Source organism: Bombus affinis, chromosome 2 (assembly GCF_024516045.1).
Source record: "Bombus affinis isolate iyBomAffi1 chromosome 2, iyBomAffi1.2, whole genome shotgun sequence".
In the NCBI taxonomy this organism is placed as follows: domain Eukaryota; kingdom Metazoa; phylum Arthropoda; class Insecta; order Hymenoptera; family Apidae; genus Bombus; species Bombus affinis.
Genome location: NC_066345.1, coordinates 3,470,947 through 3,713,764, shown reverse-complemented (window position 1 = coordinate 3,713,764; position 242,818 = coordinate 3,470,947). Strand labels below are relative to the sequence as shown.

The window sequence follows — 242,818 nt, the reverse complement described above, 5'->3', positions numbered from 1 at the left end:
GTGAGTGCGACAAATGATTTCAAAATATTCGAAAGATCGCTTTATTTTGTTATGCAGAGAGGAGGTAGTCTTTGCGTAGAAGAGAGTTTACTTCGTGTAAAATTCGATGAATGAAAAAAATCTCTTCTAGGTGTTGCAACATCGTGTTAGACGATCCTTCCGTGGAAAGTCGACATCACACAGCTAGACTTCTCTCTCTTTCTCTCTTTCTCTCTTTCTGTCCGGAAGCATTGTTTGTGTAAGTAATATCTGTTTGCCAATTCTAACAATAAGTCAGAAATTTACGAATACGTTTTACTTTCTCCAGCTGGGATGTTCTCCCATTGGCGGTCAAAAATCAAGAGAGAAAGTATGCGATAATTGGCCAGAAATACATACCTATGATTCAATACTGCAATTGGCGTACGATTTCCTATCTGCGTGGATCTCGTGTTTTGACATTGATGACTGGAATTCTGTGTTCCATAGCGTACGTATATATACAGAATTATCATAATTTTCATATTTGTTGTACATATTTATTTACTTGTATTTTCATATTATATTATTTGTATTATTATATTATATTACATGTATATATATATATATTTATTTTTGTATATATTTGTATATATAAAACAAAAATTTGTATATATATAAACAAAAATCTGAATATTATACAGGATCGACGTTCGTCTTAACGTATACAGGATGAGTGTACAACAATTGAACAGGGACTTTTTCCTACGTAAAAAAATAAGTGAAAAATATAAAATAAAATTTTGCCATATGACGCTTCGTTTCTAAAAAAATCAAGTTTGAACATTATATAATTTTTTATTAACTACTACTTGGTTAAGTAATATAATTAATACTTGGTTAAGTTTCGATTAGGTATCAATAAACAGTCAACAGGAGGTTATTAGATTTTTATATATTGTCTTATTTTACTGTATTATGTTAAAATAAGCCAAAAATGTAAAATAGAATTCTTCCGTTTATGACCTCAGTTTGAAGAAAATAAAGTTTAAACGTGTATAATTACCGATTTCATATATACACACGCATTTTCAAGATTGTTTGTCTAAAAAATAGAGCATCTTGTGAAAAAATTTATTCTACATTTTTTACTTACTTTCAAATGTTTAAACATGTTTTAAACACCTGTGAATTATTTAGTCTTATTGAGACTGGAATTAAGCAAATTTCAAACGTTTAAGTAAATTTTATCAAATCGTCGAAGTCGATTTTCTCGAAAACGAAGCCTCAGCTGAAAAAATGTTACACCAAAATTTCTTTTTTTTTTCTTTTAGTATAGCAAATATCAGTAACTATGAAATGTTTTAAGCCATTAAATGATTTAATCGACCTTTACAGGCAGATACGAATTACAGATAAAAATACATACTATAATATCAGTCTCATTCCTTATTTCATTATCCTTATTCATCCTTCATCCTTATTCATCCTTATTCATCCACAAAATCCGAAAGCTCGGAGTGTTATACTTTTACGTAACTCAAGTATAGCGTATCGGTTACTGTGACTTTTATTCGTTTGTTTCAATATTTGGTGAAAACGAATAAATTTACAAAGGCTTGCCGTTACACAGTTTCTCCATTGTTCTCGCTTTAAAGAATCCATTGTAAATAACATCCACTCTAAGAAAAGCACACCTCGTACAGACGTTCCATCGACCGACCCAGATATCGACAAACTTTGATTTATTTCCGATTTTCATGTTGAATGCAAACACCGTCAGGTATCCAAAGCTGTGGATAGAGGTATCTCTGACAAACACTCCAATTATAAGTCTTGATTCCCTAGCGTCTTTCACAGAACTTGTGCTAATAATCTGTGAAAGATTCAGATATATTTGAAACTTTGCTACAAATGAAAATCTAGATAAGAAAATTTAGTTTCTCGAATATGAGAGTAATAATTGCAAGTTTTTTAGTTATTAGACGAACGAAGCACGTGTGTGTTTTAATCTACTAGTTAAAAATTTATTAAAAAAGAATCAATCTTAATTAAGTCGATTTTAATTTTGGCAAATGTAAATATAACACGACACGTTTCAATTGAAACACAGTCAAAACTTCATAGCTCGAACCTCAAAGAAAGAGATAAAGTCTTCGAGTTACGGAGCTTTCGACTTATCGAAATTAAATTCCCGAATAAAGGAAGCTTGACAAACGAAGATTCGTCGTACAGAAGCTTTGTATGAAGGTAGAATTAGTAGGGTAGATAGTATTAGAAGGTAGAAGCTAGAAGGTAGAATAGGTAGAAGGTAGAAAAAACACCTTTTTAGAAATTATTAATATTTTAAGTTTAATCTTGGAACTCATTTTATTCGACGTACGCAAATGCGCAAGCTATAAACATGGAAGATGATGGCATTTACGTGTTCGACTGATGAATGTGCACGTGATCGAAGGGCGAAGAAGTATTAGGTTGTCCGAAAAGTATCTTTCTTTTACAGACACATCGTTTACAACGATGCATCTTTATACAAACATGAAACCTAATCTGTCGAACGTTGTGATCTTTATGTCGATAGAACAAAATGGATCATACGTAATTCGATAAAATAATATAAAACGGAAAATGTGTGCATCCATTGTTTCCTTATAAAACGAAAGAAACTTTTCGGACGACCTAGTAGATATACGGCTTGCGTGGTCTTAACGATTAGTTAAGTTAAAAGAAAGGAGATGATATCGAACGATTAGTTTCTCACATTTTATGATACGTGGCATAGCTATAGGCACATTTCGACTTGCAGATGTCTGGCTATTCCAAATTCGAGTTACGGGGGTAAAATAACACATCTGAACGCGTGAAAAATAATTCGAGTTAAAGCGAGTTTTATTTTGACTTCTAGATGTGTTCGCAGCGAAGCTGAAGGGACCGAACAAAATTGTAATCTTGTAAAGTTATAGAGTTTTCGAGTTACAGAGATTCGACTGTACAATAGTAAAAGAGCTGCTTTATTGGATTTAAGAAATATTCACCTATCGTACGGCATAGCCTATGATGATTAACGTTCGACAAATATAAACCACAGTTTCGTACGATCCTTGTTCGAGACTATTAATAATTACACAGAAGTTTCTATTTCTTAACGAGTCGAATAAATGTATGACCCAATTACTCCGTGGAATCGGTTTAACTTTTCATTCAATTTTAATGACGTTCCATTCGTTATTATCAAAGTTTATTGCACCGCTGATTCAGCCCGGTTTGGTAATGATGGAAACTTTGAGATACATAGGTATGTATGTGTGTATGAATGTATGTATGTAAGTCCGATAACTGGAGCAGTAAAATAATCCGAAAACTGTAGCAAAGCGTATTTTCCTAGTCGTCTGGAAATTTAAGGCTTGTAGTTGCGAAACAAGATAATAAATCTTAAACTTGGGGTACTTAGATAAGATTGTTGTATTATGCTAAAGGTCAAAGGATAAATTACGCCGTTCAAACAGTAACTCCCCTCCTGGATGATATTCAAACACTTGTAAAAGTCTTTTAGGTACGAATATGTACGTGTATTACACGAGACGTTTTGAAGTTTCTTGAGACAGTGTAACGAGATTCGACTATAACGATTATATTGATAACATTTGAAATGAAAAAATGAAAATATACATACAAGCTACAGGATATTTAATGTAAGCACACATGTTGCAGAGATCATGAGTGATATTTAAATAGTAAGTTACCCATCATATTAATAACACTGACGAAAGCATTCAAACACTTGTAGAAGTATTTAGGTACAAATATGTACGTGTATTACACGAGACGTTTTGAAGTTTCTTTAGCGATGTAATGAGAACGAAATCGACTATCATGATTATGTTGATAAAACTAGAAATCAGTGTGAAAATATACATAGAGGCTGCAAGATATTTCGTAAGTACACATGTTGTACAGATCATAATTGTATTTAAATAGTATTTAGCCATTATATTAATAAGCCTGATTATTCAGTGGAGCAATTACGCTGTATATTAATTTTTTAATAAATATATATCTGCCATAAATATCTTGTAACTTCTATTATATATGCATCATCTAATTTGTTTCAGATTTTGCCGGTATGACATTGGTAATTGCGTTCCATTACAGTGATGATGATGTTTCGAAATATTTTATATAACGCGCACGATACATGTATAACTAAATATTTTCTATTGTAAGAACTAAAATATTTCTGCGGGCCATTTGGTTCGTTTCGAACAAATGGGCAGCTCCTATCGGAAATAAACTACTTATTATCTAATTTACAAATAATGTTCTATTCCATCCCATTTAGTATTTATCTTCGCAGAAACATTTTACGCAATAAATCGATGCCGACTTCCGTTTTGAATATTTCACGAAATTTTTCATTACAGGTACTGCATTAACGAAGATCCGTGTAATAGTTGGTGATGACGCGAGACTTTGGCTCTTCTTCTTTTAGATAAGTAATGACAGTTGATCTATAATCTGACGTTCTATTGCTGTGTTAGCGGAACATCGCCATAATCCTCGGACGTATAAATGTTATTTCGGCAACGTGCTCGCTAACGATGTCGACGTTGGTGAATATCTGCCACTTCGGGGGACGCGTTACCTTCACCTTCGGGTTATTTTTACGCACACAGAAGGAAACGTATTGCACGATCTCGTTATTAAGATAAAAATCATCACGAATGTTTCGTGAGAAAAACGTCGGGTATCTCGTTCTATACACGAGAAATGGTTGTGTAAAGTGGAACGGTATAGTGGTATTTGGAAAGACAATTATGGAATTTTTTAAAGATATTTATCTATTAACCTATGCTTTTTATATTTATATTATACTTGTTATTTTTATATTATACGGTATTCCGTATTCTACTTTTACAATTTGTGAAATTGTCACAAAGTACTCGACAATGGTGTCAGTGAAGTAGGATGAGAAAGTACTGAAAAATTATGTTTCTTTTAAACATGTAACATCAATTTCGTAGCTTCGTACTTTCAAATATCTCTCGTTATTCTGAAAATACTTGCGAATTGAAATACGACTGTTTTATCTCTGATGTTTAATCGGACGCAATTTGCTTCTATGTTACCTCGCGTATTAATTTGTTCCGTCACCGAAGCAGCATTCTCAATAACGTTATTTCTGTTGTTCGAGAAATATCTCGTAGTTTATAAATACATCGATCGTTGACCAAGCGCTCGCAGGTAAAACAAGCAGGATTGGTAAGCTGGATATTTTTCAAGCGAAATTGGCTACCGCCAAATTTCAGAATATCGGTAGGAAAATAACGATGTTAGTATCGAGACATCGACTTTTCGCATCGATCATACTCTGTTTTACATGCTGTTAATCATTCCACTCGACACAGCATATTCCCAATCGAATGCATTACCAGGCAGGTAGCAGATATCCTGCAAGTAATGTGGTTTTTTCGAGAGGTGTACAACAGTGAAAATGATTAATATCGAAGTTTTGATCTAAAAAATTAAATGCAGAAAAATAATAAAAAAACTATAAAAAAAATCGGAGAGACTGTGTCATTGACCAATCGCCAACAGATAATTTTTTATTTTTACGCAATGCACGAAAAACGATCGCATTGCATATTTATAGGATGATATAATACTCGGAACGTTCGAAATCTCGAGATGTGATCTTAATTAATTATTGCTATTACTGTTCCTCGACATATCGATGTTTCCGTAAATTTCCAATCGATGCAATACTGCACCTGCAATTTGCGACCTCGTATCGTGCATCCCGTTTGCAATATCGCTTTAGCTTGTATTAATTAAAACCGGTCTCAGACGATATATAGTAGGACGATATATAGCACCTATAAAAACTATTTATCGTAGATATCATATACATAATTAACTATGATTCAATTATACCAACTTTTGAATAATTTTAACAATATATAGTTTCATGTGACTACAACAATTTGATACTACGAGAATGGAACTAGGATTTGTTAAAAAAACCCTGCGAGAGATAGAAGTTTTATCCAATTTCTATCAGTTCGTGTAGTTGTACTAAAAAAAACAACTACATCCAGTGAAAAGTGAACTATACTTGGGTGCATGTAGGTACTCGAAAACTTCATCGAATTTTTGCAATTTTTTCACTGCGAAACCGAGACGTACGTATTTACACAAAACAACTGTTTAACGCGCAAGACAATTCATTTCGAACATCACCTGCTACGAAAGAGGCGTTAAAGAGATCGTTGAATATCTTAAGACAAACGAAGGTTACTGAATTCCACGTGGGCATTGCACTAAAAAAATAATGCTCGTTCGGAAGCTTACTTTATTCTTATCCTCTTTCGCTTTCGTTCGTTTCGAAAAGTTGCGGGAAAACGAAAATCGCGCAATAAAAAAGAAGAAAAATTACGATTTCCTCGGAGCCGGAGTTCGCTGTTTCTAAACACTGTGCGGGAGATGGTGTGTGCGTGGAGAGCAGGCGCTTCTGCCGGTGCATGGGATTCGATCAGTTACCGGCGCAGGTCGTACAAATTGCTGGCGGCTGAATTTCATAATCGTGGAGGTCGATGCGGGGGAGGTGGTGGATGTCGTGCACCCGGCTGCACCAGCGTGTTCGCGTTGCCGATGAAAGGAGAGGCGCGTAGGCGTGGTGTAAAGGGGTGGAAGGCGTGGCCAACGGCGATCAATAAACCACCCCCGCTGGCGGTTGAGTTCGGAGGCGCGGAGGTGAGTCGTTTGGGGGTTGCAACGCGAACGGAGCACCTCCAAAAAGCGGTTTCGGTATCGTGGTGGCGGCGTGGAGGTGGCGGTGGTAGTGGCAGTGGTAGTGGCGATATAGGGGTAGAAAGTACGTGGGGGTGGATGGACTCTGCCAAAGCATATCGATCCCTCCGGTTTTCCCTCTTCGCTCTGCGATCCTCTCTTCTCCGCGAGCTCTCGTCGAAAGTACCATGGCCTCTGGAATTACGCAGGAGACTTCATTCGTAACACGCAGTCACGTAACCGTCTGCACACGCAGTCGCTCGAGCCAGCCGACTCGTGAAAACTCTCCTCGTGCCCGTTATTAGCCTGTTTCCGTGTCCTCTATATGTATACCTTTCCGTTGAAATCGTTGCGCTTTATTTTGTTTCTTTCGCAGCATTAATTATTTGTTATCGACCGTTCGATTGCAGAGCATCTGACTGATATTTCAATGGAAGAGTACGCAGGAAGATTATTATCCGTTTTTACCGATTTCCTGGCTTTTATGTCGCTTGCTGGCTAGATAAAGGTACTTTGATGCAAAATATATAGTAAATAGTAAGGAAATAGTTGGAAATGGGAATAATCCGATAGTTTCGAAGATATAAATCTTTTGAAAATACGTAGATAGGTAATAAACGACGTTTCATTCGCAGAGACGAATAATGTTAACGTAGCTGTTATGTCAGTTTGATCTAAGCGACACTGATCTGTGTAACTTTAATTATTAATACTTTTATAACGTGTTCAAAAAACGATGAAGGATCAGGTGTTCTGACGCAGAAGCGTATTCCGAATTACGTGTGTGACATATTATAATTCAGTAATACTTAAGAACTCACGTTTTATTTCATTTATTGATTTATAACGTCCACGTAAGCGTCCTAGTTTTAGAGTTTCTTTCGATCTTCCTTGATCTTCGATCATTTTATCGAGAGAAATTCTGCAAATCACGACGTCCGCTCCGAGCTAACAGTTTATTCAGAGTTCGTGAACGCTTCTCGTTCTCTGTGCTTCTACGCAAGAGATTTCACACGGATCGCGTTTAGTCATGCAATTTTCTTGCTCTGCAATAAAATACGAAGCGAAGTCTAGATGGATGAAGTCACACGCGTCATCGAAGAAGTCGTGCGACAGAATTGTATCGTTATTTTGACCTTGTGCAATTTCAGTATTTCTCGTATCCGTGATCTTCGTTCGTCCTGTGCTACGTTTTCGTCGAATAAAAAATTACGTGACTTCGCTTCGTACTTCCAGCACGAAATCGCGAGGGAAACTATATTTAGCGATGTATACCGTGAGAAACATTTATTTCCTTAAATTTTATATCAACGAGGAACGTTATTTGCTTCTCATTAGTGTTAAAATAGAGCTGCTGTTTGGTATAGCGATTGCAAGCGAAACGATATTTTCAAAGCTGACTGTACTATAGGTAGGATGTTCGCTATATATGATTATGTATATGCTATTACGATGTGGGATTACTATAGCATACTATCTTGTAATCTACAATTTTATTAGCTCGATGTACCTCTGTTTATTCCACGTAATTCCCAGATCTTGACCTTGCTTAAATGAATTTTAATCTGGAATAAAGTTAGACAACCGAACACTGTAATTAGAAAGCAGAAACTATTTTTTAATTTGTGTTAACGTATTCTTTGAAAAATAGAGCAGGTGAGCCTGATTGCGTGAACGACGTACACGTGAATGTACATCATCATTCAGAATAAAATACAAGCCTAAATAATCATTTCGTATACTGCATTTCATTAACTGCTGTTATGTACTACTTTGAAAATAATTACTGATTTCTTTCTTTGATCAGATTCGATCAAATGAAATTTAATAAAATTCAATTGGATTTAACAAAATATATTTTGTTCCTTCTTCAATTTAATGTAAACCTTTAATTAATATATCATCCCATACGATATTTCTTTGCTACTTAATTTGTTTTCCTAATATGTTTAAATATATCATCTCTTAATTGCTTTCGTAGTATATGATTACTAAGTCCTAGTGGCAGTGTACAATTATATTATCATTAATGTGACGAAATAGATATCCCGAGGTTGAGTCATATACAATACCAGTGCCTCTCACATTAGATGCCTACGCTTTTTTAGATTATCTTGTTACGGTTAGATAATGGTTGTTACCTATAAATAGCCAATACTCTTCGTGATTCATGTGCGCTACTCAGAGAAAATATTTTAGAAAGTCATAAACATTAAATACTATCATAAAGCTATATATTATCCTTTCACAACACTATACGTTATTCACCTTGTTAGATCTCGTCACTTAAATTGTTGCAGCATTTAAATACTATTAGCTCGTCCGAAAAATTTCTTCCTTTTTATAAGGAAAAAATGGATGCACAAAATTTACCGTTTTATATTATTTTATCGAATTACGTATGATCCATTTTGTTCTATCGAAATAAAGATCGCAACGTTCGACAGATTAGGTTTCATGTTTGTATAAAAATGCGTCGTTGTAAAAGATGTGTCTGTAAAAGAAAAACACTTTCCGGACAACCTAATACAATGATATTATAATACTACAGTCTTTAACTAACCTAAGATTACAGTCTTTAGTAATAATAATAATAATAATAGTAATAATATTTTATTATATTTTATTACACGTATTATATTGTACGTATAATAGAACTACGACATCGTTTGATAATATGAAATACAAATACGTAGAGATATGATGCGCATGGTTACATACGATTGCGAAATTTGTGTAATTTTTGGAAATTCGAAATAAGGAAAATAACGTTTATTATATTTTGATTACGTTCCATGCAAGAAGAGAAATTTTCACCAGTCATTATTTATTTAAGAAAAATGAAAGTTTATATAGGATTTTACGTTTACCTGCGTTAAGATATCGAATAAAAGCTTTTTCAAGTCTGCCTCCTCTTGGTGTCTTAATTACCGGCAGTCTTGAAACTTAACGAGCAATCGAACATTAACCAACAAGGCCGTCTTTTCCATTACATTCTGCCTTAACCCGAATCTCCAAATTATAGTATTCTTTTTTCATTTTGGTGTAATAGCCGATCAGGAGAGAGAGAAATTCGCTTTACGAATCGTTTAATACTCTTTTACGTTATATTTTATTGCATCGCGAAAATATTGCACACGAAATGGAGATGCGCTCGAGTTCACCGCATTCTCCTGTAACTGTGCTCATCGTACAAACCTCGAGTAACTTATTTCACAATTTGCTTAAGAAAAATGAAAATTTATAAAATAACCTATATGAGAATATAAATTAATAAATCTCGGTATATTTGGATATAAGCTACAAGAAATTTAAAAAGAGAGTTTTATGCTGATCGCACAGTTTCACATTTCCTCAGATATATGTATATGCATACGTGATATGGATTTAGATGACCATGACTCATTTCGAATCGATTTGCTCTGCCCTGAAAGCGGCACGTTTTATTTAAGAGTACGCCGTTCTTTCTTATTCGTTCATCGATCTCCCTTCATCCGATGCCCGTGATTCGAGTTATTGGCGTTTTCTTAAGACTAACGGACAGCTGAACAGAGACAGGAATTGTCGAATCCTGTCACGCAGACGTTTTGATACCATCACGGAATGACTCAACTCGTGGCAAAGCAGGATCAGACAGAAAGAGAAAGGTGGAGGGTAGGACGTAGAATTTTTATTTCTACGCTCACAATAGAAACGTATCGCGGCATATCGCTGTGAATTGATAAAATGTATAACTTTTAAATTCTGTAGCATATCAAGTGATAATATAATTTATAATTATATTTATTAATTATATTTTAATTGTCATATTATAATTATAATTTATAATTATATTATAACTTGCAATTATTTGTTACACGCTATGTTTTTATGATAATTAATGTATGTAATTTTAACGAAACCATTCAACGATAAGATACATGAAATATTAACGTTATAAATTGTAAAAATAACGTTGTAAATTTTGTGAGATAAATGTTCAACGTCCTTTATGAATATCGTCGTCAGCGTGTGTTGCATAAATAATTAATACATGGATGTGTGAACCTATATCTGTGTAATTATTAGCAAGTTAATATCATTGTCAACTTGTTACACACGGAGAAATTCAAATTTACAAAGCATTACTGAAACATTTCTATGGATGATTCACATGATCTTGTCGAAGAACGCGACTCGTCCAATTTTTAATTTTTGACTTTGAGTAATTTTAAGATATGTATCGATGGATTTGTTATTTTTGGTCGAAAACGTCGGAACGTACTTCCGTACGCTCTACGATGTATCGCAAAACTTCCGTGAAAACGAAAATTCACGGAGAAGTTGGCGGTATTCATCTATTAACCATCAGTTTTATCCGCGGTTTTACCCAAACCAATTCGTCTGCCAACTTTCGTGCTATGTTAGAGGATATTTGTAGCTTTATAGTTCAGTCGCGGACTTTCGTCATTGAAAAATTTTCCCACGAATGTGGCTGCTGTTAGAATATGCTAGAGAAAGAGTAAAAGTAAATCAATATCGGTGTATAAATTAGTTCCGTCTTAATGCTTATAAGTGTAATTGTGATGTAATTTATTCTTAACACAAAAGAAAAAATAAACAAAAAATAAGGAACACCACGACAAAAAAATTAATTCATCCAAGTTACTGCCAATGTAAATTATTCACTCGTTTTTCTTTATTTAGCGATTGATATTATTTATGCTTTTGTAAAAATATTTTCTCGACTTAATGTAGATAAAAATCAAGCATAATAAAGTATAAAATAAATATAATATTATAAGTATAATGAATATTTTCTCGACTTAATGTTGATAAAAATCAAGCATAATAAAGTATAACATAAATATAATATTATAAGTATAATAAATATTTTCTTGACTTAATGTTGATAAAAATCAAGCATAATAAAGTATGACATAAATATAATATTATAAGTATAATAAATATTTTCTCGACTTAATGTTGATAAAAATCAAGCATAATAAAGTATGACATAAATATAATATTATAAGTATAATAAATATTTTCTCGACTTAATGTTGATAAAAATCAAGCATAATAAAGTATGACATAAATATAATGTTATAAGTATAATGAATATTTTCTCGACTTAATGTTGATAAAAATCAAGCATAATAAAGTATAACATAAATATAATATTATAAGTATAACAAATAGTGCAAAGTATACATTGATTTAATAATAGGAATTCGTCGAGATACGTAATTGCTTTCTATTATTATATGTTATTAGTGATTGACCTTGTATTCGTTCTGTCAGATCGTGACCATTAACTCACTTTGCTAAGTCACTTTGGAACCGTGCGTTTTTTACCTATGAACATATGGCAACATGACGTTTCTTACGTAGGTAGAATCCAATGAAATTTAGATCCATTGTGATTTTATAATTTGTCTAATCCCGCGAGACCTTCATATTCGTGGCATGAAGCGAATTAACTGAACAAAAATTACAATACGGAATGGGTGGAAGAAAACAGCGGGTGAATTTAATTCGAATCGAAGGATGAGAGGCAAGAAAGAAAATAAATGACGATAGTAAAGAAAAAGAATGACAGACTCGATTAACCGTTGCGAATTGAAATCTCTAGAAAACAGAGAACGGTCATTCGTTTTTGCAAGATTAGTACGTTTGAACGACGTTTATCATATATATTATAATACTCCGAATACATGGTTAGGTATAAAAATAAAGAAGCTATGCTACGGTAATATTATGAGAAGTTGAAACAGTATACACCACAATCTATAGGATAAGGTACCCGAATCTCGTTAGCCGGAAACTGTTTTAGCATTTATTCAAAACTAAATCAATTTCTTGATCTGAACAAATTTGCATAATCACGCAATTGAACGCTTAGTAACGAAGATCTGTAATCGATGTTTCATAAAAGTTAATGCAAACGGTATATGAAAATAGAAAAAATATACTAAGAGTCACAAAAAATAAATGCCAGAATTACGTACTTTGCATATTGGAATACGACTTCGAATATTAAGAAACAACGTAGTGCATTAACCGCGAAAAAACAAAGCGCCAAGGAAGACTTTGGAAATGACGAATTCCTTTGTTCTTGTCGTCACGTAACTGGCGGCATTTCTATTTCAAATTCCAATTGCCATCTTCAGAATGGAGTACTTACCAACAAAGATTGACAGAGCAATAAAATTAGGACGAGGATGAAATTTGGGAAATTACCTTATGCTAATTGTTAGATTTTTTGACATAGTTTAGAAGGTAAGTGTTAGTAAGTTGTTGAACTTATACTATTATTTTATAGCTATATACTATGTATATGTACTATTCTATATAGTATTACTTATACTGTAGACTTATACTGTATACTAATCTATATAGTATTACTTATACTGTATAGTAGTACTATCATACAGAGTACTATATAGTACATATCTATGGTACATATACATGGTATATACCTATAAAATGATAGTATAAAGCAAGTTCAAGTGCTACAGCAGTACTACTACTTATTTTATAAATGCTACAGTATAATAGCGAAAAGATTATGACTTTTACTAAAAATTTAGTTATTGCCCCGATTCGGCTACATGTACATACATTCTATTTTTTATATGTTAATTATTCTCGTTCTAAGCTAACGATAACGAAAACATGTCATTTGTGTAATAACGTTCTACGTATTAATAAGCAACAAATACGAAATTTGCGTGAGTCGAAGAAGCCTATAATAAGTAGGTACATAAATTACTTTCTTTCTATTATTTTATCTCGGACTTTGATATATGAGATTTCAGTTAGCTTTAACGCAAACAATATCCGAATCTATAGAAGTGATTTGTTCGCAGCGGAAGATTTATCAGTCACCTCGGCTGCTCCCATAAACGAAACGCATACAATGGATAACGGTCGTGCAAAATGAAGATTCGAACGTCTCGATTTAATTAACTTTCACTTTATGATCCGCTGGCGAAGTAACGAAGGGTCCTCGCACCTATTACGTCAGGAAAGTGGGGCCAGAACTAATGAGCCTCACGACGTGCTCGTGTTCGCCATCACGATCCAGATTCGCGATTCCACGTGGCCGTCGATTCGATGCACACGTTCGCCCGATATCAAGCGAAACGCTTGAAAAATGTATCATCAACGTCGGTTAGGCCGATCGTAGGTGTCCCTAATGATCGATCGGGCCCGAAATTAAATCGTGTGTTAACCGCTTGCGAAACCGCCCATTACGTCGAATCTCGTTTCGTTAATTCCATAATACCAACAAAGAGCGAGTCGATTGCATCGCGACGATGGTAATCGTTTGCCAGTCGACTAATGGGCTTTACGTAAGCGCACGTATCGTCGATGTAAACACGGTCGTCGCGCCGCTCGGGTAAATGATTGTTACGTTCCGCGAGAAGAAGCAACCGGGGACCAAGTTCTGTACTGTGACGGGAGAGCTACTTATGTTCGCAAGCCACTAAAACCAGCCGCGATGTACGCGACATTCAAAGTATTAATCACTAGAGCCGCCGATAATTAATACAAAGCTTTTTTCTACCAAAACCAGTCAAAATGACTGATCTTTAAAAAATACGTAATAATAGAATATTTTTATATTTATTGATTTATTACTTTGTTACAGAAGAAATTCCATGTTATGTTAATCCATCTGGGACCATGATCCTTAAATGAGGGTCGACACATTTATAAAATTGTCGAACAAGTCGTTTTGACTGGTGTGGTATTTCTAGTGTTAGCATCTAGCGATCTAGCCATCGATCCGGAATTTCCCGATAACTGATATCGTCATATCGAATGATACGCAGTACAAATTTTAAAAACGTGTGCAAAGTTATAGAAAACGAGGAAACTGATTAATTGGGGTTCGATAAACAGACTGCAGGATCCTTTTACATTTTGACAGGTACCAGTCATTTTGACTGGTATTGGTATAAACAGTCTTGATACAAAATTATTTTCAATTTGAATACATAAAAAATAAAATAAAATTCATTATACTATTCTTTTATTTATTGTTGCGAATCTCGTTACATCATTACAGAAAAAAATATAACACGAAGTAAGAATTTGAAAATAAAATTGTAAAACCAGCCAATTCGATTGCTGTGGTGGTTCTAGTGTTAATTAGACAATTAGAACAATTAAAACTGGACTATGAATAACCCTGTAGTTTCGACTATGGTTCGCTAATTATTCTCCTCAAAACATCCAACGAATCAGAATCGAAAGAAGAAGCACGAGCTACTTGGCGTGGGTACGTTCTGAACCAAATGTATGTAGCAAACGAGGGTAGGCTAAATGGGGTCAGTTAAATATCTACTATCTTATTTACGATTGTATAACAGAAATTCTATGATGTATGAGGTACGACAAGGTACCTCTCCATTAGCACTTTCGCTTGTTGTTTCCATTTGAATAAAATTGTCATTGTCGCCGTCTTTGTCGCGATGAAGTCATTTCATTACATCAGTGTATTTGAAGTTTTTCTAGCGTTCCAGCATCTCACAAATCCACTTGCTTCGGATAATTTTCAATATCACCTGCTTTTTCCCGTCTGTGATCGTGATTTTTATTAATCCTATTGCACTTACACCACTTCCGAGATTTTTAATTCTATCGTATTTTGTTCGATAATTACTAGGTTCTTATAATCGGAATTCACTTAATGAAATAGGGGAAAAAATACATGTATGAATATAATGTATAACAGTTATAAAAATCAATGTGTATAAACATTAATAAAATCTGTGCATATTCGAAACGGAACAACATATTCGTTATTGGGAAATATGTTCGGATAAGCGAGACTCTACTGTGTTCGTATCTGAAACTACTTAATTCAGAAGACATTTCAAGACTTAATTTTGAGAAGCTTTGCGTATGGAAGACGAGGAAAACCGCGAGGCAGTGCTGTCATCCTTATGTTTACGAAATAAAATAATATATCGACGAGCATATAAAAAGATATAAAATTTTCGATAGTTTTAAAATCTCGCAAGAAGATGACCTCGAGAAAAAAATTCAAGCAGTATAACTTTCATCAACAAAATTCTTTTTATGCAAAGGTAAATCAAAAAGATATTTAGGTGTCTCTTTTCTCGTGATTCTGCATAGATTCTTACGAAACGATGTTTAAATATTTACAACGTATTTTAAATTATACGAAGAGAACCAAAGATGGCAGAAAGAAAAGAATACGATAAGATGAACTTATAAAGAACGTTTTAGCTAAGGTCAGTAGTAAGGGCAAACGAGGTTTCACCACACTAGTTTGTCAAGGGCGGATGGACGAAGCGAAAGAGGGGCCGAGGCTAAGGGCAAAGGGGAAGGAAACGCGTGCAATGGAAAAACCGTAGAACTCTTTAATGCGTACCTGCCAGCGGCAGCGTGCCACGGCACGTTCCCTTCCGTGAAACTAAAATAAATTATTGTTCCAGCGTATTCGTTGCTCGCCGGGGTGCCATCAACCCTGCTGTCTCTCTTTTCATGCCACCTCCGTACACCCGCTGCCCCCGTTACACAGCACCGCGTACCTAATATAATATTCTAGGCAATTACAGTGTTTGCGGATCAAACAGAGGGACTCGTTTCATCTCCCCTGTAGCTCTCCTGCCCCTCCGCGCGACCGGCCAACCCTTGTTGCGTGTATAGGGGGTGGTGAGAATCACGCGGGTGGCAGACGCCGAGACAAGGGGCTGTCGGATGTGACGGAACCGTTTTCTCTTTCCTCGTTCAACGAATCTATTGCATCACGCTGTCCGCCGATCACATTTTTCCCTTTTTCTCTTCCTTCTTTCTTCTCGACGAACAGACGTTAAACTGGATTCGAAGAACGCGAGTCTAACGTGCCACGAGCTTCGATGCTCGTCCTTGGCGGCAAATAAGACAGTTGGTGTCTTTAATTATTACCCTACTAGCCAACTTTGCTAGAAGTTAAAGTTCAAAAATCAAGAATTATTCTTGATCTTTATAAGTTTGTGAAATTTATGGAAAGAAGTAAAAATTAATAATCCTTTCTTTCAACTTATGGCGTACGACATTTTTGATTTTGGTAGTTTCTATTATTGTAATTAATATGTTTGTCTGGTAATATTTTCGTGTAGAAGGAAGGGAGATGTTTAGTTTCCAAATAAAGTAGAAAGTCAAAGAACGAAAGTGAGTTTCTCCTCCGCGTTGTACGAGTTTGGGGCAGAGGTTAAATTTAATTTGAAACACGTGTCTGGTTCGAGTACTATTGCACGAACCAGGCGGAAGGCGAAGATAGAGAAAAATACGAAGAAACTACATTTCTTGTTTTTAACAATTTTTACGTAAAGGTAGCGCGTGCATCCTCAGAATAAAAATTTCTGCCTCGAATGTTTTCTTTCCTTTCTTCTACCTTGACGTTGGAAAGGTAATGGTATTTGAATGTACTTTTCGCAGATTTATCCTTCTTCCTTATCCGTATTAACGTTAAACAGTTCCGCGAGTGATACTTTTTAAATCTGTCATGTTGCGCAATATCGCGGCAACTTTCTTTCGAGTAATTGGAAGATTCGCGGATGCGATGGAAATTTATTTTAAAAATAAGTTTTTTGCCGGAATCTTAATACGGCAAACAAACGCGGCAAAAAGTTTTATCGAGTCTGTTAGAAAGTCGGCTTGACTCTGTAATTTAAATTATATGATTTACAAGTCAAATGTAGTCTTCGTTTCGAAGTGTAAATTGCAGTTATCCTGATCGCAGTTTAGAACGCTTTCTAAACTGCGACATGTTCTTTAATCGATAATGTGTGGTTGTCTCGCCAAATGTTCGAAGAATACAAATCGTGCGAAGAGCAAATTGCTTATGAAAAATTGCCTGATATAGTTGGTATTAAAAGAAGATCGCTTTTACGAGAAGAATTCGTACTTATTCGACGAGCAGTAATTTCTATTTCAATTTGCAACGTCCATTTATTCGGATATTAGGTGAAAAACGGCTGCATTTCCTTCTACCTACAATTACCAATTGAGTTGATATAGCATAACGAATGTATGAATAAAATAACGAAGAGCTAGACAAATATCTCGGAAATAAATAATCCATTTTTTTCTATACATTAGCAAACAAATTACAGTAGATTATTTTCCCATAAGTGCTACAATTAGAGTACAACATTAACACTAGAACTACCGATAGTTAACACGACGCTATTTCTACCTCTTGAGGTTATTAGATGTATAAAGAGAGAAAACGCGTGGATAAAGTGTAAGGTAAAAAATACATATTTAATAGAGAAGTGTAATAATAAGTAGGAATACAATTTGAGCTGGTCTAGATCCGCACGTTAGCAGTGTTACCTTATAACTGAAAAACCCCGAAGCAACGTCGCCTGTCTATTGTTTATGGTCTGCCTTCATGCCAGTCTTTTGTCTATATGCTGTCGATGGCTATTTCTACATCTTGATGTTATTAGATGTATAAAGAGAGAAAACATGTGGATAAAGTGTAAGGTAGAAAATATATATTTAATAGAGAAGTGTAATAATAAGTAGGAATACAATTTGAGCTGGTCCAGATCCGCACGCTGGCAGTGTTACCTTATAACTGAAAAACCTCGAAGCTAACGTCGCCTGTTTATTGTTTACGGTCTGCCTTCATGCTAGTCTTTTGTCTATATGCCGCCGATGGCTTCAGCGCTTGAGAAAACTAAAAAGACCAGATGTAAAGTTTTCATAGAAGTGGAAACCATTTCAACACTACCAAAGCCAGTCAAAATGACTGGTACTTGTCAAGGTGTAAAAGAGTGTTGCAATCTGTTTATCGAATCCCAATTAACCAGTTTCCTCGTTTTGTACAACTTCGCACACGTTTTTAAAATTTTTACTGCGTATCCTTCGATATGACGATATCAGTTATCAGAAAAATTCCGGATCGATCGCTAGATCGCTAGATGCTAAGTAACGAATTCAATTTTTCTTTTATCTGGATTTCAATATTTCTTTTCTTTATCTTTTATCTTGAATCTAACATTTTTTCCCTCCACTAGCATGTAACGTTTTACTCTTAAAACTTTACTCCCATAGCTTGATTTATTTACTTTTGGACAGTTCTAACTCAACAGTTAAGAAAACTAATGAATTTAATCAAATTCAAATTAAAATGTATCGATTAAAATGATATTAAAAGATGCGATAAAATCTTTTAATAGTACGATGGTAATCTTTGCACAAATTTTGCAATATTTTTAGACAGTTCTAACTCAACAGTTAAGAAAACTAATGAATTTAATCAAATTCAAATTAAAATTTATCAATTAAAATGATATTGAAAGATGCGATAAAATCTTTTAATAGTACGATGATAATCTTTGCACAAATTTTGCAATATTTTTAGACAGTTCTAACTCAACAGTTAAGAAAACTAATGAATTTAATCAAATTCAAATTAAAATGTATCGATTAAAATGATATTAAAAGATGCGATAAAATCTTTTAATAGTACGATGGTAATCTTTGCACAAATTTTGCAATATTTTTAGACAGTTCTAACTCAACAGTTAAGAAAACTAATGAATTTAATCAAATTCAAATTAAAATTTATCAATTAAAATGATATTAAAAGATGCGATAAAATCTTTTAATAGTACGATGGTAATCTTTGCACAAATTTTGCAATATTTTTAGACAGTTCTAACTCAACAGTTAAGAAAACTAATGAATTTAATCAAATTCAAATTAAAATTTATCAATTAAAATGATATTGAAAGATGCGATAAAATCTTTTAATAGTACGATGATAATCTTTGCACAAATTTTGCAATATTTTTAGACAGTTCTAACTCAACAGTTAAGAAAACTAATGAATTTAATCAAATTCAAATTAAAATGTATCGATTAAAATGATATTAAAAGATGCGATAAAATCTTTTAATAGTACGATGGTAATCTTTGCACAAATTTTGCAATATTTTTAGACAGTTCTAACTCAACAGTTAAGAAAACTAATGAATTTAATCAAATTCAAATTAAAATGTATCGATTAAAATGATATTAAAAGATGCGATAAAATCTTTTAATAGTACGATGGTAATCTTTGCACAAATTTTGCAATATTTTTAGACAGTTCTAACTCAACAGTTAAGAAAACTAATGAATTTAATCAAATTCAAATTAAAATGTATCGATTAAAATGATATTAAAAGATGCGATAAAATCTTTTAATAGTACGATGGTAATCTTTGCACAAATTTTGCAATATTTTTAGACAGTTCTAACTCAACAGTTAAGAAAACTAATGAATTTAATCAAATTCAAATTAAAATTTATCAATTAAAATGATATTAAAAGATGCGATAAAATCTTTTAATAGTACGATGATAATCTTTGCGCAAATTTTGCAATATTTTTCCACCGTATCTAATTCTCTGTCCGTATCAAACCATCTACCGTATCTAGCAAGATGATTAAAGATTTCTCGCAGACAACACCGTAAATGCAACAATTTTAAAACGTTGTCTTTTTTAGCGTATAATGTCTTACTCGCTAATGGGAATATCATAATATAGAATTTAAGAACAATTTCCATTGGTAAATAATTGCTAATGGTCTAAAATCGCCTCTGTACAAAACAATGTAAATGCCATTAAGCGATAGATACGCTTCACGCTAAATAACACCAATTTTATAGCAATTCTTACGTTATGAAATATACTTTTATAACAAATACCAAAAGAACACCTTAAAAAATATATTTCCTGTTTTTATATGAGTTATCTCTGTACAGTGCTTGAAAATTTAAATGAATGGCGCATTCAATTTTCTCTACAAATAAGACGCACATATAAGCTTTTTTACAAATACTATTCTTTGCCCGATGAATCTTTATTAGCGCAAAAAACAGAGAATTTTGTGATTCATTTAGATTATTGTACGTTTAAGATCTTACAATTGAAAATTCCGAGAACAATTCCAAATCAGAGAAGCTTTTTCTTGCTCCAAAGAAATCTGTCGTTTGCTACGTACAATGTTGTCTGCAAGAAGTCTTCAATTATTTTCCGCATTTTCCTTACGTTGCTTGCTTTTCCATTTGTCCAGAAACGTTACGTCCCGTTTGTCTTCTAAAATTGTCTCGCAATTTCACGATTATCCGTGCTTTTACAACGTCCTCTGTCACACAAAAGTTTCCCATCGCCGGCGAGGCGATTAAAGGCTTTCGTAGAAAAAAACGGAAGACTCGAATGCAGCCAGCGAAAGTCTGACGGTGACGTTAAAGAGAGGAGAAGAGATTTAATAAAAAGGGAGTAGAAAAGAGGGAGAAAAAGAGAGGATCGGCTTCTACGGACGAATTACTCGTTGCTCGTTCTCACGTGCGAATGCCTGCGATTTTTTACCTTCTCCCGCGGCAGGATTTTTTCTTTTTCGTACGTAGAACAGGCAAACTGGGCGCTTGTTCCAGTTTTTAATTGCGCTGGAAGGAAATGCCGCCGCGGGCGGCAGACGTGGCCCAGTATCGTGCGATTTATATTCTCCTGTTGCGCCTTCATGCCTCCCGTACCTACGTATAATGCGAATCTTACCTCATCCAGTTCTCATAAGCTCGTTTCGTAGTTGCACGCTGCAGACGGACGAACACGTTCCATCTTGCGATTGTTCCGTGTTCCTAATTTACAGGTGCAACACGTGGGTGTGGAAATCGCTTCTGGCACCGCATTATGTGCAATTTGTAATGTGTATTCAGTGTTATAAAATTTCAATTTAATCGTCTGCGATGGAACTCGGGTTGGACGTGATATTTGCATTTGAAATTTCGCAAACGCCCGATACTTGAGTCGAAAAGCATATCGCTCTGAAGGAATTATGGGTACAGTGGAATAATACAGTGGCCTCCTTGCTTATAAATATCTAGCACTTCGACACCCAAGGAAGGTGAAGTTCTATCACTCTTTGTGTTATCTTTGTCCTTGTTCGGTCGATTAAAAATATCTATCCGTTTTATAAGAACCTGTATAATACGAGAAGTTAATTGAAAGGACATTTTAACTAAAAAGGGGAGAGTAGTGTGTTGAGAAAATACTCATCGTAAAATTGACACGATAAGTTTCCATTGCGAAATATCATTCAAGATTAAAAAAGTACTTTTTAATATTCAGCTTGATATTTAGATCAAGTAGAATTAAAGTTAGTGGATAGTTAAGTGGATATAACTTTTACGGGTTTATCGCTTTTTGAAAGAGTGTTCGTTCTTGCGATGCGTTCGTGTACGTATTAATATGCATAATTGCAGCTTCCAATACCATTTTGGTATTTTTCATGATGGATTTTAATAATAGGCTTAATTGATCCGCTAGGCTACGTTCAGGTTCGTATTTATGTCCTTCGCGTAGCCTGTAATTGACGCTATTTATAAAGCGATGTAATTCGTGCGTCTAGCTAAATTCGCTCGGCCAAACCTTTAGACGATATGTTGGTTCATAAGCTGGTTTTCATTTATATCGAATACTATATGATAACAATCTTCTATCAGCTATGGTTTACACGTCGTTCGATAGCTTCCGTTCTCTTCATTTATGCGATCGTATATTTTTCCTTTCTGTTCCAATAATAAGGCGATCAATTTCACGAAATATGGAGATTAACAAAAACTTGAATTTTACGAAAATGGTGCTGCTAAATCTTAGATGTGAACGTAATGGCACATGAATCAAAGAAACATTCGAATCGGGAGAGACTCATATTGTTGTGCCTTAGAATACCAACGTTGTTTTGGTTTGCTAGGAAAGATAAACGAACTCTGGACAAAATATTATCGCTGTTATTTATAATCGTTAATCAAAGTCACATTCGAACTTTTTATAATACCACCGGTTGACACAAACAGACGAACGTGATCTCTAGGACAATCATTATAGCGAGTTATTATAGTGAGTCATACAGTCGAATATCGAGCGTATAGTTGAACAGTAGCATTGAGCAAGCAACGATTACAACCGGCACATACTATCTCTGTACTTGTATTTAAAGTGATTTTAATATACACTGACTATTACAATTTTACCACTTTTCTCTCTAATAAACCAACACGTATAATAAACCACCTCATGAAGTTCTTCAACATCCTACTTACCTCGTTCCAATGAATTTTTTTCGCTGCCAAAATGGTTTAACACTTTGACTGCCACGTTGGTCATATATGACCGGCCACGGCTTCTTCTGTGACGCCATGGTGATCATTGGTGATCGGAACGCTTGCACTTCTTACAATTGTAAAAATTGAATGAAAATTCACAGTTAGGGCATTTTGAATATAACCGATAAATAGAAGATACTTTGAAACAAAAAGTGCTCCATTGAACAATGAAACATTTTTATTAGAACAAACTTTGCATCTAACAGTGCACTGTGTTTGCATCCATATCTTTGAGGGGTAATCTACGAATATTATTATAAACACACCTTAGAAAATAATCGTAAATGCTGCTTTATAATCATATAATTGAAGTTAGAGATGTGAACATACCTTACTATTATATATAGAATAAGCAAATACTGTTTACTAATACCTTCTACACCTTTCAATAATATATTCTGGACGTTTTGCTTGCGACGAAATAACGAATGCGAATGGTTTGTTGAAATAAACCAAGCCTTGTTATAATATGTCGCTATCAACTGTTACCAAGGCCCATTGGGAAAGAATGTTGTCGTACATCATCAATTTATTATTATTTTTCCATTATATGCTTTGAATAATAAAAATACTCCCCTGGCGTCCTGAGCGAAACATGTGATTTCGGCGTGGCAGTCAGAGTGTTAAGTGATGTTTTCTTCCACAACAATGTGCAGCTCCGAAAATGCCTGGGAGATCGGTTCGCTTCAAAAACCGCGGGATTCTTCGAGCGAGGAATCCGGAAATTACTGAAACGTTGGGAAAAAGTCTCAAATAATGACTGAGAAAATACATTGTATTGATGAAGTAGGCGAATTTGTACCAGATATTTGAAAGAGAAAAGTACTTGTTTAGTAAACTTACCCTCAGGATGGCTATAAATTTCAGCTGCTGCTATTTGTCAGATGGCATATAGCAGGACAGGAAATGGCTGCTACACATCACGTGCGACGGATCAAACGCCACACAAAATTGCTTGATTTCGATGCTCTAAGTGACTCATTTTGAGCGACGTTCATTATCCTGCAGAAACCTACAAAATAAATACTATTTTTCTGTTTGCAAACATCTATTAGTTAATGAAACAACGCATTTGAATTTCTAACATTATATGTACTATATATTAGGTCATCCCATAAGTTCGTGCCGACCTTTGTGTATACATTTCATATTTTAAAGAAAAACAAGAGAACTTTTATCGGGACGGATAATGAAAAATGGGAAGAAGTTGTACAACGAGAGGGGGTTACATTTTTTCATGAAACTGAAAGGTATGTAAACAATCTCAACACATATAACCGCTCGAAAAACGGCACGAACTTATGGGATGACCTAATAAAAATTGTTTTATATTCACTTTTCTTATGCATGAAGGATCACCCAAAAGTTTAAACTGCCACATTTTTCACACTATCAATTATATCGGAGAATGTTTCAGATGAAAGTTGTATGGCTTCATAGAGGACATATTTTCATGTTATTGGTTTTTCTGTAGGAGGAAAATAAATACAAAATTAATGCTTTCTTTGTCATTCGTACGATAATTTTTACAAATTAAAGGTTAAGATATCCACTAAATTAGTAGTTTTTCGACGTAAATAGGTTAATAATTTTTTATAGAGAATCTCGAATTGCGTGGATTAATGAATTAAGAAATATATGATTCCACTTGAAATATACAAAGTTGATCTTTGCACGACCTTTACGCGCTTACTCGCAGAAAAATTAATAATATCAAAACGTGCTTCCTTTGAAGCCATTTAACTTTTCTTTGAAACATTTTTCAATATAATTAATTGCATCGACAATATTTTAACTCAAACTCACAGGCGATTCTCCCTATAAACGCGACATTTTTCCTTTTTCCTCGTTTATTATTGCACTTTGGAACGGTGCAGGACATTTTCTTATACTACAAATATAATTAAACAAAATGCAAACAAAATTATGAAAATTGTTATTAAAATTGTACAATTATTAACTTGTTCCTGTACAAAATGGTCCACATAAAGCGTTACATACAGTGATAAATAACGATGATTTTGACATTTTTTGGGAAAAAGTCATTGAATGAACATTCAGCTTTATTTAAACGACAACCGGTTGTTAATAAATCTTTCAAAGAAATATTCCAAAAGATTACTTGACGAGAACATATCAATTTTCAATTGTTCGATTACGAATCGCCATTGTGAATAATTACAAATTTTTTGCCTGTCAATAACCATTATCGATGACGGAAATTTAATTTCAGTTGTCAGTAACCAATATCGACCAGTAAACGAATTTTATTGCGATATTTTATCAATAACCATATATACAGGGTGTTTCGTTTAACCAGAAACGGTAGAACATCTCACAAGGAATTAGAGTTATCAGAAAAATGTTTTAACAAAAGTTATTTGATTGGAAGCAGAACATCATACGGTGCAACTTAATCTTTTGCAGATCCAGTGGTGGGAGAGATTTTAAGGTCAACTTTATTTTTTTTAAATAAGATTATATATTTCTTAATACATTAATTGATCCATCTTAGCATTACCTATAAAAAATGTTAAAAAAACTATTCGTTTAACAGATATTATATATATTATATATTTATTATATATTTATTTATATATATTTTATATTATTATATATATATATTAGATATACAGATATTATATATTTTATATTATTTTATATTATATATTTATATTTTATATTATTATATATTTATATTAGATATACAGATATTATATATTTATTTAATGATTTATTATACATATATAATTAATAAATTATACTATAAATATATATATAATTATGTAATATAATATAAATTATACACATATAACTTTAATTTGTCGCATGAAAGACAAGGAAAGACGCGAATTGCGGTATTTTTGTTTTCACATTGTAACGTACGAAAGACAGTACAACGTAAACACAAACATACCGCTTCGTGTCTTATTTTGTTTCTAATTTCACGATTTTAGAAATCCATTAGGTCAAAGCTTATCTATTATCATATTTATCCCACGACGATTGGAAAAATGTATAATACAATACAATAATACGGTATAATATACATAGGTTTTTGTAAAAGTCTTTGTAATATATGGCTTCATTCGCGGTACTCTGCTATGAAAATCATTGTTTCGTAAGATTCGTCGACATAATTCCGGGTGAACTTCTTTATCAAGCATATCAACTACCATACTTGCGAGTTGTGAAATGGATGTAGTAGGATTTTCTTTTTTAATTCGCGAATGATAACTTTCTCCTCTCTTCCAGTCAATTTCTTTGGTCCACTTGATCTCGTTTTGTTTGCATGTGTTCCCTCATTCTTTCACTTTTTTACAATATAATGTATCATCGACTTACTTCCGTTCACAATTCCGGCAATCTCGTTATATGATTTGTCGTCCTCGTGTAATCGGAATATTTCTCTTTCATACTTTTTTGTTTCACACTTTTTGGTGTTCATTTTAAATACTACCTACGGAATCCAACTATGGGGAACAGCAAGTAATTCCAACATTGAAATACTCCAACGCTTCCAATCGAAAACGCTAAGATCCCTAATAAATGCACCCTGGTATGTTACCAACGAAACAATCCACCGCGACCTCAAGATACCTACAGTCAAAGAGGAAATATACAAGTTCAGAAGCAGATATAACGCAAGAGTCAGCAACCACCACAACCCATTAGTCACCCAACTACTTGACACGACGGACCAGATCCGCAGACTAAAAAGAAAATACTCTTTATATTGAAGCATTAGATCCTACTAGAACCAACAATATAAACTATTATAAACCATGTCATTGTATCACGCCAAATGAAGTTACTTAAAATTCTCAACGAGAATTGATTGTAAATAGTCTATCAAATAAAAAAAAGAAAAAAAATTATAAATACTATTGTGTACACTTTTACGTTATTGTTACTGAAACAATATCCTAACATCAAGTGAACGTATTAATATTTTCATTTAACAATGATGTTTACATTCGGTGCAAAAGAAGATGGAAAACTATGAACAGTGTTAGAGCGTTCGAATACTTTTGTGAGACACTTATCATGAATGTTTCTAATAAATGTATCATAATTCCTGTCTATATTATCGAATCGTTTTCAAATTTTACTGATGTAATCTTGAGACTTTTCCGTCACTATAGATACCAAATCGTTTTAACAAATTAGTTTAGTACACCTCGTTTTATTAATTGAAATTTGTAAGTGTAAGCGTTCGAATACTTTTGTGAGCCACTGTATATATAATAATATAGTACAATACAATACAAAGTAATAAATGCTATACAAATACGGAAAAATATACAATTATACTAAAAACATACAGCATATTACGATACAATACAGCGAAAACGGTCATAGCGTTAGAGTGTCAATATTGTCAACAAACACTATCGCACAATATACTAATACACAGTAGGCTAAAAGTGTTAAACGTATAACTTTCGAATCAATGAATTCCGACGCCCAAAACCGTTGCATTTTGTTCCTATCCGTCGAATACTATCTGTATTTTCGAGCTAATCGTGGGGAGACGTAATCGCGAGGAAACACGTCAACAGGCGTCGTAAATTCCCGTTACGATTCTAAGAATCGACACCGTGAATAGATCGACACCTTGATTTCCGTTGAGATAATAGGGATGGTTGAGTTGGTATAACGCTGCGATTAACAGGGTTATAAAATATATATTTCCCACAACTTAGTACAACAACACAAGTTAGTAACGCCGCTGATTAAGATATAGGTGACGAGAAATGGATTGCTCTGATACGAGAGAATCCGAATAGATACGTTGACTGAACTGAAGACCGAGATTGAGTACGAGTAGATAGGTGATCTTCGAAGAAATCTTGAAGGTTGAGAGTATTCGAACTCCTATAGAACTCCCTTGATTGTTCTGTTGATATAGACTCCCGACTGTTCTGTCGTTCCAAGAACGAGTAGAGTATTGAAGTTGACTGTTCTTTGATTATGAGAACAAGTAGAGTCTTGAAGTTGACTGTTCTTTGGTTATGAGAACAAGTAGAGTCTTGAAGTTGACTATTCTTTGGTTATGAGAACAAGTATAGTTGACCATCCTGATGGCGTAGAAGCAGTAGAAGCAGTAAGAGCCTTAGAAGCAGTCGGAACAGTCGTAACAATAGGAACCGTTGGAACAGTGAAGTTCGTTCTGATGTGATTACAGAGGAAAGCTCTTTGAACGAAGAACGCGGATTCGTTGCTCACAGTTTTAGTTAGGAAAGTGAGTTATGAGCAATGTTAGGAATGAAGATAGGAGGAACGAGCCTCCTACCAACGTGGTTCATGGGCGACATTGTTTATGGGAAAAAACAACTTTTCCATTAGGCAACTATTCGGTTTTTCCATTAGATAACTACCTGCTTTCTTCGTAATTTGTAAGAACATACAATAGACCTAATGACTGTTTTATGTACCAGCTATGAATCGAAAATACTTGCAGGATTAAAGGTTCCTGCAAGCTAATAAGACTCGGTTTATGGTGGGTCCTTAGGTTTATTAAGGGTCTCTCTAATTATGCTTGGGCCTTGACGGTCAGACAATGAAGGACGTCGCGTGGATCTTTTCACGCGACATAACACTATCGGAAGATGTAAAAGCAATTTAAACGAAGGTGATTTTAATCATCAAAATTTAATGGTTAATTAAATAATGATTATTCGCGAGCGGGACAATTATAAATTAATATTTCTTACCAACCAATTTTTTGAGAAATATCTTTGAGATTTATTGATAATTAACTTGTATTTAAATAAAAATTAATTTCTACTCGATGAGTTTTTTCTCAAAAAATGTTTAAAATAATAATTATTTTGGATCTTTGAAACAGATCCACTTTATACGTAAATTTTAAACAAGAATTTGTTAGAGATACTAATAATTAATTACCTTTGGTTCGTTCGCCGTGAAACAATGATCAACTTACACACACATCTTTATTACACGATGATAATAGTAACAAATGCTAATTAAAAATCACTTTGCTACAAACATTCTCAACCCTGCATAAAACCACTACTGGCTGTGATCTACTCTGTGCTATGACACAGAGACTCTGTGCTATACAGACTGCTGCGAATCGTTTTTAGCGACGTACAATTTGAAATTGTACGGTTTCGAACGAAATATCCGCGCGTAAGTGTCTCCGACTATATAGCTTGATACTTCTAATTAGACGACAGAACTTAGGAATCGAGTTAGAGTTAAACATGGCCAGATTTCTATGAATAATAATTTAATTAATATTTCGTTTAATTAATAATTTGTATTTAAATGGGAGTCAGTCGTCGATAAACTTCAAGGAAATTTCTAGAAAAGAAAAATGACTATAATTAAAAAATATTAAATGACTATTATCAATTTTGGTTAAACTTCGTCTTCGGGCACCAAACTTCTTTTAAGTTAAACGAATGTGTATGAAAAGTACAAATCATGAAATAAGTAAGATATCTTCTTTTTTTGCTGAAACGTATTTTCTTGTTTTTAGCAATTTCCAATTTGTAAACTCGTGCGCGGCAACGCTTGTGATATCGGCATCAGGATTTTCAGCATGAAATTCTCAGTGAATTTTCACGTACGTGTCTTGATTTCGTATATAAAAGTACTAGGATACTCGTATTCAAACGTGTCTTAAAGATGAAATTTTGCCTTTTGCGAATTTTGTTTCGATATTATTATTTCATAGTAATATTATTGCAATGCTATTTACAATCAGCCCAAGTAATAACTGTTCTACCGTTTAAGTAACATTGAATAACAACGACAGGAATAATTATTAAATATAATAAATTAAATTAACAAAAAAAATAAATAAAATAATACATAGAATAAATGAAAAAATACATACTCAGTTATTATTTCACCTAATGCAAAACACATTAACGTAATGTCTTTCGATTTCAAAGTTAACGAATAAACTAAAATAGAAAATAAAATAATCTAAATAATAAGTTACTAAATAAATAAACTTCTTTGAATCATGTTCGTAGTTGATTGTTTCGATCTAATGTTGATAATTCGCCAGTCGTGAGATCGATTCATCAAAATCGAAGATTGCAAAGTGTTGCGCAAATGATCGCAAGGAAACCTCGTCCATTGAGAAAAATGCGGCTGCCGGCAAAATCCTGCAGGATTACGTTCCCTCGATTCTTTCCGTTCTAACGAGATTTTGCGAGAGATTTGGCGCTGTGTCGTCCCATTCAGAACCGAAGTGAATTCGATCGTACGGAACCGAATTATACGGGTCGCTCGCTCCACGTTCCGACCTGAAATGCTTCGTTCTGAATCGACTGCTTTCCTTTTCTCCTTTCGCTTCCTCTCCTTGCGCCTTCTCGCGAAATTTCGCAAAGTAGAACGTGACTCGGCGTCCATCGAGGGGAAAGGGAGACCGCAAGCTCTGCCCTTCAAAGTGGCAAACTTATTTCGTGCATTTGTCTGATTAAACTTTGACTTCTTCTAAACCATTAACGATCGTCTTATCATTGGCACATGATTTATCAATAATAGTGATCATAAATATACAACAGATATGCACAAGAACATATGGAAGAATAGATGCATTTTAATACAATGCAGAGGATCTCTGCATTAAAAAAAAAACGCGTAGATAGAATTTTTATTAGAAACCATTTTTCACGTATCTTTATTAAGCTTCTGTTTCTATATTAAGCGGATTTTTCTGATTAAACTTTGACGTTCTTCCAATCAATTAACAATCACCTCAACACGCTTGATTTGTCAATAAAAACAATCAAACGATCGTAAATATACAAAAAATATGTACAAAGGCGTATAGAAAATTAAGTTAACGCTTGTTAATGAAATGCGGAAGATCTCTACATTCCGAAATACGTGTAATTGTTACAATTTTTATTAGAAATCATTTCCTCATATGTTCCTTTTCTTTATTGATCAACAATTTAAATATTCAAATATAAAAACTAATTCTATCCTCTGCCAATTTACGAAATCCAATTTTTGTTTTTACTGTATTGCTATATAATGAAAATTCTTGAATGATGCGTAGAAAAAATTTCGCTTTACAAGAAAAGAATGAGAAGCACGTTTGATTGGATACGTTGTGTTAGTCGATAATCAGTGTTACATATATATGTTTCGTTATTTCCGAACTTGAAGATTTCATCAACGATTGGAAGCTTGAGTAGAAAATGTGTAGAGCAAAAATACCCATATGAAATAATAAGACATATTGACAGAAACCAGAGAACTGTGTTTATGGCAAAGTAAAAGCGACAATTAGCTGCGAAGTCTGTGAGTAAAAAGAAAGTGCTATTTAAAATTTATAATAAGCGATAGTCAGGGATTTTAAGAAACTTATTAATTAACGTGGTTTCATTATAGAATCACAATATTGTATTCAAGTAATTAAGCATAATATTCAATAGGTGCGTGGAATAATGATTCGAAATTAATTAACGCCTAAACTTGTTATAAGATATACTTAATAAGCAACGTAGATCATCTTATACTCACAATTACTATACGTATACATAGTATGTTATATTTATTACATGTGTACATCATGTTGAGATGTAAAATATATTAACTACTTTCACTATGCTATCATTACACCTAGACAAATTTATATTACAAAGATTTATACACGTAAGAATATAACATATGTAACATGTATAATCCTTACACAAATCAGCGTACTTTACTCAAAATCTGTTACTGGCGTTTCTACCGATGAGCTGCTCTTCCGTCGCATTGAAAATTCAAATTCAAATTCGAATTACTCTGCGTATTGTTACGGCCACCGTCATTTTCCGATACAACGTCGATCAAATTTTGCGCTTGCGGACAATGCACGTGACGTATCGGACGCGTTGAATCTCCCCCGACACTGTCACGTAACGTTTTCATTCTTTCCTGCTGCGTCGATTCATTAACGCGATAAACGTGCACGACGTGAGACGCGGTTTCCATCGTGTGGACATAAATTTCATCGTAATTACGCATTGTACGATTAAAATCGCTTAACATCGCTTTCTCATCTCGCGCCGCTGAGATTTCGCCCAAGATTTCGTCTATAAAACGTGCGCGCCAACCTCGCGATTACGAGTAGCTCGATAACGCAAGGGTTAGCTGCGTTCACGTTCGCAGCGAAGCAAAACTACCGGTTCGGTTGGACGAATACAATCGCACCGGTTAAGAGGCTATTGGCGTTATCTGGTTGTCGATAGAAGATTTCCATTAATTTCCTCTGCGGCTAAGCAGCGTCTCGTATCCTTCGGCAACGGTGTTTGAATAATACGGTCGGTTATACGGCCAGAGAATTAGATACTAAATTGTATTCTCTCAATGAATATTCCGTATTTACCGTGTTCTCGGATCTCCAGGTAACGATCTCGACTAGCTCGTTACGGAGTCACAGATCGATAAGGTTTTATACATACAATGTACAGTTTTATTTTCACGAGTGTCTATGAATATTTATTGGTTTTATTGTAGTATATTTAATTGTATCATATGTATGTATGTATATATATATATATATATATATATTTGTTTAATGAATATATAGATTTCAGTATATTATATATAAAGTGCAAAACTTTGCACGATGGTATTTAACATTTTCGCGAATAGTTGTAGAATTGGAACGGTACGTAGAATCACACGTGTATTTCAAAGCTACATTATATACAATGATTTTGAACGAGTATGAATATTTGTCGGTTTTGTTGTAGTATATTTAATTGCATCATATGTGTCCATATATATATTTGTTTAACTCCTTAACTTACGATTTACGGTCGAGAATTTACGTTTGGTCCGATCATCTATTACGAGCTATGTTCGTAATATTTACATTTGGCCCGATCATCGTACTACGGGCTATGCCCGTAATTGTAGGTTAATGGGTTAATGTATATATAGATTTCAGTATATTATATATAAAGTTTTACGTACGATGGTATTTAACATTTTCGCGAATAGTTGTAGAATTGGAGAGTAAAAAATACACGTAAATTCACACGTGAATTTCAAAGCTACATTACACAGGAAGGTTTCGAAATTGCTTGATATTTTTTCTCATCGATTAGCATCCGTATATGTAGCTTTTTAGTCGAAATACATTCGACGGCTGTAGTCTTGTTCGCGAAACCATTAAATAATTACCATATCGATGCGATTTCAAAATGTTTCATATAACAATGAAATATTTCATATGTTCGTAAAAGGTTTCTGCAAGTGCTGGAACAATCCTTTCTGAGATATTTCTTTTGGATAAAATGCTTTCGTAGACGGCTGTACGTGCGAAGCTTTGCATATTTTAATATGTATTTTAATATGTCGAATAAGCCCGACGAATCGAGTGAAACGACGGAACGAGAGCTTATCGATCGCTTTGAAAAATATTTGCTCGTTATGTTACACATAGCCGACAATCGAAAAGTCGATAGAACCCTAATTGATTAATTCGGTGAAAATTTATCGGACATAAAGAAGTTATGGTAATCATTATATATATACGTATAATGATAGCCATGATATATATAACTCTGTATATGATAAAAGTAGTAAATTCGTTATTTGAACTCTGCGCCGTAGCATTTCATTCTGTACTGTTTCTACTTTTATCATCGATGTGAAATCATTCTAACTATTGAATGAAACGAATAAAAATTCTAGAATATTTCTTGCATTGTAAGAATTACGTCAATTTCGTTGCAATTGGGATCGAATAAGGAAATTTCCGCGTTGAGGAAATTTGATTATCATCGAAATTAAAAAATGATGGGAAATTGTGAAACGTCATAGATTGGTAATGTATAAACAACAGAAAATTTTGAACGCGATATCATAAATAAACGCTACAACAAGTAACAATAAAATTAATAAATTTCAGTTAGGACAAGGAATAATAAGAGATTGAAATTGTCTCACTTAAAATCCAACAACTAAAAGAATATTTTGTACGCACGCAATTATCTTTTATAATTTACAAATCGAGCAGGTGATTCGTGAATGATTTTGAACAAATCGAAGCATTCGAAATATTTTCCTGTATTTTGTTGTCTTTTCGGTTAGCATTTCCTAATCCTGATTTACGCGTATATATTCTTCCACCGCTCTCACGTTGTGAATCTTGGCCTGTGAATCGTGACTGTCTATCCTAGCTTGTTTTAATCCAGGAAAAGTAAAGCTGTCAGACAGACTGCACATGCCATTCGCGATACCACGAAAGATTAGCACTTTGCTGATCATTACGAGTTTATTTCGAGTATCTGTACGTGTAGCAATTTAACCGTGCTTTTAAAGTAGGACTATTGTATATTGCGTTGGAGACTCTTCGAAAATGTCCTGATTATTTCCAATTTTTTAAATAGAACGATTTTTGGCATGATTTTTAATTTCTAGTAAAATAACAAGTCACTTTGACGATATGATTTGAATAAAAAAGTAGAGCAACGAGTTTTACATTACAAATAGACTGTGGAATTTTATGCAAATTTGTATCTTTATCAACATAATTAAGAAAGCAAGACAACACTGTAAGTGTCAAATATCAAATTTTGGCGGAGCGAGAAGAAGCTTCTCTGACTTAAAATTATTTTCCAAGTTTGCTTTATTTCAAACGTTATGAGAGCCTAAGCGTACAATAATCCAAATGCGTCACAAAATTTTCTATTTTTTCCACTAATATAGTCAAAATTCTTCAAAAGAAGGATCGTATTTGTAGAAAATTCTTTATCTGTCTCTTAATTGTAGAGAAAACTGAATATTCCATTTATCTAAACTGTACCAAACTGTACCAAGATAACTCGTATAAAAAGAAAAAATATATTTTTCCAAGATGTTCCTCTTACCTTTATTGCAAAAGTATATTTTATAACGTTGCCAGTATTGAAGAATTGTTATAAAATTGGTGATATTTAACGTCGAACGTGTTTATCGCTTAATGGCATTTACATTGTTTTAAAGACAGACAATATCGAACTTTTAGTAATTCTTTACAAACTGAAATAAAGACCAAAAAGGTGGCTTCAAGATTTTTGAATAGAATTATTGAACTCGATCGAGAACTGGCAAGGAATTCTAACGAGAGAAGTTTAGAATCAGGAGAAGCCACGTATAAAAAATATCGCTGAATCTAAGAACAGAATAAAATCCACGTTGGCGGATATTCAGAAGGATAGATAAGAGAAAATTTAATCTTTTCTTCTAAACTTCTAAAGAAGAAATTTCCTGTAGAAAATTTCCAAAGAAGAAAAGTTTGTTGCATCTTATTTTGATATTATGAACAATCTAAAGATGGCTTTGAATCTATAATTATTCACGGTACTGTATCTATGTTCGAATTTCAATTATGAAAGTTTATTTCGATTATAAAAATAATAGCTAATTACTCGTTGATTTTTCTATAAAATAATTGGTCAGTAAGCTGATAAGAAGATTGGTCGCGGATTCTGAGTATCTCTTGCTGTGCATCTTGAGGTCTGTGACTGCACGTAGATCAACTAATGTGAGAAATTCCTCCGTAGACGGAGGCGGTTCAATCTTTTGAGTCTACAATTTCCACGTGGCGCAACCAGGTTGATGCAAAGAAGGCACCGTTGTTCACGCTCCTGTAAATCACGATGGTTGAATCGCTGTCTGCGAACTGTGTGAACAATGTAAGCGATTAGAATTTTATAAATTGGGAATTTCTAGAAATGGAACGTCTTGGGAAATTGGGACTATGGAATGAGAGAACTGTGTAAAGTATTAAAAAGTATAAAAATTCACTCAGATTTTGGACTTCAAGCTCTCATGATGGTGAGATGTTTTGATATTGTCAAATGCAAATGCAAAATCGAAACGCGATTATTTATCCTGAAAAGCCAATATCAAATTAATGCATTCGGGCGTTTTGTGATGTACAAGATGCGACATATTGTAGCAGTTGTATGATTATAGCTTTTCAGGAAATTTAATTAATACGCAATGCTTATGATGTGCGTGAATTAATATAAATATTATTTTTTGAAATATTTCTTCGGAAAATAAATAAATTTTATAAACGAAAATACGATACTTCCGTTTGCTGGATATTTGTATTTCTTCACGTTTCGCGTCCTTTTTTATTTTTAGTTAAAATTTAATTAAAATCCTGCAACAAAATTGCGTTGCATGTAAAGAGCGCAGCTAGTAGATTCAATAATTGGAGTACATCGAATCAAATAATAATACGGATCAATAAATGTGTTGACCATTTCAAACTTCAAGCTGGAACACTTGCTTCTAATATGTATATCTAAATTAGTTGCTTATTTTGAGCGGTCATTATCGATCTGAACCGAATTAAAATAATCTCCTTCGTTGTTTGAATTGTTTCTTATCTAACGAACTAAATTTTATACGATGATTTTGCCTCGGTGCAGATATACAACGTGGTCATGTAGATTGCATTTAATTATTTCTTAAAAAAAAAGCTTTCCCCTCTGAACAATTGTATAGACAATGATTTTCAGCTGTAAAAATATTCCTGTATATATTTTACATATATGGAAAGGCTCTATTCTTACATTAAAGTATTAGGTCATCCCATAAGTTCGTGCCGACTTTTGTGTATACATTTCATATTTTAAAGAAATACGAGAGAACTTTTATCGAGACGGAATAATGGTCCTACTAGAAAAATGGGAAGAAGTTGTACAACGAGAGGGGGATTACATTTTTTCGTGAAACTGAAAGGTATGTAAACAATCTCAACACATATAACCGCTCGAAAAACGGTACGAACTTATGGGATGACCTAATATTTAAAGAGAAAATTTCTATATCTTTAGCGCTAATACTAGTGTTAATTTAGTGCTACGCTTTATTTAGCTTAAAATTGAAGAACTATATAGACAAGTATAACACTTTAATTTCTCTCCTTTAGATTTTTGATACTTTGTAAAATTAAAAGTTCTTAATTTTAATAATTGTAGTATTCGAAGTTTATCAATAATAATTTTGACGCGAGCTTAGGTTCAAAAAGTCACAAAGTTTTAAATTCTTATTCAACAGAAAAAATCACAAGAACAAAAATTTCAGATTTCCATTCTACAAAAATCCTAGATTAAATTTCAGAGTTTTCGATGAAAAAGCTACAGAACAAATTTTTGAATTTTCGTTTAATAAAAGAATCATAGAAAAATCTCAAATTTTCATCCGACGAGGAAAGAACTATAAATACAAAAATTACGAATATTCGTTCGGTAAAAGAGTTACAGAAAAAAGTTTAAATTTGCGTTTAACGAAAATAAAATCAAAGATACAAAGATTACAAATTTTCGTGCAATAAAAAAATCACGGAGGAAACCTGAAATTTTTATTCAACGAAGAAAAAATTATAAATATAAAAAAATCGCAGATCAAGTTGACGGTTACAGATACTGTTTATCGATGCTCGTGTCCTAATTTCCAAGTAAATACATAAGTAGATAGTGAGATACTGCGCGACGCGGCGCGGCGCGGCGCGTCGCGTCCACAGCGATAGGACCAAGAGGATTTGTAACACCAAGCGTTCAACTCTCGCAGGGAGCTTACTTACAGTGTAGTTTCTTGGCTCGATTAAATATTCTGAGGGGCAACCTTACGTTCTGTTAAATAGATCGCCGGGAGCGTGAGAGCGCGACCGGCTGGTGAGAATACAGAACAAGATCTGTGGTATTGAAGTATCTGTGCATATTTCTGCATCGAGATGTAAAAAACGCTTGAATGAATTCATCGAATGAATGATTCAACGAAGCATCGTGCCAGAAGATTGGTGCAAGCAGCGATAAGATTACGAGAGAAAATGTGACAGATGAGAAAATGCAGTGTGAATTAGATTTTCTATTTTGTTGCTAATGTACTATGTATATAGTATACAGTGGGTCACGAAATTTTTATGAATATATTGTTATATTGCGTTATGGGAAAGGTTAAAGCTTAAAGTTTCGTTAATACTGCAACGAGACAGGATCGTCGTACTTATGCTGGTAAATGTTAGTTGATAAATGCTTAATTATTATAAAAGCAATCGTGCGAAATGTATATGCCAAATCAAAGCAAAAATGTATATAGAAGTTACGAGACATTTATTGCAAATATAGTTAGTAAAAAATGAGTACATGTTGTGAACGGTGTTTTTTAAAATGTACATACACAACCAATGCTAAACATGGTTTTATTAAATATGTCACTTACTGATATGATAATTGGCTGTTTGAATTTTTTAATGCTTTGGTGATTTTGCAAAGAGTAGATTATGCTTCTGATATGTTCAGAACAAGTTTCTGTAAGTGCACAAATATTTTCGTGAGTCACTGTACGTAAAATTACATTCTATATCTATACACGTTTCAAGAGATAATCTTAATGATTTAATTGACTGAATGTTTTAGAATAAGTTGGTTACAGTTACAACTTTGATTATCCTGTCTATTAACGATCGTGCACAAATACGAGTACATAGCTCGATACACGAAAATATCCATAGCTGTTTTATCGTTCACACAATCTGCTTCGATTTTACATTGCAAATGTAGAGCTTAAGTAATTTTGTACGTTACCAACTTTCGAACTAATCCAAGTATAAATTTATTCGTATCTATATTTAGCGAGACCATAGCGAACGAATCGGTCCTTCTTAATTAGGAAATATCCAAACTTGACCTACTATTGTGTGGCCATTAAAGACAGATCTATTTTAAACGTAGATATTTAATCGTGAGGTAAATTACAGTGAATAAATCGCTGATAAAAGCTTCATCTTTTTCCAACCTTTTTCTAAATCGAATTCTCAATCAATATTTTGTTGGACATTTCTTCTTCCTAAAGTTCTCTTCAAAATTTGTATGAACTAATCTACGACAATCTACAATTAATTTATCTAAATGCAGATAAATTACATAAATATACAATGACGCAGATTAATAGTTCAAGTGAATGTTAGGTTACTTGTATACGTTATATTTCATCGCGTTATATAATTTAAAATCGATTTAGAAAACCTGCCAGCAGTGTACAATAAATTTAAACGTACTTCTATAAAAGCACAAAAGTGAAGAATAAAACTGTAATTTGCAATTTGATGAAAACTTACGTCGAGTCTATTACGTCGAGACATTTCTACAACTATTTATAAAACCAAATTGTATCTTTTTATGATTAAATGTATTTTTTTATTAATACTCCTCGTACTCTTTACAAAGGTATGTATATTCTTTATATGCTCCCTTTATACATATTCGCTAATAAATTCTACTTACATCCAATAATAGTAAAGAATGAGGGGTATGAATACACCTTTCTTACAAATCCAGCGCCTCTTCTCAATAATCATATACTCTACATCACAATGCTGCTGCTATTCATTTGCAAGTTACAATACACCAATTTCTCCACGCAATGGAGAAATTCACGTCAGGTTCGTATCCAACAGGGGCGTATCGTCGGAGAATGCTAAAGAGAGTTCACAAGCACGATTAAATCAACCAAAGACAGAATCAGCAATCTGCTGAAATCGGATCTGATGAAATGAAAAATAACATTCATATCCGCGCAAGCAGATTTACAAACTACTTTATACCGTGTAGTGGCATACTTAAATTCTATACCTACAAAGAACGCGCGAGGAAGACAGAAAGAGAAAGAAAGAAAGAGTGGAGATGAAGGTAGATAATGTGGAATGGTTGCTAGTCGAAGAACACTGTGCTGTGCCGTGTTCACCGCGTTCTCGAACCCCTTTTTCTCGAAGCAGCCAGCAGCCCACAGTCGTACAGGTGAAGCTCATATCGACCTGCCGCCAGAAATACCGCGCAGCATCGACCGTCGTCGTTATACCTGGTGTGTTTCCTCTTCCCCCGGGGCCGTGCCACCCCCGAAGCATGAAGCGGCTTGGGGGGCGAGAAGAGGTCAGCGGGGGATGCGGATAGTTTGCACGATGGTGGTTGGGGGCTGACGTACGGTCTCAACGCCGCGGCCAATCCCTGGATCCTGGAAACCGCGGCTGCGCCCTGTCACAGTTTCCTCCCCGGCTGTGGGGATGACAGGGACGGGAAGAGGGTAACGTACAACACGGTGGCGGGGAGAACTTCGAGGGCAGACGTTTCAAAGCTACCCCAACGGAGAGACACGCCGAGACGCCCCTGCCATCGGGAGCCCTTCGGTCTCAGTAAGTATTCTCAATGACTTTCCCTTTATTCTGCATGTAATCGTGCCGCTCGCGTTTGTTTTTTCCCGTTTCCGCTGTCCGATTTTCGAATCTTCTCGAGTGGTCCTGTCATTTTCGGTGGCTCGTGTTGACATCACCGGGCAAGAGCTTGCTCTCCGTAGAGGTGCGAAACTCGGGTATCAATCGGTGAACCTCCATCAAGCGCTCGTACCTGGTTTCCATTCTATAGTTACCGGTCATCTCTAGAGAGCTAGGGTTCTAGGGAGATCAGTAACTTTTCTATTCTTTCGGTGTTGTTCTTCTACTTCAGCAAGTGACGACGCTGATTACCTTGGAAATATTCGTGAAGAGATAAACGGTGCTTAGTTCGTCTGTCAAGACGCGGTGAATATGAAATGAATTGCGATAGATTTTCGCAGGCCGAGATACCGCCGCATCGATTGAACACGAAGGAATCGAGAGTTATATAACGTGTCATGATGTATATCGATCATGAATATGACAATACATCACTGCAGGGAACGACCTTCTTTTATTACGATATTTATTTCTTCTATTTTGAAAAGAAGACGTCCTAACGATGACATTCGTTAAATAAAGTTCTGGCGACTAGACAGAAATGATTAGGAATTATTTGAAAATTGTCCCAAGTATGGGAAATTGTTTTGCTTAAACGGCGTCAGAGTAAATAGCATTAGAATACTGAATGGTACGTGAAAATAACGATACTACAACGTGGTAAATATAATATTCTGCCTTTCTCCGATGTAAGGCATAGGAGACTGTTATAGATAGATGTTTCAATTCCAAATTTAGATCGGTCAGGGTTTAACGCGTGTATAAGATAATAGACAGGTTAGGAAAAATTGTGTCGGTTTCGAAGAACGAATGGACAAAAAGAGCTTATTGTCAGCACGCTATAGGCAGAAGGGAACGTGCTAAAGACCGACAACTGTTTGATTACTTCCGTGGAAATTAAGTTATTATTCAACAAAGTTGTGCTACATTAATATTTAGATATTGAAAGACACTTGAAAAGGATATTACAACTTCGTATTAAAGATTTATTATGGGATGCTTGAGAACTTAGAAATATTAAATAAATACTTTAGATTTTAGGAAATACTTTGAAGATTATGGATTATGGATTGTTACGCTAGCTCTTTCTTGTCTATGAAACCACTAGCGTAATAAAATATTATCCCTGTGCTAAGTTGTTATACACTAACGTTTAGATATTGAAAGACACTTAAAGGATAGTACAACTTTTTACCAAAATTCGTTATAAAATATTTGAGAATTTAGATACATTGGGTAAATACTTCCAATTATGAATTATATATATAAATTATTAGGCTCCAACTTGTCTGCAAAATAATAGAATATTAATTGTGTGCTAAGTTATTTCAACTTTTGGATATCAGAAGAAACTTAAAAAAGGACATTACAGTAGAATTTTATATAGACTTTTTGTGAAGGGGAGGGGGTAGTTCATATGTATTTAAGTTCGTATAATAGGAATTTAATACATTTGGGTAAGCGAATTTAACTGGAAAGGGTTCATTTAATCGGATAGTAACCAAAACTTGGTTGAAATAAATAGAGCTTATATAAACTGTAATTTGTTCGTAATTGTTATTCTACTACAATATTTTTTGTTAAAGGATCGTTCAAAGATTTAAAAATTGGAAAATGTTAAATACATAAAATTTTAAAGAATATTTTTAAAGAACATACCATTACGAAATACTACGCTTCTTTGTTACTACACTTACTACGCTTGTTTCTTATCAACAGATTTCTTGTTAAATTACTTCAATATTTATATGCTACTAAAAGACAATTAATAAATCTTGACTTTTTATTAAGGAATTATGAAAAGATATTTGAAAATTTGAAAATCTTAAATACTTTCACTTTTAAGAAATTTTAAGCAAACAACTTGAAGGTCATTGAATATGCATTACTAGACTAACTGTTTTTTGTGAAATTACTTCTACTAGTTACTTAATATTCACATATTATTAAAAGACAATTAATAAAACTTAACTTCTTATTAATGAATCATGGAAAGAATTTGGAAATATTAAATACTTTCACTTTTGAGAAGTCTTAAGTAAAGAACTCGAAGACTATAGGATATAAATTACTGAATCCGCTGTTTCTTGTCTATCACTCTCATAACAGAATATTAATAGCGTACTAACTTACTTCGATACTTAGAAAATTATTTTTTAAAACGTATAAATACTTTTTATTAAATAAAATGTTAAAATATTTGACAGTACGAAATATTTAAAATTTAAAATTAATATTTTTGAAGATGGAATATTACGTCTGCTGTTTCAGGCTCGGTTGCAAATTCGGCTGAAAAGGTGGAGGGCCCGGGGACGCAAGAAGCTAAGGAGTCGGTGAACGGCTCGAGGGTCGAGACCGGACCGGACGTTGCCTCAAAATTGAGCAGTTTGTTCGCCGGACTTCCTAGTCTGGCGAGTCCTCAACGCCTCGCCAGTTCCCTCAGGCAGAAATTCGCCAATAACTCTGGTAAGTTTACAAATTTTCTCAGTGCACGGCGTTCCCCTCACCGTCAAGCTGTACGCGACTATGGAGGCTCGTTACGATCGTTGACGAAGTTACGGTTCCCTGCTCGCCAACCAGTCATCGTAATTAATAAACGAGGGTGCGGACACGCATCGAACGAGGTTGAGAGGGACGTCGGTTTACGAATGATCGTTTGACGGAAATAATTAATCCGTTCTGGTCTGGCAGAGACGCGGTGTTTAGCGTCTCAAACGAGACACGACGACGCTTGACGATAATTCGGATTAAACACGCGTTTAATATCTGTAACGCGATTACGTTTGTCTTTAGATAACTGTGAAATAATCGAAAAGGTCTGACGTGTGCATTGTAATAATTTATTCTTTCTCGGTATTTCCATAAGAATCCTATCTTTAATTCAAGCTATTCCAACGAAACGGAACCTTCTGTTCTTGGCACTGAATGTTTTATCGATACGTAGAAGAGGCAGATATCGAAGGGGTATTAAATCGAGCTTTGTTTTCGCATCAGAACGTACACAACACGCGTTCAGCTGCTGTCTTTCCTTGCCTAGCAAGGTTCATTAAATAATTACCACGCAGCCCATTTATAGAGTAAAGCCATACCATCCACAACTCGACCTTCACCCTCGTTTCGCCGGCGAGACCCCGTGTTTTTATCTCTCGTAACACGATACGCAATACCAGACATAGGTAGCTAGGTTCAGATCGTGCTGCCTTATCGAGGGGGAGCCTCCACCCGGTGTCATGTTCACTTCTATACCCACCAGAAGCAACCGAGGAATCAACTAGACAACGCGTGGTTGGTAAACGGAGTGAAAACCTTCATCAAACGAAGACAAGCTCGTCCATGTTGTCGACGATCGTAAAAGGTCGGGTTGGGGTGGGATGAATCGGTAAGCGGCGATCAGGCCGGGTCAGGGCTCCCCTTCCTTTCGAATTTATCAAAAAGAAATTATCCATTGGCCCACGGTGCAAAGAAAATCCCGTAACGAATGTTCCGCCTGGTGAATTATATAACCCAGGGAAAACGGGAGATTGCTATTAAAATATCAAACGAAAGATAAAAAGAACGGGAAGAGAAAATAAAAACACATTGATCGTAGGAAGATTTCGGGAGCTAACCGTGCCAACTCGGTGATCTGTTGTAGGTTACCCCCGGCCCGGCCTGATGCGCGCCGCCCAAATCGCGACGATTTCTTCGTCACGATCACTCCCAAGGTCGCATCAAGTGATCGCGATTAGTTGCTCTCGCTAGACCCTGGAAGCCATTGCTGATCTATTAAAGGCGGATATCTAAAGCAACCACCATGACGACGATACCGATACTCAACATTGAGTTCAGCGAGCTCAAGGAGATCGTGTGGACCAAGTTGCAGGAACCGAAAGCTCAACGGAAGCTAGTTCTGATTATCGTGTCGATAGCTCTGTTACTCGATAACATGCTGTATATGGTGATAGTGCCGATCATACCTGATTATCTCAAGTACATCGGTGCGTTTGGGGACGTGGAGGAAGAGGTGAACGCAACGGGGCCGCCTTCTCATCACGGTCAAGATTCAGCCACAGGAGTGTTGTTTGCATCAAAAGCTATCGTTCAACTAATGGTGAATCCATTTTCTGGCGCTCTCATAGACAGAATCGGTTACGATATACCCATGATGATAGGACTTTGTATAATGTTCCTGTCGACGGCTGTTTTCGCTTGCGGCCGAAGCTACGGTGTCCTATTCTTCGCCAGAAGTCTGCAGGGAGTGGGTTCGGCGTTTGCGGATACCAGTGGCTTGGCTATGATAGCGGATCGTTACACGGAAGAGTCAGAACGCTCGAAAGCCCTTGGTATCGCGTTAGCCTTCATTAGTTTCGGGTGTCTGGTAGCTCCACCCTTTGGCGGGGCTCTCTATCAGTTCGCGGGCAAAGAGGTGCCCTTTCTAATACTCGCTTTCATCAGTCTAGCAGACGGAATAATGCTTTTATTGGTAATGAAGCCGCTAAAAGAACAAGTGAAAGACAGCCAAAAGGAACATAAACAAATGATACCGATCTGGCGGCTGCTCATAGATCCTTACATCGCTGTATGCGCGGGCGCTCTGATGATGTCCAACGTCGCTTTGGCCTTTCTGGAACCCACTATTTCGTTATGGATGGAGGATAACATAACTCGCGACAACTGGAAAATGGGAATGATTTGGTTACCCGCGTTCTTCCCTCACGTGTTCGGCGTCGTGATAACCGTCAAGATGGCCAAACAGTATCCTCAACATCAATGGCTGATGGCTGCCTCTGGTCTCGCGTTGGAAGGCCTATGTTGCTTCATAATACCATTCTGCAGATCCTACTGGGTTCTTATGATTCCACTCTGCGGAATTTGTTTCGGTATAGCTCTCATCGACACTGCATTGTTGCCAACTCTGGGTTACTTGGTGGACGTGAGATACGTCTCCGTATATGGTAGCATCTACGCTATAGCTGACATCTCGTATAGCGTGGCATATGCGGTGGGACCTATCATAGCCGGTGGTGTCGTAGAGGCGATCGGTTTCACAGCTTTAAATATCGGCATAGCTCTCTCCAATCTAATGTACGCACCTGTACTCATGTACCTGAGACACATCTACGACTTCAAACCGTTCCAGGACGAGGCGGACGTTCTCATGCAAAATCCACCCGACAAGGAGTACCAGACGTACGTGTTGCAAGAGCAGAGGCCGCTCTCCGGCGAAGTAGGCAATCATCTGAATCAAACGCGTATGGAGACGAACGTAGATCAAGGTTACGATCAAAATTACCAAACTGGACAGACTTACGATCAAAGTGGATACGGGCAGAATATTAATGCCTCCGGATACACTCAAGCTCCTACAGGTTACGAACAGCCACCTATGTACGAGCAACCAGCTAATTACGGCCAACAGCCTATGGGTTACGCCCAACAGAGACCTTACGGACAAGAGCCGCAGGCAGCAGGTCAAGTAGATGTGAATCCATTCAGGAGACCTCCTAACATCGATCAGAAGCCTTCTGGCGATAGCAATCCATTCAGACAAGGAATGTATTAATATGGTCGACGAGGCTGCGTAGTTTATCGGGTATTCGTGATCGTTCACCATCGAATCTACAGGCTACTTTCGCGTCACGTCACGAATATCGCGAAATAGTCTTCGAGATAGGCTTCCAATTGTCAAGAATGTTAGCTGTCGCACGCGTATCGACGATCTTCTGCGAATTATGGCGATCGCAACGTTCGTTCTCTTTCGGTGATTTCACCAAGTGCATCGACGTCTCGTCATCTTGTGGTTACGAATTATCGAAGGGGGCCGTGTCGACTTCCAGAACGATGATTACTTCGAGATGTTTCGGAGCTATATCTCTAGAAAGTACACCGCGGAGTTCTATGCTCGCATAATATTCGACGATGGTCTTGGGATCATTCGCAGTGGTAGTGTCGGGAAATTTAAATCGGTCTTACGGATCAGTATTTTTTATTCGAGAGGCGATCGTTTCTTCGACGAAACTAGATGCGAAGGAAACGATGATGAAATTACGAAAAAAGTAGTGTTTATAAATCGTGAAGGGATGTGATTGGTACTTGACATATCAGTTGCCATTAATTCGATGACTGTTCCTCAGGTTTAATATTTTACAATTCGTTTTACCATCTTTTCTCTGCCTTTTGATTTACATTTTCTTTTTTAATCTTTATTCTATGTAAAGTTTCAGTAGTTCAGTAAATTCATTTGGGTGCTTATTAAATGAATATTAGGAAATTAATAAAAACATTTGTAACAAGAATTAATTTGAAACTTAACGTAGTGTAATTTTCTATACGTGTAGTAATTAATAATATCAGTATGAAATTTAAATAATTTTAAATTTACTTATAATTAACACGAGACATATGAAACTTGCCGCGTATTTTAAGCATAATCTAATAGATATTTTTGAAATTATGAGTTATATTATTAATACATCGTAAACAACAGTCATCGTGTTGACAGCGAAAAATATAAATCGAATACCATAAAATCAGGTTTCCTAAACATATCCGATTCTATATGACAAGTAAAAGCAGCTAGAATGTAGTGAAACAAAGTCGTCACTTTCAATTGCAACGTGCAAAAGTCGAAACGTTTAGAATGACAAATTCCTACCGAAAGTGGCCAGCGAAAAATTAAGAGAGAACAGAGGAGAAAGGCATGATCCAAGAAGATGGAGAATCACATTCGTCCACATCTCGTGGGCCGAGTTGAAAAGAAGAACATAATCGCAACGGAGGCTTCCCCTCAACAAGGACCTTTGCTCGCGAATTGCCACGAACATCGGCAAATCCTCAGTTTTTATTCGTTTCGTTTGCATTTCATTGTTGAACCGAAGTATCATATCACTAATTAAGGCGTCAAACTAGTAATTATCGAAGCTTTCATGTAGGTAATTGTATAGATAATGTGTACGGTAAGAAAGAAGTAAGTTTTTTTTTAGCCGTGATGTATAATGATATTGGCAAAGTACGTTACGACTGTTACAACGCGTAATAACATATCATTATTCTTTGATTTTATTTATTATCAGTAACAATTAAGTATTTCATTAGTGTTGTTTTAATTTTCATTAATTAAAATTCACGAATTAAAACGTTGAACAAACGAATACTAAGGAATATTGAGTTGGATGATATTAGTTGGATCGCGTCGAAGCATCGGAACGTTAAATTCGCTGATTAATCATTAATGGTAAAGATCCGAAATTTTATACAATTTGATATTTATAATTTACAATTTAACGAACATCAAGAAGACTCTAATTAGTTAGTTGAGTTAGCAGTTTTTTAGTACTTTGTCAACAGTATTGATAGGGCAATTATATCTCAAGAGTGAAGTAATATTGGATGCTACATATCTGTATTTTCATGAGCTTAGTTTTGTATGTAGAAACACTTCCGTTCGAATTTCGTTCGTTTGATTCGTCATGGAAAATCGTGCAATATTTAGATAATACGTAGTCCTACATTCCCATGCATATTATGTATATATATATATATACACACACACGCGTATTTAACTACTATCGTATGCCAGCGGCTCGCACGTAAAGCTTTACGAGTCCTTCGAAATTCTTTTACCGAGACACTTAAATTCTTGTTTATTCTCATCCGCCATTGGGCCAAACGAAGGTTATTGGGCTGTTCGGAAAGTTCGTAGTATTTTTATTAGCTAACACGTATCAGATGATGAAGTACTGGTCTTTGGTTGGACATGAAACTTCACTTTTTGCGAAGTTTTCTATTTCATGAACCAGATACATAATTAAGATTAATATCTTAAGAAACAAATGACTTATTTTCATGAATTTATTTAACAGAAAGAGAATGTTAAAAGATAATATTTGAAATTATCGTTCTTTTTCCACATTTCGAATTATGGAGTCGATCAGTTTGGCTTCTGACAGTTTCATATACGAAGAGCAAGTGAGAAATTTTGGATCTTAGTTAAAATGTTCATTTCTACCTCTCTCATTCACCGAATATGATGTGATTCCATTTTTACAAAACTAATACAATACTAATACAAAATACTACTACATACTAATACATACTAATACTAATACTGATAAAATACCAGTTGTGTAAAAATACATATCCTTCAAATGTTTCTTAACCTTCGCTACAAATCTTTCGAACAACCTAATACATTTTCGGATATCTATCTTTTAATAGGTAAAATCCATTTGCTTCCGTTTTCACACGTCGATCAATCTCAGACAGAAAATCTCGCATTTCCCATTTATTTGTTAAAAAAGAAAAGAAAAAGAAACAAACGCTCGGGGTTGCTATCTTAAGTTAGATCGGTTTCTAGGAAGCAGTGGCGAGGAGGCGCGTGTTTTAGAGGCTCGTTAAATTTTACGTTCGTGTCCATCGCATGTTCGTACCTACTCGTCAATACTCAGAGACGTCGCGAGAAAACGAACGTACATAGAAACGACGTGTCGTCGATGACAATGCGCGCAATTCGAAAATGATTCGACGATTTCCAGTCGAAATCAAGGTCACGACGACCGACAGCCCGAGGATTCGAAGCGCGTTCACGACAAAAATACTAACTAAATACTAAATACTAAATATTTAGCGATTTGTCATTGTATACTGTAATACTTTCGATATGAGATTTCGTAAAATTGCATGAAACAATTTGATCGTGACCACATTATGACTTTAGTATGTAACGTCGACGTCGTTTAACCGGTGCACTTCGTTTCTTCTGTCCTTCACTTCGACCTCGCAGCATTAACACTTCGTCGCTAATAGACACGACGTACTACGAGGGCAAAGGGAAGTACAGAAGAACGAAGTACACCGATCGAACGATATTGGCGCTACGTACTGAAGTCACAATATGGCCGCGATCTAGCTTCTCACATGGTTTCACGGAATCTCGTGTCAATGGTATGCATATCAGTGGCGATGCCTCGTCGAGGAACCGTGGTCGAGTCGTCAATCCGCTTCTCGTTCGTCGCGTCCTTTCAATTAATCGTCGTGAGTGCTTTGAGTTTACAGTGCCTGAACTTTCAAGTTTTTACCTTCTCTCCCGTTGTTGTGAAATTCGTAACGCAGAACCGTACCTAAATCTCCCGACTTCGATGATTACGTATACTCGAGTCAAAGCAGCATAGAAACTTTAGATACGTACATATATTTACATTTACGCCATAGGCGGTCGCAGTTTTCGTATTTTTTGTTCCGTAGTTGAGACGAAAGTTCTATCTCGTGATAATAAAATGATTATACATATATACACATACATATATAAATACATAGTATATATACATATATTCGGACACATTCCTAGCAGACCTACGTTTTACGAAATATAACGTGTTATGCATCAACCTAGGCATTCCCACGAGTAAAATAAGAAAATATAAAAATTGTTATCTAGAAATATGGGTGAGTGAAATGATACTAATAAACCGGTACAAAGATATATTGGTTTTTCAGATGTATTGATTAAGGAACTAATAACTTCTTCGAGTAATAAATATTTTATTTATAACATGATTTATAACAATCAATTACGATCTTATAATTGATTACACTACGAATATTTCTACGATGAAATATTTCAGTACTGATAGTAGTATTCATAACGTAATATTTTCATAATCTGCGCGTTAAAAGGGATCGACCGATATATAACCTGTAATATTTCGTGACACGTAGCTTTGTTAGGAACATGCCTATACTCGCATTGATAATTTCGTTTCTATGAGCTGGCCTCTATTATTAACGATCTTAGTGTAACGGTCGATGAAATAACAACGTGTCGCTTGCCGATGGTTATCGATGAGCGATGAATGATCGATTCTCGAGAGAAATCGCTGTGCCGTGATTTACATAGATAGCATTCTCACTTAAGTTCGTTTGAGAAAAGTTCAAAGTCTTTGTTTGGTCCTTTAGAATTGGTTGACTATTGTAGACTTTGCTACGGTGATATGTACATATGTTGCAGTTGTTGCGACTTTCTGAAGGTCGCAACAATAGAGTTTGTTGTGGTGAAGTGTCGGAATATTGTCCCTTGAGTTAGATATAAAGAATAATGGTAGTGCATTATTATACTTGGTAATGTTTAGGAATATAGAGACGACATCTGTTCTTCTTTTATCAGATATATTGCGCAAGGACTTATAACAGAGAGGATCGTCGTCCATGTTTATCTTTCTCAAGAATTTCTGTTCGATATATTTCAATATTCTCTTCAACAAAATATTCATTGCATTACATAGTTCTTATAAGTGTACCTGCAATTATATCGCAGAAGAAATACTTCTAGTTAAATCATGAAGTCGTAGAGGTCGTGACAGAGGATTTTAAAAAAGCAGTTATTTTTCATTCGACGATAAGTCAAAATATAGATCATAATATATGTATTATCATATTTCATAATATCGATTCTACCGTGTTGTGAGTTCAACTTCTAACTATTAGAACGGTCTAGTATCTAAAAGGTGGTAAAATTTGACAAGGGTTGTTTTCGTTATTGTTTTGATAAGCTTCACAATTTATTATACAGTTTAATTCTTTATTATTGTTTTATTAAGTTTTGATATTGTAACATATAAATTACTTTGCATTTGTATATTTCATATTCCATATTAGCATATTCTGTGTTTAATCTGTTGCGTATTGCGGCTATACAACGAATTTTTCTCCTATTTTCGCTAAATTTGTACAGTAGTCTAGTGAGAATTCACGGGACAAAATTCTGCTACTTCGCACCGCTCGTTTTCTGCGTGCATTATAATTTAAATTATTATACCGAAGTTATATAATATTATATCGTATTGTGTACGTATTATGTATATATATATAACATATAATATTATATAGGAGATATCTAAAATATATTGTACAAGTAAAACATGTTCTATACATATAATCCTATATACATAGAAGATGATCGGTGATATCCCTTTTTTTCGTAAAACGGATTCGCGTTGTCGAAAGCAAACGATAACTGTCGTGCATGGCGTTGCGCGTACCTACATCGCAAAATTCTATCACAGTTATATATACGTATACGTAAATAATATAACATTTACGTATAGCCGCGTAACACACGTACTCGTAGCTTCTTTCCTTTCTTGTAAATACGTTACACGTGCGCGAATATATTAAAAAGAGAAAAGAAAAAAAGATGATATTATAGCAATCTCCCTCCCTTTTTCCATGCGAGGGAGTATATACTGCGTATATGTATATCTCGCCTATATGTATTATATCGTTTGTGTGTGTTGATGGCGCGAGGGCGAGTGATCTAAATGCAAAGAAGAACACGAAGGAAGAAATATCAAACAGAAGTGAAAAGAAAATGTCGGGTGCGGCTGTGTCTGTTAGGTGAACGGGCAAAGGTCATTGCGTAGAACAGCGCGGATAGGCATTTAGGTTGCTCGCGATATTTTTCTCAATTTCGCGTGTTCATTACCTACCTATTATCGCGCGGTATCGCATAAAACGGATAAAAAAAACTCGAACATTAGTAGAACTACGTACACGTCTTAACCGTAAATTAAGAAGGCCGTTGCGTTGCAAACGTTGGATTGATGCAAAATTAATGGGAGTTTCTATTCTTTAATAGTTTTATTTATTTTTTTTTTTTTTTTTTTTTTTTTTTTTTTTTTAGAGAGAGAGAAATTTGAAGAAAAAGTAATGTTTTGTAATCGTTCTTCAATTTTGAAAAGATTTTGGTATATCTGGAATTTAATACACTTTATATTAGTTTGGAAAGATTTGGTGTATCAAGCTGGCGAGGATTTCTGTTTTTTAATTTGAACACATTTGCACGCCTATACCTTGAAACAGTGTAACGAATCTGTTGATTAGTATCAAATCGATGTATATTTGCTCAAAGTTGAGGTTTTTTCAAATTTCAATCTCAACCATGTGGTGCAGCTTAACGTAATTATAGAAGGTACAATATTATCCAAAATATCTTGTACATGCGAAAACTTCTATTATCCTTGCGTCAATCTGTTCTAATCTGTCCTTGAGTAATACACTTTGAGACTGTTTAAACGAACACAAAGGAAGAAAAGAAAAGTAGTGTCAGGGTTCCGATACACCAGTACTTCTGGTGTGTATATACATACACCGAAGCTAAACGCACGTGCACACACTAACGAGTATATATACACGAATATATTTGGCGGTACACGGTACATGAGTCTAATAACATCGTACACAGAAGAAAAACAAAGATACACAGTTGGATTGATGACGTACACAGCGAAACACACATGTATGTATGTATGTATATTTAAAGGAATCAAGTGTCGAACTGCGTATGTACTTGAAACCTATGATATTGTAATGTTGTTGAACCGGTTATTAAAGATGTCATTGTTACCAAAGAATACCATGAGTTGTGTTCTTTAACATGTCAATGATCATTTATTAGTTTCGTAGCAAGTCCAGTGTTTTATCGTTCCGAATGACTTGTTGCGTTGAAACGTTTGGCATGTACCGTCGAGAATGTTACGGTTCATTCGCAAAGTGAAGTTGTTGATTGATTGAATAAAAAAAAATTAATAGAACATTTGTGTTTATTTTGAAATATGTTCATAATTTGAAATATATTTAAGGTGCAGAAAATTATGTTTCAATTTTTTGGAGACAACATGTTGTCAACCAATTCTATATCAACACTATCTTTGCATTCTTTTCTTTTTTAATTAAAAACATGTTTTGTTACCCTTTATGAATATTTAAGAACATCGATATTAGTCATGCAAACTGAATATTAATCGAGTTAAACTAACATAATAATTAAACTAGTACATATTTGTTTCTTACGAAATATTATGGATTTATCACCTGTTTTCAAAAGTTACTTACACTTCCACTTTCGAATCTACAAGATTCTCTCCCTTATCAATTGTCTTATATTACAATGTTCTTTTTTAATTGCTATCCAACATAAAAGACGGAAAATCAATAAAAGTGGATTTATCGTATTATTTTCATGTGATCCTTACGTGTTACACAAAACGCTTAAAAGTTTCATTAGTATTGCAATTAGAAATGAATATCTTGTCATCTTTATGTACATTTTCGAATTTATTTCAGACTTTATAAATATAATTATGATGATCGTGTCTTGTTTCAATATTAACAAAATTTCAAAACATTTTGTAAAACACACATAGGATATTCGTAAAATGTTCTATTCTGTTCTAAAAAATTCTATAAACGTCCAAACATTTCTGTACATCGTAGAAAATGTGAAATTTTATGACTGTCTGCTATCCTACACCGACTGCAGTGGTATTCATTAAACAGTATTGATTGTTTCCATTTGGTTTGCTGGTAATAATTTAGGCTTGGTATTTGGGCACAGGACTGACAATCCCTAAATATATGAATAAATTACATAACGCTCGTTTAATACTCATTATGGGACATTCGTACAGAGTGAAACAATTATAATCAATTTATAACTTAATTCGACATCGATTGGATCACAATTTTTATTCAAATTATCATATACTCGCTATTTGTAATCTTCAAATATCAATTAAAAATTTTCCCAATGTAAATATAATGCTTCTTTGTTTGAACACTATAAAAGTGTATAAAGTATATTTTTACAGCATTGTACAAATGGTTTTATAAAAAGAAAAAGTTAGAAATCATCGCTGAATTCATATAGTAATTTTTTCCTTTCCTCGTTTTCTGTCAGCGAAAGTAATACAAGAAAAAATTTGTACACTAATATCACTATAGGTCTTTGTAGGAACACTTTTATCTTTTCCCAATTTCGGACAACACTAAAAATAAAAACCGAAGTTTCTAACAAACTTACTGCATTTTGCGCAATTGGGTATAAATTTATTTCCAAGCAAGCAGCTTCCTTCGATCATTTTCACAGCAACAAAATTAAGACACCGTCCTAGGGTGCATTAAACGACATTAAGCTTTCTCGAAGCGACTTTTGCAGGTTCTCCGTCGAATGGTCGGCAGAACGTTCAGCCGTGAAATATTTAAACGACTCGCAGGGATATCGAGCGAGGCTTCGGCCGCTTAAGTCGGCGAAAGTAACGGCACGCGCCACGCGGAGTTCGGGCCTAATGAAAAAGCAAGTATAAAGCGTGCAGGCGGAAGAGGGAGGCGAGAACGCATTGATGGGATGTCTGCGGGGCCCAATGTCAACCTAACCCCATCAAAGTGTAATAATATTTATATTAGGGCGCGGCTGAGAGGGTAGGCACATCGATTGGGGTGCGTGCTTGGGGAACAAGCCATTCGAGGGGTGGTGGACTAGCCTGGATACGCTGGAAACTCCCCTGATACCTAACGAGTGCTCCGCTCGTTCGCCATTCGAGATATCGATCTAGCTGGTAATTAGACTTAAATAATATCGATAGCCGTTGAACAAGCGCGATATCGATCGCGACCTTTGCCACCACCTGCGAACCTGTCGCGCGCTGTTTAATTCAGGGCGTTGTTTGAGCTATGATCGCATGTTGTCCTACATTAAAGTTATTCCCCCCTCGCGTACGTTTCTAAGACAAGGGTATCGATCTGTTTCTATTTTTAACACCGCTTCGCGACCAAGATTTTTCACAAATTTCGCGCAGCTGACAGTTTTTGGCTGGTTGCTCGTTGTATTTGTTGGGCGATTGATTGGCCGTGACGCGTAGTTGCGTTTGTAAGGAGCTTTCACGTAGATGATAATTAGACGATCGAAACGAAATTGTCATGTATGCCTGTTTGGAAACTATGCTTACTGACAGGACGCTTATAGTCTGTGGTTGAGGAGCGCTGATATTTAGTTACAATTGTATTCACTGTGTTACTACTATAATTCTTGGTAAAAATATTTGTTTCGTACGTTTGAGATATTCTTAATTTTAATCGGATTTTATAGACATTGTAAGGTGCTACTACAATTGGGACAATTGCTAACAATTGAAAAAATATCTATTTAGAACGTTTGAGAGGTTCTAAATCTTAATCAGAATTCTTAAATATTCTACAACATATATGTAGTAGTAAGCTTTTAAAAAAGAAGAACCATATTTTCTTTGGAAAATGGTAAATATTTAATATTCTTCGTTTCCATTATACAAGCTTGTATAAGGTGCATTGCAAATATGAAAACACTCTTGCAATGTGCTGTTACGTGTGTATTAGCTAAGAATACAGCCCATATGAAAATACGTGTAAATGTATATCTATTTATTTTCTGACTCTAGATGTTAATTTATTCATAAGGGAATTAGAAGCCTGAAATTAACTACTCAAAATTTGACTACTGAGCTCAACGAATGATATAAACGAATAGTACGAATTTATCAATTAGGAAAAATATATTAAGTTCCCCCTTAAAAATTCCGCGAACTTATTCCTAAGGAGAACATCATTGAATTAAAATTTCTAATAGAGATCTAGTAACACTGATTATTTTATACAAATGATTCTTTATATGCCAGTAGGTTAAAACGTGGGAGTAGAAGATGTTTGATCATGTATTAAATTTATAATAGAGACTGTTTACTTATTTATTCATTTAGAATCTGTTATTAACATAATTTTGGTTGTTTATTATTGGATATCGTATACATCGAATACTATTTATCTATTCATTCTTCAGATCTTGTGTCCTCAAAATTTATATGTAATTAGCGTAAAAGACAAAATAATAACTGTGCAGCAACAATACAACCAGTGTACAGAACTAATAAGCAGTCAAGTATAAATTATAATAATGTACTTCTAGCAAAGAATACTATATACATACATACATACATACATACATACATACATATATTTGAGGAGAAATCTCATGTTTTCTACTTGTTTCACAGGGAATACAATCTTATATGTTGTGAAACAAAATAAATTGAAAGTTTGCTTATTGTTCGGATATGAATGGAATATTTTGCTGAAGGTTCGGAGTGTATAAAGTTCGTATCGATTATACTTTTCCTCGACGAGGAAGGAGGTGAACGAGGGTATTGAAAGCGTGGCGAGGACGATTGTGGAGATTTCAACGAACTTGCCGATGACTTCAATGAATTCGTTACGGCCATACAACACCGTTTGGATCACCGTTTTGTATTAAAGCCAAGTGATGACACGTAAATATATTCAAAATTGTGTAATTTGTCATTACAGATTATTTTAAATATTTCGTTTCGGTATTATTGTTTTTCTAATAAAAAATAATAGACTAATTAAATCATGGAAAATGATTAATAATTAATTAAAATTATTAAATATAGTCCTAAATCAGTAATAAAAAAATTCAGAGGATTTTATGACAGGATTCTTAAAAAAGAATAGGACTTAAGCGGTTAATTCTAAATATTTTATTATAAGAAAAATCAAGATATTCCCTCCATAATTATAGCTTTTTTAAGATTATTAGCGACACTTCAGGAGAATATGCCATCTGCAAAACGTTATACTAATTTGTCGAGTAACTTGGTTTTCTTGATAAAAATTGAAGAGTGTTTATGGAAAACACTATAAATGACAAGATTCGAAAATTCTTATTTTTATTGGGAAATGTTCTAAATACCAATAAGAATATTGTAATGCAGAATTAAAGTGCAATTTCCCTTTCTTAACAGTTAATAATACAAGAATATTCGTGTCACAACGTCGTCTCTAGAAAAAAGATAATTGAAGATTTCTTGTAGAAAACGCTGTAAGTGGAAAAATTAAAAAATGTTTTTTATCGTATAATATCTTACATACCAACTGGAATACTGCAGTATACAATTTAAGAGCAATTTCCATTCGTAAACAATTCCCAATAGCGTTAAAAAGTAATGCCACCGGTACGTTTAACATTATCTCTGTACAGAACAATGTAAGTTAGGCAATAGACATACTCGAATACGTGGATACTAAATGTGACTAATTTTATAACAATTCTTACTGGGAACATTATAAAATATGATTTTGTAATAAAAATAAAAAGAACATTTTAAAAAAATATAATTTTTGTTTTTGTACATGTTGTCTAGGAACAAACAGAATTAATAGTTATAATGCTTGCAAATTTAAATGAATGGCACATTTAGTTTTCTCTAGAACGAAGAAATAGCACATACAAATTTTTCTTCCAAAACTATTCTTTTCCTGATTAATTTTGATTACATTAGTACAAGAAATAGAGAATTTTGTGATGCATTTGGATTATTGTACATTTCAGATTTTATAACGATCAAAACAAATCAAACCTTGAAAGTAATTTTAAGTCAGAGTAGCTGCCTCTCTATACTAAAAAGTTTGATATCTGGTACTTACAGTGCCGTCTACAAGAAGTCTTCAATTAACAAATTGTGAATTTCGTCGTCTTACAAATTGTATTGGTTTCACAGAATCTATAATATATCGCGGTAATTCAGGTTAATATTGTCGCCAATTTCACGCAGGACTTAAATCATTATCACGTCTCTGATTATCAAAACAGGCTCGCTAATCGCGTTAATGATCTCTGAAAACGATGACGATGCTAAACTAACAGTGTTGCAGGCAACACGAAGAGCGTTGGTAATCCCTAAATCCGATTATTCGCCTCATCGGTCCTCGACAACACCAACCTGCCACCCTCTGTGTTCAATCAATGTTTCTTTTGCCACCGTACATTTTCCCCCTTTACCGCTCGTCTTTTCCTCTCCAGCCTTTTTTCCGCGATATTATTGCCTGACAAATGCTTCCGGAACACCTGACGATTTTTGTATTAGAAAAACATCAGAGTAATAGGTTCTTCAACATTAGTTCATTGCGAAATATATCTTTGATAAGGTAGTAGTAGTAGCAGTAGTAGTAGTTTACTTTTCTCGTCTTTCGGCTTTGAAAAAGGGGGTTTGTGGTTACAATCTTTCTTAGAAAAATTAATTAAACGGAAAAGGGATAGAAAAAAAGAAAAAAGAAAAACAACGTTAATATTACAAAACAGAAAGTAAATATATTAACTTGCTTTCAAGCACGTAACTTAAATATCCTTGCTTACTTAAGCATCTCTCCCTCGTGTCAATCTGACACATTTTTTCGGTAAAAGTTTATATCATTCTACCATTTATGGAATGATTTTGATGAAACTTTATCTTTACGTACGAATAAAATTCGATATCTCTGAAGATTAGTGTGAATGCATATAAATGTATGAAGGACGATTATACGTGTTGGTGTATATAGTGACGGACGAGTTGATACTTAGTCTAGTCAATATATTTAAAACTGTTCGCAGTACAGAGTTAATCATCGTTCGCTCGATAAAAGATTGCTCGATACTAACTTGCTATAAGAACGCTCAATAAAGATTGACTCATAATGTATCCAAGAAAGGCTAATTGGTAAGACAGCTCGATACTGACTCCTCTAAAGATCAACTGTCTTAACAATTGTGTCCGTTTATTTATACTGGTCGGGGAAGTAAAATTTAAATTCAACTTCAGTTGACGGTTGCAAGTAGCGACAACATTGTTTTGCCCGGAATTTGTCGCTACATTTGGTACATCAAGACGGTGTCAATGTCCCAAGGCAAAACAACATGAGTAGTTCTCGATTCGCATCGTCCTCTGACTCATGCGCCGCTATAAATGACAACGAGTAAACTTAATTACTTATCTTTTCATTTCATTGATATTTTACTATCGTGTCAATTTCACGATCGAGAGACACATTAAGTTGCGAAAATGAGAGTTAAATACAAGGAATATCTCCTAGTTTCTACGTATAAACATTTCTAAAAATTGCTTCAAATCTTGTCGATATAATCGTGATAGCGAAGTGATTAGAATTCATTTTGATACCAACGAAACTGCAAAACGTTGTGAAATATATTCATAAGAATATATTCATAAAAGATTTCTATAAGTATTCAAATACTAGCATGAACTACATACTGTGTAAGATACAACTGCAGAAAGGAGAAACGGATGAGGATTAAAGGATCTATAAGACAAAATAAAAGGAAGATTTTTCTTATTGCTAATGTAGGAAATTTAGTTCCTTAATTTGTTTCTCCTTTGTCTTTCTTCCTTTGATTATCTCTCTCATCCATTCTTTTTCTCTTTCCTCTTGCTATTTTGTATCTTGTTATATCCTTCATTTTGATCATTCCATCGTATTCTCCCAGTGCTCCATATTTTCTTCTGTATTTCTCTATTATTTCTTCGCTCTTTTTTCATTTCCGCATCTAAATCATTGCTTGATCTCTTCCTCTATCTTTCGCCTTCAAATACTCTGCTTTGTTTTCTTTTATGATTTCCCTGTCCTTGCTGTATCTTCCTTCCACGATTCGTTCTTATAGCCTCCGTGCATTTCGCTCTATCTGTGGCAAATCGACCGTGAGCATTCTTTCCGTTATTCCTTCTGTAGTTAGGTCTCATCTGTCTATCCCCTTCCGTTCATAGTGCAGCAGCGGTTAATGTTAATGTTCGGTCGTTCGAGTTCGCGTGGCGAATATTATCCGAGGAGGTGTATTTCACGAATTGCTCGAGGCTCGGGCTTATCTTTCTTCGGCTCGTTCGCCTCATGCTGCGCCGGGAGCAAAAGTGAGACATACCGACAGTAATAAAGACGCACTGAGAGCGAAATGACTAAATAAGATATGTTGAGAGTTATTTTTCTAACTGAAAAAATAACAAAATTTTTAAAGACATCATTCTGTGTAGAAAAGGATTTTTTACATTTTCAAGAAATTGAATAAAAGATACTAAAGTATTATGATATTTGTTTTTACAATATTTATTTTCCTTAATCGTGTTTAATTCGTATAATTTAATATTATCCGAATACAGTCATGTTCGATATCATTTTTATTGAAAAAAACTCAACAATCTGGTTAAAATAATGTCGGAATTATAATTTGAAAAAATATAAAAATTATGTTCTTCTTCTTTCGATGATTCTTTTATATTTTCTTTTCTATATTATGACTTTCATATTTTCAAGAAATTGAATGGAAAGTGCTAAAATATTACAACATTCGTTTCATACTTGTTTTCTCAATCGTGTTTAACCAGCATAATTCAAAATCATTCAAATATAGTCATGTTTCGTATCAGTTTCCTTAGAAAAATCTTAGCAGTCTGATTAAAGTAATCCCATAATCATAATTTTAAAAAGTATAAAGACTTTGTCCTTCTTCTTTCGGTGACTCAGATGATGATTCTCTTGATGACTAAAAAATGGTAACCTGAGGCCATCGATCGCGATTCAGAGATAACACGAACGCTCGTTTCAAGCGTGCCAATTCCAAGAAATGGTGGAAAAGATTCCGCGAACAGATATGTTCAAAGGGTCTGTGTCAAGAATTGTGGTAATTTAACTTGGTCTGACTGAACTCGGACTGACTTACTTTCAGTAGATCTCTAGCTCAAAACCGAGCGAAAAGAGCGAACATTAATCCAGCACTGCTCCGTACCTCGTCCTAGTTATCTGCCATTTTGACATTTCCTTCTGTGGTCTCGAATCGACCTCTTTCCAACATTTCTTGATTATATTATTATCAATAATTCCGTTGCTTCCATCCGTTCTTCATATCTTACTCCTCTTCTGACAGCTTTAATCCTCGTTTTATCCACTTTCGTCTCTTCCAATAGTATTTGCGTGGAAGTATTGAAATAGAAACCTAGAGTCTATTTTATGTACCTGGTTTGCAGACTCGCCAAGTATTTCGATTCTTGAGCATTATGATCTTCACCAGACTTTGCAAGAACTTATTTTTGACAAGGTATTTTTATAAAATAATCTTGTGTCGTACATGTGAAAGACTTCCCTGTATAAGAAATATTTATATTTAATTTTAGTTTAACTTGGACAAAATTATATTTATTTTGGTATATATTTTTTTAAGAGTAGCATTATTAGTACGTACTTACTAAACGTACTTGCATCTAAATATTTTCTCCAGATTCGAAATATTTAATAAGAAGAAAAAAATGTACGTATTATATATTCATCTACTCATTTTTTATAAAAGATCCTAAAAACGTTCAAAGAATATATTATCATAAATTATAAATAGTGTTCGTACAAAACTGCAACGCAGGTATTTTCATATTTCGAAAGAAATACCTAATATAGAGAAAAACAGCACGTATTATATATTCATTTACACATTTTTTTTGCAAAAGACCCTAAAAATGATCAAAAAGTACGTTAGTATAAATTATAAACCCAAAATTGAACCAAAATTGCAAAGCAGGCATTTTCACTCATTTGATAGTTGAAGCGTAGAAAATCTTATAACGAATTATTTATTATAATTATAATATAATATCATAAATATAATAAATAATTTATTATAAGATTTTATAAGATTATAATATTATATAATAAATAATTGTAAATATTACAATGAAAGATTTTATTATAATGTTAAGAAACAGATTTTCGGAAGGAAATGAAAACTTAATTTAATCCAATCCATTAATGTAATCCAAATTCATGAAAAAAAAGTGTAGCTTAATTGTAAAGAAAACTAAATGTCCCATTCATTTATACAGATGGCATAGACAAAAGTCAAGAACCAAATAAAACTAATGCTTATCATCATTACGAACTATTTAGAAAATGAAATTTCACTTAAATTCTACGCTACAGTTTTCTCACTAGTACGTAAAACATTCAGCAACAAAAAATTGAAATTTTCTAATTTTTGCGCTTACAGCGTTTTCCGCAAGTACTCCTCGGCCATCGTGTTAAAGTTTCAAACTAAAATTTACCTCGTGAAATCTCCAACATTCGTTTACTTTTTATTTGAAAGAGCTTCACGTTTCTAACCGCTACGACGAGTTCACAAGTGAAGCACGTTAACGCTTTTTCTGTTTCATCGAAAGTTTAATTGCCAATCACGTTCACGAAACTCATCGAAGTTGATTCTAATTAACCTTAACGAGGTAACGTCGTCTGAAAGTGATCAAAGGCCTTGGTAGTTGTGGCTGATCAACAAGTTAAAACGCACGACTCAATCTAGACAAATCGACACTCCGTGCGCGAACGTCCGTACGAGACGCTTACATCTTTATGCCTTTCTTCGCACCCTCGAGGAATGCGTAGCTGTCGTTTCGAATCTCGTCGAGAAGTCTCGAAGGGCCTACTGTCAATTAATCGTGCCAAGCCAATCTCGAAGGGTCGCGACTTTCCCCGAGATACGAAGGGCGAGGAGGACCGGGCGCGAGAACCTAATTCGGTTGGATGTAGACTACCTACTCATGTCCGGGTTCCTTTCTGATGTCCGGCATCCCGTGAATCCGATTTGTCGGCTCGTTTGTCTTCCAGATACATTTCCCAGATATACCGCCTCTCGATGGTCTAACACCAACCGACCGCGAAGATTGATGATACGAGATGAGTTTTTCCCTTATCGAATACAATTTTCTATAATGTATTTTATATCGTTTTTAATATACTGGTAGATGTAGCGTTTGAAAGTGATAATCGAAGGAGGAAGAACACGATAAAACACATCTCCCACTTTGTACAGGGAAGCAATTTTGAAATTGAATATATACGTTGTGAAGAACTTGTTACTAAGATTATCTTTTTATTTTTGGCTTCGGAGCTAAACAAATTATGATATGATGTAATTTAATGTGTTTAAGTAAGAAATTAATGGTCGTATAAATAATTCATCCATTGACGAATGTAGTCGATATGATGTATGTATAAATGTAGTCAATCGCAATTATTAGATTGCGGGAAATTTAAAAGTGTAGAAATATACGAAATGCAACAAATGTTTGCAAGATTATAAACAGTTTTTTAAGGATATATGTTTGTTGTAATGACGAAGATAAAATTCTATTTAGATCCCATTGTTTTTAATTGCGTTCGTAAAAATATAAATTTGCATAAATATCCGTGATATAGTTATTATAAATATTGATTGTTAGTAGTCACTTGTTGATTAAAAATATTGGTCGTGAATCATCGATCATTGTACGAATCTGTATTACATGTACATATTTTGGGATTTTTTTTAACAATTGAAGCTAACTAATATCTGATCTCACTCAAATATTAATTTTACGACGAAGGAAATATTAATAGTTAATCGCTAATCCATTTAACGTACATGCAACTGAATACTAAATTCAGTCGTTAATTCAACTGCCGATTAAATACCTAATCTAATCGTTCACTATGCAGTTATAATATTATGCAATAAGATCGAATGAAAATTGAATTAGTAATGGAGATTACTAACCAAATATTTTAGTTGTGATAATTAATATATAATTGCATTAAATAGCACCTAACATAATAATTCTCTGTAGAAACGTCCAGCAATATATATGTATATATGTGATGATATAAGTATGATTAACTCATTGATTTTCACCTTGTTTCCTAAAATTGTTGTAAAATGTTATAGATTATAATTGACTTTCAGTGGTCTCTATCTTAATAGTTTATTATTTTTACTGATCTTTGTTTTTTGTATATTTTAAAAATTCAAAATACTTAAATTTATATGCTCATATATCGACGAAAAATTTTCCACTTTTAATTTCTAATTTAAAGATTAGTATCGATGGTATAAAAATCGTACCCATTTTGTTTTGAAATCCCCAAAATGATAATCATGACATTTAAAGAGTTAACTCGCTAAGTTTACTGTAAATTTATTTTATTTACTTCCTATACCTTTTTACTTTGATCGAATTTTTATAATTGAAGGATTCAAGTATAAGTGACAACACTGCAAGTGCAATAATTAAGAAATCTTTCTTTTATTTTATTGTTTAACTTTCTACAGGCCAATGAGAATACCGTACTATAGAATTTCAGAGCAATTTCCATTTGTCAATAATTATTCATAGTCCAACATTCCGTATAAATAAATACCATTAGGCAATAGATATGCTCGACATTAAATATCACCAATTTCATAACAATTCTTATACAGACCATTATAAGATATACCTTCGTGATAAAGATAAAAAGAACATGTTGGAAAAATATATTTTCTATTTTTATACAAGTTTTTACACATGAACAAACAGGATTCGGTACTTGCCAATTCAAAGTACTTGCACAATCACTTTTTTCTATAACTAAGAAGTGGAGCATACAGGTTTTTCTACAAATATAATTCTTCTTCTGATGGATTTTTTATTATATTATGCAAAAAAAAAAAAAAAAAAAATAGAAAATTTTCAATTTGCATTATTGTACACTTAAGATCTTATAATAGTTAAAATTTCAAAAATAATTTGAAGTCAGAGGAGCTTCTTTTCGCAGCTAAAAAATTTGATGTTTGTCACTTATATAGTGCCGTCTACAGGAAGTCTTCGATTATCCATTCGATTCACAGATTAACTTGCCATTCAAGAATATTTGTTCGATATTTTATTGTGGATACACCGACAATTCGATTCTTCAAAAGGATGTCGGAGTGAAGTAGGGGATGGTTTCCGATAATGACGGTCGCCTATCACGCGATTTATCAAACCTGAGCTTATCGATGTGTCGTATACTCGAAAAGGAAAGAGGGTTGGAATAGTGGTAGATAGAAAAAGGTCCGCGAACATGACAAATTGTCGGTTTGTCGTGCATGACTTGTCGTTCCTATGTTTCCCTTACGTGAATCGCTTTTCACGCATTCACCCAAGCAGATGAAAAATTCTTCCTCTTTCAATGCAAATTTACTTCTACCCTGATGAAAATGGTGTTGCCGGCTTTATTAATTAATTGCTTTCTCTTACTTGGCTCGCTCTAGTTATTGGAACATCAAATAAATGAAGATTACAATGGTGGTAGTCCAAAGTATAGCAAACTCGTGGTTTTCTATATTTTGCACTCGAGAGGCGATTATTAGTCGCCACGGCGTTCCGTGTGACAACTCAATAGGAGAATGAGAGGCAATAGTCCCTATTTATGCTAGATTTCCATGCTCTCCAATTGATGAGAGCGCAGTATTGGTTCGTAAATAGGTTCCTTAGCTTTTTATATTGTTTGTTATGAAGTGTGAAGTGTTATACCGTAAGATTTTTTATTTGGTAAACTTTTTACAATCAATTCTCATTGAGAATTATAAGTAAATTATTTTGGCGTGGCACTGTAACTTGGATTATAAGTGTTTATAGTATGTTTGATTCTAATTGAATCTAATGCTTAAATCTAAACGGTAACGTCTTTTTAGTCTGCGGATCTGATCCGTCGTGTCAAGTAATTGGGTAACTAATGAATTTTGGTGGTTGTTAACTCTCTTATATTATATCTATTACTGAATTTGGATATTATAGTATAGTTTTATTAGTATTACAAGTATTATAGTTTCGTAAATTTAGTAGCTCTAAAAAATGGATTTGGAAATTTGTTTAATTAATTCATATATTCTGTAAAAAAGCAGAAGAACGAAAGACCACTTAACCACCTGCGATTTATAAAAACTTTAATAGACCAGTTGAGAGGAGGTATTTGACAACCGCGAGATCGAGCTTCCACGTCGACTGTTAATTGTGATGAAATTCGATTAAATGGAAAGCCCCATGTAATTTTAACAGGAAGAGAAAAGAATTCTAAGGTGTGTTTTTACCGAAACAAAGCAGGAGAAGGACACGAAACAACTTATAATTGTGATACTTGTCCCGACAAGCCAAGGATGCATCTTGGCAGATGTTTTATAAATTATCATGAACAAAAATACAGAAAAAATATAAAAAAATGTTATGTTCAAAGATGTAAATATATATAGATTATTAAAATATAATGTTTTTTTAAGCTAATTTTTGTATAAAATCATTTTATATTACCTACTCGTCACATACGCGCAAAATCACCTCGAGTTGCTGCTACGCCCGACCAAAAAGGCCATTGAGTGCAAAGGGCTAGATATGTATTGCTCTAATATCATGGTAAATAAGCTTCGAAAGAATGCCGTGTCTTGCGAAACCGTGCTATACGAAATTCACGAAAGAATTAGTGCAAAGGAGGTGATTAGCTTTCAGCAGTCAAATAGATATACTATTTCTTCATAACTAACAAGGAGGTGGAAAGGAATGGGAAATCTCGCGTGAGTGTCTGTATGTGTATTCAACTACTTAAAATTGATGGTAAAACAAACTCAATGATTTGAATGTATGGCTTTTTGTTTTCAAGAAATTAATTGAGAAATTATATTCTTGGCACAACAATTTCTTATTTTTTAAATGTCTTTATCACAGCTTCCACCTGCGAAATTGTAAAGATATGCGGAGATACTATAGTACATAAAAATAGTCGAAAATTTATCAAAGTAAATTGTAAAAATATAAGATTGAAAAGAAACGTAACATTAACATTAGAAGAATTTATAAAGTAAGATGACGAAAGGGCCATGCATTTAAATCATTTCGGGGCTGCCTTACACAGCCAACTCATTCGAAGTTTCGCAGTTCTTGGCATCTTCTTGTAAGAAAAATATACGGAGATGTTTATTAAAACATTCAGCAATTAATTGAAAGTATTACATGTTAATATTATTCATATTAGTTATAAAAATGTCACCGACTTTTTATTTGAAAAGTTTGGAGTTGCTGCTTCCTTATAGCGAAAAAATCTTCGAGTGCAAAAGGATGATACTCCACGAACTAGAAATGGATTAAACATTTCTCTATGCATAAATTCCATACACTAACTGAGACGGTACATCACGCATGCTCGGCTAAGAAGAAACATCGAACGACGGTGCTTGCATTAAAAAATTCTCATTGCGTTCCTTTTTGTACGTGTTCCTTCAATTTCTCTAATTCTCAAACTGTGATGTAGATCATATTTTAAGTACTTTCCTGGGCTAGTATATGTACATACAATAGTGTCTCTTTAAATGCTCGCCTTCTCATTCCCCGTAATTGACCGATCGTCATCCCTAGTACTATGAGAGTTCCCCATGAGAAGCTCTAGTGTTCCCTTTGACACATCGTAAAGTTGGACGGATAGTAGTGCAACTTGATCCAAATTCAATCGTCCGTGAAAAAATGCTAATTATCCGCGAGACAATGACGAAGCTTCTTTATTTCTGGTTTCTTTAAAATTAGATTAAAAAATAAAATAAAATTAGACTAATAAAATAAAAACCTATATTAATAAAGATAATTCTTTTTGAGATAAAGTCATCTTTTCGGACGAGTCGAAGTTTAACATTTTTGACTCAGATGGTCAAAATTATGTGTGGAGAAAACCAAATACGTAATTGGGAATTCGACATTTACATCAAACAGTGAAACATGAAGGTAGATCGAATGCACAATCGAGTATTCTACAAGACAATTCATCGCCGAGAAATCCCGATTGTTCATCAATTATAGAAAGAATACTGTGTTAAGAAAAGTATGTTAGTACTACTACATTGCATAAATGTTCATATCTATACGACTGAGTACACAAGGCAGCCGACACGACAGTCATTTTGCTCACCGTTCGAGGCTCTATTTATAAATTATAGCAACCATCGATGTGTTTATCTCCGCATCAGCTTTTATTGCAAACAAACACCGCACGCACTTAGGTGACTGAAGTTACATTGAACAGGCAGCTGATACGATAGCCACTTCGCTCGACGCACGGCGGTCACTTTACATTAGCAATTAACTTATCTCTAACGTTACTCGCCGCCTCACGCCGCGTTGTGTAAATCACGGCAGGTAAAGAATAACCCAAACCCAATTCAATACAGCTGAGACTCGAGCAACGTTGGTTTGAAGGACGCGAATTTGATTATACGTGGACTTGTTTCTCGGTCGATATTAGAGAAATTTCCGCGAAGAATTTGTAGGAAATTTGTTAAAAGACGATCGGACAGACTATGCTCACATTATTGTTGTCGTGAGATCGGCTGTATGTTGACTAGAGCCAATCTAGCATTCAAATGCAAAATCACTGACAATAATTTATGATAGTGAACACAGAATCGTGATATAACAATTTCACGTACGATCGTGATCGTGATTTGTTTATTTTGACTGAATTTGCTCTCACTGTGATCATAATGCTCAATCTTGATTGAATTATTTATTCTAAAATACTTGTATAAAAGTGTAAGATTACGTTACGTTTTCTGAGTATAACGTTTTTTTTTTATTTACTTTTTATTGTACTATCAATTCTCGCATTGAGAATTATAAGTAATTTTCTCTGGCGTGGCGCAGTGACATGGCTAATTATTTATAATAAGTTAATACTTATTATAGATAAGTATAATTTATAAATAATTATTATAAATAAGTAAATATTACTTAATCTAAATATTTAGTTAAATTTTGTGCTTAGATCTAACGGGTAATGTTTTTTAGCCTGCGGATCTGGTCCGACGTGTTAAGTAATTTAGTAATTAGGGGGTTTCGATGTTTGATAACTCTTTTGCTATATCTATTGCTATATTTTGATATTTCTTCTTTGACTGTGGGTATCTTGAGGTCGCGGTGGATTGTTTCGTTGGTAACATACCAAGGTGCATTTATTAGGGATCTTTGCGTTTTCGATTGGAAACGTTGGAGTATTTCAATGTTGAAATTACTTGCTGTTCCCCATAGTTAGATTCCGTAGGTCCAGACAGGTTTTATTACGGTCTTATAGAGCGTAATTTTGTTCTGCGTGCTTAGGTTGGAGCGACGGCCAGTGAGCCAATAAAATTTTTTAAGTTTGTCCTTGAGTTGCTTCGATTTGTCTGTGATATGTTGTTTCCACGTTAATCTCCTGTCCAGAGTCATTCCCAGGTATCTGACTGTGTCCTTGTTAGGAATTGTTAATGGTGACCTGAGGGCAGGTTTGTTTTCGCAGCGTGAATGTTACATGGGTGGATTTGTTTTCATTAATTTTGAAGTCCCATTTATGAAACCACTTTTCCATAGAGTCGAGACCCTCTAGATTTAAACATTAGATTCAGCTAGAATCAGACATATAATAATCATTTATTATTCACGTTATAGTACCGTGCCAGAACAATTTACTTATAATTCTCAATGAGGATTGATTGTAAACTACTTCCAAATAAAATGTGATGGCGTGATACCATCTTCGAGTTTGACTATTTTATTTTTTTCGTGAGGTCAGTGGGGTGTTTTCTTTTTAGTCTTCTTTCTACGAGAGTTTTGCTCGCTTTAGCAGCCAGCTGGTTTGGATGTGTTGTCGTTCTTTCCCTGTATTTTTCTGCGTACCTGCAGATTTCTTCTTTAACCGTTGGTATTTTTAAGTCTTTGCGTATATCCTTGTTTTTGATATCATACCATCGGACGTTGACTATTGTTCTCAGTATCTTCGATTGTAGCTACTCGAGTACCTGTATATGTGTACGTATTTTCGTAGTTTTTTTTTTAGTAATACTTTCTTTTCTTCAGTTTATTTTAGTATAATAGTACCATAATAACACATGTATGTACATATATAGCATGCGGAAGCTTTCAGTCAACAGATTATAACATATATATTTGTATATATATCAAGTATATATTCAGTTGTTAAAAAACATGTTCCTAATTTTGTCCCCGTACTTTTAGTGAGAAATTGTTTATATTATTCGCCTTTACGTTTTATTATAAATAAAAATATGTTTTATTATAAAACTATATATATATAAAACAAATCATGGATCTATACAAAAATTATATTCAAATTTTTAGATTTGTGATATAGGTGAACACAGCTGATAGTATCATACGAAGCACCTGCTGCATTTAACCCACTTTTCTGCTCTCACATTGTTCGAAAATTGATCGTCACATATAAAACATTGTCCAGCTGGACAAATTGTAAAGTACAAATTAAATAATAAAAAAGAAAAAAAACAAATGAAACAGGTCACATTTTGATCTTCGTTTTCACTCGATGACTCTATTTTGAATTTTTTTGCGAAACGCGTAGCCAATTTCGTCCCCGGATGTCTACGTAAGGGTACGAAATTAGGCATGACGTCATTTTCTAATATAATTGCCAGTTCTGATCAATAAATGACAGAACAAGATCGCCACTTCGGAATATGAAAATAGAAGGAATATACTAAAAATAACGTCATAAAAAAATAAATGCCAGAATCACGTACTTTAGATGTTGAAATACGACTTCTGATATTAATAAATAATGTGGTGCACTACTCGTGAAAAAATAAAGCACTGGGGAGGACTCTGGAAACGATGAATTTCTTCATTTTTACCGTTGTTTAACTAGCGGCATCTGTATTTTAAATTCCAATTTATTTATTCCAGAGGCTTACAGGCTGGAGCATTTAACAACAAAGATTGATCAGGGGGCGAAATTTGGGCGTCTCATCTTATAAATAGAACTCAGTGTAGTAGCATTGATATATATATTTCTTAATATACATACATTTCGAAGGCTATGAGTTTGATTGCACTTTGGACCACCATAATTCTTGAATCATAAGCTTTCGATCAAGGTTTCACATGCTCTCCTTCTCGTTGTCCCCATAATCAAAGTTGTGCCTGTTATTTTAAATTTGATTGATAAGGTAAGGAAGTTTCTAATAAAAAGAATTTGTAACACAACCACGTTTTTAACTTTGTAAATGTAATATTTATTTTTAAGGGACTCGACCATCATACGCATATTGGCGAGATTATTATTTAATTGCGATTTCAGTTGAATTTTCAAACTGCTGATTGTATGACAGGAATGATTTCTAAAAAATTTGATCCACACACATTGATAATTTTTACACTGCGGAAAAGCACGGCAATTATATCGGTTTTCATTAGTCAAATTGCTTCTATGGATGTTGAAGTAGTATTTCCGAACTCAAAGGTCCTTTTAAGCACGACATACAGCCTTTCAACACGAATACCTTTTAACATTTCCCTTGAATAGTTTGATCAAATATTCCATATTCAATATGGCACAATTTAATTACAAGTTACAATCGAACCGTGCCTTAAATTCACGAAGAACAAGCTATTTTCGCTTCCAATTCCATAAAGTTCAGAACGATACGTACATTTTAATCAAGCTAATGAAAAACTGAATTAATATTTGTTAATTTTGTTGAATGTAGAAGCAGTGGGTCTGAGGTAACAACACGATATTCGTTTTGGAAAATAAAAAGCATCATGTTGTAGAGGAAATTGTAAAAAATTTATTTAACGCATTTTCGTGTTGTTATTAAAATAGTACTCGTTTGTAAAAAAAAGTTAATGGCGAGAATAATTTACTTACTGTGTATTATATTAAAGTATTTAACAAATGGTATGAAAAACGCTTCATATATTCAGAGCTGATTTTATCAAATTTAATACCGTGAAAATATTTTTTACCTACCCCCAATTAAAGAAAATAAAAATTCCTCGTTTATCATGATAAAAGCTCAAGTACTATGGTTAATTTGAATTTCTTGTATTATATATCTCTTACGTTTTCTAAAATTAGAGCTTCATATAGAAGGCATCATACTTAAAGATTATTAACATATTTTTGTACAATCGAAGACTTTTTGAAACATTAAATTTTTTAGGAGCAAGAGAAAGCTCCTTTTACTTATTTAAAATCTTCTCTTAAAAGCTTCTCTAAATTATTTTCGAAATTTGATTTGTTTTGATTATAATAAAATTTTGGGCGTACAAAAAAAGCCAAATGCACATAAAATTTTCTATTTTTGGTATTAATATAGACAAAATTCATTAGAAATGAATCATATTTGTAGAAAAGTCTGTATGTGCCTTTCATTTGTAGAGAAAATTGAATGTGCCATTCGTTTAAATTCTCGAGCACTGTAACTACAAATTCTATTGATTCGTAAATAATGCGTATAGAAACAAAAATATACTTTTTCAAGATATTTTTTTTTCATTTTTATTAAAAAACTGTGTTTTATAATATCCCGAGTAAGAATTGCTATAAAATTGATAATATTTAGCGTGGAGCATGTCTATCGTTTAATGCTATTTACATTGTTTTATACAGACGCAACGTTTCACTATGAGTGATTATTTACAAATGAAAATTGCGGTAACAATTGGCCTAAGAGGACATTACTCTATAAAAAAATATTTTTTAATTTTTGCACTTACGGTCTACGTGTACAAGAAATCTTCAACTATCGAAATATCAAGCGGATTAAACTAAAAGAGCATTAGATCTGAAATGAAATGTTTATTTGGTAAAGGAGATTAACATCAAATAATGAAAATATGGAAAAGGTCATAAATTGCGCAATTACCTTTTCTTTTAAGTGTCTCGACAAGTGTCACTTAGTTATGCCAGTATTGCAATTCTCGTGCATCTAAATGTTCTATCGGTCACACATATCAAGTATCGATCGCGTGGAACGCGTGCCTATTATCCTATTTCTACGATAAGCGTCATTGTGGGAAGAGGTTTCGTGTCAGGTAATGACGGTCATGTATCGCACGATTTATCAAACACAGGCTTGTCGATGTGTTGCGTACTCGTGAAGGGAGACGGAGGGGTGGTGGTGGTGGTGGCGTCATTGTCGGCGGTCGCGGATGTGACAAATTGTCAGTCCACAAGAAGGGTGAGCTCTAGACACGTCGCTATACGCCTACATCTGTTTCCCCGCTAATACCTTGTATAACTCTTATCGCCTTATTGGGGGAAGCTTCGTCGCCTACCAGAGCATCGCATCGCCGCACCGGGGACAAACAATTCGAGGAGAATGGAATGGAGAGAAGAGAGAAGGAAAGTTTACCTTCCAAGTAGAAATAGTAAGAATAATGTATAGGATGTCTCCGAGATCATGGTACAAACGCTAGCGATTATAAGCTAAATAAATCGAGAGAAAAGAATAACGTTTTTTCATTGTAAAAACTATTAGATTGAAAGGACGTGCCAAGAGTAGCAAGTGGTGAATTCACTTATCCTATTGGCACGATCTGCAGCGTACCGAACTGTTATATCATAATCCACTTTGCCAACTCTTATAAAACTTTCCTCGTGTTCACTTCATCACGGACAGTGATGCATTATCGTGCTTCTCACGAGCGAGTTTCCCAAAATTCATCATCGATGAGACCATATGATAATCATGGAAACCTGATCGAGAAGAAGCCTAATGTATCGATTAAAGTTCCAGTTACTTTCAAACTAATAATAATCAAACCTAATAAGAAGCGAACTATACATGTAGCATCAACGATTGCCAAGGCAAATTTTCGCCCTAAAATTATCTTACGCATTTAGAAAACTCTAAAAGCAATCTGGTATTATTCCTGGTAAAAGACCGAACGATAAATTCCAAATAATATTACTTTGCAGCTAGAGGAATTGGAAAATGGCAATTGGAAAGGATTATGGAATGAAAGTGCCTTTCATCGAAACAATAAAGAACCATATATGTATCTGTTTGGTCACTGATGGAAAAACGGTTTACAATTTTAGTGGAATACGTTGCTTCATCATACAGATTCGTATCAGATATTGTTTCCTCCAATAACAATTTATTTCAATATTTAAAGAATTCTTCTAATATAAACTTCAATTGCTTAAAAAATATGAAATGCCACGCCACTGTCTATAGTATATATTTATATATTTATATAAATATTATAGTATATAATATAAATATATAGTATACTATAGTATAGTATATATTTTCTGCAGAAAACCAAAAAAGTATTCAAACATATTTCTATTTTTGTTGAACGAAATGTTCATCGTATTACATAATTTGTATGTTTATAATTATGTACATACAGGGTATCCCAAAATCGTGGTACAACCGGGTTGCGATTCTATAAGGAAAAGAAAGATGAACAAAAGGGACAACATTCTTTCGTTTGAGACTTCGTTTTTGAGAAACATGAATTTGAAAATCCATCAAGTGCTCGTGCATTAGCTGGAAGTTTCGAATTACGAAACTTCTATTTCTTCTCGTGTCTGTATTATTAAACACGGATAATGTCACGATGTGCTATATTATTAATAAAATGATTCTTGAGAAGCACTAATCTTATCCTTGTTCGTGAAATTCAATCAAGTTCAATTCTTTCATTCAAATTAAATACGGAATAAAGAAAAGTAATAATCGATGTCGCGGGGACAAGACGCAGTCTTGTCAATAACAACAAGCAAATCGTGTGATTGTCCACATTTAATAATAGAGAAACGAACAGAAATAGAAATTTCATACCTCGAAGTTTGCAGTTTGCATGCAATAACATCACGCAATTGCATCATTTATTCGAAAATGGAGCCTTAAATGAAAGTATATTATTCATTTTTCGGACTTGTATTTCGCGCATAGACTCGCCAACCAACCGGTTGTACCAAGATTTCGAAGACATACTGTGTGTATAGCGTTTGATTGAAACATTACCGAATATGTACCTATCGTGATACGAATGTAAGGCATCTCTGGTTTTATTCTCCCTCTGTGGTTTACTTCGTGGCAATTATGCTCTTATTGGTTGTTGAGATATTCTATTTGCAATAATAAACCTGTCTTCTTCTACAAATTTCTTTTTTCCATATACATAATCCCGGTGTCTGCGAAACAATTCAATCTTCCGATATTTACTCTCAATTATACATCACGTATTATAATTAATTAATAATTGTTAGCTGCCTATTTTCATCTATGTATCGTATGAACGCGAATTTGTCCGTACTTAATATTTTATATCACTTCAAATCGCTCGAATCCTTGCAAAAATAAATAATAATTGGAATAACAAATTGCAAGAATATCAATATTACATTTTTCAATAAGAGCAGCTCTGCGAAGCAGTTTCACGACGTTCTTTCTTACTCATCCTTGCCTTCTACGTCGTTCTATACGGCACAACAAGATGGCAAAAGAAGTTATTAAACGCCGTACTCGTTAACTCCCGTCTCAGACCTAAAAGGTCTGCTCCGTGAAAGTAACCTGAAGCCAGCAACTAGCAATAAAGTTGTCGTACCGTAGCCTGGTGTTGGCAACTTCCGAGCGAGTAGCTTCGACAGGTATCCTTTAATACCTTCGTGAGAGTCGTGTATCTGACGTTTCCATCGAAACTTGGTCGAATGTTCTTCCAGCGTGGCGTGACGTTTCGAAATGGTCCGCAGAGGGAACGAGAACGTTAGGCCTGTAGATAGAATCCACTTAGCAGAGATGATGCACTCCGTGCTCGTATCCCCTCGAAGAGGGCGCGCCTCGCGTGCTCTATCTAGCTGTGGCCCGCTCGAGGCTGGCCGCCCCCTCGAGCGAGGGAGACGAGAAAGAAGAAAAGGGCGAAAAATAGGAAGGACGGGGGTGGTTGATAGCGGCGAGCATGCTGGTCGGGGCTGCGTAACAAACGCGGATCGTGTAAGGGGTCGAGCGGATAAAACGAGATCGTGTCTCGGGGCTAGCTCGCGAGGGTGGAAGACGGAGGATGAAAGAAATTGGTACATCGCGCGGGAGGAACGAGCCGGCCGACCGCACGCTCTATTCTGCACGAGACTTGTCGGTACTTTCGCCCGGTTTGCAAACTTCTCCTTCGAACGTTCGTGCAACGTGAAACGCGGAGGACGCAGAGGAACATGGCGCTCGTCTGTAATTACTTCTGCGAACAGCCAATTAAACGTACGACTCCGCGGAGGAATTTTATCGGAGAGCACGACGATGCTTTTTCGTCTTTCCTTTCGAAGGAAAGAAGTTTTAATGAGGTTATTCGGACGCCGGGAATCTGGGAAATACGATCGAGGGTGGAAGAGGTGGGAAATGAGATCTCGAAATATGACAGGGTTACCGGGCATGTTTTATTCGTAGCGAAAGTATGACGTGTAAAGTTAAAAGAAATACACGCCGAAGGAGAAAATTGTTTTTTAATTCGTGCGCGTTATAATTATGAACGTTTAGAGCGTGTGCCCTTCGGCCGATGAAAGAGATGGTAGAAAAAAAGTGAAAGAAGTGGGCGGTAGGAGAAGAAGAGGAGGAAGTGAAAGGAGAACTCGAGTGAGATTTTCAGACAAAGGCCACTGTTTGAGTGGTTGCTCGCGGCATTGTTGCCCTTTACCCTCCGCATTCATCGATGAGTATGAGACGGAAGGGGTCGCCTCCCTCCGAAAGCCGAGGAAACACTTTGCCACACGAACCGGAAGCGCGGTCGTTTGACGCTTCCCGAACGTTCCACGTCTACCTTCTTTGTTTATTTAAATTGTTCGCCTAGTATCCCTTTGGCGGTTACATTCTGGTTTAATGCTGGGAGGATTTTTTCAATCTTTTCTTTTTAACAATTAAATATATGGGAAAAGAAAGAATTGTTAATATCTTTCATTAAATTGTTTTTTTTTTCTTTGGCAATCTGTAAGTGCATAAATTAAAATGCACATGTTACAGTTACGTTGTTTTTTGTCGTGTAATGCCCTTCATGCCAATGGGAATATTATAGTATGGAATTTAAGAGCAATTTCCATTTGTAAACAATTGTTAATAGTGTTGAGAGGCGATAATTGCAACAACAATTATAAACAAAAACGATCTCTAAAACAATGTAACGGTGTATAATAATGTAACATAAGCGATAGACATGCTCGAATACACGGACACTGTGTATCACCAATTTAAAAAGAATTCTTTCGTTTCGAAACTTTATAAATTATAGTTTTGTAATAAGAATAAAAACTCATTGGAAAAATATATTTTTTGTTTCTATACAAGTTATCTAAAGGCTGTAGATTTAAACGAATGGCAGTTCAAATTCTTTTTCTGATGAATCTATATTAATGCAAAAAGTAGAATATTTTGCGATGCATTTGGATTGTTGTACGCTTCAGATTTTATGGTAATCGAAACAAATCAAATTTTGAAAATAACTTTAAATCAGAGAACCTTTCCTCTCTCTTAAACAATTTGCTGTTTGGTACTTGCGTGTTGTCTATAAGAAGTCTACAATCGTATTTCTAATGTAGCGGACATGTAACAATTATTGCGTGATGTATTCAAGAGTGTTCATTATTCGTACTATCAAGATTAACGTATAAAATACCTATGTAAGAGAATAAATGGACTGTCTCTCTACAACCGAAATATTCTTTTTTATTATTTATTTAATTTGTACTTTACGATTTGTCCAGCTGGACGTTCGTTAAATTTCTCTATCTTTAAAACAATAACTTGGAAATGTCTTTTTAAATATCATTATCCATTTAAGACATTAATAACATTCATGTTAGAAGGAAATTGGTAAAATTTGAAATATATGCTGCAACTGCTAAAACTTGACAAAAGTAAAATTATATGCTGCACTCGTACGATGCATTAATTTCAAGAATCTTTTATCTCAACGGCATAATGTAGTCCCGCCTGCAGCAGATACTTTTAACAGCCGCTATATCACGATGTAGAGATATTAAAATCTGTAGCGAATTGTTTACTCATTATTTATTAATAACGCATATACATGCATTAATTGTTGAGGTTTTATCTCGGAATAGAGAGAGGAAATTTTTTTATTATTTAGTTTGTACTTTACAATTTGTCCAGTTGGACATTTGGTAAATTTTTCTAACTTGATTGTTAAATAACATATGGATGGCTACCCCAGCGAGATACCATCTTCGAGCTTGACTATTTTATTTCTTTAGTGAAGTCAGTGAGGTGTTTTCTTTTTAATCTTCTTTCTATGAGAGTTTTGCTCGCTTCAGCAGCCAGCTGGTTTGGATGTATTGCCGTTCTTTCCTTGTATTTTTCTGCGTACCAGCAGATTTCTTCTTTAACCATTGGAATTTTTAAATCTTTACGTATGTCCTCGTTTCTGACATATCATGGGACGTTGACTATTGTTCTCAATATCTTCGAACTGAAACATTTCACTGTTTCATTCCCTCGATATGTCATACGTGTCCGTGCCAGAGAAAAACTATCGATTTTGAATTTCGCGAGCGAATATGAAGCTTACTATCTTATCATTATCGCGTATAAATTTATATTTTCGATAACTTTCATAGAGAGCTTTTAATTTGCTATCTTTTAATATGGTTAATAAAAATTTACATCATCGATGATAAGAGAAAATTTAATAAATAGAACTGATTCGTCAAATTCAAACTTTCCATACACAGTGTGCACCAATTTGATAACGTATTTCTACATTTCTATCATCAAGTTATTCATTCATCATCGGCTGTGTTATTTACGGCTTTCTATACTCGCTGCACTATTCCCATATTCCATTTGCATATTAACGAACCTCCTCGTAAATTATGTCAACGTCGCAATAAGTTGGTATTGTTCGGTATTACTAAATTTATTTTCATGTGTGATTCAAATTTCCAGTTTACTCCCCTACGTTGCACGCGATTAAAAGCAGTCGTAAATTGAGCGCGCTTACGTTCGTGATACAAAACACAACCAAATTTTAGGATTCGAATTTCTAAAAAGAGAAAACTTCTTCTCGTACGAGCCTTTAGGAATTTATTTCAACTAAAAGAAACATGATCTCAGTAAAAGCTATTCTTTATCTCGCGCGTCTATTCAGACACTGCCATCCGTTTAAAAATTCCATTTCCTTTTCCGCCTACTTCGACTCGCGAGCAAGCTCGTTGAAATCTCCATCGGTCGTAACTTTTCCAACACGCTCGTTAGTTGCAACTTTTTTCCTAACGCATCCATTGAAATCGCACCGATACACCGAACCAGCGAAGCTGAGTTTGACTGTGGCAAAACTGACTGTTTCGAAGCCGTGCAAAAAGTCGTGCTTCTCCGTGAGTTCTTTCTCGAATCCTTGAGCGCGTCTGGCATGACTTTATTCTTCGTTGAACCTCGTCCCATGACCCCGGAATAGAGTCGTCCCTGCTTTATGAATAAAGTAAGAAGTTTCGTCGCACACGTACTCTCTGAAGCACCATCCAACATCCGACCATTCTTGCCAGACGACATCGAGTTCCTCCTTGTCGCGAAACGTAAAGCCGCGTTCTCACTGAAGCAACAACGATGGACTGTCCCGATGTCGATGATGAATGATAACACGAGTGATAAAGCAGAATTGGCGACCCTCGTCATATATCTCGAGTTTTGGTATCTGGAGCAAGTCGAGCACAAGATAAGGAGGATAAGACAATATGAGAAATTAAAGAGCGAGCTTATCCGCAAACTGGCTGATTCAGAGAGAGAGCGAGAGTGCGAAAGTTACTGGAAGCTGAAGAAATGGACGACAGAAAGCCGTCCCAATTTTATTAAAACTTAAAAAAATTCGCCAGTCCCTCCATGCCAGACGATTTTATCCTCACGTTTTGGAGGAATCGACTGCCAGCTCGCGTCTAGTACGTCTTGGAGGTTGTGAAAGACACCAAAGTGGAAAATTTAACGCGGATGGTCGACCTGATACAGGAATTACATTGAGAGAAAGGGCAGAACTCTGGTCTATGCTATTACCACATGACCTTCGGAGACCAAGCAAGGAAGTGCTGGGCCCCTTGCAACTGGACCCAGGGAAACGGAACCAGGCGTCAGTAAACGCGGCATGCGGCATCAAGGATCTCTTTCCTCGTGGACACCGGTGCCGATATAAGCGTGTATACCCATGCAACAAATTACGCGGACCCGCTAACAAAGATACGTACGAGTTGTTCGTGGCCAACGGGTCATGCATCGCGACTTACGGCATCATCCTAGTGTCCCTCGACCTATCACTACAACGAACACTGAAATGGCGTTTTACAGTAGCGGAAGTTAACACGCCTATCATCGGCGTGGACTTCCTAAGTTATTACGGATTATTGGTAGACTGAAGAAATAAACGACTAATAGACACGACCACAAACCTGTCAATAAAAGGATACACGGATATGACCGATAGAATCAAAACAATTATCGGCGAGTCAACATATTACGACGTAATATACTAACTCTATATTCTGTACTTAGAGCTATTTTTAATATATCTGATTATCACGAGTATTCACTCGTTTCGTGACTAAATAAATCAACACATTTAATATCCATCACAATAAAAAAAAGAACAAATTAAAATTAAGATATATAAAATTATATATATGTCGGATTGAAGTCAGGATTATGGAGATGGGCGTTTAATGAATTTTCATTAGAATTAGCCATTGTCGTGATACAACGGAGAGTTTATTAGCACAGGCTTATTAACAAGATTAAGCACTCGTAGCACTAATGATAATGACCTTAGGTTCAAACGAATCCGCGGTCACGGGATGATAAACGTATGTTATCGCACAGTTCAAATCTAACTCTTTGTTAACAAAACGTGAGGTATTCACTGGTTGTAAGATAGTACTGTCATTCGTCGATGAGATCGTACGAAAGAATGAATCTCCGTTTCGACGATGCCGTCGAGGAGAACTATAATGGGTATGTCTAAGGACATGAGATCCTCGGATTCGTCAACGAAAGCTTTCGTTCCAAAGGCGAGGGAAATTAGCGCTGTTGCTAATTGGTCGATCTCCATATCGGCGTTTTGAAAGAGATGCTGGCCGCCCTTGAGGGGAGGTTGTTGACGGGGGGGCAACGTTCGTGGAAGATAGGTTTCTCCTATCTTCCCGTAGTTGCAACGAAGTCTATTTGACGGACTTCGCTTGACTAAATCTTAAGATCTATAGCGGGTCCTCACGTTAGCTAAACATACACTACAAAGGCATGCCGACACCCGGCGATCATCTTATCCGGAGGACAAAATCTGCGTGTGGCGGGCCGCGGGATAGAAACTATTGAAGTATTTACTGCCGCGTGTCGCTACGACTATTTCTTTTAAGGAGAGGTATAGAGTTACTCTGTGCCTTTGTTAGATAAAACGTTCATCCCTTTGACCGCGGCTACGTTCGGCGACTGATTGTCGCCTCGAGCCCAAGCTCATGATCATAAATCTCGAATAGTCGGAGCGGCATTTGTTTAATCTAAGTTACAACGTTACGGTATTCCCGCGAATCCAAGGAGGAGTTCCGGTGTTCTTTCATCTCCGACATATATATATATATATATATGTAATGTTGTAATATTTTTTGAAATCAGGCGATCGATTCGTGAAAATTGAAGAATCGATTTTCTAAATCTTCTTCCATGTATCTCCTAAAAACTCTGCGTTTCTAATACCCCTTCTCTTTCTCCTTCTAACTTTTAACTTGCTTTTCTTTTCCTTTGTTCTCCATCTTTGCTTCTCGAAATCCTGTTTTATTGTATCCTAAATCCCCGTCCTTCTCTATTTATATCATTCGACCGACTGCCAGTAAATGCAGGGAAAGTCAAATCGTCGGTTGGTGTTCTAAATTCTATAGAATTTACATATATATGTCGGAGATGTAGAGACATCGAACCTTTCTTTTGGAAGATTTCTCAATACTTGGGCTCGGGGTGACATAACTGGTCGCCGAACGTAGCCACGGTCACGGGATGAACGAAATGTTTTACAAAGGAGGTTCCAGTGTTAAGGGATACGCTGTATAAACAATCAAGTCTTGATCAGGAGCAATGCTGGTTTATGTGGAACTGCCTAGTTACGGCGCTTGGGAATTTGTTGATATTCCCGATCGATATGTATTTGATATATGTAACTGTATCTGTCATTTATTTTGCAATCTCCTTGGAGAGTTTACTGTCATCGTCTTGGAGTCAGTCTTAGAGAAACCCTGTGCCTGAGTGAACGTGTCAGTGTGCTACCAAAAATATATTAAAACGTACAGAAAGTTTCCCGTTGACCGTGGATTCGTTACAGAACCCAAGAATATTATTTAAAGCATTTGTTTACTTATTGTTTGTTATCTTAGTTAACCGTTAAACTAATTATTTATCAAACTTTGTAAAGAAATATAATTTTATGTAAATACAACCTTTATTGAACATCATGATGGCAAATGCTAACGAAGAATTGTCTCGCGCTCGAAATCCAAACGACAATTCGACATATATATGAATTTCAAGAGTGCCATTTGTAATTAATTTGAAACATTTCTATCACCATCCAATTATAAGATTTACTAAACGAAATCGTTTCCCTCGCCTCTTGGAAAATCACTTTTTCACAGTGACATCATTAGCCGCCGGCGCGGCGATATCAATTTGCAGAAACATCTCGTCCGTAAACATAATTAGAGGGACACTTGAGCTTTGTTCCGATTTCAAAGCGACATTTATTCTTAGTAACAAGTTGTGCGCATGCAAGCACGTTGTGAAACAATCGATAAACCGTAGATTCCTTGAAAGAATTCGTCTCTGTCGCGACGAGTTTTCGCGTGTTTCTTATTTTTCTTTCGTCTTTACAAAAAAATTTCTAATCAAGCAGCAACTTCTACTTCTGGCAACAGAAAAATAAGGGAACATAGAGAAACATCGAACAACCGGCAACTTTTTTAAGAAACATGAAACGTGGACGAAAAGCTGCTCGTTATTGCTTCAGTGAGAATGCTGCTTAAGCTACCAAAGCGGCCCATATTGCGTTATGGGTATCGAGTCGCACATAAAACGGTATTAACGCTTCCCCCATATGCTGTGCTGTGGTGGCCAAATTTATTCGAGTAGATACCAGAAGCAATGATCGTGAAACAGACATCTTAGGACCCGTTTAGATGCAAACCACATGGTCCAACTGATCGTATAGCAAGAGGGAACTGATGTATAAAAGGTTGTGTTCAATTTTTTATCTGGTGACACTGTCTCTGTAGAAAAATTGTGATAATAGTAGAAGATATAAGGAGATATTGGAAGGTTGTAAAATAAAGTATTTTATTCATATTATGTTATACGCGTTAGTCATAACATATCCTTCGCTAAAGATCAAATTTACTGCATGTTACACAACACAAATCTTGAATTCCTTTCTATTTTCACTAACTTTTCTGTTCTCAATTGTTTTTATTTTACGTAGAAGCATTAAATATACTATAGATATGAATAGCTATATACTCTTTAACTTAGCATATTACACTACTATATGTATATGCGCGATGCTTTAAGATCAGTTCGGATTTAAGTTTAAGTGGTGAAATAATGGAATATGTAATTAACTATTTTTAGATTTTTCATAATATTCGAACAAGAATTGACAAAGTCGTTTATATTAATTCATAGTATAATATAATACAAAATTGAAATACAACAAACAAAAGTTTTGTTGTTTCGAAGTTAGGAAAATATATAATTTCCTCTTAAAAGTCTGTTTTTAACTGTGAAGAAGTACAAACTCGATCCTAAGTTTGTTACGTTTTCATTCAATATCCAATGGACCTTCCTTTATTTTTAATTATTTTTATTAATCTGTTAGATACTCTATCCACAAACTTACTTAAAGTTTCGTTTTCAATATTCACCCGTGTGCATTTTATTCTTCTTTTAAATTGTACACTTGACTTCACTTGATCGTAAATTTTTCTCGCCAGAATTTCTCGCAGATTCTCGATTGGGTTCGTATGAGGACTGAATGCTGGTCATGGCAATAATTCTATTGCGAAATCTTGAAAGCACTTTTCTGTATTGGCGGAGGTTCGAATAGGAGCACTTTCTCGTTCAAAAATTGTATTTTCGTCTCCCACTTTCATTAATCCTTTGTCCTACTCGCTAACTCCCGATTGCTTGTGCCACAATAAACAAGAAGGTCGGTTACACGTCGAGCCATTTTAGCTGTTCAGCCGTGTGCTCGAACTTGCGCAAAATGTATGCGTCTTATGACATGTCTATTTCGGCGCAAGGAAAGGAATTGTGAAATAAGAAACACAACTAATACTTTTAAGATGTCTTGCAAGTAATTATGATCGATTCATTAGTGAAGAAAAATGATTTATTATTTACAAGTGGATAATGTATCAGTAACAATTTGTAAATTAATACGTAGTTTAAATTAATGTGTTGAGAAAACTCGTAGGAAATTAGTAATCTTCAACTGTGTGATATTTTTCGAAACGATGAAACACAATAGGAAACACAATATTGCTATCATCACTATCGTTATCAGAAGGATCTACCGAATAACTATCCGCAATAATAACATATTTCTCACTACTATCGTCAATATTAAATTTTCTTTTTGCTGATACGATAGGTATAAGGGTTGTCTAATTCTTTTAGGAAATTATAATCTAAACGCGCGAACGTAACAAATAATTACACGTAAGTAAAGTAAGAAAATATCGAGAATAACTGAACCACGAGTCTGACTCGTGTTGTTTACGTTTGGTCCGAACTAAGTACCACGAGTCAGGTTTGTGGTTATTGCTTTTCGCCCAAATTTCTTACCAAGAGCCTCACTCGTTGTTCCAGGACAAAGAGTTTACACTTTATCACGTTGGTCATATATGACCAGCCACGGTATCTCCTGTGACGCCATGGTGGTCATTGGTGACCGGAGTGCTTGAACTTCTTACAATTGTAAAAATTGTACGAAAATTAGCAGTTAGGGCATTTTGAATATAACCGATAAATAGAAGATACTTTGAAATAAAAGGTGCCCCATTGAACAATTAAACATTTTTACTAGAACATCAATAAAAAAAATGAGAACAAATGTTGCATCTAACGGTGCACTGTGTTAGCATCCATATCTTTGAGGGGTAACCTACGAATATTATTGTAAACACACCTTAGAAAATAATCGTAAATGCTGCTTTATGGTCATATAATTGAAGCTAGAAGTGTGAACATTCCTTACTATTATATTGGGTCATTCCATAAATTCGTTCCGTTTTTCGAGCGGTTATATATGTTAAGATTGTTTACATACCTTTCAGTTTCATGAAAAAATGTAATCGCCGTATGTGTATAAATCGACACATGAAATGTATACACAAAAGTCGGCACGAACTTATGGGATGACCTAATATATAGAATAAGAAAATACTATTTACTAATATCTTCTACACGTTTCAACAATATATTCTGGACGTTTTGTTTACGACGAAATAACGAATGTGAGTGGTTTGAAATAAACGAAGCCTTGTTATAATATGTCGCTATCAACTATTACCAAGGCGCCACGGTGGTCACCCGTGACCACCAATAAGATAAATGGTCCATTGGGGAAGAATGTTGTCTTACATCATCAATTTAATATTATTTTGCCATTATATGCTTTGAATAATAAAAATACTCCAGTGGCGTCCTGAGCGAAACATGTAATATCGGCGTGGCAGTCAAAGTATTAAGAAAGGAAATAATTCGCCATATAACATCTGCTAATATCCTACTGCGTTCAATTTACCTTTTATAAAAACAATGTCGCTTAACATATCCAGTCATGGTCACTGGTTTCTTGGAGATATTGAAGAGATAATGCCAAAAATGTGTTTAAATATAATTATGAAAAACAAATCTCAGACGTTTACTGCTTACAATAGAATACATTGCATCGAAACGCATTGTTTAGAAGCATCACCCGTGGTGGACGTTTCGCTCCACTCTATCCTGTTAGTTATCTATAATTAGTTATCTAGTAGTATCACAGTACGATGCTCACTATTACGACAGTGTCCATAGTATAAATCTTCCGGCATTGAGCAAGAGAAAGATGATATCTGATATAATCTTCATTAGCAAAATAGCTGGGGTGGATACGTGTTGGTTTATTAAAGGGACGAGTGATATAATTGTAATAGTCAATTATATTAAAATCAATGTAAGTACAGGTACAGAAACAGTGTATGCCGGTCGTAATCGTCGCTCGCTCGAAACTCATATCGATAACAATTCAACTCTTCTACTCGCTAACTATTCAACTATTTGGTCGTCCGAAAAGTTTCTTATAAGGAAATAATGGATGCCCAACATTTTCCGTTTCATATTATTTTATCGAATTATTTTATTCTATTATTTTATTATTTTATTATTTTATTCTATTAAAACAAAAATCACAACGTTCGACAGATTAGGTTTCATGTTTGTATAAAGATGCATCGTTGTAAAAGACGTGTCTATAAAAGAAAGACACTTTTCGGACAACCTAATATTTGACTGTCCTAGAGAGCATGTTCGTTTATTTGTATGTTGATAGGTGTTATTATAAAAAGTTCAAATGTAACCCCGGTTGACGATTACAAATGGCGGCAATAATATTTCGTCCGGAGTTCGTTTACTTTTAGATCTAGCAAAGCAAAACAACGTTGGTATTCCAAGGCACAAACAGTCATTCTTCCTGGATGTACCATTAAGAAGTTTAAGAAGTCGTAGGCGTTTTCTGCGACAATGTCATGTTGTAACATGTTTTGATACTTTTATACCGCGTCTCTGTCTCATTGCTTCTTACATGTCTATTCTCATTCTTTGTTTTTTTCTTCTTCTGTATACGCATCTTCTGCTCTTTTTTTTACTTCTTGTTTCTATTTTTCTTTCTTTCCTGTTCTTCCATGTTTTGTTTCCAACGTTAACTTGCTACATCGAAGGGTTTCTGCCGTGAACAAATAAATGAATAATTAAATTCTAACAAAAATTAACTCGTACAACATACGTATGCCCAAAAGTCCATCAAAATGTTCAAATCAAAGCAAAAATATTTTATCGTCTCGTAATTCCTTCCATCCCATTGTACGATATCCGTAACAAAGGGAACCCTTGAGGATGTCGAAAAAGGTAATTTGTCTCTGATAAAAATGTTCATTCCAAAGAACTTCACTTCCAACAGGTTAAATTGTTTGGATCGATGGTCAGGTGTCAGTGTGCCATTGTCCAATAGCCCGTCAAAGGATTTCTGCAGCATCGAACCTCTCTAGAATGGCACTGCTTTTAACGGAAATACATGGCAGCGGCCATGAAAGCGAGCGAAGTTGTCGAGAAGCTTTTTTTATCTTACTAGGGTAAAGGAAAACCGCGGACGTGATCGAGCAAAGGCGAATAAAGAGCGAGGGGGTTACGCCCCCTCACATTTTCTTTTGCCGGCCGTGCGGTGCAGCCCCAAGAGCATCGACTACCCTTGCTAGGCAATACTGGACCAGCAGGGTGGTCGCAGTAACGACGCGTCGTCGGTTAATCAAGCCATTTCGTTCCGGCCAAGACCCGAATGAGGATACGGTTTGAACGACCATCGATTTTCTTCTTACCATTCTCTCTTGGAAATCCCTGCGCGACGCCAATCTCGATCTCTGGGGTGCGGACTCTTTTCGCTAAACCTCGTGGCTTTGCAGCTCGTCAGAAAAAAAGAACACCCCTTAATGACTTTCACGCTTCTTCCGTTTCTTATACGCAGGTGTTGGAGGATTGCTCTGCTTTCCCCATGACTTAAAGTTTTTACATACTTCTCGAAGTTTTTACATATTGCGCCGCGACAGAGTGTCAGATTGTTCGCCGAACGAAACGCTAGCTGAAGTTTCGAGTGAACAAACACATACAGATTCGTGGAACTACTTTTCATTCCCGTGTTATTTCTTAAAGAGAAAGAGCCTTCGACTGATACAATTTTAATTTTAATTTTAATTTTGATTTTAATTTAGGAATGTTTGATCGATCTGGTTTAACCAGTGGTTTGTTTGTTATCGATCGATCCGGAATAATTAAAACGTATTTTCCAGTTTTGTCCTCTTTGTAATAAGAATCTTTCCCCGGAAGTCTTCCATATTTTCTGCCATTCTCTGTCTAGTATTCCTAAACGTCAATTTTTGTTTTTAACTTTCCCTCGCGTGTCCCACTAAACATACATGTGATTTGATCTAATTTATTTATCATTCGGAAACATTCCTCCTAAAATTATATATATTTAGCTACCACTACAAAACCAGCAACGGATTTAGTTTATGATTTTTGCACAGTATCATGTACGTACCATGTGCGTGTAGAAAGTATTTTTACACTCTATACAACGGAATATCTGCTTTAAAATTAGACTAAACGACTTGATTCTTTTCTCGTTTCTTATGAAGTTGGAAAAATTAGTTTGTTAGATGACGTCTAAGAAATATTTTGGAAAAGTTGCAGTTGGTTGGACAGCGAAGAAAAAGGTAAAGGTTACATTTTACAACTTTTTTATTTGGGCCAATAATGGAACTTCGAACAACACATTTTAAAGGTTTATGTCAGTTATATATAATACCAAAAATTTTATGAAAATCGATTGACGCGGGAAAAAGCGACAGCGATCGAAATGTGTAAGAATCTTCAAATTTTGGCCGAAATTCGCGGAATATTGCGGTTTTCATCATATTTAACCGTATATAGCTCACAGCAAAGATAACCAATTTCGATGAAATTTTCAGCATGTCCATATCTGACATAAATCATCAAACTGTGTTATTTTAATTTTCATTGCACTTCTAGACAAACAGATGGTAGAAAGCAACCTATAATTATTTTCTTCGCGATTTTTACCAATTCAAACTTCTTTAAAATTTCTTTTATACATCGCCTAATAAACTGACCTCCTAAGTTTTTCTAAATTGTAAATTCTTAAATAAAATCCAGTCGTTTGGCTCAATTTGAAGAAAGTTACTATGTTTTAAAGAGCATACGAATACTTTCTGCACTTACTGTATATCGTTACCAGAAAAGATTGCAGAGATTATTTCTCGATTAAACGAAGCAGAGCGATTCTCTACGATTAACATGTGTCACCTACGATTTCACCTTGCCTCGTAGTGGCCTGTAATTAAATTTCACATCGAAAATTACCTCACTGGCGAACGTTCGTTCGAATTCGTAGAGTACTTCGTGGTGGGTTTAGATAGTCGAGAATTCATAATTTGCGTGCTTCCTAGTTGTTCGTTTCCGTTTGCTGAGCGTCGTTTAATTTATTCGCGGAATGTGCGCTCTTCGTCAACGCCGTAATTGTATAATAAATTTTACAAGTTTTTCAAACTTTGCACTGGGTACATAAATGAAGAATGACCGTAGAAACGGGCCAAAATTGAATAATTTTGATTTGTTTATTGGAAAATGTTCCACGTGCTAATGAGAAAACTGTAGCGTAAAATTAAGTGCAATTTCCCTTTCTAAGCAGTTATGAATAATGCCGGGAGATGGTAATATGAAGATTATATATTTTTATATAAGTGCCAGTGAACGTTAGTTAATTGCTTCTTGACTTTTGTCTATGCCATTCATCTAAATGAATGGATCACTGAGTTCTTTTTACAACTGAGAGATGGCACATACAGACTTTTCTACGGATATACTTTCCTTTTTTTCTTTTTCTTTTTTCTTATTTGGAAGTAGTTTACAATCAATCCTCATTGAGAATTATAAGTAAATTATTCTGGCTTGGTGCTATAACGTGAATAATAAATGATTATCGTCTGCTTGATTCTAGCTGAATCTAATATTTAAATCTAGAGGGTAATGTCTTCTTAGTCTGCGGACCTGATCCGTCGTGTCAAGTAATTGAGTAACTAGTGGGTTTTGGTGGTTGTTAATTCTTATGTTATATCTATTACTGAATTTGGATATTTCTTCTTTAACCGTAGGTATCTTAAGGTCGCGATGTATTTTTTCTTTTTCACGAATTTGGACTACTTTAATGAATAAGCAACCTTCTTTTTCTCCTGAAAAACTTTTTTCTGGGCACTTAGAGAGTTTTTTTACAACCTCTCTTCAAGTACCATCTTACTTACGGTTTATCAATTTCGTGATGTTAATTACGCTCTAATTACGATTTAATTACGCTTATACAGCACGAAACACGTTGTTCTGGTTAATCGAACGACAGCGTAAAAAATAAATCTGTGAGTGATTTATTTGTGCGATATGAAAAATCGATTACTGAAGAATTTGTTCGATGTATGAAAAATTCATAAAACACAGAGAAGAGTTGTGACTTTATTTCGTATTTAGGTGTAATCTCTCCTATAAATATTTTTTTTTAATTAAAAATCTCATGAGAGATTTATTCTATATTATTGTATACAATTACAAACTTACATAATTACATAATATTACGTATTTAGACGTAGGTAGATTAGACACAGATTGTATTAAATAATAATTGATTAATTATTATAGAATATTTCATAGTAACACAGCTGGCAAACAAACACGAACAAAAACCAAAAAACGAACACGATAAATGTAGGATACTTTAGTATCGGTTGATTTAATAATCGAATTTTACTCCGCGTGTCTCTACATGTCGCAATACGATTTAAAGCAATTTACAAGCGCGCTCTTCCGAAATATCGGAATATCTGACACAATTTTGAGGTTAACCAAGATCCCGGAAGGGTGCTTTCGCTGCAAGGATGAGCAGTGGCCACTTGATCTTAAGGTCAGCTCGTTCGATGGTCAGCGGTCGTACGCAAAGTGTGTGAGCATGTGAGAGAGAGAGAGATACGCCTTTATCAGGTTTCATTGTCATTGAAATTGAAATCATCCGGCTATTCCGGGAAAGAGGAAGGAAGGTAAGGACTTGCGCAATTTCCGGCGGCGTGGAGGAAACGCGACAGAGATAGAAACGGAGGAGAGAAAGAGAAGGCGAAACGACGAGCCATCCGTGGGGACGGCTGCAACCCTCGTAATCCCACGACTGAAAGCTTCGTTTAATATTTATGATTTATTTCGGTTTAATTCGACGTGCAAACAGCAGGACGCATTTAGGATTCAGCAATGTTTGCGCACTAGATCGGTAGACAGTTCCCGACGTTTACTTGACATGTGCTAAAACAGAAATATCAACATTAAAATCGCCCGCTTTAATATTATCTTCTGCAATGTAAAGTGATATACGTCTTCCCGGTTCATACGGTAGAAACTTCTTTCGATTTAACGTGTCATCTAAAATTCATTTATTCTATTTTATAAATTAAGATCGGCACGCGTGTATCAAGAAATTTAAATAAGCGATAGGTAATTCGATTCAATCGAGATTTGTCGAATATTACCGTAGATAGAATGTTGAGTGGAGATAGAATGCGACTCATGTTCGCTCGAAATATTTTGCCTAATTTTGAATCTTATACAGTTAAATCTTATACGTTTATAGTTGATGATATTTTTTTTTATTTGAAAGTAGTTTACAATCAATTCTCATTGAGAATTATAAGTAAATTATTCTGGCTTGGTGCTATAACGTGAATAATAAATTATTATCGTATGTTTGGTTCTAGCTAAATCTAATGTTTAAATCTTGAGGGTAATGTCTTTTTAGCTTGCGGATCTGATTCGTCGTGTCAAGTAATTGAGTAACTAGTGGGTTTTGGTGGTTGTTAATTCTTATGTTATATCTGTTACCGAATTTGGATATTTCTTCTTTAACTGTAGGTATCTTAAGGCCGCGATGTATTGTTTCGTTGGTAATATACAAGGTGCATCTATCAAGGATCTTAGAGTTTTTGATTGGAATCGTTGGAGAATTTCTATGTTGGAATTATTCGCTGTTCCCCATAGTTGGATCCCATAGGTCCAAACAGGTTTTAATATGGCTTTATATAGCATTGTTTTACTCTGCACGTTTAAGTTGGAGTGTCTGCCAATGAGCCAGTAGAATTTTTTAAATTTTGATTTAAGTTGCTTGGATTTATCTACGATGTGTCGTTTCCATGGCATTCTTCTGTCTAAAATCATGCCCAGATACATGATTGAAGCTTTGTTTGGAATTGGAATATTATTTATGGTCACCTGTGGGTAGGATTATTTTCGCAGCGTGAAGGTTATTTGATTGGATTTATTTTCATAGTTGAAGATACACAACGAATGAAAACTTGCGAATTCTGCATTAATAAATAGGAGAATCGAAGTCTTGAATACAGTTTAGAAAATTAATATCGGTATTGAGTATGCACGAACATATATCACATATGTTGGGAGTTTTATAGGATGATAAATAAGAGATCTTCGCTAGGATTAATATTATACAGAGTGTCTCCGAAATCATCTTACAAGCGTTCGGGTAATGATTCCACGTGCAAAACTAAATCGAAAAAGAAAGAAAGAATAATATTTCTTCGTTTAAGACTTCGTTTCCGAAAAAAATAAGTTTAGGAAGTCAATCAGCTAGCCTAGCTATACCAGGAAGTTTCGAATTATGAAACTTGTTGTATTGTATATATAATCGTGTCTGTATTATTAACCATGGACGATGTCAAGATTTGTTTCTTGTTATTTTTGTTATCCTATCTCCGCCACATCGATTATTACTTTCCTTTATTCTATGTTTACTTTGAATGGCTTCACAAATAAGGATAACATTGCTATTTTTTAAGAATTCTCTGATTAACGTACCAAGCGTTCAAGATGTTGACTATGTTGCTGTATACACAGCTGCACCCTTTGAACTAAATTATTATATACTAAATTAGTATATAGTAGTGAATTATGCATATTTCTTAAATCTTTGACAACCAAAACGATGTTTGCTTTTAATTCTTCAACGTCGTTATTGTGCTTGGAGTACACTCTGGATCTAAAAATACAAACACGAGCAGAAATAAGGGTCTCATACTTGGAAACTTGTAGTCAATACGTATTGACGTATCATTTTTTCAAAAACAAAGCCTTAAACGAAAAAAATGTTATTCTTCTCTTTTCGATTTATTTCTGCGTGTACAATCATCAACCGACTTGCTGTATCATGATCTTCGGGACACTCTATGTAGAAGGATTGAAGAGTGAAAACACTGCAAGTGTCAGGATTGAAAAATTTTGAGTTTCTAGTGGAAAATGTTCTGCATAGCAATGAGAATACCATAGTATACAATTGAATTGCAATTTCCTTTCCCAAAATAGTTATTAACAATGGTAGAAGATAGTGTCACAACATCATTTCTGTGAAGAAAAGATATAAACATCAATAAACGTTAATTAATTGTTTCTTGACTTTTGTCTATGCCATCCATCAAGACGAATGACACATTAGGTTTCCTTTACAACTAAGCGATGGCACACACAAGCTTTTTCTACAGATACATTTTTCTTTTTCATAAATTTGAATTTAATGTTAATGAACAAGTTGTCGTTTCTTCCTGAAAAGCTCGTTTCTTGGCACTTACAGTGTTTTCTACGAACACTCTTCAATCGTAGAATATTAAACAATAATAAGAGTAATCTAATCAGAATTAATAGAAAATTGTGCAAGTACTTAGTAATAACCGTAAGAGTAAAAAATTTTGTTTAAATAAGTAAAATAGTCTGCAGTGTTTTCACGTAAAGGCGATTAACGAGAGAGGGTCCTGTCAGTAAACGGCGATAAATTTCAACGACGTTACGATCGCACTTTACACGAGCGAAGGTGGTTCCGCAGAATCGTCATCGTCATTGTTCCAGCGACAATGCCTGATAGAAATGCCTTCACCCTCGTATCCGGTTTCTTGCGAACGCCAGCGGCCAGGGGAGAGAATTGCCCTCGGTATTAACTCGCGTAATTGAGATTTATTAATCCGGAGGCCGGCTGGTGGCCACGTTGCAACCGTATCTCTCTCACTCTTTCTCCCTCGTAGCTGGTTTTACGCTGTAACTTTATTATTATTACGGTTTATGAATTTATGCCTGTAATTGTGTGCGACAGCAGAGTCACTTTTATCGCGTTATTGAACGAAAAGATTTCTCTTCCCCTCTTACATAAACGAGTTTCTCATCTCTTTTTCCTCGTTTTATTATGTTTCCCGTAAAGACACAAAAATGTAATTTTATCGAACATTCTATCGTTGATCGTTGTGATCGGTCGTTGCGAGTTTTACGCAACGGTGAATCCTTTAGCGAGAGAATCAAAGAATAGTATAGAAGAGTTTGTTAGGGTTTAGTAAATATTAACGCGTTTAAATTTATTTTACATTGATTCATATGAAATTACGGATTTCACGTCACATAAAATATAAATAGTTTATGGTACACAATTACGCGGCTGACATTTATGTGGACAATAAGAAAATAATATAATTTCATGTAATAAATAATTCGTAGAATTTCGTATTCTGTTTGATAATTTATAAAATATACAATATGCTACAAAATAAAATATTTCTCTGAAGATTCTCACAGAGACTTTCCTATAAAAATTTCCATAGTATATATATGTAGTATCTGAATGGGTCTTAGAGGAAAGGAAAAGTAATGATGTTTTGATTTAATAAATGATATTCGAAGCAACGAAATGATTACAATGCTGCCGTGCGTCTTATTCTCATAGGTGGTTTTCGACTTCCCGATTGATACTCTCCGGCTTCTACACTCGCTCGCTCTCGCTTCTCAACTCACACTCTGCACCCTTTAGCATCCGTCCTCTCCGGCATCTCAACTAACTCTGCCTCTAGCGTCTCTTTGCCTTTTGCCGTCCTTCGGAACAGGTGTCCCGAAACGCCCGTGGTCAGGATCACGCAGGTCCTTTCCACGAAAACTGTCCACTTAAAGAGTCCCAACGGCACATTGATGTACCTGACGATGCCGCGGCTCTTGCAACTTTGTTTACGGTTCGGCCGATACCTTAGGCCTTTTGGCCCCGATACTACATATATGTACATGGAGAATATAAAAATCATAGGAACTTTTTTGTTATTATTTAATTTGTACTTTACAATTTATCCAGCTGGACATTTGGTAAATTTTTCTAGCTTTATTGCTAAATAACATGTGGATGGTTACTCCCAGCGGGATCTTCGAGTTTGTCTATTTTATTTTTTTAGTGAGGTCAGTGGGGCGTTTTCTTTTTAGCCTTCTTTCTATGAGAGATTTTCTCCCATCAGCAATCAGCTGATTTGAATTTGTTGCCGTTCTTTCCTTGTATTTTTCTGCGTACCTGTCAATTTCGAATAATAGGAACTTGAACGTAAAGTAGCGAGCGCTAAAAATAGTACACAGAACATAATTTACTCAACTAATCTTTATTATAGCACGAAGTATGTACTTTGGCAGCTATAAAATCCTCTTTATGCACACGCAACCGTAGAGACAGCTCGCTTTAATTACACCAGCTACGTAGAAGCACGTTTCGAGAATATTACAACGAAATGTTCGCGGATTAGTAACGATGGTGGTCGCTGCCGAATATAGGATCTTCTCCCGTGATTAAATCTGGTTTCATCGCCGGCCGTAATCTAAACGAGACAAAGCGATCCGTCATCTAACCGTTTAATGAAAGTCGTGACCATAACTTAGCAGGTTGAGGCTTAAGACACCGAGCAAGGAAACAGAGACAGAGTCGAAGGTGGAAGTTGAACGCTTAATCCAGCAATATGAAACTCCCTTGCGGCTTACCCTGTCGCTGCTCCCCTTCTCGCTTTGTATTCTGTTTTCTTATTCGCATTATGCCACGCGCTGGTAAATATTCGACGCGATAAAACAGGTCGTTGGGATAAATAACGATATCTATACGATAGGATACACGTTGCCCCTGTCCTATAAATTTTATTTCGTCGTTGATTGTCGTGATCATATCTAGAATCTTTGAATATTCTGCTTGCCAGTGAATAAAATTAATAGCAAGAGAATCGGAGAATTTGTTAAAGTTTGATAATTATTTACGAGAAGTTATCCGCTACCGATTTCAATGAACTCGAAATATGTTGTCAAGGGCATGACTGTGAATAATTTTTCTCTATACATGTATACGTAAAAATATTTTTATTATTATGTAATTTTAATATCACGTATTTTTTAAGATTTTCATTTAAAGAGAGACTAATTGGTAACAAATCTGTATATTAAAATTTATGATTATTGAATTTATTGCTATATATTATAATTCATATCATGTCACTAGAAACATTTTTGCTATTATATCGAGAAATACAGTTATTCGATTATCAAAATTATATTAGCCTCGAAATAGGAATTTTGCAATATGACTAACATGATGTTATTTACGAGTACATTTTGTTTGTCTGTTCATATTAAACGTACATGTGTATGTATTAATTAGAGCCAGTAGATACAGCGCTGTGAATAATTATAGACTCAAAAATATTTTCTGCGTTATTTCTCCAATATTTTCGAGAAACCACCGATCATACCTGGATATGTTAAGCGAAATTGTTTTTCTAAAGGATAAATTAAACGCTATAGGATATCGGGAGATGTTAGATGACGAATTATTACTTTTCATAGTCCAAATAGAAGACAACAAGACAATTTTTCAACAACAGAATACTCTTCCTCGTACAGCAGCTACTGCAAAATAGTGGTTTCAAGATTTGAAGTTAGAAAAATTTACCGAATGTCCAGCTGGATAAATTGTAAAGTATAAATTAAATAATAATAATAAAAAAAAAGATTGAGTCCTGATCTGAACCCGACCGAGAGTCTGTGGAGAAGCTTCTCAATAAGAAAAATTTACGGCCAAAAATTTAACACCTATAGAAAATATCGTTCAATTTAAAAGAAGAATACAATCCGCGTGGGCGGATATTCAATAGGAAACTTTAAATAAGTTCGTGTATCAAATAGATTAATAGTAGTAATAAGAAATAAAGAAAAATTCACTAAATATCGAATGGAAAGCTAACAAAATTAATTAAAATTATTAAATTAATAATTGAGTTTATATTTATTCGCATCAAAAGACACAACTATAAGAGGAAATTTAATTGTTTCCAGACTTCAAAAGAAGAAAATTTGTCTTCATTGTATCTTTAGTTTTGTTTTGTATCATAATATGAAGTTATATAAATAGAAAATTTTCGTCAGTTTTTGGTTTAATATTATGAAACTTCTAAAAGTAGGGTTGAGTTTATAATTATTTATGACGGTGTATGTACGTATACATGTCCCCAGCACGCAACCTAATAATAATCACGCACGGCCTTAGTTTTCGCGTTATACATAAATTTACGTTTAGTGGTACGTATAAATAGCAATGAATGGTAATTACTAATTGAATTTACGATACTCTTACGAAATCAAATGAAATAAAAATTAAATTATGCTAGCATTAGCGATCGAATGTTATTTAGTTTGTCATCTAGCCTAATTATAACCCATTAATTTACCTTTTTCTGTTCCATTATATTCCATTATATATTAAAAACCATTAGCATTAGTGAGTTGAGTTTAAGGTGGGCTATATAAAGATGCGTGCAGCGACCACCCACGCCAGCTGTGAAGTGTAATGGCAATTGAATTGAAGTTTTTCTGGACATCTCGGAACCAAAATTTATCGAATGTCTAGCTGGACAAATTGTAAAGTACAAATTAAATAAAAAATAAAAAAAGATAAAATAAAATCTCGGAACCTAAGGCTGAACGACGGTGACGTATTTAGGGAAAAGTAGTTTAGAATAATGAGCTTCACAACATATTTCAAGATCATCGAAATGGATGGGGAGTCATTCCCTGTTATCAAGAATCATCATGTTTGTAAATAATAACCTTTAGTGTGCATTTAGTGTGTGTCTTCGTTCGTAAGTACAGTCGGACCTCAGTAACTGCAACCTCAAGAATAGAACTAAAACCTTCGAGTTCTAGAGATTCTAAAGTTTCCACTTATCGAAATTTCTGAGTGAAAGCGACGTAACGAACGAAAATTCGACATACGGAAGCTTTGTAAGAAGGGACAGTTACATTCACCTTTTCACAAAGTGTTAGTGTTTTAATCTTTCTTTTAAAACTCAGTTTATTCGACGTATATGGATGTACAAGTTAAAGACGCGGAAGACGATGACAATTATGCGTTCGGGCGACAAAAAACGCAAAGGAGCAGGATACGGCTTGTCTTACGTTATTCAAGACAATCTTAACAGTCAAAAGAAAGGAGCCTTGGTATGTTACCAACGAAACAATATATCGCGACCTTAAGATATCCACAGTTAAAAAAGAAATATCCAAAGAGTATCCAGCAAGAGATATAATATAAGAGTTAACAACCACCAAAACCCATTAGTTACCCAAGTACTTGACATGACGGATCAGATCCGCAGACTGAAAAGACATTACCCTTTAGATTTAAGCATTGGATTCAATTAAAATCGAATATACTATAAACTCTTATACTCCAGTTACAGTACCACGCCAAAATAATTTACTTATAATTCTCAATGAGAATTGATTGTAAAAAGTCGGCCAAATAAAAAAAAAAGAAAGAAAAAGAAAAGGGACGATATCGTAGGATTGGTTTTTCACATCTTGTGACACGCGGTATAGCTAGAAGCATACTTCGACTTGCAGATGCACCGGCGATAGAAGTTCAACTTTGACCTGTATAGTTCTGGCTATTCTAAATTCGACTTACAGGCGTAAAATAATACATCTGGACACGTGGCAAATAATTCGAGTTAAAGTGATTTTTATTTCGACTTCTAGAGGTCTTCGCAGCGAAGCGAGAGAGAATGAACAAAATTGTAGTCTTATTGAGATTTTCAAGTTGCAGAGGTTCGCCTGTATTAGGATACTTAATAATATATTATATTTGTATAGTATATATATATATTGAGGATGGTTGGTCGTGTGGTAGTTTAATAACGAGATTACTCGATGTTGAAACCGTCAAATATATTTTGAAATAATTATAAATACAGAGTCAACCGTAGATTGCTCGCTACGGGTCGTTAAAAGAATGTCCGCTAAGACGCTCGGTGCTAACTGATTCGCTAAAAACTGTGTGTTGATCGCTACTAAAATCGCTCGAGACTGAGACTGAAAAGCTGGTTACCTTAAGATCATGTTCATTTATTTATACTGATCGAGAGAGTACCGAAAAGTTTCTATTCGCCTATGTTTGATGGTTACACGTGGCGGCGACATTGTTTTGCCCAGAGTTGGTTTATTCTTACATTATGTATATCCTATCGATGTTGATACTCTGGGGCACTACAACAAGGTGACTCGGATTGTCCTCTAGTTCATGTGCCGCTACATATATATAATGTATATAATATATTATAACATTGCTCGAAACATCCTAATATCCCGGAATATACGTAGTTAAAAGTTATCCATGAAAAAATAAAAAATTCGTTGAAGCAAATACGACTGCCACATAAAGCCTAAAAAACTGTTCTTCGATAAATAACAGAGTTCTGTATTTATTTTTACAGAGGGATGGCGAGATTCAGTGTTGGGGGCTTCGCGTCGGTTATTGGTGACTCTCGGCAGTCTCTCCCGGGACAGTTCGCCATGTCCTGCCAGGGTAAGTACTCGCATTGTTTATCCTTTGTTAGGAAAATTGGTAAAAATGCTGGGTCTTATTGTTAGTATTTGCTTCCATTCTCTCCTTGACTAGAAGATTAACAATGAAAGAAATTATTAATATTTCTTCGTTGAAAACTTTTTTTCTATTCAAATTACAAAGCGACATCAACGACACGTGAAACTCTTGCCACTCTGCTTAAGCCACGTTAGTCACCTGGGGGTAGAAGAACCGTTTCGGTACTGAAATGTAAATCGAACCGCGGTTGCCACCCTTCTGCATTTCGCATTGCCAAAAGCAAGGATCTACTCGATGCCTCCGGCTGAAATATGCAAATGACACGCAACGCCGTCAGATACGATCTCGTTACCAACGCTACCGAGGGTGGATAATATTTATCGTAGGGAGATCAAGGTCCACGCGATATAGGATTCTGCAATCCTTTCTGAATTAAAAAATTCATAGCAACAACACCAACTTACCGTAATACACATTTGCTTACAATAATACTTCGTCAAACTACAGCGTATTTTGCCAGTTACAACGTACATTTTTCCTTAAAGGAAACATTTGCAGTTATTTGATCTTGTATAATCTATATTCGTTAAGCTTATAACGCTGAGTGCTTCTGAAATCACGGTACAAGTTGTCGAGGGATGATTCTACGTGTAAAAATAAGTTGGAAAAGAAGAATAACATTTTTTCGTTTAAGATTTCGTTTTCGAGAAAAATGAGATTGAAGATTGGTCGGCTGACCGTGTACTAATTATGAGTTTCGAGGTATCCGACTTCTCTTTCCCCTCGCATTGATATTTATATACATGGACAATGTCACAATTTGCTTCCTACCATTGCTGCTATCTGAGTTTCACAGTATCCGCGTTTGAAACGGTTTCATAAATAAGGATAAAAGTATTTCTTTTTAAAAATCATTTTATTAACGTAACAGGTGTTCAAAATATCGACCGCGTTGCTGCATACATAGCTCTGCTCGTCCAATAAAATTATCATCAGCACAAGCAGAAAGAAAAGTCGGATACGTCGTAACTTACAACTAGCGTACGCGTTTCTCGAAAACGTAGTTTCAAAGAAAAAATTGTCATTGTTTATCTTTGAACACATCATAGACAAATCGAACCAACTCAAGGAAAAAAACTTAAAAAATTCTACTGGCTCACTGGTTGACGTTCCAACCTAAGCACGCAGAATAAAATTATACTCTATAGTGTAGACCATACATACATAAGACCATAATAAAACCTGTCTGGACCTACGGAATCCAACTATGGGGAACAGCAAGTAATTCCAACATTGAAATACTTCAACGCTTCCAATCAAAAACGATCCCTAATAAATGCACCCTGGTATGTTACCAACGAAGCAATACATCGCGATCTTAAGATACCCACAGTCAAAGAAGAAATAACAAAATATAGTAATAGATTATATCAAAAGAGTCAACAAACATCGAAACCCTCTAATTGCTAAATTACTTAATACGTCGGACCAGATCCGCAGGCTAAAAAAACACTATCCGTTAGATCTAAGCTAGACTAGATTCAACTAGATATTTCTAATAAGTAATATTTACTTATTTATAATATTATTATTTATAAATTATACTTATTTATAATAAGTTAATAAATTTATTAACTTATTATAGATAATTGTCCATGTCACTAAGCCACGCCAGAGAAACTTACTCAAAATTCTCAATGCGAGAATTGATTGTAAAATACTTGTAAATAAAAGAAAAAAAATTCTTTATCTTCGACTTATTTTTACACGTAAGATCCAACCACCCAATCGCTTGTACCATGATTTCGAGGACACTGTGTATATGATAACAGTAAAATAATTATTCTACATTAATCTGCGTTATCTCTGTCACAAATTAATTTTTCAGAGCTGAGTTTAAATTTCGAACCAGCCGGGAATATAAAATAATTTCGATTTCCTGGCTGTTGGTTTATTGAATGACAAAGTTGTATTAAGATTGACTTATCCTTCATCCAGGTTACACTCTCGGTTTACATACCTTGGTTTTCATATTCAACATCTCGCTGGGTTTAATCTCTGCTTAGATATCATCTACGTCTATACATTTCTCGGATTTTCATAGTATTTTTTTGCTTGAAAAAGATATTTTAAACGCCACTAATAGCGGCGAGAGTAATATGTGATTCTGTGATGTGCGTGAAGTTACGCACGTTTTGATATTGATGGATAATGTGTGTTTTTGGATAGAGAATACGGTAGATTTGACAATTTTAACGATGATATATGACCTTACGTCACTAGTCGCTAAAAGGAATTTTATCATCGTGGAGCATGTAACGACTTCACTTTGTTAGATTCTTTTACGATAAATCGAAGGAACGTAACGAAAAATTTTCCATGTTTTTAGATGATAATTTGTATTTTGAAAAATGATTTATACGTGTTTTGACTTATTATAGAATGAAAATTAACAAATTGTATACAAACTTTTGTTGTGAAACCCACAATGTTATGATTTAGGTAGACGTATTTTTCTACAATATATAGGATGTTTAAAAAGGCCAGGTGGTAATTGCATATACGAAAATAAATCGAATAATGGAATAGCATTTTTTTCATTTAAAGCTTCGTTTTTGAAAGAATGATACATATTAACTGTAAATTTCGAAATATGAAAAGGGTGATTAGTTTTCAAACTTATTTTTTTCGAAAACGAAGTTTTTAACGAGATAATGTTGTTCTTTTTTTGATTAATTTTTTCATGTAGAATCGAACTGCATGTAGAATAGAATTTGCATTCAACCGATTTTAGGACACCGTGTAATGTATGTACGGAATATGTATAAGTATTTTTTTGCTTTTCTGGAGATAGACAACTATAGACACTAACGTGATATTTTATATCTTTTAAGCATTTAATGTTTTAATATTAACCTTTTAATTACAGAATTTAGTTTCAAAACTCGCTTATGGTGTGCGTAGTTAAAATCAAACAATTAATTAAATAAAGTTTACGAAAAAAAGTAAAGCAAAATAAGGAAGGATTACATTTTAATTCAATAGAAAATTAATATTTCATTGTTGAAAAAGGCATCGTTATTAAAAACTTAAACATTGTTAAAAAATAATAAAATTCATAAAGGAGAAAATTAAAAAAATTCAGTTAATTCAGTGTGGTAACGTGGCTCCTTACGGATTCCATTTTTTTAGCAGACGGTCAATCTTCGAAGTGGATTTGCCTTTCATGATGTACGTGATATAAAGTTACATAAGCTGATTATAAAGTTATACGCAGCAGAGTACACAAAACAATTCGAGGAATAAACGGTATACGCACTAAAGAGAATAATCAAATAATCAAGCTTTTTTGTATAAAATACACAATGGGTTTATTGGGAGTACAAAGGAAACATACCACTAAATGTTATTTATTTTAACTTTTACTAAAATTGTAAGTTTTTATAGTTAATGGTAATCTTTTATTTCACACGACGAGTATACACGTCAATCGCAGCGAAATAAAGTTTTGGATTGACGTGTATACACGTGTATACACTGTCGAACGCAGTTAAGAGAATTCTTTAAACATCGAAATAAATTGTTAATGGAGAAAGCAATATTTGATACGAATCTGTAAACTGATTTTCTGTCAACCATCAAAGAGATACATACGTGGCCTCTCATTGTTTCATTGAAATAATTCTTTCCAATATGTCCAGCTGCAAAGTAATATTATTTGGAATTTATCGTCCGATTCTTTGTCAGGAATAATACAAGGTTACTTTCAAAGTTCGTCAAATACGTTACATAGTTTGGGGGCGAAAATTTACCTTGGCAGTTGTTGGTGGCACACATATAGTTCGCTTCATATTGGGTTTGATTATTATTAGTTTGAAATTGATTGCAACTTTAACACTAGAATTACCGGTAGTTAACATGAAACTATTTTTAGCAAAACCAGTCAAAATGTCCGGTCTTTAAAAAATACGTAACAATAGAATATTTTTATATTTATTGATTTATTACTTTCTTACAGAAGGAATTTCATGTTATATAGTACATTTTTGGTATTATTAATCCATCTGGGAACATGGACCTAAACGAGGGTCAATACATTTATAAAATTGTAGAACCAGTCGTTTTGACTGGTGTGGTATTTCTAATGTTGGCATCTAGCGACCTAGCGATCGATCCGAAATTTTCCTGATAACTGACATCATCATATCGAATGATACGCAGTAAAAATTTTAAAAACGTATGCAAAGTTGTATAAAACGAGGAAACTGTTTAATTGGGATTCGATAAACAGATTGCAAGACCCTTTTACACTTTGACAAGTACCAGTCATTTTGATTGGTATTGGTATAAGTAGCCTTGATATAAAATTATTTTGGGTTTGAATACATAAAAAATAAAATAAAATTCATTATATTATTCTTTTAGTTATCGTTGCGAAACTCATTATATCATTGCGGGAAAAAATGTAACACGAAGTAAGAATTTGAAAATAAATTTGTAAAACCAGTCAATTCGATTGGTGAGGTAGTTCTAGTATTAATCGAAGCATCAGGTTCCTCCTCGGTCAGGTTTCTATGATTAACATATAGTTTTATGGATGATGAATTTTGGAAAATCTCACTCGCGAGGAGCACGACAATGTATCACTGTCCGTGGTAGAGTGAATATGGGAAAAGTTTTATAAGAGTTGACAAAGTGGATTATGATACAGCAGTTCGGTATAGTCAGGATCGTGACAAAGGATAAATGGATTCACCACTTGCTTATCTTAGCGCTTCCCTTAGGTTTAATAGTTTTTACGAATACTACCACTCCATCCGAAATAAAAAATCTCTTCCTAAAATTTCTTCCTCTATGTTGATAAAAGTTGAATTACAATGAAGTTAGAGGTTCTAATATAAATGTTCCATTTCATTTGTAACTTTCAGATGAAAAACCTTATATAAATTATAATCTTTAATTCTTTTTCCAATTTCATATTTACTTGTATCTGTATCATAATATTTACAAATACTTATAAATGTTTATAAGTAGTTAGTATAATTATTAAAGTTAGTATAGTTCATAAATAGTTATAAATAGTTAAGGCGAAGAGTACCTGTGACTTCAAGCAACAAGTACTCTAAAAGTCACATGAATATTGTTATTTACAGTAGTATTGTTGTTTGTACGATGAGAGGAAAATTATGTTAAGAAAGAAATTATATTAAGTCTAAAGAGTGTTTTCGTTCCAGTCATCTTAATGCAGTAAGACTACTGTAACAATGTAAGTAACAGTTTGCCATTGTAGTGTAACTGCAATGTAATAGTTAGTATAATGCAACAATTTGCCACTGAGGGATCTACGTGAAATTTGACTTTGCTTTGTGTTTGTTAGAAAATTATTTGATTTCTTCTAGGATACAGTGTGGATGTGCAATGCTTTGCGAATATCGTGATTTCTAACATACCAGTGCACGTTCATGATTGCAGGGAGGATTTTAGCCCGTTAACTTTCAATTTTTTGAATCCGTGGCTTGGCTGCCACTCCTCGCAGCTGGATTCTATATATCTAAATCGGTTACACATTTGTATATCAAAATTTTGTTATTCCTGCTATGTTTCGATTTTATTGAGTTAAGCGAGTCTAATTGCTCCTTAACTAATTTGATACGTTTTATTTTTTATTTAATGTGTTGTTTTTAAGTCAGTTAGTTTATTGTCCAAGTATGAACCTAGATATTTTATTGAGTTTGTAGTATAATGCTATTGTTGATTTCCACACTGCACTGCACGGTATTTAGTAATCTGAAGTAGGTGTATAAAGAGAAATGTCCTTCTCATATTTTGCATTTATGAAATCGGAGATTCCATTGCACGAATTCAGGTTCTTAAAGAAGAGAAATACGTATAATGGAAATGAAACTCTATATTTACTACTTTTCGCATTTCCATTCCTGAGCAATTTTTCTTTCTCGTTGGAATATTAACTGCGAAAAATGTCCACAAAAATGATGTTCCACATAATGAAAAATTATTATTATCCCTAATATACTTGAGGAGATAGATCGAAGCTCGAAACTCGGCACCGCAAAGTACATTTTAGTTAATCATGCCGCGACATTGACGTCATTCTCGCATATTGGGTGCTTCCAATTTCCAGAATATCGTTGGTTTCACAATATAATATTCCAGAGAGAATATTGCTGGTTTCACAATATAATAAATCAATTCGATTCGCAGCTGCAATTGATCAATATTAAATAGCTACAATTTTGTACATGCTAACGGAATTAGCGAACTTATCAACGTAAACTCTCATAATCGAGTGTCGCTAGTTATCAACCCAATAGCTGCAGCTGCAGCAATCACGTTTTCTTTATGTACCCACTCTATCGTTTCGTTGGACAAACGACAGTAGCTCTTCGAACCTCGATAACTCCAACCTTTGAAGACTATGAGACTACAATTGTGATCCTTAGAAGTTGAAATAAAACTCACCGTAAGCCCTTGCCATACCATTTAAATCGGAAGAATCCGGGCCCAAACGTTGCGTCTGAATGGTCAGGAAAAGAGTCGAAGCGACGAAGACAGAGTGCCGGAACTTGAAACATGAGATCGTGCGACTGAGTGCGTAGATAGCTGCGCTCGTGTTTAAAAAAAAGACACCATTCGATACATTCATACTTGGCCCGAGATTAAGACTACGAACGAGACTCGTGATATTCACGTTTGATATGAAATTAGACCACGAGCTTGACTCGTGATATTCAGGTTTGGCTCAAAATTCCCATCACGACTCAGACTCGTAAAAGTATGGCAAGGGGTTAACTCGAATTATTTGCCACGTACCCAGATGCGTTATTTTACCTCTATAACTCTAATTTATTGGGTTGGCAATCTTCCTGATTGCGGATTTTGTCATTACCGCCTAATCACAAAATCCGCAATCACTCAGTTGCTAACCCAATAGAATAACCAGAGCTCTACAGGTCGAAGTTTACCTCCGTAAATCGAACTTCTCTGGCCGCTGCAACCTGAAGTGTGCCTGTAATTATGCCGTGTGTTTCAAGATGCGAGGAACAAATCGTTCAATATTGTCTTCTTTCTTCCAATCGTTAGGATTGTCTCGAAAAACAAGACAAGCGATATCCTGCTTCTTTGGCCTTCAATTCCATTCATATCCATATAAGGTAATTGTTTTTCGTCGGTCGAGCGCGTAATCGCCATAGTCTCCCGCGTCTTTAACTTTCGCATTTATATACGTCGAATAAAATGAGCTCTAAGAGAAAGCTTAAATTGCCAACACTTTATAAAAAGGTGAATGTAATCGAAAACCTTGATGTAAAAACCGACTTGAACAAGTGCAGATTTTAAAAGTCGTGGGAAAGTGACAAAACTGAATCAAATACGACTTGTTTAAGCAATCACGCTAATATTTCGGATGTAACAAGGCATTAATGCGACGAATAATACAGAAAATGATACTTTTTACGTTTTTAAAAAATGTCCCTGGGAAATCTTCCTTGATATTTGTACTTGCCCGGTTCATGTACCGAAATACTGGAAATTTGAAATGAAATATTTTGTTTCTTCGCATCTTTATTCATGCTTCACTTTTTTCGTGTTCCACAATCAGTTTCTCAGATAAAACACTGAAAACTGATTGGCACGTATTTATCGCCAGGTGACTGATACGATTTTTGTCAGTCTGAAGAAATTTCGAATCGACAAAAAGAAAGACACGCAATTAATAGAAAAGATTTACTAAACGTTTGAAACACATTGACTGATAGATTGACGTTACATTAACACCATCGCTGACGCTGTATTTTAGAATAAAAACTGGCCGAATCCTGGACACGGCCGATTCTTCTTCCCAAAGATCACGTGGATAAGTTCAGAAATTGTTATGAACGCATTGAACTTTTCTGATTCTTGCACCGATCAATAGGTGATGTATGAAAATATATAAAACTTCAACAAGTTCAATTTTTGTAAAAGGTGGACTTGCCCGATTTTTGCACCAACATCTTCCATTCTATTCAATTCAATCGAATCCTGTGTGAACATCAAATTTGTCAAGAGGAATGTGAAGGGCTAAAATTAGAGAATGACAAAAGTAATAATTTGGCCATTAGTTTCTAAAGTCTACTATCTTATTCGTCTGAGAACGTTAAGTCCTTTTTATTAATTTGTAATTTAATTTGTGATTAATTTAGTGTAAGCTTTTTATTTATAACTAGTTAATATTTAGTATTTTAAAAAATGTCAATGCTTTGTTCAATTTTAAATTGGCCAATGAAAGAAATTGCGTAGCAATTGATTATGAAAGTGGTATAAGTCATATTTCCATAGACATATACGTCCATTTCTTGTACACGCCACAGGATTATTATGATGTTATAAAACAATGTCGACAAAATAAAAAATGTATTTTACACGAAATGAAACGAGAGAATTTCGTTTCTGCAAAAATCTACAAATCTACAAATCTACAAAACAATTCAAAAATGGGCAAGAAAAAATACTAACGAAGAAAAGGTAAACTGGCTGAAAATATATTGGATGAGATTTTGCAAAAGTGGACCGTATACTATTTTATATAAAATATCAATGGAGGACACAGAATTTAAGACGTTAGATTTATCACCTACATATCGGGGAAGACCGCAAAAATTTGACCGCAAAGAATCTTTGTATAACAATGCTAGATCTATTACATACGAAAAATATAAGTTATGCCAGTTATTACCTTATATATCTCCTGTGCATCATGAATATTTCAAAATACTGCCACATAAAGAGCATAAATAATATCAATATCTGGTGTTAAGTTTAACAATATATAAATATAATTAACGTTCAAAATAAAAAATACTATCTAATACTACTAAAAAATACTAAAAAATCCTATTTCATTTCTTGTTATTATTCATAAACAAAATTGGATTAATACAAAATATATTTTATCAATTATTTAAATATATTTTTTCAATTGACTAATTATGAAAATGGTGCAAGTCCATTTACAGCTTGTAAATATATATTATTTTAGTTAAATTCGCCTAAAAGAAATGTATATAATCAAATTACATATTAATAAATTAATAGAAATATTGTCAAACTTGACATAATTAATTTATATCTTTAAATTGACTAATATGCTAACCTTTAATTTTCTCGAGGCAACAAAAAAATACTTTACCACTTTCAAAATAAACGGTCCATATTTAGTGGCATTCGATGTTCATCGACAAATAGACAGTTCTCGTTTATGCAAAGGAAGCACATAGTCGCGTGTATACATGTTTTATTTTTAGAAAAATTTACCAAATATCCAGCTGGACAAATTGTAAAGAACAAATTAAATAATAATAAAAAAAAATGTTTTATTTGCATACGTCTTCAATCAGTCGGCAACGTATAAGGATACATAAAACTTTAACAAATACAATTTTTCTAAAAACTGGGTCTGCTCGATTTTTACACCGAGATCTTCGATTATGCCTTTGTACAAAGCTTCTGTACGTTAAATTTTTGTTCGCTAAATCTCTTTTACTCGAAAATTTCGTTGAGTCGAAACCTCTATAACTCAAAGATTTTAGCTCTTCCCTTGAGGTTCGACTCACAGACGTTCGACTGTATTATTAAAACTTCTTTATGGCTCCTAAAAGCACAAAACTCTCCTTCGATCATACCATATAGCACATCAAAGAGAAATAACTGCGACTTCTGTTTTACCAAAAGTTTCGACGTGGTCGTTTGAAACGTTGTTAATTGATAAGTGGGCGTGGTGCACCTGGCTTACTGATCGATAACAAAGACCCCTACGCTCACGTATTCTGCTCTATTTCTACCTCTATTATCCGACCATTCTATATGTATTCTGCCCCTCTTTTTACCATTTTACCTCGTATTCGTTGAAATGGACAATCATCTAGTCCGAGTTCTGTTCTTCGAAGAAAACTTAAACTGAAAGAACGTCGTCGAGTTGTTTCAACCGCCGTAAAACACGACTGAAAACCCAATTTAAAAGCAATATCGGATGTGACATTTTCGCGAATATATCTCCGCTTTTCTTGGAACGTGTGGATTCCAGGTGCGCGAGATATGTCGACCATCATTAGCAGGAAAAGTAATTTTCTTACGTGGAATTACAGCTTTTGACTTTTGGCATTTCTCGCTTGAAACGCCTGGACATGGTGAAAATGAAGAAAATTGAATCGAATGCTGCAGAGTTAAGACACGCGTGAAGACGAGTATAAAGATGGAATTATAGAAAGGGTCGAAGTCGATAAGTTCGATTAGTTCTACGTGATTTAAGCGATACGCAGAAACTTGCAGTTAGAATATCAGACGAAAGGAGATCTCTTTAGCTTAGAGAATTACGTTATTTTTATAATTTTCATTTCAGTTCGGAATTTATTTTTGTTACCTTCGATTATTTATGTTACCTCCTTATGATAAATATATCTATAAAGTTAATATTTCTCTTTTTTTTTGATGTGGAATATTAATTGAAGGCCTTTTACAAATGTCTAAGTGCGACGAAACAAGTTTTTCAGGAGGAAAAGAAAACTGCTTATGCATTTCAAGTAGTCCAAATTGATGAAAAAGAAATATATCTGCAGAAAAGCCTGTATGTGCCACCTCCTAGCTGTAAAACGAAATCAATGATCAATTCATTTAGGTAGATGACAGACAAAAATCTAGAAACAATTAACTAACGTACACTGGCATTTATATTCTTTCTACAAAGGTCACGTTGTGTTACTATTTTCTAACATTATTAGTAACTACTTAGAAATAAAAATTGCACTGAAATTCTGTAATACGATATAGAAAATCAAAACTTTTGAATTTCATCTCCTATAATTTGTCTTCTTCTCTTACTTTTCAATGATACATATACCTGAGTAGCCTTGTAATAGTAAGAGGTGCAAATAACTGTGTACTCGGTTCTCAATAGGTTACTTGATTATCGTGATTCGAAATTAGAAGGAAATATAAAATTGACGGCGTCCGACATTGCGGTGGATGGAAAAATGATCGTTGTTAAACGGCGAACCGCAAAGTCCACTTATTCTACCTGAACGCACCCCGATTCACGAAGCGGCTCGAGTCGATCCCTTCTATTGCATTAAGATTAAGCGAGCCGAGCGATCAGCTTTACCTGCGGCCCGCCACTTTTTCCTAAGGGTGCACCGTCACGAGCTGACCATAAATAACGCGTTATCTCGAGATCCGATAGAGGCTAATTTATTTACGAATCGCTGCCGCGACGGGGTGGCTCACAGAGTATATCACGGGAGTGGTTAACGCGTGAGTCACGTGCCATCTGCTACGCACTACCCACTCTATTATGACGTGGACTGTATATATCATTATTCTGGATGACTCGGTTTTTCGTGAAGACGGTTTCTCATCGGCAATCGTGAGCGGCGGAAAATCTAAGTATCCTTTCTTCGTTAATTGCTATCAATTTTTATCAACTTTTAATTTGTTAAAAGCGATATCCTCGTTTATATCTGTTTCTTTAAATTTCAATCTTAACCCTTTGCACACGACGGCCTTTTCGGTCGGGCGTAGCAGCAACTCGAGGTGATTTTGCGCGTATGTGACAAGTGTCCTATAGGTAATATAAAATGATTTTATATATAAATTAACTTAAAAAACATTATATGTTAATAATTTATATACATTTACATCTTTGAACATAACATCTTTTAATATTTTTTCTGTATTTTTTTTTACGATAATTTGTAAAACATCTGCCAAGATGCATCCTTGGCTTGTCGGGACAAGTATCACAATTATAAGTTATTTCGTGTCCTTCTCCTGCTTTATTTCGGTAAGAACACACCTCACAACAGTCGACGTGGAAACTCGATCTCGTGGTTGTCAAATATCTCCTCTCAATTGGTCTACTAAAGTCATTAGTCTACTAAATTAGTCTACTATCATTGGTCTACTAAACAATAGTCAACGTCCCATGATATGTCAGAGACGAGGACATACGTAAAGACTTAAAAATTCCAATGGTTAAAGAAGAAATCTGCAGGTACGCAGAAAAATACAAGGAAAGAACGGTAATACATCCAAACCAGCTGGCTGCTGAAGCGAGCAAAACTCTCATAGAAAGAAGATTAAAAAGAAAACACCTCACTGACTTCACTAAAGAAATAAAATAGTCAAACTCGAAGATGGTATCTCGCTGGGGGTAGCCATCCACATGTTATATAACAATCAAGTTAGAAAAATTTACCAAATGTCCAGCTGGACAAATCGTAAAGTAAAAATTAAATAAATAAAAAAAAAAGAAGTTACTGTTTGGTCAGAAACTTATTAAAATTACTGTGTGTGCAGTATTTTATGATACTTCTTAATAACATATAAATCCTATAATGTGAAAAGGTATTATAAAAAAGAGTATTATAAAAGTATTATAATATGAAATGCATAACGTGCAATTTGAAAGAACCGGAGCATGAAAAAGATAAGGGTAGAAAATATTTTCTGCAAGAAGCTACATGTAATACCGCGCTATAAAATAAAAATAAATATCAAACAACGAATTTGTAGCAAATTCACATAAAACTTTACACCTACACGTTAAGTTTATAGCTTACTGCATATAGGTTCATTACATTTTGTGATAAGGCAGTAGATGTATCATAAAGTACCTTTTTGCGTTGAAGCAAAATATAAAAAATGTTGACAATTATTAAAAAGAAATACAAAGAAATTCAATTTACTTTATTTACAGTTCCAATTATCTTTTCCCATATTTGCACGGAGTATAATATTTGAAACCCCAGGACGTCATTTATTTTTATGCGATGTTTTTTCTGTCAGGAAAGATTTTTTTCTTTTACTTCTTTTTTTTTATTTAATTTGTACTTACAATTTGTCCAGTTGGATATTCGGTAAATTTTTCTAGTCTATCAGGAAATATGTCGTTAATTTCACGTAGCTTTAAAACTCTTCGTCTCCTTTATTAAAAATAGAACAAGATGATGTTCCAATAGAACAAAATGGATCATGCATAATTTAATAAAATAATATAAAACAAAAAATGTTGTGCATCTATTATTTCTTTCTAAAACAAAAGAAACTTTTGGAGCAACCTAATACTTTGTAATTCCAATATCATGTCCCGCGACATTTCTTTTCGCCATTAATTGGACCAGAGCTTCGCGAAACAATCCATTGTCATTCCTTAATTTAAGCAACATTAAGAAAATTACTTCTATTGAAGCTTGGGTAACTGTGTCATAAATTGCTACACGATCAGGCGATACGAAATTTATGTCGAATCAGATAATAACTTTGGAAACATGGTACGGAGCACGATTTCTTGGTTTTTCTGGTTGCGTGATTTGCATTGCAAGGAATCCTTCGAGAAATCAGACACGAAACTAACCAACTACGACAGTAGGAAGAATTCCAGCTACTTCCGAATCTAACACGCGAATCATAATCGTCAGCGATGAAATTTCCACGCTAGGTGTGTTAAAATTAGCCTGTCTTTGACTAGTTATTATACAATGCCGTGAATAAATCATAAACATAGATTCGTTTTTACATTTTTCGTGTTATCAAAACCGAAAATCGACAAAACCGTTTCTATAATTTCACATTATAATATAATACAAAAATACAAACTAAGATTTTCTTCTTTCAAAGTTTCCAAGAAATGAAATTTCCTCTTGAAACTGTGTTTGTGGCTCTGCAAGAATATAAACTCGATGTAAATAAAATTTTGTTACTTTTACATTCAGTATTTAATGGATTTTTCTTTATTCTTAATTATTTTTATTAATCTCTTACGTACGCTATCCTCTAAACTTATTTAAAGTTTCGTTTTGAATATTCGCCCACGCGGATTTTATTCTTTCTTTAAATTGGTATTTTTTTTTATTATAAGTATTTTCTATAAGTGGCCTCTCCTGATCGTAAATTTTTTTGCTAAAAAGCTCCTTCACAGTTTCTCGAGCGTAATCAGCTTACGATTCAATGCTGGATATGGTAACAATTCTATTCAGAAATCTTGAATCCACTTTTTTGTACTGACTGCTTTATGAAGAGGAGCATTGTTTCGTTGAAAAATTGTCTTTTTTCCTTTCATTTCATATTGAATTCCATTCCATATTGAAAGGTAATAATTCGCCATGGAACATCTTCTGATATTCTATACCGTTCAATTTTCTCTTTACAAAAATAACTTCACTTAACATATTCAAGCATGACCAGTGGTTTCTTGGAAATATCGAAGAAATAATGCAGGAAACGTCTTTGAGTCTATAATCATTCACAGCACTGTATAATAGCCATTCCTGAATGCTGAATACCTACGTGTAATTGAAAATAAATTCTCTAATTTGCGAAAGATCCGATCACTTGCATGCAAGAAATTTGCAGTTAGCGATGAAAAGTGTAAAATATTAAAATCGTGTTATAAATATAATTACGTATCTAGGTGTCAGAAATAAAAAATATCTTGATTGAAATAGAAATATCTCTACAGTAAATGCATCAGTGAGTATAAAACTTTTGATGGTATAATGTTGTACGCGTATTGGCATTTAATTAACTATCTTATCGGTTGAAAATTTGATTAACTGCTTTCACAATATCTGGCTGTTAACACTTTCGTGCTGTTCGTGTTAAAATTTCGAGAAAAAATGAAATCACGCTAAAGCTCAAAACATCTCGAATAATACGAAACTTCGGCAAAAATAAGACTCGCACAAAGAAATTTCTTTCATTCAGAAACCGATACAGCAAATAGATATAACAAAGAGGAGCAGTGAATATCCTATCTACATATATACCCACTTTCACATTAGTTTAATTAAACGTTTCTAATTATTCAAATCGTCCTATGTCAGTGAAAAGGCTGATTTTATCTAAAAGCTGTTCGATACTGGAAGAATCGGTCGAACAGGTCGAGGCATTTTCGCTAATAAGCACGATCATGGATGGAAAGAGGGAGCACTAGCAAAGCTCGTTCAACTTCAAAGCGCATCGAGTGTCACTAACTAAAGTTTGAACGGCGCGGGCTGGAGAGTTTGCCATTTCCAATCCAAGTCCATTTCGTGATTAAGGGTAAACTTCTGAAGTTACCCTGGAGGACGTACGCAAACATAACATGCGTACACGCGACCGTGTGCTTCCTTTACATGAACGAGGACTGTCCATTTGTCGATGAGCATCGAATGCCACGAAATATATTTCTGCTCTTTATTCGCACCCCACTACAGAATCGCGATATAACGTTCTCGCACGAATAAGATAGTAGACTTTAGAAACTAATGGCTAAATTATTACTTTTGTCATTCTCTAATTTTAGTCCTTCACATCCCTCTTGACAAATTTGATGTTCACACAGGATTCGATTGAATTGAATAGAATGGAAGATGTTGGTGCAAAAATCGGGCAAGTCCACCTTTTACAAAAATTGTACTTGTTGAAGTTTTATATATTTTTATACATCACCTATTGATCGGTGTAAGAATCAGAAAAGTTCAATGCGTTCATAACAATTTCTGGACTTACCCACGTGATCTTTGGGAAGAAGAATCGGTCATGTCCAGGACTCGGCCAGTTTTTATTCTAAAATACAGCTTCAACGATGGTGTTATGTAGCGTCAGTCTATCAGCCAATGTGTTTCAAACGTTTAGTAAATCTTTTCTATTAATTGCGTGTTTTTTTTCTTATCGATTCGAAATTTCTTCGGATTGACAAGAATTATATCAGTCACCTGGCAATAAATACGTGCCAATTAGTTGTCAGTGTTTTATCTAGGAAACTGATTGTGGAACACGAAAAAATGTGAAGCAAGAACAAAGATGCGAAGAAACAAAATATTTCATTTCAAATTTCCAGTATTTCGGTACATGAACCGAGCAAGTACAAATATCAGGGAAGATTTCCCAGGGATATTTTTCAAAAACGTAAAAAGTATCATTTTCTGTATCATTCGTCTCATCAATGCCTTTTTACATCCAAAATATTAGCGTGATTGCTTAAACAAGTCGTATTTGATTCAGTTTTATTCAATTTTTCACTACTTTTAAAATCTGCACTTGTTCGGATCGGTTTTTGCACCAAGATTTTCGATTATTTCGTATCATGACGCTCCTAAAATACACGTGCGATGTCTTGAATGAAATGGAAAAAATGCGAGACAGGACCTTTAACGAAGGAGGCCAGTGCAGCAGAGTTAATTCGGTGGCTTTTCACAGACTTTAGCGAACAAGATCGATAAGCAACAACGAAATTTCGTGTTGTCCCTCTTTAAACGATCCAAATAAACTATATCAAAGGCGAAAGGTTCCCTCGCAACCGATCCGATATCGGGTTGCTAATGGCGAGAACCGACCGTCATGCTGCAGCATAGAAACGTACGCAGGGATAATTGAAGGGAAGGATAAGGCTGTGCGTATATTATTTAGCAGCTTTCTATACCTTCCGCACTAGCTTCGACTCCGCTCTCGCCATTCTCTCTTAATTGCTGGCCAAATTACTTTTCCCGTGCTATGGTTAAATCGTACGGAAATTTATGTTTCCGTTCGATAGAGGCCGGATATGTTCTTCTGTAGCCCTATCATCAAAGCAACAGAATATTATACGCTGCACAGGATGTGAACGCGAGACCCGGTTCTTCGGGATTATCTGTTTAGCGTAAGATTTCATGGCATCGCGATTCTCCATAGTAATAACGACGAATAGTAATAATGGATATAATGAATAATAGTATAAAGATATAATAATAATATAAAAGTTGATACATGTTAGTATTATTTGGGATTGCATTTGAACTTCAAATTGACATGGAAGAGGCACATTATCGTAAAAATCCAAAACAGATTTGGTTGAAAAAGAGATACGTGGCGTGGCTGATCGACGCAAGAGCAAAGTTTGGTATGAGAAATAAATTGCAGATCTATAAAATTATAATAAAGCTAATCTAGCCATATGATCAAGATTTTCCTCGAAATAACTAACCGGTTTCTGGTCCAAATAAGCAACTGGTTTCTGGTGTGAAATGAGTAACTCTTATTTATTTGGAGTTGTCGACAGACTGAGAGATCCAGAAACGAATAAAAAGTCATAAATTTTATGGTCGAACGAACAATAACATCGTTCAGTCGAGAGCGAATAGAATATGTATAAAGCTTCCTCGCTCTGGTATTAGCAAGCCTGACGTATTATAGCTGCTCAGCCGATCGCTTTCTGATTTGCCACTATCTCGAGTCTCTAGTTCGTCCTCCGAGTTCTTTCTTGCCCTGTTCCAGAAGAAAGTCAAGTCGAATATACCTGACTCGTAATAAGGATGTTTGAGGAAGCTTGAGGATGTTTATGCAATCTTATATTTTCATGAATATAATTAAGGAAACGGAATCTAAATAAAAATTAAAATAAAAAATAAATAAATAAATAACAATAAAAATAATAAATTTGAAGTTAACAAATAAATAATAATTACTTGATAATTAAATAAATAAATAAATAAATAATATATATTTTGCATATTATATGCGCTCTGTTGATTTTTGAAATCTTAAGGTTTCCAAAAATGGATAAACATCCGCGATGTGGTTATAAGCAACTGGCTTGTCTCGAGCGTGTTGCTTATTTCGAGGCGAAACCCTATGCGACAATAGGGGAGTGGCGGCGAAAAGCAACAACTTGAGGTCAAACAGTCTATTGCCTGACGCCCAATCGTTTGCGCCGTATGATTCGTTAGAAACGAAGAAATGAGAAAAGATTTAAACGTCATCACAATAAGGAAAGAAATAATTAAAGCAACCAGCAGTTACAAAGAAAGAATAGAAACTCGTGTTAATCAATATGTTAGTCAATAACATACACGATCAATATATGCCGCGTAGGCTTAAAAGAACACAGCCTACTGACCTAATAGACGAATAAACATCTGCAGATAATCCAGATCGACTGATTATAATAATAATGGCGTTGTCTCAGTGCAGACATTCGTTGTCGTGCTGTTTTTTCACATTTAAAATAATTTGCCTGACGAGTATTGACAAATTGCAATATTTTTTTTTTTTATTATTTAATTTGTACTTTACAATTTATCCAGCTGGGCATTTGGTAAATTGAACTTGCAATATAGCGCATAAAAAAGATATTAACAGATGCATAACTTTTATGTTCTCAAACTAAGATAACGAATATTTTATACAAATTTCACCATTACTGTGGAATAAACTGGACTGCAAAATTAGTGGAAAAAAATAACAAATATTAAGGAAAAATAATAAATTTGTTTAACAAAGGAATAAAATACAGCGTCGATTACTAATAAAAGAATAACCTTCGACGTATTAAATTCATTAAAACATGTTATTGAATAAAAAGGACACCGTACAAAATATTAAACTCCAAAACAATTGCCATTTCAGCTTTCTTAACGTCAATTCCTAAAGAGCCCGAGTATTTTTGAGACATGAGAATTCACTTTTAGTTAACTTTTTCTTAAATATTTGAACAACGGTTTGTTTTAAGTCAAAAATATTTTACTTTCTGACTATACTTCGATACACTACTGTTGCTTAAAGGCAATAAATAAAAAGATATAATAATTCTTGTTGTAATAAATATTTAATTTAATTAATTTCTTGTAGACGAAGACACGTCTATATCTCTGATTTACTCTTCGAAAAACTGACCGTTGCTAATCAACACAAAAAAAAAAAAAAATAAAGAAGAAAGACAGGAAATTGTCGTCTACTCATACTAAATAAATGATTGCCATGCCCCTGTCCCATTCGTGTTACAATCCGTGCGTAAAGGAACATTTGCTGTACGTTGATTAAATTTTCCCAGTCACATACCACACACGGGCACTCGTTTCTTGCAATATTCCAACACAACTGCAAAATATTTTTACTATTTCAACCGCATCTATTTCAAATATAGAACATAGAAGTCAATGCTGTGCTAACATGCAAATATGTTCAAGGCTCGAGTGTTGTAATTGTATGTTTGTGCGCATGCTTGTAATTGAACAGCAGTGTTTACTCCTTTTTTTCTTTTTTATTATTTAATTTGTACTTTACAATTTGTCCAGCTGGACATTTGGTAAATTTTTCTAACTTAATTGCTAAATAACATGTGGATGGTTACCCCCAACAGGACACCATCTTCGAGTTTAACTATTTTATTTCTTTAGTGAAGTCAGTGAGGTGTTTTCTTTTTAGTCTTCTTTCTATAAGAGTTTTGCTCGCTTCAACAGCCAGCTGGTTTGGATGTCTTGCCGTTCTTTCCTTATATTTTTCTACGTACCTGTCGATTTCTTCTTTGACCGTTGGTATTTTTAAGTCTTTGCGTATGTCCTCGTTTCTGACATACCATGGGACGTTGACTATTGTTCTCAGTATCATTTTGTAGAGTTTTAGTTTATTTCTATCCTGAGTTTAGAGTTTCCACTAGTTAGCCAGTACTATTGAATATATTTTAAACGCGTTTCGATGTAAAATAATGGAATTTTCAAGACCAGTTGTAGTGTATTTTAGTGAAAATATCGGTGTATCAATGTCGTAAAAAGTAGATTCCTAATGATATGATGGTACGTGCAGTGGAACACACGTGGCGTGAAAGGGAAATAAAGATACAAATCTGACGCCAGCCTGCATGTATATGTATATGTGCGGTATAAAAAGGTTTATCGTCAATCTAAAACGCAAAACAGTGAAAATAAATTCGAGAAGGGCGTGAAGCATACTTGTGCAAGGGTCAAGTTCTCGGTCGTCTCATTAGAAACGCGAGTATAATCCCCCTGTTGTCGGTTCGCTCTCCAATTACTGTTCACTCGTTCCTGATTCGAAGCAGGTTCAGTAGGTAGCCAGTGGCGTAGGCAGCCATACACATTTCATCACCGAGTATACGATTATGAGCACATTTACAATTACGTCATGTTAAACAGAAATATGTCGATGTCTCGCTTAAATAAATTAATACAGATTGATATTTTCATAACTACTGCTATTGTCTTCGTCGTTTTAATAAAGAAAGACCTGCGACTTGGCTGCGGATGCCCATGCGAATTTATCATTTTGTAGATGTATTAGGTTGTCCGGAAAGTGTTTTTCTTTCGCAAACGTTTTTTTTACAACAGTACACCTACATAGAAACGTGAAACCAAGTCTGTGATATGTCGCAGTGTTTATCTCAACAGAACAAAATGGATCGTATGTAATTCGACAAAATAATATAAAAGAAAAAACGTTGTGGGTTTATTATTTCCTCATAAAACGAAAGAAACTTTTCGGACAACCTAATAATTTGACAAGCGTAAGCTAGGTATGATGCTTTCACCGATTAAATGTTGTGATATATTATTACTTTCATGGTATATTCTTATTTACATTTTATATTATTCATATATATTTTATTATACATTTATTATATTTTCGTTATTATATTATATTACGTACATTATTTGTATATTTATTATATATTTTTGACTATTTGACTTACAATGAGATGCCAAAATCCGGCAATATTTGTCCGATCATTATCCGAAACCAATTATGCATAATGGCTTGGTCAGAAGCTCTTAATCCAAATTATCATTAATTAGAAATAACAACCAGTTTTAACCAGCATACAGTTAATCGTCGAATTAATTAATCGAAGATAGTATAAGACAAAATTGTCGGTGAAAAAGATTTACACATTAAAATTATAGTTCGCTCGGAATATTAAATTCTGACAGAATTCAAAGTCTAAGTGTAACGTACATATACATTCCCAATGTACAATATAACAAGAGAAACACAAAATTGAATTGTAAAATTATGGAATTTATGAAGTAACTCTTTTTCTGTTCCATTTAATCTTCTTTTCTCTCCTTTTTCTTCTGCTACCTTTTATCATGTTTGCTATTACATCAAATTTTTCTAGATCGATGGGCCCTCGCATTGATTGTAAAAAAGTGAGAAACGCATTACATTCATGGGCTGATTCTCCTCTTTTTTTCAGAATTAATAGGAAAGCCTCTGGGCTACGCCATTGTGCCGTGGCTCAAGGAAATTCTGTCAGTCCTTTTCGCGCGTGTATAAAGAGTTTGCACGCGTCGTTCACGCAAAATCCGTAATTGCTTCGCACGGTTGCACATCGCTGACTGTTTGCCAATTTGTTCGGTTTGCCGGTGTTTGCGTTCCGCTGAAAATACCGACCCTCCCTTTGCTTCGGGGATTTCGCCATCCGCTATGAGCGCGACGTTATTTCTATCAGACGTATGACACGACACGACAAACAATGTTTAAAAGAACTTGCAGTTTGTTGGTTGCTAAGGAATTCCGTTGAGTTAATGCTTATTGCTATGCACCGCTCGAAGTCGAAGTTGAGTAACTGAATTTATTAGTTCGGTATAACTTTGATTATCCGAGATGATGCGGACCTACCTCGGATAATCGAAAACGTGGATAATATGGATAGATCTACTGGCGTTCATAAATCGTAGAAAAACGGAATAAACCGTACAAAGCATAGAATAAAATCTTAGAAAACAATTTGATAATGTAATGTTGCGCATGTATTTAAGTTAAATTAATCATTTAATCGGTTGAAAGTTTGATGAACTATTTTCACAGTACCTCGCTATTTACATCTTCGTAGTCGTGTAAAAAGTTAAAATTTTGAAAAAGAATGAGGTTATGGCAAAGTTCAAAGCACCTTGTATAATACGAAACTTCGGTTAAACGGAACTGGGACAATTGAAACTCCGCTGTATTTGGTCGTTTAAAAAATCTGCAAAAGTTGAGGAAATTTGAAAACTTCTCTTACCTTTCTGTTATCTGTTGAGTAACCTAATGATCGTTTCTCGGAGAAATCTTCGTCTTTTGCGCAATATAGGGTAAGTGAACCAAATCTCGTCCACTGATTAATCTCTGTTGTTGATTGCTCCAGTCTGCAAACGGTAATTGGAATTTAAAATAGAAATGCCGTTAATTAGGCGATAGCAGGAACAAAGGAATTCTTAATATTCGAAGTCGTATTTCAACGTCTAAAGTACGTAACTCTAGCATTTAGTTTTGGTGACGCATAGTATGTTGCTTCTATTTTCATATTGCGAAGTCGTCATTTCGTCCTGTCATTTATCGATCAGAATTGGCAATTATATTAAAAAATGGCTTTGTGCCTAATGTTGTGCCCCTACGTAGATAACTGGGGACGGAATTAGGAACGCCTTTTTCGGAAAGAAATTCAAAATAGAGTCATCGAGTGAAAGCGAAGCGGATCAAAATGTGATCTGTTTTATATGTGACGAGCAATTTTCGGACGATGCTTTAGATGGTGTTATATGCTGTGCACATCTACATCTCAAATTAAAAAATCTGATATAGCTTCATAATGAAACATATTTCGAGGGCATAAGAGGCGAATAATATAAATATTTTCTAACTGAAACAGAGGAGAAGGAAATAGGAACACCTTTTTTAACAACCTATAAACGCATATATTTACTTTTTTTTTTTACTCTGTTTGTATGGACTTTTATATTCTGATTACAGACCTTCCTTGCTAAATTTTCAAGATAATTATACAAATTTTGTTAGATTAAGAAGCGGATTCAATTTTGGATAAATGTTAAAAAAAAAACTTTCGCAGGACGAAATTTGAGCACCTTATGCTGTTCTTTCAAATAGTTTTTGCAAGATTATAGCATACTTCATACTGTTCAAAATATTTACAAAGACTAGATTGTGAGAAAACTATGCCTATGGTCAGGTGAATGGACGGTGCAGAATATTCTGAGAATAAACTGAGGCTTAACGCTTATTGCTTGCACGGCTCTTTATCGGCGACTTATCGATCATTCTTAGATATTTTTCTCTAATTGCTCCACTAAACGTCCAATTAGGAACGTTATTTATTTGGAATTTAACGTTTCGTTATACCGTAGAAGTCTATAATACATAATAATTTCTTCATCTTGATCAAATCAAATTTTAACGACAACGTTACGATGGGCAATCTGTGTGTAAATATTCTGTATACAAAGTTGATTATTGTACCTACACTATATTTGACAATTCTCATTTTTATCTGAATTAAAGTCTGAGCTTATAGGTTACAATTAGAATTAAAGTGATATGTACCTCCATATATGTATAAACTTTATGGCAAATGCAATGCACATTTATAGTTTAAGTTATTTTTGCCATGAGTATAAACATTGAACGTTAAAAGCGACGAATATAGAAATGAAGTAAATTATAATCGAGAAAATCTTTGGTTTACTTAATTATTCAAAATTGGTGTGGAGGTGTTCTTCGAGTCGATACGACGAGGTGCCCTGTTTATGAATCATAATTGACATTACTTCAACATTTTTAGATGATAAATTTTAGGGAAATGAATCTACTGATATGTTTTAAGATGCTTCCGTAAAATATTTCTCTTATTTAATATGAAAGTGAGATAAAGATATGTAGTAAAGAAAATATCTTCATATTTACTATCTTTAGATATCTTATTTAGATATCTTTAAATATCTCCGTGTCTTCGTCCTGTACATTGTGAAAAGTGTGAAAGAAATAAGCTAAGAAGATACATCAAATAGCAAGAAGTAAGATTAAAGATGGTGAAATGGAATGAAATTTCCCTTCTGAATTTATCAGCGTAGATAGACAAAGAATATTATTTCTTTTGAAGGATAGCGATGATATTCAAGGCCGCGTAAATCGACTTTTATCGTCATTCCATACCAGAAATTGCCGCGAGTTTTTACAGCTGCCAAGAACCAACTCCCTTCGTCGTTTCCAAAACAGCGGGGAAACTTATTTTTTCCCTCGAAACGTCTCCTTGGTCGTTCTTCGGAAGCGAAGGAGGAGACTTTATTAAAGCGTAAGCTAGAATGCTCCCCGAGGACCGACACGATTATATCAAAGACCCGAGCCGATTAGGCATCGAGAAAAATTGGACACTCTGTCCTTTTCCTCTCTCTTTCTCTCTCTTTTCCAACACTTTTTTACTTTATCTGAATTCCTCTTCTAAAACGAGTACAACATTTTTTTGCTCCTTCTATGTGAAAAAATTTTTTTTTTAATGATTTAATTTGTATTTTACAATTTATCTAGCTGGACATTCGGTAATTTTTTTTAACTTTATTGTTAATTAACACGTGAATGGCTATACCCAGCGGGATACCATCTTCGAGTTTGTCTATGCGTAGAATTTAGCTTACAGTTGGAAAGGAACATCGATGGTCGATACACGTCGATTGTAATGAAACGTTGCACAGTTGTTCAGTGGATCAACCAAGGAATTTTATTATTTTTGGCTAGTGCTACTTATTTGCTTTAAACCCTTAGAGTGCTGAATACTCGCGGCCTATGCGGTCCGTACGGACGGCGCGCGGCTAGCGCTGACGATCGCTGTGGACGGAACACTTTTTCGTTAGACTGAACTCTATTGATTGACTATTCAAAGCGCAAATCGTAATAAGTTATAGTAATTCTTTTGCACGAGATTAAATTATTCAAGAATGTTATTTTTTGGTATTAATTATTTATTATAAACACTGAAATTTACAATAAACTAGAATTTGGGTAACAAACTAGAAAACAATAAACTAGAAAACTAAATTTAGTAAATATAACACAAATTAATAATTCAGTTGTGTGAAAAATTTCAAAACAATTATCGATACATAATCCGACATCGCATTTTCTGCATTCTCTTATTTTTCACACAAACAACACATTTTCTTCTTGAGAATTAGATGCGACTGTCCGCGAAACAGGTAGACAACTGTTATAACGAGGCATTATATGCATCTGTTTACTGTCCTTACTAAGGAATACATTTATATTTATCTCACACAAATGTAATAGTATTACTTCTGCGTAGGTGTTCGGAAAAATTGACAAACGCATACATGCGTCCTTAGTCCATGTCGGGCACTCACAGAAAACGCATATATGTGTCCTTAGTCCACACCGATAGCTTTCGCCAGACGCGTATATGCACCCATAGCACTCTAAGGGTTAAAAAAAGAATATTGCATTGTATTCGAGTATCAGGTTTTATTTAAGTTCCTGTAAATCGTAAAGGACATGTTGAGAACTGTGGATCTTAATTACCGAAATAAGAGTAAAAGAACACTAAGGTTACTCTTAGAATTCATAATAAAATAGTTTTAGATTTATTCAAGAAACGATTTCCAGGATCTTCGTCGATACACATTTGCACGCGTCTCAGCAGTCTCTGTGTCTCGTCATCTTCCATACCACACAGCCAACGGAACAGTTACATTCATCTGTTTTTTGAGACGCCGCGTACACACAACTTCGACTCACTTATATTCACATACGTGTGTCACTACTACGCGGCCAATCTAGTCTAGCACACAAAATTATACATATCTCAATAGAACACAAGATATCAAAAAACAGTTCAAAATGTGAAATCTTTGTAATTCGAAAATTTTCTAACAATTCAACTGTTCACTTAGAAACTACACTCGACACGTAGCCATGCAGAGTGTTTCGTTTAACTGAAAACGTTAGAATATCTGGCTTAATTGAGGAATCAAAGTTATCAAAAAAAATATTCGAAAGAGGACATCATACGGTGGAAATTATTTTTTTGCAGATCCAGTAGTGGAGGCCAGGGTTCAAGGTTAATGTTATTTTTAAAGAAGGCATCATACATTTTTTAATACATCAATCGATCCATCTCGGATTATCTTTGTCTTTCATACGTTACAACGTATACGTGTCTTTCGTCTTTCCTTGTTTTTCACGCGACAAATCAATAAAATATCAGCCAAACGAATAATTTTCGACATAAATAGGTTAATGCCATTTTTTATAGGAAATACCGAGATCGATCGATTAGTGTAAAAAAATAAGTTGATCTTGAAATATCTTCCATTACTGCAAAAACTAATTTCCACCGTATGATGTCCTTTTTCGAACATTTTTTTATATCTTCGGTCCTTCGTGAAATATTTTGTCGTTTCTAGTTAAACGAAACGCCCTGTATATCGAGTGTAGTTTCTACGTGAATAGTTGAATCGTTGGAGAAGTTTCAAATTTCGAACTGTTTTTTTAATATCTTGTATTGTTTGCAATTTACAAGTTTATATCCTGCTACTGGATCTGCAAAAAAAAAAGAATGATTTTCATGATGTCCCCCTTCGAGTCAAACAACTTCTCTTAAAACATTGATAATTAAACATTTGATAACTTTAATCCCTCGTGTCATATTCTACCGTTCCCAGTTAAGTGAAACACCCTGTATATGTATACAGTATGTACTGCGAAATTGTGTGCACGATTTTTGAAGCACTTGCGACTACGTGGCAAAAAAATGTCATAAACGAAAGTTAATCTCCTTCCAATCAGCTACAAATTACTTTGCTTCAGCTACAAGATGCAATACTTAAAATCACAGAAAAATGCTTTCTTCTATAACTAATCAAGATCTTAATTTTTTTAAATGGCGCGATGTATTTTTGATTTCATGGTATCACAGCCAATGCTAAGACGATTTCAGCAACCTAAATATTATGACTTCCATATGACCAGGAGTTTAGAAGTATTGAATTCATTGATTCACTGGTCGTTAACGTGTGAAATTTGGTTTAGTAGGGCGTGGAAGGTCAGACGTTTGCAATAACGTTTGTATTGTCAAGAAATTGCAACAGTAAAAATTACCAAAGTACTTTTTATTCAACGGAATTGCTTTAACCTTTTTACATGGAATTGTACATTGGATTTCTTATCCGTGAATATTTGTATATATCGTGCTTATAATTAACGTCTGAATTGCACGACACTTTCCAATTGCACGACGCAAAGTTCCGCTCTGTTCATTAAAGTTTGATGTGTAAAAGAAAATGAACCTCGTGGATCTACTTCCCCGCATGCATGTTTTATTTTATCTTGAAGCTTCTCTATAAAGTTTGCTGTTTTGCGTCAACAAAGGAGCATAAAAATCTAATGAAGATAAATCTGGTGAAGGAAGCAGTAATTTTTACTATTGCAATATGTTGATAGCACGAATGTTACTATAAACGTGTATGAACGACCTATAAACCAATGAACTCAAGATTTCTGAGCTCATGGCCATCCGAAAATCATGGCATTTAGGTCGTTTAATTTGTCTTTACATTAGCTACAATATCACGAAATCAAAAATACATCGTGCCATTTAAGAAAGACAAAATGAACTACATCTTTTATAAAAAGAAGTATTTTTGTGATTCAAAACGTATCAACTTTTCTTGAAAATATTTTTTGTCATATTACAGGAAGTGCTATATATATATATCGGTCTATATATACCATAGATCGATAAACAGGAAGCTTTTTCAGGAAGCGTCTCAATTTTCAATTTCAAATTTATGAAGCGGAATCAGAAACAATTTTGAAGATGAACCTGTATGGTACGATACATGTTGCTTGGAAGAATGCGTGAAATATTAAAATCAGAGCATACGAAATAGTATTTTCTGCATCGTCGTGCGGTAGCGCGTTGAGCCGCGCGAAATTCGAAAACCAAAAATTGTATTTCGCGATGAATATCGACGCGCGATTAACCTTCTGCTAGAATATTTCGGATGCAAACAAGGTTGACGTGCTCGTAAATTCATTGGACGTGAATTTAGCAACAAGATAAAACCACTTAAAAAAAAAAAAAAGAAAGAAAAGAAAAGAAAGGAAGGGAAAAGGGAGAACGTCGAGATAGAATGCAAAATGAAATAATTTTCAATAACTCTTCGAATGACTCGTTACAGGGGTTACATCGGTATGCAAATATCGTCGAGTGACGCGTCAAAGAAAAGAAGACGAGAGATTATCCGTACAAAGGGTCACCGCAATTTTCAAACAACAAGCAATTTCCATCGATCGATCGTGCCGCCAGATACAGACATACAGTCAGATGAAACAAAAGTTCGGGGAGGAGTGGCTGGTTCTTCTTATCGATGCAAAACAGTGCGGAGGGTCGTAGCAATTAAGAGATAACAAGGTTTCCCCCTCGGCACCCCTCCAATTAGTAACACCCAGGGCCCCCTTACCGCTGTCAGCCCAGCAACAACCCCCCTTAGGCTTCCTTTATACTTTATAGTCACTGTACTACCCACCATCCATGTCTCCCTTTTTCGTTCCACTTGCTCCTCTCCCTTGTTTCGCTATTGTTCCTTCATTTTTTTCTCGTAATTATTTTCTGCTCCCCTTCCTTCCTTCTTTATCTTGTATTCCTTTCTTTTTGTTTCGTACCGATTTTCTCGCGACAGTTTGCTCGTGGTAATTATTTCGGTAGTTATCGATATCGATGATTTCCTATGATTTTCCATGATTTTCTGTTGGATTATTGTGAAATGTGAGTACGTGTGTATGATGTGTGTGACTGGAAAAATTTAATCATCGTATTGTAAATATTCCCTTAAACATGAATCATAATACGAATAGGAAAAGGACGTGGCAACCGCTTATTTAGTATGAATGGAGGGTGATTTTCTGCCATTTCTTTCTTTGCCTAGTAACAGCCAGTTTTGAAGAGAAAATTAGAAATACAAACGTGCTTTCCTCAGAAAAAAATGAATCAAATTAAATAATTATTACAACAAGGATTATTAAATTTTTTAATTTATCATCTTTAGCCAACATTTTCAATTTTCGATTTTTGATTTTTGAATACGTTGTCGGAGGCGTTATACTGAAGTACTTTGTCTTAAAGCAGAGTGTACCAATCTTTGATGTTCTGACAAAAAAATACTGCAAATAAGAATTAATCAGTGTTTTGCCGGCTAGGAGCTGTAAGAAATGCCCAGGAAATTGTTTTTTCCATAATATACTAAGTTTTTAAATGATACAATATTGTTGTAGCTGATATCAAGAAGAGTTCAACGACCTAGTATACTGTAACCTTGAAGTGGCCTTAAAGTGACTGTCGACTATATGCTGAGGTTTATTTTATAGACACGAATAACGTACAGGAAGAGACGTAACTTCATGTTACTCTTGTATGTTTAATTACAACAAACTACAAATGATTCCATAAACGTAATTGCGACCTATGCATAAGTTTGTAACAGTTGCCGCTGTAATACAATGAGAACGAAATTTCATGCCCGCTGTACAGATTCGCTGCTTTGGCTGTTCAATATTTTGAATTGACTCAGACTATAGACCTCTGACTGTAGACAAGCCCATAGAAAAAAGTCTACTGGTGATCTACGATAATATAAAGTCAAAAATATTGTATCATTGAAAAACATCAAGGAGACCTTCGTATCTTATAAAATCCTATAAAAATAATTTGCAGGAAATTTTTTTATACAACTCGTAGTCCACCAAACACTGATTAACTTATATTTAAGACATTTTTCTGTCAGACTATCAGAAGTACCCAAAGAATCATGACAACGGTTACGTGATACAGCCTACGTATGTCATCACCACTCGACCTTGGTTTCCAAAATATTCGCAAAATTGTCGATATTATTGCAATGAATTCTGCCTATAATTGGACGTCTAATTATGCATATAATTATGCGGCAGTATGTGTGCACGTGAGACCTCACGGCGGCTGGCAACCAATACTAAGATAAATTTTTTACAAGAATTTAAAGTAGTGGTACCGATAAATTTTGACAACTATCTCGCAAATAAAGGCCGAGCGACAGATGTATAGAAAAAAATTGTTCAAAATGTTGATTTCCTCAACATATCTAAAAAATAATTTTTATAAAGTTATATGATGGGTGGTTAGGTGGGTAAGAAATCGATGATTGAAAACTTCTTAGACAACACTCTAACACTGCCAAACACCGAGCTTTCTAGCCATAGTCAAAATTCGTACGACGAAAGATTGTATTTGTAGAAAAACCACCATGTGCCATTTGTAGTTCTGTCGAAAATTGCCTGTTCCATTCTTTTAAATTCGCAAGCATTGTAAGCACCATTTCCGTTTGTAGACAATTTTTCGTTTCCCATAAAATTAATTTCCCTCTTTTTATTAAGTTCCACTTGTACTACAAACTGACTTTTTAAATTTCGATTTTTACCGACGTTAGCCCAAGATGTAACAAAAAGATTTAGAGCGATTTTTAAGATGTACAATTCGCAAGATACATATATTTTAATCGTGAATCAGGATTAAATCTGGTGATAATGCAAGGGAGTGTTTATACTAGAAATTTTGCTTTGACGTGAAATGTATAGATAGACAGAATGACACAATGGCGATTGCATTTATTTATGTCAGATACGTGCTGCATTACTAATAACTAATAACGTGCTGCATTGCTCTACGAAGACAGTTTCGAGAAATAACGGGAATAATATTGGTCACGATGCGAAGTATTAAGCCTTTGTATTAAGCCTTTGCGTTCCGGAAACATTTTAATTGAACTATCTTTTTCCAATTCAGTAATTAAAAACGGGATTTATGAAGAAAAGTTCAGGATTCTTTTATCGTTACGTATTGTGAAGACGAGTTAGAAGACCAAGTAAACAATAATTAAAAGGCGCTTATGTAATGACTTGGGACAAATTGGTATTTTTCATATGAAACGCAGCTACGATTTCAATTGTTCGATTGTTATTCAACAAATTTCTATTATCCAATGTTTTCATAACTGATTAGTAGTATATTAAAATGTAATTAATATTTATTAGTATTAAGACTGTACTATATAGTATAGTTATTATAAATTTATACACCATAGTTATTACGTATTCAGTTAAAATTAGATTCCGAAATACTTAATTCAATAAAGAAGATGCTTTATATGAACTAGTAGACAAAACTGTTTTGATAATGGAATTTTCCGATAATAGAACGATCACTTTTCTGGCATGACATTTCACTTGTTCGAGTACAGATTACGATTAACTGAAAGTTCCTTTAAATATTTATGCATCCTGTATCCTTTTGACTGCGAAGTGATATAATTCTTTCAACATAAGTAACTGAGTAGAGTTACCTTCTTTTTTTATTTCGAACCATCGAAGCTCTTTTTCAAACGCTACGAATGCTTCGCCGTGAGAAGACACTTCTCCGTTACCACTTTCGTTTGCTGTATCCATTTGTGTAAATATAAAAAAAAATTGTATGTTTAAAGATTTTTTACCATCACCAGGATCAGAGAAATAATAATGATAATAATAATTTTAATTTTATAATAATTTTCAGTACTATGTTTTTGTTTTTTAATACCTGCAACCGTGGCTTTTCCAACATCGTGTATTTCCGTTAATTCTGCTGCAGTTGCATCACTTTAGAGTCGTTTAATTCTGATGTATTTTGTCAATCAGAATTCATTGTCAAATCGAATAAAACAAAGACTACATTACATATGAACACTAATAAAATATCTAAAATGCCTAAAACGAGAAAACGCATCCGTTACTGGGGAACATTATTCCGGAATTACTTAAATACTAAATATTATAATATACTAATACTAATATACTATACTAATATAATATATATACTAATACTAATATAATTACAAATACTAATATAATATAATATTATTATCCGCATAATACAAGTTCGAATATTGAGGTACCTAAATAAAGGAGGCTCTACCGTATGTTTAATATTTTTCCTTTCCAATACATTTTATTTACCACGTTGAAAATGTCTTTCATATAAAGAATACAGGGTCAAAGGTTATTTAACTGTCACGAAGAGGAATGGCGATTCGAAAAGGCGTTGCGAAACATTGAGCTACACAATACTTTTAACGTTTTACCGTTTCCACGAATCTCGATTTGAATCTCCCCATCTCCCGCTGTCGATTTTCCTTTGCATCCCGCCTGGTCCTGTTTGCATAGAATAGAGGTCCGCAGGGAATTATGGCACAGAGGGAAGGATCGCAAGGTGCCACTTGTGATGGAAGGTACATATTATCCGGCGCGCGTCCACGCGACGACACAACGAAGGGAAGTGCAAGGAAATTGAGCGTACGTAAAATTTCCGCTCAGAGGAAATACATGGAATCCTCGACGAAGCTTCTACCCTCTATCCTATATGCCATGAGACTTGATCGTTTATTGCGATTGCACGACACAAGTGTGTGTTCTTGTACTCGAAATATCTTTTGCGAACATTTCCGTGTATAACCGTCGGATATTATTGCGATTTGGAATACCAAAATATTTGGAAAAGATTTATTTTTCCATTTCTTTGATTCGAGATGCTTTGCAGTTGGAAAAAGATATGCGCAACTGAAGAACACTAAAGAGAAATTTTATGTTTTACAAGTAAATGTAAATAAAAGTAGATGTTTACAATTATATAGTTACATAGTATAACATTATATAATATTACGTTACAACGTATTACGTTATAACGTATTATATTATATAGTATTACGTTGTAACGTATTACGTTATATAGTATTACGTTATATAGTATTATGTTATAACGTATTACGTTATATAGTATTACGTTATATAGTATTATGTTATATATAATAGTATTACGTTATAACGCATTACGTGATATAGTATTACGTAGTAACGTATTACGTTATATAGTACAGAGAAGATTATATTTTATATTTTGTTTATATTTTATAACGTATTACGTTTAATTTATATTTTTATATTTTAATAACGTATTACCTTATATAGTACAGAGCTCTGTAGCTCGAAAACCTCTACGTTCTTGTTCATTCCCTTCCGCTGTGAAAACATTCTGAAAGTGGAAAAAGAAATTACTTTAACTCGAGTTATTTGCCACGTATCCAGATGCGTTGTTTTATCTCTGTAACTCGAATTTAGAACAGTCAGAGCTGTACAGGTCGAAGTTATGTTACGTGTTACAAGATCTAAGAAACTAATTGTTCGATATTGTATTCTTTTTCTCAACCGTTAGGATTATCTCGAATAACGTAAGATGACATAAGCCATATCTCTAGTTCTTTGCCCTTCGACCACGTGCATATCCATGCAAGTTAATCGTTTTTCGTTAATCGAACGCGTAATTGTCATCGTCTCCTGCGCCTCTAACTTTAGCATCTATGTACGTCAAATAAAACGACTTCGAAGAGGAAGTTTAACCTCTTACGTACGGCTGAATTTTGCACGGAGCTGTTTCTTTGTACAGCAGAGTTTGACGCGAATTACGCGTAAATGACACATCACTACAATGTGTGACGGATAATGCTGTTCCCTACGCAAGCACATTGGAACGAAGTTTTTAATAACTAAATTATAATTTTTCATAAAGATATGATGCGTATACTTTTAACTTTAATAATTTGCTTTAATAATTAATAATACAATTGAGTATGATATATTTTAAAACACAATACCACAGAGACCCACGTCACAATTTTCACATTCATAGTGCGATAGTGTTTTTCAAATTGCTCTTCGTTTTCTATTTTCAAGCGACATTTTGAGGTTGAAGATTCTAAAGAATTCTAAGGATACGGATCGGCATGTTAAAGAGAGCATCTAACAATGGTATATTTATATTAACAAAAAGGAACAATTGATACCTGACACTGGCGTATCAAAAACAAAGACTATATATTCTGTCTGTATATTGTTAACACTGTTATAAAACCTTATGAGGGCAAAAGAAGTGTGAAGCAAAACAAATGAAAACGATCATTTAGTTCAAACGGTGAGCGAATGAGTCACTATAGTGGCGCATCGTACCTGAGAGGTTAAAAGACTAACACTCCGAAAAGGTGAACGTAGTTGTGCCTTCGTACGAAGCTTCGTATATATGTGGAATTTTCGTTTGTTAAACCTTCTTTACTTAAAAAATTTCGATAAGTCAGAATCTTTGAGATTCGAGTTACCGAGGTTCAATTATGTTTATGTTAGATTGGAAGAATTATGAGAAATACGAACGACATTCGATTAGTTCATACTCAATAAGATGCATTCACGAGGAATTTATACTTTATTATTAATTTATTATGTTCTTGTCATATTATATTATACCTCAATTTATTATTAATTTATTATATAAAGAGTTCATAATTTATCATTTTAAAATAATTTATTTGTCACGTTTACTATTTTGTATTAATTTATATATTATTCATATTTTATTATTATTAAGAATATTCATACTTTAAATTACATCAAATATTGAAACTTGGATGTTACGCGGCATGGAACGCTCGGCTTTCCCGAGACATGGCATCATTTAATTATACAAGTAAAATTCTCGCGTCGCAATTATCGATGAGATGTACGACCAACACAGCACGCTGTACATCCTCGTCCCGACGAGAATGCCTGAATGGCCTCGATCAAGCAGACCTCGTTTGCTCGATTCGATAATAATCAATCGGATGCGCCTTTCATTCGAACGCACTGAATTCGAAATAATTACCCTTCCTTTCCCACTGCCCTCCAATTTCTCGCTCTTTCTCCCTTTCGCTGTTTCATTGCAACATCAACCGTCCTGTAAACGTGATCACACGTTGCTCGCCACATGACACTACTTGCTAATTGCGAAAACAAGCTGTATCGTGCTCGTATCCGGTCGTACAACTCGATAGAGCCTCGTCCAGACTTGTCGAATTATCTCTTGATTCAAACAACTCCAAACTAACTTACTGGATATACAAAAATTTGTTTATTCATTTCACTAAAAATACGCTTTCAAACTTTGATGCTCCTTCAGATTAACCACATTATATAAATTCATAAAGAAAAAGTAAAAAAATAGACAGCTTAGAAAACTGAAACGACCAAATGACATTGTCACTTTTGTAAAGCGTAAGTTATCGATGCAACCGCGACGATACTCAGTTGCTAAAAAATAATGTGACAATATTTTGTTACTCGGTTAAGAAACCGACCAAGGATTAAAATACTATTGTCTAATTTTTCTAATTTTAATATCGTCTTATCAAACCTTGTACATACGCGAAATCACACACGTAGAACCTTCCTGCCCGCTGCCGCCTTTATTTCTCCTCTCCTTGTTCTTTTTTAAACTAGGTTTTAAGTCGTTTTGAAAATAAGCCGCTGGGATCGAACGAAATCCAGGCTACGGTATCGAATATTTCAAATCCACGCAATCGCGCGGCTCGATAAGCTCGTTCCGGATCGAAAAGTCGGCTGGATGTTGGGGCTCTCGGCGTGCAAAGGTCGTTAGCAGAGTTTCGAGCGGTGCATAGCAATGAGCCTTGAAAAGGGGGTAGAAAACCTCCTGGGAATCCAGACACCCGTTACGTTTCGAGGCTCGTACGAAGCGGACGGGCTGGCCCGCAACACCGAGGGACCGGCTTCGGGACAAAACTGACTCATGGCAACCGAGATAATCGAACTCGTTACCGGCATTCTCCGGATTCGTTTCGTGAACGGAATAACGTATACGACACTCGTTTCCCAATTCCCGTAGAGTTCGACTGACATCCTTCGATCGTCAACGAACGATCGAAATTTAATCATCGTTCTCTCGGCTTTGCGTCAAGCTTTAAGTGACACTGATTCGATCGTTCGCAATGTATCAAACAGTGATACTAAGCGAGTGTTTCGTAAGCGAATCGATTAGTTAAAAACGAAACAGCTGCGCGCTGTTCAAGGTAAACTTGATAAGCATAGGCAAACATGATATCTCACTCTGTGTAGGTTAACTTTTTAGCTTTTTGGCTGTTTGAAATCTGAAACAATTTTATCGATGTTTCTATGTTTCAATCACGTGGTGCAGTGGTGAAATCGAATGAAAAATGAAAATGAAAAATGAGAGAAGATAATCCGTTTAATAATATTATTGATGGCTAAATTTGCCGATTATATTTGCGATATATTCATAATATATGTTATTATATTATAATGATTATGATAAAGAGCTGTAGGTGAATCTTAAATCAGAATTAATCCATTGACATTGACTGGTAATAATTCAGAATTATCCGAGATGATAGAAAGTTTTATACGAACTTGATCGTACCTTATTTTTAATTTTATACTCTGTTGTCGGAAATTGGTGGGCTATTAATTTTATTAAATAGTAAGTGCAAACATCAATGTCAAAATGTAAATTTATGAAAAAGATCATGTCTTAATCAGTATATTTTAGAAATTATAACGTTGCTATAAAATGAGACTCAACATCACAAAATGCAAAGCACGTTATGTAAAATTCACGATGGACGAAGTATTCTTTCTGACGATTCTTTGAAGTTAAATATATTATTACTACTTTTACAGTCAATTTTACCTGAAGAGACGAAAGTAAAAAGGTGGAACGTAAATGTGCAGAAAACATCTGCCTTATTTATATGTATGTGTGCATTCTTCTTTGTAAGATAAATCAGAAACTTTTCAGGAATTCTTCTTCGGATATCATGCAGTGAATATAACAAGACGGAACAGAAGAAACAATAAAATAGCTAGCGTACTTTTGATTTTTATATTTTTACTTGAACTTTATTTTGCAAGTTTTTTAAAGAGGAGACAAATAATTAAATTTTTTTCATTAACGATATACCAATACATTACGTGCATATATACATGTACAAATATATATTCGTTATTGAACGGTAGAAGTTCACTGATTTTCTCACTTAACTATGATTTGTTGTTCAATGTTACCATAGCGATAAATTTGTGACGATTAGTTAATTCCTTACTTATTTTGTAAAAAGAATATATTATTTAATAATTACAAAGAAGGTTTATCGAGTTCACGTACAGACTTTATAACTGAAAGTGATTATCTCCATAATATGATCTCCAAACTACTTCGACATTACAAATTAGTTACATTTATTGTATTTACGTAATCGTAGTTATGCTTCGAAGCAATTAATGATCGTACTTAATGAATAGAATGTGTCAGTATATTCCAGAACATATGTATAATAAATTGAAACGGAGTTACTCTGTTTAACTTTCAGCTTCGTAATTATAATAATTTCAACCCTAGAGATGACTCGACAAAGAGCTTAAAACCTTCCTTTAAACCGGAACAAGACCAAGCTAAATTAGCCGAAACTAAAACAAACTCTTCCGCGGATCGTACGCGTTATTACGTGTTCAACGATCAGCCATACATCAACGCGAAACACGCGTAGAAAGCGTGTCACTCGACACACCGGTTGTCACATAAATCACTAGCATCCCGCTTCCTCGTTGTTGGTCATGAGTCAAGCGACGCGTGTTGATTCCACAACGTTGTTGGCTGTCCTCGAGCATAGGTCGAAGCACGCTGGTTAATGAAACTAAATACTCGAACAAGCGTGGCGAAAAAGAGAGGAGAGGCTGTAACTGTCCCTGTTCCTCCATGGCTCCACTTGCCGGAAACATTTCGCAACGAAGAAGGAAGGGTCGAGTTGCGTTCGGTTCGCAGACTCGGTCTTGTTAGGCCGAGGCAAAAGGGGATTCTGATCAACGAACCGTGCCGGCCTTAAGGGCCCTTACTCCCATAGACACGCTTCGTTTCTCGATTGATTCTTTATTTTACAATCGCCGTGACATCGTAAAGGCCAACGAATCGCATGTTGGAAGGCTCTTCTCTGTGCACGATGCACCCCTGAACTTGTTGAAACCCGACCGATCGATCCACTTTGCTTCCACTAACGTTTGCTGATCATCCGTCGAATTTTGAATTCAATTCAGTTCTCGTTCACATTCTTTCTGACGATCAGTGTATTTTATTTATTAGACGATCATATGAAATATTATGTTTTTTTACACAATGTTTTTTGTTTTATATTAGTTTATTGAATTATGCACGAACATGATAATAGAAATAGAACGAAATGAATCATACGTAATTCAATAAAATAATATAAAACAGAAATTGTTGTCTATCTATTATCATCTTATGGAATGAAAGAATCTTTTCGGATAGCCTAATATTTTAATTGAATTTGATACTTATTATATGTAACATTATATTTATGTAAAATTATGTAATATTATACTGTTGAATGACATTTGCAACAAGCATTAATCGGGTCGTTCTTGCGCTGCAAATATTAATCAATTGGATTGAAATACAAAGTTCAAGCATATCCTTTAGATAGTATCTCTTATTTTTTATCTTTTATAGATTGTTGTATTTTGTAATGATCAATTAGGTTTCTAAAATATGCAACTTTTAAAGACCGTGATGAGCTACCAGTAAACGTATGCAGGTAGCTTGCAATTTGTCTCTTGACTGAAAAACAGATGTAATATAGAGGGAATATAGAACAGGACGTTTGAACATCACAGCGATTTTAAGACGCAATTTTAATGGAAAAATATAGGCAGCCCTTAAAGTCAGGTGAGCAGAAACATTGTACAGTACCGCGAGTAATTATAAAATCAACCCCATCTATAGATTTTTTATAATATTCAAACAAAAATTGACAAAATCTTGTATATTATAATAATTATAATTTCATATTATATATTTCGTATTATAACATAACATAAAACTAGAGATATAACAAACAAAAGCTTTTTCCTCTAAAAGACTTGAAAAAAATGAATTTTCTCTTAAAATTATGTTTTTGGTTGTGAAAAAATATAAACTCAACGTTAATTTTGTTACCTTTGCATTCAATATTTATCAGGTTTCCCTTTATTTTTCATCACTTCTATCTGTTAGGTACACTATCCACTAACTTATTTAAAGTCTCGTTTCGAAAATTCGCTCACTATTCTTTTTTCAAGTTCCACGATATGTTCTATAGGTGGCTTCTCCTGATCATAAGCTTTTCTTGCTAAAATTCTTTACAGGTTCTCGATCAGATGGATAATATTTCTATTTCGAAAACTAGAAATCACTTTTTTGTAGTGGCAGCTGTATGAATAGGAACATTGTCTTGTTGAAAAATTGCGTTTCTGTGTTCTATTTCGAAAGGCAATAACTCGCCATGCAAAACGACTTAAAACAAAACGATTTCACTTAAAATATCTAGGCATGATCAGTGATTTATCAGAGATGACTCTGACTGAGACCATGATTTTTCATCGAAGCAAAACTTCTTCTGAAATTCGTAATATTGCAATTTGTGATCGATTGAAAATTGATAAACTTTCGCTCGAAACATTTTTTTGTCTGACTATCAGAAACTCCCGAAAGGTCGTGGGGACTGATTTTTGCACCACTCTGCATAAATATTCGCAGCGCCGTATTTCTGTAAATATTCGTAAAACGTAAAGATTTCATTTCTACAGCGATTCATGCGCGTGATATTCTGATATTTCTAGCGATAAATAGTATAAAATGATCTCGACCGGCTGATAAGTGTGCCCTTTAACTTATCGAGCACGAAGCTCTTCATGTTTGTTCTGTTTAAACATTTTCAACAACGATCGTTGCAAGCATTCTGCTACAGTGGTAAATGTCAGGACCTCTGCGATTAACCTTTAAACAACGTTGTAAATCAACCGTGAGCCATTTTGAGCGAATAAATCGATCGTTCCTTCCGCTCTGTTTCCCCTTTCCCAAGAATTAACATAATAATTGACTTTTATCGGCGATTTTTATCACGATAATCACCAATTTCCCTGTTCTCACATTACAGAAGGAAGCCACTCTACCGAATCTTCCGGTCCCGGATTTGGAGTCAACCTTGCAGAAATATTTGACCCAGGTCGAGGTAATCGCTCCGAATCATCTGCCGAAGACCAGGAGCCTGGTGAAAGCTTTCCTTTCTGGACCTGGACCGAAACTACAACAACGTCTTGTGGAACGTCGGCAAAAGGTGTCCAACTGGGTAAGCGAATTTTGTCACTTTTCGTATCTTACGATGGCACAGAATTCGTATTATTATTGCAACTATTCGTTCTTTGTTGCGACCTACATCGAATGCAGTTGAATTTTAAAGTTAACATACGAAGCAAAGATAACTTCGAAGACCAACATAAAATATTTAAAGCAGAAGCGAACGAGAACATATTCCAGGTACATGTTACACAGCTCAAAACAATTGTTCCTTGCATTGTTATGTTGCACGCGATACAGTTATTAAAATGTATTGCCTGTACTATACAAAGTTGAAAATATCTGGGTAATTTTTGCATTTGACCTTAGAAACGCAAAAGATGTTGAAATAAGTATTTTCTAACTCGTCTGTTCTCAACTCTTTGTTGTTTTACTACACCGATAAAGAATTAGAAGACGATGTTGCGATGTTCATTTGTATCGGCCTTAAGGTTCAGGATTCTCGTGTAACAACAATAAAAAAATGTAATTCTCATGAATTTTTTCTAGACTAACTATTAGTTACTATTAGGATTAAACCTCCTTGGGATGTAAATATAGTCTTCAGGTTCTTCATTATTCCTCTTATTTTCATTTTATTATTCACATATTCACATTTTCCTCCAAATATAGTCTTCGTTGTGTCTCTTTCAAAAACAGGTTCGATCCCGGCGTAAAATATCTAATTTTAAGAAAATTCCTCAACATTCTGATGACTGTGGCAGATGCTATACTGTATGTCAATAATATGTTACATTACCAAAGATCATCACAAGACTCGTACAGTATACAACAAATAATAGGAAGAATTGAAATAAAAAAAAATACGTTTGTACTTCAAGACTATCTGCCTACATTCCTAAAGAAGCTTAAACCCACATAAGCAATTAGTCTAAAAAAGATTCATAAACATCACTTGCTTTTGTTATTGGTGAATGATAGTGTCTCCATTGAGAAATTTAAATGATGTCGCATCATTCTTTTTGACCGGGTTTGAGATTGAAAATTTCTAATATTTTTTTCCTCACGCCGAAATTTGTTCACTTTGCAAAAGGTTTCTTTTAGAAAGACTGTGTTCTACAGTAAAACAACAATATAGTAGCAAAATCATAGAGACCGTAACGTAAATAATGTTTGCCTGATTCATTTTGTCTAATTTTAAATATTACACCATCTTGTACATTTATAGCCGAATATATACGGTAAATGAAAGCTTATGCATACTCCGTTAATAAATAGGAGAATTGAAATCTATAGGTATTGATCATGAATGATCATGAACCAAATACATTGAAAATTTTGTAGAATGATGAATAGGAGACCTACATGTTCGGTAGGATTAATATACGTGGTGTCTTAGAAAGCATAGTACAAGCGGCCGAGTAGTGATTCTACGTGCAAAAATAAGTCGAAAAAGAAGAATAACATTTTTTTGTTTAAGACTCCTTTTTCGAGAAAAATGAGATTGAAGATCGGTCGGGTGACCGTGTACCAATTGTAAGTTTCGAGATATCCGACTTTTCTTTCCCCTCGTGTTGATATTTATGTACATGGACAATGTCACGATTTACTTCCTATCATTACTGTCATCTGAGTTTCACAGAGTCCACAATTAGAATGATTTTATGAATAAGGATAAGAGTATTACTTTTTAAAAATCATTCTATTAACGTAACAAGTGTTAGATATATCACGTTACTGCATGCATAGCTCTGCTCGTCTAATAAAATGGAATACCTCGAAACTTAGAATTAGCACACGGGTACCTAACGGATCTTCAAATTCATTTTTCTTGAAAACATAGCTTCAAAGAAAAAAGTGTCATTCTTTTCCTTAACTTATTTTTACATGTAGAATCACTATCTAACTGCTTGTACCATGATTTTAGAGACATTCTGTATAATATTTATGTAAGAATAAAAGATGTTTAAAGTCGCTATAGAAATAAATTAACAATATTTTTAAAACTTTGATACATTATACATGTATACAACGCTTTTAAACGAAAAGTTCGCGAAGAATATAATGTTAAGAGGTAGATATTTTGTAGTAAGATAAGTGGTAATTATATTTTATTAAAATAATTGGCGATATAGCGATTGAAATGCATACATAAACCTTCAAACTAGATATATTGCATACATATATCTTTATCCTGATAAAATATTGAAAAATATTGTTCGAATACAAAACAAGCTCTTTTAGACGAAAATCATTTAAAACAGAACGGATGGGAGTAACTCCAAAAATTTGTCATATAATATTTTAACAACTGTATTCGTATTGGAGCTAAAATTTTACCAAGCAGCAATTTCTCCCCACGATAATAAATTTTAATATTGCAAACACCGAAAAAATTAAACCATCTTTATCATGCAACGATAATAAATCTTATCTACGTGAAAAAAGTACCTATTTTGAAATTTTTAAAGGATAACTTAATACCACAATTTTAGAAATTTTACCATAAACACATTTAAACTATTTTTGCGAGATAAATATATTTCTTTTTTATCATCGATCGTTGCACATGGCGTTTACGTGACATTTAGTGAGAGTTGCTTCTTATAGATGCAAAAAGTCAATATCAATCTGCCATTCCCAAAAATCTTCAAACGACGCGACGCAAAGCTTGCATGACTATCTCGTTGAATATTCAGAGTATAAAAGATATGTTTCAATCCACACCGTCTCACAAGGATACCCCACTTTTCCATATATCCGTTATATCGGTTATTTCGATAACTATAAATGTTTTCAGTTACATTCAAATAGTTCTGTCACGTTCATGCGAATGAAAATATATCGACTCAAGCGGATTTGAATTTATTCTAAAAGAAATATTAACTGAATGATGGAATTTAGATAAATGCAAAGGGACTTACAAACAATACTTTCAATATAAAACTGTATATATATGGATACTTAAAATTGTCGATTCAATTTATGGTTAGTTTTAAGTATGTTAATAATTGTGCTATATTTTGCAAAGTAACAAACGAAAATTACTAAATGCTAGGTATACGTTTGAATACAATAGAAAATTGTTAGTTTCTTTTTAAATTATTGGACATTTGAATTTTTATTAGATTAGATCATTTATTTTTTAAATTAAAATTTCATTAATAAATTATTTATAATAATGAAAGAAGATTTCAGGATAATTATATTTTTCCTATCTAATTTATCAAACTACAAAGAAACGCGACAAATGTACGTACTTACGTATTACGTAGCCACCGAATTAGAGTAATTCTCGTTCATTTCAAAACAAATGATCCGTAAATCTATGTTGCAAGATTTTCTCACGTTATTCATATTGCGAATTCTAAAATGCCTGAAACATCACTACGTTTTCAGCACATCAACCTGATTATCCTTAATGCAAAATGAATTGAACGAGCAAAATAGCATTTGCAGACAGTTCTTTGTGAGAGATTCCGATGAACATCGGTGATAAATTAACCGTTGCGTTTGCCTTACTATAACGATTGTCATTTGTTATTCAGCTAAACATCGTGTCATGGAACAGAACCATACGGAGAACATTAATGTCACGAACATAGTAATGTTAAAATGAAATAAACGTTAGAAATTGCTATTTCAAACTGCCTTTAGTAGATAATTTGTTATCAATATTTATGTATTAGATCGTCTGAAAAGTTTCTTCCCTTTTATACGGAAATAATGGATGCACAACATTTTCCGTTTTATATTATTGTATCGAATTACGTATGATCCATTTTCTTCTATCAAAATAAAGATCACAATGTTCGACAGATTAGATTTTATGTTTGCATAAAGGTGAATCGTTATAAAAGACGTGTCTGTAAAAGAAAGACACTTTTCGGACAACCTAATATATATACGAGCTATCTTTAAAATCGTGGTACAATCAGTCGGGTGGTGATTATATGTGGAAAAATAAATCGAAAAAGAAAGGAATAATATTTTTCCGCTTAAGACTTCACTTTCGAAAAAGATGACGTGTATTAGTTGCAAGTTTCGAGGTATGAAATGTGTGTCTCTGCTTGTGTTTTTATTACTAAATCCAAAGTGTACTCCAAGAATAATAATATCGTTGAAGAATTGAATGTAAATATCGCTTTGGCTCTCAAATATTTAAAAAATACGCGTAACTCAGTATGAAAAGTTATAATAATTTAGCTCAAAGGGTGTACAGCTTTATATGCAGCAACGTGGTCAACATTTCGGACGCTTGTTACGTTAATCAAAGGATTCTTAAAAAGTACTACGCTTGGCTTATTTATGAAACTATACAGATTAAACAACAACAATAAACTATATAGATTGAACAAAAGAAAGTAACAGGAAGCATATCGCGGGAATGCCCATGCTTAATAACACAACACAAACAGAAAACAAGCAGAAGCAGGAGTTTCATAGCTCGAAACTCCCAATTAATACATTGTTTCGTGTCGAATATTTGAACTCTTGTTTTCAAAAATAAAGCTTTAAATGAAAAAATGTTATTCTTTTTTTCCGGCTTATCTTTTCACGAATCGCCACCGGGACTGTCGTATTACTATTTTCAGGACACTCTATATGCACCAGATGATCTAAAAATCAGTTGCCGCGATTTTTCATAAACGTCCAATACTCGGACAACAAAATGTTTCGGACAAAAGTTAATCAGCTTTTAATCGACTACAAATTGCAATATCATAAATTTTAAAAAAAGCTTTAGTTCGCTGAAAAGTCAACATCGCCTCTATTTTTTAAGAGGAACAATGCATTTTTTAATTCTCTGCAAGAAGGTATCAAGGTACTTGGATCCAAACATGATTAGCTTAAAAGATGTTTTAACTTCAATGTTGTAAAACTTGTCGTATAAAAAACAAGGAAAACAAAGACAAAAAAGTGTTACGCTATCTTTCCTTGTCTTTTACACGATTAATTTTACAACATTAAAGCTAAAATATTTTTTAAACTAATCACTTTTTGAACTAGGTACGTTAATGTTTTTTTACGGAGAATTAAAAATGAATCGGATGGTGTAAAAAAAAATGTGTTGTTCCATTAAAAAAGTGGAGCTGACTAATTTCTCGTTGTAGTACGATCTTTTTTAAGTTCTTAACATTGCAAATTTGTAGTCGATCGAAAGTTGATTAACTTTTGTTCGAAATATTCTTTTTGTTATCTATTATAGATCTATTATAGATCTAACCTGAAAAATCGTGGCAATTGATCTTTGAACCACCCTGTATATAGATATAGATATTATATATAGGTTAGTCGAAGTTAAAAAAATGCATAATATTGAACACATGGTATCTATTTATTTTGAAATGTCAAATTTGACAGAAGTTGTTATATTTAAAAAAAAAATGTAACGACCATTTGAAAATCTTTGTAAGTATAATAATAATTCGCGCGCTCTAGTTAATATCATCTTATTTTGACGTATCTTACAGATTCTCTTCGGGTTTAAAAGTTATTCCTTTCAAAGATCATTTAAAACTTTTTATTAATTATTCATTCTGAAACGGTTGAAAGGTCAAATCCCCTGAGTTTAAGTGATATCGACTGAAGATATCTATATATATAATCGGGAATTATGATAGTCGACCTACTTGTTCTTTGGAAACGTCGATTTCGCGTTCTCGATAATAATTCCTCGTTAGGAACAAATATCGAGTATTCTGTCTGTTGGACTTCTTGTTCGAACAGTTAGCATAAAAAAATTTTTTAGCACCCGAAATATCTAACTTCATAGAAAGTATTTTTTAGTTGACAAATTTAAGCGACGCAGCGAATAAATTTGAAGTTTGGAATTGTAATTACAGACTTTCCTTGTTTATTGTACAATTAAAGGCATAGAAGGTTTTCTTGGTTTCTTAGTTAACACTTTAACTGCCAGGTGGGTCATATATGATCGACCATGGTTTCTCATGTGACGCCACCGTGGTCATTGGTGACCGGAGCGTTTGAACTTCTTACAATTGTAAAAATTGTATGAAAATTGAAAGTTAGGACATTTTAAATATAACCGATAAATAGAAGATACTTTGAAACAAAAAGTCCTCCATTGAACAATTAAACATTTTTATTAGAACAAATTTTGCATCTAACGTGTTTGCACTGTGTTTGTATCCATATCTTCTACGAATATTATTATAAACACACCTTAGAAAATAATCGTAAATGCTGCTTTATGTTGCTAGAATGTTGTCTTACATCATCAATTTATTATTATTTTGCCATTATTTTGTCAGGCGACCTGAGCGAAACACGTGACTTCGGCGTCAAAATATTAATGGTAATTAATTTCAAATTCTGACACTGTATACGTATATTATGCAAGCCATCGCAATATAGCTATTATTATGTACTGTGTCCATTTAAAATTTATACACGCGATTACATCTCCATGTAACAAACATACGAAAAAATGTTTCAGACGAAAGATGTATAGTATCAAAGGGGACATAATCTGATGTAATTCAATTTTTTGTAGATGGCTAAGTGAAGATCATATGAAAATGACGTACATTTTTTTAAAATGGAATCATATAGCTTGAAATACAATAATCGATCGGTCCCGACATTTCCTACAAAAAGGTATTAACACATTGTTGACCGACAATTTTACTGAGAATTTATTACCGGCTATTATTTCGTAATTGAATGTGGAAGTAAAAAAATGTAAATAAATTTTAATAAATTTTGTTTGTTATTCAACTTTTAGTATTTCTTTTTCGTATGATAAACAGTGTAACAATCACCTACGTGTAGTAGTATACAACAGCTTTTGCAAATATATCTAGTTTCGCTGTGTTTTCCTTCTGAATATCATACTCTATACGTTCTAGTCAGATTTGTTTTTCTGTAAGTGACTATTTTTTCTCAGACGTGGTCTTTTAGTTGTCCGAAAACCCTGAAAGGTGCATCATTATAAGGGGAAGTTTTAGAAATTCGAGAAGTGTCAGGTGCAATGCTGCATCTTTGGAATCCACAGTTATCCATTCTCTAGCTACTTCCAGTAGAAATTTTTTGTATATTGTTTTATTTTCTGGCAGATAGGTACAGTACATTTTATATGTATTGAACAAGGTGCAATTTATCAGAAAAAATGATTAATTTTTTCGACCACTTCAAAGTTAAACGACGCTGATGCGAAAAAAGCGCATCACGAGATAACCCGTGACCGGTCAACGATGCGTTAACCTATTTATGACGAAAAATCGTTAGTGTAAAAGATGTTTTAACTTCAATTTGTCAAATTTAATTTACGTTATCTTCGCTTTCCATACGCAAATTTAACAAATGAAAGTTAAAATATCTTCGGAACTAATAATTTTTCGACATATATAGATTAATTTATTTTTGTGGTAATGCCGAATCGATTATTGTATTTAAATTCGCCTATGATTCACTTTCATATGACCTCTACTTGGCCACCTATGGAAATACCAATTTCACCAGATTATGTCCGCTTTGATACCATATAACTTTTTACTGAAACATTTATTTCTATTTCTCAAACTTACAGAAGTAATCGCCTGTATACACTTAAAACGGACATACAGTTTACTTGTGTTTTTACCGCGTTCTAAAAATTTAGTCCGATAGAATTACGATATTTGCATTATAAAACATCAAAATTAATTCAATTAATTAATTTTATTAAAACGACATACCTTCCAAAACCAGAAACGTGTCATTAAATATTCGCGTGAGAGCATAAGAGAACATCAAAATTAATTAATTTAGTTAATTTTATTAAGACAACGTACCTTCCAAAACCAGAAACGTGTCATTAAATATTTGCGTAAGAGCATAAGAAAACAGAAGAAATCAGGATAGGGAATGCCGAATAGTCGATGACGATAGAGAAAGGGCGGCGATGAAGAGTCAAGAGGGTAGTCGGTAGGTAGATTCTTTCTCCGTATAAGTGGCACAACAGCATTTTCGTTTCAACCCACGTTGCCTCCGGAGAATTTACTTCTCCTGGCATAGGCATCAACCTACACGAAATATCCTGCGCGTTCTCCGTGACTTTTGCGATCTCCCCATCTCGTGGCCGCGGTCCCACGGGAATCCCGGTTCGATGCATGCCCCGGCATAAGCCTCTGCGCGTCCCCATGGCCATCCGGTTCCCGTGGCACATAAATAAATAAATAAATGGATTTACGAGGGCTCGAACACCAGCTCATCCCGTGACTCGTGACGGTTCGCTGGAACGAAAAAGGGAACCGAGGACCTTCTGCGCTTCAAACTATGCCGGAACAATGCGAATATTGCGCCGAAAATAAAGCGGCAAGCGTGAAATACAAAGGGGTTGAAAAAGGTGGAAGATGAAGGTGTTGTTACGTCGCGAATACTTAACGGTTCTCGACTTTCAAAGTGGACTGTATGATGATGCGTGAGTACAGATTAGAATATAATCTGATATATAAGATAATAGAATATAATAGAATATAGAATATTATATAATATAATAGAATAGAATATTATAATAGAATATTATATAATATAATAGAATAGAATATAGAATATAGAATAAGAATGTAGAATATAATAGATAATAAAAGCAATTTGAACGTACGAAATACCACTATGGGGGACAGCAGCAACGAGTCACATAAATAAACTAAATACAATGAAAAATACTCAGAACAATGGTCAACGAGCCATGGTATGTCAGAAACGAGGATATACGCAAAGACCTAGAAATACAAATGGTCAAAGAAGAAATTTGTAGATAGCAAAGAAACACAAGGAAAGAATGCCAACCCATCCAAACCAGCTGGCTGCTGAAACGAGCAAAACCTACATAAAAAGAAGACTAAAAGAAAACACCCCACTGACCTCACTAAAGAAATAAAATAGACAAACATGAAGATGGTATTTTGCTGGGAATAGCCACCCACATGTTATTTGGCAATAACGTTAAACAAATTTACCAAATGCCCAGCTGGATAAATTGTAAAGCACAAATTAAAATAAAAAAAAAAAGAAAAAAAAACATATCGATGTTTCGTTCGTTATTTCGGAAAGCGTAAGTTTTTTAACCTTGCTCTTGGAACTCATTTAAAAAGAGTTTAGCTTACATGGATATGCACGTGGTCGAAGGACAAAAAAGTAGGGATGCAGCTTATGTCGTTTTAAAATGATAAATTAGTATACAGATAATGTTCGCAAAAACACTCGTACTAAACGATTCGCTAAGACAGTGTATAAGTCCTAAAATAGGATCGCTAATGACTCGTTAATTAGATCGCTGATAATTCGTTGATAACTGGTTGATAACTGATCGACAACTGACTATAACTCATTTCCTTGTGATCGCGTCCGCTTATTTACCATATACTGGTCGGGGGAGAGTCGGAAAATTCAAATTCGTCTTTGTTCGACGGTTGCACGTAGTGGCGACATTGTTTTGCTCAGAGCTTATTTATTCTTACATTACGTGTATCCTAACGATCTTGATACTCCGAGGCAAAATAACAACATGATTTGAATTGTTCTCTAACTCATGTGCCGCTACAGATTTATAGAAGTAATAAAAAATAATAAAGAAAGATCCACTGAATATTGAATGAAGAGATAACAAAATTAACATGGAGTTTATATTTCTCCACAACCAAAAATACCATTTTAAGAAAACATTTCAGTTTCTTCAGAAAGAAGACAATTTTTCTTTATCGTACCTTCAATTTTGTCTTACATTACAATATGAAATTATATGAACGATCTCGTCAATTTTTGTTTTAATATTACGAAGAACCAAAAAATAGAATCGAGTTTATAATTATTCATGGCACTGTAAGTGTCTGGAGTTTCCAACTCCCATCTTTCATTCCCTTCCACGAGGGTAGGATACGCCAAGTTCCTTACGAGACAGGTGGCTGAGCGTTGCGTAACGAATAATTAGTTAACTTCTCAAACATTGCTACCGCCCAGGAGAACGCCAATCTGAGGACGTAGGTGCGAAGTACAGGTCATCTGAATCAGGCAAAGTCGCGTAGAAGTGACGATGCACACCGCTCGAGTGCGTAGGTTCGATACTCCGAGAGTTTAAGATACGCCAATTGTTACTGAAGTGCCAGGCGAAACTCCGACCATTTCGTTAATTTTATACAAATTAAAGTTTTCCTGGCTATAAACGAAATTACGTGGTATATAGCAGTTATACGTATAGAAACCTAAACTCCAAAAAAGGAAAATAGGGAAATCGCGTCAGTATCATAAATCCTACAAAACTAATTGCTGACGCCTTAACAGGTGCATAGCGGCGCCTTTCGCCTTAGTATTACACTGATTGCGAGACTTTCATCTCCCGCTTATTAATATATAATTATAATTATAATATTATATAAATAAATATATAATTATAATTTGTATTAAATAGTTTGAATAAGTTGTAGAGAGGTTATTTCATAGGAACGTAGAATATACTATAAATGAGATGATTTATAGAGACGGACGTTTATTTGTCGTGGTTCGCAAAAATATTCCAACACTTACATTTCTTATTATTGATTATAGGTAATAAATTAGAAAATGTAATTAGAAATGTAAGTAGAAAATAATCCTTTGTTGTAATAATTATTGCTTTGTTGAATTTATATTTAAGGAAACCACGTCTGTGTTTTAGATTGAATTCTTGAAAACTAACCTTCTTAGTAATACTAAACCTAACTTAGTAATACAAAATAAGAGAAAACAATATTGGCGTGCACTCGTGCTAAACAAATTTATCTATGTACACAGATAATTTACTTTCAATATGTTCAATAATTTTTGCTGTTACATACTATGCACACATGCATTCATTTCTCATAATAATCTCATAAAAAATAATATAAAAGCAAGCAATTGTTGAGAACCAAACGAAATTCTCATTGTTTAATTTCTCCAAAACGAAGGTGTCAGACCCCATAGTTCACGCAGCTAAAATACTTATATATATACTATACTACATATACTTATATAAAACTTACATAAAAGGACTTATATATATATATATCTACAAGGCTTTGACTGTTCAAATATCGTTTACTTGGTTCAATCCAGTTCCAAATACCACGAGAGTAAAATGAGCACTGTCCTTCAGCGACCTATATTGACGCCAACGTCGGTCTTTTGCTAAGCTTTTTTCTTTTTTTTTTTTTTTATTATTTAATTTGTACTTCACAATTTGTCCGGGTGGACATTTGATAAATTTTTCTAACTTAATTGCTAAATAACATGTAGATGGTTACCTCCAGCGGGATACCATCTTCGAGTTTGACTATTTTATTTCTCTTCTGCTAAGTAAGTGAATTTTTTATATGCATAATTTTTTTGTTTTGGTATATATGTATTAATCTCTTGGCAACAGCCTCAGTGTTTTATGGCTCCTATGTCTCTCATAAGTTAGTAAGTATGAGATACGGAGCATTTCGTTTTCGCCGCGACTTTCAGGTCATTTTCCAATAACGAGTAATCCATTAAAAAATCCCACAAATTTAGGCCCCGAAATAATTATACTTTTCTAAGGGCTGTTAAATTTCTTTATATTTTTCCGAAAGATCATAATCTTACGGATAAGATTCTACAATAGCTCTTTTTAATATTTGTCAAGTACAAAATTGTGTAGTTTTAAATAAATTCCCATTTTCTCATAACTTTCCGTCAAATCTTTATTTTTATCGCGAAAAGGTTTAAACATTTGGTTAAAGTATTACTTGTATAGGAAATTGGAGATTATAATAAGTACTTCAGAATTTGTTCGAATCATTCTAAAGCGCAAAACTACAAGAAATCAGGCCAGACCATAAGACACACAATGCTGCTCACGTTAGCAAAACTTCATATTCCCGGCGAAGAGTTAAATTAACGTTACGATAAGGCAAAGTTCAATACGTGGAAAATTGATGCAATTACCTTCGAATGTTGCAGCGTGTCTTACAAATAAAATCAAGGATTTCGCATTATCTTCTAATGTTTGTCTTCATTTTGTATGTATATTCTGTACTGAAAATATTTAACTTAATCGTAGCATTTACAATGAACGAGAAAAATTATTCGTGTTATAGTAAATATACTGTTGTGGTTTATAAAATACTTGAAGTACCTATCGAAATATAGTTAAAGGAAGGTTTTATACAATGCCATTGTCATATGTCAAAATCTCCTTTAATGTCATTAATATACTTAAAAAATCAATAAGATGATACTCAGACATAGGTAATTGTACAAATTAAATCGAAAAGTCAGTAAAGAAGATTGGAATTTATAATTTTTATCGTTACGAAAAAATGTGCATTGCTATAACTATATGCATAAGATAACTTATGTATATCCTTCGCACGAATTTTCTCAAGATACTGAGTAAATTTCCCGAGCGGGTGAAAATCATTTTTATAGGAAAGTAAATTTTCGAACTACGATATATAGATATACGTAGGTCTATCGGGCTTAAAACTTCCACGCTTTCCTATATGGATCTACGGGGCTTAAAACTTTCAAAATTGTTATGATACTGTTATGATGTACAAGTACCGTACGAGAAGTTATTCCATCATATCCTATAGTACTGAAGATAAAATTTCGTAATCTTTTCTCATCTCATTTAAAGTATAATCTTACTCGCGCAATATCATTATCGATACAATCTAATATTTCGAGCAGAACTCCTTTATATGATTATCTATTATCACATTATGTTATATCGACTTACATAAAAATCATCATTATCTAAATTCTAAAAATCAGCTTTAAATTGATACAATTCGCAGCTTTGTAAATTACAATAATGCATAATATATATATAGTTAATTAATTAAAAAATTAGTGAATGTATAATATATATTCTACTGGAATTTATCCTGACATATTATTATTAATTACGATTAATTCATAGACTAACAAGTCTTTTTAAATTTCAGTATGTAGAAGGATTATATAAAACTAGGATGTGGAGTAAATTTTGTATTTTGATTTCACTTGCTTCTCATTCGTAAAACATTCTTCGTATTGCTCACTATTTTATGTTATTATTACTATACTTATTACTATATTTTACTATACCATTGTTGCTACACTTATTATGACTATATTTTACTATGCCGATGTTACTATACTTATTATTGCTATATCTTACTACGCTATTATTACTATTCTTATTATTACTCTATTTTTACTATAGTATTGTTACTATAGTTATTATATTATTATTACACTATATTTATATACATTTTATGCCACTTTATATCATTTAATAGGTTTATCATTCAGGGCACAATATTCAACGAACAGTAAACTATAGAAGTGAATGCTGTGCAGTGAAAACGTGTCTCAAACTTTTGTGATCACGTATGGATGAGTCATAAATACATGAGCGTATTGCAAAAAAGACTTTTCTATAAACTATGATTGATGATTGACGACACGCTTCGTAACAAAAGACAAAATGTTCCTTTCGAAAGTTATTTGTCACTATGAGGGGAACTGAACGAACTTGCAAAACTTAATTGCCACGTTTTATGGTTATTTCTACTATAGAAATTAGTTTCGGAGAAAAACACAGTGGTGTGAGATGAAAGGCGTCCATTGAGTAACAATCTTAAAGAATACGGTGTATAGTGTGACAATGTTACGCAACGTGTACAATTGAAGACTTTTTATAAACAACACTGTAAATGTCAAATATCATATTTTTTAACAGAAAGAGAAAAAGCTTCTCTGACTTGAAATTACTTTCGAAATTTCATTTGTTTTCATTATTATAGAATCTTAAGGCGTATAAAATACTCTAATGCAACAGGAAATTTTCTATTTTTTGCACTAATATATTCATCAGACAAAGAATAGTTTTTGTAGAAAAGTCTATATGTGTCTCTTAGTTGTACCAAAAATTGAATGTACCATTCATTTAAATTTGCAGGCAATATATGTACCAATCCTATTTGTCATTAGATGACTGGAACAAAAACAAAAAATATATTTCTTCAAGATGTTCTTTTTATTTTTATTATAAAAATGTTTTATAATGTGTGAGTGAGAGTAGTTATAAAATTTATGATATTTAATATCCATGTGATGGAGCATGTCTATAACTTAACTTACAATGTCTTATACAAAGATAATGTTGGACGTACCTCATGAACATCATCCTCAAACAATATTAGTAATTATTTACAAATGGAAATTCCTCATAAATGCTATACTACGACACATTGGCATGTGGGACACTACACGATAAAGAAACAATTTATAATTTTTCATTTACTGTGTTGTCTACAAGAAATCCTCAATTTACGTAATGATTTTGTTATTCAACAGCCCAGACACACATGTAAATAATTTCTTTAATAAAACATGAATAGATTGCGCAACTTTCCTAATTCATACTTTTCTGAACACAAATTCATATTTCTTATGTAAAATAATAATTTTCGTTAACAACAATCTACACAGCCTATAACTTTCACTTAATGCCACACGATATGCATCGCAATTAACATGTAGCTACATACACGTGTATTTTTGTAATTTTGGCATTTAACGAATCCGTGATGAACCTCGAAACGATACTTACGATGATGAGAGAAAAGAGAATCACGTTGCCTGAGACCGTCTAGCGTGAGATAGAAGCACGTAACGTGCATGTATGCATTAATATGGGGTTTGATGGATTAGGAAAAAAGAGGCAAAGGCACGTTGTAATTAATAGTAGCTTATACTGATTGCGAAGGTTTCGCAAAGTCTTTGGGATAGATCGGTGTACGCTACTGTGTAATTTACCAACAAGTCAGATTCGATCGCCTGCCGACCAAGCGTCGTGTATTCGTATTTTGATTTTTGACACGTACTGTTGCGAGAAAACGCGAGGCAATGAAGAAATAAACGGTTAACGTCTAAACGTGTTGACAGATAACGAGAAAATTACTTAATTAAATACAAAATGTCAAACACCAGACAAATAGAAGAGACGAATTAAATGTTAGGGATTAAATAAAGATTAATTATAGTGCAGTTCTACTATGGTAGAAATTTTGTATGTATATACGTATTATACGAATCTTTTTAAAATCCGCATTGTGTTATACATGCAGATACGACTAACGTGATTGTCTTCTCATAGTTTGCATACAATCCGAGAATATACATGTGGGATAAAAGCTGCAAATTACTAGATTGCGAATTTTTATGCATTTATAGGAAATTTGAAAGTGAAAAATTACATAAAATGTGCATAATGTGAAAAAATATATAAAATATCCAAGGTACAGTACTTTTTATAAAACTTAGAAGGTAACACAATTTTCTACCAACGTTCTACTTTTTTAACTGTGATATATACTATAATATATTTAACTGTAACTATAATAACTATCTTAAAACTATCCGCAGTCTATCTATTACAAACATACAGAAAATTAACGTAAGGTGTAGACAATGGTTTTAAACGTGTAATTAGTGATAAAAATAGTCTCGCTAAATATTCTGACTTATCAATATATGTAATGAATAAAATAAAAATTCACTGCTTATACATATACAAGGTGGTCTAAAAATCATCAGTTGCCGCGATTTTTCAGGCACTTTCGAACAAAAGTTAATTAAGTTAAGCTGTCGGTCGACTACAAATTGCAATGTTAAGAATTTAGAAAAAGTTTTACTTCGATAGGAAATTAAGATCAGCTCTACTTTTTTAATGGAACAATACATTTTTTTATAAACCATTGTTTTTTACTTCTTTATAAAAATGTATGAAGATACTTGGTCGAAAAATGATTAATTTAAAAGATATTTTAGCTCCGATGTAGTGTAAAACTTATTGTATGAAAGACAGGGAAAGATAGCGTAGTACTTTATTGCTTTTATGTTCTCCTTGTCTTTTGTACGATAAATTTTACAACATTGAAGTTAAAATATCTTTCAAACTAATCATATTTCGATCCGAATATCCTAATACCTTTACCTGTTGTAGACGATTAAAAAATGCATCGAATAGTGTATAAAAAAATGTACTGTTCCATTTAAAAAATAGAAGTAACCTTGAATTTTCATCGAAGTAAAACTTTTTTTAAATCCTTAATATTGCAGTTTGTGAATGACCGAAGGCTAATAAACTTTTATTCGAACCATCTTTTTCCCCGACTATCGCAAGTGCCTGGAAAATCGTGACGACCGTTACGATAAACACCCTGTACAGATACCTTGTAATTTCCATACATATTTTCAGATTTGTTTGAAACATTAAAATATATTATAATATAACAACTATTTTATTTAATCTACTAAATATTCCAAAGATCGTTCCATTTCGGATACATTATATTCAGATTATTGTACGAATTGTAAACATTTTTATCAATTTGTCGCTAATCAAAAAGCATTGTGTTAAATTAATGGCATAGAAATGTTAGGATTTCACCTTTGCAGAAGGTATCCTCGTTTCAAACGTTTCATGAGTATTAGAACAGGAATCTTATGCTGCCTATCGCGAAATTTCATCATACTACAACGTTGTGCAATAGCTTTAGAAGGAACGCGGCCGATGCGTTGCTCCATTAATCGACGTCCAGGGGAAAACGAAGACGCGAGCTGAATGAGACTCACCCACGCGCATCGTCGCAACCTGAAAATATTTTTAGCGCTGATAAATCTACCCAAAGAATTTACTTCCCTCTCGTAACGGCTCGTCTTAGTCGTCTTACGGTAGCAGTGCGTGTTACGTGATTAAATTGCGCCATGAAATGTTCGCGCGAAGCGCTCGCTATGATCAAATGATATATGAAAAATCTAATACGGAGTAGCTTTCGTTTGTACATCGACTATTTCAACAGATAAATTCAGAACGCGATGTAAGAAGCATGTGTTATGTTAAGCAGATATATGTATTTGCTCTGCCTTTACTTTGGCGGAAGATATCAACTAGACATCTGTGTACATTAGGTAAATTAAATCACGCGCGGTATTCAAGGGAAATCGGTAACACTCGATAGAATCAGGTGACTGCGAAGCTTGTGCAAATGGATTGCAATGTGCGCAGCAAATAAATTTCGGTTTCACTTTCTCTGTCGTATTATTTCACTTCTATCTAAAGATTTTTTTTATTATTTAATTTGTACTTTACAATTTATCCAGCTGGACATTTGGTAAATTTGGTATCTAAAGATGACGCAAGGAAAACGTAATAAGTAGGGTAAGTGACACGAATTTCGTCCCCTGATCAATCTTTGTCGATAGGTGCACCAGCCTGTAAGCTGCAATTGGAATTTGAAATAGGAATGCCGCTAGTTAAGCGATGAAATAACAAAGGAATTCGTCGTTTCTACAATCTTGTGTGACGCTCTGCTTTTTCACGAGTAGTACACTACGTTATTTCTTAATATTCGAAGTGGTATTTTAACGTCTAACGTACGTAATTCTAGCATTTAGTTTTGATGACGTGTAATATGTTACTTTTACTTTGGTATTCCGAAATGACGTCCTGTCATTTATCGATTACAGCTGGCAATTATTAGGTCATCCCATAAGTTCGTGCCGACCTTTGTACATACATTTCATATTTTAAATAAAGACAAGAACTTTTATCGAGACGGAATAATGAAAAATGGGAAGAAGTTGTACAACGAGAGGGGGATTACATTTTTTCATGAAACTGAAAGGTATGTAAACAATCTTAACATATATAACCGCTCGAAAAGCGGCACGAACTTATGGGATGACCCAATATATTAGAAAATAGTTTTATTTAGTTTTATATGTCTAATTTCGTCCCCCTACGTAGATACGCGGAGACGAAATTAGGAACACGGTTTTCGCAAAAAAATTCGGAATAGAACCATCAAGTGAAAGCGAAGAAGATCAAAATGTGGCCTGTTTTATACGATGTAAGGACAGAAAAGTGGGTTAGATACATCGCATCCTTCGGATGTTGCTGTACACTGTACACATCTATATCACAAAATTACAAAATTGTATATGATTTTTGTACAGATGCACGATTTGTTTCATATAATTTTATAATGAAACATATTTCGAGCGTATAAATAATATAATTTAAAAAATAATACTGTAATACTATAATATAATAATACTATAATATACTATAATATAAAAAATAATACTAAGAAAAACAAACATTTTCTCATAAAAAGTGCAGGGACGAAATTAGGAACAGTTTTTTGAACAATTGAAAAATGCATCCTTTCACAAATATATTTTTTACTTCGTTCCTAAAAACGTTTATAAAACATCGATTTCAAATCTTCGTTACTAAGCTTCCAAGCTAGTTATACAAATTTTTTCAGATTAAAAATTTATTCAGTTTTAGACGAAATTTGGACACCTTACCCTACGTTTTTGTTAGGTTTCTAATTTGAATGTCACTCATTGTCAGCGATCCAACAAACGGATTTTGTCATCAAAATCAGAACCATTTATCCTTACACGATAAACTGTACGCCTGTCCACTGTCCACCCACAATGTCCATACATCGCCTTATGCAAACACTGAAATTAATATTCGAATCGATTCCAATTCGTGTCATGGGACACGATATTCCTCTGTGTATACATGGCATACGGAGCTGTTCAATTTTTCACCTCGCCGAACATTCTCCGCGGAAACGGCAGCAAAAAAACTCGTCGCTCTGCATCTTGATCGGAAGTGAATAATGCAGCCAGTTAGACGCGACCATCGATCACAGCAAGTCGAGGAGGCGTTGTCGCAAGAAGAGGAGAAGAAGGAAGATCGAACGAATGGCAATTCGTAACGCGTTCGCTTCTGTTGAGAAAATTGCTTTCGCGACATTTCGCAGGGGTCGTTGAATCGTTCACCCCAGCCCTTCGAGGCGAGAAACGAAAATGTATTTCCGGATGTGTATACCGGTAAATAGAAGACTCTACCCATCGATAACTATTTCTCGTTTCCCCCTATGGACAATTATCCAAGCGGCCTTTTTCTGCGACAACTTTTATGTTCGCTACGTGTCCGAGAAAAACGCGGATGAAACTGCAGAGAAAAGAAAAGGCGTTTGTATGAAAAAGATCTGCTTCGATATCGTTTTTGACTCTCGGAAATTTGGGATGGAAAATCGCTTTTAGCTTCGAGTAATTTCATGTACGTTAAAACTCCGTTTATATGACGTAAATGCATTTATTGATCCTATTGATCCTACCAATTCTATTGATCAGTTTCTATACTTGCACCTAAATAATCATGCAGCGAATGATAAATGTTCGAGATTCACTGCGATAGTTTCCTATACAAATGGCAAGATAATAGGTTGTCCGGAAAGTGTCTTTCTTTCATAAACGTGTTTTTTTACAACAGTGCACCTTCATACAAACGTGACACCAAGTCTGTGAAATACGTAAATACGTGTAAAATACGTGTAAAATACATAATTCGACAAAATAATATAAAACGAAAAACGTTGTACGCCTATTATTTCCTCATAAAACGAAAGAAACTTTTCGGACAACCTAATACTATTGAGATGCTTATAAGATGTAGACTTATTTAATAAGTAACAAATGTATGAATTTGTAATAGTCAGATGTATTAAAATAAGTACAAGTACAAGTACAGAGATACTGTAGGCCGGTCTTAATCGGCGCTCGCTCAATGCTACTATACCAATCGATGAAAGAATAATAATCTCATAGAGAGCACGTTCATACGTTTATATCAAAAACCTATTCAAAGTTCTTTTGCTTCTAGAGTTTGCAACTCAAAACACCGTTAGTGTTCCAAGGTACAATATTATGGATCTTCCAGTTTTGAATTTTCCGTTTCAACTTGAAACTTTTTCTACGGCCATGAACCGCTACACTATGACTCGATAGTATAACTCGCTAACTCGAAAACCTCTACGAGACCGCAGTTTTGCTCATCCCATTCCACTGCGCTGCGAAAATCTCTGAAAGTCGAAATAAAATTTACTCTAACTCGAATTCACCTGTCCAGATGCGTTATTTGAACTCTGTAAACCGAATTTAAAATTTCCAGACCTCTACAGATTGAAGTTTGCCTCCGTAAGTCGAACTTCTATCCTCGCTGCCTTTGTAAGTCAAAGTGTACCTGTAGCTATGCCGGTGTCACAAGATGTGAGAAACCAATCGTTCCATATCGTCTCCCTTCATTCAATCGTTAGAATTACCTTTAATAACGTAAAACGACACAAGCTGCATCCCTACTTCTTTGCCCTTCGACCACGTGCATATCAACGCAAGCTAAACTCTTTTTAAATGAGTTCCAAGAACAAGGTTAAAAAACTTACGCTTTCCGAAATGACGAACGAAACTTCGATATGTTCTTTTTCTTTTTTATTATTTAATTTGTACTTTACGATTTATCCAGCTGGATATTTGGTAAATTTTTCTAACTTAATTGCTAAATAACATGTAGATAGATACCCCCAGCAGGATACCATTTTCGAGTTTGTCTATTTTATTTTTTTATTGAGGTCAATGGGTTTTTTTTCTCTTTACTCTTCTTTTTATGAGAGTCTTCGATATGTGGAATTTTCGTTTGTCGAGTCTCTTTTGCCCGGAAATTTCGATAAGTCGAAGCCGCCGTAACTCGAGGATTTTAGCTCTTCCCTCGAGTTAATTCGAGTTACCGAGGTTCGATTGTAGCAACGTAGATTATTAAATCGGAGCGCAGAAATTAAAACGGTCGCTAATTGGGCGATCTGAAATGGAGGAAATCGTAGAGAAATGGAGAAAGCGCGAGGTCCGAGGGTCCGCACGGCCGGCTAATTCGTGCCCTTGTAATTCGAATTGAATTTACCGCCAGGAAAGGTATGAACGGACCAGGAACGGGGCAGAGGGCCGGGACTGGAGCGGTTCGCGGATGAATAATGGAACTTCCAATGAAATTTTCCAGTTCGCCGCGGGGCTCCGTAATATTAGCAACTAAAGCCCCCACCGTGAGGAATGGCAAAGCGGCCCGGGGTTGTCCGCCCCATACTAGGATTTTAGAGAGGCGACCTTTTCTCGCCTCCGAGAACGCAACGGCCTATTGTCAGGTCGGCGAAAAACGGGGAGAGGCGCAACGAAATCCGGAGCAGAACGACGAAGAAAATAAGCATGGAATTGCCACACTTGCCAAGGGGAGTTGATTAAGACAGCGGTAAACGAATCTGCTGGAATTTACGTTTCGCTTCATTATGACGTCTGCTCGATGTTATTTGATCGAACGTTGATTGTACCGGTAAACGGGAAAGCAATTTATGGCTATTATTCGCGCTGCAGACAATTGAATTGTATTTATATTTCTTCGAAATGAAATATTAAACGCGTTCATAAATAACTCTCGCTTTATACGTTTCTAAATGGATATGATGGATTCATTGAGAATAATTGAATTGGAACGGACGGCTTCTATAGCTGCTGTAGACTTTCATTGTTTTAGTTTATTTCGCATTGCCTCTTTGATCACGAGATACAAAGCTAAAATATACATGCTTTCAAATAAATATGTAAATAAATACAGGGAACTATTCGACACTTTTTGTTACTTTTAATATCTTTCAAATAATCGTTTATTTGATTCGAAGGTAAACGATGTGTACTTATACAATTTGAAATTTTAAGTGTGATTTATAGCAAGATTCTTAGTACAGGATATTGATACGAAAGAAGATTCTTTTTACTTTGCTTTAACACTACAACTACCGATAGTTAACATGAAACTATTTCTACCAAATTTCTACTAAAACGGTCTTTAAAAAATACGTAATAATAGAATATTTTTTATTGATTTATTACTTTCTTACAAAAGCAATTCCATGTTATGTAGTACATTTCTGGAATTATTAAACCATCTAGGACCATCATTCCTAAATGAGGGTCGACACATTTATAAAATTGTGGAATCAGTCGTTTTAACTGGTGTGGTATTTCTAGTATCTAGCGATCTAGGGTTCGATCCGGAATAGTCCTGATAACTGATATCATCATATCGAATGATACGCGGTAAAAATTTAAAAAACGTGTGCAAAGTTGTGCAAAACGAGGAAACTGGTTAATTGGAGTTCGATAAACAGATTGCAAGACCCTTTTACACTTTGACAAGTACCAGTCATTTTGATTGGTATTGGTATAAGTAGTAAAACTATTTGAACTTGATACAAAATTATTTTCAGTTTGAATACATAAAAAACAAAATAAAATCCATTATATTATTCTTTTAGTTATCGTTGCGAAACTCATTATATCATTGCGAAAAAAAATGTAACACATGAAGTAGGAATTTGAAAATAAATTTGTAAAACCAGTCAATTCAATTGATGTGGTAGTTCTAGTGTTAAACTACCAGTGGATTTGCATATAGTGGTTTTGTATCGTCATTGTTAAGGTTGGCTGATAGAGGAACGAATGGATGAATTTGTAATAGAAAAATATATTGAAATAAGTATAAGTATAGGTATAAGTATAAGTATATTGTATGCTGATTCAGAACCTCACTCTTACATTGTTACAATACAATAAGAAGAAGAATAGGGAGCATGTTCATATATTGGGTTGGCAACTAAGTGATTGTGGATTTTGTCACTAGGTGGTAATACAACCCAATACAATATTTATAGCAAAGGACATTACCAAAAAGTTAACCTTGGTGTATAGCTCTAGCTGAAGACTACAAGAAACAGCAATAGAAATCTACTTATAGCTCTTTTGTTTCTAGCCCTTGTAACCCAAAACAAAATTTATATTCTTTAAGGGCACAATAATATGGACCTCTCCTTATTTCGAATTTTTTCCACTAAATTCTATTCTCTTCGTAACAACGGTCTGCAGGTCACGGATATACAAAAAAAAGGTGCAGAGTTTTTCTTGAAGTAATTACTTCAACAGTTATAATTATAAAACATAGTATATTTGAACAATTTAATCCGTCATATTTATAATAACGAGCATATCTTAAAATAAATTTGTTTAAATAGATTCGTTAAGTAAGATGGGTTTAATTAACAAAATGTAAACATACGTACAGTATCTGCACAGCAATGATAAAATATAATAATAATATAATTTATAATAAAATATAATAATCAAGATAAATGATGAGTATGTTGTTAGTTTGCGATTAAAGTTGCAACATATATAACCAGGGAAATAAAGAGGAAAGAAATAAAGAGATATCACGTGACCAGATGGACGCTTCCCCAAAAATATCGTAGACACGTGCAAATGGCTATGTGTCTCTGGCTCAGTCTCAGAGGGATGTAGTTGTAGGCCCTTGTACATACCGCAGGGAAAAGTAGCTCGCCTTCTCACTTCCATCAATGAGATCAGGAAAGGAGTGAAGCAGGGGAAAGAGGCAATAAAGTTTCATGGCTCGGCCAGTAACGTTCCTCAAACTCAGGGAAATCCCCTTTCCAAACACTTCAACTGACATAGCTTATTTCTCCGATAAGCTTTTAAAAAACGATCGTTCCGTATATCGTCTTATCTAACTCTAAGTAATCAAATTGACATACTATAATATATTTGTTTGCTTAGATCTTCCGAAAAACTGAACAGGAGAAAGATGTGATATTTGACATAATCTTCATTAGCAAAGTAGCTAAAGGTGTCGTTGACTGTCCGGATATCACGCAGCTGCCCTTCCTCGATGTATCACCAAGAAGCTTAAGATGTCACGTATTGCTTCATACATAGCAATATTGCGCGCTATTTAGTCACTATAATTGCATAAATCGTATGGTCAATCACGTAAACTCTTGCTATAATCTTCGACCAATCTATAGCATCTTTAAGACATTCTCTCGGACGTTTTCTATGACAATGTTATGTTGTAACTTGTTTTTATACTTTTATACCGCGCCTCTATCTCGTTACGTCTATTCTCATTCCTTCTCATCTTTTTTTGTACACATGCATCTTCTGCTCCTTTTTTGTTCTTGTATTTCATCTTTTCATTTTTCGTTCTTCTGTTGTTTATGTTGATCTGCTATGTAACATTCTTCCAAGAAACATTAGCTTCTTCGAGAACCTCTAAACCGTACCTAACCAAGGACACGCAACGCCATCCAAAAATAGAAAAACTTGAAAATTTCTCGACGAGAAAACATGAAAACTTTCCTCCAAAGCCGTGCAGAAGTGGTTGATCCCATAACGACGAGCCGACGCTTTACGCCTTACGCCTTACGCGATCAAGGGAAAGAGAGAAAAAGAGAGAGAGAGAGAGAGAGAGAGAAATAGAAGCGTAGTATTTTTCCACAAAGAGGGGTGGTACACCGGTGGAAAAGCTGGCGTTGGGAATCACCTCCAAGTAGGTAACTTTTCTTATGAATCCCCGCGGACACTCTGTGCCACGGGGAAAAGAACGAGAAGAATAAGGGTGACGATCCAAGTTTTCCCTCTTCTCACGCATTCAGCCGACTTCTTTTCGGTCGTTTCTGTTTTTCTTCGGTGGAGCAGCAGAAAAAACGTGTAGGAAAGCCGTACGTAATCGTATAGATACATACTTAGAGTTCCAGGTTCGTAATTTCTTAATTTATGAAAAGGATCGTGCAATCGAAATAGCATTTATTAAGTGTCTTCGTAACGAAAGTGAAATATCAGTGGTGGCTCACAGTATACAAGACTCAAATAACATTGACCAGTAAACACTCGATAATTGCAGGGAAGGAAACTCTCGTTAATTGCATAGTTGTCATCCCCACCATAGGCAGGAGGTTCCCTTCAACGTACGGAGAAATTCGACAGCTGGCCATGGCCGAGTAACACGATCTAATGTGGGATATTGCTGAGACAATGTATCTAGGTACTAATACAAAAGTGAAATTCTTTTATTTTTGACGTTTCTTGCATTAAGGTTTTACCAACGTATTCGCGAGATCTTGCCAACCCAAACAAGACCCAACACGATATAATTTGAATTATATTTACTTATCGATATGTATCTAATTATCGTTTATCAAGTAAACAAATATGGGTCAAATTATATCGCGTTTGGTGTCGTTTTAACCAGAAAAATGTAACAAGCATGTTGGTAAAAGTTTCATTCGTCACGAATCAAAAACGAGCAAGTTTGATTTTTTAGTTAAAGGTCTCAACCTGTCGCGGGCCTTTAATGTTTGCCAAACGCTTCGACTTTTAGTCCCTTCTTCTCTTTCACTCGCGTTGCCCTTTTCTACGTTTGGCACGTCTAAAATCTGCGTTTTCACAAATAGAATCGTTCCTACCTTCGCATAATTGCAAAACCTGCGTTCCGATTTTTCTCCAATTATCGATGGTTCCCTCTATTATATACGATCTTGTCCTGCTGTACAATTTCATATGAATTTCTCCTATCTTCGTGATATATACTACAACACGTACTTTGGATTGTGAAGCCACTTTTTCACCGCGTTTTAACGTTCGTAGATACCTTCGAACGGAAGAACGGCTGCTTGCCACGATGTTAGATTACGTCGAGGCGAGAAGCGATAAAGTCAAAGGCTCGAGTAAATCGATACCCTTGTAGAAACGGGAGCAGATTCCTCTTTCTGCTCGGGCTTCTCCTTTTTTAGCCATTTTCAGGATCTTTTTCGAGGCGAGGTAAAAAGAAGCGTAGGAACAAGACCGCCTTTGTCAGGCGAGATGCGCCCTTCTTAGCTTGGATTTACTACTACTTCATTAGATAGATTATTCGAAGCCCTCGGAATGTCCGTAGTGGCACGTTTTTTTGATGACTTAACACTCTTTTTTCGACAGATTGAACGAACGCTTGTGGAATTCGTATTAGTTGTCTTAAACGGGTTATCGGGTTGTTTTAAATTGACATTAATAGATTGTTATATTATAAGGTGAATTCGCAATGATATAATTTTATATAGTCGTTAAAAGTCTATAATTTAGTATTTATTATGTATCGTTATAATTAGATATTATTATTTCTATCTCTCTGTTGTACATGCCATATAGCTTTATCTATATAGTGTCGTGAATAATTATAAACTCAACCCTATTTTGTTACGTTTCCATACAAAATATTTAGTGGAGTTTCCTTTATTTTTGATCACTTCTATTAGTTTGTTAGGTAATAGCGTTTATAATTAGAATTATTATTCCTATCTCTCTGCCGTACATGCCATATAGCTTTATCTATATAGCGCCGTGAATAATTATAAACTCAACCTTATTTTATTTCATACAAAATATTTAGTGGAGTTTCCTTTATTTTTGATCACTTCTATTAGTTTGTTAGGTAATAGCGTTTATAATTAGAATTATTATTCCTATCTCTCTGCCATACATGCCATATAGCTTTATCTATATAGCGCCGTGAATAATTATAAACTCAACCTTATTTTATTTCATACAAAATATTTAGTGGAGTTTCCTTTATTTTTGATCACTTCTATTAGTTTGTTGGGTAATAACGTTTGAGTCTATAATTATACTCAGCGCTGTATATTATATGTATATCGCTTACTCATACGAATAATTCACATTATCAGAATATGAAAATATTCTATAATTTGTAGGAAAAATAACTAACAACGAGATACCATGTCACAGAAAATAATGTAAAAGTTGTGTAGATATCAGTAAAGTAATATCAGTAAATATCCAAACAATCGCAGGAAATATTTTTACAAAACTTCTTAACTTAATAACTATTCTAAATTTAGAAACAAATATTTCCCAATTTTTACACGAGTCATCGAACGCAGACGTTTAATATCGTATACAAAATATCGATAATATCGTTGTTTATCGAGCTTATACGTACAAACGTAACATTCAGCGTTGTTTTACAATATTTTTGTAAATATACGATATGAAAGCTCTTTTTACAGCATCGCTTGCCTTTGTATTTAATGCATTACCGTTGAATGAACATCCGAACGGAATTATGGCGGACTTCTCTTTGGCCATACTTTGCCTTTGATCTCGAGCGAATCGTATTTTCGCCGCGACTGCGACTCCGAGAGCCTCTTTTGCGGCATGATCTGAGAAGCAAACAGTGCTGTTCGAAGGGTGAGCAGAAGGTTGAACGCGAACACATTCCATAAACCTATAATAATAGATATAATAGAGATCTAATGAACTTTGGAAATCATTTCTTGAGAAAATTATTGAACAGCGTTTGTAAAAAACACTGCAAGTGGGAAAATTTGAAAATTTTGATTTCTTATTGGAAAATGTTCTACGTAGCATCGAGAATACTGTAGTGTAGAATTTAAAAGCAATTCCCCTTTCCAAATAGTTATTAATAATGCCAGAAAATGGTATCACAACGCCGCTTCTGCAGAAAGAAATATAAGTATTAATAAACGTTAGATAACTGAAGACTTCTGGTAAACGACACTGTAAGTGCAAAAATTACAAAATGTTTTTTGTAAATAATTACACATAATTATATATAACTATATTGTATATAATTACATTTTTGTAAATAATTTTATATATACAATAATTATTAATTATTATATATTTGTAAATAATTACTAGTAGTGTTAAAAAGTAATACCACCGGTGTTTCCAACATTGTTTCTGTATAAATCAGTATAAGTTAAGCGATAGATATGCTCGAACACATGGATACTAAATATCACCAATTTTATAACAATTCTCACTTGAAATAATATAAAATATATTTTTACAATAAAAATAAAAATGACGTCTTGAAAAGATATATTTCTTGTTTTTGTACAAGTCATCTAAGAACAGACAAGGTTGGCACTTACAATACTTGCGAATTTATATAAATGGCACATTCACTTTTCCCTCCAATTAAGAGGCACGTATTTTTTATAAAAATAATTCTTTCTATGATGAATATATTAGCGCACAAAACAGAAAATTTTGTGATGCATTTGGATTATTTTGTATACTTAAGACCTTATAATAGTCAAAACAAATGAAATTTTGAAAATAATTTTAAATCGGAGAAGCTTTTCCTCTCTGGTGAAAAGTTTGATGTTTGACACTTACAGCGTTGTCTACACAAAATCTTCGATTGTTCCTTGGATTTTATCTACACCATTTGTCTAAATGAATGGAATATCGAATTATTTGCAACTAAGAAGCGCATACAAACTATATTCCTACAGATACACTTTTCCATAAATTTGGGCTACATTAATGTACAAGTTTTCTTTTCCTCCTGAAAAACTTGTTTCTTGGCATTTAACGATATCTTCTATGAGCTCTCATCATCTTGTACCATGTCTTCAATTTTATTTTTTAAACGACCTTAGATTAATAGATCATACAGTTCGTACACATCATCTGAAATTCTTGAAAGATTTCCGTTTGATTGATTGATTAATTGTGTGCTGTATGGCGGTATAATTTAATATCGACAAGGTGTTCGTAACGTAGAAAAATCCCGTGAATTGCACCATACAAACTTACCAGGTCATTACAAACGAAGATTGATCGCAACATGCCATAATTTATTCAATATGTCAAGCCACAATACGCGCATAACAACCTTTTTTGTAGCCTATACGATTTTATGTGCCGATTTACATCATGCTAACGATGCCTTGTGCAAACATTGTATAAATATTAATGCAGTTTATTCGAGCGCAAGCCACAAGATTTTTATCGTTAGATTATAGAAAACGAAGGTTAATTGTAATGTTGTATTTAGTATATAATTTTGATTTATGTATTTTATAGAGTTTATACGATATTATTGATGGTCTTCATGAGGCAAAATATGCTATATAATACACTTCGTAATAAATATACTATAGAAATTAGAGTGGAATATTTTGCAATTAAGTGATTGCTTCTAAAGTCTTGTTACAAGTCAATCAATTATAACAAAATGATACCAATTAGGGTTTAATGATGGGTTATGATGTGGATAATGATAAGAATTAAAGATACATTTTTAATGGCATCATTAACATCTATATGTCATTGTCGCTTCTTAAACATTCTATATAACAGACAAATAGTCAAAAGATGTATTTCAAAACAATAGCTTCTTGTGTTTGTGAAAAGCCGAATTTACACTGTTTCATACGCGGATAAATATATTCTTTAACTATTTCTTTATTCATCCGCGTATGAAACAAGAATAAAAGCAGCGTTCCCCTAAAGTGAAACAATGTAAATTTAGCCAAAACGATCATAGAAAAGTACAGGAAATTTGTCAAAATATTAACCATTTTCCAATTTTTCTATAAATTCAAATAATGGTCGTCCAGAAAGTACTATCCGTTTACGTAAATTTGCATATAATACGTAAAATTACGTATATAGAACGATGTACTTGTAGAATGTCACCTAGCTTCGTTCATACGTCCACATAAGTCATAGCAAATTTTCTGTTTAAATCTTTAATATTCTCGTCATATCGCGCGTTTAAAACGACGATGCGAATTGAAAGTCCCGTCGATGACGAAGTACAGTCTGCCGCACTTTTACGCTTTTCAACTGCTTAAAACATACTTCCAGAAGGAATTTACCATCGAAACACAGCACTTTACGGTAATAAAGTTACGAATGAATCATTGGCAAGACAATGGATGTGGGACTTCGATGAGGCTAGAGAAACAAAAGCTATATGTGATCGTAATCGTTCGATCTCTCATTACGGAGGAACTCAAAAATCTGAAAATCAAAGAACTCGACGTATCTGTAATTTCATTGCAAACGATAGATGCACCAAAAAAGCCAGATTACTATATTTTTGCAAAATTTCAAGAGATTTTCGCTCGATAACGCTTTACAGAAAACGATGATTCAAGTGTATGACGAGAGTACAAAGGGAAAAACTCGTACAACGTTACTATGTGTTCAGATAGAGCTGATGGTTGTATCGAGAAGTAACTTAGTATATATACTAAAGTCACAAATTGATACATTTGTACTTGTTGAATTATTGCAAAAAGTGTTCAAATAGGACGGGTGATTGTATTGAAAAATAACATAGTATATATACCAAATAAGGAAATATATATACAAATACATATAAATATATATTAGAAGTACAGACAACTTTTGAAGATGCATTTGTATTTCTTGGATTATTGTTAGAAGTGTTCAAATAGGGCTGGTGGCTGTATTAAAAAATAACTTAATATATACATTAGTTATAAACAAAGGAAACCTTTTAACACTTTGACTGCCACGGTCGTCATTGGTAATCGGAGTGCTTGAACTTCTTACAATTGTAAAAATTGAATGAAAATTGACAGTTAGGACATTTTGAATGTAACCGATAAATAGAAGATACTTTGAAATAAAAAGTTTCCCATTGAATAATTAAACACTTTTATTACAACATCAAAAAAAAAAGGTTGTTGTTGTTGTTTCAAAAGGGATATTACTTTCTGCACGACTCTATGATATAATTTTATTATAAAAATATATTCTGTTTATTAAATTAAACCAATGGGTTTTAATATCTCGTGCGCGTTTAAATTTTCACGAATATCCGCATAATCGACTAATTACGCAGCATAAACAGTTACAGTTACAGTTACAGCAGCAGTTACACTAACTTCCATCATCGCGTAAACGTAACTTTTCTCAGAATCTTCTTACCAAGCTACCTGCGTGAAACGCGTAATCTAATCTCGAAGAACAGCCCATTGTCAGAGTCGACTTCACTCGTTGAGCCGGCAATCACGACGAGCGAATTAAAAATTTCTCTTAACGATCGCCAACACGCGATTCGACGATACATGTTGCCTGAAACAACAATATTCGAAGATGCGAAATTGCAGTAAAAGACCGCCTCGAGCGAAACACGTACCGATTAAAACGATAAGCGCTCGCTTCGTGCATCATGGTGTATCCTCGCCCGCAGGAATATCGCGTTTAAATAGAAACTTAACTTTCATAGCCGCTGTTGAATCGAATATGGTAACAACTTCCAATTGTGTATTGTTAATATTTCCGACAAGAGCTGCTGTGGATACGATATGTCGTCAGAATGCTATCAGAATGATATTGAGTGGATTAAGACGACGGCACACAGATGTTTCAGTGTAATCCCTGTAAGTGTGCAGTTGGGATTCTGAAATGATATGCATTCGTGACATCGAGAATTTGATTATCGCTCGATACGTGTTTACTTACTATTACTACGTAGTATTACTATTACAAGAAATAACATTTCGTTTTCTGTGTTTATGAAATATTTGAATTGTATTAGGAGTGTGAATTAGCTTTTGGTACTCACAAAAGAATGCTACAGTTGTAAGTTTCAGCGGGTGCAGTAAATTGAAGAATGCAAGAACAGGGCAAATGCAGAATTTACAAGTTGTGGGAAATTGAATAAAACTGAATTAAATATAATTTGTTTGAGCATTGATATTAACATTTTAGATTTAGGAAGACATTCGTGTGACAAATAATATAGACAATAATATTTCTTACATTATTGGAAAATGTACCTAACAAATCTCTTTCAATATTTGGACTTGTCTGATTCCAAAGTGCTGGGAATTTCAAATCAAATATTTTACCTTTTCACATCTTTATTTTTGCTTGACTTTCTTTCACGTTCCATAGAAGTTTCTTAAATAAACCGCCGATATCTGGCTGGTCATCTCTCGTTGGCACATATTTACTTTCTTGCAGAGAACGCTGTGAGTGGAAAGATTAAAAAACATTACTTCTTTATCGTATAATGTCTTACATGGCAAACTAGAGTATAGAATTTAAGAACAACTTCCATTTAAATAGGCAAATAATTACTAATAATCCAACATTGCCTCTGTATAAAACAATGTAAATACCACTAAGCGGTAATCACGCTCCACACTAAATATCACCAATTTTATAACGATACTTATTCGGAGTATTATAAAACATGCTTTTTCAATAAAAATGGAAAGAACGTATTGAAAAAGTATATTTTCTGTTTTTATACAAATTGTATAGCAACAAACAAGATTCACGCTTACAGTGCTTGCGAATTTAAATGGCACATTCAGTTTTCTCTTCAATTAAAAGGCACATACAGGCTTTTTTTACAAAAACAATTCTTCTTTTGATGAATATATTAGTGCAAAAAATAGAAAATTTCGCGATGCATTTGCATTATTCTACACTAAGATCTTATAATAATCGAAACGAGTGAAATTTCGAAAAAGCATTTTATGTCAGAGAAGATAAAGAATTGGATGTTTGGTATTCATAGTATTATCTACAGAAAGTCTTCGTCTATATATGATGTTTCGTCTATGTTACTGATGTATTACGCTGTAAAAGTAATGAAACGAATTCTATAAAATTCACAGTCGAAAGGTAATGCTCACTATTTGTTAGGACTAAAAGGGTCTGTTGAAACCGAGCGAAGCTGTTACTGGTGATCGTTATTGACGACAACTCTCCAATTTGAACCGTACTCTGAAGAATATCCGAAAATACCAAATGAACAATGCAATTTCATTTACTTGAACGACAATGCGCGACTAGTCGTTGCAATAAGCAACGTTGTTTGAACGAAACGAATGTTGTTGGAACTCGAATGCAAAGTCCTGATTTCATTGACTCTTTTCCAGGCAAAACAGCACGCACTGCAAGGTACACGCTTCTCAAATGTCGAAGAAGTGTAAAAATTCGTCGATGAATGGATCGATTCGAAAAATAAATACTTCTATCGTCGTGGTTTTCATCTTTTGCCAAAAAGATGGACAAAAGTTGTTGAGAACAGATAATAAAATACTCGTATTTTGATCAATAATAATTTTTTCCTTCGATTCTCTTCCAATAAATGCGCTTTTAGTCAAAAAGATTCGTCGAAACTAATTCACGCTCCCGATACAAATTGATTTGAAACTCCAAGAACTTTGATCGCTAGAAAGGTTACATGTCACTTGCGCATAACACAATGCAATTTACAAAATATAATACGATGCAATTAATAATTATATATGACAATTAGTATAATATTATATATAATAAATAATAAATATAATATTATATACATAGAATGAAAATGCAAATGTCCTCAAGTATCGCTTTCTCGCGTTGGCGTTTCACGAGATGTTATGAGATTCTATAATGATAATAATAATAAGATTGTATAATCGATGGACTAACCCTCTCTGTAAATCCTTGCGAAATAACGTCGCCAGTGGGACCCAAGGTATTTGTCCTAACTGTTAGAAAAGTTTCATCCGCTGGGCTACTTCGTAATCTTGGCAATTTAAATGTTTGTCCCTGATACGGATACGCAGGATCGCGTATCGTTCAGCTTAGGGAAGCGGCGGTAATCCCTTGTTGAAACAGCGTTAAGCCCTTACGGATTGTCTGTGGGATTGCAACAACGATACGACAGAAACGCTCGGAAGGGCTACGCACCCTTCTCCGCAGTTTTCTCTTCGGCGGTTTGTCCAATTCCTGTACTTGTCATCTATCTTTGTTCGTCACAGACGTGATTCGACTCTCACAGAATTAGACCTGTGATAGAGATTAGAAACAAAAATATTTAGAACTGTATTATCGTTATTATAAAAGCATTTAACCCATGTACGTTCGAAACGCGTATGTGCGTTCGATTCTTCTAGTTGTTACATAGGTGTTCTTGGGCCATGTTCACAATGTTAGTAACACGATGAATTATAGTAATATGGATTGTATTTATAATATATATGTGTTCCGCGTCAAGCCGCTTTGCGAAATTGTTATTTTTTGAATACGTATGCATTTCGTTTTCGGTATTACATTATAAAGTTTGATAGATCCGTGGAAGTAAATTATTTCTTGATTTTCTATGAAGTGGGAATTTAATTATTAGTAAAATGAATATTCAATATATATATTTACAATATATGGTATAAAATAATGGTTAATGTAAGCAATATTATCCTTCTTACAACGGTTCATAACAATTTATATTAAACAAGTTACTTAATCGCCAAAATGATAATTTTCAATATTTTACTTTCCCTCGTACGTGCTGTCATATTAATACAAATCGATATCCTCAACTAAATTTTTACAAAAGGAAGTATGTAGTTACCAAAAAAATACAAATGATTATATGTACATTGTGAAGATAGATTGCGAAGAGAAATCGAGCTGAAATATTAAAGAAACCCTAGGGACAGTATCACATGAAATATACGAAATCGAACATTGTCCTCGAAATTGCTCAATATGTTCTATGGATGGAGGAAAAATCGGTTTCGTGCAAACCAGGAGGAGCACGAAGTCAATTTTACCCTGGAGATTCACGAAACGCAGCAGACATTAATACCGAATCTAGATCCGCCCTCGACTGATCTATTACGAACTGTGACTAATTCTGAAATAGAACCTAAGGCAGTATGAAAAAGTATCCAGTATCGCGCGTGACAAATTTTATTATGCATCGTTTCGTGACAAAAGACTATCAATGCAACGTAACTATAATTACATATATATATATTTTACTAGGCCATTTTTTGTTTACAAAACGTAATACTAATAATAATGAATAAAAAATATACATGTGTACTTTACTACGTTATTTTTTGTTTAATATTTGCTGATGTGTAGAGAACGATTAATAGAAATTTAAAATACTAAGTTTCAGTTGTTGTACAAAATGGATTTTGATGTTATTTTAAAGACATGGATAAATTCGTGAACATTTCTGCTTTATCAGCTGAATTATATATCTTTTCATCTTTGAATATTGACGTATATTTCTAACTTCGTGGAAAAAATTAAGGACACCAGGTAGAATAAAAGTAATTTATTACGAATGTTGTTTTAATAAATTGCACCTAGTCCGATTCTAATTTATAGTTGGTTCAGAAAAATAGAAAATACTATTATTCTCCCAAAATTGAAAAATGTAAATTATCTATCTTGTACGGCATCTGAAATTTGAATTTCGAGAAATGTTCAATTCCTTGCTTGAAAGATAACATTTATCTATAACAAATACAATATTTACTGATCTAATAGATCCTACAGAAAGGATCATCCTAACATTGGAACTATGTTTATATTTTCACGAAAAGTACATGATCCAACAGATGTATTATAAAATACGTAACACGTGTGATCGTGAAATCGGGCGAATCGAATGTTTTCCTCAACTAGACAGACTGTTCGATGGCGTTAGCAGGAGAGAAGCCGCGTTTCGTGTCGCGCAGCCTGTTCTTATATTCCAGAAGCACTTAAGAGCGCAAATATTTATGGTATCTTGGAGTTTCGTGCAAAAAACAAAGGCTTCTGGCGATGCGGGAGATGACTTAAAGAGAAAAGAAAAGGGAAATCCGTCCCTCGCAGGTTCCGTATACCCTGCGGGATTAACCTTTAATTCTATCCTGACTTGACAGCCCCTTCGTCCTTGAGGAGGGGTCCTCTACGTGCACATCAAACGTCCTTCAAGTTTCGACATCGAACAGTGAAGGTAACAAGATGAAAATGAAATTTCGAAAGTAGATTTTCAGGAAGGAACGAGCTCTGTGAAATTATTGTTAGAATCATATGAAACGGCTGAAAAAAATGTAAGAAATTCTCATCATTCGAGATATAAATCGAACCTTTATAAGACCGCTGTTTTGTTCATTTCGAGTTGTTGAAAGCAATAAATTAGAAGATGTGATAATTCTTATCGAGGAGGACACATCCATTTTTCTGATTTATTCTGGAAAAACTGATCGTAACTAATCAAACGAAATAAGCGGCAGGTTCTTTCACTCATATTAAATGAATGGTTGCCGTATCCCTCTGCTATTCATATTACAATCCACGTATAAAGGAACATTTACGATACGTTGATTAAATTCTTTCAATCACACACGCACTCGGTTCTTACAATAAACCAACAAATATGATTGCTTTTTAAAAGGTTTCCTTTATTTATAACTCTAATATACTAAGTTATTTTTTAATATAACCAGCAGTCCTATTTGAACACTTCTCGCAATAATCTAACAAATACAAATGAATCTTAAAAAGTTTTGTTTATTTCTAACGTCGAATAAAACGAGTTCCAAGAGGAAGCTTAAAGTACTAATACTTTTTAAAAAGGTAAACCTAATTGTGCTTTCGTACGAAGTGTCTGTACATCAAATTTTCATTTGTTTGCCTCGTTTACTCGGAGATTTCGATAAGTCGAAAGTTCTACAACTCGAAGATTTTAGCTCCTTCTTCGAGGTTCAACGATATGTGAAGTGAAAATTAAAACGAATTAAAATGAAATTTTCCAGTCATTTATTAATTGCTTTCGGTAGCTTTGTGTTTGGAGGTTCCGCACGTCAGAAATCAGACAGGTCTTTCCGGTAGATCTAATAAATTTACAAGCCTTTTAGTCACTGACTTCCGTACATAAACGATCGACATCCTTCCGCAAATCCCCAAAGTCCATAATAGAACACGCAACCAGCGATAAACCCATGAAATTAACTAACTGAAATAACTAACGGATGTAGGCGTAATTGAATATTTAATTGACTCCAAGTTTAACCCTCCAAGTAGCATAATCAATAGACCTACTCTATGGTCGCACGATTTTAATGTCTACTTCTACTGTCATTTCTACCGCCATTTCTATTGTCATGCAACAACTTATTAGACACCACAACGGAAGTCGTAAATTCCCGTTACGATTGGACAATCGACGTCACGAACTGATCGATCCCCAATTTCGCTTAGAATAATAGAGGCGATTTAATGAGTAGAACGATTGATTAACAATTCAAAGATAGTATATATTTCCAGCAACTTTGTAGAGAAGATAGTTACGCTGGTGCTTTGAAGAGAAGTAGGTGACTGATTAAAGGGTGTAAACCCGGTAAAGAGATGTTGACTGTTCTAAAGATGATGAACCAGTGAAGTTCGATGACGATCCTGTTGCAAAGGAAAACTCTTGCTCGGTGATGATCGCCTCACTCCTGGTTGCTTGTGGGTGAAATCCCGGGAAACATGGGAAAACTCACGTTTCCCCAATTTTTATCTGATGGAGCAATAACCATAAGGAACCTCTTGACTCGAAGATGTTTTATGCCAATTGACGGCCTTAACGGTAAATCAAAAAGCCCCGTTTTATGACAGTTCCTTACGATTATTGCAATCCGCTTAATTCTATGCGTGCAGCTGGTGGCAGCCTCGAACGTAAAGAGTCGCCGGACATAACACCACTTTCAAAAAAAATGCAGTTTAACAACTGCATCCAATCATAGTAAATTAAAGTATGTCTTCAGCTACATCCTCTTCAGCATTGAAACAATGTGAAACAATGAACATCAATTCTAACTTCAATCAGTTTCGTAGAGATTCAATTACTCGCATTTGTAATAGCTACTGCACAATTGGCTAAAATGAACAATTGTACGATATTACAAAATGTACAACTATGCGTATCATTGATATTATGTTATTAAACTAATAACTGCAATCATTTAAACAAATTCCAGAACGGTATCTAATGAAAGTAATAAAAAGAAGATAGACTTACGTGGTTAATAATATTAAAATTAGAAGTTAGAGGTTTATTAGATGATGTGTAAAAGAAATTTTGAAAAAATTGCGGATCGGAAAGGTGGGAAGAAAGGTAGAGATCACTTTTTACGTTTTTATCTAGGATTCTAATGAAAATTTAATAAATTTCATTAAATAATAGATTTATGCCAGTTATGTACATGTTGGAAATTTTGTCAAAATCGGTTGATGCGGAAACAAGGAGCAGATATCGGGGTAAGAATCTCTAGATTTTAGGTCGAGAGCCGCAAAAGAATGCGATCTTCGCCATTTTTAACCGTTTTTAGCTTAAACCAAAGTTAATCAATTTCGACGAAATTTTCTGCATGTACATACCTGACATAAATCTTCAAACTGTTGTGCTATCTACATTTTCATTACATAAAAAAGTTATAGAAAGTGACCTTTTGTTTTTACTTCACGGTTCCAACCAATTGTAGTTTTCTCAAAAATTTTTTACGCATCATCTAGTAAACTAATCCTGCGAACTTCCGCCCCCACCCCCAAAAAAACTCAAATTGTTTGGTGCAACTTTAAAAACGTTATTTTGTTGTAAATAGTAGAGTAATATTAATGGGAGAAACTGTCTCCATATATTGTTAAAATACTCCATTTTTCTCCATTGTCCCATTAATTTTGAATTTTGACATAATTTACTGCCAAAAAATCGACGTGTGTCACATAATATGTCATCTCTCTTGTGTCATGCGAAAATTACAAAGGCCTAAAAAGCAAGCAGTATATCATCAATTAGCTCGACGTACAAATACGCTATACAAATCCAACAACAATTTCTATTTCGAAGCAGGAAAATAGGACAATCGTCGTTAATTTAGAAGAGTAAGATATCGTCGTTACACGGATAAATTAAACGAATGTAGCAGGGGTAAGCTGGGTTTCGTGTTTCGGGTGTGAACACAGAAAAGACGTCAGGTCAAGTGGATCGATCCAGGTTACCTACGAACGCCTACACCTTTACAGCGTCTTCTACGCGTAGGGTAGAATCTCTTCGAAAGAATAAAACTCCTCCATTTGTTCGACTGACGATACATTTGCCAATAGCATACGGCAATACAGTGTCGTGAATAATTATAAACTTAATCCTATTTCTAGATTTTTCACGCTATTGAAGCAAAAATTGACGAAATCGTCTATGTAATTTCATATTATAATGTGAAATTGAAGAATTCTTTCAAAGTTTGGAGGAAATTAAATTTTCTCTTAAAATTGCGTTTTCGGGTGTGAAAAAATATAAACCCGACGTTAATTTTGTTACTTTTTCAATCGATATTTAGTGGATTTTTCTTTAATTTTTATCACTTCTATTAATCTGTTAGACACACTATCCTCTAACTTATTTAAAGTTATTTTTCGAATATCTGTTTTTTCTTAAGTTCAACGATATTGTTTACAGGTAGCTTCTCCTGATCGTAAACTTTTCTTGTTGGAATTCCTCACAGGTTCCCAATAGATATTAAACCACTTCAGAAAAGCAGGTATATGAGCGTTGCCACGTGGACAATAGAACTTCAACTTTTAGAATGACGATATCTTAGGAATGGTGATTCTTAGGAAAAAAAATACGAGGAACATTTTTGTAGATAATTTTATGATCTACAATTTTTATCTGGGCTATATTTTCGATAAGACTTATCGTTCTCAAGAAAAATTCAAAAAATCCGAAAATTTTGACTTTGACCTTGAATAACTTTTTTAGCCCGCATGGAATCAATAGGGATTTTTGGCACTTTATTTCTAGAGGTGTACCCAAGGTATCTACCAAAATTTAGCTCCGTTGGAATTTTTGTTCTTTGATCACTATTTTTATGTCTATTTTGACCGGACTAAGGGTACAGATCAGGATTCAATGCTAGTCATGGTAATAATACTGCTCCAAAATATTGAAACTACTTTTTGTAATGTAGAAACTAGTTTTTTGGCAGCTGTACGAATGGCAGCATTGTCTCGTTGGAAAATTTTCTTCTTATGTTATCAACTCGCCATGCAAAACAACTTTACAAAAACGATTTCACTTAAGAAATCCAGACATGATCAGTGATTTCTTGGAGATATTGAAGAAATGAAGCAGAAATTGTGATCGAGTCTATATTATTCATAGCAATGTACAAATTCTATAAAATAATTAAATAATTTTTAAATAAATTCTATAAAATAAATAATAATTTTGTTTAAGACAGTTACTTACAAGCATAAGGAACGTTTCCTCTGCAAAATGGAAACATGACCTTGCACTGCTATTGTAAAGATAGCTATATATATGCAACCTCGCATAAACTGGCATAAAATTCATAGCTGAATTTTATGTCAACAGATCGTACAGAGCTTTATCGTGTGCAATAAAATTTACCATATTCCAGTGTTAAAAAATAAATGCTAGGAAAACCAGGTCTGAACTTGTTTCTGTATTATGGGCTGAAAGGAAAAGTTCACATTTTTATTCTAGGGTCAGTCAAATATTAACCGAACCGCGTATAACACATCTCCGCAATGTAGCTTATCCAAATAGGATTGCGTGGGAATTCAAACAGGCGTGTTTTAAAGACGTTGAGACCGCTTCACGTGGTGCTCTGTTTATGGTTTCTTCGGTAAATAACACAATGAACCAGACAGTAATATCGTCTTGCGTTGCACAACCTAGAATTATTAAGGTTTGAACCGTTCAGAACGCAAAACCCACTGAAATTTTGCATACATCGCGGCTACAGTTTGGGGATGAAACATTAACAAGAAGCCGAGTGTTGGCGCGGCATAAATCGTCTTCCAGTGGACGTCGATACGTCCAAAACACGTTGTATTCGCGACGCTTGAGACAAGTGTAACGCCAGCAGACATCGAAGCTGTTGAAGAAACGAAATTTGCTCTAAAATTAATATTAATCATGGAAGCGTGGTTTCCATCATAAAGAAGAAGTTAGCGTTCCGCAAGATCACGATCACTTAAGGAGACGTCAGGAGGACGACGTTTCAACAGCAACGAAGAAAAAGAGCAATTCGCGTGCAATTGGCTTCTGACTCAGTCCTCCACTTTTTACGAAACTGGAATGAAAAAAATTACCAATCTTGTGGCAAAAGCGAGAGAGAGAGAAGAAATATACGTGGGAAAATAACTATAGATTGTTCTTTTTGAAACGTGTTACCGAAATACAAAGTTACAAAATCCGGTTTACTTGATTGACCCTCGTGGAACGATACCAAGCACTCTACTGATAAAATCGTAATATTCGTCTTCTAGTTCATTGATGAAATTTGACAAGCTTTTGTACAGGTCCTGTAATGTATTCGTAAAACGTTCCTATGGCAAGTGTCCGAATACTCTTATGAATCTGTCTCTCTCTATATATACACATATATACATGCATCTTCATTCAAACACAAAGGCCAAAGAAGGTGCAATCATCAAACAAAAGCGTTCGATCGATCGAAACTAAACTCGCCTTTCTAAACCAACAAACTCTATCAGAAATTCCACCTTCCTAGAGAACCATGGAACACGGGCCCAATAGCGAGCCTGCATCATATATCGTGCAAACTATCGAAACTTTGGTCGGTCAAGAGCGACCAGTCAGTAAATTTACCGTAGCATCTCAACAGAGAACCGACCGAGATATTTTACGAAACGGATGCATAGTAGAAGGTGTAAAGGGGCGAAAGGTATCCTCACAGCGGGCCGGTAAGTGCGCAGAATCCAGGGTAACGATTGCAGGAGCAGTCAAAGGCAGCCATCGCACAGGTAAGGCGAGACCGGCTGATCTGGGTCACCACGACCTCGTCCCAAAGGCTGTACTTGCCGGAGGTTACGACCCGCTTAATAGTCGCTCGATTCGCCCATCGATCGATTGATCGGTCGTTGACGGATAGCTTTTTATTCGCTTTTTGTCCCATCTGTTTGATAGGCCGAATGGCTGGAGAAGCTGGATTTACATCTTACTCTCGAGTTGTTCGCGTACATCGGCAAAAAGAAAAATCGTAAGGCTTCCTCGGCTCTCCCGGCTTCTTTGCGAGGTCCTCCGCTCGACGAGAGGATCTGAAAGAAACTCGAACGATATCGCGGGGTTATGGGCTTACCAATACGATAAATCCGCGTTCGCATGGATTATTGCGGTCTCGGCTAAGTCCGGGAAGCTGGTGGCTTCCTTCATCCGCGGTAATCAATTTTTGTCTCGTTGAGAATTGCGACGAATTCGCCTTTACTTATCAAAGTTACTGTATTTATAACTGGAAATTAAAGTGTATGCTACGTAACGAGTGAAAGACATGTGATATTTAAGCCTTTATTGCTTTCGTGAGCTCCTGCATTAACCTGGATATTATAAATATTGTCATAATTCCGCTCTAAAGTACATGACGCATAATTTCATCAGCCTACAATTTGAAAAGTGTTTGAATATTTTTATGATATTAAATTTTCCTCATAAACATTGTCATAAATCCGCTGTAAAGTAACACACGATGCGCAATTTTCTCAAGCTTCAATTTGTAAAGTGTTTGAATATTTTTATCATATTACAATAAATTCCGTTTCTCTTCATTCCCTCTTTTATTATTCAAATAATTGTGTGCAAGAAATAAAAAAATTTCTTTATATCTTTCTGTATCTACATACCATACTGTTATTCCATAATATATTTATTATTTGCTGCGTATATGACAAAAAAGAAAAATTTATATATATTTAAATTCTATAGAATTCAAATTACCCGCCAACCGACATTTTTACCTTTGCTTTGTTTTACTGGCAGCCATTTTACTGAATAGATTAGATCACGAGGGAAGAACGGCAATTTAGAACTTAGAAAATCGATTTTCCAAGTAAAATTTGTAGTAGATTTGTTATTAACTGTTATTGTATATAATTTAATTTATTCCCAAAATGAACTCAATTTTTCAGAATCTATCGTCTTATTTACCCCAAGGATTTACATTATTACATATATATAGTACTTATAAGTCAAAATTATGCCAAAGTTCGATTCTGAGTGTCTCGAGATGAATAATAGTTAGTATTCATACAGAAATATCCATAATTGTTTACACAAGTTGCATAATGGAAGATGACGTTGTAATTACCAGAGCAACGAGAATTAGTGTCATTTAATAGAAATATGCAAATTTGAATATAGCACAGTTACGTCAACTAGTAACAGGCAAGCAACTAATTAGAAACTTTGGAACAAACATATCTGGTGTGCATACGAATGAATGAGGCATAACGTATTACTTCGTTATAGTAGCCATTAATAAACGGACTAAATTCTAATAAACGTGAGATTCCTGATACAAAACGTAATTACAATCTCAGCCGTTCCATCATCTGGAAATTGCTCGATCATCCTATAACTTGTTAATTTGTATAATGGCGCTACAATTATAACAACAAATAATTGAAATAATCTCTGCTGCAAGCGAAGTTTTGTACACGTCACCGACGAAAGCGTGAAACCTGTATCGTGCGATAGAGAGGGCGGAAAATTAATTGTTTAATAAAATAAGTTTAATAAACATTAGATAACTGAAGACTGATCTGCAAGATTGGTCTGGTAGACAACGCTATAAATGCAAAACTTACAAAATGTTTTTTGTAAATAATTACACATAATTATATATAATTATATAACATACAATTATATTTTTGTAAATAATTATATATATACAACAATTATTAATATATTATATATTTGTAAATAATTACTAGTAGTGTTAAAAAGTGATACCACCGGTGTTTCCAACATTGTTTCTGTATAAATCAGTATAAGTTAAGCGATAGATATGCTCGAACATATGGATACTAAATATCACCAATTTTATAACAATTGTCACTCGAAATATTATAAAATATATTTTTATGATAAAAATAAAAATGACGTCTTGAAAAGATATATTTCTTGTTTTTGTACAAGTCATCTAAGAACAGACAAGGTTGGCACTTACAATACTTGCGAATTTATTATATATTAATGGCACATTCACCTTTCCCTCCAATTAAGAAGCACGTATTTTTTATAAAAATAATTCTTTCTATGATGAATACATTAGCGCACAAAACAGAAAATTTCGTGATGCATTTGGATTATTTTGTATACTTAAGACCTTATAATAGTTAAAACAAATGAAATTTCGAAAATAATTTTAAGTCGGAGAAGCTTTTCCTCTCTGGTGAAAAGTTTGATGTTTGACACTTACAGCGTTGTCTACACAAAATCTTCGATTGTTCCTTGGATTTTATCTACACCATTTGTCTAAATGAATGGAACATCGAGTTTTCTTTGCAACTAAGAAGCCCATACAGACTATATTCCTACAGATAAACTTTTTCATAAATTTGGGTTATATTAATGTACAAGTTTTCTTTTCCTCCTGAAAAACTTGTTTCTTGGCATTTAACGATCTTCTATGAGCTCTCATCTTCTTGTACCATGTCTTCAATTTTATTTTTTAAACGACGTTAGATTAATGGATCTTTTCGTACACGTCACCGATAAAAGCAGGAAACCTGTATCGTGCGACAGAGAGGGCGGAAAATTAATTGGAGATTTCCGAAGGCCATGGGGATCGTCGAGATTGCACGCACGCTTAGTTAATCTCCGCGGACGCGAATTGCCACCGAAACGAGAAAGTTCCTGATCCTGTTTTCATCATGGATCAGGAGGAACCGCCGCCTCGAGCTCGGTGGCCTATCGAAGTCTCCACGTCGAGGTCTCCGCGATCGATTGAGTTCCCTGTGTCCGACTGCTGCGTACAGCCGCCGACACAGTTGCTCGAGGAAGTGTTCGAACACTCGTAGAAAGAAACCATTCATGGGGTTTGCCATGTATCTTGTACGAAACATTTTGCAATTTCTTACAGGACACAGTGACATTCCACTACCGTGATCGTGTTGATCAAGAAATATTTGGAGAACTTGAAAAAAATGTGAAAATGTAGATACGAGGTACATATTTTTGAGGGATCACAAAAGCATTTATTAATATAATCAATGGTAATATAAAAATAAAATTGAGATTAAAATAAAATAAATAAAATTTATAATTACAGATATAGTATTATATATATTATATTATGTAGTATAGTTTATAATTATATAATATCACTCATATAATAGTTATAAATATTATTATAAATAAACAATAAATAGTTATATTAATAAATGTAATTACATATTCGATAAGACCATAGCTGACGCTTATTACAGAGCGGCAAGCATATTAATATTTTTACTTTACTTCAATTTACCGAGTATCGTATAATGTACAGTTTTTGTTCATTTTTATGTATAGTTTCTTATATATATTGGCTCACGAAAATATTTAAACGTTCTTTAAAACAGAATAGCAATTCTGGAACTGAACCAAACGACTTGAATTCTTTTGAGAGGTCAGAAGGATCAGTTGACTTGATAACGTGTAACAAAATTTTAAATAAATCACAGTTGTTCAAAATCGCGAAGAAAATAGTAAGTCACTTTTTGCCGTTTCTTTTTACATTCTTTATAATTTTACATTGCATTTAAAGAATTAAATTTAAAAAATTCAAATCTCGTCGAATTCGAAAAAAGTCATTCTATTTTGAAGGGCGTTCGAATATTTTCGCGAATCACTGTAAATCCAATATAAAATATCGAAACATACAGGAATGATGAATGTTTCTGCGAGCACATAAATAGAGAAAACGTCTTTTTTCGATTTTCGTACGTGCTATTAATAAAATAATACCTAGGAACAATAAATTGTAATACTTTACATCAAATTTTTATTATTTTGTTGATCAACGTTTCCTTCTAATAACTTCGGCACATCTGCGTGCTGCGGAATTTAACAATCTTATACAGCGTTTTACTAGTATTTTCTCCATGTCTTTTCGATCATGTCATATAATTCGTTTAAATTTGGTGCTTCTTATCTCTCCTTTTTTCATATAATCTCTCAGCGTCTTAATCAGGTTTATATTGAGAGTGAGCTGACCACCGCCTAACATTAACATTACGCTCCTATAGAAGAGAGATTTCGCTTTTCGACAAGTACGTTTACGATCATTGTCAGCTGAGAAATCTAGTCCCGAGGTAAATTATCATTCGCGTATATGCAGTAGTAAATAACCGTTTAAAGTATCGATATAAACACGTTGACTCATGACCCTATTAGTGCGATAAATTGGACCAGATCCATTTCTGCTTATTCCTTCCTAAACTGTTACAGACCCACCATTTTCGTTAATAGTAAATTTTATGCATTTATTATTCAATTCTTCCTCGATTCGCCGACGAATAAACGATCTTCCTTCGGAGCCGAAACGATTAAATTTTTATTCATCGGTGAAAATAACTGCTAAAATTTGTTATCTTGGCCGATCAATACGAGTTTTTACAAGCTCATGGAAAATGGAGTTTCCCTATTTATATGTTCGTCACTGTGCACACTTACGTTTGCTTAAACCTTTTAAGCGATATATCGACTGCGCAGTTTTCCCGAGAAATACCAATATTCCGGCTAAATGTGAGTTTCTATAGCAGAAAATATTTCTACTAAACAGAGATATGTACAGTACTGTGAATGTCTATAGACTGAAACATATTTTCTGCTTTATATTTGTTCAATATCTTCAAGAAACCGCTGCTCATGTTTGGGATATGTTAAAGGAAATTACATTATGAAAGTTGCGTATAGTTGAACGTTATAGGATATGAGAAAATATTACAGGCGAATTATTGCCTTTCGCGAACGAAATAGAAGACAAAAAGACCATTTTTCAACGCGACAATGCTTCCATTCATACAGCTGTCGCTATAAAAAAGATGTTTCAAGATTTCGTAATAGAGTTATTACCGTGGCCAGCATTGAGTGCTGATCCGAACACGACCGAAAACCTGCAGCGGAATTTTAACAAGAAAAATTTACGATCAGAAGGAATTACCTAAAATAAAAAATATCATTGAACTTGAAAGGGAATAAAATTCGCATGGGCGAATACTCAAAACGAAACTGTAAAAAATAAGTTAGTGAATAGCGTACTCAACAGATTAATAGAAGTGATCAAAGATAAAGAGAAATCCACTAAATATCGAATGAAAAGGTAACAAAATTAACATCGAGTTCATATTTTCTCACATACGAAAACACAATTTTAAAAGAAAATTTTATTTCTTCCAGACTTCGAAAAAAAAAAAATCTTTGTCGTATCTTCAGTTTTGTTTCACGTTATAATACAAAATTATATAAACGATTTTGTCAATTATTGTTTCAATATGGTGAAAAATCTAAAACTAGGATTGAGTTTATAACTGTTGGTGACACTTACGTATTTACATCTATTTTGAAGAAAATCAATATACAATCATAAACAATATAAAATATTAAAGTATAAAATAATAAAATATACAATATTAATTCCGACAAATGTCTTGAAAAGCACATTTTTTCAAAGAATTTGTGGTCTTCGCATAAGAAACTTGTGACCTACTGAAATAATTAAGATTGTTGTTCGTGTAATGTTGTAATCTTCTACCGAGTGTATATTTGTAATAAATTTCACATTCTATATAGCATACACGAGACGTACGCAAGAATTTTCTATGACGAATGTCGAAATCCTTCCGCGAGCCACTGCAAGGATCGTCGTCACGTACGCGAGTAAGCACATAGTTACGATAACGACTCCTCCAGGCAGAAACGAAGGCCAACGTGGAATTTAATTATAATTGAATCAACCGCGTCTCCTGACCTGAGACAATCACTTGGTCGACTCAGTGAATCGATTATTTCAACGTGCACCCTGAGATGACTAAATATTGAAATTAAGCAATTAGTGCTATTATTAGGTAAACTCGAGGATTCAGTTTGACGCAACTGCCCCTTTCACACTTGCGATAGCGAATAAAAAAGACTTACGTCTTTCGTATTAATATTTTGTGCTAATAGCTCAGCATAAATATAGACAATGAATATAAGATCAGCTTTCACAAAGTTGCTTGAAACGAACAGAGGCGCGTCGACATTTTCTTGGTGCACTCTTTGTCTAATTCTTTCTATCCAGCATGAAAAACGAATCTACTCTTTGCGCAAAGATGTGTATGTATCGAGGACAGTGAATTCCGAAATTATCTTGAAAGTGTAGAAAGAAAACTTCTACTATTTCTCCGAACAGCCAACTTGTCGATACCGTGATGCGGTTTGGTAGAAAATAAAATTAGCCTTATTTACAGTTCTCTGTAAATTGCTTTCCTGACCTTTCCCATTGTTTACCGTGTTTTCGCTATCTACCACTGAGGTACTTACAATAGCCAAGGAATAGTTTTAATACGGTACGTAATATCGCAAAATTATTGCGATAGCGAAAATATAACTTGGACCTTTCACTTCCAATTGTTGTTTCGTGTAATTAACATGGGATATCGGTATGAATTTAAATAATGTTTGTACGATAAATCACGATCTCGAGACAATTGGCTGCTATATATTCGTTATTACAATTACGACGTTAATTATTTCAATTGTATGAGATAATTAGTCCCTGCGTGACAAATGTCTCGGGCATTAGAATTTTCATTTATAATAATCTAATGGAATTACTAATTACGAAAGCTATGTTAAAATGATGTCATTATCATTAGATTAAAGAATGTAAAAATTTATCATCGATTAAAATTAAAATTAAACTCTATAATAAATTATTTAAAAAGCTTCCTAAAGCAAGATTAAGTTTCTTTGTTTAAATATTCTTCTCCAGAAATGCGAGCAATAAAATAGTAATTTTAATAGAGTATCCAAAAGGAAGGTGGTTTTTTGAAGACACAGTACATAAATTTTGCTTTGCTTTATCTTTGGCTCAGAAAATTTGGATCATCCCTTAAAAATATCCGTACGGAAGACATTTTAAAAATTAGAAAATGCTTCGACACATTTTTGCTTAAATATCAATAAAGCTCGATAAAAATAAAAATCGAATATTACCGTGATTTATCTTTTCACGCAGTAATTTTTTTCAGCAATTTCATACAGCGAAGTATGTATTCATTTTCCTCGCATAAATAAATATTTTCGTTATTCTAAATATGAAAATTCTAAAACATTAAAAATAAGACACAAGTATTACACCTTTCTACAACAAGAACTTTAGTGCAAGAACAATTGCTAATATTATTATTAGTTATTATAATATTACCGTCTAAATATTTTCTTGCTAGTTCCTTTATGTCCTTCGCAAAAATAAGAAATTTTCCTTCATTTTCCTGATAGGAATAGCGCTTATTGCGAAATTCAATTTTAGCCTGCATGAATTTTTAATATTTTCATCCAGAAAGGGATTGCAGCTTATTCCCGTCTCTAAAATTAGCTTGTGGCATAAGAACTTATAGTTCCATGATTCTTTTATATCGTACTATATACCCTCTATATCTATATCATACTATTTATACCGAATTATACTATTTCTATATCATAGTATGCCTATATCTATCGCGTAATACCTAAGACGCGAAATATACAATAATAAAATTAGAGAAACGATTCGAGACTCTGCATATAAAAATGAGTCGAAAATCCAGAATCTTAATTGAGATTTTCTTTATTTGAAGAATCGTTTTCAACAAAATCGAATTTGAAAATTCGTCAAGTACCTACATGTTACGGTTACACACGTATAAGACTGATTCTTGATTTTTGTCAAAAAACGAAACTTGGAAGGAAAAAATGTTGTTCTGTATTGAGTTAAGTTCAATTTATTATTCTAACAATCTAATTTTCGCACAATAACATGCAAATAATAGGATTAATCTGTTCCCGATTGGCTGCTTATATCCAGTCAGAAATTTATCAGGTTGACGCGTATTTAATAAACTTTCAAATTCAATCTTCTAGAAAATAAAGCTTGAACAACGAAAACACCTTGTTCTACAACTTATTTCGGCTTACTTTTATTTGTAAAATAACTATTGTTTATAGCCAATAAATTAGAAGATGTAACAATCCTATCTTGTATTAATTACTTCTTTATTTAATTTATATTGGAGCAAGGCACGTCTATGTTTCAGATCGAACTCTTGAAACCAAACCTTAAAAGAAAAGAATATTTGTACGTTCACTCGTACTAAGCAAATGGTTGCTATTCTCTCATTTATATTACAGTCTAGGTATAAAGATAAATGAAGGTTTCTTGTAGACAAAACTGTGAGTGCAAAGATTAAAAAATATAGTTTTCTTAACGTATAATGTCCTACTTACCAATGGAAATACCATAGTATAGTATTTAAGTGTAACTTTTTTTTCTAAATAGTTATTAATAATACCAGAAGATGGTATTACAAGGTCGCCTCTACAGAAAAAAATATAAATACAATCAACATTAGGTTATTGAAGATTTCTTGTACAGGGCATTGTAAATGGAAAGATTGAAAAATGTTATTTCTTTATCGTATAATGTCTTACATGCCAAATTAGAATATAGAATTTAAGAACAACTTCCATTTAAATAAGTAAATAATTACTAATAATCCAACGTTTTCTCTGTATAAAACAATGCAAATGCCACTAAGCAGTAGACATGCTCCACGCTAAATATCACCATTTTTATAACGATACTTATTCGGAGTATTATAAAACACGCTTTTTCAATAAAAATGAAAAGAACGTATTGAAAAAGTATATTTTCTGTTTTTATACAAATTGTATAGGAACAAACAGGATTCACGCTTACAGTGCTTGCGAATTTAAATGAATGGCACATTCAGTTTTCTTTCAATTAAGAGGCACATACAGAATTTTCTATAAGAACAATTCTTTTTCTGATGAATATATTGCTGCAAAAAGTAGAAAATTTTGGGATGCATCTGGATCATTTTGTACATCTAAGATTCTATGATAATCAAGACAGATCAAAAACCGAAAATAATTTTACGCCAGAGAAGTTAAAAAATGTTATGTTTGTTTACAAAAAGTTTCCATTTCGTTTAATGTCTAGTGTACAACAAGTAACAGACGCGTGAACAATTGTATTCTGGAAGTAGTGAAATAAGTCCTATGAAATCCACAATCGACCCAACAATAACGCAACAATAACCTTTTGTTCAATAGTAGCGGTTGAAATTATTAACAACTATTGTAATTGTCCCTCGTAACAGCCGATAGCAAACATGGATTTGTGTTCAACCCTGTTATCAAACTGTATTGGCCACCCTTTTTGCCGAACAGAGCTCGCTCTCTCGTTTCTCTCGCAGATCTCTCTGCCACGGGGTATCGAGTTTCCCGTTTAACGCGATACTTCATTAGCTACGGTGAAAACGACGGGTCGAGTTGTGTCGTACAAAAGGTTTCGCAGAATTGATGGATCCAGGCATCGCTTTCGCTCGAACCCTACGGCACCGATCGACCCCTATCATCGCACACGGGGCACCAACGAGTAACTCGTGAAACTTGCACGCGAGAAAACCGAATATCTCTGGCAGCACAGTGGTTTCCAAACCTTATTACATCGCGAAAGCCTGAAATTCTGAAAAAAAGTCAAATTCCACGCAAGGAAGCGGAATATTTTTGATATTGCTTTTAATACCATGTTTAACAATACGACGATCTCTAAATGCTATAGTACAACTTATTTCGCGAAAGCTTAATTGTCTGGAAAAAATTAATTAAGGAAAAGAGAACAAATAACTGTGGCGAGATAGTGGTTTGCAGAGCCAATAATTTACCTTGCGAAAGCTTAAAATTCTGGAAAAAATTAATTGCACGCGAGAAAAGTGAATATTAAAAAAGAAAACAAACAGGGTGATTTACAAATTAAGTGACTCACTTCGTGGAAGCTTGGAAATTCTGAAAAAAGAAATTGCACGTAGAAAGGCCAAATATTTTTATATTTTTCTCCAAATTCAATAATATTTTTCATTTCAAAATAAAAAATTGTGGAAAAAGTATTTTTAATGGTACAGTGGTCGCCAAAATTCGGTAATTCGCTTCGCGAAAACTTGGAATTCTGGAAAAGGTTAATTAAAAACAAATACCCCAAATGATTTCAATAGCCAACGGACAACTGGAACCATAAAGAGTCTAAGAAAAGAAATGTATGAGGAAATCCGAAAAAATTCCCAGAATATCCTACGTGCGTTGGATCTCTTTGAGGTGTGCAGAGGTGTGCAGAGGTGCACTTTGGAAACCACTGGCACGGAGATACACAAACGTCGGCGGTTGCGTTCCAGCGAGTGGTCGATAACGCCGAGTTTGCGCTGACAGAGAGCCACAGGGCGAGTTAAACAGATTCTACGTATGTACGTACACACGTACAATCTACATACTCGTATGTGTGAAAAAAGAGGCGATAAATAGAATATCGTAAAAGGAAAAAGAAATGATTAAGAAAAAAATCAATGAGTCACGCTAGTCTGCAAAGGAGGAGAAAAATAAATATTGTAAAACAAAAACCGGAAACAGGGGAAAGAGGGTGAAGAGAAAGCGAAGATTAGATAGAAGAGGATTGGATAGCAGGTGATTGGATATGGAAGAGGATAGAAAGTGCGTTTGAGCTCGATGGGAAGCTGTCGAGCTAGTATCGTGTTCGGGTTCCTGTTGAAATCTCCGTAACCTGACACCCTCGCCATGAACTTCGATGAACGGGGTTGATGTCTCCCAGTCGATTCCGGTTATGTTACACTCCAACAGAAGTTGCCTAAATTAGTAAACAGAATATATACATCGCTTTCACATCTCTTGTGGTACAAATTCCTGACGCCTGCGATATTATTGAAAATGTCTAAATGTCTACTGTTAAACGAACAAAGATAGATTGTACATACCTGTTAACGACGACATCTTGTAGAGTCTGAGACAAAGAAAATTAGTTCAACGCTATAGTTTCGCCTCGAAATAAGCAACATGCTTCGTTCTCGTCTTTATTCAGATTCACCGACAGAGAGAGAAGTCCGAGAATGAGTAAGATGGCCATGAAAGCGAGAAGCCATAAATTTTTGTGGTCGAGTGAAATCGTTTAGTAGATGAATAGAATGTATACAATGCTGTCTCGCTTCAGTATTAACGAGCCTGACATATTATATACTGCTCAATTGTATTCTTTTTTGTTCCATTCAAGAACAAAGTTAAATCGAATGGTATATTTATCTCGTAATAAGCAACTAACAGTTCCCGGACTTGCTGCTTATTTGGAGGAAAAACTATGTTTTGCTTTCAACTTGAAGAGTGTTTACGAGACAAAGTTACGGAGGATAGTAATTGGAAATCACCCAGCTATCGTGTGTCACTGATACATCTCCTGAAACACATCCATGTAAAACTATTTAGTGTGAAGAATAGTAATTTAAATTCTTTGAGGTTCTGACCGTGAAGCGAGGAAGACCTTCTGGTAGCCCAAAACCTTGAAAAAGGAAAGTCATCCAAAGAAAGTTCCAACACACTCTGTTTTAACTATTTTATATATCTTCGCGCATTACGTGCTTCCTGTAAATTTTTGCAAAATTAAATTTTCCAGAAATGCATAAATATTCGCAGTCTAGACGCATGTACTTACACACTCGTAATTAATCGATATAACAGAAAATCTCTTGCAAACTACCATATTTCCTATTCTATCGGTACGTGGTATATATTGTTAATAAGGAAAAAGACAAGATATAAAAGAAAACTAAAGCTACACCAGGAACTCGTACAAAGTATTTGCCAATGAACTGAGGTGGATAAGTTGTGATAAGTGCAAAAGAAACACTTGAACATATTTAACAATATATATTTATTAACATATACTGTATATGTACACTATGTGTAGGACTCGCGATTACTATTAGCAGTTCGCGGCTCGCGATTGCAAATTCGACTTCTGGTCGATGCGTTACGATGTACGATACAAGTGCGGATGATGATTGCTTAAAATGTCGAGAAACTCGGATCAATTATTACTGCTAACTACGAACTATCGACTCGGGCAGGCGTCTAATAACTGCGCTGTTGTCGTCCGACTCTAGTTAGTGTCGAGTGCCGCTACAGTACCCCCTTACCTCGCGGCTCGGGATACATTGTATTGTAGCGGCACTCGACACCAACTAGAATCGGACGACGGCAGCGCAGTGGTTAGCGCCTTAGGTTACGAACGTGTTCGGAACCCGAGTTCAAATCCCGGTGACCGTAATTCGATTTTTCTTCCGCGACACAATAATCAGAAGAAAAGCAGCAGTACTCCATCAGCGACATCTACAGGCAGCACTACAGGTAGCACTATCACTAACAAACTACTAACACTACAGCCCAAATTTGGTTCACATCGTCGTTTTCAAAGAAATCTCCGTCAGGCCATGCGTGCAGCAGTACCAAGCGTTCTCTGCTAGGTGCTTCCATCGATATTTTAGTAATGCGAGTCGCTCAAGTGATGGTCTTAAGAATGATCTCTCGTTTCGTTTGTTCGCAACATTAAAACCACCAGCTGTTGTTGAATATAATGAAGGAAAGTGCGATATAGATTATTCCGACCAAATGGTTTCTTATGCCACCACAATTAGAAAAGGTATTAAATGGTACAGAAAACTTGGCATTCAACTCCTTCTGGGAATTTCTGTTGTAAACGCTTTGACGGTTTACAAAATTGCAACAAGGAAGAATATAAATATTAGAATATTTAGACAATTATTAGTTGCAAAATTATCAGGGTCTCTGAAAATACAAAAAATCCTTGCTTCGACGGAGTCGGCATAATATCGCCGTTCGGAAAAATGATTCCAGAAGAAGCATTAGACGCGCATGCAAGCTATGTTATGCAAATAAAAGACGTCGAATGGATCGAACAAAGGTACAAAAGAATTTGAAGAAAACAACAACCTATTGTCCAAATTGTCCCGACCAACCTCAGCTATGTATAGAATGCTTTAAAGTTTTACGTTCTAAATAATTTGTTTAACAAACCATTTTCGCATTACTTTTATAACGATTCAACAGTTTTATTATTATTTTCCATTGCACTGATACACTCGGAATCGCGTTGATTGGAAACCTCAGGCAGTGGAGGAACCGATTACCCGCCCGCATCAGGCGCATCCTCGCAGCAGTCGATGACTCTAATCCGGAAAAGCTAATGAAAAGCTTAAAGCAGCAAAAGAAAAAGCAGCAAAACGCTGGAATGAACGAATGGCTCGCCTTTCTCAACGTGTTAAAAGACAATGTGAATCAAATTTGAGGTGTAGTGTTAGTAGTTTGTTAGTGATAGTGCTACTGCTTGCTGTGGATGTCGCTGATGGGGTACTGCTGCTTTTCTTCTGATTTTTGTGTCGCGGAAGAAAAATCGGAATACGGTCGCCGGAATTTGAACCCAGATCCCGAACACGTTCGTAACCTAAGGCGCTAACCACTGCGCTGCCGTCGTCCGACTCTAGTCGGTGTCGAGTGCCGCCACAAAACGATGAGATGAACACTCACACGAAGTATGAAATTACCAATGTTAACTTCCGACGCAATTCTAATTCCGTAAAGTGGTTAACGTTTCCTATTAAGTTTCCTATTAAAGAAATGCACAACTTTGATTCCAAAGGCTTTCGTAATTTCTATAGTGTTACGTAGAATGTAATTGAAAGCGCATTAATTCTCGTACATTATTCAATATTACCTCACGACGACTTTTAGCAGAGAAATATCTCTCTCATTATGTCGCTGCTAGGCGGATGTGTCAAAGAAGCTTTTATGCTCGTCTGCAATCTTCGTAACGAAAATGGCTCGACAATATGTTTAGCCAACGAACTGAAACCGCTTTTACAAAACGATTACGTAATGACTTAAACGTGTCATTATATCATAATAGTATCGTAGTATAATAGCTGGAAAGGAACGATACCAGATCTTATAATAGATCTCTGTGTCCATTGATCGATTTGTTTGTAACTATTGAACGTGGAAAGGAGGGAAGACAAATATGTCAAATAGATTACAATTAATAATTAAAAAGACAGTTAAGCAATCGTACACTCTGTTGCTCTTGATAAATAATTGTAAGTGAAAGTTTTAAACTTGTACTCGCGGAATGCAAACATTTTTTCGTAAAGGAACATTTCTAAAAGTGAAATTATTACCCCGTATCGCCAAGTTTATATAACAATTGTAATATTTTTTAATATAGAATACAATAGACTATGCCAGAACTAATTAAATCAACCGTTGATAGTTCAATGATCGTCGTCAGTGATCGTTCAACTAATTTGTAGTTGAAACTAATTGGTTTGAGCACGTTTTAGCACACGTAAAAATATAGATATATGTATACATTGTACATGTACATAGGCTAGTCGGAATAATCTGCTTCAAATCTACAAATCCAGAATAAGACTACTAGCCACTATACGGATTTAAATGGCGACATTTTAATCCAAAATAGAAAATGCGAGTAAAAGTGTATACCGATATAATAAACTGGTTTCGTGGAGACAACAAACGAGCACCAGATTTTCTGGCAGACATTGGTTTATACAAATTGCTATAGATCCCTTTCGTCCCACTGATCATTCTTAACGTAGTTAGTAATAGCTGTAAAAGGTGCGCGTAATCCTAAAAAAGGTAATTAAAAAGAAAAATAGCAAACGAAAGTGATAATGAAGAAGTGCCTTTTTGTAAAAGATTTCGATGGTTCGAAGTACAAGAAAATATTCTTCATAAATATTTAAAGAAGTCGACTAAACTTTAATATGTATTTGAATACATGAAATAATAAATAATAAGGTATAATAAGAAATAATAAATCAATAGGATCGACGTACCACGTTTCTCACACGATACTGTAGGTTAAGGGGTTAACGTGGTCCCTAATAACCAGGAAAGGTGCATGTGACCTTAAGCATGCAATTTAGAGGAAAAGCAGCAAACGAAAGTGACGATGAAGAGGTCCTTTTTTGTAATAGATTTCGATAGTTCAAAGTAAAAAAAGAGATTCTTCTGTATGCAGAATTATATGATTCAGCAGCCAACAAGATATGGGATTCATAAATATTTAAAGAATTTATCAATTAATCTTAATCTGTATTTGAATAAATGAAATTCTACATCGGGAAAGTGATCGTTCCATTATTGGAAAATTCCATTATCCCAACAGTTTTGTCTCCTTATTAGTTCGGATAAGATAGGCTTTACTGTATTTCGATGATACTGACTTGTAACTTATAAGAGCTTCGTCTCGAAACAATATGAGGAACCAATTTATACAAAAGAAAATCGTAGAGCTCCATTTAAGGAAAAATGGAATTGTATCAGTGCATTCTTCTTTATAACCTTTTCCTAACTATAACTTTTCGCTCCAATAATACTACAGTGCGTCTCAGTTGCTAAAATCACCCTGCATATACATTATTACGGTTTACTTAGTACTCATTTGTTTACTCATTGTCAACTGTTAATTTGACATTTGAGCACCTAGTACTTCTCTCGTAAAAATGATTGAAAACCAACTTGATCGGAAATGAAGCTGTGTATTGTTTTCTTGGACCTATATACATGCATGTATACGTGTACTTTTAGACGATCTGCTCCGAAACTGCGAGACATTCTGCATATCTTTAGTTGAACAGTTGGCTAACAGGTAGAAAAGTAAGGTACTCTACAAAAAAGATGACCGAACAATTTTCTCCGCCTCTCATTTCCTGTTTAACTCGAAGATAAATGATCGTAAGATTTATCTTTGACGTTTCAATGTCGTTTCATTTTCAGTTGATTCGATGATAAACGAATGTAGTGGTATCTTTGACATTTCAATGCCAAACGTCATGTCTGAAAAGAAGAAAGATATGTTACAAACAATAAAACCTGATTTCTGATTGTCGAAGAATACGCATGTAAAAGCGATTACGAAATTTAAAAGAACATCCGCTTAAGGAGTAAAAAATGATAAGCAATATCAATCAAGATTAATGACCTCGTCATATTTACGTTGGTTAAAAATACTTTGCACGATGTACAGAATGAAGTATTAATAGAATAGTAAACAGAATAATAATAGAATGGCAGATAGTCTTGTAGAAACTAGTTACATATGTATTAGGCTATAACATAAATATTCGTGCTGTTTTCTTTATTTACAATTAGTATCTATATACATCGCTTTTTTTCGTCTATGAGCTTCACAAAATTATTACAAATATATCGTTTTAATTTAAAGGAAACCAATACATTATATAGATTCTTTTTGTTTCATTCTTCTAGACATTAATAATTTTACATTTATTTATTTTACACTTAATTAGGTCACGCAGGAATGTTTACAAAATCACACACGTTTCATTCTGTACAATAAATAATTTACTAGAATTTCCTTGAATTTTATTAGTATTGGTAATAATCGATTTTAAAATTCCTTAATTTTAGGTAATCTAGTTTTAATTTAATTTATTTTATTTATAATATATATTATAATATATTTAATTTAATTTAAAAAAGATTGCTGTCTCGATACATCAACGCGTATAAAATAAAAGAGAATAAAACGATACAACGCTGTATAAATAGAAGAAAAAAACAGAAAGTGAAAACGAAAGTAATATTCCCAAAGATGCTCGTCATTATCCATTGTCTGAACTGTCACTGCATGTCAAACTTTGGTAACTATCTACAGCTCGATGATGAAAGCCAGCAACGCAACATCGAAAGGATCGTACGTTTCGTATCGCAAAGTAGTCGACCGGGTAATTCATATTACGCGAGAGAGCTATAAGGTATCAGTCAGGCGTAACGACGTCTCATTAAGTCACAGAAGATGTTCACAAATCCTCACGAAACGTTCCGTTTCGTAACGCACCGTGGCTTCCGAGGCCGGAAGATAGAACCGATAAATCGAACTGAGAACAGATCTGCAGACACTGCGTTATGAATTACATATCCCAAATAGAGTACCGATGTTTTTAGAAAAATTAAAAGAGAATCCGGCTCTTACGAGGGTATTTAATACGGTGTCCAATCTTTCTAAAGCTTGATCTATCGAGTCGGCAATAATTAGGACGTCATCCAAATAAACAACAACGTACGAATAAGCGAGGTCGCCTAAGGCATTGAGAATGGCCCTCTGAAAAACGGACGGTGCATTTTTTAATCCAAACAGCATCGTTATGTACTCATATTGTCCGTCGGAAGTAACGAACGCTGTATACTCCGTTGAATTAGGATGAATGAGAATTTGGTGAAGCTGACCATGTCCAGGCTAATAAAGTATCTCGCCTTTTGGAATCTCGCGAATTGATCCGCAATAAGAGGTAGGGGGTACCGATCCGCGACCGTATTTTTATTTGGCTCTCGAAAATCGACACACAATCTATCCGAGCCGTCCTTTTTCTTCACGAGTAACTAAGGTTCACGAACGGTGAACTACTAGGCCTTATGATTTTTGTTCTAATTAGTTCGCTTATTCTCTCGCGCACTATTCTCCGCTCTTCCTCGCTAAGTCTATAAGGGCTTCTTTGGACGGTGACGTTAGGGTCAATTAACCGTATTTCTAACTTTTGAATGAATGAACTTTTTAATTTTCGAGAATAGAAATTAATCGGCTTTTATCGTTACCAATTGCATCAGTGTCAACCTCATTAATATTGATCTCGTCTTCCGCAGTTTTACTACAGGCATTAACTATCTTTGCTTTACAAATAACGAGGCTATTTTGTACAATATTTACGTCAAAGCCTTGGCTTAAAATTTCGCGACCAATCATAATATCGTATTTTAAGTAACTATCAGCAAGGATATGAAAAGTTACCTCCAATGTAAAACTATTAATACATACAGTGGACAAAATCTGAGATGTACTTTTAATACAAGTATTTCCTATTCCTCGCATCACTACTATATCAGTCGTTCTCTTGCCAGAAAATTTTGAGACCACGGATTTTTTAATTAGTGAGCATTCGGCTCCAGAAACGAAAGGTATGGTAACGATTCACCCAGATGACTTAATTTACCAGTTGGAGCTTCCACCACGCAGGAGTCGACTCGACGTTCACTATTCGAAATATATTTTGTTTACTTCTGGGTCTCGTATGTCCTCCTCCGGCTCCGATTTTATTTTCTTGCGGCACTCCGATATTTTGTGTCCGTAGATGCCACAGCGGAAGCACTTAATCCGGTGATTTGATGGCCAGCTTCGTTTACCTTCAGGGCTCGCCGATGGATTCTCCGACGAAGGCGCCATCCTCCTTCGGGTAAGAGAGAGAATTGATCCTGGGTCCTGATGTCACTCGTAAGTGCTATTCCTTCAACCCGCCGGTCATATGAAATCAGTCGAAAAAGAACGCAGGCGTTGATTACTTCAGCCATAGTTAAATCTTCCCACCTCGCCTGCAGGAGGGAACGAAGACGAATACCGAAAGCTCCCGTGGCTTCGTCCTTTAATGGTGGTTCATTAAGCATCTTCATCAGCGCTGAGGTTGCCGTCTCTTTGCCACCAAAACGCGCGAGAAAAAGTTCCTTAAATCTTGATCAAGTAAGGCCTCCCCGGACCGGCATTTGCGTAAGCCAATGTGCTGCAGTACCCTCTAGAGCACTACTTATAGTGGTGAATAACTCGTTGTCTTGTACAGGCCTTCCCTGCAGGAGTAGACTGACATTTGCGCACCACACAACCGGGTCGACGCCCGCGATTTCGGGATTAAAACGCGATAATTCTTTAGGTTCCACATTCGATTTTTGCTCTCTCTGCTGAGCTAACTCGCGCACGATGGTCATGAGCTGTTGCGTTATTACCACCAGCCCTGATCCCATTTCTGATATCGGGTTTACATTATGATTAGGGTTAGGGGCGTTTAATGAATCTTCACTGGAATTAGCCATCGGTGTGGTACGACAAAAATCAAGTTTATTAACACAGGTAGAGATATTACAGCGTTGGCAATTAACCGCGGTGAGTAGGCACTCGCGACACTAATGACAATGGCCTCAGGTTCGAAAACGAATCCGCGTTCAGCGGGATAGCGAATTGACTTTCCATCAAATTCTAAATTGGACTCTATGTTAAAACGTGGAGTAATCACTGCTCGTAAAAGCGTTACTCAAATCGTCGATGAGATCGTACGAGAGTGTGTCTCTCCGTCACGGTGACGCTGTAGAGGAAAACTGTGATGGGGTGTGTCTAAGGACACGAGATCATCGGATCCTATACTAATAAAAAATAATCTTTATCATATTAAACAGCTTAATACGTGACATTCAACAAAATTGGTATCGTAAAAAATATTAAACTTTCATAAGCAATTGTCATTTTAGTTTCTTTAACGTCAAGTTATAAATTTCCAATTATTTTTTAGACATGAAACTTTGAGACGCGAAAGACACTGAGGCTTTTATTCAACATTTCTTTTAATATTTGACTACGGTTTGTTTTCATCAAAAGCTTTTAACTTTCTGATATCTATATACTTCGATATACTGTTAAACATTTTTATTGTTCTATCGTGTATCTATATCAGATATGAGACATAGTAGTCAAAATTAGGCTAGTGTGTGAATATTTTCACGACTTGTTGTTGATTGCTAATTAAACTGACAAACAGTAAATAGAAAGGAAACGTCTATGTAAACCTTTCGTTCTTGTCTCTGAAGAACCATGGTTAATTAGTCAATTCTAAATGTTCGAATGTCATAAAGTAGCAAACGTAACGAGACTCGGCGAGTTACATATGTATATCTGATTTATGAGTTCAGATATTAACGATTCGTATAAAATTATGTCGATTAATCTATATCTACGTGGAGACTTTAATGCTGTTTTATGGATCTCCTCGAGTGAGTATGAAATGCTTTATGGCCGATATAAATATCATGCTATGAAAGGTATCTAGTAAATCATTATTAATCATATTTTTCGCGTTGAAATATTATTAAGGTTTATAGTCCCTTAACGTTCTTAAGTACACATATTTCTGACAATTTATAGCTTGATATGAAATGAAATATAGCGAAATATAGCGCGCATTGGCCAAATAGGGAAATATTTGAATTTTATTTTCTTTCACTACGTAAATAACGAATCTTTCTATAACTTCACTTCATAATGTTTGAAATTATCTCCACACAATGTCGAAGCAATCAGTATCGTGTATTTGTCTTCATTATTATATATTCTTTCCAAAAGTTGTCATACTCGACAAATATCTACTTTCAGTCGTTTGTACTCTATCATTTCACGTAAAGCATAGTGGCATTAATTACACAGTTAAGCCTCCCTTATCCGAACACCAATTATCCGAATACCCTAATATTCGAACGTTATATCCACCATACTATTTTCAAGTAACGGATGTCTTTACCCGTTTCAAATATTTACATACAAAACATTTTTTTTTTATTTGTTAGAATATTTACAATCAATTCTCGTTGAGAATTTTTTGAGTAACTTCATTTGGCGTGGTACAATAACATGGTTTATAATAATTTATATTATTGATTCTAGTTGAATCTAATGCTTCAATCTAAAGGGTATTTTCTTTTTAGTCTGCGGATTTGGTCCGTCGTGTCAAGTAGTTGGGTGACTAATGGGTTGTGGTGGTTGTTGACTATTGTGTTATATTTGCTTCTGAACTTGTATATTTCCTCTTTGACTGTGGGTATCTTAAGGTCGTGGTGGATTGTTTCGTTGGTAACATACCAGGGTGCATTTATTAGGGATCTTAGCGTTTTCGATTGGAAGCGTTGGGGTATTTCAATGTTGGAATTACTTGCTGTTCCCCATAGTTGGATTCCGTAGGTCCAGACAGGTTTTATTACGGTCTTATAGAGCGTAATTTTGTTCTGCGTGCCTAGGTTGGAGCGACGGCCAATGAGCCAATAAAATTTGTTGAGTTTGTCCTTGAGTTGCTTCGATTTGTCTGTGATATGTTGTTTCCACGTTAATCTCCTGTCCAAAGTCATTCCCAGGTATCTGATTGAGGAATTGTCGTATTGTTGATGGTGACCTGAGGGCAGGTTTGTTTTCGCAGCGTGAAGGTTACATGTATGGATTTGTTTTCATTAATTTTGAAGCCCCATTTATAAAACCATTTTTCCATAGAGTCGAGACCTCGCTGGAGAGTGGATGAAGCAATTATCGGGTCTACGTGGGAAGCTAATAGCGCTGTGTCGTCAGCAAATGTTGCTATAATTATTTCCGTTGATATTGGTAAACCGGCAGTATAGATGGAGAACAGCGGGGATCCGAGGACACTACCTTGGGGTATGCCAGCTTCTATTGGGAACGTTGTGGCGTCTAAGTATTTAACCATGAATTGTCTTTTAGTTAGGTAGGACTTTAGGATGGAGTAGTAGGTGTGTGATAGGATTTTTTTAAGTTTATATAGAAGCCCTTCATGCCATACTTTGTCGAATGCTGTTGAATGTCAAGGAATACCGCTGAGCAATATTTTTTCTTTTCTAGGCTTTAGTTGATATTGTGTGTTATGCGGTGGATTTGCTCTATCGTGGAATGTTGTTTCCGAAAACCGAATTGATTATCTGGCAGACATACAAAACATGAAATTAATAAAGTGATACATACTTTATAAGCGTTCATATGGAACGTTCCTTTGTATTGTTATTGATATTATTTTTTATATTATATTTCTTTCATTTATGATTTTTACTGTGTACTTATTGTACTTATATTTATACTTATTGCTTTATATTACTTCATATTCGTTCCTTTAATCGATCGTGTGAATCGTAAGAATTTAGTATGTAACTTTACTATGAGATAGCGTCGCAATATCGAAACAGAATACGAGATAATTAAAAAACTCGAAAATGGTGTAGTTGCGACAGAATTAGCAAAAATACATGATGTTGGAAAAACCACAATATTAAAAGCGTTAAGAAAATTATCTGAAGCACTTAGATTCCTTACAATGGTAGAAAAAGCTTAAATATATTGAGGTAATGAAATGGTTTCATCGCGATAAAGACCATAATAATGACGATTTTACAGCAATGGAAACAGCAAACGAGCACCAGATTTTCTGAAAGACATTGGTTTATACAACTCGCTATAGATTCCTTTCGTTCCACTGATCATTCTTAACGTGGTCGTTAATAGCCGTGAAAGCTGCGCATGACCTTAAATACGCAATTAAAAAGAAAAGCAGCAAACGAAAGTGATGATGAAGAGGTGGCTTCTTAAAAATAGCTTCGATGGCTCGAAATACAAAGGGTGATTCTTCATAAATATTTAAAGAAGCTTTCAACTAATCCGAATTTGTATTTGAATAAATGAAATTTCATATCAGAAAAGTAACTGTTCTATTAACCGGCAATTCCAATATCCGAGCAGTTTTGTTAATTTATTAGTTCGGATAAGGTAGGATCTAGTATATTTCAGTCTCGATAAACTTGTAGAACCACTCCAATCTCGTTGATATTTGAATCCGTTTGAATACAAAAATATTTGAACAACTTTTTCCTATACGTATAACCGTCGGTTGACCTTTGTTTCCAAGATATTCGCAAAAAACTGCCGGTACCACTGCAGAAATATCTATTATAATTCACGTAAAAATGTACATCATCAATGTGTTATGTTTGGGTTTGACCTAGTTTTTTAAATTGCAAACGACGCTTGCGTGAAATAATAACAAATTGATTATAAAAATAATAGGCCAACGAATAATTGATATTATTTTACGAAATAGAATAATCCTTATTATTTTCAGAAGTTCTAACTCAAAGATAGACACAATAAGTTGATGATATTTACTTTTTATTGAGTCATAAATTGTAACAGACGTTTCTTGCAGCGTGAAATAATAACAAATTAATTATGAAAATAATAGGCCAACGAATAATTGATATTATCTTACGAAATAGAATAATCCTTATTATTTTCAGAAGTTCTAACTCAAAGATAGACACAATAAGTTGATGATATTTACTTTTTATTGAGTCATAAATTGTAACAAACGTTTCTTGCAGCGTGAAATAATAACAAATTAATTATGAAAATAATAGGCCAACGAATAATTGATATTATCTTACGAAATAGAATAATCCTTATTATTTTCAGAAGTTCTAACTCAAAGATAGACACAATAAATTGATGATATTTACCTTTTATTGAGTCATAAATTGTAACAGACGTTTCTTGCAACTTAGTATGTGCACGTTGTGCGTGGACCCTGTAAGCTCGTCCGACCCTCGTTTATGAACAAAAGATAAGAAACAACTAATATTAACGCGCACGCTGCCACGATCGCACAACTGTAGACAGAAATATACCACAGCGGTACCTGCAGTTTTTTGCGAATATCTCGGAAACTAAGCGAGACTGACGGTTATATGTATAGGAAAAGATTGTTCAAAATATTGAGCTTTACAACATATTCGAATATCATTAAAATCAGAGAGGATCGAACGTTCGCCTGAGTCTCAACTTAGCGTCACGAATCTTTCAATCGTAATTACGTATCGTAATTACGTGATATCATGTTTAGTTTTAACTTGTAACTAGTAAGATGAAACGTATTAGACCCTAGAAATTTTAACTATTGTGGTAATTTCGAAAATAGTCACTGTAAAACATTAATTGTATAAGCGTCCGTTAGTCACGGCACAACGTATAATTTTCTTAATTTTTTAACGAAAAGTAATTAGTAAAGTAAGAATATTACTCTTTTTCTATTTTTAATTACCTCATACATTATTTCGCTACCGTTGTAGGTACTTATGTATTCCATTCTTTGTGACACTCAGTGCAAATGCAAATTTGTGTCAGGAGATTTATCGCAGATCTCTTCGCACGCGATTGTTTAACTTACGTATTCCTTTAAAAAGTGGTGGACATGAAAGTCTTGTATAATTTATAAGACTCGAGGTACTTTATATTTAGATACTTAACACGTTCAAACGAAGTAATGTACACGTATTATACACGTAAACGTAGTGATAATGTCTAATTGGAATATTAAAATTGTATGTCCTCTCGCAGACAAAATATGACGCATATGTTTGTACTTAAAAATAATTCGCTATGTGGATAAATATGGTAATTACGTTCTACAAAAAATACGTCCAGAAACTCGAACTAATTAAAACAGCAAGGAAGATTATTCAAAGGATAAAATACATCGTATGCGAAATAGAACTTCTCTGAAACCCTGTGCCAGCTAAATTACAATGATATTGTTGAAAAACTTTTTAAATGTTGATATAATATAAACGACAGTTACAAAAGAAGAAAATTTTCGAAGCTCTATGAATCGCTAAAAATTGCATGAAGCACAAGTTGGAAAAAAGAAAAAGTTATAAATAAATTGATAAGTTCGCATATTTACAGAGTATGAGAAAGCCAAATACATACATATAGTACTCTATCAAGCGCATTATCGAGCGTACACCACATCTATTACTCGTATCTGCAACACATAATACATACATCCTCTTGAGAACGCTCTGATTACATGCCTACATTTTGCTTACTCGTTTGCTAGAGCATTGCACGTGCTTCTGCTGGCGTAACACGTTACCAAAGATGTGTCTCAACCTCAACACGTGCTTTCCGGCCAACATGCCTAACGCATCTTGCAGAAACACGAGACGGTGAAAAAAGCCGCGTACAGCGTCGTACATTACTCGTAAATCTACTTCGAACGCTTTCCGCTAAGGGGAAACGCTATTTAATATTGCTGCCTTTTTATGTGTTCATAACAATATAGAAAATTCGACATGTATAAAAAATACAGTTACACAATATTTATATCTTAAATAAATGTATATTATTATTAATAAGTAATTTGCTAATAATTAATTGAATAACTAAGAAGTCTATGTAGCGACCAATTTTATAAATGCGTGAAACCTGTTAGAACATAGGAGAAATATGTAGTGATTGAACGTGCGAATAACGTTTATCTAAATTCAATTGAAAAATTATAAACTACTCGGAGAATATCTTTTGTTTAATTATTGTTTATCATCATATGCCCTGGTAAAGTATTAGTGACTACTGTTACATGTATTCTATAAGTTATATAAACGTTAAGTAAAATGATGTATAAATAATAAACATTATATGAATGTTATTTGCATGCTTAGTTTGTTAACTATCAGTTAGTTGCAGTTAGTAGCAAATTGGTACGGTTTATATGCATCTATAGGCAGTCCAAAAAATTTATTTTTTTTTAGGACTCTTAGAAACTTTTTACATCGTTAGTAATTTTAATTAGCATTATTAAATTCTATATTGTTGGGTATCTTTAAGTTGCGTCTCTCGTGTCTTCGAATTTATTTCTATAGCTTCTAAATGCTCGATGCTGTTGTTGATACAATAGTATTCACAGATTACCTTGTCCTGTTTTTTAATAAGATGAGGATGTGTGAGGAATTGCGAAGATCATAAGCGGTCCCGTTTCATGTGTGTTGCTTCTGGATTTACGTAAAAATGTGTGGTTCTCCCAGCAGTTGTTTCCCATTCGTCTCTCGTCTTTATTTTTATGAATTGTTTGCCTTTTAAAGTCTTTGTTCCTAGTTAGTTGTTAGACTATGATGTTGCTTCCATTTTAGTATGCTTGAACTCTTACATGAAATGGCTTAGTGCACGCGGTTTTTTGTTGTAACGCCAACTGGCGCAAGCATTTAGCAATATTTTATACACCTGGTACGGAGAATATTATATTACAATACTTCCTGACCTAAACGTATATACTACGCATTAGATGAATAGATGAAAGGACCCTAAAGATACTTTCGATTACTAGGTACAAAAACTTAAGCCTCAATTCCACGAAATTGCTCGACTTCCAAAGATAAAACGAAAAAAACACCGCCAAACCATTTGTCTGCCAATCCATGATCCACGTAGCAGCTCGTCATCTCACTGTTTCCCCTCCCTGTTCGATAAAACCTCGTTGCAAGCGAAAAGCTCTTTCGTTCAACGCATCCCCTAAAATCTTCTTGAGAAGAAAAGAAGACCTGCGAAATGGCGTCGCTGATCATCGTCAGCGTAAGAAGTGTCGGGTCTAACGTGCCGTGTGTAGTCGTTAAAGGACCTTCGAGGGGAAGCAGAAGAAAGAACTGCGCCGTAATCGTGAGCCCACGTCGAGTAAGAGACGCGGAGCGAGCCGGAACGTGCGAAAGATCGTAATCGTCCCTCCGAATCACTGCGCACCGGTATCTGCTCGATCTGCGCGTGTATACGTGTGTCGCGATGCTACGGGCGCATCCCCATTGCGAAGTGATGCAGGTGCACATGGCGCAACCGTTCGCAAGGTTCGACCGTACTTTCTCGACGCGATTGTTCGCGGGTTCGGTTTGAGCGGCACATCCACGTGTGCCACGAATGAATCGCCGACATTCGCGCACCTCTAGCAATTATACGTGTACAGGCTGTCCCACGTAACTGTGGCCACGATTTTTCAAGCGTTTCCGATAATTTGACGGAAAAATGTCCCAAACGAAAGTTATTCAGTTTTATGTCGATAAAACATCGTAATGAAAAAATTTGCAAAATATACTTTTTTGACAAAAAGTTCAGTCACCTTGACTTTTTTCAAATGATACTATGTATTTTTTATTGAAGAAAGTTGTAGCTGATTCCAAGATGAATTCAAAGAACTCCTATACTGTGACCTTAACTGAAATTGAATGCAGAAAAATGGGAAATGTTGAATTTAGAAATGTCGAGTAAATCAAGGGAAACATCAGGAACGCTATAAACTAATACAAGCCTACTTTATTGATTGGAACTTTGCCTACAAGAAAACGGAAAATAGCTTGAACGTTTATTATAGTTCAACGCAAAGAGCTACCGCGACACTAAATAATTTATTTCTTTATTTTATTATGTGCGAATAATTAAAATTTCCTATGCTGAAGGTAGCTATTTTGAACACGTAATTTCGGGATAATGTGATTTACATCATTAGATATGATTTACTTGGATGACTCGACATTTCTAAATTCAAGATCATGGTATACGAGGTCGTTAAATTCGTCTTGTCATCAGCTATAACATTCAGAAGTCAAAAATACGTAACGTCATTTAAAATATCAAAGTGACCTTGATTTTTTATCGAAAAAATACTTTTTGAGAACTTTTTCATTGCAATGTGCTACTGACCTAAAACTAAATAACTTTCGTTTGAAACATTTTTTTGTCAGATTAGCGAAAGTGCCTGAGAAATCGTGACGACAGTTACGTGGGGCATCTTCTACATGGAACTATTAGAGATCTCTATCTGTACGTCTAGAAATGGCATGAAAAATCACTAACAGTGATTTATCACGCTGATCGTAGAATTATGATCTAATTTCGTTCACGACTGTAATCGTGACTTTTTTATCTTGAGTGAATTTGCTCGCTATGATTTTAATTCTCGATCTTGGTTGAATTACTTCTTATAAAATACATAAATGTAGCCTGCATAAAGAGATTTACATATAACGTTAATTTAAAATTACGTCTAACGTTCTTCGTCTGACGTAAATTTACTTCATTCAATATTAAAAATGAAAAGTAATTCAACATTCTTTTCCTTATCTATATTACTGCAGTATCTTAAAGATTAAAACATTAATTCTTCCTTGCGATTCCAAAACCATAACATTTGTTTGATATCGTTAATATAAAATACACGGGTTATCTGATGCGTGTGAAGAACAAGATCTTCATCAATCAGAAGCGATCACGAAAAATCACAAGACGAGAGAGATACGTTCCGTTATACGAATTCCGGGTTATACAGGTACCTTCTCTGTGCTCTATAGAAAGAACTATCACGCCATACGTAAAATTCTTCTTATTGCACAAGATGAAAGTAGTAATGTAGAAATGAAGATTTTTTGTAGACAGCACTGTAAGTGTAAAGATTAAAAGGTATTATTTTCTTATCGCTTAATGTCCTACATGTTAATGGGAACACTGTTGTGGACAATTTAAAAACAATTTTCATCTATAAATAATTAATAATAATGTTAAAAACTGATACGGTACATCCAACATTGCCTTTGTAAAAAGAAATGTAAATTAAGCGATAGACATACTCGAACACATAGACACTAAACATCATCAATTTTATAACAATTCTAACGCGAAACATTATAAAATATACTTTTGTGATAAAGATAAAAAGAACATCTTGAAAAGATATATCTTTTGTCTTTATACAAGTTATTTGGAAGCAAAGAGGGTTCAGTACTTGCGAATTTAAAATGACACGTTCAGGCTTTTCTAAATATAAATACAATTCTTTTTCTGATGGATATATTAGCGCAAAAAATAGAAAATTTCATGATACATTTGCATTATTATAATATATATATAATTATTATAATAATATTCATAATTATTATTTATATATAATATTATATATAATATTAATATTATAATTATAAATTATTAATATTACAATAATATTATAATAACCAAACTCCGAAAATAATTTTAAGCCAGAGTTTTTTCTCTCTGTTAAAAAATATGATATTTGGCACATACAGCGTTGTCTACAACAAGTCCTCAAATGTGAATCATTTAACACTAAACCTACCGACACTTCGTGTATACCTATTCCTACCGTGTGCGGTCAAAATGACCGGTGATTAAAGAAGTTTTTATGATTTAATCTAGATAATGCTTAATTTGTAATTAAATGTATATATCATGATGAACTTTCATAAAATTTTGTCCAAATTTACTTTTGTTTAATTTCAATTATAAACTTAAATAAATTTTTATTTATATAGAGATATATCTTATTCAACTTTGCTGCATTTTTTACAAGTTATCTTATTATCAAATGTACATTTGTCGCATAAATATTTTCCGTATCTTAAACAAATTTTCGTAATTTTGTAATCTTTACTTGGATACTAATTTTTTACTTAACAAGTTTTTTGTAGTACTTGTTGACAGTTTTATTGCATGGTTTTTCCCGCGATTCTTTATATAAAAGTAATGTATGCACCAGGCTTATAACAATTTTGTGAATTCTCTGTAAATTGGCCCCATACTGTAGATACCATTGCAAATTTATTGGTTCGTAAACGTTGGTTTCTTTCGCTCATCTTATCAAATCATATAAACCTCATAATTTCAGCAAAGTCATTCCTTCTCATTGTTTTTGAAACAAATGCAGGTCTCCAAATTTTATTCCACAAATATTAGACATCTAAATTTTTTGCCTGATATGCACCACGGGCATATAACAAAGCAATAAATGCATCTAGTTTTGTTGTATCTAGCTCCCTCATAATCCCCAATACTCTAAATGCTTCTTCTTCCGTACGTTTTATTATATGATCCCTTATACGGTGATCAATGATAAGATAAAATTCCGTCTTTACTTGTCCTTTCGTTATATGCCGTTTAGCATATCCCTAAAAATATTATGAACTGATTGTCCTGCCAGGTTTGAGACTTGCATCTATTTCTCTCCAAACTTTTTGCTCTTACGTAAACGCTTATTTATAATATTCAACTCTGATTCGGTTGTAAATAGCTTTTCATGTATTTCCATGCCGTTTTCAGTTGCTAAAGTTTCTTGTTCATCGCACACTCAACAGTCTTCTTCTATGTCCGTTATTTATCACAAAATAATACCATATATGGAATACAAAATTATTGTCGAATTTGATATGCTTTACTTTTCCTTTTATAATAACTTTACACAAAACGCTCTGAGACGCTTTCTGTCTGAGTTTTAGAGATAAAAAGATGTCGAGTAATTGACTAACAAACCGAGATGTATTCTAGTCGAAAAGACAATAGCAAGTAAAAATATGACCTTTGACCATCGGAGATGATCATTATCCACAAACGGTTACTCAGGGGTGGAGTTAGCAAAGTTTTTTCCGTGTTTTATAGCAATGAGCAATAACTCTAAGAAACTTCTCGACTTTTAAAATGTTTGTAACAATGGACTGTAATAAGTGCTAAATTTTTTGGCGATTAGGGTTAGGATTAGGTGACCTTAGGATTATGATGGGCCTGAGTTGATATATCTTGACAGTTGGTGGCTATCTTGATCGAGGAATAGATTATTTTATGATAAGATTACGGATGTAACAGCTGTTATTATTTGTTATACTAATTTTGTTTGTCAGTTGACCTTGAGGTAGCCTTTCCTTTGTACTGATTGTATTTATTTTAAGAATAACTAACATATTTTGTCGGCCGGTCGAAATTCTCGCTCACGGTAAGCAAGGCAGAATATAAATTGTTCTCAGAAAATAAAAGAGCAAACTAAAATTAAATACAGAAAAATATATTGTATGCATGTTTTAGAAAAAGTCAGAAATTATGAAGCGATATGATAAAGTTTAAATATGGTTAAATTTGTGTAGAAGTCGCGAGAGCGAGCAATTTGACCGCGCCGGTAGGTTTAATGTTAAACTAATTATTCACGTTGTCTTATGAGATTCTTTTTCTCTATTTCTATCGCTCGCATAATGCTTGTCGCTATCATAATATGAAAATCTACAATGGAGGGTACAGAAAATTTAGATGAAGAAATATTACTTCTGTACTTCTTTGTACATGACACAGTGATAGAAATGTATTTGTAAAAACATTGCTCTGGATTCTAATTTTTCATTTATCGCGAGTAAGGCAATTAAAGGAGCTGAATACGGCAAAGCGAAATTTTACTCGGAAATAAATTATATCGGAAGAGGAAAATAAAACCGCGTACGAATTTCTTTCAAACGAACGTAATGCAACAAAATTGTAGCAGTGTCCAATATTTTCTTATTAACACAAACTATACGATATGGTTCCATTATTTTGACTCTCGAAGTTTTATAAGAACAAAGCTACCACATAAAGCTATCACATCTTATTCTCGGTGAGAGGAAGAAATCATTCTCTACGACAGATTTGAAATCCGGTCTCTAGGTTGATAAACAAGCTGCGGTAATTTATAGAAATTCGCAATATTTTTACGAACACATCTGAAGAAGTAGAACTTACGTAGACATTTATTTCACCCTCTATATATTATAACTTGTAACAAGTAACTGTAAACGTTTTATATATTTCTAAATGTTACATACAATCAGTATATGAAAATTTTCCATAAATACATAAATGAGAAGTGTTTGTAGAAAGCATTGCAAATACCAAGAAACAAATTTTTCAGGAGGAAAAGAAAACTTATACATTAACGTAGTCCAAATTCATGAAGAACAAAATATAGAAATGTTGTGAAGAAAACACAATGGTCCATTCATTCAGATATATTATGTCATCCCATAAGTTCGTGCCGTTTTTCGAGCGGTTATATATGTTAAGATTGTTTACATACCTTTCAGTATCATGAAAAAATGTAATCCCCCTCTCGTTGTACAACTTCTCATTTTTCATTATTCCGTCTCGATAAAAGTTCTCTTGTTTTTCTTTAAAATATGAAATGTATGCACAAAGGTCGGCACGAACTTATGGGATGACCTAATATATATAGTATAGATACAAGTCAAAAAACAACTAACGTTTATTGACGCTTATATTTTTCTCTGTAGTTATATTATTAATAGCTATTTAGAAAGGAAAATTACACTTAAATTTCATACTACAGTATTTTCATTGCTATGGAGAAAATTTTCCAATAAGATATCAAAATTTGTCAATTTTAGCACTTACAGTACTTTGTACAAGCACTCTTCAAATATTCAAAGTTTGTTAATAAATGTATTAATCAAGCAATTCATAATTCAGTTAAATGGGATGCGATTATAACGTCTAAGGAATTAATTGCATTTCAGCTCCAAGTTAATTAACCCTTCATACTCCTCCGGACAATAGTAATTTACTCCTTCTGTCATAACGCCAATTCATGTACGTATGTATACGCGTGCAACATAATATGCATGTTAAATTATACATGCATGATACGTATATTATTACGTTGTCTGCATTAATGGAGCGATATGATTGTTCCAACAATCGAGTTTTCCAATAGGGAAATACATACTTATCTTTTCGTACAGTAGTCATTTTACATCGGTTACTAACTTTAATTTATTGTTCAATCGTCTGTACCTGTTGTTTTTTTTTTTTTTTTTTTCAGAGCATATCCTAATAATTTATATTCTCCGATCAATTTTAATTTTACAATTTCGAGAAAATAGAGAAATGAAAATGATACAATTCGTATCTTAGCAGCATAATATTTTCTACATGAAAATGGAAACTGGAACTCTTGGTGAATATTACAATCCTCTGAACTCTTGTTATACCTTTCCTATTTATCTCTCTGTAAAATTATCATCTTTTTATTCCACTTCACACAAAATTTCAAGAAGTCATAAAAGTTAGAATATTCGTCGTCGAAGAACACTTATGGTCTCTGCAGCTAACATTAGCAAAAATAGACCCTTATACAGAGACTAACTTTTTTACTGTAGCACAATGCAGATATATTTATATCAATTTCGGCAGACAGAATGTTTTTAGCTTTGCTTTCCATCGCTCTTATTTCAAATTCATTGCTTTTGTTCTCGTAATGACACTGTAACGTAACCGTAACGTAACTGTAAACTGTTAACTGTAAAGACACTAATCACAATCTTTTATATACATATGTATAAGCGTGCTCGAAACCGTACTATCTATAGGCATTTCCAAAGAAAACCCAGTCTATTACATATAACGTATAAATCCTGCGACTAATCAATAAACATAAGTTTCAAGTTTCATCGCCATAACCCAAAATCCTATTCGAAAATGTATTCGCATTTCAAAATGAAACGATAGGGTTCTCGATCGGGTTCAGATCAGAATCCACTGCTGGCCAAAATCATGGAACCACCTTTTTTTGTAGTGGCGGCTGTGTGAATAGAAGCATTGTCTCGTTAAAAAAAATATTTTTTTGTCTTCCGTTTCAGTTATGTAAGGTAATAATTCATCATGTAACATCTCCTAATATCCTATAGCGTTCAATTTACCTTTTACAAAAACAATTTCACTCAACATATCCAAACATGATCAGTAGTTTCTTGAAGATATTGAAGAAATAATGCAGAAGATGTGTGTGAGATTAAAGTTATTTACAGCATTATATGTATGTATTTTGAAAATTGTTGTCAATTATTTGGTATTTTTAAAACATAATTTACTATATTCATTATATTTACTTAGAATATTAGAATTTTAATAACAATGTCTCGCGGTTTTACTGAACAGTAATTTTAGTATTATGTACATATTTATAAATAATAAATATGTTTTTGACGCTGAATATTCGCTCGGGAATAATGAAGGGAATTTAAAGATAATCGCTGTTGGCAGAATTTGTCAGCTGCGACACTTTTTTAAAAGTTCGACGAGGATTGCGGTGACGCGTCATTAAATCCGGATTAAACAATGGATTCCCGTTCGAGCGAGACACTTTCGTTTTCGCCTCGTTTGCACATAATTAATTATCGGCGCTATTATATCACAAAAGTGATTAAAAAAACTTACAAAAAAGGTTGTTCACATTCTATACAAAATATATGTAAAACATGAAACATGAAATTACTTTTGTACAGCAAAATGACAAATTTGTTATACGTTAACGTTAATAAACACAATTAAATAATAATACGCGTTTGTTCCATTAAAACGTATAGTTGCATATTATTAATTATTAATCGGTAAAGTTAATGCTATTAGTAGACTACACATTATTATGCAAATTTGCATTTTTATGAATACAAGTGAAAACGTAGAACGGCAGATATGTATATTTGTTTCATTTACTAAATTTCAATAAATATTCAATTAGATGTTGAAATAATATTTTACGTCGAATTTTTTATACGTTTTAGCATATTGTGTGAAATGATATTTTGTATATATTATTATACACAATATGTTTCAATCTCAGTATGTTTTTGAAAACCATAAAAACTAGAAACAACATCTTGTATAATAAAGTAATAAAAGTAAATGAAATAAATAAGGTAAATAAAGTTACAAAGTAAAGTATAACAAATACCTATATAGGAAAAAAAGTAAATGATAATAAATCAAACTAAAAAAATTCTTATCTGTTAACAGGCAACCGATTGGTGGTTAAATGACATGTACCTGTCTGTGCCTCTGGCTTTACCAATTAATAGTAACCCTGGCCTTGCGGCAAGGCCCAAAACATTTAGCAACCAAAAAGAAGCTGCAGTTTTCCTCGCCAGGTTTTTAACAGAGCTGCTAAACTATCAAGAAGTATTAGATAGGTAAGAGTAGCCTCTTCGTAATACTTAATGATGGAATTCACAAATTATAAATATGAACCTAATTAAGGAAGTATTGCGGGTAGAATGATCTCTTCAAAGTAATCGAACGTACCTATGGAAACACGTTTTAGACAATTTCGATAGGAGAACATTAAAATTTCAGTACCGTATTGTAAACCTCGCAGCTTTTGTATACAGTGCCGGACAACTTTGAAAACGGATAACTTTTTTCAAATTGGGCAAACAATTTTGAAAAAGTTACAATCAGTTAGAACCGCGAAGAAAAGAGCGAAGGATACTATTTGTAATTTTTTTATGTAATTGAAAAGCAATGAAAATTTCGTGGGCATCGCTTAAAGCTTCTATGGGCTACAAACAGTTAAAGATGATGAAAGTAATATTTAATAAAAATAAAAATATAATGTTATGAATATCATAATGTTATGAATATGAATAATGTTATGAGTAACGTAATGCTTGAATAAATCAAAGAAGAATGGTCGCCTTTTCTTATGACTCACATTTTTCTTAAGTATAAAAGTCAGAGAGATGAGGAAAAAGGAAAGGAAATAGAACGACTGGGGGAGGAGATTCGAAAGTTAGGAGTCTTTTAAAAAAACACCTTTGTCCCGGATACGATTCGAACCATCTTAGAAGAGGCTGACTAACGATAAGCTAATCGCCGACGCGAAGCTTACAGCCGAGGTGGAAGAAGGCGAACGCACGTGGAAGAAACACGGTTCGCACTCGAAGGAAGAGCTTCGTCATTTGAGACGGTGATTCGAGCGGAGGACAAAAAGAAGCCGCAGCAAAATCAATTTAGCAAGGGAGCAGCACGTCTGCGAGGAAATCCGGCTTGTAGGATCTATAGAACGCAGCCATAAAGAGAGACTCGTCGAGACGCGAGCGAAACGCAAAGGATATTTCTGCATAGAAAGCCTCAAAGCCCTCGGTATCCTGTATCCGGACGGGAAGGAACCACCGACTGCGAATGCCTCTTTCTTTTCGGCAACTAACGCAAATTCGCCGAGACGTACTAAGACTGACAGTGAATCAGTATTGCTGCTTTAAAAGATACAGTATTTTCTCCATAATTGGTCGAAAATCGAATTTCTTCGGCGATGAATTATCGGTGTACAGAACTCGGTTGTATAACGATAATAATTGTGATAATTATATAATAATGGTGATTGTATAATAAAATAATAAGAGAAAGTGATGCGAGAGTCGACTGACGAAAAGAAACATATCGGTTGGACAATGTTAATGTAACAACGAAACTTTTTTATTTTCAATTTTTGTTGAATAAATCTATTACCGATGTAATTGCGAGATTTTTCTGATTAAATAAGGCCCAACACGATATAATTTGGAGCATATTTGTTTACTGACTGACATTAACTTATTTTCTTTCGTCTATTATATATACAATAAACATTGGTTTGTTGCACAAAAGTCGGGACGCAAGTTTTATAATTATTTGGTAGAAACAATTCTATTTCTGAAAACTGAGGTCTTAGACGTCCCGAGCGTAAAGAAAAACAACGCGAGTGAAAGAGAAACAGAGATTGAAAATTGAAGCGCTCGGCAAACATTAAAAGTCCTCGACAAGCTGAACCCTCTAACTCAAAAATCAAACTTTCTTATTTTTGACTTGTGACCAATGAAACTTTTACCAACATTTTTGTTACCTTTTTCTGGTTAAAATGACACCAAACACGATATAATTTGACGCATATTTGGTTACTCTATACATAACAATCAAATGCATTTCAATAAATGTATAATAAACATAATTATGTCATGTTTGGTCTCATTTTAATCAGAAAAGTTTCACAAATACGGCAATAAAAGTTTAATTTAAAAAACGTCGAAAATAAAAAAATTTCACTTTTAAATTTGTATCTACGTACATCGTCTCAGCGATATCTGACATTGGATCACGTTACACCACTCGACCACCCTGGATTGTCGAACTTCCCAATACGTTAAGGGAAACCTGCTCCCCGTGGTGGGATGCCGACCATGCAATTAACGAGAGGTTATTTTTCTGCAATTATCGCCTGTTTCCTGTACATGAAAATGTAATTTAATCGTAATTTAATCGCTATATCGTGCTTGGTCTCATTTTAACTAGAAAAATCTCACAAATATGTTAGTAAAATATTGATTTTAAACAATCAAAAATAGAAAAGTTTCATCATTTTCTCATGGGTAATTAGCATTGTTTCATGGACAATTGAATTCGGATTACACATTTCAGTCTTAACTTTTTTATAGTTGTGGAGGGGAACTCCACTCAATAGTGAAGATGACGATCGACCGGTTATGAGAAATATACTGGCGATAAACTACCGCAATTAAAAAGTACCGCAGTTCCTTTCCTTCGATTTGGCGATTGAAGAAATTGCACCAATAAGGAGTCAGATTTCATTTTGTATACGTATTAATCATATATTATTAGATGTATACAAATGAATAATCAAAATTTTTCGATGAAGCTGGAAGTTTATTTAAAAAATTATTATTATTATTTAAACAAAGTATTTGTCTTTGTTTTCTATGACCTTAATGATGAATTTCATTATGGAAGAATGGAACGTTCAAAACAAAGGAGGACGTCCTGTGAAATTGCTGCACGACAACACTGGATCACACTGCTTCTACGACAGAAGACGTGGCAGCGAGTCTTGTCGAGGACCTGCTGCTGCAGCCTATTTATTCGCTAGACATTATTCCTTTGGATGACTACCAGTTCCGACCACTGCAACACGCTTTATTCGATGCCCACTTTTTCAACGAGTCACCAGATGGAATAAATCGTTGAAAATCAGATCTCGTCTAAAAACACATTTGGCATAATTCATCGTTTCGCTGATAGATAGCTCAAAATTATAGAAAGCAACGGCGAATAGTTCGACTGAATAACATTCTGTATCTTTTTCCAAGTAAACTTCGGGTTCGTTGAAAAATTGGAGTTATACATTTGTACACCTAATATCTATAGAATGCACACTTGCACAATGTCGCTTATCCTTATGGGACTGCGTGAAAGTTCAAACAGACGTGTTTTAAAGACTTTGACACCACTTCACGTGACACCCTATTTATCGTTTCTTCGGTCGATAACACAATGAGCGAGACAATAGTACCGTCTTTCGACGCACAAGCTATAATTATTAAGCTTTAGTCGTTGAGAGCGCAAAACTCACTGAAATTTTGCATAAATCGCGACTACAGTTTGGGGATGAAACATTATCAGGAACCCGAGTGTTTGCGTGACGTTTTCCAGTGGACGTCGATACGTTCAAAACACGCCGCGTCCGTGACGCCCCGAGATAAGTGTAACGCCAGCAAACATCAATGCTGTTGGGAACTGATCGAGCACGATCGACGCATAACAATCGACGAAATCTGCTCGAAAGTTAATATTAATCATGGAAACGTGGTTTCCATCATTCAGAAGGAGCTAGGGTTCCGCAACATCGCGATTACTTAAAGAGGATCAGGAGGACGACGTTTCAACAGCAACGAGGAAATAGAGTAATTCGCGTGCAATTGGCTTCTGACTCAGCCCTCCACTTTCTACGAAACTGGAATGAAAAAATTACCGATCCTCTGGCAAAAGTATATAGAGACAAATGAAACGTACGTCGAAAAATAACTCGATTGTTCTTTCTGAAATATTTTACTGAAATATAAAACTATAATATATAAATACAAAACTATAAAATATTTTTAACTAAAGTTATTTTAAACGAATTATTAAATAAAGCTATACAAAATATAAAGAAATATAAAGTGCGGTTTATATCTCCGTTACCCTTGTATATGTATCTGTTTCGTAAAAGAAAGTACGAACTTTCATTCAGTCAAGGATAAAGCAAAGAGGAACAAAAATTCTTGCAAGAAGAAGATCGATAGCTACGATAATGAGATTATTAAAATTATACAAGTGCAATATTTTCTTATCGCAGATCCGGTTTGGAAATTGAACAAGTGAGGTCGAAAGATGGAAAGACTATGCAACCTCTGTGCATGGCCCAGCATTACCAAATGTACCGTATATATCGACGACCAGGGTCAAACGGTGACGAGCAAGTTATTCTTGATAGAACTACATCGGGCAATCATATCATCGTTGCTCATCATAACCAGGTATATTTCTAAATACTTGAAACGAAACATTTTACGTGAAATTCTAGCGATGTGATCTAAGGACCTTTAGTAATGAGAACATACATTCTATTGTTTTTCCTAGCATTTTTCGCCACTATATTGATTTTTTTGGTAATAAGATTCGTGGCTATGTTAATAGGTGGAATTTATACTTAAATTTTGAACATGCATTTGAAGATACCGTGATATTTAATGACCAAGTAAAGATGGAATTAATAACAATTTATTAAGAATCTGGTCTCTCCAAATACGCATGCTTTGCGTCCAGTGAATTTTTCTATATCTATAGATCCTTTTCATATTCAGATATTACATTAATACATATACATATTTATTGACTTTTTACATTTACCTATATATGTATCTATCTAAAAATTTTCATCTGCCATACATACGCATCCAGTGTGTTCGTTTTAAGTATATATGTAAACTCCCTAGAGTTCATGTGGGATAGGGATTCTTTTTGTTTTACGGGTAGCACGACAGGCTTTGTTTCACGCACAGAGCGATCTTCTTTTGTTTTACGGACAACCATTTTTGAGAGGCACGCATTTTCCCAAACGGACGGACAGAGAGTTACATTAGAGACAGACAAGGTTACAGAATAGTTATTTAAGATTTTAAAGACTGAAGAAGAAAGATCGGTAGCTCAGGATGTTGAAAATCGATTCTCGATTTTCAGGTAAACATTGTACAAAACTTGTTATCTCTCATTCATATAATTATTGTTATTTATTGTTATAGACGGATATTAATTGTTGTTTATTTTTGTATTTTATCTAATTACTTTATAATAAAAAAAACTCGATTTTTAAACTACAGAATCGATCCCCGAATTATCCCAAGATTTACGATCTTACAAATCGATTTTCACTACGCCATGCCGTTAGAAGTGAAGCTACGTATCGTCATGAACGAGAACGCAAGAGGGGAGAAAATAGAATGCATAGAATCCATAAGAAAACCAGAAGATGAAGTATGTTGTGTCTTTCCCCCAGAATATCAAGCAAGAGATCATCATCCGCAGTTATTCAGTTTATCGATAGTGAAAAAAGCCGCAAACAGCTTAACCAAAGTAGGCCATTACAGAAACATTGCAATCACGATGGATGACACAACGGCAGCGTCATACATCGATACAAATTTAAACTTCGTTTCGAAATATTTACTTAGAAGAATCGGAGATCATCCCCACAAGGAACATAAAGACCGAAAACGAGAAGCCCAGTCTTCAAATAGAAAGATTATTAGAGATCTTCTGGAAACAAAACATGCGTGAGAGAGAAGGCACGGACTTTGCCATAAGACAATTTGATGGAACACAAAAAGCCACGGATTGGATATTAGAGTATGAAACGGAATGTGAAAAGTACGAAATCCAAAACGACGAAAAAAGAATCAAGAATTTGAAGAAATATTTGGGAAAAACAGCATCAGAATGGTACCAGACAAATCTGCTGAAGGATGAGGAATACAACTGGGAAAACTGGAAGGCGGCATTTCTAAAAGCTTTTAGCAATAAAGGTTGGTCTGCAGTGCAATACGCCTATAATTTTAAATACATTTCAGGTTCGTTCACCAAATATGTCATAAAAAAAGAACGGTTAATATTGGAAGTAAGGAGGAAGACTTCCGAAGAGACAAGGATAAATCTAATTGTTATTGGATTACCCATACACATTCAAGACAAAATCGATAAAGAAGCGGTACAATCAACAAATGACTTAATCGGACTTTTGAGGCAATATGAAGATCAGACGAAAAGAAAAACACGAGGGAGTAATGAAAGGTTGGACAGAAAGTCAGATCCACCACCCAAGAAACAACCGTGCGTGATTTGTGAAGCACTGAATTTCCCAGGCCGATTTCACCCAATACAAGAATGCAGAAACAGAAATGGAAATGCTCAGAGGAACCAAAAGCAGGTAAATTCATTGGAATCATTCACGTCAGAAAACAAAGAGTACAATAACACCAGACACAGTGTAACGGGATTTGCTCCAAATCATTTACTGTATGGAAAAATGATTGAAATCGTCCCTAAGGGAATAATGGAGAATAAGATAAACCTAAAAAGAGACAGAGAAGAAGCATTCAAAAATTCAACAAGAAATTTCGAAATCAACAAACAAAAATACGATAAAAAAAGAAGAGAACACGAATTTAACATTGGCGATATGGTTTCACCCACAATGGAAACAAACTAAATAGAAATAAGCTGGACGAAATTAGAAAAGGACCTTTCAAAATTCTGAGAAGGATTTCAAATTCCATATATGAAGTGGATAACGGTAATCGGAGATCTGAAGGGAATTTCTTCCACTCGAGTAAGCTGATTCCTTATAGAGAAGACAATTAACGATGTAATTGTCAACACGAGGAGGGGAGGTGTAAACTCCCTAGAATTCATGTGGGATAGGGATTCTTTTTGTTTTACGGGTAGCACGACAGGCTTTGTTTCACGGACAGAGCGATCTCCTTTTGTTTTACGGACAACCATTTTTGAGAGGCACGCATTTTCCCAAACGGACGGACAGAGAGTTACATTAGAGACAGACAAGGTTACAGAATAGTTATTTAAGATTTTAAAGACTGAAGAAGAAAGACCGGTAGCTCAGGACGTTGAAAATCGATTCTCGATTTTTAGGCAAACATTGTACAAAATTTGTTATTTCTCATTCATATAATTATTGTTATTTATTGTTATAGACGGATATTAATTGTTGTTTATTTTTGTATTTTATCTAATTACTTTATAATAAAAAAAACTCGATTTTTAGACTACAGAATCGATCCCTGAATTATCCCAAGATTTACGATCTTACATATATATACGATTATTTCTGCAATTATCAAAAATATGAAAAAGTGTTTCAGGCAAAAGTTGTATGGTATCGACTTGACTATTGTATTTAAAACTACATGATTCCATTGAAAACTGTATTGTATTTAAAGATATATGATTCCACTTTCTTATGACCTCTCTACAGAAAAACTGATTACACCTGATTAAGTCTCCTTCGATACCACACAACTTTTATCTAAAATATCTTTTTATACTTTTGATACTTACGTATCAAATAATTGCGCAGACATTTGCGTAAAAAATTGCGTGTATACATTTAACGCGGACATACTGTATACGTCAATACATATTAAAACAAATCTTTTCAAATAATATCCAATTGAAGATCTTTTGTTCTCCTTTGTCATTCTTATTTCTTTTCGTTTCATATTTATTTTACAGAAATACCGTTTCACGCCAGCTGTTCCACTCAAACACATGCAATTTGATTCCTATTTACGCTTTACTTATTTTAAGTTATGCAAGCTTAAGTAAGTGCACGAATATTTCATAATATTATTTAATAATATAACTATTTTCTAATATAATTCGATCAAGTAATTAAGACCTTCTCAACCAATGTTTTCCTCACCTAAAATTACTTTTGCCTTTGAGAATTGGAGAAGACAACATTTTTAAATGATCTCGTCATTTGAAACTGGAAATTGTAAAAAATACAAATCTGAAAAAGAATTATTTTCTTAATACGGTATTAGTTCTTTTATCGCTGTTTCAAATTTTCTTATATACATAATTCGTATATTTTATATGTACATATAGATACAGTTCAAAGATTGGTAAATATAAACAGTGCAAGAATGCACTTTGCGAAATTGAATTTCAGGCTCTGGAATTGAAAGATTAGACGAACACAAGTTATCCACTCATATATTACGTATATAAGATACATACATAACGCGGTAAAGAAGCACTTGAGGCTGCCAAAAACAAAAATATATGAATAAGCTTACAGAATATATGTAGATGTAAGCTAAATATCAACATATTACACATATATATTTTTATCAGAAGTCATACATGTTAAAAGACTGAAAACAGAGTCAATTTTCGAAATATCCAGTATGAATCATCGAAGAGTGCTGGAAAAAAATTCTGTAAATGTTAAGAAACAAATTTTTCAGGAGGAGAAGAAATCTTATCGATGTTACGCATTGACGTAGTCGAAATTCATAAAAAAAAAAATGATATCTGGAGAAAAGCCTATACGTGCCACCTCTTAGTTGTAAAAAAAGAATGTTCCATTCTTTTAGATAGATGGCATAGACAAAAGCCAAGAGACAATTAACTTATGTTTACTGACACACTTTTTTTTGTAAGGGCGACGTTGTGACATCATTTTCTGGCATTATTAATGACTATTTAGAAAGAAAAATAGCACTTAAATTCTATATCACAGTATTCTCATTGATATGTGGAACATTTTCCATCGAAAGATCAGAATTTTTCTATCATGGCACTTACAGTGTTTTGTATAAAAATTCTTCCATTAATTTAATCGAATAAAGCAATAATACCACAGTGTGCAAACTGATTTGACATTCACAAGATCGTTATTTTCTCATCGCTCCAATATTTAACGAGATACTCGGATCAATGGATATGTATAACTTCAGAGATTGCATTTTTTCCACAGTTTTATAGCGTGCCTGTTAGGGCTTCTGACCGAGGGCGCATAACTGAAGCCGAATTAGTTCAACAAATTCTAAAGATCATGGCAACTAAAGCTGATCCTAGAACTCCGCCAGTTGGTATCCTCACAACGATGAAAAGACCAGCTTGGGCAAAAGCTAGAGAAGAATTACTCAGACGTACGTATGTTTATAATTTCCTCTTTAATAGTAATTATGCGATTAATTTACCAATATAACATCCTTGCAATACTAATATATTAATACAGGGATTAAAACATTCAACTAAAAATAAAATCTTCGAACTATAGAGCTTTCGACGTACCGAAATTTCTGAGTAAAAGAAATTAAGCGAATGAAAATTCGACATGCGGAAGCTTCGTACGAAGGCACAATTTAGTATTTTAAGCTTCCGCTTAGAATACATTTTATTCGATGTACACAAATACAGAAGCTACAGACGTGGAACATGATGGCATTTACGCGTTTGACCGATGAACGATTAGCCTTCTACGCGCGTACACGAAGGTCGAAGCAGTAAGAATACGGCTTGTGTCGTCTTATTAGAGTTATTAGAGGCGATCCTGACGGTTAGAAGAAAGGAGTCAATATCGAAGGATTGGTTTCTCACATTTTGTGATACGCGACATAACTAGAGGCGCATTTCGACTTACAGAGATAAACCTCGACCTGCAAAGGTCTGGCTATAGCAAATTTGTGTTTCAGAGGTAAAATAATGCATCTGGACAGATGGCAAATAATTCGAGTTAAAGTGAGTTTTATCTCGACTTCTAGAGGTTTTCGCAGCACAAATGAATAAAGTTGTAGTCTTATAGAGATTTTCGAACTATAGAGTTTATTAGATTATAAAATGTTAAAAAAAAAGAAACAAGAAACATTTATATCCATTTGCTGATGTCGATATACTCTGTACAAGCGAAGGTACGACTCACACCATTGCCAAGCAGTTAGAGTAATCTTGTTGCAAGTTCTCCGGCAACCCTTGCCGCTACGTACCCTCCCACGGCATAATTAACCGGCTGTTCTGCTCTCGCCAATATTCGCAATATTCCCATTATCCTCGTAACCCGACCTTACCCAACGACAACCTACGACCTACGTCTATAAATCGAATGAAGGTGTAACAAGCTAACGACGATACGTGGTTGGGTTCGTTTCCTCGTCGTGCAGAGCAAGTATCTTTAACCCTTTATCAGGTCGTTATCTTCAACCGAAAAATTTTATTACGTGACCAGCCAATAAACGACACTTCTAAAATTTTTACAAATCAAAGTTTATGCTTCTTGTCTTGAGAAGGAAAAGATTATAAATGTTTGTAAATTTATCTATATGTATGCAATAGTCTTGTGCATATGTATGCAATTGTTGTATTCCATGTTGTATTACTGAAGATTCTAGTTAGTAATTATTAAATTTGCAATTTTTGTTTCATTGCATTAAAGTTTGATTTGGAACAACTTCATACTAGATTATCAAAAAATAAAATGAAAAAGGTAATTTATGGCTATTTCTAATTTGAAAGGTAATAAAATGGAACATTTCACGAACCGTTTTACGAACAAAATTGTGTTATATTAACGTTATTAGGTTTGCTAGAATTTTCGTGCACAAGTTGGCAAATTTTTGTAAATAAGCATTCATATTGAATCGAGAAACGAGGAGTAAAAATTATTGAGCTCAAACGAATCGACTAAAAAGAATTGTTGAATAACAGTAAATTCTGAAAAATAAGATATTCTGTATGCCTATAGTTATTTTGTCTCGATTACCAACGATAAAATTTATGGGCTCAGGCTTTGCTGAAGCAATACATTTCAAAGTTACATACATCACTAAGCGCTCTTATAACGTCGACAATGTATCAACAGTATGTCATTTTCTTGGAAGAATCGTTACTAGTCAATTGTGCGCGATTTTCCCTCGCTCTTACTAAATACACAATCAAGAAACACATTCTAATAGGAAACTGTAATTACGTGAGTAATAAACGATAATATAACCAAAAGAAAGAAATAAAGGCAAAAGAATTTTGCAGACGAGCAAAATCGGCACAATCTGGAATTGCTGGAGAGATGTCTGTGCGTGGTATGCATCGACGACGATGTACTGCCGGCAACGTTCAATAATCCCCTGAACAAGGAAGATCGATGGATCGGCGACCGAGATTACGCTAACGTGCTTCATCATGTTCTCCACGGCGGAGGTTCCAGACATTTGGGTGCGAATCGTTGGTTCGATAAAACTTTCCATGCTATTCTTGGCAAGGTATATACCTACCTACAACTACACGCTATATCCGATTAAGAGAAAAATTGTAGTTTCACATTGAAGCAACAACTTTTTCTCCGCGCAACGTTATTTCTGCCCACTCGAGAGTTATTCTTATTCGAGCGATCTGTTTCATTTTCCCATCCAAGTTCCTAGGTCGGTCTGTCATTCCGCATAGGAATGGGAAGAAAACTTGGAAAACATATGTACACGTAACTAGTGGTTACTTGGATGATAATATAGTTGTTACTTCTATTACGGTCGCTAGCACATTTTCATGATAATTTGTAATTTCTCTCTTTCTGATTTCGTTTCACTGAGCCAATGAAGCATCCAGATCGCTTTAGCCTCTCTCCCGATGCAATATCCTGTCTAGATCCACCGAATTCGTAACAATCAGTGACGACTAACTCATTTTTGCCACTTAATGTGTATCAACTTGATACAATGATAGAACATCGATAAGATGGAAATGATTGGAGATATTTTGTAGACAACACTGTAAATGGAAAAATTAAAAACTGTTGCTCCTTTATCGCGTAATGACCTACTTGCTAGTGGGAACACTGTAGTATAAAATTGAAGAGATAATTTCTATTTGTAAATAATTACTATAATAAATAATTCATATAATAATAATAATAATTATTATTATTATTATTAAAATAATTATAAAATAAATAAATAACATAATAATAAATAATATGAAATATAATAAATAATTATTTCCAAATAATTACTACTACTCCAACATTGTCTCTGCATATACAAACAATATTGCACTCAATATAAGTGCCATTAAACGATAGACATGTGATAGACATGCCTGAACACATAGACATTAAATATCACCAATTTTATAACAATTCTTACTCGGAACGTTATAAAATATAGCTTAATGATAAACATAAAAAGAACATTTTGAAAAATTATACTTTTTTGTTTTTATATAAGTTATTTAGAGCTAAACAGGTTTGGTACTTACAATGCATGCAAATTTAAAATGAATGACACATTCAGTTTTTTCTACAATTAAGAAGCACATACAACTTTCCTACTAAAACAATTCCCCTTCTGATGAATATATTAGTTCTAAAAATGGAAAATTTTGTGACGCATTTGGATTATTTCGTACATTTATGATCTTATAACAATCAAAACAAATGAAATTTCGAAAATACGTTCCAGAAAGTTTCTCTCTGTGTTAAAAATTTTGATGTTTGACACTCAGTGTTGTGTACGAGAAATGTTCAATCGTTTCTTAGCTTTTGTCTATGACATCTGTCTAAATGAATGGAACATCGAGTTTTCCTTACAACTAACAGAAAATATATACAGGCTTTTTCACGGATACACTTTTCTTTTTCCTGAATTTGGACTATATTGACGCATGAGGTTTCTTTTCCTTCTTCTCTATTGATTCTTATATCTTGTCGTTTAGAAAGTAAAAACTAATTGTCATTTATTATTTAACAAAATTATTTATTATAGAAATAACATTTAGAAAGAGAAATTGCACTTCGATCCTGTACTGCAGTATTATCATGTAGAACATTTTCCGCTAAAAAATCAAAATTTTCCAATTTTCACGCTTACAGTGTTTTCTACAAGCGCTCTTCAATTCTCCTTCATAGGTGGCAGATTTCGTTCGCGTGTCAAAGTCGGCAAGTTTCAGAAAAATTGTTCTGTAAATGGCCGAATAATATAATATTCTACCGGAAAAGTGTGTCAAATTGAAACGAAGGCGGCTAAGGCTTAGATCGACTATTATGCATATTATCTTCTCACGTTATTTGTACACTCTATTTCACTTGTCTGCTCACCAAGGACGGAATGTGGGGCATGAACTACGAACATTCGGCCGGCGAAGGTCCAGCAATTTTTATCACGTTCGAAGAATTAACAGAAAAGGTCGATGCCATGTCGCCACCCGAGGAAACCACGGTACCTTCGCATTTACCTGCGCCAGAAAAACTGGAGTGGCACCTATCCGAACAAAGCCTCAACGATATCCGAGATGCAATGATATCTTTCGACGCGTGAGTAACGATGAAACATGTATTCAGTGCCGTCGAGACGTTCAAACGAACATTTTCGATTGTCAAAAAACTTCGTAGTTAAACTTTACGTTTCCTAACGTCTTATACTATGGTCCGGTTCCTAAAGTCTTAATCTCGACGTTCTGAAAAACGAAGCAAAGCAATTATTATATTATCATATTCTTATCCTTGACTTTCATCATATTTTGAGCGATGGCATCTTTATATCGTTTGAAATCTATATTACTTTCATGTATCTTAATTTTGCACTTGTATATAGATTGCATTTCATATAAAGATTGAGATCTTTACACTCACGATCAATGACGATACTAACCCTTAACGCTCCGATTTTTAATTGTGAATATCGACCGGAAACTCCAGCTTATTCTCATTATACTTCGACTTGTAAGTTTTTAAGTGTCAGATTTTAACACGTTGGTCGCCGTGTCACCCATATCTGTGTGACAGGTATGCTTCCGTGGGGCTCCGCAACCCAAATATGGGTGACGCTTTTCTTGTTCGAGTTAATTAAATATAGAATATTATATATAGGATATACAACATAAAAATACCAAAAACACATTATACCATACTTTTTATTAATTTATATTCTGGATAAAATATTACATTATGCTATGTCGCATAGTATTCGTTAAAACATTCCAAACACATTTGGGACGATTTTGTTATAAAAGTAATACGAAAATGGTTTATTAAAGAGTAGAGCGTTGCACGTCGGTGGTGATTGAGAGGCACATTTGGAGCGTTAAGGGCTAATCATTCATAAGAAACAAACTTAATCGAATATTTTACCCGTTTATATCAATAATAGATGTTAATAATAATATACAATTATTAATTAAATGTAGTCAATAATAATAATAATATATAATATGTAATATATAATAATAATTGTATTAATAGACTAGTGGAGGACCTGGACCTTTGTATTTTATGGTTTCAAGAATATTCGAAGGAATTTATAAAATCCCACAAGATTAGTCCGGATGTTTATATACAACTAGCATTACAATTTACACACTTTAGGTGAGTACCTATTTTATATTCAATAGTTGCCATTTTTTCCATGTTCATTGTTTACTGCGAACAAATTTAAATTGCTAAAAGTATCCATACGGTGAGATACAAAATTAAATCATACAACGAAAGAATTTATCTTAGAGGTTTTAATCTTTAACACTTTGAATGCCACGCTAGTTTTACAGGGATTGCCCATGGCGTCATGATGAATTTTTTATTATGCGATATATATAATGTTGAAATATTACTTACAAGAGATAAGTTGCGGTGTATAATCATGTTTAATGAATTTATCTCACAGGGGTCACCAGTAATCCCCGTGGCGCTGAAGTGCGATTTCGCGCGATTCACTTATTTTTTGCGATTATCAATTATCTTATACTGTTTCTTTATGTTACTAAATAATTGTTCCGCGTGTTTATTCTTGTCGAGAGCATCTAACAATCAGGCAAGAGCGTTTATTATACTTTTATGTACTACACAAATTTTTGCACTTCATGTTTTCTATTTTTTAGTTTGCCCTTAAAGTTAATATAATTTCAAATGGAGATTACGCGTCAAGCAATTCCACTGACGATACATTTTTACCAAATCCCCCAAACGATGTCGAGTACTGTCAGGCAGAGGAAAGTTCCTCGAGCAGTTTATCTAATATGATAATAACAATATGCGCACATAATAGGTCTATATTTCATGTATAAATAAAACTATTTTTATATGTTTTATATTGCATTAATTTCGTCACACCATTGTAGTAACGATGGTAATAATGGAAAATTTATAATTATTGACATTTGTTCAAATTATGTATTTCTACTAATATTGGCGAGTCGGTTACCAGTGGCCTCCACAGCGCTACTGTCACAAGGTAAATTTCCCTGACTATGTGATAAGATAGGCAGTCCCAACCGCCTTATCATAAGTCACCGCCAGGGTAGCGTCCAGTCCCCTAGGCATGATACATCCGTACAACCAAAATCCATAGTAACATCCAACCATATGACACATCCACACGACCAAGGTCTTCCTCCTACTCCAACAAATAAAAGGGTATATATGTAAGATCGTAAATCTTGGGATAATTCGGGGATCGATTCTGTAGTCTGAAAATCGAGTTTTTTTTATTATAAATTAATTAGATAAAATACAAACATAAACAACAATTAATATCCGTCTATAACAATAAATAACAATAATTATATGAATGAGAGATAACAAGTTTTGTACAATGTTTACCTGAAAATCGAGAATCGATTTTCAACGTCCTGAGCTACCGATCTTTCTTCTTCAGTCTTTAAAATCTTAAATAACTATTCTGTAACCTTGTCTGTCTCTAATGTAACTCTCTGTTCGTCCGTTTGGGAAAATGCGTGCCTCTCAAAAGTGGTTGTCCGTAAAACAAAAGAAGATCGTAAAACAAAAAGAATCCCTATCCCACATGAACTCTAGGGAGTTTACATATATATACTGCTCCCGAAATCACCCAGTGTGTCTCCCTGCAATATTCTATTCTGTTCTGTTGTAACATTTTGTACTCTGTCAGTTCTTAATAAATTTGGTACTAATCGAAATACAAATCTCTCACCTCCCACGCGGAACGTGAAATAATTTCGAATCGACGTCACACTATCGACAAGTTGTCACCGGTGACCCCGTGGCATTCAACGTGTTAAGAATTTTTTACTTCACTCTGTGAACATTGAGCTTCTAAACCCTTCAGTCGCTTTATTAACATCCTGCACGCTTATTAATTGACAAAAAAGATAATAAACTCATCTATCGATTTACGCAAGACGTTTTTTATATGGATGACATTTACGTAAAAAGAAGCTGCTAATACAAGGCAAACACGTGGAAAGAAGAATGTTATAAACATATTTATTATAAACAAAAATTTTACTAGCATTCGGAAAATTGAGGAGATTTTAATGCGTGTGTGTATATGTTAAATTGTAAGGAAAAATCGAATAGTACGCTATGTGTAACTCTTTAAATTGCCTACAACTGCATAAATGTTCCAGATATACATTTTTTTTTTTATTTATTATTTGAATTCACAATTTGTCCAATTTGGACATTTGGTAGAATTTTTTAACAGTTATATTAACATGTAGGTGGCTACCCCCAGCGGGGTACCATCCTCGCGTTTGCTAGGTCATATCCTTTGTGAGGTCTGCTGGGTACTTCCTTTTTAGCCTTCTCAAATATACATAGTTATTTACTATTTACAAAGTGTCAAAATGGTCCTCGCTTATGTTAACACGCTACTCAAAACAATTACCTTCTAATTATTATTAGATGTTCGTTCTTCCTGTTACTGCGACTTTTTATATCCATTCCACGCGTTCTTTTATGCTATGTTAGTTTATTTTCCAAATTATTGCCTTAAATATTTCACAGTGTCATACGAATAACATATCATATTAAGAGACATTAAATCGTTTGATCGCTATAGAACCATTCATAAGAGCGATTTTAATTGTTTTGAGCAGTGTATCAACATGTGTATTAGCAGTGTGGTGAATAATTCGAGACACAAACGCATTTTCTGCATTATCTCTTCAGTATTTCCAAGAAACCACTGATCATGTCTAGATATGTTAAGTGAAATTGTTTTTGCGAAATATAAATTGAACGCTACACGATAACGAGAGACGTTACATGACGAATTATTGCCTTTCATGGCTGAAACAGAAGACAAAAAACATTTTTTCAAAAGGAAGCCGCTACAAAAAGGGTGGTCTCAAGATTTCACAATAGAATTATTAACGTGAACAGTATTGAGTACTGATTTGAAAACGATCGTGAACTTGCGAGAAATTCTTGTTTAAAAAAGTTTACGATCAGGAGAAGCCAACTATAGAAAATATCGTTAAACTTAAAAAAAAAAGGAATAAAATCAATGTGGGCAATTATTTGAAACAACTTTAAATAAGTTACAGGATAGTGTACCTATAGATGTAATCAAAAATAAAGAGCAATCCACTAAATACTGAATGAAAAGATAACAAAATTAACATTGAGTTTATATTCTTTCACAGCCACAAAAATAATTTTAAGAGAAAATTTAATTTCTTGCAAACTTCGAAAGAAGGGAATTTTTTGTTGTTGTACTTTCAATTTTGTATTGTATTATAATATAAAATTATATAAACAATTTTGTCAATCTTTGTTTTAATATTATGAAATATCTAAAAATAGGGTTGAGTTTATAATTGTTCGGGGTACTATACACTGTACATATACATTTTGAATTTATTAAAACAACTGTAAAAAAAGCTAATAATAAATTCTTATGTCTAAAATCTTTTGTTTGGAACAGATTGCATGGAAACTTAGTAGCAACTTACGAGAGCGCAGGCATTCGAAGATTCGCATTAGGAAGAATCGATTGCATCAGAGCAGCCAGCCCGGAAGCTCTGGCCTGGGCGAAGGCCATGTGCCAAGGGGATCCCGAAAGTCAAACCACGAATCAGCAAAGCAACACCCTAGACGAAGGCACCAAAAGAGTTCAGTTCACCATTTACAGTGTAACTGAAACTTGGCTGTATTTCGTAGAGTTTGTCGTTTGTAGCGACACGATACTCCCCATAGACGAGATATTTTCAAAACATAACGACCATCCAATTACTTAGGCTTCAAATTACGCTGAAACTGTAGAAAGACTGACTGGGCTCCGATTTCGGTGATTTTAGGATATGTTGTAGAAATTGATATTTTGAACAATTTCTCTTATACATATAAAGCGAAAAACTACTACGGTGAATTCCGCCTATAATTGCGCATCTGTGGCAACGTATGTGTCAGCATTGATTGCATTTGAGTGTGAAAAATAACACCTAACCCAAAACGATAAACCATAAGCAAAACATAATACATAATGATAGGTAACATATACGTCAGCATTGGTTGCTGAGTGTGAAAAATGACACCTGACCCAAACCGATAAAGTATAAGCAAAAGAATTAGGTTTGGTTTAGACGTTATTTTATCCGGCTGCGGATCATGAGACATCCAGTAACCAATATTGACGTATACGTTGCCAAACATACACAACTACAGTATGTTCGTTTTAGTTGTATAAACACGATTACTTCTGTAAGTATCAAAAATACAGAAAGATGTTTCAGACAAAAGTAGTATTGTATGAAAGAGGGCATAATCTGGTTTTTTTTATTTACTTTTTGTTTTACTATCAATTCTCAGTGCGAGAATTGATAACTAATTTTCTCTGGCGTGGCGCAGTGACATGGCTAATTATTTATAATAAGTTAATACTTATTATAGATAAGCATAATTTCAAAATAATTATTATAAATAAGTAAATATTACTTAATCTAAATATCTAGTTAAATCTTGTGCTTAGGACTAACGGGTAGTGTTTTTTTAGCCTGGGATCTGGTCCGACGTGTTAAGTAATTTAGTAATTAGGGGGTTTCGATGTTTGATGACTCTTTTGCTATATCTATTGCTATATTTTGATATTTCTTCTTTGACTGTGGGTATCTTGAGGTCGCGATGTATTGCTTCGTTGGTGACATACCAGGATGCATTTATTAGGGATCTTAACGTTTTCGATTGGAAGCATTGAAGTGTTTCAATGTTGGAATTACTTGCTGTTCCCCATAGTTAGATTCCGTAGGTCCAGACAGGTTTTATTACGGTCTTATAGAGCGCAATTTTGTTCTGCGTGCTTAGGTTGGAGCGACGGCCAGTGAACCAATAAAATTTTTTAAGTTTGTCCTTGAGTTGCTTCGATTTGTCTGTGATGTTTTGTATCCACGTTAATCTCCTGTCCAGAGTCAGGTATCTGACTGTATCCTTGTTAAGAATTGTTATATTGTTAATGATGACCGGCATAATCTGGTGAAGTTAGCTTTTTCGTAGATGGCCAAGTAGAGATCATATGAAAGTGATGTACATTGTTTTTTTTAATGGAATCATATAATCTTAAATACTGTAATAGATCCGTTTCAACATTCTCTACAAAAAAGTGGCTACCTAATTATGCAGAAAAGTCATTAGTTTAGAAGATATTTTAACTTTAATTTGTCAAATTTAACGTACGACAGACAAAGAAAGACGCGAGCTGATAGTTTAATACGTTAAATTTTACAAATCAAAGTTAAAATACCTTCTAAACTAATGATTTTTCTACATAATTAGGTGAATATTTTCTTTGTAGAGAATGTTGAGACGGATCAATTACTGTATTTAAAATTATATAATTCTATCTAAAGAAACCTATATGTCATCTTCATATAATATCTACTTGGCTATCAGCAAAAGAATCTAATTACTCCAGATTATGTCCTCTTTGATATCATACTTTGATATCGTTCAATTTTTGTTTTGTTTAGACATTTCCTATTTTTGATACTTATAAAAATAATCGCATACTGTACGCAGAATTCAGTACTTCCACCAGCAGTTCTTTGTGAATATCTCGGAAACTAGGCATAGAAAAAGGTAGCTCAAAACGTTGAGTTTTACAATATATTCAAAAATCATCGGAATCGAAGTCTAGTCAGTCTTTTCACAGTTTCACCCAAATTACTCGAGCTTCTCGTGTTTCTTTCACTTTTCGCAAGTTCTCGTACTCATCTACAGAGGTGTACGTACACAGCATTAATCCGAAAAGAAGACCATAAATACGATTCCACAAAAACGACAAGCGGTGGACAAGTCTACATAGATGGGAAAAATAACGAAATAATAAAGGAAGGGAGACTCTTGAAGAAAAAGGCAATCAATTAAACTAGACCGTGTTCGCTCTTTTTCCCGTTGGAGTGTTTGCCTGGTCTCTCGAGTGGCCTCGGGCGAGTTTCATGGGGGTTTTACCGTTTGCTTTCTTTCCGCGGTTCACCCTCGTCTGGAAAGTGGCACGGCGAGCTGACTGTTGTTTCTCGTTTATCACGATGTTATTTCAGCCGTCCTCCATCCCGCAATTACTCCGCTGTTCATCGAAAATGCACGATAATGAAATTGACTCCCTCCGTGCGTGTAGTTTTCTACCCTAACGACTAACGAGCCCATACGTTTCCGTGGATACACTCGTTTTCATATACCGTATACAAAATGTTTCGTAGTTTGCACTAACAACAGAAAATGGAGTGATTGATCGCCTAAAAATACTTATGTACGTATATAGCCACAACCAGACAATGTTTTCTTCTTATATGCGTAACTTCGTTTCCGATCAAGTTGATTTTCAATGATTTTCACGAAAGAAATTAACAGTTGACAATGGGAGATCAAACGAATACTAATCAAATCGTAATGGTTTATATACAGAAAAATTTTAGTAACTGGGACGGACTGTAGTTTTATTGGAGTGAAAAGTTATAGTTAGGAAAAGGTTATAAAGAAGAATGCACAGATACAATTCCATTTTTCCTTAAATGGAGCTCTACGATTTTCTTTTGTATAAATTGGTTCCTCATATTGTTTCGAGACGAAGCTCTTATAAGTTACAAGTCAGTATCATCGAAATACAGTAAAGCCTATCTTACCCGAACTAATAAGGAGACAAAACTGTTGGGATAATGGAATTTTCCGATAATGGAACGATCATTTTCCCGATGTAGAATTTCATTTATTCAAATACAGATTAAGATTAATTGACAAATTCTTTAAATATTTGTGAATCCCATATCTTTTTGTCTGCTGAATCACATAATTCTGCATACAGAAGAATCTCTTTTTGTACTTCGAACTATCGAAATCTATTACAAAAAAGGACCTCTTCATCGTCACTTTCGTTTGTTGTTTTTCTTCTAAATGGCATGCTTAAGGTCACATGCACCTTTCCTGGTTATTAGGGACCACGTTAACCCCTTAACCTACAGTATCGTGTGAGAAACGTGGTACATCGATTCTATTGATTTATTATTTCTTATTATATCTTATTATTTATTATTTCGTGTATTCAAATACATATTAAGGTTTAGTCGACTTCTTTAAATATTTATGAAGAATATCTTCTTGTACTTCGAACCATCGGAATCTTTTACAAAAAGGCACCTCTTCACGTGCGCCTTCTATAGCTACTAGTGACCACGTTCAGTGAAACGAAACGAATCTGTAGCAAGTTGTAGGAACCAATGTCTTTCAGAAAATTTGGAGCTCGTTTGTTTTTTTTCATTTGTGTAGAATCACCATTATTATCGTCTTTATCGCGATGAAACAATTTTATTACTTCAGTATATTTAAGTATATTTTTTACTATTGCCAGCATCAAAGGAATATGCATCGGATAATTTTCAATATCATATTTTTATTTTTTAATGTCTGTGATCGCGGCTTTTCCAACTCTATGTATTCTTGGTAATTCTGTTGCACTTGCACCACTTTCGAGTTTTTTAATTATATCATAGTTTGTTTCAATAGTTAGAACGGTATTAGTTTCATAATAAATTCTTATAAACAAAACTCAATCAATCGAATCAAGGAAAGAATACGTTATATATGAACACTAATAAAATATATATATATTTGAAAGAAAAAGAATGAAGAAAGGAATACTGAGAAATACTATGTTTGGATAACACAGCGTTTGGATATTAGGATATTCGAATAAGAGGGACTATACTGTACATATTTCTTTTTAAATTCACGCTCAACAAACGCTCAAACAAACATTTTCCTAAACATTTTCCTATTTTCTAACTTTACCTAAAATAAAACTATAGTTCGTCTCAGAGTTAGTATAGGAAGACCACCGATAAAAAGCATGACAAATCGCATTTTCTGTCTTTTATAATAATAGAGCACTTTAAAAATTCAGTACGTCGTCAACCGTGCTTCAATTAAATATGCGTTATATATAAATATATTAATATTTTTTATCAGTGAATAATATACGACGCTATAATATACGACATATAATACACGATGCATATTAACGTACATTCTGTCTTTGTGTAGGAATCAAATTCGTTCAAAGGTATAATAAATTTTCGAAATTAATGTTTCTTAGTAATTAATATTAATGAATATGTACAACAAAATGCGAGGCATCATGTATACGAAAGTACTTATATATATATATATATCTACACGCATACATTTACATATATCAGCATGAACTTAATACGTTCATTTTCCGCGTACAAATAATTCTTTAATATTAACATTTCTAATGAATTACTATAGAAGTGTAGGTATATAAATATAGAAAATATATATGTATATGTTATTTTCGTTCACCATTGAAATGGTCCGTTTGCAATGGCTTTTTCAGCAAGAGAGGATCAAGGAGCTGTTTGATTTAGCGGTACAAAGACAGACTAAGGAAATGAACGACAACATAAATGGTTATGGAATCGACAACCATTTAATGGGCCTCCGTTACGCCGCACAAGAAGCTGGAGAGCCAATCCCGGATATTTTCACTGATCAGGCTTATAAGATCGTCAATCATTTTGCTCTTTCAACGTCACAGGTTAATAATGATGATCAACGATTGATCGATACTTGAAACTCTCACATGTATGCCACTTTCATATAGGCTCTCGTTCTCCAACACCTCAAAGTTGTCCACACGAGGTCATTATATACGATGACCAAACAGATCTGTAGCACTTCATCATCATCATCATCATCATTATCTATCAGATGGATTCTGCATACTACATAAATTATTAGTTGTACATCTTTATGTCCAAATTGATTACGAGATTATTAATATAATAATTTATTAGAGTCTCCGAGCACAGTAATTTGCTAGTTAATTACGTTAGCAAACTGATAAATTACTAGGTATACAGTGTTGTGAATAATTATAGACTCAAACACATTTTCTGCATTATCTTTTCAATATATTCAAGGCAATCATGCCTAGATATGTTGAGTGAAATTGTTTTTGTAAAAGGTAGATTGAACACTACAGGATATTAGGATATGTTACATGGTGAATTATTACCTTACATAACTGAAATGGAAGGCAAAGAGACATTTTTTTAACGAGACAATGCTCCTATCCATACAGCTGCCATTACAAACAAGTGGTTTCAAGATTTCGGAATAGAATTATTATTTATAATTAGAATTATTAGTCAGCATTGAGTGCTGATCCGAATCCAATCGAAAACCTGTGGAGAATTCTAGAAAAGTTTACGATCAGAAGAAACTATCTATAGAAAATATTGAACTTAAAAAAGAATAAAATCCACTTTAAAAAAATAAAAAAAGCCACTAAATATTGAATGAAAATGTAACAAAATTAACATTGAGTTTATATTCTTTCACAGCCACAAAAATAATTTTAAGAGAAAATTTAAGTTCTTGCAAACTTCGAAAGAAGGGAATTTTTTGTTGTTGTACTTTCAATTTTGTATTGTATTATAATATAAAATTATATAAACAATTTTGTCAATCTTTGTTTTAATATTATGAAATATCTAAAAATAGGGTTGAGTTTATAATTATTCAGACACTGCAGGTTACAGGCTCTTACTGCATAAAGATAATGATTTTTCGATTTTACAATTTGACAATTTTAGAACTTAGTAGATTACAATTGGAGTGGTTAACGTATACTTGTAACATCGAAACATTAAACAAATCGATCAATCAAATTTCTGCTTAAATTCTATTTTTTCTAGCAATCTTATTAATAATTTAATTTCTAATAATCCCTATTTTAATAATCTCCCCCGTATTTTAAATATCGACTAACAAGAAATATCCAATTTTTAGGTAACTTCGAAGAACGATGCAATCATTGGTTACGGTCCAGTAGTGCCAGACGGTTACGGTTGCGCTTACAATCTGAGAAGCAACGGCATCATATTTTCTGTATCTGCTTTTCATAGCGATGGCAGAACGAACGCAACGCGTTTCGCTCAAACGCTCAAGCAAAGCTTATGGGACATGGCGGACATGCTAAACAGAGCGAATCAGAGATAAACTGGCGACTAAGAGATAAAATCGCGCGAAAGCAAAATATTAAGATGCTAGATAGAAATAATGATAATTTCTCGGTTACGAGTCCGAAATCATATCGAAAGGAAGTATACTCGAGCTCGTCTGTGAAAGTATTTAGCGTAGTACGAATAGTAAACGTTTAAGACAACTGTTCGCATTAGAACTCACACAGTTTGTTAGATATCGCTGATTTGATGCCTCTTTAAAATCATGAATAGGAATAGAACAGGACCGATGCAGAAACTTTCTATATCTATTTCGAACAATCTGTTTCCAATGAATGCATCTTAGCTGATAATTCTACATATCATCGTGAATTTTGTATTTGATTGTTCCCTCTATTCATGTTCGTGATATAATAACGCAAATACGAATAGAAATAACCAAAAGAAATTGTGCCATTTGAAAGGGATTTTTTCTCGCTATTCTTCCCAGTTTAAATATTTGATATTTAATATCTTCTTTTAAGTATCGTATAATATTGTCGATAATTTTTCGGATAATTAGAGATAGTAGTTTGTTTGTAAAAAATAGTAAAAAATATGGTTATCTTAATAAAACTGTTTTAATTTTATTTTAGAATTAGGAAAGATATACATGTTCCCAGAGCCAGAGTGTATTAAGTCAAACTTTTCAAGCTTTAAGAGAGAGGAAATCAAAGTTGCAAAAACTTTGTAACAAGATGTGGAATTAATATCAGCTTTACATTTTTATGTTAAAAACTAAACGATTAAAGAACGACAAAATTCTTATCATCGGGATAAGCGAAAACTTTGATACGGATAACGTAAAATGTCTTTTTTTTTCAAAATAGACTCAATTATTATTACATATTTACATGTAACAATTTCTAAAATAATTCGCATTATATACTCTATACATTGACGTTGATATAAAACAATATTTTAAGTAAGAAACAATTTGTTGTCTTAATTTTAAGTTACTATAACATTTTCTAAATTCAGTTAAAATAATTGCTTCTCTCTCTCTCTCTCTCTCTAATATATTATATATTATATACAATATATATTATAATAATATATTATACTACACTAATATATTATATTACAGAATTAAACTTCAATAAACTATTTCTATTAATGAAACAGCAAGGAATATGCAAGGACTCTCCATCAAATGGTACAATTTGTTTTAACAAAGATTATAAATTACCGTACGAAGGAAGCCTTCTATTACGAGCAATACATGTATAGAAATATCACGTTCATCTTACTTGTTATTACAGTTATCGATATACATATCTAGAAAAAAACTACGTTGATCATCTAATCGTTAATAAACTTAAAAAATTCTTCGCAAATCACTGGACACTGTAATCTCATCTGTTGTTAAGTAGATACACGCGTACAAATGTTTATCAGGTAATTGACGACCGAAGCCGAACAAACTGAGACGGAAACGTTTAAACGGTAGTCGCTGCGTGTAGTAGGCAATATAGATCGATCGGTCATTGTAAAACTCTAGTCCTGTTACGAAGATCCTCGAACATTTATGTCCGAGCGCTGGAAGTTCCTTTCCACCAAAAGCGTAGTTTCGTTATTTCCCTATCGCTTGGTTTTAATCGTGCATTCACGATTAAAGGGGGTCTAATTCTAATAATTAGTTGTATTGTTAAACTATCGGTGCTTTAACGGGTTTAGCCACGTGAATTGGATGTTCTGTAGCGACATGTAACCTTAAATATAATCGAACGATTAGTTAGTGATATCTAGGGATATTTAGAAACTACGAAAATGTTAATACACGTAGCTTCATGTTGCGAAATTCAAATAATTTAAGAGTAATTCGACGATTAAATGAGATATGTCGATATGTTTGGAAGCAATGACATTTAATTTTATTGTTAGCTCGATGAGCATAGATTTTATTGTTAGTTGTTTCGCTATGAAGCGTACATTTTATTGAATCTGTAGACATTGAATGAAAAAAGCATCCAAAATGTGGTATTCTGTCTCAGGAGAAAGCATTAATTAATCACGTTTGACAAAACATAGTTGAGTATCGATGTACCTTTATCTTCACATACAGCGACTCACGAAAGTATTCGAACATCCTTTAAAACAGAACTAACTTTCTTAACCCTTTGAGTGCTGTGGGCGCATATAGGTGTCTGACGAAAGCTATCGGTGTGGACTAAGGACATATATATGCGTTTTCTGTAAGTGCCCGGCATGGACTAAGGACGCATGTATGGGTTTTTCAATTTTTCCGAACACCTAGCAGAAGTAATACCATTACGTTTATGTGAAATAAATATAAATGCATTCCTTACAGCAGTAAACAAATGCCAATAGTGGCTCGTTATTGTCGAAGTGGTCACCACTTGTAAGAAAACTCTACATCTGGATTTTTTAGTTTTCTCAAGCACTGAATTTTTCACGCACAACTAAATTATTAACTTGTGCTATATTTACTAAATTTAGTTTTCTAGTTTATTACCCAAATTCTAGTTAACTCTAAATTTCAATGTTTATAATAAATAATTAAAAATGACTAAAAAATAATACTCTTGAATCATTTAATCTCGTGCAAAAGAATTACTATAACTTATTATGATTTGCGCTTTGAATAGTCAATCCATCAGTTCAGTCCACAGCGATCGTCAGCGCTAGACGCGCGCCGTTCGTACGGACGGCATAGGCCGCGAATATTCAGCACTCAAAGGGTTTAATATCGAACCAAACGTCTTGACTTCTTTTGACAAGTTAGATGGATCGGTGGTTAACGTTGCTATGAGTCACAAACGATTGGCGAAAAATGGTGAAAATCGCAGTTTCTCACGAGTTTGAGCCTATGACTGTAATAAATATAAAGATTCTTACATCTTTCGATACCTGTCCCTTGTTTCTGCATCAACCGATTTCGTTGAAATTTTCAGTACGTATATAATTAAGATAAGTCTTAACACATCTTCCAAATTTTTATTACAGGCTCGGATAAGGAGATTATAAAAAAGACCTTTACTATTTTCTTCGTGATTTCGACCAGTTGAAATTTTTTCAAATATTTTTATAAAATGGTTAACTAATTCATCTATGTTCCCAAAAAAAAATTCAAATCGTTTGATCCAATGTGAGAAAAGATATTCTGTTCTAAAAGGTGTTCAAATACTTTCACGAGTCACTCTAAGTAAACTCTATAGCTCAATTATTGTACACAGTTATTTTCTGTAGAATTGATAATAACCCATCGTTTAAAACTGTAAACAAGAATACGTTTGTTCAGTGCTATGATGCTTCAACTATTTCGTGTGAGAAAGTATCAAATCTTCCTGTTAACCCTGCTAGTATCCAATTTTTATATCTTAATATCGCTTTCATTTCAACTACAATTTTATCATATTTTTCTCAAGCCAAAATTACTCACTAAGAATAGGAAAACGCTATTACGTTAAAAATGATGTAAAGGATGCAACAGACCTAAATATAATTTTGAAACAAACTGCCTTATTTGGCAAAAGAATATGTTTCGACATGAAACAGTAGAAACGTAATACATAATAATACGTGCCAATTAAACGATTGGAAACTTTGATTACTTTTACGTCATAAGAAGGAAACGTATATATTTTGTACAATGTGATGTATACTTTACAGATATTATTAAATTATTATAACAAAACAATTTAATCGCGAAGTATTACGATATAAATTTCTTCGTAACGGAAGCACTTTAAACACCAAGTACAAAATCTTAAACACGTGTTTTAGATTTACTAAACTGTTATTAAATGTAAAATTTATTTATATCATATGAAAATTATAAAATTGCTGTCGAGTATAAAACATAAAATATCAATCGTAAAGGCTGTAAAAATATATCATTCGCGGTATTAAGCTTGTTTTATAGTTTGATACCTTTACAGTAACAACGAAGAGACAGAGTACACGAATAGAAGTTGAAATACTAAATAACTCGGTAAGGTAGAGAAAAGATTTCTAGCGCACGGACCTCGTCTGTCGCAACACATTCTAAACGTGGCCAATCGTTCGTGTTTTGGCGCCCGCACAGTAAACTCTTGTCCAATTCTTAGGTAGGTCAATGGTTTGCCCTTCTTCGATAGACAGGCAAACGTTGATGATAGCTCTATCTCTCTATCACATTAATGTTCTACGTCTAATTAACTACTACTGTAACTAATGCTACTTTTCTTATATACCAAGCTCTGTCGATAATGAAAAATTCAATTTTCATTTCAAAGGATAGAAATATTAACGATCGGCGCTACTGTCACTTACATCATTACTCCCATCCTATTGTATCAAATTATCATAATTTACCGTAATTTAGAATCAAACAGAAATGATATATATATACATACATATACACACATATATATACATAACATATATACGCCTATACATATGCATAGCGTAACACACGTTACATACTACGACACATCTGTTGACATTATTCATATTTTACGAAGCTGTTCGTTAGCTTTGTTATAAACTACATACTTCCAATGTGCAAAATACGCGTGTTTTAGGGTTGTCATTAAGGCTTAGCAAAGTTTTCTTGCGCTAAAGCATATATGTTCTATTGAAAATAGTGTTTCATCTAATACATATATTGTGGTTAAGTGATGAATTTGTTGCGTATTACATTAAATCGGAAATTTTATATTCATGGTCTGAGCAATTGTTTGCTTTGACATAAACATAGAGTGAATCTTTAGATAATGCGACGAA

The 242,818-nt window shown here is 34.2% G+C and overlaps 1 protein-coding gene and 2 long non-coding RNA genes across 4 annotated transcripts; 2 read left to right on the top strand and 1 right to left on the bottom strand.

The window, feature by feature from the left end:
• Positions 1-23,138: 23,138 nt before the first annotated feature.
• LOC126913862 (uncharacterized) lies at positions 23,139-24,284 on the bottom strand. The gene is made up of 2 exons (XR_007709495.1): positions 23,753-24,284; positions 23,139-23,637 (listed from the first exon to the last, which is right to left on the bottom strand). It is a non-coding gene; the product is annotated as an uncharacterized LOC126913862 (long non-coding RNA).
• A 15,644-nt stretch (positions 24,285-39,928) lies between these two features.
• Positions 39,929-240,499, top strand: LOC126929009 (vesicular acetylcholine transporter-like). Of its 2 annotated transcripts, XM_050744971.1 has the most exons (13): positions 39,929-40,085; positions 42,435-42,629; positions 98,892-98,983; positions 138,481-138,672; positions 213,962-214,134; positions 218,112-218,292; positions 222,813-222,987; positions 224,864-225,093; positions 226,924-227,135; positions 228,063-228,185; positions 231,502-231,688; positions 236,422-236,622; positions 237,879-240,499. In XM_050744971.1, exons 5-13 carry the CDS (start codon positions 213,986-213,988, stop codon positions 238,086-238,088), a joined length of 1,668 nt encoding a protein of 555 aa, XP_050600928.1. In that variant the 5' UTR covers positions 39,929-40,085; positions 42,435-42,629; positions 98,892-98,983; positions 138,481-138,672; positions 213,962-213,985; the 3' UTR covers positions 238,089-240,499. The 2 variants fall into 2 exon arrangements, with proteins under 2 accessions (XP_050600928.1, XP_050600929.1); XM_050744972.1 differs by lacking the exons at positions 39,929-40,085; positions 98,892-98,983; positions 138,481-138,672; ... (7 more) ...; positions 236,422-236,622; positions 237,879-240,499 and adding an exon at positions 43,798-52,549 and having other exon boundaries at positions 42,482-42,629.
• Positions 183,845-195,048, top strand: LOC126913844 (uncharacterized). Its single transcript, XR_007709469.1, has 4 exons — positions 183,845-185,101; positions 185,179-185,311; positions 185,572-194,535; positions 194,601-195,048. It is a non-coding gene; the product is annotated as an uncharacterized LOC126913844 (long non-coding RNA).
• Positions 240,500-242,818: the final 2,319 nt, after the last annotated feature.

Excerpts from the sequence above, each read along its gene's own strand:
- LOC126929009 (XM_050744972.1), top strand. The coding sequence starts at position 43,957 with ATGACGACGATACCGATACTCAACATTGAGTTCAGCGAGCTCAAGGAG.